The sequence below is a fragment of the Kogia breviceps genome, chromosome 8 (assembly GCF_026419965.1).
Source record: "Kogia breviceps isolate mKogBre1 chromosome 8, mKogBre1 haplotype 1, whole genome shotgun sequence".
Taxonomy (NCBI): Eukaryota; Metazoa; Chordata; class Mammalia; order Artiodactyla; family Physeteridae; genus Kogia; species Kogia breviceps.
Window position 1 is genome coordinate 66,569,221 of NC_081317.1, and position 271,330 is coordinate 66,840,550.

The 271,330-nt window shown below is 38.1% G+C and overlaps 3 protein-coding genes across 8 annotated transcripts; 2 read left to right on the plus strand and 1 right to left on the minus strand.

Annotated features, from left to right (window-relative positions):
• The first annotated feature begins 103,317 nt into the window (after positions 1 to 103,317).
• On the plus strand, positions 103,318 to 107,941 carry RANBP6 (RAN binding protein 6). Of its 3 annotated transcripts, none has more exons than XM_059071848.2 (2): positions 103,320 to 103,544; positions 104,601 to 107,941. In XM_059071848.2, exons 1-2 carry the CDS (start codon positions 103,350 to 103,352, stop codon positions 106,665 to 106,667), a joined length of 2,262 nt encoding a protein of 753 aa, XP_058927831.1. In that variant the 5' UTR covers positions 103,320 to 103,349; the 3' UTR covers positions 106,668 to 107,941. The 3 variants fall into 3 exon arrangements, with proteins under 3 accessions (XP_058927830.1, XP_058927831.1, XP_058927832.1); XM_059071849.2 differs by having other exon boundaries at positions 103,331 to 103,485; XM_059071847.2 differs by having other exon boundaries at positions 103,318 to 107,941.
• A 2,368-nt stretch (positions 107,942 to 110,309) lies between these two features.
• BRD10 (bromodomain containing 10) lies at positions 110,310 to 215,201 on the plus strand. Of its 3 annotated transcripts, XM_059071799.2 has the most exons (8): positions 110,310 to 111,572; positions 140,569 to 140,769; positions 164,613 to 166,030; positions 175,926 to 176,005; positions 190,422 to 190,511; positions 204,678 to 204,793; positions 208,788 to 208,978; positions 210,109 to 215,201. In XM_059071799.2, the coding sequence occupies exons 1-8, from the start codon at positions 110,980 to 110,982 to the stop codon at positions 213,747 to 213,749; spliced, it is 6,330 nt and encodes a 2,109-aa protein (XP_058927782.1). In that variant the 5' UTR covers positions 110,310 to 110,979; the 3' UTR covers positions 213,750 to 215,201. The 3 variants fall into 3 exon arrangements, with proteins under 3 accessions (XP_058927782.1, XP_058927783.1, XP_058927784.1); XM_059071800.2 differs by lacking the exon at positions 190,422 to 190,511; XM_059071801.2 differs by lacking the exon at positions 140,569 to 140,769 and having other exon boundaries at positions 110,879 to 111,572.
• A 5,437-nt stretch (positions 215,202 to 220,638) lies between these two features.
• On the minus strand, positions 220,639 to 233,084 carry MLANA (melan-A). Of its 2 annotated transcripts, none has more exons than XM_059071936.2 (5): positions 233,029 to 233,084; positions 231,694 to 231,795; positions 229,140 to 229,236; positions 224,093 to 224,206; positions 220,639 to 222,775 (listed from the first exon to the last, which is right to left on the minus strand). In XM_059071936.2, exons 2-5 carry the CDS (start codon positions 231,768 to 231,770, stop codon positions 222,707 to 222,709), a joined length of 357 nt encoding a protein of 118 aa, XP_058927919.1. In that variant the 5' UTR covers positions 231,771 to 231,795; positions 233,029 to 233,084; the 3' UTR covers positions 220,639 to 222,706. The 2 variants fall into 2 exon arrangements, with proteins under 2 accessions (XP_058927919.1, XP_066896247.1); XM_067040146.1 differs by lacking the exon at positions 233,029 to 233,084 and adding an exon at positions 232,697 to 232,870 and having other exon boundaries at positions 222,474 to 222,775.
• Between the last annotated feature and the right edge of the window lie 38,246 nt (positions 233,085 to 271,330).

The window sequence follows — 271,330 nt, forward strand, 5'->3', positions numbered from 1 at the left end:
GCGTGTTTATTCTTGGGTTTATCCTGTATGGGACTCTCTGTGCTTCCTGGACTTGATTGACTATTTCCTTTCCTATATTAGGGAAGTTTTCAACTATAATCTCTTCAAATATTTTCTCAGTCCCTTTCTTTTTCTCTTCTTCTTCTGGGACCCCTATAATTCGAATGTTGGTGCGTTTAATGTTGTCCCAGAGATCTCTGAGACTGTCCTCGGTTCTTTTCATTCTTTTTTCTTTCTTCTGCTCTACAGTAGTTATTTCCACTATTTTATCTTCCAGGTCACTTATCCGTCCTTCTGCCTCAGTTATTCTGCTACTGATCCCATCTAGAGTATTTTTCATTTCATTTATTGTGTTGCTCATCGTTACTTGCTTCCTCTTTATTTCTTCTAGGTCCTTGTTAACTGTTTCTTGCAATTTGTCTATTCTATTTCCAAGATTTTGAATCATCTTCACCATCATTATTCTGAATTCTCTTTCAGGTAGACTGGCTATTACCTCTTCATTTGTTTGGTCGGGTGTGTTTTTATCTTGCTCCTTCATCTGCTGTGTGTTTTTCTGTCTTCTCATTTTGCTTATCTTACTGTGTTTGGGGTCTCCCTTTTGCAGGCTGTAGGGTCGTAGTTCTATCTATTTTTGGTGGCTGTCCCCAGTGGCTGAGGTTGGTTCAGTGGGTTGAGCAGGTTTCCTGGTTAGGGGGACCAGTGCCCCTGTTCTGGTGGATGAGGCTGGATCCCGTCTCCCTGGCGGGCAGGTCCACGTCTGGTGGCGTGTATGGGGATGTTGGTAGCCTTACTATGATTCTAGGCAGCCTCTCTGCTAATGGATGGGGCTGTACACCTGTCTCGCTCTTTGTTGGGGATAGGGTGTCCAGCACTGTTCGTTGCTGGTCCTTGAGTGAAGCTGGGTCTTGGTGTTGAGATGGAGATCTCTGGGAGATTTTTGCCATTTGATATTACGTGAAGCTGAGAGGTCTCTTGTGGACCAGTGTCCTGAGGTTAGTTCTCCCACCTCAGAGACACAGCCTTGACACCTGGCTGGAGTGCCAAGAGCCTTTAAACCACACAGCTCAAAACAAAAGGGAGAAAAATATAGAAAGGCAAGAAAGGAAGGAAGGAAGGAGGAAGGGAGGGAAGGAAGGAAGAAAGGAAGGGAGGGAGGAAGAAAAGAAGGGAGGAAGGAAGGGAGGAAGGAAGGAGGGAATAACGAAAGAAAGGGAGGGAGGAAGAAAGGAAGGGAGGAAGGAAGGAGGGAATAAAGGAAGGAAAGGAGGAAGGAAGGAAGGAGGGAAATAGGAAAGAAAGGAGGGAAGAAAGGAAGAAAGAAAGGGGAGAAGACAAAATAAAGTAGGGTAAAATACAGTTATTAAAATAAAAAAATAATTATTAAGAAGAAAAATTTCTATTAAAGAAAAAAAAGGGGCGGGGGGTCGGTCTAACCCCAGGACAAATGGTGAAAACAAAGCTACACAGACAAAATTTCACATAGCAGCACCCACATACACACTCACAAAAAGAAAAAAGGGGAAAATAATAGTATATCTTGCTCCCAAAGTCCACCTCCTCAACCTGGGATATTTCGCTGTCTATTCAGGTTTTCCACAGATGCAGGGCACTTCAAGCTGACTGTGGAGCTTTAACCCGCTGTTTCTGAGGCTGCTGGGAGGGACCTCCCCCTCTCTTTGTCCGCACAGCTCCTGGGGCTCAGCCCTGGACCTGGCCCCGCCTCTGCGCGCAGGTCGTCTGAGGGCGTGAGGGCGGGGTCAAAGGAGCAGCGTGAGGGCGGGGTCAAAGGAGCAGCGTTAACAGAGCAGCTGATTCGTGGTCTCTGGCTCACTCAGGCTGGGGGGGGCACGGATGTGGGGTGAGTCCGCGGCGGCAGAGGCTGGCGTGATGCTGCACCGGCCCGAGGCGCACCGCGCGTTTTCCCGGGGAAGCAGTCCCTGGATCCCGGGACTCTGGCGGTGGCGGGCTGCACAGGCTCCTGGGTGGGCCGGTGTGGAGAGTGACCTGTGCTCGCACACAGGCCTCTTGGTGGTGGCAGTAGCAACCCTAGCGTCCCACACGCGTCTCTGTTGTCCGTGCCGACAGCCGCAGCTCGTGCCCTTTCTGGAGCTCCTTTATGTGGTGCCCTTAATTCCCTTTCCTCGTGCCCCAGGAAGCGAAGAGGCAAGAAAAAGTCTCTTGTCTCTTCGGCAGCTCCGCGCCCGTTTCTGGAGCTCTTTTAAGCGGCGCGCTTAAACCCCTCTCCTTGCGCAGCAGGAGGTAAAGAGGGAAGAAAAGGTCTCTTGCCTCTTCGGCAGCTCCAGATTTCTCCCGAACTCCCTCCTGGCCAGCCGTGGTGCACTAACCCCTTCAAGGCTGTTTTCACTCTGCCAACTCCAGACCTTTCCCTGGGATCCGCCCGAGGCTCAGTTCCCAGCCCCGCCCACCGCGGCGGGTGAGCAGACAAGCCTCTCGGGCTGGTGAGTGCTGATCGGCACCGATCCTCTGCGGAATCTCTCCGCTTTGCCCTCCGCACCCTGTTGCTGCTCTCTCCTCCGCGGCTCTGAAGCTTCCCCCTCCGCCACCCGCAGTCTCCGCCCGCGAAGGGGCTTCTAGTGTGTGGGAACCTTTCCTCCTTCATGGCTCCCTCCCACTGGTGCAGGTCCCGTCCCTATTCTTTTGTCTCTGTTTATTCTTTTTTCTTTTGCCCTACCCAGGTCCGTGGGGAGTTTCTTGCCTTTTGGGAGGTCTGAGGTCTTCTGCCAGCGTTCGGTGGGTGTTCTATAGGAGAAGTTCCACGTGTTAGATGTATTTCTGATGTATCTATGAGGAGGAAGGTGATGCCCGCGTCTTACTCTTCCACCATCTTCTCGCTCCCTCTATTTAGAATTTTTACATCTAGGTTCATTAGTGAAAGTGGCCTGAAAGTTTTACTTTTTCCTGCTCTTTATCTGGTTTCAATAATAGGATTATTCTTGCTTTATAAAATAAATAAAGGAGCTTAAACTGCATCAGAATTACCTGTTATTTAAGACTTAGAGCACAGTTATGAAACATCTGATCCTTATTTTAATGGTTTTAATAATCACCTGTATTAGGTTCCTATTACTACTGTAACGAATTACCACAAATTTAGTAAAACAACACAAATTGATTCTCGTATAGTTCTGGAGGTCAGAAGTGCAAAATCAGCTTTACTGGGCTAAAGTCAAGGTGTCATCAGGGCTGCACTTCCTCTGAGGGGTCTAGAGAAGAATCCATTTCCTTGTCTTTTTTAGCTTCTAGAGGCCACCTGCATTTCTTGGCTCCTGGTCTTTTCCTCCATTTTCAAAGCTAGCAGTGTAGCATCTTCAAATTTCTGCTTTCCTGGTCACATTACCTTCTTCTGTGATCAAATCACCCTCTAACTCCATCTTATAAAGACACTTGTAATTACTTTTAGGACCAACCAGATAATACAGAATAATCACTCCTCGAAATGCTGAATTTACACCTGCAAAAATCTCTTTGCCACATAGGGTAATGTTCACAAATTCCAGGGATTAGAACCTGAATATATTTGGGGTCATTATTTATCCTACTACCATTCCTATTATATATGGACCCTTGAGATTACACCATTTGAAGGAACCAGATAATGCTGGATAATTTCTTTATCCCCTAAACATAATCTGTAAAGTCCCTTGACCTTATAAAGCAACTCATTAACAGATTCAGGTATTAGCGCACAGACCTCTTTGGGGGAATCATTATTCAGGCTACCACATTATCTTTCAAATCTTTTCCATGAAAATTGGGCTTTTTATGTTTTATACTCCTTAGGTCAATTCTATCCATTTCTATTGTGGAAGGAAATCATCAATTTCCATAGAGCCTTAAAATTTGTTGCTGTAGAATTGCATAAAATATTTTCATAATTTTTCATCTCTTTATTTCTTTGATTGATATCCTTTTTCATTTCTAATCTGGTGTAATTTGGGGGTTTTTTTACTTTACTTTTTAATTTAAATTAATTTTTTTAGAAGTTTTAACATCCTTATTGAAGTATAATTGCTTTACAATGTTGTATTAGTTTCTGCTGTCTAACAAAGTAAATCAGCTATATGTATATATATATTCCCATATCCCCTCCCTCTTGCACCTCCCTCCCACACTCCCTATCCCATCCCTCTAGGTAGTCACAAAGCACCAAGCTGATCTCCCTGTGCTATGCAGCTGCTTCCCACTGGCTACCTATTTTACATTTGATAGTGTATATATGTCAATGCTACTCTCTCAGTTCATCCCAGCTTCCCCTTACCCCCTCCCTGTGTCCTCAAGTCCATTCGCTACATCTGCATCTTTATTCCTGTCCTGCACCTAGGTTCATCAGTACCATTTTTTTAGATTCCACATATGTGCATTAGCATACAGTATTTATTTTTCTCTTTCTGACTTATTTCACTCTGTATGACAGACTCTATGTCCATCCCCCTCCTTACAAATAACTCAATTTCATTCCTTTTCATTGCTGAGTAATATTCCATTGTATATATGTGTGTGGGTTTATATCTGGGCTTTCTATTCTGTTTCATTGATCTATATTCCTGGTTTTGTGCCAGTACCTTACTGTCTTGATTACTGTAGTTTTGTAGTATAGTCTGAAGTCAGGGAACCTGATTCTTCCAGCTCCATTTTTCTTTCTCAAGATTGCTTTGGCTATTCTGGGTCTTTTGTATTTCCATACAAATGGTAAAATTTTTTGTTCTAGTTCTGTGAAAAATGCCACTGGTAGTTTATAGGGATTGCATTGAATCTGTAGATTGCTTTGGGTAGTATAGTCATTTTCACAATGTTGATTTTTCCAGTCCAAGAACATTGGTATATCTCTCCATCTGTTTGTATGGTCTTTAATTTCTTTCATCAGTGTCTTACAATTTTCTGCATACAGGTCTTTTGTCTCCTTCAATAGGTTTATTCCTAGCTATGTAATTCTTTTTGTTGCAGTGGTTAATGGGAGTGTTTCCTTAATTTCTCTTTCAGATTTTTCATCATTAGTGTACAGGAATGCAAGAGTTTTCTGTGCATTAATTTTGTATTCTGCTACTTTACCAAATTCGTTGATTAGCTCTAGTAGTTTTCTGGTAGCATCCTTAGGATTCTCTATGTATAGTATCATGTCATCTGCAAACAGTGATGGTTTTACTTTTTTCTTTTCCAATTTGGAATCCATTTATTTCTTTTTCTTCTGTGATTGCTGTGGCGAAAACTTCCAAATCTCTGTTGAAGAATAGTAGTGAGAGTGGGCAACCTTGTCTTGTTCCTGATCTTAGTGGAAATGGTTTCAGTTTTTCACCATTGAGAACGATGTTGGCTGTGGGTTTGTCATATATGGCCCTTATTATGTTGAGGTAGCTTCCCTCTATGCCTATTTTCTGGAGGGTTTTTATAATAAATGGGTATTGGATTTTGTCAAAAGCGTTTTCTGCATCTATTGAGATTATAATATGGTTTTTATTCTTCAATTTGTTAATATGGTGTAGCACATTGATTGATTTGCATATATTGAAGGATCCTTGCATTCCTGGAATAAACCCCACTTGATCATGATGTACACTTTTAATGTGCTGTTGGATTCTGTTTGTGAGTATTTTGTTGAGGATTTTTGCATCTGTATTCATCAGTGATATTGGCCTGTAGTTTTGTTTCTTTGTGACATCTTTGTCTGGTTTTCATATCAGGGTGATGGTGACCTTGTAGAATGAGTTTGGGAGTGTTCCTCCCTCTGCTATATTTTGGAAGAGTTTGAGAAGGATAAGTGTTATCTCATCTCTAAATGTTTGATAGAATTCACCTGTGAAGCCATCTTGTCCTGGGCTTTAGTTGGAATATTTTAAATCACAGTTTCAATTTCAGTGCTTCTGGTTGGTCTGCTCATATTTTCTATTTCTTCCTGGTCCAGTCTCGGAAGGTCATGCTTTTCTAAGAATTTGTCCGTTTCTTCCAGGTTGTCCATTTTATTGGCATAGAGTTGCTTGTAGTAATCTCTCATGATCCTTTGTATTTCTGCAGGGTCAGTTGTTACTTCTCCTTTTTCATTTCTAATTCTATTGATCTGAGTCTTTTCCCTTTTTTTCTTAATGAGTTTCGCTAATGCTTTATCCATTTTTTTTATCTTCTCAAAGAACCTGTTTTTAGTTTTATTGATTTTTGCTATCATTTCTTTTTCATTTATTTCTGGTCTGATCTTTATGATTTCTTTCCTTCTGCTAACTTTGTTTTTTTTGTTGTTCTTCTTCTTTCTCTAATTGCTTTATGTGTAAGGTTAGGTTGTTTATTTGAGATTTTTCTTGTTTCTTGAAGTAGGATTGTATTGGTATAAACTTCCCTCTTAGAACTGCTGTTGCTGCATCCCATAGGTTTTGGGCCATCATGTTTTCATTGTCATTTGTTTCTAGGTATTTTTTGATTTCCTCTTTGATTTCTTCAGTGATCTCTTGGTTATTTAGTAGCATATTGTTTAGCCTCCATGTGTTTGTATTTTTTACAGTTTTTTTTTTCCTGTAATTGATATCTAGTCTCATAGATTTGTGGTTGGAAAAGATACTTGATGCAATTTCAATTTTCCTAAATTTACCAAGGCTTGATGTGTGACCCAAGATATGATCTATCCTGGAGAATGTTCCATGAGCACTTGAGAAGAAAATTTATTCTGTTGATTTTGGATGGAATGTCCTATAAATATTAGTTAAATCCATCTGGTGTAATGTGTCATTTAAAGCTTGTGTTTCCTTATTTATTTTCATTTTGGATGATCTGTCCATTGGTGAAAGTGGGGTGTTAAAGTCCCCTAGTATGATTGTGTTACTGTTGATTTCCCCTTTTATGGCTGTTAGCATTTGCCTTATGTATTGAGGTGCTTCTATGTTGGGTGCATAAATATTTACAATTGTTATATCTTCTTCTTGGATTCATCCCTTGATCATTCTGTAGTGTCCTTCTTTGTCTCTTGTAATAGTCTTTATTTTAAAGTCTATTTTGTCTGATATAAGACTTCCTACTCCAGCTTTTTAAAAATTTCCATTTGCATGGAATGTCTTTTTCCATCTCCTCACTTTCAGTCTGTATGTTTCCCTAGGTCTGAAGGGGGTCTTCGTAGACAGCATATATACAGGTCTTGTTTTTGTATCTATTCAGCCAGTCTGTGTCTTTTGGTGGGAGCATTTAATCCATTTACATTTAAGGTAGTTATCCATATGTATGTTCCTATCACCATTTTCTTAATTGCTTTGGGTTTGTTTTTGTAGGTCTTTTCCTTCTCTTGTGTTTTCTGCCTAGAGAAGTTCCTTCAGCATTTGTTGTACAGCTGGTTTGATGGTGCTGAATTCTCTTACTTTTGCTTGTCTGTAAAGTTTTAAATTTCTCCATTGAATCTGAATTATATCCTTCCTGGGTAGAGTAATCTTTGTTCTAGGTTCTTCCCTTTCATAACTTTAAATATGTCCTGCCACTCCCTTCTGGCTTGCAGAGTTTCTGCTGAAGCATCAGCTGTTAATCTTATGAGGATTCCCTTGTATGTTATTCGTTGCTTTTCCTCTGCTGCTTTTAATATTTTTACCTTGTATTAATTTTTGGTAGTTTGATTAATATGCGTCTTGGCTTGTTCCTCCTTGTATTTATCCTGTATGGGACTCTCTGTGCTTCCTGGACTTGACTGGCTATTTCCTTTCCCATGTTAGGGAAGTTTTCAACTATAATCTCTTCAAGTATTTTCTCAGACCCTTTCTTTTTCTCTTTTTCTTCTGGGAGCCCTATAATTCAAATGTTGGTGCATTTAATGTTTTTCCAAAGGTCTCTGAGACTGTCCTCAATTATTTTCATTCTTTTTCTGTATTGTGCTCTGCAGTAGTTATTTCCACTATTTTATCTTCCAGGTCACTTATCCATTCTTCTGCCTCAGTTATTCTGCTATTGACTCCTTGTGAGAATTTTTTTTTGTAGAGAATTTTAAATTTCATTTATTGTGTTCTTCATCTTTGTTTGTTTGCTCTTTAGTTCTTCTAGGTCCTTGTTAAACATTTCTTGTATTTTCTCCATTCTATTTCCAAGATTTTGGATCATCTTTATTATCATTTCTCTGAATTCTTTTTCAGGTAGACTGCCTATTTCCTCTTCATTTGTTTGGTCTGGTGGATTTTTACCTTGTTGCTTCACCTGCTGCATATTCTCTGTCTTCTCATTTTGTTTAACTTACTGTGTTTGGGGTCTCCTTTTTGCAGGCTGCAGGTTCGTAGTTTCCATTGTTTTTGGTGTCTGCCCCCAGTGCGTGAGGTTGGTTCAGTGGCTGTTGTATGCTTTCTGGTGTAAGGGACTTGTGCCTGTGTTCTGGTGGGTGGAGCTGGATCTTGGCTTTCTGGTGGGCAGGGCCACGTCCAGTGGTGTGTTTTGGGGTGTCTGTGAACTTAGTATGATTTTAGGCAGCCTCTCTGCTAATGAGTGTGTTGTGTGCCTGTCTTACTAGTCGTTTGGCATGGGGCATCCAGCATTAGAGCTTGCTGGCCGTTGGGTAGAGCTGGGTCTTAGCATTGAGACGGAGATCCTTGGGAGAGTGCTCACTGATTGATATTACATGGGTTGGGAGGTCTCTGTGGTCCAATGTCCTGAACTTGGTTCTCCCACCTCAGAGGCTCAGGCCTGACACCAGGCCAGAGTACCAAGTCCCTGTCAGCCAGACAACTGAGAAGAAAAGGGAGAAAAAAAAAGAAAATAAATTAAAAGATAATAAATTTTAAAAATCTTTAAACATTATTAACATAAAAAACTAATAATAATTTTTTTAAAAAAGAAGGGAGCAACCAAACCTGGAAACAAATCCACAAATGGTAACAAGTGCTACAAACTAAACTAAGATAAACATAAATATCAGAAACAAATCAGTTGCAGACAGAAAACCCCAAGTCTACAATGGGTCCTAAAGTCCACTGCCTCAGTTTTGGGATGATTCATTTTTTCTTCAGGTATTCCACAGAGGCAGGGTGTATCAAGTTGATTGTGGGAGTTTAATCTGCTGCTCCTGAGGCTGCTGGGAGAAATTACCCTTTCTCTTCTTTGTTTGCACACCTCCTGGGGTTCAGCTTTGGTTTTGACCCCACCTCTGCATGTAGGTCAGGCATCTGTTCCGCCCATACAGGAGGGGGTTAAAGCTGCGGCTGATTAGGGGGATCTGGCTCACTCAGTCTGGGAGGAGGGAGGGGTACGGTAGTCATAATTGGAATGTGGGGTGAGGCTGTGGTGGCAGAGGCCAGTGTGATGTTGCAACAGCCGGAGGTGTGCCACGTGTTCTCCCAGGGAAGTTGTCCCTGGATCACAGGACCCTGGCAGTGGCAGGCTGCACAGGCTCCTGGTGGTGGAGGTGAGGTGGTGGGGGTAGTATGGATAGTGACCTGTGCTTGCACACAGGATTTTTGGTGGTAGCGGCAGCTGCCTTAGCGTTTCATGCCTGTCTCTAGGGTCCAAGTTGATAGCTGTGGCTCGCACCCATCTCTGGAGCTCCCTTAGGTGGTGCTGTGCCTACTGTGGGCACATGGGAAAGGAATCCCCTCTTCTCATGCACCCAGAAACAATGGCCTCTTGCCTCTTTGGCACATCCAGACTTTTTCCCGGACTCCCCCCCAGCTAGCTATGGCACACTAACCCCCTTCAGGCTGTGTTCATACAGCCAACTCCAGTCTTCCCCCTGGTGTCAGACCTCTGAAGCCCGAACCTCAGCCCCCAACCCCCACCCGCCCCAGTAGGTGAGCAGACAAGCCTCTCGGGCTGGTGAGTGCTGGTTGGCACCGATCCTCTGTGCAGGAATCTCTCTGCTTTGCCCTCTGCACCCCTGTTGCTGCACTCACCTCCATGGCTCCAAAGCTTCCCACACACACACACTGCCCACCCTCTGTCTCCACCAGTGAAGGGGCCCTAGTGTGTAGAAACTTCCTCCTTCACAGCTCCTTCCCAGAGGTGCAGGTCCTATCCCTATTCTCTTGTTTCTGTTTTTTCTTTTGCCCTACCCAGGTACATGGGGATTTTCTTGCCTTTTGGGAAGTCTGAGGTCTTCTGCCAGCATTCAGTAGGTGTTCTGTAGTTGTTCCACTTGTAGATGTATTTTTGATGTATTTGTGGGGAGGAAGGTGATCTCCACGTCTTACTCCTCTGCCATCTTGAAGGTCCCCCCACTTTAACCATTTTTAAATGTACAATTAAGTAGCATTAATTACATTCACACTGTTGTTTAATCATTACCACTGTCTATTCCAAAACGTTTTCATCACTCCAAATAGAAATTTTGTAACCCTTAAGCAATAACTCCCCATTTTCCCTGACCCCCAAATCTATGAATTTGCCTGTTCTAGATATTTCATATAAGTAGAACTACACAATATTTGCTCATTCTGGAAGAATGTCTATTCAAATCCCTTGCCCATTTTGTAATTATTTGCCTTTTATTATTGAGTTGTAGGAATTCTTTTTTTTTTTTTTTTTTTTTTTTTTGCCGTATGCGAGCCTCTCACTGTTGTGGCCTCTCCCATTGCAGTGCACAGGCTCCAGACGCACAGGCTCAGCGGCCATGGCTCACGGGCCCAGCCACTCTGCGGCATGTGGGATCTTCCCAGACCGGGGCACGAAACCGTGTCCCCTGCATCAGCAGGCGGACTCTCAACCACTGCGCCACCAGGGAAGCCCAGGAATTCTTTTTATATTCTGGATTCAAGTCACTTTTCAGATATACAATTTTCAAATATTTTCTCCCATTCCATAGGTTGTTGTTTTCATATTCTTTAAGTAAATACCCAGAAGTGGAATAGCTGGATCATGTGGTAATTCTATTCTTAATTCTTTGAGGAATCTTTATATTGTTATCCATAGTGGCTACACCAATTTACATTCTCACCAACAGTTTATGAAGGTTCCCTTTCTCCACATCCTTGCCAACACTTTTTATTGCCTTTTGGATAATAGTCACTCTAGCAGACATCAAGTGTTATCTCATTGTGGTTTTGATTTACATTGCTCTGTTGATTAGTGATGTTGAGCATCTTTTCATGTGTCTGTGGCCATCTGTATGTCTCCTTTGGAAAAAATGTCTATTCAGCTCCTCTGGCAAATTATTTAGGGTTTTTTTTTAACTTTTGAGTTGTTTATATATTTTGATATTAACCCCGTATTGGATGTATGGTTTTCAAATACGTTTTCCCATTCAGTAGATTGTCTTTTCATTTTATTGATGGTTTCCTTTGCTGTGCAGAAGCTTTTTTGATATAGTTTGTTCATTTTTCTTTTGTTTCCCTTGCCTGTGGAGACATATCCAGAAAGATATTGCTAAGAGTGATGTCGAAGAGCATACTACCTGTGACTTATTCTAGGATTTTTATGGTTTCAGATTTACATTCAAGCCTTTAATCCATTTTGAGTTAATTTTTGTGTTTGGTATGAGTTAGTGGTCTAGGTTCATTCTTTTGCATGTGGCTGTCCAGTTTCCCCAACACCATTTATTGAGGAAACTATCCTTTCTCTGTTGTATATTCTTTGCTCCTTTGTCATAAATGAAGGGTCCATGTATGTGTGGGTTTGTTTCTGGGCTCTCAGTTCTGTTACATTGATCTATGTATCTGTTTTACTGCCAATACATGCTGTTTTGATTACTATAGCTTGTAATATAATTTGAAAGCAGGGATTGTGATACCTCCAGCTTTGTTCTTTTTTCTGAGGATTGCTTTAGCTATTTAGGGTCTTTTGTTGTTTCAGATAAATTTTAAAATTTAGAGTTCTATTTCTGTGAAAATGACCTTTAGATATTGATAGGGAATCTCTAGATTGCTTTAGATAACATGGACATTTCAACAGTGTTAATTCTTCCAATACATGAGCATAGAATATCTCTCCATTTATTTGTGTTTCTTCAGTGTCTTGCAACAATGATAGTTTTTAGAGTACAGTTCTTTCACCTCCTTGATTAAATTTATTTCTACATATTTTATTCTTTAAGTTGGGACTGTAAATGGGATTTTTTAATTAATTTCTCTTTCTTCTAGTTTGTTATTAGTACATAGAAATGATTTTTGTACATTGATTTTTGCATGCTGCAACTTTACTGCATTTGTTTATTTTTTCTACTACTTTTTGGTAAAATCTTTAGGATTTTCTACATATAAAATTATGCCATCCACAAATAGTGATAATTTTACTTCTTCCTTTTCAATTTGGATGCCTTTTATTTATTTTTCTTGTCTAATGCTCTGCCTAGGACTTCCAGTACTATGTTGAATGAAAGTGGTGAGTGTGGGCATCCTTGTCTTGTTCCTGATCTTAGATGGATAGCTTTCAGTTTTTCACCATTAAGTGTGATGTTAGCTGTGAATTTGGCATATATGGCCTTTATTATGTTGAGGTATGTTCCTTCTATACTTATCTTACTGAGAGATTGTTTTGGGGTTTTTTTTGGTGTTGAATCTTGTAATATGCTTTTTCTACATCTTTTGAAATGATCATGTGATTTTTATCCTTCATTTTGTTAATGTGATGTATCATTTCAGTTGGTTTGTGGATATTGAACCATCTTTGCATCCCTGGAATAAATTCCACTTGATCATGGTATATGATTCTTTTAATGTATTGTATTCAGTGGAGTAATACTTTGCTGAGGATTTTTGCATCTATGTTCATCAGAGATATTGGCCTGTGATTTTTTCTGTGTGTGTTGTCTTTCTCTGGTTTTTGGTATCAGGGTAATTCTGGCCTTGTAGAATGAATTAGGAAGTGTTTGTTTCCTCCTCTTCAATTGTTTGGAAGATTTTTGAGGAGAATAGGTACTAAATCTTCTTTGAATATTAGTAGAATTCACCTGTGAAGCCATCTGGTCCTGGACATTTTTTGGGGGGGAGGTTTTTGATTACTGTTTCAATATCTTTATTATTGATTGGCCTATTCAGATTATCTGTTTCTTCATGATTCAGTCTTGGAAGGTTGTATGATTCTAAGAATTTTTCCATTTCTTTTATGTTGCCTAATTTGTTGGCATATAGCTGTTCATAATATTCTCTTATAATCTTTTATATTATCTGAATGATAAGTTTGCTGGATGGAGTAGTCTTGGCTGACCATTTTTATCTTTCATTATTTTGAGAATGTCATTCCACCCCCTCTTGGCCTGTAAGGTTTCTGCTTAGTAATCTGCTGATAGGCTAATGGGGTTACTTTGTAGGTTACCATCACTTTTTTCCCAGGATACCTTTAAAATTCTTTCTTCGTCATTGCCTTTTGATAGTTTTAATATACTGTGTCTTAGAGAAGATATTTTTGTGTTGAGGTAATTAACTGTTCTCTTAGATTCATGTACTTATATATTCAGCTCCTTCTACAGGTTTGGGAAGTTCTCAGCTATTATTTCTTTAAATAAACTCTCTGCTCCCTTCTGCCCCTCTTCTCCTTCCAATTACCCTCATGTTGCCTTTCCAAAAAAGTTGATAGCTCTTATAGAATTTTCTCCTTTTTTAGATCTTAATTCTCTTTCCTCTTCTGTCTGTATCATTTCTAGATTTATTTCTTCAAGCTTGTTAATTCTCTCTTCCATATGGTCTGCTCTATTTCCAGTGCTTTCTAATGCATTCTTCATCTCATTTATTGAGTTGTTCAGCTTCAAAATTTCTGTTTGGTTCTTTTAGAGTTTCAATCTCTTTGGTAAAGTATTCTTTCTGTTCATTAATTTTATTATTAAGCCTACTGAACTGACTTTGAATTCTCTGTCAGTTTGAGACAATATTCTGTGACTTTAAGTTTTGTTCCGGGAGAATTGTCATTTTCTTTTTGTGATAGTGTTACTGTGGTTCTTCATGGTGCTTGATGAGTTGTTCCTCTGCTGGTACGTTTGAAATAGTGAACACATTTCTTTTTTTTAGGTAAAACTTTTTTTAAAACTTGATTCTGAGGATTCAATAGGTTAGAAATTAGAGGCTTTTTTGTTTTCGAGTAGGTGGCCCTATAGCACAAGTTTTTGGTTTTTCTTAAGCTGCTTCTGGTTATATTTGTGAGCTGGCACTTTCTACCTGCCAGTGCCTCTGTCAGAGGTTTCTCCCAGTGCCCTCATTACGGCTGCTTGTGCCTCTGGGGTTGTTGGCACCTGCTGCTGCTAGTGTCACTGGCATTGCTGCCTGGGGCACCAGGGCAGTGAATGCTTCCACCAAATCTGGACCTCCTGAATTACAGTTTCTTCCATTATAGGGGGGCAGGAGGAGCCAGGGTCACAGAAGCCAATGCCCTGTCTAGTCTTGTCAGGTTTGTGACCTCTGCCAATGTGGGCATGGGATGGGGGCCAGAATTGTGGGTGCCTCTGCTGCTGGAGGGACAAGGTCACAGGCTTTGCTGCCACTGCTGCCCAGTTATCTGTGGCCATGGGCACTGCTGTGGCTAGGAGGACTGAGTCATGTCTGCCACCTTTCCTGCTGCTGCCAAGTTCTCTGGGTCTGGGGGAGTGGGGTGGGGCGGGGGGGATGAGCAGGACTGCAGGCACTGCCTCCACTGTTCCTCTAGTTCCAACTCCTTTATGTGTTCCAGCTCACCCACCTTCAGATGTACAGATGTGTATCGACCTTTCTGACATCATGGTGTGTTAGGCAGAGTCACCTTTGTTGAGTTGTAGATGTTTTACTGGTTGTAGATCAAAAGGGAGAGACAAAGAGAGCACCTCACTTCGCCATGATGCTGACATCACTCTCCCGGCTTTTTGCCTTTTATGCCAATGATTACATATGTTTTAACAATATGTTAAATTATATATTTATTTTTATTTTTTAAATTTTATTGAAGTATAGTTGATTTACAATGTTGTGTTAATTTCTGCTGTTCAACAGAGTGATTCAGTTATACATAGGTAACTTCTTTTTCATATTCTTTTCCATTATGGTTTAACACAGGGTATTGAATATAGGTCCCTGTGCTATACACTAGGACCTTGTTGTTTATCCATCCTACATATAATAGTTTGTATCCACTAATCCCATACTCCCAATACTTCTCTCCCCCATCCCCCCTCCCCCTTGGCAACCACAAGTCTATGTCTGTGAGTCTGTTTCTGTTTTATAGATATGTTCATTTGTGTCATAGTTTAGATTCCACATGTACATGAAATCATATGATATTTGTCTTTCTCTTTCTGACTTACTTCACTTAGTATGATAATCCATGTTGCTGCAAATGGCATTATTTCATTCTTTTTTATGGCTAATATTCCATTTTATATATATATATATATATATATATATATATATATATATATATACACACACACACAAAACACCTTCTTTATCTATTTATCTGTTGACAGACATTTAGGTTGCTTCCATGTCCTGGCTATTGTAAGTAGTGCTGCTATGAACATTGGGGTGCATGTATCTTTTCAAGTTAAAATTATCTCCAGATATATGCCCAGGAGTGGGATTGCTGGATCATATGACAACTCCATTTTTGGTTTTTTGAAGAAGCTACATAGTGTTTTCCATAGTGGCTGCACCAATTTACATTCCTACCAACAGTGTAAGAGGGTTCCCTCTTCTCCACACCCTTACCAACATTTATTACTTGTAGACTTTTTAAAAAAAATTTATTTATTTATTTATTTATGGCTATGTTGGGTCTTCGTTTCTGTGCGTGGGCTTTCTCTAGTTGTGGCGAGCGGGGGGCCTCTCTTCATTGCGGTGCGTGCGTCTCTCACTATCATGGCCTCTCCCGTTGCAGAGCACAGGCTCCAGACACGCAGGCTCAGTAGTTATGGCTCACGAGCCCAGTCGCTCTGAGGCATGTGGGATCTTCCCAGACCAGGGCTCGAAACCGTGTCCCCTGCATTGGCAGGGGACACTGTGCCACCAGGGAAGCCCTACTTGTAGACTTTTTAATGCCCATTCTGACCAGTGTGAGGTCGTACCTCATTGTACTTTTGATTTGCATTTCTCTAATAAATAGTGATGATGAGCATCTTTTCACATGCCCATTGGCCATCTGTATGTCTTCTTTGGAGAGACATCTGTGTAGGTCTTCTGCCCATTTTTCAAGTGGATTATTTGGTTTTTTGTTATTGAATTGTATGAGCTGTTTGTATATTTTGGAAATTAAGCCCTTGTTAATCACACCATTTGGAAATATTTTCTCCTAGTCCATATGTTGTCTTTTCATTTTGTTTATGGTTTCTTTTGCAGTGCAAAAGTTTATAAGCTTGATTAAGTCCCATTTGTTTATTTTTGCTTTTATTTCTATTGCCTTGAGAGACTAACCTAAGAAAACATTGGTACGATTTATTGTCAGAGAATGTTACCTTCTCTTCTAGGAGTTTTATGGTGTCTTGTCTTATATTTAAGTCTTTAAGCCATTTTGAGTTTATTTTTTGTGTATGGTGTGAGGGTGTGTTCTAGCTTCATTGATTTGCATGCAGCTGTCCAACTTTCCCACACCACTTGCTTAGGAGACTGTCTTTTCCCCATGGTATATTATTGCCTCCTTTGTTGAAGATTCATTGTCCATAGGTGTGTGGGTTTATTTCTGGGCTCTCTAATTCTGTTCCATTGATCTGTATGTCTGTTTTTGTGCCAATACCACACTGTTTTGATGACTGTAGCTTTGTAGTATTGTCTGAAGTCTGGTAGGGTTATGCCTCCTGCTTTATTCTTTTTCCTCAGGATTGGTTTGGCAATTCTGGATCTTCTATGGTTCCATATAAATTTTGGGATTATTTGTTCTAGTTCTACAAAAAATGTCATGCGTAATTTGATAGGGATCACATTAAATCTGTAGATTACTTTGGGTAGTATGGCCATTTTAACACTATTAATTCTTCCAATACAAGAGCATGGGATATCTTTCAATTTCTTTGAATCATCGTCAGTTTCCTTTATTAAAGTTTTGTAGTTCTCAGCATTTAAGTCTTTCACATCCTTGGTGAGGTTTATTTCTAAAGCTTTAATGAAATTTTATATTTACATTTATATTGTGTGCATATACCACAAATTTTATGTGTTGTTTTATTTTGTATTCTTTCTGCATCTCTGTGCCTGTATCTATGCGGATTCATTTTTCTTTTGCCTGAAGAACTCTCTTTAATATTTTCTTTAGCAGTGACAAATTCTCACAGTTTTTGTTTGTCTGAAAATATCTTTGTTGGACTTCCTTTTTGCAGAATATTTTCTCTAGACATAGAATGTTTAGACTGGCAATTTTTCTCTTTCAGTACACTAAAGATATCTTTCCATTGTGTTCTGACTTCTTTTTTGCTGAGACGTCATCTGTCAGTTTATTTCTTCTTTGGAAGAAATACACCTTTTGTTTTCTTCACTTCCTGCTTTTAAGATATTCTCTTGTGGTATTCATCATGCCTTTTTATTTTTCTATATTTCTGATGCTCTGACATCTGGGTCCTTGCTGACCCTGGAGAGGCTGGCTGCACCTCCAAGGGCTAACCAGAACTTAGAGACAGTAAGTTATTTGCCTGGGAATTTGTTTCATATGAGAACCAACCAATCTAGAGCCCATACTCCAACCACCTCCTTTCCTGGGCTCTTACAATACCAAGCCACTACCCCCAGGGCCATATACTAGACAAGTAGAAACAGTCCCTACACCCCAGAGCCCACTGAAATTATTCAAACTAACCAGTCCTAATCTGCCCATTCCTTCCCACAGAAACCACAATAAAGACTCTTGCCCATGTTTTCCCCTCACTCCTTCTGCCTCCTGATTGACCCTGATGCTTCCCTGTGTGACTACATGTGTGGCCTGCCCCCTCGTCTTTGGAGCTGTGAGTAACAAACTATCTTTTCAATGACAGTTGTCTCCTGATCTGTTGGCCTCACCGTACCTGAATAATAATAAAACATTTGGGTTTTAGTATTCCAAAGTTTTTATATGACCTGCCTAGGTTTGATTTTTTAGGTATTCTATACTGCTTGGAAATCATAGGGCTTTTTGAAACTGTATCATGATTTCTTTTGTCAATGTGATTGATTGTATAGTTGTTCCCAATTATTTATTCTTTCATGTATCTAAATGTTTTGCCAGGCAACTTTACAGTTCTTCCTGTTAGAGAGATAGAGTGTACTTACCTGTACTTTGACTTTGAGCTTGGCTCTATGACTTGCTTTGGCCAATGAGATGTTAGCAGACTTGACACAGGCAGAGACTAGAAATGTATTTGTGCAACTGGGCTTGCTTCTTTGCAATTCTGCCATTGTCATGTGAAAAAACGTGCTGGAACCCTACAGAACCAACCTACAGCTCAGAATCAGGCCCAGCAAGGCCCAGCTAGGCCCAGCTAAATAGACAGCATAAAAAGTCGTTACTATCTGCTGAATGAATAAATGAGTGAAAAAAAGAATTTAGAGAGGCCAGAAAAGTCATAAGAAGATTCTGGGCATGTATCTGTTTTCTCTCTATTCCTGCCCATGAATGAGTAATTACCGGCTAAGGGTGGGACGTGGGAAACAACACGATGAATTATGAAAATTTATTTTCTTCCGTAGATTAACACAGCCTTAACATGACCAGCATTCTTGAGCTCATTATGAAAAGACTTGTCTTTATCTGTCAAAGAGATGAAAGTTCATATTTGTTCCTGAATGATATACTGATTTAATAATTGCCAAGTGTAGCCACAAATTATGAAATCAGGAAACAACCTGCCTGCTAAAGGGAAATAATTTATGCACAATTTAAGCAGGGTAGAGGAATGAGTGGTAGAGACTGTGGAAAGAAGGCTTTCTCCTGCCCTAAAAAATATGCCATAGTGCAAGAGGATTAAACTCACTTGTTGAAAGGATTAAAAGTTCATATTAAGGATTAAAAGCCCATGTGCTAATGGGCTAACTGCCAAGGATAGTAGACAACTTAGAAAACAGAAAATACCTCACTCCCTTTATAGAACAGAGCCCCAACCTGAGATCCTTCATCCCTGAAGTCATGGAGGCTATACCTGGCATGCACAAGACAGGCCTCAAGTATCACTTTTCCTATTCCCCTTTCCATGTCCTTTCTCAACTGTACCAGGCAGTACTATAGTAACTAAGACACTTCCACTTGGTGGAAGAACTGCCTATTTTTAAGAAGTTTTGGGGGTCTTGGGAGCATTCTTAATGAAGAGGGGAGGGTGATGGGGCAAGAGAATTATGGCAGCAATGGGGTAGTGAAATTGAAAGAACCACAGAGTAACAGTGGGTAAAATGAACGTTTGAAGTCATCAGAGGCAACTCAAACCCTTGGACTACATTGTGCTTCTTAAGCAGCTGAGTTGAAAGTTTGCCAGGTTCTAACCCTGACCACAGCCCAGTTTATGAGAGGAAAGAGGCCTTTGATTAGGGACTTCATTCAGTTCTTTGATTGAGTTGCCTAGAGCCTATGGTTTTAAATGGAAAATAAGCAAATATAGAAGAAATTTTAGGGTCATTTAAACTACTACGATAATTGTACCTATCCCTTTATTTATTCTTTTTCTTTTCTTTTCTTTTTTTTTTTTTTTTTTTTACCAAGTACCAGACATTGTGCTAACACTGGGGGTTAAAACTGAATAAGCTATAGGACCCAGGAACCAAAATCTAGTTTAAATTCAAAATAAGCAGACTGGGGGTGTGAAACTTGTTCAAGAAAAAGTAGGTTCTCTGTGATTTACTAGTGGTAGATAATTAGCCAATTTACTAATTTTTCCATTGCCTCAGTTGACCTATCTGGAAAATGGGGATAAAAATAATTACCTACCTCATAAGGTTGTTGCAGGAAGCACGTGAGTTAATGCTTGTAAAACATTTAAAATGATGTCTGACGGACCCCAACCACTCAGCAAGTAGCTATTCCTTCTCTGAATCATCCAAGCCAGTTTCTTAAAGCCTGATGCCTCAATGGGTTTCACTGTTGGGTTTATTATACATATCACAAGTCGTACCTCAAATTTGCATTACTAATGAGATCAAAGAGCATTAACATTTCAGCAGCTTTTGTTGAAAACTTTTTTGCGGCAGGTGGGATCTTCCCGGACCAGGGCATGAACCTGTGTCCCCTGCATCGGCAGGCAGACTCTCAACCACTGCGCCACCAGGGAGCCCAGTTGAAAACTTTGAAAGTGGTTGAGACTCCTTTGTCACTCACTATAATGATCTTTTCCTTATTTTCTGACTATCTATCTTATATATGTAATATTGTTCTTTAAACCCATCTTTTTTTTTACAAAAATAGATGAGGCCTAAACAATATTCATGAAACCATGAGTTCGATGTCCTAGAAGATTTTTTTTAATACTGAAATTTATGAAGATAAACGAATTAGCATAACTGTTAAAATAAAAACATTCATCAATGGAATCACCTAAAATCGTCTCAACGTACTACAGCCTCTTAGAGTTTGTAGGTTCTTTAAGGGTTTTGTCTGATCTAAATAATTTTCTGACGTATTAATTCTTACACTAAGAGCCCTGGCAAATGGCTGCTTGGTTTCTCTATTTAGGAGGTGGAAGGGGGAGAAAAGAGAATTGATTCAGGTAAGGCACACATGCTTCCTCTCCGAGAAGCCTTCTTGATTTTGAAGAGCTCTTTCAGTTAGGAGTTCTTGGCACTCAGCCAAGAACCTACTAGGAGTTTCTCAGTCCCAATCCCAAACTGTAGGAGTGAATCAATTGGTTTAGCTTTGGTCTACCATGGCTAAGGAAGCAAGATCACAATTTGCTGGGAAAGTCATTGGCTTCTTCACAAGACAGGTAGTTCAGAAGTTATACCCTTTAACCACTATTCCCTCTACCCTGCAAATACACCCAAGTCTTCTCTCAGCCTAGAAGTCCTAGTTTATTGTATAATATGGTTTCAAATCCTCTCATCATCCTGAGGGTTAATTTTGGGGAAACTCAGATTTGACAAAGAGCTCCTTATCAAAGTACTAAAGGTATATCCTGACAGCTGTACTTCAACAAAGAAGTCACTGTCCTTACTATGGAAGCAATGTAGTTTTAGAGGACGGTAATTCCAGACAGGCCATATTTCTTTCATGGTTCATTGTTATAGTCCACTATAGCCTTAAGATTTGTTATTGCTCCCTAGTTACAATTGTCCATTTTTTATACCAGCAGTTGCCAACCCATGGAATGATACAGATTCAAGATAGTGCTCTCACTGGTCTAGAAAATGAGAGTAATGAGGGCAATGTAAGACATATATGAGTATAAGGTGGCCAACTATACCCTTTTGGGTAACCCTGACCTTTTTAATTATATTATTCCATGCCTATTTGATTGGTAAAAGAAATATTTGCAACTCTTTGTCAGTCCTTCAAACCTTTTTAACAATGATAAAAGTTACAGTCCTGTGAAATCCAGAAATATGACAAATACATTTATTCAAGGGGCCACTACCAGTATGTATTTATTATTCTGACATCCAGGCAGAGTGCCAATGGGCCTCAAGATTTCTTCCTGTGTTGTGGAAGAGAATATGCACTGTGATCTCACCTGCCTTAAGATCAGGAATCCTTGAAGATAAGGAGGACCTTGTCCTTAGATAGAACTCTAAGGAAAGAAAGGTCAAAGGAACCTATTCATAGTCCTCTTCAAAGCAACTAGTTTATCAGCATGGTAAAACCCTTGCTTTTTCCTTCCCCACTAAAAGAAATCCTGGCCTAAAAATAATTATTTTCTTTTGCTAATAGCTCCCTTGCCCCCCACCCTTCTTCCTATAAAATGTTCCATTTTGTACAAACCCTCAGAGAGCTCATGGGATGCTGCCTGATTCATGAATAGTTGAATAAAGCCAATTCCATTTTCAAATTTAAAAAAAAAGCGCAATTAGTTTTTCAGGAGAAAAAATTCTAGCTTTTATCCCTAGCCACAGAGGAACCTGGGTCATACCAGCAATAACCAGTTCTGTGTCTTTCATAGATTCTGTGTCTAACTTCACTAGCCAGGCCTGCTGATTATTCCTGACCACATACTACCCTACCAGCTTCATCCTTCCTCCTAGAAAGCCCAGTTTCTTTGTCTGTGAGCCAATTCCAACATCTACCATCTCTGATATCCACACCTTCCCCTATAAACACCTTTTCTTAGATTTGAACATCTTGACATTCCAATTAATTGATTCATTAATCCTTTTAACATTCAGATATTGTTCTGTGTGCTGGGGACACAGACGAATGGTCTTGGCTCTTGAAGAGTGCCAATCTAGTGGGGAAACAAAGATAACACTAGATTATTATAAAGTGATCTTCAAACTAGGGTCTGTGATTTGAGCGTCCACTCTTGGCTCATAACAACCATTTATTTCAAGTCTGTGGGTCGGCAGGGTGGTTCTTCTGTTCTTTGCAGTGCTTCTATCACAGCTGGGACTCATCTGTTGGGTGGTTGACTGACCTTTGGCTGATCTAAGATAACTTGGCTGGGAAGAAGGGCTCTGCTCCACATGTTTCATCCCGCAACAGGCTAGCTCCAGGATGTGCCCATGGTGAAGGCAGAGGAGCAATAGAGAGAGCAGAAGTGTGTAATGCCTTTGAGGCCTAGGCTTAGAACCAGTACAGACACTTCTGATGCTCAGATAAGTCACAGGCCAGCCCAGATTTAAGGAGTAAAGAAATAGATTCCACTTCTTGATGAGAGTGACTGCAAAGTCAAATTGCAAAGAGTGTAAGTATAGAGAAGGAAAACTGAGGCTGTTTTGTAACCAATTTACCACAGCAGCCTCCCAGATCTTTAGAAAATGGTGCTCAAGCTTCCTTTCATTGCTATGACAGAAAGGAAGCTTGAGTGAAACTACACTAACATCAGCGATGAGGTGGCAGTCAGACATACTACAATTTATATATCCAGTGACCCCAGAGAGGAGAGCAAAGCATTGTTACCATTTGGTTGAGAACATGCAAAATATCCTTGAGGGCACCCTAAAAAAATTAGGAGTGCTAAGAAAGAAAGACAATAAACATGATGGTCAATCCACTAACTTCACCAAAAGACACTGAAAGAATGTTTTAAAATTTTTATGTAGCTTCTTTTTCCATCTGATATTTCCTCTTTTCTTCTTCCCTTCTCTTCCTGCCATCCTAACCCCCACACTGCCCTCCCCCCACCACCCCATACATAAAATTTGAGTCTATTTCTTGATTTGGTTTCTAAAAACTCAAAGTATGAAAATGAAACAAAATGTTTAGGGAAAACAGCAAAATTGATAGAATGAGGGACCTTCTCCTAGACCTTAGGAAAGGATTCCTCAGGGAGAGGAGGAGAAAAAGAGAAGGAAGTGGATAAGAGTTGAAGGGCAGAGTATCTGGACAGCAAACAGCACACCTAGAACAAGAGGCCAAATAGAGGTAACAGAAAGATTCTTCAGGCTGCGAGTATGTCAGGGAAGCAGCAGGGCAAGCTGACCTCCTAGAGGGAGCCACACTGACTGGCGCAAGGGATAGTAATACGTACTGTTAAACATGTAGACTCTGAAGCCTGGGTTCCAATACCAGCTCTGCCATTTACCAGCCTGTGTGACCTTATGTAAATCATGTAGCTTCTATGTCCTTTGACTTCCTCATCTGTAAAACAGGGATAAAGAGAGTACTACCTTGAAGGGTTGCTGTTTAAATTAAACAGTGTTTGCATAGTGTTTGGATAACTCCTGGCACATAATAAGCACTATGTAAAGGTAAGCTGTTGTTATCACCATATTATGTCAGCACCAATGTTTCTGGTCCAGCAGACTGTTTGGTTTCTAGATACCTCTGCAGCTATCAGGGAGGCAGAGACTGGAGACCCGACTGTGCCCACTCCATCCCCCATAGCTTTTCATTATGTAAGTGCCAGGAATTTAGATACAGCTCTGGAAAAAGGAGGTGAAAACTCCAAATTTGATAAAATCGTGTTCCTGCCACCTCAGTGAAATAAAAGGCTCAAATAAGAACTAGGTTGAATGAGAGAAAAATAAAACAAGTTTTACTTCTTACACACCCACTTTTATGCACTGGGATTCATATTCACTCCATCTGTCTGACCTCAGACTAGACTGAGAGCACCTTGCATCCTGGAGTTATTTCTCTTTCATGTGCATAGTGCCTGGCACAGGAGAAGTACGCAGTGGACATCAAGTAAATGAAGCAATGTGGTTATTTGTTTTTTATTACTGAAGTTCATGTAACATAAAACTAAATGGTAAAATTAAAATTTTTTTTAAATTTTGACAAAATACACATATCCTGAAATTTACCACTATGACCATTTTTAAGTGTATAGTTCAGTGGCATTTAAGTAAATCTGTGCTGTTGTGCAACCACCACCTATATCTAGTGCCCAAACATTTTCATCATTCCAAAGGGAAACCCCATATCCATTAAGGAGCTACTTCCCATTCCCTGTTCCCTCAGCCTCTGTCACCATCAGTCTTCTTTCTGTCTCTATGGATTTGCCTGTTCTGGATATTTTGTATAAATGGAATCATACAGTATATGACCCTTTATGTCTGGCTGCTTTCCCTTAGCATAATGCTTTCAAGGTACATCTGCATTGTAACATGTACCAGTACTTCATTCCTTTATATAGCTGAATAACGTTCCACTGTGTGTCAGTACCACAATTTGTTTATCCATTCAACCATTGATGGACATTTGGGTTGTTTCCACCTTTCAGCTACACTGAATAGTGATGCTATGAACAGTGTATACATATATTTGTTTAAGAAACTGTTTTCAATTCTTTAGCACTAGAATTGCTAAATCATATGATAATTCTATGTTTAATTTTTTGAGGAGCTGTTAAGCTGTTTCCACAGCAGGAATGTGATTGTTGATGGAAGCCACAGCCTTATTAGGTTGACAGCTGGAGATCTTGGCTGTTATTTCCCAGCAAGTGCTGAAATTGCTGTTTGCTTACTAGAAGAAGCCTTGGAACATGGTGCTTCTGTCTACCTTGTTCCCACTCTTTCCACCCTGCCCACCTGAAACTGATTCTTGGCCCTGGTCCCTTATTGTACATATCAATCTAAACCTTGATCTGCCATAACCTTCTTCAAACTTAATGACTTTTTAATGTTTGTAATGTTTTCAATTAACACATCCACAGGGAAAAAACATAAAACAAATGTACCATTTAATGAATCAAACAATCCTTTAACCACCACCCATGAAAGGAGATACAAGCTTGCCAGCCAACCCAGAAGCTCTCCATGAGAGCCTATTAAGTCCCCACTAAAAATAACCACTTTCCTAACTAATCTTTATGGTAATTGCTTTCTTACTTTTATTTCTAGCTTTATCATCCAAGTGTGCATCTCTGTCCTCTGTATTTCCTATAACTGGTACTTGGATCTAAAGGACAATTTAAATCAAATTTGATTTTTTTTCGGAGTGGAGTCTGCTTTGCAGATGGCTTTGTGCAACAAGAGGCACATAATGGTTACTTTGAGTTGTTAATAGCCATTGATGCTGAATGCTTACATCCTTAATTCATTAGATATGCAAAATGTTGTTCTCCAGTTCTGTCATTCCTTCTTCATTTATTTGTTGGAATATCGGGTCAAGAGAAACTTTTCCTCATCTGCTCTTTAGTTATCCAATCACATAGTCTGTATTGTAAAGGCAGGATAAATGTTCGATTTTTCTCTGTATTTACCAATTTTCAAAATAAACAGTTCTTTACCGTCTTTCAAAGGTGAACAATTAAAACTTTTTTGCATGATTATGAATTCACAGTTTTAAACACATTCAATATGTTTCAGTACACTGCAGTTATTATCCTTACTTATGCTTAATTTGTCAGATTTAGTTCTGAACTGTTGATCAAGTAAAACTCAAGTGGTTCCTGGGTTATATCAGGGCCTGTGGACTGCAGGATTCACTTAGATAAGTCTGGTATGAGAGATTCTTAAAACAATTTTTTGTGCTTTTAGAATCTGCTGAGAGAGTGTGGACTCCTAGTTTAGCAAAAGCATTCTGGACTGCTGTACCTCTTTTTAAAGTGGGGGCAGCCAGAAGGGTGATTCCAGGAATCCACTCACAAGTCTCATTCATGTTCCTGTCAACCTCCCTCCAGCATATGCAGTATATGAGCTAGGCAGATTCCTGTGACTCAATTCAGAGGTAAAGGAGAAATGAAATTCTCTCATCATGCTCACATGAGCAGGAATGTGTGTGGGTCTCATGTCTTGGGAGAACTCCTTGTAGTTCATTATTTTTCCAGCCCAACCAAGATCCCCGCATCTCCAAAAAGCATGTCCCAGCTTAGCCAAACCCCTTTCCCCAGTCAAAGGAGAAATAAAGGGAGAAATTTGGGGGCTCATAAAGATAGAAAAAGTGAACCCCCCTGAGACCTTGGATTGTGGCATGTTCATTCAAAAGACACTATGCTGTGGTTAAGAAGATAAGTTAGATAAATAAGATAAGTCCAGTGGTTAAGACTCTGCACTTCCAATTCAGGGAACATGGGTTTGATACCTGGCTGGGGAGCTAAGATCCCATGTGCTGCGTAGCAAGGTCAAAGTATAAAAGAATTAAAAAAAAATAAGTTAAAGTTATAATATTGACTTTGTGAAGTTTTTAAGCTTTGATAACCTCAGAAGTATAAAGGCTAAAACCTGGCAAAACTTAGTGATTTTATACTTACTTAGTTTTGTACACTTTGAGTTATAACTTTAACATTTTTTGTTTCAGTCATTATTTGCTAACTCGAATCAGAGGGACTGAAACAAAAAAAAATTAAAATTATTCAACTATTATGAAAAATTCACAAAACTAAATAAAGTTGAAACAAAATTGAAATAATCAAATTTTCAAAATGATCCTTTTGGGGCTTATCCCTAGGCAGTAAGATTATAAGGGCACACACTTTTATTCACTTGTCAATACTTTTAAAATCATTTTTAACAATCAACATGGATTTTATTTATGGTAAAAATAGATTTATATTTTGAAAAAAAGCTTTAAAATGAGAAATAAACTTTTGATATAAAATAGTGAATTCTTTGTCTATAATGTACATATTACCTGGAATCTTCTGAGTATTTGAAATTTCTATTAAGAATAATAAATTGTATTAACATTTTCAATCAAGAGCACTATGGGCTACTGGAGGTGATTAGAAGTCAAGGGAGGGATATTGTAAAATCAGAGAAAGTAAAGGTGTCATGGAATCCCTTTAGGAATTTGAAGCCTAATTAAAAAGAATAATGTAGTGGAAAGTTTATGTGTTTAGAAACATGAAGACATGGGTTTAAATCACTATTTACCTACTTACTAGCTCTTTGATCTTAGGCAAGTCAATCTTTTAAGGCTTTGTCTCCTCATTTGTACAATAGAAATTTTTATCTTCTTTATAGAATTAGTATGTAAATAAAACAGTACAGATGAAGCTTCAAGTACAGTGCATAATGAATTCTTGAAGTTTTCATTTATCTGAAGATGTTTATTTTACTCTTTTTAATTTTTTAAAACATTTTTTATTGTGGTAAAATATACATAATTTTAACCACTTTTAAGTGTACAATTCAGTAGCAGCAAGTACATTCTCAAAATTGTGCATCCATCACCACTGTCCATTTCCAGAACTTTTTCATCATCCCAAACAAAAGTTTTGTACCCATTAAACAATAAGTCCTATTTTCCCCTCCCTCCAGCCCCTGATAACTTCTACTACACTTTCTGTCTCCATGAATTTGCCTATTCTATGTACCTCATATAAGTGAAATCATGTAATATTTGTCTCACTTATTTCATTTAGCATGTTTTCAAGGTTCATCCATGTTGTCACATGTGTCAGAATTTCATTTAAGGCTAAATAATATTTAATTGTATGCATATACCACATTTTGTTTAACACTTCATCTATTGATGGGTATTTGGATTGTTTCCACTTTTGGCTATTGTAAATAATACTGCTATGAACATTGATGTGCAAGTATGTGTTTGAGTCTCTACTTTCAGTTTTGGGGGATATATACCAAGGAGTGAATTGCTGGATCATATGGTAATTCTATGTTGAAGTTTTTGAGGAACCACTACATTGTTTTCCAGAACAGCTGTACCATTTTACATTATCAACAGCAATGTACCAAGGTTCCAATTTCTTCACATCTTTGCCAGCCCTTGTTATTTCCTTTTTTTTTTTTTTTTTTGCATAATAGCCATCTCAATGGGTGTGAAGTGGTCTTTCACTGTGGTTTTGTTTTGCATTTTCCTAATGACTAGTGATGTTGAGCATCTTTTCAAGAGCTTATTAGCCATTTGCATATCTTTTCTGAAGAAATGTCTATTCAAGTTCCTTGCACATTTTTGAATTGGGTTTTTTTGTTGTTGAGTGTAGGAGTCCTTTATATATTCTGGAAATTATCCCTTATCAGATATGACTTGCAAATATTTTCTGTCATTCCGTGGGCTGGCTTTTCACTCTCTTGATAGTGTTCTTTCATGCACAAAAGTTTAGAATTTCAGCTTATGAAGTTCAACTTATCTATTTTTTTCTTTAGTTGCCTTTGTTTTGGTGTCATATTCAAGAAGTTATCACCAAATCCAGTGTGATGAAAACTTTTCTCTGTGTTTTCTTCTAAGAGTTTTTAAAATTTTTTTATTTTATATTGGGATTTACAATGTTGTATTAGTTTCAGGTGTACAGAAAATGATTCAGTTATACATACATACATATATATATATATATATATATATATATATATATATATATATATATATATATATATTCTTTTTCAGATTCTTTTCCCATTTAGGTTATTACAGAATGCTGAGTAGAGTTCCCTGTGCTATATAATAGGTCCTTATTGATAATCTATTTTATAGTAATGTGTATATGTTAATCCCAACCTCCTAATTTATCCCTCCCCCTCACCTTTCCCCTTTGGTAACCATAAGTTTGTTTTCTAAGTCTGTGAGTCTGTTTCTGTTTTGTAATTAAGTTCATTTTTATCATTTAGATTCCACATATAAGTGATATCATATGATATTTGTCTTTCTCTGTTTGACTTACTTCACTTAGTATGATAATCCCTAGGTCCATCCATGTTGCTGCAAATGGCATTATTTCATTCTTTTTTTTTTTTTAAACATCTTTATTGGAGTATAACTGTTTTACAATAGTGTGTTAGTTTTTCCTTTACAACAAAGTGAATCAGTTATACATATACATATGTTCCCATATCTCTTCCCTCTTGCATCACCCTCTCTCCCACCCTCCCTATCCCACCCCTCTAGGTGGTCACAAAGCACAGAGGTGAACTCCCTGTGCTATGTGGCTGCTTCCCACTAGCTATCTAATTTACATTTGGTAGTGTGTATATGTCCCTGCCACTCTCTCACATCGTCACAGCTTACCCTTCCCCCTCCCCATATCCTCAAGTCCATTCTCTAGTAGGTCTGTGTCTTTATTCCTGTCTTACCCCTAGGTTCTTCATGACCTTTTTCTTAGATTCCATATATATGTGTTAGCATACGGTATTTGTTTTTCTCCTTCTGACTTACTTCACTCTGTATGACAGACTCTAGGTCTATCCACCTCATTACAAATAACTCAGTTTCATTTCTTTTTATGGCTGAGTAATATTCCATTGTATATATGTGCCACATCTTCTTTATCCATTCATCTGTTGATGGACACTTAGGTTGCTTCCATGTCCTGGCTATTGTAAATAGAGCTGCAATGAACATTTTGGTACATGAGTCTTTTTGAATTATGGTTTTCTCAGGGTATATGCCCAGTAGTGGGATTGCAGGGTCGTATGGTAGTTCTATTTGTAGTTTTTTAAGGAACCTCCATACCGTTCTCCATAGTGGCTGTATCAATTTACATTCCCACCGGCAGTGCAAGAGTGTTCCCTTTTCTCCACACCCTCTCCAGCATTTTTTGTTTCTAGAGTTTTTGATGATGGCCAATCTGACCAGTGTGAGATGATATCTCATTGTAGTTTTGATTTGCATTTCTCTAATGATTAATGATGTTGAGCATTCTTTCATGTGTTTGTTAGCAATCTGTATATCTTCTTTGGAGAAATGTCTATTTAGTTCTTCTGTCCATTTTTGGATTGGGTTGTTTGTTTTTTTGTTATTGAGCTGCATGAGTTGTTTATAAATTTTGGATATTAATCCTTTGTCAGTTGCTTCATTTGCAAATATTTTCTCCCATTCTGAGGGTTGTCTTTTGATCTTGTTTATGGTATCCTTTGCTGTGCAAAAGCTTTTAAGTTTCATTAGGTCGCATTTGTTTATTTTTGTTTTTATTTCCATTTCTCTAGGAGATGGGTCAAAAAGGATCTTGCTGTGATTTATGTCGTAGAGTGTTCTGCCTACATTTTCCTCTAAGAGTTTGATAGTGTCTGGCCTTACATTTAGGTCTTTAACCCATTTTGAGTTAATTTTTGTGTGTGGTGTTAGGGATTGTTCTAATTTCATACTTTTACATGTAGCTGTCCAGTTTTCCCAGCACCACTTATTGAAGAGGCTGTCTTTTCTCCACTGTATATCGTTCCCTCCTTTATCAAAGATAAGGTGACCATATGTGTGTGGGTTTATCTCTGGGCTTTCTATCCTTATTTCATTCTTTTTTATGGCTGAGTACAATTCCATTGTGTATATGTACCATATCTTCTTTATCCATTCCTTTATAAGTGGACATTTAGGCTGCTTCCATGTCTTGGCTATCGTAAATACCGCCACTCTTAATATTGGGGTTCATGTATCTTTTTGAATTATGGTTTTCTCCATATGCCCAGGTGTGGGATTGCTGGATCATATGGTAGCTCTATTTTTATTTTTTTAAGGAATCTCCATATTGTTCTCAATAGTGGCTGTACCAATTTATATTCCCACCAACAGTGGAGGAGGGTTCCCTTTTCTCCACACCCTCTCCAGCACTTATTGTTTGTAGGCTTTTTGATGATGGCCATTCTGACTGGTGTAAGGTGATACCTCGTTGTAGTTTTGACTTGCATTTCTCTAATAATTAGAGATGTTGAGCATTTTTTTCATGTGCTTTTTGGCCATCTGTATGACTTCTTCAGAAAAATGTCTATTTAGATCTTCTGCCCATATTTTAATTGAGTTTTTTTTTTTTATTTTGAGCTGCATGAGCTGTTTGTATATTTTGGTGATTAACCCCTTGTTGGTCTCATTTGCAAACATTTTCTCCCATTCTGTGGGTTGTCTTTTCATTTTACTTATGGTTTCCTTTGCTGTGCAAAAGCTTTTAAGTTTAATTAGGTCCCATTTGTTTATTTTTATTTTTATTTTTATTACCCTAAGAGGTGAATCCAAAAAGATATTTCAGTGATTTATGTCAAAGAGTGTTTTGCCTATATTTTCCTCTAAGAATTTTATAGTATCTGGTCTTACATTTAGATCTTTAATCCATTTTGAGTTTATTTTTACATATGGTGTTAACAAATGTTCTAATTTCATTCTTTTACATGTAGCTGTCCAGTTTTCCCAACATCACTAATTGAAGAGACTGTCTTTTCTCCACTGTATATTCTTGCCTCCTTTGTTGTAGATTAATTGACCATAGGTGTGTCGGTTTATTTCTGGGCTTTCTATCCTGTTCCAATGAGCTTTATTCCTGTTTTTATTCCCGTACCATACCATTTTGGTTACTGTAGCTTTGTAGTATAGTCTGAAGTCAGGGAGCCTGATTCCTCCAGCTACATTTTTCTTTGTCCAGATTGCTTTGGCTATTTGAGGTCTTTTGTTTTTCCATACAAATTTAAAATTTTTTTGTTCTAGTTCTGTGAAAAATACCATTGGTACTGAATTCATTAATGAGCTCTAATAGTTTTTGAGTAGCATCTTTAGGAGTTTCTATGTATAATATGTCATCTGCAAACAGTGACAGTTTTACTTCTTCTTTTCCAATTTGAATTATTTTTATTTCTTTTTTTTTCCCTCTAATTAACCTTTGCTAGGATTTCCAAAACTATGTTGAATAAAAGTGGTGAGAGTGGACATCCTTGTCTTTTTCCTGATCTTAAATGAAATGCTTTCAGCTTCTTACTGTGGAGAATGATATTAGCTGTGGGATTGTCATATGTTGACTTTTATTATGTTGAGTTATGCTCCTCTATGCCTACTTTCTTGAGTTTTTTTTTAATCATAAATGGACGTTGAATTTTGTCAAAAGCTTTCTCTGCATCTATTGAGATGATCATATGGTTTTTATTTTTCAATTTGTTATTGTGGTGTATCACACTGATTGATTCACAGATGTTGAAAAATTCTTGCATCCCTGGGATAAATCACACTTGATCATGGCGTATGATCCTTTTAATATATTATTGGATTTGGTTTGCTAGTATTTCATTTAGGATTCTTATGTCTATTTTCATCAGTGATATTGGCTTGTAATTTTCTTTCTTTGTGGTATCTTTGTCTGGTTTTGGTATCAGTGTGATGTTGGCCTCAGAATGAGTTTGGGAGTGTTCCTTCCTCTGCAATATTTTGGAATAGTTTCAAGAGGATAGGTGTTAACTCTTCTCTAAATGTTTGGTAGAATTCACTTGTGAAGCCACTGGTCCTGGACTTTGGTTAGTTGGGAGTTTTTTTTATCACAATTTCAATTCAGTACTTGTGATTCATCTATTCATATTTTCTATTTCTTCCTCGTTCAGTCTTGGGAGATTGCACCTTTCTAAGAATTTGTCCATTTCTTACAGGTTGTCCATTTTATTGTCACAGTTTTTTTGCAGTAGTCTCTTATGATCCTTTGTATTTCTGTGGTGTCAGTTGTAACTTCTCCTTATTCATTTCTAATTTTATTGATTTGAGTCCTCTCCCTCTTTTTCTTGATGAGTCTGGCTAAAGGTTTATCAGTTTTGTTTATCTTCTCAAAGAACCGTCTTTTAGTTTTATTGATCTTTGCTATTGTTTTCTTTGTTTCTATTTCATTTATTTCTGCTCTGATCTTTATGATTTCTTTCCTTCTACTAACTTTGGCTTTTATTTGTTCTTCTTTCTCTAGTTGCTTTAGGGGTAAGGTTAGGTTGTTTATTTGAGATTTTTCTTGTTTCCTGAGGTATGTTTCTATTGTTATAAGTTCCCTCTTTGAACTGCTTTTGCTGCATCCCATAGGATTTGAATTATTGTATTTGCATTTTCATTTGTCTGTAGGTATTTTTTGATTTCCTTTTTGATTTCTTCGGTGCGTCATTGGTTGTTTAGTAGCATATTGTTTAGCTTCCATGTGTTTGTGTTTTTTGCAGTTTTGCTCTTGTAGTTTATTTCTAATCTCATAGCATTGTGGTTGGAAAAGTTTCTGAATATGATTTCAGTTTTCTTAAATTTACTGAGGCTTGCTTTATGGCCCAGCATCTGATCTATCCTGGAGAATGTTCCATACTCACTTGAGAAGAATGTGTATTCTGCTGCTTTTGGATGGAATGCTCTATAAATATCAATTAAGTCCATCTGGTCTAATGTGTCATTTAAGGCCTGTGTTTCCTTACTGATTTTCTATCTTGATGATCTGTCCATTGATGTAAGTTGGGTTTTAAAGTACCCCACTATTATTGTGTTACCATCCATTTCTCCTTTTATGGCTGTTAGCATTCACCTTTTATATTGAGGCACTCCTATGTTGGGTGAATATATGTTTACAATTGTTAGATTTTCTTCTTGGATTGATTCCTTGATCATTATGTATTGTCATTCTGTGTCTCTTGTAACAGCCTTTATTTTACCATCTATTTCGTCTCATATGAGTATTGCTATTCCAGCTTTCTTTTGATCTCTATTTGCATGGAATACCTTTTTCCATCCCCTCACTTTCAGTCTATATATGTCCCTAGATCTAAAGTGGGTTCTTGTAGACAGCATATATATGGGTCTTGTTTCTGTATTCATTGAGCCAGTCTATATCTTATAATGGGGTTTCATTCTCTTTCAAACTCCATGGGCTTCCTTGTGGTGTCCAGATAGAGAGGGAGCAGGGCAAGGCTAGCAGACAGAGCCTGGGTCCCCTCTATCTCAGCCAGAATCACTACACTCCATTTTTTAAAAATCGATTTCATTGATAAAAAAGATTTATTTTGTGTCCCTTATCCTATCGAGAGATAAATTGAGCCCTGGAGTTTCTGACTCACTCAAGGTCCAGCTGCTTAGTTCTTGAGCCAGCACCAACCCTGTAGTACATGTATTAACTCCATTAATTTTCACAACAGCTCAATAAAGGTGCAGGTACTGTTATTAGCACACTCATTCTATATGTTCTTATTGCCATTTTGTTAATTGTTTTAGTTTTGTTTTTGAAGGTCTTTTTTCCCCCTCTCTTCTTATATTCTCTTGTGATTTGATGACTAAATTTAATGCTATGTTTGGATTCCTTTTTCTTTTTGTGTGTATATCTATTGTGGATTTTCAGTTTGCAGTTACCATGAGGTTTTGATATAGCAGTCTATATATGAACAAGATTTTAATTTGCTGGTCTTTTAATTTCGAATGTATTTCCAATATCCTGCATTTCTAATCTCTTCTCATTTGCTGGTTTTTGTATCATATTTGTGTGTGGATAATTTCCTATGTTTACTGTATGTTTGCCTTTACTGATGGGCTTTCCCATTCATAATTTTCTTGTTTCTAGTTGTGGGCTTTTCTTTTCCACCTAGAGAAATTCTTTAACATTTGTTGTAAAACTGGTGTGGTGGTGCTGAATTCTCTTTGCTTTTGCTTGTCTATAAAGCTTTTGATTACTCCATCAAATCTGAACGAGACTCTTGCTGGGTACAGTATTCTTGGTGGTAGGTTTTCCCCTTTCATCACTTTAAATATATCATGCCACTCCCTTCCGGCCTGCAGAGTTTCTGCTGAAAAATCAGCTGATAATCTTATGGGGATTCCCTAGTATGTTATTTGTTGGCTTTCCCTTGTTGCTTTTAATATTTTCTCTTTGTATTTAATTTTTGTCAGTTTGATTAATATGTGTCTTGGTATGATCCTCCTTGGGTTTATCCTGCCTGGGACTCTCTGTCCTTCCTGGACTTTGGTGACTGTTTCCTTTCCCATGTTAGGGAAGTTTTTAGCTATTATCTTTTCAAATATTTTCTCAGACCCTTTCTCCCTTCTCCTTCTGGGACCCCTATAACGTGAATGTTGGTGTATTTAATGTTGTCCCAGAGGTTTCTTAAACTGTCCTCATTTATTTTCATTTTTCTTTATGTTCTGCAGCAGTGATTTCTACCATTCTGTCTTCCAGCTCACTTATCCATTCTTCTGCCTCATTTATTCTGCTATTTATTCCTTCTAATGTTTTTTCCATTTCAGTTATTGCATTGTTCATCTCTGTTTGTTTGTTCTTAGTTCTTCTAGGTCTTTGTTAAATATTTCTTGTAACTTCTTAATCTATGCCTCCATTCTTTTTCCAAGATCTTGGATCATCTTTACTATCATTACTCTGAATTCTCTTTGGGGTAGATTGCCTCTCTCCTCTTCACTTAGTTGTTCTTTTGGAACAACTTGTTCATTTGTCTGAAACATATTCCTTTGTCATCTCATTTTGTCTAACTTTCTGTGATTGTGGTTTTTGTTCCAAGGCTGCAGGGTTGTAGTTCCTATTGCTTCTGGTGTCTGCCCTCTGGTTGGGGAAGCTGGTCTAAGAGGCTTCTGCAGGCTTCCTGGTGGAAGGAACTGATGCCTGCACACTGGTGGGTGGAACTGGGTCTTGTTCCACTGGTGGGCAGGGCCATTTCAGGGGGTGTGTTTAGACGTGGCTGTGAGCTCAAGAAGGTTTTAGGGAGCCTGTCTGCTGCTGGATGAGGCTGTTTTTCTGCCCTGTTGGTTCTTTGGCCTGAGGTGTCCCAGCACTAGAGCCTACAGGCTGTTGGTTGGGGCCAGGTCTTGGTGCTGAAAAGGTGGCCTCTAGGAGAGCTCACACCAATGAGTACTCCCCGGTACCTCCACCACCAGTGTCCTTGTCTCCACAGTGAGCCACAGCTGCTCCCCACCTACCCAGCAGACCCTCCAAGACCAGCAGGTGTGTTTGGCCCAGGCTTCTATGAAGTCACTGCTTTTTCCCTGGGACCCAGTGCACATGAGACCTTGTGTGTGCCCTCCAAGAGTGGCATTTGTGTTTCCCCCAGTCTTGTGGAGTTCCTGTGATCAAGCCCCACTGGCCTTCAAAGCCAAATGCTCTGAGGGCTCCTCCTTTCAATGTCAGACCTCCCAGCTGAGGAGCCTGACATGGGGCTCAGAACTCTCACTCCTGTGGGAGAAACTCTGCAATACAATTATTTTCCAATTTGTGTGTCACCCATCCAGCAGGTATGGGATTTGTCTTTTTATCATGTATGCATCCCTCCTACCATCTTGTTGTGGCTTCTTCTTTGTCTTTGGATGTAGAATATCTTTTTTTGTAGATTCCAGTCTTTTTTGTCAATGGTTCTTCAGAGTTAGTTGTGATTTTGGTGTTTCTGTGAGAGGAGTTGAGCTCAAGTCCTTCTACTCTGCCATCTTGTCTCCAACCTCCAAAAAATGTTCTAAGAAGTAAGGGTTTTATAGGTTTGCTCTTACATTTATGTATTTGATCCATTTTCAGTTAATTTTTATATATGGTGTAAGGGAAAGGTCACAAACTATCTTTTATGATGGATATTTGTGCTGAATATAGAATTAGGGCTGATCAATTTGGGGTTTTTTTTCTTTCAGTATCTTAAAGATTTCATTCCATTGTCTTTAGACAACACTGTTATTTATATTGTTGTTCTTATGTATGTTAATGTATCTCTTTTCTCTGGTTACTTTTTTTTTAACTTTTGTTTTTTAGCAGTTTGACTATGATATACCTAGGAGTGTGTGTGTGTGCGTGCACACACACGCACACATATGCACCTTTATATGTGTTTTATCCTGCTTGGAGTTTGCTGAACTTCTTGGATTTGGACGTTGATGTTTTTGTTGAATTCCAAATTTAAGATATTTGGCCATTATTTCTTAAAATATTTTGTCCGCCCCTTCTCTCTTTTCCTTCTAGGACTCTAACTACACACGTTAGATCATTTGATATTGTCCCACAGGTCCAAGAGATTATTTATTTTTCCTTTATCATATTTCTTTCTGTTCTTCAGATGGAATTTCTATCAATCTGTCTTCAAGTTCACTGACTCTTTCTTCTGCCATCTCCAGTTGTCTTGTTAGCACATCCAGTGATTTTTTTAAAACATTATTGTACATTTTAGTTGTAGCATCTTCATTTATTTTTAATAATTTCAATTTCTCAGCCTAGAGTCCTATCCTTTCATTCATTAAGACAATATTTTCCCCTGAGGAGTTGCTTCCTCTCCTCTCTTAGTCACTAGGTTGGTCATAGAGTTACATCTCAGTATAATTCAGTTGGGTTGACTGGGCCTGTAAAGGAGGAAAGAGACCATATACCAAATAAATTGCAAGAATCAGCTAACATGTGTGAGCAGTTGCCAGGGTAATACCCTCAAGGTTTGATGTTGAGGATGCTGGATCAAGGGGCCTCAAATGTAAGAGGAGATAAGCAGAATTCCTTGACTTAGGAGAGCACTTTCTTGGAATATGAGATTTAACACCTTGGCAAGGACCCCAGTGTATAGGACAAACTGTGTGACTCTAAGTCACCTTCTAAGGTGACTCTTAGAAGGTTGGAAGGAATGATGGCTACTGCTGAGTTTCCCAGAAGATAGCAGAGTAGGGAATAAAGAGGCTGAAGGAAGTATCCATGCTGAAGTGATTATATTATGTGAAACCAAAGACTCTCAGATGATTATGTGCCAAAGAAGGGCCCAGAGTACATGTCATTTTTTCAATCTTTTAGGAATGCACTGGTCAAAGGGATATGCAGGATCATTAAGAAGTTCAGTGACAGCTCTTTTCTGCTTACCCAGACTGTTGGTAGGAGATACAGTCACAGAGCTGGGTTCATTAATATCATGGGGATGATGGGACCCGTGAAGTAGTAAATTCCAGATGGTAGTACTTGACTGCTCAAAACCAAAGGGTCACAATTTTCATAATGACCAGCAAAATCAGGGAGGCTGCCAGGAAAGATTGATCTTCAGGAAGTTATTGAAATAATTATGGAGTTTTGTACCCCATAGGCAAAATATACAGGCAGCCATTAGGCAGGTATTGTACAACCAAAACAAACAAAAAAAGGGAAGGGGCAAGCATGGAGGACAAAGAAACTGAGGGCAGAAGCCCCAATAGCCTTATGGCACCTTGATCAGTTCCTAGATGTGAGCCAATTTTAGATCCAGAACCCATTGGCTGGGTCCCTAGGAGGAAGGACCTTGAAACATGATAGCAAGTATATGCTATAATGATTTTTTCAGTTCTTCCTTATGTCCATTTACTCAGGTGACTGTACACTGGAGAAAAAAGGAGTGCCCAGTTCCTTTGACATAGGAGGAAAGAGCTATAATAGTAGGAAAAGCCAAGTAACCTGGACAAGATATGAAGTCAAATGCAGCATCACATCCTTGTGGTGGAGGTGGGAGGGCAGTGCTGGTAGAAATTAGTGCCACTTTAAAGGCTTAAAGGACATAGCAGTAATGGTCCTTATCATTTCTCCATTTAATTTATCAGTCTGTCCCCTGCAGAAAATGGCTAGATTCTGAAGGATGACTCTAGCTACTGCAAGCTCAACCAAGTAGTAGTCTAGTAGCAGCTGCTGTGCCAGGCATGGTATCCTTACTAGAGTGTATGGATAAGGCCTTCAGTAAATGGTATGCAACCAACAATTTGGTGAATGTATTTTTTTCTACTGCAATCAGGAACAGTCTGACCTGGCATAAAAACAGATCCCTAGACCATTGGAACAGAAGAGAAAGTGCAGAAATAAACCTAAACATATATGGTCAACCAATTTTCGACAAGGGCACCAAGAACACACAATGGAAAAAGGATAGTCTCTTTAGTAAATGGTATTGGGAAAACTGGACAGCCACATGCAAAATAATGAAATTGGACCTATATCTTACATCATGCATAAAAATCAATTCAAAGTGCATTGAAGACTTAAGCACAAGACCTGAAACCACAATACTCCTAGAAGAAAAAACAAATAAACAAAACAACCAAAAAACCCAATTTAAAAATGGGCAAATGAACTGAATGAACATTTTTCTGAAGACAGCACCTTTTGAAAAGGTGCTCAACATCATCATTAATATACAGGAAAATACAAATCAAAATTATAGTAAGATATCACCTCACACCTGTTAGGATGGCTATTATTTTAAAAATAAAAAAATAACAAATATTGGTGAGGATGTGGAGAGAAGGAAACCCTTGTACACTGTTGGTGGGATTGTAAATTAGTCCAGCCATTATGGGAAACAGTATAGCAACTTCCCCAAAAGTTAAAAATAGACTACCATATAATCCAGCAGTCCAACTTCTGGGTATATATTCAAAGAAAATGAAATCACTATCTTCAAAAGTTATTTGTACTGGCAGCACATTCTGTTGCAGCATTATTCACAATAGACAAGACATGGAACAACTTAAGTGTCTGTCAGTGGATGAAAGGATGTAGAAAATGTGGTGTGTGTACACACATGCGTGCACACCCCCCCCCCCACACACACAAGAGTTCAGGGTTTTGAGGGGCATGAGCCATCCACTTCCTTTCATGGCCTTGCAATAAACCTTTCTCTGCTCCAAACTCCAACATTTCAGTTTGTTTGGCCTCACTGTGTGACTGGCCCTAACACAGAGAGAAATATTATGCAGTCATTAAAAAGAAGAAATGCTGTCACTTGTGGCAACATAGATGAACCTAGAGGACATTATGCTAACTGAAATAAACCAAACACAGAAATACAAGTACTGCAAGATCTTGCTTATATGTGGAATCTAAAAAGATTTGAACTCACAGAAACAGAGAGAATGGTGGTTATCAGGAGCTGAAGGATGGGGAAAATGGGGAGATGTTGCTCAAAGGTGCAAACTTTCAGTTATAAAATGAGTAAGTCCTGGAAAGCTAATGTGGCATGGTTACTGTAGTTAAAATAATGTATTGTAAACTTGAAATTTGTTTTTTAAAAAGAGAGAAAGAAACAGTCTGATCTTTTTGTTATTTTTGTGACAGTATCACATTGTTTTAATTATTATAGCTTTGTTGGTTTTTTGCAATATATGTAATTAAATATTCATTCTATTTCATATCTAAGAATATCTACCTCTCTAAGACTTTAAAACCATCTTTTTCATTTGTAACTTCTGTCTTGTGTATCTGTCTTGCTTAACAGTAAGAAACCTGAGAAGTTAAATTATCTGCATGATTGCTTAAAGCAGGGCTTGTCAAACTTTTTTACCTAGCACACGTAGAAAATGATAACATTTGCACAGCTATCTGGAGTAAGCAAAAAAGGCATCTCAAATCCAGACTGACCTGTGGGGTTTTGGCTCCCAAAGAAAGGAATGCATAGAGATAAAGCAGATGGGTTTCAACTTAACATAGGAAGGTAAGAGTTGGTAGACCTCATTGAGAAGGTGTCATTTAAGCAAATTCTTAAAGGAGATGAAGAGTTAGTCATGCAAGTATCTCGGGGAAGATTGTACCAGTATGAGGAAACAGCTGGGACAAAGCCACAAGGCTAGAGTGACACATTTGGCCTTCAGAAGTAACAAGAATTCCATCTGAGCAAGGAAGAGTGTAGGGGGAGATGCTGTGGGTATAAAGAGGTAACTATGGCATGTTAGATAGGGCCTTAAGGCTCAAAGAAAGGACTTTACTTTTATTCAAAGAGAAATGGGGAGCCACTACAGGCATTTAGCAGAGAAGTGGCATTATCTGAATAGACTGTAGGGGGACTAGTATCAAAGCAGGGAGATCTGAGAAGAGGCTATAGCAGTAATCCTAGTGAGAGGTGATGTTGACTTAGACAAGATAAGAACAATGGAAACGGTGACAAATGTTTGAATTCTGGATATTATGAAGGCTGACTTGGGCCAGTCACTTAACGTTGCTGAATATTAGTTATAAATCAGTAAAATGAGGATAAATAGTATCTACCTTGTAGAGTTATTATGGGATTAAAGGAGATAGTACATGTAAGGTGTTTAGTATGGCACATAGCTCAAAGTAAGCAACAGGGCATGGAAGCAAAAAGTCTTATTAAAAGAATTCAGAAAATCTACACATTCATTTATGTACTACAAAAATACTAATTGAAATAAATATTTGTACTTTGAATACAAGATCAAATTTGAACGGGTTATGGTTAAATTCCTTGGGGAAGCCACTTGGATAAAACTGAGACCATTGCACTTTTTTGAAGTACAAAATGCTTTGTTGTTGGCTAGAAATCCCCAACCACAATGACTGCAGGAAATTCCAGGCACAACTCTTATCTATTAAAATGTCTTTTAAGGAGGACACACTTGTGGGTCTCTGCATTTTGCCACTCCCACAACTTCATCTTTCAGCATCTATGCAAAGTCAGATTACCCAACAAGATCTTTCAAGTCAAGAGAAAATTGGACAGGAGAACTAGTGATACCCAATTCAGAGTTTCCGGGTTAAACTTTAGATCTCTCTATCCTGACTTACCTCAAGACTTTTGGGTTCTATTGCTTAACTACAATTAGAAGACCAACCTTTCAATAATCCCGGTGTGTGTGTAATTGAAGACGAATAAGAACTAAGGGCTACAGACTTATGACGAAGCACTTACGGTGACTATTTGAGTAAGTGCATTGTTTAAGTCATACCACATTCAGCTCAACATTTATTTATTTATTTATTTATTTATTTATTTTTGGCTGCATTGGGTCTTCGTTGCTGCACAGGCTTTCTCTAGTTGCGGGGAGCGGGAGCTACTCTTCGTTGTGGTGCGTGGGCTTCTCACTGCAGTGCTTCTCATTGCAGAGCACGGGCTCTAGGCGTGCGGGCTTCAGTAGTTGTGGCACTTGGGCTCAGTAGTTGTGGTGCTTGGGCTTAGTGGCTCCATGGCATGTGGGATCTTCCCGGACCAGAGCTCAAAACCGTGTCCCCTGCATTGGCAGGCAGATTCTTAACCACTGAGCCACCAAGGAAATCCTTGCTCAACAAACATTTTGACAAAGGGGGAAAACCTTTCAGGTTAATTTTTAAGAGATTATCCAGACTGTCTTGAGTAATATGATCCTCTGAAACTAGTGTGGCAGAGATAAATGACTTTATGTGCACTCAGCACCTTCATCTTTATTATGTTTCCATGAGCAGGTATTGGGCACGGAGGATACAAAGAAGAATGAGGCACCATTAGGTATTTCATCTAGGAGAGGGTGTCAGTCTGGGAAGATATCCAGTGACCCAGGGAGCATACTTCGGGCTCTGCCTCAGGCTAGACCCCTGGCCCTCAGACAGAGTTATCTGCCCAGGGAAGATGCCTAGATAGAGATGGGAACCTCTAGCCTTTGAGCTGGATACCTTCTGTGTACCTCTTTAGACCCACTCTCCATCCCCCCAAATCTGCTGGTGATTACAGAGGCTGACTTTATGGGCTGCCCCGCTCAGCAACTTTGCCCAGATTAGTATAACAAATATCTATTTCTTTCTCATGTGACGTGAGGGCTGAGAGTTGGTGGCACATCTGTGGCTCAGCTGTGGGTGTAGGGACACTACAGGTCTGTGCCACATGTCTGCCACATCCTTCAGCTAAGGACCCATGTTTAATCCAGGGTCCTTAGCTGAAGGATCAGTCACTCTTGGGACATACCGGAGAGCGAGGTCAGGGCTTTTAGTTCCTGAGTTCCCTCCTTACCAAGTCTCTGCATGTTGATGGATTCCCTGTGCTGAACCCTCAGCTGCCACCTGACAGTCCTTTCCTAGAGCTACACTTTCTGGGCCCAGCCCTCTTCTCCTTCATGACCCTTCTAGTACAAAAAGCAGCACCATGCTTTGTTCCCGTCATACTGTGCTTGTAACTTTTGTAACTGATTCTTTTGTTAGCCCTGCTTGGGTTCCCTGTTTGGAGTGCCATTGTTTTCCTGCTAGGACCTCTCTGATAGAGCCTTGTTACAAGAATTAAAAACTGCACTGATGGGACTTCCCTGGTGGTGCAGTGGTGCCAATGCAGAGGACACGGATTCGATCCCTGGTCCAGGAAGATCCCACATGCCATGAAAAACTAAGCCCATGCACCACAACTCCTGAGCCTGTGCTCTAGAGCCCGTGAGCCACAAAGACTGAGTCCGTGTGCCACAACTACTGAAGCCCGTGTGCCTAGAGCCCATGCTCCACAACAAGAGAAGCCACTGAAATAAGAAGCCCAGGCATTGCATTAAAGGGTAGCCCCTACTCGCCACAACTAGAGAAAGCCCGTGCACAGCCAAAAATAAAATTAATTAATTAATTAATTAACTTTTAAAAACCTGCTCTGATGGAGCTGTCATCAGCAGGTAGATCAGGGCACAGGAGAGGTGTGGGTGCCCTGGGACAGCAGAAATAAAATCCCAAGCCAGAAGAAATCCATCTGGCCAACAGCCACACTGCAGCCTGTGGAGCCTGTTTTTCCCTTCTCTCTGGCTACACTCCAGGAACATAAGAAAAAGCTTGGCCTTTGAGAGCAGTGGTTCACAACCATGGGATCTGGATATTGGTAAACTTCAGAAGCACCTAGGTGGGTCCAGTGTTCAGCCTAGTGTTCTGGAGAATGACTCTGGCAGGTAGTTTCCTGGGAGACGTAGGGATGAAAGAGGTGAAGGCACTAGTGTGCAAAGTAGTCTCTCTGTGGAACATCAGAGCCCTCAACTACTTCAGAGCCCTCAAACCATGTGTGAAGGGCATGTGGTGATTGGGACCTGGCATCTCTGAAGCACATCAGGCTAGAGTCTCACGCCAGCCCTGTTTGCTCTATAGAGACCCCTTCCTCCAGTTCTCTTGCTATCTGCTGCTCCAGCCCACGTTAGTCTGACAACCTAAGCTACTGGATTTGCCTTCACTCCCTCCCTTAGTTCACAGTTGGTCTCCTCCTTCCTACCCATCTTTCTTTTTTTTTTTTCTTTTTTCATTTAATCAGAGTCTTTTTTTTCTTATCTGAGGTATAGTTGATGTATAATATTGTATAATTTTCAGGTGTACAACACAGTGATTCACAGTTCTTAAAGGTAATACTACATTTATAGTTAAAATATTGGCTATATTCACTCCAGCCCATTTTTCGAGTGGGTTGGTTTTTTTGTTATTGAATTGTATGAGCTCTTGTATATTTTGGAAATTAAGCCCTTGTCGGTCACACCATTTGGAAATATTTTCTCCCAGTCCATATGTTGTCTTTTCATTTTGTTTATCATTTCTTTTGCAGTGCAAAAGCTTATAAGCTTGATTAGGTCCCATTTGTTTATTTTTGCTTTTATTTCTATTGCCTTGGGAGACTAACCTAAGAAAACATTCGTATGATTTATTGTCAGAGAATGTTACCTTCTCTTCCAGGAGTTTTATGATGTCTTATATTTAAGTCTTTAAGTCATTTTGAGTTTATTTTTGTGTATGGTGTGAGGGTATGTTCTAACTTCACTGATTTGCATGTGGCTGTCCAACTTTCCCAATGCCTCTTGCTGAAGAGACTGTCTTTTCCCCATTGTATATTCTTGCCTCATTTGTCAAAGAGTAATTGACCATAGGTGTGTGGGTTTATTTCTAGGCTCTCTATTCTGTTCCATTGATCCACATGTCTTTTTGTGCCAATACTATGCTGTTTTGATGACTAAAGCTTTGTAGTATTGTCTGAAGTCTGGGAGGGTTATGCCTCCTCAGGATTGGTTTGGCAAGTCTGGATATTTTATGGTTCCATATACATTTTAGGATTATTCTAGTTCTGTGAAAAAATGGCGTAGGTAATTTGATAGGAATCGCAATACATCTGTAGATTGCTTTGGGTAGTTTGGCTGTTTTAACAATATTCATTCTTCCAATCCAAGAGCATGAGATATCTTTCCATTTCTTTGAATCATCTTCAATTTCCTTTATTAAAGCTTTGTAGTTCTTAGCATAAATGTCTTTCACCTCCTTGATAAGGTTTATTCCTAAGTATTTTATTGTTTTTTTATTCAATTTTAAAAGGGATTGTTTGTTTACATTCCATTTCTGATATTTCATTGTTGCTATAAAGAAATGCAATTGATCTCTGTATGTTAATCTTGTATCCTGCTACCTTGCTGAATTCATTTATCAGTTCTAGTAGTTTTTGTGTGAAGTCTTTAGGGTTCTCTATATATTGTATCATGTCATCTACATATAAGGACAATTTTACCTCCTCCCTATCAATCTGAATATGTTCTATTTCTTTTTCTTGTCTGATTGCTGTGTCTAGGACTTCCATACTATGTTGAATAGAAGTGATGAGAGTGGGCCTACTTGTCTTTTTCCAAATTTTAGTGGGAAGACTTTCAGCATTTCACCATTGAGTATTATATTGGCTGTGGGTTTGTCATAAATAGCTTTTATTATGTTGAGATATGTTCTTTCTTTATCCATTTTCATAAGGATTTTTATCACGAATGGATCTTGAATTTTATCAAATTCTTTTTCTGCATCTATTGATATGATCATGTGGCTTTTGTCTTTTCTTTTGTAAATGTTGTGTATCACATTGATTGATTTGCGTATGTTGAACCATCCTTCTGACCCTGGGATGAATCCAACTTGGTCGTGGTGTATGACCTTTTTTATATATTATTGGATTCGGTTTGCTGATATTTTGTTCAGAATTTTTGCAATATTTATCAAAGATATTGATCTGTATATATTTTTTCTGATAGTGTCTTTGGTTTTGGTATCAGGGTGATGGTGGCTTCATAGAATGTCTTTGGGAGTGTTCCTTCTTCTTCAGTCTTTTAGAAGAGTTTGAGAAGTATCAGTATAAGTTCTTCTTTGTATGTTTGTTAGAATTTGCCTGTGAAGCCATTTGGTCCTGGTCTTTTGTTTGTAGGAATTTTTTTTTTTTTTTTTTTTTTTTTTTTTACAGATTCTATTTCACTTCTAGGGATTGGTCTGCTCAAGTTATCTATTTCTTCTTCATTCAGTTTTGGTGGGCTGTATGTTTCTAGAAACTTGTCCATTTCTTCTAAATAGGTTGTTGGATATTGTTGGATATGTTGGCATATAATTGTTCATAGTATTCTCTTACAGTTTTTTGTATTTCTGCTGTATCAGCTGTGATTTCTCCTCTTTCATTTCTTTTATTTTTTTATTTTTTATTTTTTTGTGGTACATGGGCCTCTCACTGTTGTGGCCTCTCCCGTTGCGGAGCACAGGCTCTGGACGTGCAGGCTCAGCGGCCATGGCTCACAGGCCCAGCAGCTCTGTGGCATGTGGTATCTTCCCAGACTGGGGCATGAACCCACGTCCCCTGCATTGCAGGCACACTCTCAACCACAGCGACACCAGGGAAGCCCTTTCATTTCTCATTTTGTTTATTTGGGTCTTCTCTCTTTTCTTCTCCGTGACAATCCTTTCAAAGAACCAGCTCTTGATTTTATTGACTTTTGTCTACTGTTTTAAATCTCTGTTTTATTTATTTCATCTCTGATTTTTATTATTTCCTTCCTTCTGCTGACTTTAGGGGTTTTTTTGTTCTTTTTCTGATTCTTTTAGGTGGTGGGTTAGGTTGTTTATTTGAGATTTTTCTTCTTTTCTGAAGAAGCCCTGTATGACTATGAGCTTCCTTCTAACAACTGATTTTGCTGCATCCCACAGCCTTTGTATTGCTGTGTTTTCACTTTCATTTGCCTCAAGGTATTTTAAAATTTCTTCTCTGATTTCATCATTGACCCAATTGGTTTTTTAGTAGCATGTTGTTTGGTCTGCATGTAATCATTTTTTTCTTATATCTTTTTCTGTGTTTGCTTTCTAGTTTCATGCCGTTGTAGTCAGAAAAGAGACTTGAAATTATTTCTATACTCTTAAATCTGTCAAGGCTTGTTTTGTGCCCTAGTATGGGGTCTATCCTAGAGAATGTTCCATGTGCACTTGAAAAGAATGTGTATTCTGTTTTGGGGGATGTAATGTCTTGAAAATATCAATTAAGTCTAACTGTTCTATTGTATCATTTAGGATCTCTGTTGCCTTATTGCTTTTCCATCTCAAAGATCTATCCATTGATGAGAGTGGGGTGTTAAAATCTCCTACTATTATTGTATTTCCATCAGTTTCCCCCTTTATGTCTGTTAGCATTTGTTTATATATATTTGGGTGCTCCTATTGGGGTGCATATATGTTTGACACGGGTAATATCCTCTTCTTGTATTGATTCTTTTATCATTATATAGTGTCCTTCTTTATTTTTCTTTATAGCCTTTGTTTTAAAGTCTATTTTGTCTGATATGAGTATTGTGACCCCTGCTTTGTTGTCATTTCCATTTGCATGAAATATCTTTTTCCATCCTCTCGCTATCAATCTATGTGTGTCCTTTGCCCTAAAGTGGGTCTCTTGTAGGCAGCATATTGTAAGCTCTTGTTTTTTTGTTTTTTTTTTCATCCAATCTGCCACCTTATGTCTTTTGATTGGAGCATTTAGTACATTGGCATTTAAGGTAATGACTGATAGCTATGTTTTTATTGCCATTTTAAACCTTGTTTTCCTGTTGGTTTTGTATTCCTTCTTCATCCCTTTCTTTTTCTTTTTGTTTTTCATTTTGTGTTTTGATGATTTTTCTGTTGTATTATGCTTGTGTTTTCTTCTGTTTGGTTTTTGTGAATCTACTATGTGTTTTTGATTTGTGGTTACCCTGTTTTTCAAGTATGTTAACCCCTTCCTATATCTATTAGCTTTAGACTGGTAGTCATATAGCCTCAAACACATCCTGGGGGGGAAAATCTACATTTTCTTACTCTCCTCCCCCACATTTTATGATATCCTCTTTTACTTGCTCATGTTCATGTTCATGTTCATCCTTTTGCTGTTTATTGTGGTTATCTTTGCTTTCACAGAAATTTTTTGATTTAAAAAAAATCTGTGTACTGGCTTAAGTGATTTTCCAATTTTCCAATTGAAAATCACTTTCCAATTGTGATTTTCTCTTTCCAAGATTCTTGCTTCTTTTCAATTTAGACAAGGCCTTTCAATAATTCCTTTAGGATAAGTTTAGTATTGCTGTATTCTTTTAGTTTTTGCTTATCTGAGAAATTCCGTATCTCTTCTTCTCTTCTAAATGATAATCTTGCTGGGTAGGGTATCTTAGGTTGCAGATTTTTCCCTTTCAGGACTTTGAATATATCTTATCACTCCCTTTTAGCCTGCAACCTTTCTGTAGAGAAATGAGATGATAGCCTTATGGAGGTTCCCTTAATTAACTCTTTGTTTTTCTCTTGCTGCTTTCAGAATCGTCTCTTTATCTTTAACTTTTACCATTTTAATTGTAATGTGTCTTGGTGCAGGTCTCTTCGGGTTTATCTTGTTTGGGAGCCTCTGTGCTTCCTGTACCTGGATATCTGTTTCCTTCTTTATGTGTGGGAACTTTTCAGCCATAATTTCTTCAAATACGTTTTCAATCCCCTTTTTTCTTCTTCTGGGATCCCTATTATGTGTAGATTGGCACACTTTATATTATCCCATTGGTCTCATATATTGCTTTCATTTGTTTTTTATTTGGCTACTGTATGCTGTTCTGATTGGGTGATTTCCATTATTCTATCTTCCAGATCACTTATTCATTCTTCTGCATTATTTATTCTGCTATTCGTCACCTTCAGCTCAGCTTTCGTCTTGGTGAATTAGTTTTCTAATTTTTCTTGGTTCTACTTTATAGTTTCTAGTTCCTTTTTACAGTAATCTGCATTTCTATCAATAGCCCATTTTAATTCCTTCAGTATTTTCATTATTTCCTTTTTGAATTCAGTGTCTATTAGACTGAAGAGGTCTGTTTCATTGTTTGTTCTTTCAAGGGAATTATCTTGATCTTTTAATTGGGAGTGATTCCTCTGCTTCTTCACTTTACTTATATTTCTCTTATTCTATGAGTTTAGGAGAAACAGTTTTCTACTGTGATCTTGGAGGGCTATTTTTATGTGGGAGTGTCCCTGCATAGCCTGTATGGGTTTAATATTTTTGGTGCAAGGGCTGTTTTTAGTGTGGATGTCTGCTGGCTCTTTCCTCACTGTGTGCTGTCTGTTATCCCCTTGATAGGGGACATGACTGGTGTTCTGGTGACTAGAGCCTGCACTGGATATTGAGTGGGGCCTCCTCTTTGCTCTGTTTGTCACTGCCCTGTCAGAGGCAAGGTCTGTGCCCTGGTTGCTGGAATAGAAGCCCCCAGATCTGTTTCTGAGCTGCAGTGTGAGGTAGGCGGGACTGGAGCACTCCAGGTGGGAGAGGAGCCACTGAGTATTCCTTCATCAGAGCTGTCCACCAGGGAGTGTTCTCTGTGGTCTCATCTGTTTGGGCTCACAAAGTACACTGTTGTTGGCACTTCCCTCAACCTCGCCTCCACTGTGGGAATGCAGGCAATCATCCCTAGTGACCCTTAGGCACTGTGTTCACCAAACCACCAGCACAGATCCTTAGGCGCCAGTCTACTGAAGTCAGGTACCAGGACTATAGTAGTCATTCACCTGGACCCACTGTGGGAGCTATGGAAGCAGCCCAGATCCTGGCCCTACCTCTGCATGCACATGCCCGCAAAGCCCACAGCTGCTAAGGCTGGACACGTCCTAACCATGGGAGCACCCATTATCTCACTCCCAGAACTCATAGAAGTGGAGCTGAGAAAGCGCCTGCTATGGCAGGACCCGTACCTCCCTTCGCATATCCCTTAACAATGGTGCTTTTCTTCTATGGCAGGCCTGGACTTCTTCCATGTAACGCCCCCCACCCCCGCCACCGGTTGCAGCCCGCACCACTCTCCAGCCCCTTCTGGCTGTCCCCATGAAGCCAACCCCAGTCCTCTCCCTGGTCTGTCCTCTGAAACTGGAGTCTCAGCACCTAGCCCCCACATATACCAACAGGTGTGCATCTTGGACAGGGGATTGCAGCGAGGTAGTGCAGGTCCTATGTGCCAGTCTCTCACTGTTCTGTTTGCTGCCAACAAGCTGCTGCACTCTCCTCTGAGCCTCTGAAGCTCCCTTCCTGTCCAGGCTGATCTCCCCACCTCTGAAGGGGGCTCCCAGGGTACGGGAACATTTCCTCTTTCACAGCTCCCTCCCAGCGGTGCAAGTCCTATCCCGATTTTTTTTTTTTTTCCTTTCATCCTACCCGGTTATGTGGAGATCTTTCTTGCACGTCTGCATGTCTGATATCTTTTACCAGCATTCAGTAGGGTATTCTGTGAAAATTGTTCCACATGTAGATGTATTCGTGGGAGGAGGTGAGTGCCACGTCCTTCTATTCCATCATCTTGATTCCTCCCTGTTTCTTTTTTGTTATATTCACTAGTTTATTGTATTTTTAAATTCCACATATAAGTGTTATCATACAGTATTTGTCTTTATCTGTCTGACTTATTTCACTTAGCATAATATTCTCCAAGTCCACCCATGTTGTTGCAAATGGCAAAATTACATTCTTTTTTATGGCTGAGTAATATTCTACTGTGTGTGTGTGTGTGTGTGTGTGTGTGTGTGTGTGTGTGTGTGTGTGTGTGTGTACCGCATCTTCTTTACCCATTCATCTGTTGATGGGCACTTAGGTTGCTTCCATATCTTGGCAATTGTAGATAATGTGCTATGAACATTGGGGTGCATGTATCTTTTCGAATTACTGTTTTCATTATTTTTTCAGATAGATACCCAGGAGTGGAATTTCTGGGTCATATGGTAGTTCTATTTTTAGTTTTTTGAGAAACCACCATACTGTTTTCCACAGTGGCTGCACCAATTTACATTTCCACCAACAATGCATGAGGATGCCCTTTTCTCCACATCCTCACCAATGTTTGTTATTTGTGGGTTTTTTTTATGCTGACAGGTGTGATGTGATATCTCGTTGTGGTTTTAATTTGCTTTTCTCTGATGATTAACAATCATTAGCATATTTTCACGTGCCTGTTGGCCATCTGTATGTCTTCTTTGGAAAAATGTCTATTCGGGTCTTCTGCCCATTTTTTAATCAGGTTGTTTTTTTGATGTTGAGTTGTATAAGCTGTTCATATATTTTGGATATTAACCCCTTATTGGTCATATCATTTGCAAATATTTTCTCGCATTCAGTAGTTTGTATTTTTATTTTGGCAATGGTTTCCTTTGCTGGGCAAAAACTTTTAAATTTAATTAGGTCCTATTTGTTATTTTTGCTTTTATTTCCTTTGCTTAGGAGATGGAGCCAAAAGAGCATTGTTACAATTTATGTTAAAGAGTGTTCCACTTATATATTCTTCTAGGAGTTTTATGGTTTCTGGTTTTACCCATCTTTCTTTTACATAGTAACTGGCCCCTTTGGCTGGTCTCAAGAACTTTCTGTTAATGATGCTAATGTTATGTCCAATGGACCATGCCTGGTACCTTGCCTTCCCCCCACTCCCTTCTCCCTGGGTCTGGTTTTGGGGTACTGGACCCCTGGTTACTGAGATTTGCTAGTCAAAAATCCAAAGTGATTGGGCCAGTGTTACAGATTGGGAAATTGGTGAAGGGGGCAAGACTGAGTGGTTGACTCTAAGAGGATAACTATTGTCTCCTGTACCCTTAACACGAGGATGATATGTAGTTGACTTACATATAATAACAGTAACACTTTTCTGTAAATCTAAAACTTTTTAAAATAACGTTTTTTAACAACAATAGCCACACCACAACTAATAATATTGAGTCCCACTTAGTTGAGCTCAGCAGGTACTTACTATAGCCAAATTCGTCAGCTGATGAATATATGTTAAAATTAGGAATGAGAAAAGTTGCAGATATGTATTAACATAAAACACTAATAAATATTAAGAAAGTTAAGCATTTGTGATTCATACCTATAGAATTCCTCTCCAGCCATTTTCTGGCAAAGAATCTTGAGCCCTGAGTGGCACACTCTAGGGATGCTTCTAAAAGAAGGAAACCATGGATCCCACCAGGTAGCTTAGCACGTACTAAAATAGAAGTTCCCAAAGAAAGGACTCCCCCATACATGGTAAGCTGTTCTAAACCTGGCCAAGAAAAAGCTAACTATCCAGTTCTTGGAAATAAGGAAATTTGCAGACTTTTTGTAAATCATGACCTACGTTGGTGTAAGACTCACTAATGAATCAGGTTTTAATCACCAGTGAATAAAACTTTCTGTACTAGGAAAAATCGCATGTGGTCATGAGTGGGGACAGCCTGAGTGAGACATGCCTCTGCATGGGTGCATAGGATGAGCAATCATAATGGGCAAGAGTACAGTGGATCCCATGGTGGGGATAAAGTTGTGCAAAGCAACTTCCCCAACAACAGGATATCTGGAAGAAAGGGACCACTGGCTATTGCAGAAGCTGTGCCCAAAGTCTGACTCCAGTCTCTTGACTGTATCTTCTCTCTCCTCATTTCTCACCATGCTCAGTCCAGCAACATTTCTAGGAAGAGCCCTACTTTGATGTAGCTTTGCATCTGTCTTCCCCCTTGACTTATCTTAGAACATGCACTTTCTTTAATATGAACCAGCATAGAGTGTTTTCCTAGATGAGTGGTCAATTATAGTGGCTCCACTTTTATATGTTTATATATCTAAGTTTCTTTAAGATTTTATTTGAGAAAAGATTTCTGCCATGAAAGAAATTTGAAAGCTGCTAAGCTAATTTAAGCCTGTCAAATGCATGGAGAGTAAAATTTCTGTCCTGCTGAGAAGTAATCTGAAATGTTGGATCCAACTATAGAAGCGATGAGGCATCTGCCTCCAAGTTCCTGCTACCTCTGAATTAGTAACTGAGATAGTTACCAGCAGAAGGTAAAGTCAAAAGGAGGGTAGCCATGAAGTGGTGAGAGTCAGGGTCCTGAGGTGAAGTAGGAACATGAGGAGTCATGACCAGCCAAACAGCTTGCCAGTGAACCTGTCTTGTTTCATCTACTTTTTACCCAGCCACCCCCACCACCCTACTGTATTGTTTAAAGCAAATCTCAGACATTATCTCAATTCATCTGTCAATACTTCATTATGTTTCTATAAAAGGTGAGGACTCTTTTTTCCTTCCCAGGTTTATTGAGTATAACTGACGTATAATATTGTGTAAGTTTAAGATGTACATTGTGATTATTTGATACATATATATTGTGAAAAGATTATCACCATAAGGTTAGTTAACACATCCATCACCTCATATAATTACCTTTTTTTTTTTTTTTTTTTTTGGTAGTCGTGGTAGTGGTGAGAGCATTTAAGGTCTACTCTCTTGGCAACTTTAAAGTATATAATAAAGCATTGTTAACTATAGTCACCATGCTGTACATTAGATCCACAGAATTTATTCATCTTGTAACTGGAAGATTATACCCTTTGACCAATATCTCCACATTCCCCTCTGCCCCCCAGCCCTTGAAAACCACCATTCTACTCTGTTTCTATGAGTTCAACTTTTTTAGAGTCCACGTATATGTGATATCATATGGTATTTGTCTTTCTCTGAAGGACTCTTTTCTAAAACATAAAAGCACAATTCACATCTAAAAACTAACATTAATTCTTTAATATTATAAAATATCCAGTCATAGTTCAGATGTCCTTGTCTGTCTCAGGTTTTTTTAACCTTTAGTTTGTTCACATCAGGATCCAAACATTTCTCATTATATCTCTTAAGTCTCTCTGGTTTTCTGCAGTTCACCTTTTCCTCTTTTTTCCCTTGCTATTTGTTTGTTAAAGAAACCAGATTAGAATATTTTGTTACTTATTTTTAGATTTATTTATTTATTTATTTTTGGCTGCATTGGTTCTTCATTGCTGCATGCAAGCTTTCTCTACTTGTGCTTAGTGGGGACTACTCTTTGTTGTGGTGCACGGGCTTCTCATCGCAGTGGCTTCTCTTGTTGCAGAGCACGGGCTTTAGGCACACCAGCTTCAGTAGTTGTGGCATGTGGGCTCAGTAGTTGTGGCTTATGGGTTCTAGAGCTCAGGCTCAGTAGTTGTGGCACACAGGCTTAGTTGTTCTGTGGCATGTAGGATCTTCCTAGACCAGGGCTCAAACCTGTGTCCCCTGCAGTGGCAGGTGTATTCTTAACCACTGTGTCACCAGGGAAGTCCCTAGAATATTTTTTAAATATTAAAGTTTTAAACACAGCAAAAGAGCATTCTGCCTATTTTAATCATTGTCTTCAGTCAGAAATGAATCAAAAGTTGCTAGTGGTTGTGGACATCATGTGAAAACCATACCAGTTTGATTAAACTCTTCTCGTATGCGAGACACAAGCAATCTGAAGTAAACCGTGTTTGGTTAGAATTATTTTAATTGAAACTATACATGGAAGCCTCTAGTAATAAATGTGTTCATAAATATCTACAGTTTTTTTTACATTCTACACACAGAAAAATCTTTTTTTAAATGGATTTTAAAATGGACTTTAAAAACCAACAAGGACCTACTGTATAACACAGGGAACTCTGCTCAATATCATGTAGTAACCTAAATGGGAAAAGAATTTGAAAAAGAATAGATACATGTACATGTATAACTGAATCACTTTGCTGTACACCTGAAACTACCACAACATTGTTAATCAACTATACTCCAATATAAAATAAAAAGTTAAAAAAAATTCTTTATGTAAAAAAAAATTTATTGAAGTGTAGTTGATTTACAATGTTGTGTTAGTTTCTGCTGTACAGCAAAGTGACAGTTTTATATATATATATATTTTTTTTTTTCATATTATTTTCCATTATGGTTTATCACAGGATATTGAATATAGTCCCCTGTGCTGTACAGTAGGACCTTGTTGTTTATTTATCCTATATATAATATATAGTTTGCATCTGCTAATCCCAAGCTCTTAATCCTTCCCTCCCCCAACCCCCCTTCCCCTTGGCAACCACACGTCTGTTCTCTATGTCTGTGGGTCTGTTTCTGTTTCATAGATATGTTCATTTGTGTCATATTTTAGACTCCACATGTAAGTGATATAATATGGTATTTGTCTTTCTCTTTCTGACTTACTTCACTTAGTATGATAATCTCATTTTGCTGCAAATGGCATTATTTCATTCTTTTTAATGGCTGAGTAGTATTCCACTGTGTGTGTGTGTGTGTGTGTGTTTGTGTGTGTGTACCACATCTTCTTTATCCATTCATCTGTCATTGGTCATTTAGATTGTTTCCATGTCTTGACTATTGTAAATAATGCAGCTATGAACATAGGGGTGCATGTGCCTTTTCAAATAATAGTTTTTTGTTTTGGTTTTTTTTTTGTTTTTTGTTTTGTTTTTTGTGGTACACGGGCCTCTCACTGTTGTGGTCTCTCCTGTTGCGGAGCACAGGCTCCGGATGCGCAGGCTCAGTGGCCATGGCTCATGGGCCCAGCTGCTCCACGGCATGTGGGATCTTCCCAGACCGGGGCACGAACCCGTGTCCCCTGCATCAGAAGGCAGATTCTCAAACACTGTGCCACCAGAGAAGCCCCCCAGATAATAGTTTTGTCTGGATATATGCCCAGGAGTGGGATTGCTAGATCATATGGAAACTCTATTTTTAGTTTTTTGAGGAACTTCCATACTGTTTTCCATAGTGGATGCACCAATTTACATTCCCACCAACAGTGTAGGAGGGTTCCCTTTTCTCTACATCCCCCTCCAGCATTTATTATTTGTAGACTTTTTAAAATTAATTTTTATTAGAGTGTAGTTGCTTTACAATGTTTTGTTGGTTTCTACTGTACAGCAAAATGAATCATCTATAAATATACATATATCCCCTCTTTTTTAGATTTCCTTCCCATTTAGGTCATCACAGTGCATTCAGTAGAGTTCCCTGTGCTATGCAGTATGTTCTCGTTAGTTATTTATATTAAACATAGTATCAATAGTGTATATGTGTCAATCCCAATATCCAAATTCCTCCCACCACCCCCCTTTCCCCCTTGGTATCCATACATTTGTTCTCTACATCTGTGTCTCTTTTCTGCTTTGCAAATAAGATCATCTATACCAGTTTTCTAGATTCCACATATATGCATTAATAGATGATATTTGTTTTTCTCTTTTTGACTTACATCACTCTATGACACTCTGTAGGTCCATCCACGACTCTACAAATGACCCAAATTTGTTCCTATTTATGGCTGAGTAATATTCCTTTGTATATATGTACCACATCTTCTTTATCCATTCCTCTGTTGATGGACATTTAGGTTGCTTCCATGTCCTTGCTATTGTAAATAGTGCTGCTATGAACATTGGGATGCATGTGTATTTTTTAAAAAAATCCTTATTGGAGTATAATTGCTTTACAATGCTGTGTTAGTTTCTGCTTTATAACAAAGTGAATCAGTTATACATATACCTATATCCCCATATCCTCTCCCTCTTGCATCTCACTCCCTCCCACCCTCCCTATCCCACCCCTCTAGGTGGTCACAAACTACCTAGCTGATCTCCCTGTGCCATGCAGCTGCTTCCCACTAGCTATCCACCCTACGTTTGGTAGTGTATATATGTCCATGCCACTCTCACACTTTGTCACAGCTTACCCTTCCCCCTCCCCATATCCTCAAGTCCATGGTCTAGTAGGTCTTTGTTTTATTCCTGTCCTACCCCTAGTCTCTTCATGACATTTTTAATTCTTAGATTCCATATATATGTTAGCATACGGCATTTGTTTTTCTCCTTCTGACTTACATCACTCTGTATGACAGACTCCAGGTCCATCCACCTCACTACAAATAACTCAATTTCGTTTCTTTTTATGGCTGAGTAATATTCCATTGTATATATGTGCCACATCTTCTTTATCTATTCATCTGTTGATGGGCACTTAGGTTGCTTCCATGTCCTGGCTATTGCAAATAGAGCTGCAATGAACATTTTGGTACATGCCTCTTTTTGAATTATGGTTTTCTCAGGGTATATGCCCAGTAGTGGGATTGCTGGGTCGTATGGTAGTTCTATTTTTAGTTTTTTAAGGAACTTCCATACTGTTCTCCATAGTGGCTGTATCAATTTACATTCTCACCAACAATGCATAAGGGTTCCCTTTTCTCCACACCCTTTCCAGCATTTTTTGTTTGTAGATTTTTTAATGATGGCCATTCTGACTGGTGTAAGGTGATACCTCATTGTAGTTTTCATTTGCTTTTCTCTAGTAATTAGCAGTGATAAGCATCTTTTCATGTGCCTATTGACCATCTGCACACAGAAAAACCTTTAATACTGTCCACCTATTCAATAATTCCTTCAACCACTTGACAATATGTAGTCATGGATTAGATTCTCTATTTATTGTAATATTCATATGTGCGTCACAAAATACTTGGTCAGAAGAGAACAGTGTCATGTGGACATCCAGGTATGTGATTTGGGTAACAGGATGGATGGTGAAGCCTACCCAAAATTAGGGAACCCAGGAGGAGGAGTTGGAGTCAGGCAGAGTTGGAGAAGAGATGATAAGTTGGCTTCTGAAGAAACAAGAAGTAACTGTTTCTGACTCTGTTCCTGCCCTATCTCTGCCAGTGCTGTTGAATCCAAGTTTTCTGAGGACCATGGCTTTTCTTCCCTAAAGAACGAGCAAGCTCACTGCAGATGAGCCAATTCTTCTACCAGCCCTTGGGAAGAATTACCTCTACATGTTTTAGCCACCAAACAACCACCCAGTCAATCCAAGTTTGGGGCTACTCCTAGGGAGGAATCACTAGGAAGAAAGTGGATAGCAGAAGAGAGATGACCTTGTAAGCACTCCCCTCTGATGTGGCCCCGGGATCTGAGAAGGGACCCAAAATATTTCAATTCCATCTGACATTAGATAGAGGTCCTGCCCTTCCCCCATATCTCCTTCTCTACTACTTCTAGGCCCTAAACCCAAAGCAGTCTTTAGTCTCCCCTTATTTGATGGAGAGTCTTAAACTCAGTGTATGGGGCCTAACCATGCTCTAAGTTTGCTTCATTTCTTCTACCAGGTAGTTTCAACATTTCCCTTACCCAAATTATACTTTTGAAAAATTTGAAGCTACCATATTAGCCCCCAAATAAAAAATGTGTAAGTAAAATATATGTAAAATATAGAACAATCTGTTATGAGGCTTTGAAATTAATGGTATTATACATGGGATAAGTTAAAGTAACTGGGTTAAGTGGAAAATTAAGGACACAAAAATATATGCAACCTGAGTTATAGCTATGAGAAAATGTATCTGTAGAAAAGGAAAAAGGGAGCATGCCAGCATGTTCTCTTGCTTCTGATAAAGCCAGCTGCTATGCTGTGACAATCTCTATAGAAAGGCCCATGTGGAAAGGAGTTTTTGTTATAGTAATCATGTGAAGTAGAAGTTATCAGATTCCTGAGTTTGTAAGTGTAAACCTATAAAAGGCCTACAAGCAACCTGAAAGAAACTTGATGGGGGTTTCTTAAAATTTTCCTACAAAAATACAGGGGGAGATGTATTATAGAGTTATTTCAGACAAATTAATCAAAAAAATGTTTTCTGGGAAAAAAGTAAAAATGAAGAGAAAAATAGCAACAATTTTACTAGGTGTGTGTGGGATTATGGATAGATATTTTTCCTTTAAAAGTTGCTTTAATATCATCATAATTGAAAAATAGAAACAAAATAAAAACTAGTGTGTTGAAGTAAAAAAGAGAAAGCATGATCCTTAAATAATACTTGATGTAGGTGAAGAAAAGGATAATACAAAAAGTGGAAAATAAAAGAGTCATCCTTATTTATGAAGGAGGGAATGGTTAACTATGAAGCAGTAGAATAGATGATTTCCAACTTATTTTCATATTTATTTTATTTACTTTTTAACTTATCAGTTTTCTGATATTTTTAATAAACTGTGTGAAATGTTTTAACCATTTAGCAAAGCAAAGATATGTATATTACTGTGTTATACTAGTCAATATTCTAAACAATAAGCATTGTTTAGAAAAGAGCTCCAAGCTAATGAAATCTCAAAGAGCTTTCATTGGCAATTATAATTCCAAAAACATTTTTACATATCTATTGTATTTCTTGGAAAACCATAGGAAGTAGCAGATTGACTCATTCCCATGGAGTTTCTGAGCACTCTTGGAGGGGGATTTTTCTCTGTAGAGTCAGGTAGGTAGCGCTGGGCCCTAGCCGGACATAGCCAGAAAAACGGCCAGTGGCTAGGTGCTAGGAAGACTCAGAGTTGACAGGAATGATTTAAGCACATGTCATAGAAGTTTATACATGAATAGAGAGCACACAGGGTCCAGAACAAGGCAGGAACACCCTGTAAAACTGCCCAGAAGATGAATGCCAAAGAGAAATTATTTCTTGAAAGCATTATACTACGTGAAAGAAACCCAGTCCAGAGGCCACATATTATATGATTCCATTTATATAAAATGTCCAGAATATAGAAATCCAGACAGACAGAAAATATATTTGCGGTTGCCCCGCTCTGCGGGGGTGGGGGTTGGGGGAGGAATGGGGAATGACTGCAAATGAGTATGAGGTTTCCTTTTAGCGTGATGAAAATGTTCTGGAATAAGATAGTGAAGGTTGCATAACTGTGAATACACACACACACACACACAAGCCCTACTGAATTGTATACTTTAAAAGGTAAGTTTTAGGATATATGCATTATACCTCAATAAAGCTGTTATTTAAAACAAGAGAGAGAGAAATGATTATTTGGGTGCCAAGTATGGATAAAAACTCCCTTTTAAATTGAGACAGCATCTTCAAAAGGACTCTATTGATTATTAAAAGTTAGACACAGTATAGTCTTCCGAATGCCCAAACCTTCTCTCTACAAGATATCCCCACCCTACCATGTCACTATTAATGGATAATCCATGACTTCTAAGCAAATTTGCATCTCCCTATAGAGAACCAGCTTGTCTCAATTAGGTGGGCACAGCACTACATTTCTCTGGAGCTGAAATATGAGATACCAAGAAATTAGTTCAAATTTAAGAAGCGATATTGACATTAAAAATATGATTATAACTCATACCACACACAAAATTAAATATTGGGTTGGCCAAGAACTTCATTGGGTTTTCCCGTAAGAAGGCTCTAGTAGTGCTTAGCCGTCTTTAACTTCATTAAAAACAATTTTGTTAGATTATGTTGTGACAGCTCTCATATCAACATACATTTTTAAAAAAACATCAAAATTGGTAAATTTTTGTGTAGCCATTTAAATATTGAAGATGGAAGAAAACAAGCAACATTTTCATCATATTTTCAACTTTATTATTTCAAGAAAGGTAAAAACGCAACTGAAACACAAAAAAAGATTTGTCTGGTGCATGAAGAAGATGCTGTGACTGATCAAACGTCTCAAAAGTGGTTTGTGCAGTTTCGTGCTGGAGATTTCTCACTGGACAATGCTCCGGGGTCAGGTAGACCAACTGAAGTAGACAGCAATCAAATCGAGACATTAATTGAGAACAGTCAACGTTACACCACACGGGAGATAGCCCACATGCTCAAAATATCCACATCAAGCACTGAAAATCATTTATACCAGCTTGTTTATGTTAGTCGCTTTGGTGTTTGACTCCCACACAAGTTAAGTGAATAAAAACATTCTTGACCATATTTCCACATGCAATTGTCTACTTAAAGGTAACAAACACGTTCCATTTTTAAAACAAATTGTGACAGGAGGTGAAAAGTGGACACCGTATAATAATGAGGAATGGAAGAGATCGTGGGGCAAGTGAAATGAACCACCACCAACCACACCAAAGGCTGGTCTTCATCCAAGGAAGTGATGTGTATATGGTGGGATTGGAAGGGAGTCCTCTATTATGAGCTCCTTCTGGAAAACCAAACGATTAATTCCAAGTACTGCTCCCAATTAGACCAACTGAAAGCAGCACTGGACGAAAAGCGTCCGGAATTAGTCAACAGAAAATGCATAATCTTCCATCAGGAGAATGCAAGACCGCATGTTTCTTTGATGACCAGGCAAAAACTGTTACAGCTTGGCTGGGAAGTTCTAATTCATCTGCCATATTCACTAGACATTGCACCTTCGGATTTCCATTTATTTCAGTCTTTACAAAATTATCTTAATGGAAAAATTTTCAATTCTCTGGAAGGCTGTAAAAGGCACCTGGAACAGTTCTTTGCTCAAAAAGATAAAAAGTTTTGGGAAGATTGAATTATGAAGTTGCCTGAAAAATGGCAGAAGGTAGTGGAACAAAAGGGTGAATATGTTGTTCAATAAAGTACTTGGTAAAAATGAAAAATGTGTCCTTTATTATTACTTTAAAAACCAAGGAATTTTTTTGCCAACCCAATATTTCTTGGGTCTAGTAAAATACATAAATTTATTTAGATTTTATGCTTGAGAAAGTGTTTCAGCAGTTCTTTGGAGTTTTATGGTCTCATGGAATTACCATTTCTTCATCCTTTTTTTCAGAGAAAGCATGGCCTTTTTGGATACATTTTGGATGCACTTCTGTCTTTCCAGGATACATGCAGGTTTCAGTGTTACTAGATTAATTATCAGATTATTTTGATAATCACAGTCAACTATGACCACTGGTGTTTTCTTATCTCCAGGGAGGCTTCTTTACTCACCGCCTTCCTCTAATTTCATAGGGATCTGGTGACTACACTGTCAGGAAGCTAGCGACTGTTTCTTAGGAGATGATAGATTTTAGTGCTTAATTTCAGGTAATTGTTTGGATAAGCTTCAGCCATTTTTAGTAGTTCTGACTCATGCTCCCAGTGGTCACAGTGATTGACCTGTTATGGTAGTTCCCAAACTCAGGTATCACCTGACTCCTCTTCCTCCACTTCAAGGTCAGTCCAGTGTCACAGAAGCCTTGGTAAGTAGAGAAGACTAATGGAGGATCTCATAGGTGATGCTTTCCTGGTCCTTGCACTTGCAATTGACTTCTTTACCTCCATGGAAGTCTTCTCCAGTGAAGTCTTATACATAACAAGACTACTTAAATAGAGCAAGACTTTATACAGGCATCAAAAATATTTCATACAGATATCAAAAATACTAATTCTGAAGACTTTACATAGAGAGATCTTGAAATAGAAATTTCTCGGCTGAATGGGAAAATGATCATGAAGAAAAAATTACACAAAATCATTCAAAATGTTAACAGACCCCTAAAAATGGACACAAATCTGGAAACAAAGAAGGTATAGGGAGTGGATATAGACCAGAGAGACATGGGTGAGAATTCTGGCCTCCCACTGATCTGGTTCTATGACTTTGAGCAAGTCATTAACCTCTCTATGCTTCAGTTCCCTTTTTCTGTGATTTGAGTATAATACCAGTTATCTTTGAAGATTAGACTAGTATCTGGCATTTAATAGGACTCAACAAATGGCAGTTGGTAGTAACAGCAGTTTTTTTCTAGTTTTGAACTAAGAGTATTAATAATGACAGAAGCTTTTGTATGTAGAGATAAACAACTCTGTGTTTTAGACTACAGAACAGCCAGATATCTAACTGGATACCTGCCACAGAAGAGTCTATGGTGATGAATTATTTAAAAGATGTTTTAAGATTTTTACCAGGAGTTCATAATACAAAAAAAAAAAAAATTGTTTTAAAGAAATAGTAGCATTATCTCTAGCTGGGGATTCATTGGCATTTTATAATGTTATTTGAAAAATAGAGCAAAACAACTTAAGGACTGAAATCCTCACCTGTAAGAACTAAAAAGAATTGTTTCTCTGACAGCAATGCTAATTTCTTCCACTCAAGGGCAGCCTAATAATTTCTCCTTGGCCAGATGTTTTGAATATTGTACATCTGTTGGAACCTACAAAGATTTAAAGAGAGCTGTCCACATGTTGTGAACAATTAGTCCACTTCTTAGTCCATACCAGAAAAGTTTTAAAATTTAACTAAGGTTTTTGGTCTCTGATAGATATGATATCTGTTAAGACATAATTAGATATTTAAGAACACAAAACCTGAAAAGTGGTTTCCAGTATAATAATGTTTTTAATGAAGCAAAACTATTCCCAGAGAGAAAAATATTTAATTCTAAATTGTGAAAGTGAAATTTGAAGCCCAAAGAAATTTTATTTGTACAAAGTCTTTAGAATTCCAATGAAAAATTAGTGTCCTTAGAAAGATAAAAGCAGATGTGGCACTCAAAAAATAAGAACAGGATGCGGTTTAAAAACCTTAGAAAACCAGAAAGAACTCTTGAAAATGTAAAATAGGAAAGCCAAAATTTAAAAAATTCATAACTTCAAAATTTCATGAACTCAAATTCATAAATTGAGTTTATGAAAGAAAATAGAGGAAAAATAACTTTCAAGTTTCAGCTCTATCATGTATAGAGCTTAGAAGTTATCATTCCTGTCCCTACTACAAGAAAAGCCTAGATAAGCTGAAAATCAACAACTTTTCATGGACACATCAAAAAACTGAGGTCACAGGACAAACCACAACTCTGAAATCTGGAGAGACAAGTATATCCAGAGAGAAAAAAAAATGAGATATGCTTACCTGAAGCAGAAGTTGCTGGAGCCATAAACTGGTAAAACACTTAACTGGTAATTTTGATGAATTTCTGGAGGCTATGTGGACTAATGGACTGGTGTGTAAGTGAGAAACTTTGGAGACCACTACACTTTTGTGGCTTTTGCCTCCAGGAACCCCACCAGGTTCTCATAGTAAAGACCTAAGAAAGATTCTTTGTGGTTGTGGCAGGGAAAGATGAGGCATGACCATTATAAAATATGCCCAGGATCTTCTCCATGACAAAGATCCACTCTCTAGGTGAAAGTACATTGTCAGAGCCTTATCACAGCTTGGAAAAGCATTCCTTCTATTTCATTCTCCTTTAGCTTTTCTGTCTCACCTAATACGGGGGGAAAAAGCATACTCAACATGCATAAGGTCTTCAATAAAATATATTTGTAAAGCTGAAACCAGGGAAGGAAGTAGAAGGTAGGATGGAAAAGCTATATCACTGAAGCAGCACTTGTAAAGGTCACAGCCTGAAGACATAGACCCATTAAAAGACTAAGATGTAATCAGAAGATGGTAGAATGTTCCCCCTCCCCTATGCCACACAGATGGGGCTGCACTATAACAACTGTGGACCACAGCTGAAAGAGATGCAAGATACAGATTTTCTGAGGAGGAGTACTGAGAGAAGCCCAAAGTCAAGAGGTGAGACAAAGACACTGCAGGAATTTGAAGTCTCTGGCACCAATATCTACAGGAAATATTTAAAGCAGTTGAATTCTAACCAGTTTAGTATTAATCCTCTAAAGATAAGAAAAGACACAGTCTAAAGAGATGCAATCAGCAGAACCAGATTCAGATGTGACATAGATATTGGAATTATCAGACAGGGAATTTAAATAACTATGATTATTGTTAAGTGTTATAATGGACAAGATAGACTACATGCAAGAACAGATGGAGCATATAAGCAGAGAGGTAGAAACTCTAATAAAGAATCAAAAGGAAGTTGTAGAAATAAGAAACACAGTAACAGAAATGAAGAATGTCTTTGATGGACTCATCAGTAGTCTCAACATGACTGAAAAAAGAATCCGTGAACCTCAATATATGTCAATAGAAACTTCCCAACCTGAAATTCAAAGAGAGAAAAAAAGAAAGACAAGAAAACCAGAACATAATATCCAAGAACTGTGGGACAATATCAAAAGGGGTACTAGGCATGTAATTAGAGTGGCAGAAGGAGAAGAAAGTGAGAAGAAATAGAAGAATATGTAAAATAGCAACGATCAAGACTTTCCAAAATTAATGCCAGACAAACCACAGATCCAAGGAGCTCAGAGAACACCAAGAAGGATAAATGCAACTAAACAACCCCAAACCCCCACATATATAACTGTGCATCATATTAAAACTATAAAAACTGGGCTTCCCTGGTGGTGCAGTGGTTAAGAATCTGCCTGCTAAGAATTCTTAAGAATCCCCCTGCAGGGGACACAAGTTCGAGCCCTTATCTGGGAAGATCCCACATGCCATGGAGCAAATAAGCCTGTGTGCCACAAATACTGAGCCTACTCTCTAGAGCCAGTGAGCCACAGCTACTGAGCTCATGTGCCACAACTACTGAAGCCCATGTGCCTAGAACCCATGCTCTGCCACAGAGAAGCCACAGCAATGAGAAGCCCACGTACCACAACTAAAGAAAGCCCACGTGCAGCAACAAAGTCCCAAGGCAGCCAAAAATAAATAAATAAAATAAATAATTTTTTTTTAACTACAAAAACGAACACCAAAAAAGATAATCTGAAAATAATCTTTGGAAAAAAGAATACATTATCTCTAGAGCAACAAGGATAAGACTTAGAGTAGACTTCTTGTCAGAAACCATGCAAGCAAGAAGAAAGTGGAGTGAAATATTTAAAGTGTTGGGGAAAAAAAAAACAAAACACCAACCTAGAATTCTATATCCAGTGAAATTACTGTCCAAAAGTAAAGGATTAAAAAAAGATTTTCTCAGACAAAAACAAAACAAAAGAAAAAACCCACAACAACAGAGTATTAATCACCAGAAGAAATATTAAAAGGAGTTGTATAACTATCCCTCCCCTTCCCCCTTGGTAACCATAAGTTCATTCTCTTAAGTCTGTGAGTCTGCTTCTGTTTTGTAAATAAGTTCATTTGTATCATTTGTTTTAGATTCCACATATAAGCAATATCATATGATATTTCTCTTTCTCTGACTTAATTCACTCAGTATGATGATCTCTAGGTCCATCCATGTTGCTACAAATGGCATTATTTCATTCTTTTTAATGGCTGAGTAATATTACATTGTATATATGAACCACAACATCTTTATCCATTCCCCTGTTGATGGATAGTTAGGGAGTTTGGGATTGACGTGTACACATTGCTGTATTTAAAATAAATAACCAGATGTCCCTGGTGTCACAGTGGTTAAGAATCCACCTGCCAATACAGGGGACATGGGTTCAAGCCCTGGTCCGGGAGGATCCCACATGCCATGGAGCAACTGAGCCCATGAGCCACAACTACTGAGCCCGTGTACCACAACTACTGCAGCCCACGTGCCTAGAGCTTGTGCTCCACAACAAAGAGAAGAAGCCACCGCAATGAGAAGCCCCCACACCACAACAAAGAGTAGCCCCCACTCGCCACAACTAGAGAAAGCCTGTGCACAGCAACGAAGACCCAACGCAGCCAATAAATAAATAAATAAATAAAATAAAATAAAATAAAACAAATAAATAACCAACAATGACCTACTATATTAAAAAAATGAAGAGGGGACAAGAGAATGATATAGATGAGATGAGACTGGCTGTGTGTTGATAATTCTTGAAGCTAATTGATGGATTCATGAGGATTTATTATACTATTCCTTCCACTTTTGTGTTTGAAATTTTCCATAATAAAAAAGTCTAAAAAAATAAAATAAAATAAACTGTAGACATGCCAATCTCAAAGGAGCCTATACCACAAGCAATCAGTACTACACATTCTTACTCATGGTGATTTTAGTGAAGTAAAATCTAGCATATTGAATTAATATTGTTAATTTTTTAATTCTATTTTTATACTGTGTTTTGATTTTGAAATTGGTTTAGATTTTATAATGGTAAAAATGTAATGAGATTAAGAACTTTCTGTACAGTGTTAAGATTGTACATATGTAAGCAATATTATAATAAAATTATTTTGACTCAAAAAAAAAAAGTTCTGTAGGCAGAAGAAAAATAATACAGCTCTGAAACCTGCTACATCAAAAAAGGAATAGAATCAGGGAATAAATAAAAGTGAAATGAAACTTTTATTTTTCTTAATCTTAATTAAGTTAATTTAAGATATAACTTTTAAAAACACTAATAGTAACAAGGTAGTGGGTCATTATAGCATGTGCATAAATGAAATGAATGACAGCAATATCACAAGGGATGAGAGGGAGGAACTAGAAGTACTCTGTTTTAAGGTATCTGCCCACGTGAAGTGACATAGTGTTATCTGAATGGATCTTAGACTAGTTAAAAATGTATGTTGTAAATTTCATTACAGTTTTTAAACAGAATAATTGATTGGTTAATAGAGGAGATAAAATGGAGTCATATAAAATATTCAATTAAAACAAGAGAAGGCAAAAAATATAGGAGAAAAGAAGAAAAAAACCAAATGCAATGAATAGAATACAGTTAAAAACATGGTAGATATTAATACAACTATATCAATAATCACTTTAAATGTGAATGTTCTAAATATGCCAATTAAAAGACAAATTATCAGAGTGAAAAAAAGACCTAACTTTATGTTGTTTACAAGAAACCAACTTTAGAAAATTCCAGAAAGCATCCTCTAACACTGGACATGCTCACTATAAAGACAGATGAGTCCAAAGGCTATCTGCCTGAAGACATCTTTAGTCTGGTGAGCAAGAAGGTCCTGATCACTGTTGAAGAAGATGACACCATCATGGAGGAATCAGTAGAGAATCATGGCAAAAAAAAAAAAAAAAAAGCCTTAAAATATCATTCCCTGAAGAAACCCCCCCCACACACTTTAAAGATGAAGACTTTTTATTAAGTTAATAGTAAAGGTACAGCAGCACAAAAGAAACCTGGAGTATCTATACTAATACCAGACAAAAAAGACTTTGGAACAAGAAAAATTATCAGGGTTAAAGAGGGGCTTTGCATAATGATAAAGGCAGTACATAATGATAAATTTTCTGAGAAAACATAACAATATTAGATGTGTATACACCTAACAAGAAAGTGTCAAAATATATGACAAAAACTGATAGAACTTGAAGACAAACCCATTTTATTAGAACAGGGACTTCAATACCCTTCCATTAGTAATAAATAGATCAAGCAAGCAGAAAAGCAGTAAGGATATAGAAGAACAGCACTATCAACTACATCTAATTGATATTTATAGAACACTCGTCCCAATGACAGCAGAATACACATTCTTCTCAACCTCACATGAACACTCACCATGATAGACAACATTCTGGGCTGTAAAACAAACTTTAACAGATGTAAAAAAATAGAAATCATACAAAGAATGTTCTCATACCACAATGAAATAGTGAGAATAATAGAAATAAGTAATAGAAAGATAGCTGGAAAATTCACAAATATATGGAAATTAAATAATGCATTTCTAAATAATCCATGGGTCAAATAACAGGTCTCAAGAGAAAATAAAAAATACTTTGAACTAAATGAAAATGAAAATACAACTTTTCAAAATTTGTGAGATGCAGCAACAGCAGAGATTAGAGGGGAATTTAAATCATTAGATTCATATATTATTGATAAAAGGATAAAGATTTAAAATCAGTTATTTAACTTCCATCTTAAGAAACTGAAGAAAGAAGAGCAATTGAAGCCTAAAGCAAATGGAAGAAAATATGTAATAACAGTTAGATTAGATGTGAATGAAATTGTTAAAAGAAAAACAATGGAGAAAATCAATGAAGTCAAAAGCTTGTTCTTTGAAAACATCAATTAAATTGATGAAGCTCTCATCAGTCTAACCAAGAAAAAGTGAGAGAAGACACAAATTATCAATATCAGAAAAAAAAGGGGGGTATTAGAACTGATATCAACACATTATAAGTTAATAAAGGAACACTATGAACAACTCAATACTGACAAATTTGACAACTTATCTGAAATAAACCAGTTCCTTTAAAGACACAAACAAAAAACACAAGGAGAAATAGAAAATATGAATATCTATGAAAGAAATTGAAACAACACACATAAAAGTGAGAACTGAATCCAAACATAACACTAAAAATAGTTATCAAATCAAAAAAGAAGAGAGCAAAAGAAGAAGAAAGGAACAAAAAAGAACTAGAACACAATTAACAAAATGCAGTAAATACATACCTATCAATAATTACTTTAAATGTAATTGACTATGCTCCAACAAAAGACATAGAGTGGCTGAATGCCTAATAAAATAAGACCCACCTATATGCTGCCACAAGAGACTCACTTAAGAGCTAAAGACAGACACAGACTGAAAGTGGGGGAATGGAAAAGATATTCTAGGAAAATGGAAACAGAAAGCTGGGATAGCAATACTTGTATCAGACAAAATAGACTCTAAAACAAAGACTGTAATAAGAGACAAAGAAAGGCATAATATGACAATAAAGGGATCAATCCAAGAAGGAGATATAACAATTGTAAATATATATGCACCCAACATAGGAACACCTAAAAGCATACTAACAAACACAAAGAGAGAAATTGACAGTAATACAATAATAGTAGGGGACTTTTACACCCCACTTACATCAATGGATAGATCATCCAGATAGAAAATCAATAAGGAAACAATCGTCTTAAACAGCACATAATAACAGGTGAACTTAATAGATATATATCAAACATTCCATCCAAAAGCAACAGAATACACATTCTTTTCAAGTGCCTATGGAACTTTCTCCAGGATAGATCACAAGCTAGGCCACAAAACAAGTCTCAATAAATTTAAGATTGAAATCATATCAAGCATCTTTTCTGACCACAGTGGCATGAGACTAGAAATCAACTACAAGGAAAAAAACTGCAAAACCCCACAAATCTATGGAGGCTAAATGATGTGCTAATAAAGAACAGATGGGTCATTGAAGACATAAAATATTAGCAAGCCAAATACAACAACACATTAAAAGGATCATGCACCATGATCAAGTGAGATTTATCACAAGGATGCAAGGATGGTTCAATATCCACAAATCAATCAACATCATACATCACTTTAACAAACTGAAGAATAAAAGTCATATTATCATTTCAATAAATACAGAAAAGGCTTTGGAAAAAATCATTGATTTATGATAAAAATTCTCAGTTAAGTGGAACATACAGGGAACACACCTCAACATAATAAAGGTCATATATGACAAACCTACAGCCAACATCATATTCAATTGTGAGAAGCTGAAAGTATTTCCTCTAAGATCAGAAACAAGATAAGGATGCCCACACTCACCCCTTTTATTCAACGTAGTATTGGAAGTCTTAGCAATAGCAATCAGACAAGAAAAAGAAATAAAGGTATCCAAACTGGAAAGGAAGAAGTAAAACTGTGACTGCAGGTGAATGATACTATATATAGAAAATCCTAAAGATGCCACCAAAAAAACCATTAGAACTAATAAATGAATTCAGTAAAATTGCAGTATACACAAATATACAGAAATCTGTTTCATTTCTATACACTAACAACAAACAATCAGAAAGAGAAATTAAGAGAACAATCCCATTTACAATTGCATCTAAAAGAATAGCTAGGGGCTTCCCTGGTGGCGCAGTAGTTGAGAATCTGCCTGACGATGCAGGGGACACAGGTTCGTGCACCAGTCCGGGAAGATCCCACATGCCGTGGAGCAGCTGAGCCTGTGAGTCACGGCCGCTGAGCCTGTGCGTCCAGAGCCTGTGCTCCTCAAGGGGAGAGGCCACAACAGTGAGAGACCAGCGTACCACAAAAAAAAAAAAAAAAAAAAAAAAAAAAAAAAAAAAAAAAAAGAATAGCTAGGAATAAATCTAATTAAAAAGGTAAAAGACCTGTATTTGCAAAATTATAAGGCATGGATGAAAGAAATCAAAGATGACACAAACAGGGGCTTCCCTGGTGGTGCAGTGGTTAAGATTCCGCCTGCCAATGCAGAGGACATGGGTTTGAGCCCTGATCCAGGAAGATCCCACATGCCGCAGAGCAACTAAGCCCATGCACCACAACTAGTGAGCCTGCACTCTAGAGCCTGCGTGCCACAACTACTGAGCCTGTGTCCCACAACTACTGAAGACTGTGCACCTAGAGCTCATGCTCCGCAACAAGAGAGGCCACTGCAATGAAAAGTAGCCCCCACTCGCTGCAACTAAAAGAAAGCCTGCGCACAGCAATAAGGACCCAACACAGCCAAAAATAAACAAATAGATAGATAAATAAATAGATAAATGTATTTTTTTAAATGACACAAACAAATGGAAAGATATACCATGCTCATGGATTGGAAGGATTAATACTGTTAAAATGACCATACTACCTAAGGCAATCTGCAGAGTCAATGCAATCCTTATCAAAATTACAATGACATTTTTCACAGAACTAGAGCAAATAATTCTAAAATCTGTATAGAAACACAAAAGATCCCAAACAATCTTGAGAAAGAAAAATAAAGCTTGAGGTATCATGCTCCCTGACTTTATACTACAAAGCTACAGTAATCAAAACAGTATGGTACTGGCACAAAAACAGACACATGGGTCAAGGAACAGAATAGAGAGCTCAGAAATGGACCCACTCTCAATTAATCTATGACAGAGAAGGTAAGAGTATACAATGGGGAAAAGCCAGCCTCACTCATCAATAATGGTGTTGAGAAAAGTGGAAAGCTACATTCAAAATAATCAAACTGGGCTACTTTCTCACAGATATACAAAAATAAACTCAAAATAGATTAAGACTTAAATATAAGACCTGAATCCATAAAACTCCTAGAAGAAAACTGAGGCAGTATGCTCTTTGACATCAGTCTTAACAATAATTTTTTTGGATCTGTCTCCTCAGGCAAGGGAAACAAAAGCCAAAATAAGCAAATGGGATGCCATCAAACTAAAAATCTTTTACACAGCAAAGGAAACTATCAACAAAGTGAAAAGGCTGCTTACTGAACAGGAGAAGATATTTGGAAATGATATATGTGATAAGGCATTCATATCCAAAAATATACAAAGGACTCATACAACTCAACATCAAAAAAATCTGATTTTAAAACGGGCAGAGATTTTGAATAGGCATTTTTCCAAAGAAGACAAACAGGTGGCCAACAGACACATGAAAAGATGATCAGCATCACTAATTATCAGGGAAATGCAAATCAAAACCACAATGAGCTATAACCTTACTCCTGTCAGTATAGCTGTTATCAAAAGGACAACAAATAATAGGTGTTGGTGAGGATGTGGAGAAAAAGGAACCCTTGTGTACTATTAGTAGGAATGTAAACTGGGGCATACTTTATGGAAAACAGTATAGAGGTTTCTCAAAAAAATTAAAAATAGAAGTACCATGTGATCCATCAATTCCACTTCTGAGTAAATACCAAAGAAAACAAAGGCACTAATTCTAAAAGCTACATGAACCCCTATGTTCATTGCATTATTTTCACAAGTCAAGATTTGGAAGCAACCTAAGTGTCCATCAATAGATGACTGGTTAAAGGAGATGTGGTATATATACACAACAGAATATTATTCAGCCATTAAAAACGAATAAAATCTTGCCATTTGCAACAACATGAATGGACCCACAGGGTATTATCATGCTTAGCAAAATAAATCAAAGAGAGGAAGACAAATATTATATAATTTCACTTACATGTGGAATCTAAAACAACCCAAATGAATAAACATAACAAAGCAGAAACAGACTCATAGATACAGAGAACAAACATGTGATTGCCAGATGGAAGGAGGGTGGGGAAATGAGTAAAATAGGTAAGAGAGATTAGGAAATATAAACTTCTAGTTATAAAGGAGATGAGTCACAGGGATGAAATGTACAGCATGGGAAATATAGTCAGGGATATCATAATATCTTTGTATGGTGACAGATGGTAACTAGACTTATTGTGGTGATCATTTTATAATGTATAAAAATATTGAGTCACTATGTTGTACATCTGAAGCTAGTACAATATTGTAAGTCAATTATACATAAGTAAAAAATAAAATATGATTTGAAAGATACTAAAACAATCTTGAAAAAGAAGAACATGGTTGGAGGACCACTAATTACAATCTCAAAACTTACAGCAAAGTTGTATAAATCAAGACAGCGTGGTACTTGCATAAGGATATACATATAGAAAAATGAAACAGATTTGAGAGTCCACAAATAAACCCACGTGTCTATAGTCAACTGATTTTCTACAAGAATGCCAAGATAATTCAATGGGGAAGAACAGTTTTTTCAACAGATGGTGTGGGGCACCTGGATATCCACATGTAAAAAAATGAAATTAGCCCCTCACGCCATATGCAAAATTTAATGAAAAATGGATCAAATACCTAGATGAAAGCTAAAACATAAAACTATTACAACAAAACATAAGGGTAAATCTTTCTGATGTTGGATTAGGCAGTGGTTTCTTAGGTATGATGCCAAACGCACAAACAACAAAGAAAAAGTAAATAACTTGGACTTCATCAAAATTTAACACTTTTATGCTTCACACCATCAAAAAAGTAAAAAGACAATGTGTGGAATGGGAGATATTTTTACAAATCATTTATCTGATAAGGGACTAATATCCAGAATACATAAAGAACTCTTAACACTAAACAATAAAAAGACCAACAACATAATTTTTTAAATGGGCCAAACATTTAAATATACAGTAATTCCTCTACATACAAACCTTCAAGTTGTGAACCTTCAAAGATGTGAATGTACGTTCCATCAACATCAGGCGTGAGTGAAATTGCAGCTTGCCCTCCATCTCCTATTGCTGACAATCCTTCAGCTCTACCATCTCCCACCTCCTCTCCCTTCTCCAGTCAGTAACTCTTCTTTCCTGTTCACTCGATTCCAGTCCCCGTATGCTAGCTGTGGTACTGTACTACTGTACTTTTCAAGGTACTGTACTGTAAGGTTAAAAATGTTTATTTTTTGTTTTTTTCTATATATTATTTGTGTGAAAAATATTATAAACCTATTAAAGTGCAGTACTATATAGCCAACTGTGTCAGTTGGGTACCTAAGCTAATTTTGTTGGACTTACAAACAAATTAGACTTATGAACGCATTCTCAGAACAGAACTCATTCATATGTAGGGGACTTACAGTACATTTCTCCAAAGGAGATATACATATGTCCAATAAGTATATGAAAATATACTCAACATCCCTAGCCATCAGGAAAATGCAAATCAAAGCCACAATAAGATACCACTTCACATCCATTATAATGGCTATATTTTTTAAAAAAACAAGTATTAGCAAGGATGTGGAGAAATTGGAACCTTCATACACGCTGGTGGAAGTATAATATGGGGCAGCCACTTTGCAAAACAGTCTGACTGTTCTTGAAAAATTAAACGTAGAGTTTCTATATGACCCAGCAATTCTGCTTCTAGGTATATAGCCAAGAGAAATGAAAGTATATGTCCACACAAAAACTTGTACATGGATGTTCATAGCAATATTGATAATAATCAAAGAATGAGAACACTGCAATGTCCACCAACTAATGAATGGAGAAATAAAATGTGGTTTATCCCAACAATGTAATATGATAATGTAAGAAAAAGTTAAGGTCTGATACATGCTACAACATAGATGAACCTTGAAAACATCACACTAAATGAAAGAAGCCAGTCACATATTATTTTATTATATTTATATGAAGTGTCCAGAATAGGCAAATCTATAGAGACAGAAAGCATATGAATGGTTTCCTAGGGCTGAGGGCTTTAGGGGTAAATGCGGGGTGACTTCTAGTGGGAATGTCGTTTCTTATTAGGGTGATGAAAATGTTCTGAATTGATTGTGGTGATGGTTGCACAATTCTGGTAATAAACTAAAAACGTATGAATTGCATAATTTAAATGTATTACATAGTATGTGAATTACTGTTGTAAAAAATATTTAAAGGATAAGCAGAAGTTAGCTAGATAAAGAATGAAAGAACAATGTGAGCAGAGGGTCTAAAACAGGAAGGAATATGACTTACTAGAGCAATTTTTTTTAAAGGCCAGTGTAATGGGAGTACCAAAATAAGGATGAAAATACAGAGTAGGTAGAAGCCATATCTTGCAGAGTTTTGAAGACTTTGTTAAGGATTTAGGCTAAGATGTTAAATGTAAATATTTTCCTATTTTTCAATAACAGTGTGGCAAAGACTGTCAGTTTCCTTCCTTTATAGTTAACCTTTCATCCTTAGTAAGGAAACCTCTGTTTTTGGCTGGGCATATCATTCAGCTTCTGTAGAAGCTAACTGAAACCATGTGGCTAAATTCTCATCAATCAGAATTAAGTTATATTTTTGTATGGTCAGTGCCCAAAGACATGAGTGGCACACAGTGGTGCTCCACAAACCTTTGTTGAATGAGTATGAGATTTTCATGAAGTCTGCTGAAACAGGATAGGAGGTACATCATTATCCCTTTCTGCAACCTCCTGAATCAAACACAGATATGGTAACTGGAGTCTTAGCAACTATCTTGAACTAAGGATGAGAACCTCACCACATGCTCTATCGATGGCATGGTAGTGATCTGAGGAGTCCCGACAACTACGTGGAGCCATTCTGTACTAGAGTGCCTGTCTCCGGATTTCTTTTACATAAGAAATCAATTTCCACATTGTTTAAGCTACAGTTATTTTAGAAATTTTCAGTTATTTTAGCTAATCCTACTCTTAACTAATGTGAGCGGTGATCCATCCTTCTAACTTTAAAGTAAAATACTTCCTGGCTAAATGGCAGAGAAAACTAATGATTGGGAGTGTACTGGTTAGGGTTTAGACTAGCTGTTAAGTGATAGAAAACCCAAAATAGCAGTGGCTTATACAGGATAAAAATTTATATCTTCCCATGTAATGGAGCAAATAGGTGGTATCTTCAATATTAAGACCCCGGGTTCCATTGATGTCTCTATCACTTCCTTTGAATTCTTATCTGTGGCATTGCCCATAGTGCCATAGGGTTTGAAAGGTGACCTTTAAGTTCCTTGTTGGGTTACCTTATTGAGGAACCAATATGAAGGTAATCTTGATAAATAATATTTATAGTACAAATAATAAAGAAACATAAAAAGTATATATATAATATATATATAAACACCCAAGTACACACCATCTGCAAACACAAAACACTGAAATTAATTTCACAAGCCACCTAGGGAGAAAAAGTAGCCTTATATCTTCATAGTCATGCCTTACATAGAATCTATTCCTCTAGTAAGCAGTTGCTTAACATCTACTCTGTGGCAGGAACTGCATTCATCATTGCACTCGAATGACACATGGCAGAGATGAGGGGTTGGCAGGGGGATATCTTCAGAGCCATGGAGGTGAGCACAGCAACAGGGGTGCAGAGGGAAAAGTGGAGAGATTTCCACACAGAGGATCAGTGCTGACCAGCACTCACCAGCCTGAGAGGCTTCTCTGCTCACCCACTAGGGTGGGTGGGGCTGGAAGCTGAGGCTCAGGCTTTGGAGGTCAGATCCCCAGGAGAGGACTGGGGTTGGCTGTGTGAACACAGCCTGAAGGGGGCTAGTGTGCCACAGCTAGCTGGGAGGAAGTCTGGGAAAAAGTCTTGTCCTGCCTAAGAGGCAAGAGACCATTGTTTCGGGATGCATGAGGAGAAGGGATTCCTTCCCAGTCTGCCCACAGAAGGCAGAGCACCACCTAGAAGAGCTCCAGAGATGGGCTTGAGCTGTGGCTATCAGCTCAGACCCCAGAGATGGGCATGAAACACTAAGACTGCTGCCACTGCCATCAAGAATCCTGTGTGCAAGCACAGGTCACTATCCATACACTTCTGCCTGGGAGCCTGTGCAGCATGCCACTGCCAGGGTCGCATGATCCAGGGACAACTTCCCCAGGAGAACACACGGTGCACCTCAGGCTGTTGCAACGTCACACCAGCCTCTGCCGCTGCAGGCTTGCCCTACATTCTAATTATAACTACCATATCCCTCTCTCCCCACGGCCTGAGTGAGCCAGAGCCACCTAATCAGCCACTACTTTAAACCCATCCTATCTGAGCAGGAACAGATGCCTGAGGGCAACTTACACGCAGTGGAGGGGCCAAAACAAAGCTTAACCCCAGGAGCTGTGCAAACAAAGAAGAGAAAGGGAAATTTCTCCGTGCAGTCCCAGGAGCAGCAAACTAAATCCCCACAATCAACTTGAGGTACCCTGCATCTGTGGAATACCTGAATAGACAATGTAGCAACCAAATTTGAGGCGGTGGACTTTGGGAACAACTGTAGACTTGGGGTTTGCTGTCTGTGACTGACTTGTTTCTAACTTTTATGTTTATCTTAGTATAGTTTTTAGTGCTTGTTATCATTGGTAGATTTGTTTATTGGTTTGGTTGCTCTTTTTTTAATTACTTTTTTATTTTTAATTTTTTTATGTTAATTATTTTATTTTTCTTAATTTTTTTCTAATTAGTTATTTTCCTTTCTTTTTTTCTTCCTTTTCTTCTGAGCCGTGTGGCTGACAGAGTCTTTGTGCTCCGGCCTGGTGTCAGGCCTGAGCCTCTGAGGTGGGAGAGCTAAGTTCAGAACATTGGACCAACAGACACCTCCAGGCCCCATGTAATATCAAGCAGTGAGAGCTCTCCCAGACATCTCCGTCTCAACACTAACACCCAGCTCCACCCAATGGCCAGCAAGCTCCAGTGCTGGATGCCCCATGCCAAACAACTAGCAAGACAAGAACACAACACAACCCGTTAGCAGAGAGGCTGCCAAAATCATAAGTTCACAGACACCCTAAAACACACCACTGGACACAGCCCTGCCCATCAGAGAGACAAGATCCAGCCTCATCAACCAGAACACAACACCAGTCCTCTCCACCAGGAAGCCTACACAAGCCACTGAACCAACCTCACCCACTGGGGGAAGACACCAAAAACAATGGGAACTATGAGCCTGCAGCCTGTGAAAAAGAGACCACAAACACAGTAAGTTAAGAAAAATGAGAAGACAGAGAAATAAGCAGCAGATGAAGGAGCAAGGTAAAAACCCACCAGACCAAACAAATGAAGAGGAAATAGGCAGTCTACCTGAAAAAGAATTCAGGGTAATGATAGTAAAGATGATCCAAAATATTGGAAATAGAATGGAGAAAATAAAAGAAACGTATAACAAGGACTTGGAAGAACTAAAGGGCAAACAATGATGAACAACACAATATATGAAATTTAAAATTCTCTAGAAGGAATCAATAGCAGAATAACTGAGGCAGAAGAACGGATAAGTGATCTGGAAGATAAAATAGTGGAAATAACTACCACAGAGCAGAATAAAGAAAAATGACTGAAAAGAATTGAGGACAGTCTAAGAGACTTCTGGGACAACATTAAATGCACCAACATTCGAATTATAGGGGTCCTAGAAGAAGAGAAAAAGAAAGGGTCTAAGAAAATAGTTGAAGAGATTATAGTTGAAGACTTCCCTAAGATAGGAAAGGAAATAGTCAATCAAGTCCAGGGAATGCAGAAAGTCCCATACAGAATAAGTCCAAGGAGAAACATGCCAAGACACATATGAATCAAACTATCAAAAATTAAATGCAAAGAAAAGGTTTTAAAAGCAGCAAGGGAAAAGCAACAAATAGCATACAAGGGAATTCCCATAAAGTTAACAGCTGATCTTTCAGCAGAAACTCTGCAAGCCAGAAGGGAGTGGCACTACATATTTAAAGTGATGAAAGGGAAAAACCTACAACCAAGATTACTCTACCCAGCAAGGATCTCATTCAGATTCAACAGAAAAATTAAAGCATTTACGCAAAAACTAAGAGATTTCAGCACCATCAAACCAGCTTTACAACAAATGCTAAAGGAACTTGTCTAGGCAAGAAACACAAGAGAAAGAAAAGACCTACAATAACAAACCCAAAACAATTAAGAAAATGGTAACAGGAACATACATATTGATAACTACCTTAAATGTAAATGGATTAAATGTTCCCACCAAAAGATATAGACTGGCTGAATGGATACAAAAACAAGATCCATATATATGCTGTCTACAAAGACCCACTTCATACCTAAGGACACATACAGAATGAAAGTGAGTGGATGGGAAAAGATATTCCATGCAAATGGAAATCAAAAGAAAGCTGGAGTAGCAAATCTCATATCAGACAAAATAGACTTTCAGATAAAGACTACTACAAGAGACAAAGAAGGACACTACATAATGATCAAGGGATCAATCCAAGAAGAAGATATAACAATTGTAAATATTTATGCACCAAGCATGGGAGCACCTCAATACACAAGGCAAAGGCTAACAGCCATAAAAGGGGAAATCAACAGCAACACAATAATATTAGGGGACTTTAATACCACACTTTCGCCAATGGACATCTCATCCAAAATAGAAATAAATAAGGACACACAAGCTTTAAATGATACATTAGGCCAAATGGACTTAATTGATATTTATAGGACCTTCCATCACAAAACAACAGAATACACTTTCTTCTCAAGTGCACATGGAACATTCTCCAGAATAGATCATATCCTGGGTCACACATCAAGCCTTGGTAAATTTAAGAAAACTGAAATCATATCAAGTATCTTTCCCAACCACAATGCTATGAGACTAGATATCAATTACAGGAAAAAAAAAACTATAAAAAATACAAACACATGGAGGCTAAACAATGTGCTACTAAATAACCAAGAGATCACTGAAGAAATCTAAGAGGAAATAAAAAAAATACCTAGAAAAAAATGACAATGAAAACACGATGGCCCAAAACCTATAGGATGCAGCAAAAGCAGTTCTAAGAGGGAAGTTTATAGCAATACAATTTTACCTCAAGAAACAAGAAACATCTCAAATAAACAACCTAACCTTACACCTAAAGCAATAAGAGAAAGAAGAACCAAAAAAAAACCCAAAGTTAGCACAAGGAAAGAGATCATAAATGTCACACCAGAAATAAATGAAAAAGAAATGAGGGAAACAACAGCAAAAATCAATAAAACTAAAAGCTGGTTCTTTGAGAAGATAAACAAAATTGGTAAACCACTAGCCAGACTCATCAAGGAAAAAAGGGAGAAGACTCAAATCAACAGAATTAGAAATGAAAAAGGAGTAAGGCCCGCATACCACAAAAAATAAAAATAAAAAAAAAAAATAAAAAAAAATAAAAAATAAAAAAGGAGTAATAACTGACAATGCAGAAATACAAAGAATCATGAGAGATTACTACATGCAACCATATGCCAATAAAATGGACAACCTAGAAGAAATGGACAAATTCTTTAACAAGCAGAACCTTTGGAGACTGAACCAGGAAGAAATAGAAAACATGAACAGACCAATCACAAGCAATGAAATTGAAACTGTGATTTAAAATTATCCAACAAATGAAGGCCCAGGACCAGATGGCTTCACAGATGAATTCTATCAAACATTTAGAGAACAGCTAACACCTATGCTTCTGAAACTCTTCCAAAATATAGCAGAGGGAAGAACACTCCCAAACTCATTCTACGAGGCCACATCACCCTGATACCAAAACCAGACAAAAATGTCACAAAAAAAGCAAACTACAGACCAATATCACTAATGAACAGAGATGCAAAAATCCTCAACAAAATACGTGCAACAGCACATTAAAAGAATCATACACCATGATCAAGTGGGGTTTATTCCAGGAATGCAAGGATTCTTCAGTATACACAAATCAATAAATATGATACACCATATTAGCAAGCTGAAGGATAAAAACCATATGATAATCTCAATAGATGCAGAAAAAGCTTTCAATAAAATTCAACACCCATTTATGATAAAAACTCTCCAGAAAGTACACATAGAGGGAAATTACCTCAACATAATAAAGGCCATATATGACAAACCCACAGCCAACATCATTCTCAATGGTGAAAAACTGAAACCATTTCCTCTAAAAACAGGAAGAAGACAAGGATGCCCACTCTCACTACTATTATTCAACATAGTTTTGGAAGTTTTAGCCACAGTCAATCAGAGAAGGAAAAGAAATAAAAGGAATCCAAGTCGGAAAACAAGGAATAAAGCTGTCACTGTTTGCAAATGACATGATACTATACATAGAGAATCCTAAGGATGCTACCAGAAAACTACTAGAGCTAATCAATGAATTTGGTAAAGTAGCAGGATACAAAATTAATGCACAGAAATCTCTTGCATTCCTATACACTAATGATGAAAAATCTGAAAGAGAAATTAAGGAAACACTCCCATTTACCACTGCAAGAAAAAGAATAAAATACCTAGGAATAAACCTACCTAAGGAGACAAAAGACCTGTAGACAGAAAACTATAAGACACTGATGAAAGAAATTAAAGGTGATACAAACAGATGGAGAGATATACCATGCTCTTGGATTGGAAGAATCAACATTATGGAAATGAGAATACTATCCAAAGCAATCTACAGATTCAATGCAATCCCTATCAAACTACCACTGGTATTTTTCACAGAACTAGAACAAAAATTTCACAATTTGTATGGAAACACAAAAGACCCTGAATAGCCAAAGCAATCTTGAGAAAGAAAAATGGAACTGGAGGGATCAGGCTCCCTGACTTCAGACTATACTACAAAGCTACGGTACTGGCACAAAGACAGAAATATAGATCAATGGAATAGGATAGAAAGCCCAGAGGTAAACCCACACACATATGGTCACCTTAGCTTTGATAAAGGAGGCAAGGATATACAATGGAGAAAAGGCAGCCTCTTCAATAAGTGGTGCTGGGAAAACTGGAAAGCTACATATAAAAGAATGAAATTAGAACACTCCCTAATAGCATACACAAAAATAAGCTCAAAATGGATTAAAGACATATATGTAAGGCCAGACACTGTAAAACTCTTAGAGGAAAACATAAGAAGAACACTGTTTGACGTAAATCACAGCAAGATCCTTTTTGACCCACATCCTAGAGAAATGGAAATAAAAACAATAATTAAAAAATGGGACCCTAATGAAACTTAATAGCTTTTGCACAACAAAGAAAACCATAAACCAGATGAAAAGACAGCCCTCAGAATGGGAGAAAATATTTGCAAATGAAGCAACTGACAAAGGGTTAATCTCCAAAATATACAAGCAGCTCATGCAGATCAATATCAAGAAAACAAACAACCCAATCCAAAAACGGGCAGAAGATCTAAATAGACATTTCTCCAAGGAAGATATACAGATGGCCAACAAATACATGAAAGGATGCTCAACATCACTAATTGTTAGAGAAATACAAATCAAAACCACAATGAGGTATCACCTCACACCAGTTAGAATGGGCATCATCAGAAAATCTACAAACAACAAATGCTGAAGAGGGTGTGGAGAAAAGGGAACCCTCTTGCACTGTTGGTGGGAATGTAAGTTGATACAGTCACTATGGAAAACAGTATGGAGGTTCCTTAAAAAACTAAAAATAGAATTACTATCTGCCCCAGCAATCCCACTATTGGGCATATACCCAGAGAAAACCATAATTCAAAAAGACACATGCACCCCAGTGTTCATTGCAGCACTATTTACAATAGCCAGGTCATGGAAGCCACCTAAATGCCCATTGACAGATGAATGGATAAAGAAGATGTGTTACATATATACAATGGAATATTACTCAGCCATATAAAGGAATGAAACTGGGTCATTTGTAGAGACATGAATGAATCTAGAGACTGTCATACAGAGTGAAGTAAGTCAGAAAGAGAAAAACAAATATTGTATATTAATGCATATATGTGCAACCTAGAAAAATTGTACAGATGAACTGGTTTGCAGAGCAGAAATTTAGACACAGGTGTAGAGAACATACATATGGACACCAAGAGAGGAAAGCGGTGGGGGGGGTGGGGGGGTGGCACGGTGGGATGAATTGGGAAATTGGGATTGACATGTATACACTAATATGTATAAAATGGATAACTAATAAGTACCTGCTGTATAAAAAAATAAATGAAGTTCAAAAATTCAAACAAAAAGAAACTAACACAACATTGTAAATCAACTGTACTCTAATATAAAATAAAAATTAAATTTAAAAAAGACATGTTTTATATGTGTGTATATATATGTATATATATATATATATATACGCAATGGAATATTATTCAGCTGTAAAAAACAGACTGAAATGTTGCCATTTACAACATGCATGGACCCAGAGAATATAATACTTAGTGTAGGAAGTCAGACAGAGAAAGACAAGTACTATATGTTATCACTTATATGTGTAATCTAAAAAAATAAATATATATAACAAAACAGAAATAGATTCACAGATATAGAGAACAAACTAGTTGTTCATTGGGGAGAGAAAGGGGGGGGCAACATAGGGGTATGGGATTAACAGCTCCAAACTACTATGTACAAAATTAAAAAGCAACAAGAATATTTGTACAGCACAGAAAAATATAGCCATTATTTTGTAGTAATTTTATTTATTTTTAATTTTTTTAACATCTTTATTTGAGTATAACTGTTTTACAATAGTGTGTTAGTTTCTCCTTTACAACAAAGTGAATCAGTTATACATATACATATGTTCCCATATCTCTTCCCTCTTTTGTCACCCTCCCTCCCTCTAGGTGGTCACAAAGCACAGAGGTGAACTCTTTGTGCTATGCTGCAGCTTCCCACTAGCTATCTAATTTACATTTGGTAGTGTGTATATGTCCCTGCCACTCTCTCACATCGTCACCGCTTACCCTTCCCCCTCCCCATATCCTCAAGTCCATGCTCTAGTAGGTCTGTGTTTTATTCCCATCCTACCACTAATCTCTTCATGATATTTTTTTCTTAGATTCCATATATATGTATTAGCATACGGTATTTGTTTTTCTCCTTCTGACTTACTTCACTCTGTATGACAGACTCCAGGTCTATCCACCTCATTACAAATAACTCAGTTTCATTTCTTTTTATGGCTGAGTAATATTCCATTGTATATATGTGCCACATCTTCTTTATCCATTCATCTGTTGCTGGACACTTAGGTTGCTTCCATGCCCTGGCTATCGTAAATAGAGCTGCAATAAACATTTTGGTACATGAGTCTTTTTGAATTATGGTTTTCTCAGGGTATATGCCCAGTAGTGGGATTGCTGAGTCATATGGTAGTTCTATTTGTAGTTTTTTAAGGAACCTCCATACTGTTCTCCATAGTGGCTGTATCAATTTACATTCCCACCAGCAGTGCAAGAGGGTTCCCTTTTCTCCACACCCTCTCCAGCATTTTTTGTTTCTAGAGTTTTTGACGATGGCCAATCTGACCGGTGTGAGATGATATCTCATTGTAGTTTTGATTTGCATTTCTCTAATGATTAATGATGTTGAGCATTCTTTCATGTGTTTGTTGGCAATCTGTATATCTTCTTTGGAGAAATGTCTATTTAGGTCTTCTGCCCATTTTTGGATTGGGTTATTTGATTTTTTGTTATTGAGCTGCATGAGCTGCTTGTAAGTTTTGGAGATTAATCCTTTGTCAGTTGCTTCATTGGCAACTATTTTCTCCCATTCTGAGGGTTGTCTTTTGGTCTTGTTTATGGTATCCTTTGCTGTGCAAAAGCTTTTAAGTTTCATTAGATCCCATTTGTTTATTTTTGTTTTTATTTCCATTTCTCTAGGAGATGGGTCAAAAAGGATCTTGCTGTGATTTATGTCATAGAGTGTTCTGCCTATGTTTTCCTCTAAGAGTTTGATAGCGTCTGGCCTTACATTTAGGTCTTTAACCCATTTTGAGTTTATTTTTGTGTATGGTGTTAGGGAGTGTTCTAATTTCATACTTCTACAGGTAGCTGTCCAGTTTTCCCAGCACCACTTATTGAAGAGGCTGTCTTTTCTCCACTGTGTTTCCTTCCCTCCTTTATCAAAGATAAGGTGACCATATGTGTGTGGGTTTATCTCTGGGCTTTCTATCCTGTTCCATTGACCTATATTTCTGTTTTTGTGCCAGTACCATACTGTCTTGATTACTGTGGCCTTGTAGTATAGTCTGAAGTCAGGGAGCCTGATTCCTCCAGCTCCATTTTTCGTTCTCAAGATTGCTTTGGCTATTCGGGGTCTTTTGTGTTTCCATACAAATTGTGAAATTCTTTGTTCTAGTTCTGTAAAAAATGCCAGTGGTAATTTGATAGGGATTGCATTGAATCTGTAGATTGCTTTGGGTAATAGAGTCATTTTCACAATGTTGATTCTTCCAATCCAACAACATGGTATATTTCTCCACCTATTTGTATCATCTTTAATTTCTTTCATCAGTGTCTTATAGTTTTCTGCATACAAGTCTTTTGTCTCCTTAGGTAGGTTTATTCCTAGATATTTTATTCTTTTTGTTGCAATGGTAAATGGGAGTGTGTTCTTAATTTCCCTCTCAGATTTTTCATCATTAGTGTATAAGAATGCCAGAGATTTCTGTGCATTAATTTTGTATCCTGCTACTTTACCAAATTCATTGATTAGTTCTAGTAGTTTTCTGGTAGCATCCTTAGTATTCTCTATGTATAGTATCATGTCATCTGCAAACAGTGACAGCTTTACTTCTTGTTTTCCTATTTGGATTCCTTTTTTTTTCTTTATTTTCTCTGATTGCTGTGGCTAGAACTTCCAAAACTATGTTGAATAATAGTAGTGAGAGTGGGCATCCTTGTCTTCTTCCTGTTTTTAGAGGAAATGGTTTCAGTTTTTCACCATTGAGAACAATGCTGGCTGTGGGTTTGTCATATATGGCCTTTATTATATTGAGGAAAGTTCCCTCTATGCCTACTTTCTGCAGGGTTTTTATCATAAATGGGTGTTGAATTTTGTCAAAAGCTTTCTCTGCATCTATTGAGATGATCATATGGTTTTTCTCCTTCAGTTTGTTGATATGGTGTATCACGTTGATTGATTTGCATATATTGAAGAATCCTTGCATTCCTGGAATAAATGCCACTTGATCATGGTGTATGATCCTTTTAATGTGCTGTTGGATTCTGTTTGCTAGTATTTTGTTGAGGATTTTTGTATCTATGTTCATCAGTGATATTGGCCTGTAGTTTTCTTTCTTTGTGACGTCTTTGTCTGGTTTTGGTATCGGTGATGGTGGCCTCATAGAATGAGTTTGGGAGTGTTCCTCCCTCTGCTATCTTTCGGAAGAGTTTGAGAAGGATAGGTGTTAGCTCTTCTCTAAATGTTTGATAGAATTCGCCTGTGAAGCCATCTGGTCCTGGGCTTTTGTTTGTTGGAAGATTTTGAATCACAGTTTCAATTTCAGTGCTTGTGATTGGTCTGTTCATATTTTCTATTTCTTCCTGGTTCAGTGTTGGCAGGTTGTGCATTTCTAAGAATTTGTCCGTTTCTTCCAGGTTGTCCATTTTATTGGCATAGAGTTGCTTGTAGTAATCTCTAATAATCTTTTGTATTTCTGCAGAGTCAGTTGTTACATCTCCTTTTTCATTTCTAATTCTATTGATATGAGTCTTCTCCCTTTTTTTCTTGATGAGTCTGGCTAATGGTTTATCAATTTTATTTATCTTCTCAAAGAACCAGCTTTTACTTTTATTGATCTGTACTATTGTTTCCTTCATTTCTTTTTCATTTATTTCTGATCTGATCTTTATGATTTCTTTCCTTCTGCTAAATTTGGGGGTTTTTTGTTCTTCCTTCTCTAATTGTTTTAGGTGCAAAGTTAGGTTGTTTATTCGAGATGCTTCCTGTTTCTTAAGGTAGGATTGTATTGCTATAAACTTCCCTCTTAGAACTGCTTTTGCTGTATCCCATAGGTTTTGGGTTGTCGTGTCTCCATTGTCATTTGTTTCTAAGTAGTTTTTGATTTCCTCTTTGATTTCTTCAGTGATCACTTCGTTATTAAGTAGTGTATTGTTTAGTCTCCATGTGTTTGTATTTTTTACAGATCTTTTCCTGTAGTTGATATCTAGTCTCATAGCGTTGTGGTCAGAAAAGATACTTGATATGATTTCAATTTTCTTAAATTTGCCAAGGCTAGATTTGTGACCCAAGATATGATCTATCCTGGAGAATGTTCCTTGGGCACTTGAGAAAAATGTGTATTCTGTTGTTTTTGGATGGAATGTCCTATAAATATCAAGTAAATCCATCTTGTATAATGTATCATTTAAAGCTTGTGTTTCCTTATTTATTTTCATTTTGGATGATCTGTCCATTGGTGACAGTGGGGTGTTAAAGTCCCCTACTATGATTGTGTTACTGTGTAGTAACTTTAAATGGAGTATAATCTATAGATATACTGAATTACTATGTTCTTCACCTGAAACTAATATATTGTATATCAACTATACTGTAATTTAAAAATGAAAAGGATATATTCATGGATACAAACACATTTTCATGTAACCTTTTCAAAAATATTAAATCCCGTAGACATACATTTGTAACAACCTGGGAAGATCGTCTTTTGTTAGTGGAGATAAAACAGATTTCTCAAAAGAAACATCTTTGAGTGGATCATTGATAATAAAAATAAACTAGTTAAGGGCTTCCCTGGTGGCGCAGTGGTTGAGAGTCCGCCTGCTGATGCAGCGGACATGGGTTCGTGCCCCGGTCTGGGAAGATCCCACATGCCACGGAGCGACTGGGCCTGTGAGCCATGGCCGCTGAGCCTGCGCGTCCAGAGCCTGTGCTCCGCAAAGGGAGAGGCCACAACAGTGAGAGGCCCACGTACAAAAAATTAAAATTTAAATTAAAAAAAAAAAAAAAAACAAAATAAACTAGTTAAGCCTTCTCTTTTTAAAGCCATGAAGAATTTACAAGGCTAATTGGAAGGACCAGCCTTCTTCCAGCCACTTTTGCTGAAGAGTCCCTCGTGTTTCCCAACACTTAGTTCTTTGCTGACTCTTTTGCCAATCCCCTTACCCTCCCTAAAAAAAAAGGCCAGGATAGTTAAACTCTCAAAAATTGATTTTAGATTTGCCAGAAAAATGTTGTGAAGTATTTTTCTTGCCAACAGAGTTTAATCTAAATGAAGATTGAATAATATAAACTCAGTATCACACTTGCCTCCAGTTTATTCACTTCCTTTGCCTTAAAACATTTTCTGCATTAGTATTCATCCTTCACTTGCATTAATTTTGTGGCTTGATGTGTGTTCTCACACTCCTGAATCCGATTACCAAAAATTCACTTACCCAGCCCTTTAGCATTATGTTATTTTATGTATATGCTAATTTTATTTTTAAAGAAAAATATACAAAAATAAATTGCATAAGGAACCCCCATTTACCTAACACCCTGCTTTAACAGTTATCTCATGCTCATCCCATTTCATCTATACCACCACCTACTTCCCACCACCACCTTCTCCCTCATATTCTTTTAAAGCAAATTGTTTCATCTGTAAGTATATTTTGCTTTTGCCGACGTAACCAGCTCTGTTATGTTTCTTCCTTGGGCTCTTCATGCAATTTCCATCAGACAGTTTTTAGTTCCTATGCGGGAGTTGTATCTTCTACTTTGAACTTTCCATCTGCATGTAATGAATGATTGAATCTAGCTGGAATTCAATGCATGCTAAGTACAATGTCTACATACAAAAATCCAGAATGGAGCTAATGGGAAAAATAAAACTCGGACAACACGGCAAGAACAGTAGTACCACAGTGAGCCATCTGTGTGTTGAAGAGAACCTATAATAATGTGTAAAATAAATGTTTAGGGAATTGGTTAGCCCGTAGGTCCTTAAAACCTTGCATTTTTGTGTTACATACTATTTTAAAACAGTAAAACCAGCCACATTTTATATATTGAATCACGTAAATGTATTAGATCATAACGTCTTCGTTAATGGATTTGCATTTTATCTGCTAGGAATTTGAAACTTTCTCTTAAGACTAAGACTAGTGTAACTTTCTGCAGCCATGTCACCCCTTGTTCCTCAAGCTTCTCTGAGGTAATTTGTATGCCTGTTCAAGAACCCTGCCTTAGTCTCCCTACGCTCAAAGCAATAGCACCACCGTGTGGTAAGATTAAAAGGTTTCCTCACACTAGCACATAAAACTTTTTACAGCTGTTCTTAACGTGCTAAGAAACTCTTTAGCATTCTGGTGAAGCTTTGGACTCCTTCTCAGATTAATAGTTGTAAATCCATAAAATACAGTACATAGAATTACAAAGGGAACCACTTATATAATAATACTGTTATAGCCAGGTATTCACAGACTCCAGTCAAGAAGCCATAATATGTTTATGTTACGTTTCTTTCAGAAGTAGCTCTTCTCTATTATTCTTGTAATTAAGGATTGTAATTCTAGTTGTGTTTGCAGGTAGGCCTTCAGGAATCACATAATGGTTTTGCCTTCATCTCTATGAATATTTATATGCTCTATAAGAAGGGACAGGATTAGAGTCTGAACAGTGAAAAAATGTTGGGTTTTGTATCCAGGTCCTCTAAATACTTGAAATTTAGATACTCTTGCCAAGAAGAAAGGATGGATTTCACAGGGTGCTTCTGAAAGTGTGGTCTTGGAGCATAAGGGCTTACCCTGTGTGCCTTTATGGGACCTACAAAGTGGAGCAAACTGGACAGTTAATGCTCTGATACAGCTCTGCTGGGTAATTCCGCTCTGGAGGGCTCAGAACTAATTTCTTCCTCAGAGGGCTAATGTAGTAGTTGTATGTACCATCAGAGGGCACTGTGAGGACTTTGTTGCCAGCCAGGTGAGGGGTGACTGTTGGTCAGTGTCTAGGAAGTTCAGAGCCAAATGCTAACATCACACAGGTACAAACTCATAATGGAATCACAGCACTTACTAATATCTTTCCTCTTATTTTTAGAAAAGACTATGTGTATACATGTGTGTGTGCTTATTATGTATATTCATGTGTGATTAGAGAAAGGAAACTAACATTTTTTTGTTTGTTTCATTGAGTGTTTTTTTAGTGCCTGTTATGTTAGGCATTGTGCTGCAACAGCAGGATTAAATTTTAGACCCCAAATAAGGATGTCAGAAAGATTACAATTGTATTTCATCAAATTGTTAGTTTCTACTCCAAAAATATACATATCTTTTTAATCAAGAGGAAAATAAATTTTTAAAATCTCTATGCCCCATATTGCTCAGTCATTATTGAGCCTCTCTCTGTATCAGACACCTGGAACCCCACTTTACATCTTCTAACCCTCAACTCCGAATCCAGCCATGGCTGTGGTAAACAGATTCCTGCAGGCTTCCTCCCTCTTTGCACTGAAAGCGCCTCCCCTCAAGCCTGTGCCTAGTTTCCCTCACTTCCTGCCTCAGGGCTTCTCTGATTCCTTTTTGTGAGTGCTCATAGGTGCCTGCTCAGCTCTCACATACATGCAAACCAGAGAGGTTAATGTCCCAACTGATGGGAGGCAGGAGCAGAAGAATAAACAGTTCTCCCTCTTGTTCCTAGTCCTCTCTGGGGGGACAATTCTGATTTGATCCCATGCCAGTAACCAATTCAATAATGCAAACTTGTATTGACTTCCCCTCATTCCCTGTGCTGAACTCCTGCTCCATGGGATTACGTCTCAAATAAATTACCTACAACCCAGCCTTTGTCTCAGGCTGTGATCTCAAGGGACTACAGGCAAAGACACACTCCCATCCAACTGAGTTACACAAAAGGTTCAATGTGTCTTATAAGAAAAAAATAAATGGAGAAACCACTCCGGGCTTTGGTCCACACTTTGGACCACCAACTAAGATGCTCATTACTCAAGCCCAAATAGTCCCTTGGAAGTATGCATGTATGGGAGTGTGCTCCTTTGGGGCATAGTAATATTTACAAGTCTGAGAGCCAGGTATTAGCATATAGTTTCACATGTACTCCACACACCTGTGGAGATCCAACTTCCAGAAGCACAGTAGTTCCCCCATCCTCATGGAACATTCTTCATCCTTTCCCTAAATTGGGGGAAAATGTCCACTTCCTCTCTGTTCCATTTCATTTCTTGTAAGGATACCCACCCCCCCCACCCCACTCATACTTAAAACAATCTCCTTAATGAGTTTAAGCTTTCACAAAACATAGGAAAAACAACTTTGTCTTCAAACAACAGCTTTCTTCCTTATAATAACTCCCAAGGAAGAGATACACAAAGGACCTTCTTGGAAAATGAAGATGGAGAAAATATAGAGAAAAAAAAAATCCCACATGAATTAATATTGTGAGCTTCCCTGGTGGCGCAGTGGTTGAGAGTCTGCCTGCCGTTGCAGGGGACACGGGTTCGTGCCCCGGTCTGGGAAGATCCCACATGCCGCGGAGCGGCTGGGCCCGTGAGCCATGGCCACTGAGCCTGCGCGTCCAGACTCCGCAACAGGAGAGGCCATGGCAGTGAGAGGCCCGCGTACCACAAAAAAAAAAAAAAAAAAAAAAAGAATTAATATTGCAAAAAAAATCTCTACATTTATATTTTGTCTCATTTGGATGTCACAATGACCCAGTGAACTAAGTCTTATTATTCCCAATTGAAAATAAGCAAACTGTGGATTGAAGAAGTTTAGTAATTCTCCCCAAAGTCTCACACCTCCTAAGTGGTGAAACCCAAATTTGAATCTAGCTCTCTCTACTGTCCAGGTCCTTTCCAGTATTAATGCTGTGTAATCAGGATGAACAGTTTAATTTTGATTCTTGACCTTCAATCCTCAATTTCTGTTTCCTTTATCAAGAAGAGTCTTGCTTATTGAATATTCATTTGTCATTGGTATCTCCCATCTGTCTTGTTCTGTAGAATTAATCTTCACAGGAAAACTGCATTGACTAGAAATATTTCAAGAAATTAACTGGTGTTGCTTTAGATTTATCTTGAGATACAAATATAAACAGGAAAGCACTTACATTCTGGGCCAGCCATGGAATTTCTGCAATTGTCACTCATCACAGATGCCAAAACAAAACTGGGAAACCTCCCCAACAAGCCGGAGGGAGATTCCCTATAAGCACAGTTTTCAGCAGCTGGAAAGTATAATTTTATGAGCCTTCCAGATCTTCTCTGAGTCTGAATGACTTTTAATGGACAGATGCAAGCAGTATGGTTAGTTGGAATCTTCCACCACAGCAGCAGTGGGACCAGATACCACTAATTCTAGAGTGCTGGCTCTGTTTTAAGCCTTGTGGGTTTTGCAGCAGCTGTGAGCTGTGCTGTGAGGAGCCAGGTAGGACTTTTCCTGGCTCTGAAGCTTCAAGTCACTATATAATTGGCTCTAGATGACCTATATGGAAACATAGACATGCTCAGGAACTTAAAGCCTTTACCAGACCATCACAGTCCCCATTTTTTATACAAGTAATGCAAGAATATATTGCTACAAAAACTCAAACCATACAGAAATATATGGAGTAAAAAGTAAAAGTCCTTTCCCCCAACCTCAAAGGCATTCACCTCCTAGAAGTAACCACTGTAACAAATTGGTATATATACTATACATTTTCCTGCACATGTTTTATACACACATATAGGTGTTTTACAAAATGGAATTGAACCAATGACATTGAATCCTGCCTTTTTCACTTTACAGTATAATTGATGGATTGTTGCCACTGTGGATTCCTGGTTTCTAATCTCAACTGGAGAAAGTCTGCAATTCTTTTTTTTCTTTTCAATTCTTAAAGTTATCTTTATTCAACTCCTTTATCCTGCACTCCTCACTCCCATGGCTTCTCCAAAACCTTTGACTTTTTCCTCAAACACTCACTGCCTTACTTAAGGCCAATAGCCTCGCCAAGAAAATAGAGACCATCATCTTTAAAAAGAGTCGTTCAGTTACTGCCTACCTACCACCTCAACTGCAAGCTTACCTCACATGCATTCTCTTTCAGGCTCTCCTCCTTTGCAATAGAAGTGTCCATTCTTTTCCTTAAGATCGATCCCCTCTACTTGTACTCTGAATGGTGTACATTTCCACACCAGGGGCATTTTGAGAGCCAAAAAAGACTAAGTTCCAGTCTTGTTCTGCCCTTTCTAGCTGTGTGACCTCAGACAAGTTACCTAAGTTCTCTGAGCCTAGGAAAGGTTCTGTTCCCATTGTCAATGAATGATTTATAATGACACTAATCTAAAAGGTTTTTTTAATGTCCTCTAAGAATACTCACTGTTCCAGCCATTATTCTATCTCTTCGTATAACATTTTCATTAATTTTATTTATACATATTCTTCCTTAAAAAAATGCATAGGTAAAGACCAAGTAAATGCCACAAACATATAATGTTGCACTAAATCTCTAAGTAAATCAACATCTTCAAAATAAGTTAGAAATCTAAGAAACTTTACAGGAAAACAAAAAGAACCCAAAGAACATAGAGCCACATTTTCTTATCAGTCTGTCATTTTATTGTTATTAAAACAATGACCAGGATGAATAATAGGTAACCTACTATAATGTGATTGACTACAATTTCTGTAAACACTTTCTGTTAAATGACTCCCAAAACTATAGCTTAGGAATTTGAAAAGGACCTTTAAGAGGGCTCACCTCGTCTAAAGCATAGAGTCGGTCTTTCCAAAATTATTGCTACAGTTATCATGGTAGGAAGAAAACTCCACATGCAATTCTGTCTAGATGATTCTGTTCTTAAAATAGGATTTAAATTCACTGAGGAAATCTGTTGTCTTGGGTGCTCCTTTTTCAAAGGAAGATACTTTTGCTTGAGAAGTCTCTTGGAAAATGAACTTTTTTTTTTATAACCCTTCCCTTATATTTAGGCTTGTTGTGTTGGCTAATCTGTAGGAGACTGTGTGGTAGGTTTCTGCTATCTGTGAGTTGTGGTAGCTTCATCCACACTCTTAAGAATTCTCATCCAAGGTGCTGGTATCATTGATAGTAGAGTCCACTGTTCAATGAATGAGTTATCCAAAGATTCACCTGCCATGGGATCTCATGCAAAAGTTGCCACCTGCTTTTGTGCATAGCATTCCTTTCACCATGCTATTTCACCACTTTTCTGACAACCAAGGTTATCGCTATTTGCCTTTAGGTTCAAGGTGCTTTATTTCATGTCACATCTCTCCATAGATTCGGGTAGGAAGTTGTGATGCATGAGTCTGGATGTCCTAGAACCTCACCTTAACTTATGCAGAGTAAAATCTGGGAGCAGTTCCCTCACCCCTGTCCAGGGTGTGTGCTACTGCCATCATGTCCCAGCTGTGTGCCCTTGGCCAAGACACAAACCCGTCAGACTTCAGATGCCATATTTTCATAGCTGCAGCCTGAGGGGCAGGCCTGTAGTTAAACACACATCTACACGTCTAAGGGCTAACTGTAATCCTCTCCAGAGACCCCAGAGGGCAGGTGCTATCTTCCTGCTCTCCCTCTGCCATGCTCCAGAGTACAGGACCCCAGATTTTGCAATACTCAAGGTACATCTACTGTGAAAAACATGCACCTAATTTGTGTCTTCTTTTGGATCATGGAGGGGAACCTGCACACATGTCTGGCGCCAGATTTTTGTGGCTGCCACCCAGGGGACACCTCGAGATTGTCTGGCTCATGGCCAGCAGAGCCTGTACTCTTGGGTCTCCTGGGACTGCAACAAACAGAGAGACAGTCCTTGGCTGGCCACTACCCCGAGGGCATAGCACAGAGAGAGTGGACAGATACACCACTGTCCCTCTGTGACAGAGGCCTACCTGCTTGTCCTGGAGCCTGGCCTGAGGGGAAGAACCCTCTGGCACACGTCTGGAGGCCCACTGAGATGCCCTCTGGGAAGGAAGTCTCTCCCAGAGTCTCCCTCACTCCAGGCACATAGAGCCATATTTTTATACACAGTATATGTAGTGTGTACATATAATATATCCTCTTTTTCTCACTGAAACATTTCAACACATCTTAAAATATCGCGGCTTATTTAACAATTATTCTACCCATTGTTGGGTTATTTTCAATATTTTAATACTCTAACATACATCTATTGTGAAAAATATGCACCTCATTTTTGTCTTCTTTTATATCATCCACTTAGGATCTATTGTTCAAAGTGGAATTTCTGCATCAAAGACTTTCTAACCACCATTCTAGATTCTCAGCTAAGTAATCAGGGGTCACCAGCAATAGATTTATTTTCCAACAGTCCACCAATGCTGTGTTGTTCCTGTAATTTATCTTAGATAGTTATGTGAAGATGTGGTTGTGCCTTTAGTTTGCTTTGTTTTAATTACTACCCAAATTGGAGATTTTTTCCTGTCAAGATTTATAGTCTATATTTCTTTGTTGATAAATCATCTGCTTTGGCCACTTATCAAGTAGGATATAAATCTTTTGTATTTTTTATTCTTTTATTTCTAAAATAACTTCACATTCTATAAATTATTCTAAAAGAATTTTATTGGTTTGGATCTTATATTTTTGTATAAATATATTTGCATGAATTAGCATGTTGAGGATAATAATATTTTCATGTTTTAAAATCTCTTTTTGGTAATTCCCTGGCAGTTCAATCCCTGATTGGGCAACTAAGATCCCACAAGCTGTGTGGCATGGCCAAAATAAAATAAAATTAAATAAAATTAAGTTTAATTTAAAAGACTCTATTTTTGTTAAACTACCTTTCTGATCCTTGGTTTTATTAATTTTAGGTTTTTTCTCTTTTAAAATTAATTGAATCTATGAGTTCTTATCAAGATCTTGGCAGGAAACAGAAACATATTTAGAAAGTATTACTGAAGAGAGTGTGCTGAAAGGATTGTTTACAAAAATGTGGGCAAGTTTAAGAGAACATAACAAAGCACAGGGTCTAGGAACATTTATACACTTTAACCATACTTAGGCCTAAAGGGGATATGGGAGAGAATGAACTGACAGAGAGTTTGCAGCCTGGAAAAAAGGGCCTCCTTATAAGAATTGTATCAGTAGAATGCAGCCTGTACCAGGACTGCCTCAAGGTGGGGCGAGAACAGGGCAGAGAGATGGGGACTAAATACCCTATCCCACCTCTTCCCAATCTCTTGCTAATGCCTCTCATAAGCCAATTCAACCAGAAGACAGAGAGCAAGGGAGCCTGAGTGATGCAGTCTGTAGATGTCAGCCTCCTGGGCTACAGAAAAGGGCAGAGAATGTAAGGAGGGAGGGGAGCAATGGAGAACAACCAGCACATAACTATACCCATGGTCTCTCATATTTCTGCACATCTTGTGAGCAAAGACATTCTGGACTATATTATTATGTATGCTTGTGTAGTGAATAGCCTTGGAAGACAGAGATAATGTCTTCCTCTGGAGCAAAGGGCAAGCATGATTACTATCCGGAATAAAAAGATAATGTCTCCCCCTGGAGAAAAAGCAGTCAGTTTTACTGTCCGTTATAAAAGATTTGTAATCTAAGCTCAGCGTTTCCCTCCTGTAACACAGTCCTTGATGTGTATAGCTGGCATCTATCCCGCTTTGCATCATGCTATAGGAATTGGGAGTTGGGAACCAGTGAAAAATGCTGATACTCTGACTGCTGCTGTTGCCGTGAGTAACAAATTATTTTTTTCTCTGATGCAGAGTCTCATATCTTTTACTATCATCCATGAAACTATGGCAGGCTAACTTGTTAGCTTTGAAGTAGTGTAAAATCTCAGATTCTTCACAGCTCTTGACAATTCAAAAAAGAGAAGCCAAACAAAACATAACAAACCAACTGTATTTGTCATGATTGGAGGTGGCTCTTACTCACCTCCCTACTCTGAAAATTGATCTTTAATGAGAAAGAATTAAGCACTCCTTCACAGTTGCCAAATAGCCTCAGGTCATGAGGGAGAGCTCTTTATCACAGAAAAATGCCAGCTTACAAACATAGAAGAAATTAAGGAATTAGAAGAATAGTTACCTTTTCCCCACTCCTGATGAAATATCTGATTTAGGCAAGGAGAGTTTGAAGGTTGTCAAAGTATTATCCCAAAGATAACTTATTTGTCTCAACGGGTAAAACAAAATGGAGAGATCAGGCAGTTACTACTTAAAGCTTAGTAACAATAACTGTAGGACAACCAAACATTATGTATACTTAATGAAATGCATATGAAGTACATAGCATCACTTATAAAGGATTATTATCAAAAGTGCTTAATTTAACCTTTATAGTTAATGACTTTTTACAAATGATATTTTTCCAATACTTAAAAAAGTGATTGAAAGTTAGGCAAACTGTTCCACTTTGCCTGGGACTGTCCTGGAACTGAAACTCCTCATTCCAAGAAACCCCAGTCCTAGGCAGACCAGGATGGTTGGTCACCCTAGCACAAGTTTAACCAATTAGACTCTTCATAATTCTAATATATCAGATTTTCATAAATCTTTTAAAAGTAGACACACAGTGATAAATTAGGCAAAATGTTATAATGGCTACAAAAGAGATCAGTACACTAATGACAGTTTTACACTAACAAGAGTTCTAATTCAATGGAAAAATAATTTATTCTTTATTATATCATTATTATTATTACTTTTTCCTGACTGTACAACTTCTGAAACTTACTTAAAAAGTCAGGATTACCTCTTACACCAACTGAAAATGCAGATAAAAATGTTTTGTCATCTTTCAAGATGATCTTACCAAGTATACAACCCAGTGGGACAGGTCCTTTTTATAATTTATATTTTGCCTATTATACAAGAAACTGTACAAAATACTGTCTCTAATTAATCAGATATATTTTCATTCTTATAACCGTAATAGTAGTAGTAGTAGCAGTATAAAAGAGACACTCTTCTGAGTGTTATATCTTTGTAAGATAATATGTTTAGTTTAATATGTCTGCTTGGTGTTTTTTATTAAAATTACAGCTAATATAGTTTATAATTAATTGTTTGGAGTAGTGGGGCCCAGTCTGATTCCTACTTTGGTTCTTTTCTCATTCTTTACCACTTCTGCCCTGGGCATTGTTTCTACTGGGCTCTGTCTAACCCTGGGAGTTGTAGCCAAACATTCTAATTTTAGGAGAACAAAATGACATGAAATGTCTGGATGGTTGATATCCTCCATCATTATTATAACTTTCCTCTCAGTTATTTAATCTGTATTTTAAAAAATTTTGTAATCTATCTGTATCCTCCTTTATTTGTTATGAAATTAAATCAATTAATACCTGCAAGTACTAATGTACATATTTTCAACCATCTGGTAAAGAAGTGAGTTCAGTACTCACATAGTGAGTTTTCTGTTCTCTCCAATTCATGATGTTTTTATTCAACTTTTAATATTCTGAATTATTTCCATGCAATTCTTAAAGATGATAACAGTGTTTTACTACTGTGCTTCTCATATACTTGGACGTAGGGGTAATATGCTGAGAAATCCATAAAAACACAGGTTAAACATGGCTGGTCCTCCTGGCATGAGCTAAGGAGTTCCAAAGTAGATTGTAAACTTCATGAAGGTAGGCATTCTGTTTTATTCACTATTGTATCCCCAGTGTCCCAGCACAGTGCCTGGAACGTAGTAGGTACTCATTAAATATTTGTTGAATAAATGAAGGAAATGGAAAGCTTAGAGAGAAAACAATTTCATAAGAAAAAACTTGAAAATATTAGCAACTGGAACATCATATTTACATTCAAATTTTAAATTAAAACATAAGCTGCTTCAGGTTACAGCCCAAAGTGTCAGAAATACCTTTCTCTTCAGCTATTTTTTGCAGGGGAGGGAGATGATCTGGGTGAAAAAGTTGAAGTATTATTCTAAATCAATAAGTTTACATTGAAAACAAATACAGAAGAAATTTGCTTTTCATTTTTTCTGGTCCATTATTTAATTTTTAAATGCACAATGTGTATAGATTGCAAAAAGTTCCCAATTATACTCAAATTCACAAATATGTATGAACTTTAATTAGGTTAAAAATATCTTAAACTTACTAAAGGCTAGAGAATACTTTCTAAAAATTACAGTGTTCAGTGATCTTTAGAATCACTGACTATAACTACTTTGGTTCAAGATTTATTGTAAAGCTATAGTAATCAATACAGTGTGGCATTGGAATAAGGATGCACATATCGATTAATAGAACAGAATTGAAGGTTCAGAAATAAGACTACATGTATATGGTCAATTAATATTCAACAAAGATGGCAAATCAGTGGGATAAAAGTGGAACAACTATAAACTCATATGCAAAAAGAAATGAACTTTTGCCCATGCCTCATACCATATACAAAAATCAACTTGAAATAGATCCTAGATCTAAATGTAAAATCTTTAAACTATAAAACTTATAGAAGAAAACATTAGAGGAAATCTTTGTGAACCTGAGTTGGGTAAAGATTTCTTAAATAGGACATAAAAAGCAGAAAACTTAAAAATTTTTAAATGATAAATTGAACTTCAACAAAATTAATAACTTTTGATTTTCAAAAAGCATGGTTAAGAAAAAGAAAAGGAGAAAATATTTGAAAGCATATATCTGATAAGGGACTAGTATCCAGAATATTTAAAGAACTTTTGAAACCTCAATAGCAAGAGGACAAAAAAATTAGATTTTTTGAAAAATGGGCAAAAGATTTGAACAAAGACCTCACCAAAGAATATACATAAATGGCAAATAAATACATGAAAAGATCATCCACACTGTTAGTATTTAGGGAAATGCAAACTAAAATCACAGTCAGGTACCAAGACATGCTCACTGGAATGACTAAAACTTAAAAGACTGATAATCCCACATGCTGACAAGGATGTGGAGCTAATGGCACTTTCATATATTTCGGTCAGAATACAAAATAGTACATCCACTTTGGAAAGCATTTGACAGTTTCTTATAAACCTACACTTACTATTTGACCAAGCCATTTCACTCATAGTATTTGTCGAGAGACATGAAAACATATTTTCCCACAAAAACTTGTACTCATATATTCATAGGAGCTTTATTCCTAACAGACAGACCCAAATGTCTGTCGATTGGTGAATGCATAAACAAATTGTGGTGTATTCATATGATGGAATAAAAAGGGACAAACATGCAACAGAGTAGATGAACGTCAGAAGCATTGTGCTAAGTAAAAGCAGCCAGACACAAAAAGCTTCACACTGAATAATTCCTTTTATATGAAATTCTAGAAGAGACACAGCTATAGCAACAGTAATCAGATTAGTAGTTGCTTAGAGCCAGGGGTGCAGAAAGGAGATTGTCTACTGAGGGACCCAAAGGAACTTTTGGGGGTAATGAAAATATTCTATATATGATTGTGCTCATGGTTACTTGACTGTCAAAACTTACCTAATTAAACATTTATAATTAGTGAATTTTATTGCACATGAGTTATACCTTAATAAACCTGATTTAAGATAAAAATACTTTGCAGTTTTTGCATCACTTAATGCCTGGTATATGAATGAGTCAAATTCCAGGTGGGAAAATAGAAACCACACTAAGTACTTCAAGAGGAGATTTAAGAGATTGGTTACACAGGTGTGAGAGACCTGAAGGAGTGAATACATAGCACTGAGGTAATCAAAAGATGGTAACTGAAGGGCCTGCTACCATCCCTAAAGCTGAAGGACAAAACAGAACTGGTATCTTTGAGTTCAGAGCTATGGCTGAAACCTCTAAGGAAGGAGTGCCCCCAGGCTACTGCGGGTATATCTGCAGAGAGTAGAGATTGGGCTGCAAGAGGGAGGAAACTGCTGTCACTAGGAGGCAGGGCCACTGCTAGGGCAATCCAGACAAGGAAAGGAAAAACAAGAAGGATCAGTCTCTTTTCTGTCCCTTTTCTATCCTCCAATCTCTAGCAGCTCCTATTGATGGAAATTATCAGGGACCCAGCTGAGAAAGGAGAAATTTTGCTTCCAGAGCCTAACCTAAGAATCAGAAAACAAATTAGAGAAAGTATGAGTGTGAAGCTGAAAAACAACATGTAAATGACACTTCTGGTTTATCCCACTTTTAAGAATATTAAGATTAATCAGGAACTTCAGGTGGTTTCATCCTTATCCATTATTAAGTTCCCAATCAGTGTTTCATTTAATGGTTTTAGCATCCATTGGTTACTGTTACCTACATTCATTATTTCATTTGGGGTTACAACACAGCAATTTTCTGATTTTAGCATTTTTGTGCTCTTTTTATCTGGAATTCTATCGAGGAGAAGTGGATAACTATTTGGTTATCCTGAAATACAGTTTGTACAGAAAATGCAGGAAAAATCTTGATTATTCCTCTTTAACAATTTTCAGTCGGTGACTTAGCATCCTCCAAAGATGATCAATGCGTTGGTGGCTTTTGTTAGTATTAGAAACTCAGAACTTTTGTTGATATATTTAAAGTTTTTAATCCATCGAAGGCATTTTTCTTTTTGATATTCATATTGTTCCATCTTAGGTCGGTAGGAGCCTTCATAGTATTTTTTGTTTTCTGTATTTTTATTTATTCTGGATTATTCTTGAAAAAATGTCAAGTATGTCCAATTTAATTCTACCCCCATCAATTGACTCTAAATCTCTCAGATCTTGGAAGAAATTTGCAACTTATTTTGCACTTTCTTCACTTAGTAAGCTGCTAATAAACACTCAAATTGTCTGCTGTTGAGTCACCTTATGGAAACATTCTTAAATGGCCTCTCAACAGTGCAAACTGTTTTAAAAGCCAATTTTAATTACAAAATTTCATAAAGTTGTTCAACTCTAACCAAGTCTTCAAGTACAGTCTTGAAATCTTGGTTATTATGTGTGCTTCTTAGCAGGGGGGAAGGGAAATAACAATGCAAAAGGTAAATAGAACAGAATTATGCAATCTAGAGAGAAAGTACCTTAAGATTTTAAATCTGTGTATGTTTTTGTAAAATAAAAGAACATAAATATTTTTCCTAAAATGGATTCAGTTTAACTCTTACTGTTGTAACAATGACCATCACCATAGAGTGTGGGAGCAACTAGAGAACAAAATGGATTTGGGGACTCACCTTCTTAGGGAAGCCTCTTTTTCCTCCAGAAAGAGTTAGCAATCTTTTGGTCTGCATTAATTCTGTTCTTTATACAGGTGTAGGTAAAGAAATAGGTAAATTGCAGCACCTCCAACAAGATGCCCAGGCCAAAACTTGGGGAGATTTCCTAGGCTTCTCCTTCCCCTCTATGGTGCTATTGATATGACTTCTTAAGACCTGCAATCCTTGCCCTCTTTTCTTTCCCTCCACCACTGCTGTGATTTAGACTTTCAGCATAATTGAACTAGGTTATTGGCCTCCTAAATGCCTCCAGTCTTCACACTTCAGTTTTTGCATTGCCATCAAAGTAATCTTTCTTAAAATGGATTATTTCACAGCCCTTGAGTAAAATCCTTAAAAGGCTCCTCTTACCTTTAGGGGGAAAAAAGCACCAAATTTCATAACATGGAATATAAGACTCTTCATGATCTGGCCTCTGTATAACTCTTGTCTTCCTCCTTCCTGCCTCCTATGTCATCCCTAAGACCCTCAAGTCCCATACCCAATGCTCCAGCAAAAAAATACTGACAGAACTCATCACACTAGGCTCTCAGACCTTTCTGCATTTGAACATAGCTCTTCCCTTTACTTAGAAACTTCTTCTCTTTCTTCAAATAGTTAACAAAGATTCATCCATCAAAAGTCAGCACTGAGTTTCCATTTCTCACCTAAAATTAGTATTATACCTATCTTACCAACCTTGCAAACCTGTATAATGGTCAAAATGACAGAATGGCAAGGTGCCAATACAAAAGTAAGATCTAATCATTGTTAGAGGAATGATCATTGTTTTTGATTGACACACTGGCTTGAATTAAAGAAACAATATTTAGCCTCGGGGGCATTATTTCTTAGAATAATCTCAGCAGCTTTCTACTAAAAGAAAAACTGTAAAGGCATTTTACAGTTTGCAAAGAAAATCTTGAGTGACATGACCAGGGATATAAAATCAGTTTAGAGACAAGACCAGGATTCTAGTATCCTGATTACTAGCCCAGGTCAATTTTCATCATACTTTACTCAGTTGTCTTTCTCATTCTTTACTATAATCCACAGGCCAAGTGATTCAGACACACACCTGAGTCTGCGCACCTAATAGTGGGGTAGTAATCATTGTCTTTATCTTTTATTGTACTTATTTGATGAACAGCTTTATTGAGGTATTATTCACATACCATACAATTCACCAATCTAAATTGTACAATTCAATAGTTTTGAGTATAATCACAGAGTTGTGCAACTATCACCACAATCAATTCTACAATATTTTCATCACCCAGAAAGAACCCCCTTGACAGCCGTCATTCTCTATCTCCCTTCCCCTTAGCCATTACCAAACACTAATCTACTTTCTGTATGGATTTTCCTATTTAAGACCTTTCATATAAAGGGAGTCATACAACATGTGGCCTTTTGTGATCGTCTTCTTTCACTTAGCGGCTTTTCAAGGAGTACTCTCTGTTTTAAAATTATCAGTGTAACAACAATAGAGACAATTTAGAAATAAAGAAAAGGCGAAAAAATCATCCATAATCCCATTCTAATACAATCAATATCATACTTTTCTTTCATTTTCTTTCTCCTCTGCAGGTACATTTTCATCTTATTGGAAAACTGATGGAGAGCGACACTCGCTCCCACCTTCCCAGAGCCCAGACCGAGGGCCAGGCAGCGGAGGAAGAAGCGCTCCCGCCCATCCCCGCCGGCGCCTCGTTGACGTCACTGCTTCGAGCCGCAGACCCCCGCCCTCCTGCCCAGTCGCGGTCGCTTTGACAGAACGCGATGGCGGCGTGCGGGTCTGCCGGAGTACCGGCGACCGTGTCGGGAAAGCAAGAGTTTTACCAGCTTCTGAAGAACCTCATCAATCCAAGCTGTATGGTGCGGAGGCAAGCAGAGGAAATCTATGAAAATATCCCAGGTCTGTGTAAGACTACATTCCTCTTAGATGCCGTCAGAAATAGAAGAGCAGGTTATGAGGTGAGACAAATGGCTGCCGCCCTGCTACGACGGCTTTTGTCCTCTGGGTTTGAGGAAGTCTATCCAAATCTGCCTTCTGATGTTCAGAGGGACGTCAAGATTGAACTGATACTGGCTGTTAAGTTAGAAACCCATGCTAGTATGAGGAAAAAACTTTGTGATATTTTTGCAGTGCTGGCCAGGAATTTGATAGATGAGGATGGCACTAACCACTGGCCCGAAGGTCTGAAGTTCCTTGTTGATTCAATCTACTCTAAAAATGTGGTTCTGTGGGAAGTTGCACTTCACGTTTTCTGGCACTTTCCTGGGATATTTGGGACCAAAGATCGGCACGATTTGGATATCATCAAACGGTTGTTGGACCAGTGTATTCAAGATCAAGAACATCCAGCAATCAGAACATTATCTGCTAGAGCTGCAGCTGCATTTGTACTTGCTAATGAGAATAATATTGCTCTTTTCAAAGACTTTGCAGACTTGCTTCCTGGAATCTTACAGGCTGTGAATGATTCATGCTACCAGGATGATGATTCAGTGCTAGAATCTCTTGTTGAGATTGCAGATACTGTACCTAAATATTTGGGTCCTTATTTAGAAGATACTCTGCAATTGAGTCTAAAGTTATGTGGAGACTCTAGACTTAGTAATCTGCAACGCCAGCTGGCTCTTGAAGTAATAGTGACCTTGTCTGAAACTGCAACCCCAATGTTGAAAAAACATACAAATATTATTGCACAGGCAGTTCCTCATATATTGGCAATGATGGTTGATCTACAAGATGATGAGGACTGGGTAAATGCTGATGAAATGGAAGAAGATGATTTTGACAGCAATGCAGTTGCTGCTGAGAGTGCACTAGACAGACTGGCTTGTGGGCTCGGTGGAAAACTTGTTTTACCAATGACTAAGGAGCATATCATGCAGATGCTTCAGAGCCCTGACTGGAAATATCGACATGCTGGATTAATGGCTTTATCTGCTATTGGAGAAGGATGCCATCAGCAAATGGAATCAATTCTAGATGAAACAGTTAACTCTGTTTTGCTTTTTCTTCAGGATCCTCATCCAAGGGTGAGGGCTGCAGCCTGTACTACACTTGGACAGATGGCTACAGATTTTGCACCTAACTTCCAAAAGAAATTCCATGAAACGGTGATTGCAGCTCTGTTGCGTACCATGGAAAATCAAGGTAATCAGCGTGTGCAGTCACATGCAGCTTCTGCGCTTATTATTTTTATTGAAGACTGCCCCAAATCATTGCTAGTTCTATATTTGGATAGTATGGTGAGAAATCTACATTCCATCTTGGTGATTAAACTTCAAGAGTTGATTCGCAATGGAACTAAGTTGGCCTTGGAACAGCTTGTGACAACCATTGCCTCAGTTGCAGATACAATAGAAGAAAAATTTGTTCCATACTATGATATATTTATGCCCTCACTAAAGCATATTGTTGAGCTTGCTGTTCAAAAGGAGCTCAAACTTCTGAAAGGAAAAACTATCGAATGCATTAGCCATGTTGGTCTTGCTGTTGGGAAGGAAAAATTTATGCAAGATGCATCAAATGTGATGCAACTGTTGTTAAAAACACAATCAGACTTAAATAATATGGAAGATGATGACCCTCAGACCTCTTACATCATTTCAGCATGGGCCAGAATGTGTAAAATTCTTGGAAATGATTTTCAACAGTACCTTCCACTGGTTATTGAGCCTCTTATTAAGACTGCTTCAGCTAAACCTGACGTTGCTCTCTTAGACACACAAGACGTGGAGAATATGAGTGATGATGATGGGTGGCAATTTGTAAATCTTGGAGACCAGCAGAGTTTTGGAATTAAGACTTCAGGGCTTGAAGCAAAAGCAACTGCTTGCCAGATGTTGGTTTATTATGCTAAGGAGTTAAGGGAAGGATTCGTGGAATATACAGAACAAGTTGTAAAACTGATGGTTCCTTTACTGAAATTTTATTTCCATGATAATGTTCGAGTGGCAGCAGCAGAGTCCATGCCTTTTCTCCTGGAATGTGCAAGAATTCGTGGCCCAGAGTATCTTGCACAGATGTGGCAATTCATATGTGATCCTTTAATCAAGGCTATTGGGACCGAACCTGATACAGATGTACTCTCAGAAATAATGAATTCTTTTGCAAAGTCCATTGAAGTAATGGGAGATGGGTGCCTCAATGATGAACAGTTGGAAGAACTGGGAGAAATACTGAAAGCAAAACTTGAAGGGCACTTTAAAAACCAAGAACTGAGACAGGTTAAAAGACAGGAAGAAAACTATGACCAACAGGTTGAAATGTCTCTGCAAGATGAGGATGAATGTGATGTTTATATTCTGACCAAAGTATCAGATATTTTGCACTCATTATTTAGTACTTACAAGGAAAAGATTTTACCATGGTTTGAACAGCTGCTTCCATTAATTGTAAATCTAATTTGTTCTAATAGGCCATGGCCAGACAGACAGTGGGGATTGTGCATATTTGATGATATCATAGAACACTGCAGTCCAACCTCATTTAAATATGTAGAATATTTTCGGTGGCCAATGCTACTAAATATGCGGGACAACAACCCTGAAGTCAGGCAAGCTGCTGCTTATGGCCTGGGTGTTATGGCACAGTTTGGTGGAGATGATTATCGTTCTTTATGTTCAGAAGCTGTTCCGCTGCTGGTAAAAGTTATTAAGTGTGCAAATTCCAAAACCAAAAAAAATGTCATTGCTACAGAGAACTGTATCTCAGCAGTAGGGAAGATTCTGAGGTTTAAGCCTAACTGTGTAAATGTAGATGAAGTTCTTCCACACTGGTTGTCATGGCTTCCATTGCATGAGGATAAAGAGGAAGCTATTCAGACTTTGAGTTTTCTCTGTGACTTAATTGAAAGTAACCACCCAGTTGTACTTGGTCCAAATAATTCCAATCTTCCAAAAATAATCAGTGTAATTGCAGAAGGAAAAATTAATGAGACTATTAACTATGAAGATCCTTGTGCCAAACGCCTAGCTAACGTTGTGCGTCAGGTACAGACTTCTGAAGAATTATGGTTGGAATGCATTTCCCAGCTTGATGATGAGCAGCAGGAAGCCTTACAGGAGTTGCTAAATTTTGCCTGAAGCACCTTAATATTACTTGAATATCATCCACCATAAAAGTAACTCCAAACAAGTTTTGTGAGTGGATTCCATTATAATTGAGAGAACTGTTTTCTTCCTGCTAAGCAGTTTATATGCCTTCCCCATGTTTCTCCAGGATTAGTCAGTGTTATAGCCTCTGTTTACCTTGCATGTTTTATCTCTTAAACACAGACCATGGTGATAACCTGTGCTTCTGTTGTCTTAAAATGTTTGTCACCTTTCCTCTAGTTGATGTGAAGTATATAAATTGTTGCTATTTGTCTGAATTATTGATGCTGGGCAAGCAGTATACTTGGTGTCAAGATGTCATGCTGCCTACCACAAGATGCTAAGAGCTCACAAAGATGGGATAGGAGAACTTCCAGGACAAACATCTTTGGAATTGTGGGTGAAGAATATAGTGGCAGGCTTATTCCTCCTTGATAATACTCCTAGTTTTCGTAGTAATGGGAGGATGCTGAAATTGGAAAAGAGATTTGAGATATTACAATGGATTTGGGAAGTTTTCTCCATAATACATATGAACTTTTTAATAATGTCCTCCTGAGACTGAGATATATTCATATTCTAGTTTCCAAAGTGTCCAGCTGAGAGTTAAAACTTTGAAGTTTTAGACCACTCTCTTTTTTTTTTTCCAAGTTATCCAGGACTCTAAGGACCTTGGTTACTGAAAAGTGCATCCTGGTACATCTAACATTGGTAGCATGTAACATACTGTAACACAGTGTTTGACAAATAGTAAATAATATTTGTGGGAGTCAGTGTTATGTATTTGAGCACAATATTGCATTGCGTATGTATGCCATTTTTTTCCTGCAAAGCAGTTCAACAAGAAGAGAAGCCCTGATTCAAAGTGGGGCTTAAATAAATTTCTATTTTGGAGAAGTTCTTAATAGATTATATAGTAGCATTAAAGAGAATTCTATTGTGATCATGAAAGGGAAGCAAAATTAATTTAATCTTTAAACGAGAAAAAGAAAACAGCTTTGAGAACAGTTATTTAGCAGTAGGTATACATTATAAGAAAACAGTTCTGTAAATCTAGGGTTAATTATATTAATTGCAATGTTGGTCTTTAATGTCAGGCTTTTTGTAGGGTAGGAAAAAACCTTTCTACTCAGCAAGTTATTAATCCAAAATTTAAGAACAAATACATCTGTCAGGATTTCCTGGGGCTATTATGAGTACTGTCTATGTAACGTATTTAGTAAATATTTAAGACTTAGTAAGTGCTTAATAAATGGTAGCTGTTATATTGCTGTTGGTGTTTTGTACTTCTGCTGTGTTCTTTTTTATGGTTTGGAATTCCTTTTACATTAGAATGTCTGTTTCACCTCCTACAAGTTCATGAGCAGGCCATCTAGGCCTGCTCATGAGAGATATGAAGTTGAGATTTTAGATATGCAATTCTTGTACATTCCCTACAATTATTTATTGTTAATGAGAGAAAAAAGAAAAGGACATTAGGTACAGTATAGTCACAATTTTAAGTTTATTTAAGATAAAGTTTAAAAGTATAGATGAATAAATAGAAAAACCCCACTACAAAATATTGATATTACTGTAATAGAGGTTTTCTCTGGATGGTGGGATGGAAAGGCAGTTTTTCTTCTCACTTATCTATATTCTAAAAGTTCAAGCACCTGATTCTATTTTCATACTAGCTAAGATCTCAGTCAGTTTGGCCTCTCCATGACCTATAGCTGAGGTTTCTTCTACTCACCTGCACCTCTTTATCTTAATTAGTATCCCTTAATTAAGAAGCCCTTGGTAAACATTTCTAGCAATTCCCTACACTCTTGTACATGAGGAACTGGAAAATCTACCATATGACTTGGAGTTAGGCACCTGGAGAATTTTGAAGTATGACAGACCTAGATGTGAATTTTGGCAAACTACTTTTTTAACCTAAACAATTCTCCATCTGTGAAATGGCCATAATATTGTGTGAATTAAAGGAGGTAACGAATATAAAGTGCTTAGGGGCCCATTGTTAGATAAATGCAAGCTAATATTATCCGAGGGTCATGAAATAGGGTTGGCAGCTAAAGAGAAAGAGGTGATATTTGCTGGGGTGAGGTGGGTCCAGATTCTTGGGCTTTGTCAAAGGAAATGAGGGACGTTCAGTTAGACACAGTTTTGACTGTCAGTCCCTGAAGTAAGACTGGTCTCTGCCTTTGTTCCTGAGCTGAGGTACATCTATGGGCTCTATGGAGAGAGAATGCTGTAAATGCCTAATACAGCACAAATGTCTGATGAGGTGAGAGGAGACCGTGAAAACTAGATGATGGTTGTGCGTGGTGGGGTTGGTGGTGTCAATACTCTAAAACTTCAAGTGTTGCCACTTAACTGTTTTACCTAAGGCTGCTGTCTAACTTAACTGGACGAAAAAAAACTTTTAAGTTGTGAATTTTATCAGTGCTTTAAAAGTCCACATTAACGGAAAGTAAACAATCATAATAGTCAGCATATCCCAATCATTTCGTTATACAGCTTTCCCTTTTTTTTTTTTGGCCCTCGCCGCGTGGCATGTGGGAATCTCAGTTTCTCGACCGGGGATGAACCCACGCCACCACCCACCCCCACTGCAGTGGAAGTGCGGAGTCTTAACCACTGGACCGCCAGGGAAGTCCCCACTTGCTTTCTAAAATTTTGACTTTTGTATTCAAGTAATTCCAGGTTTAAAGCAAGAGCGTTCTGTGTAAGGAGTAAAAGTAATATGTGCATCTTTAAAATAAAACGTGAGAAGATAGTAATAACTGCTTTAAGGACCCATTAGTTCCTTTCTCCTCACTTTAAGCAATATGACAACTAATGGAATGATAAGTTCACTTTTTAGACATTCCCTAAACAGTAATTTTAAAATGTGTAGTGAGATTGTAAGGTCATGCTGCACAGCTTAGATCTAAAATATCTGAAGACTGTTTTCCGTCCCAAGGATTTTAAAAAATGAGGTCCCATTCCCTTCCTTTACTCTTATCAGATGTCAAAAATCGAGAGGGTGGAAATGTTTTTCACTAACGGAAAACATGGAATTAATTTCCAAAACAGGAATTGATGTTAAGACCTGGGAACAGGAGTTTGAGAAATTCGAGTTCCACAAATCATCTCCTTTCCTTTTCCATGTGAACATGTTTCAGTTGGTCGAGTACTTCAACCTCCTCCCTAGACTTCGCAAAATTCTAGTTTTATATGAAAAACCGGCAGTCACAGGGGGGAGGGAGTGTGCAAAGAGAACTTTTTTACAAAAGGATAGGATTTACATTTTATACCTTCTTACAATTCATGTTCCATCGACGGAGGTTATCTAGCAAGCTCCTTCAGGATTAATTTTAGCTTTTAGCACTAATAGGGGTCTCGCAAAAGAAATATCCTCTTACAGCACCTGATTTTAAAACCCGTTCGGCCTCCCTCTCAGGAGGTGGCAAGCAAAGCTGCGCAGGCGCCTTACTTCCCTCTTCACTCCGCCCCTTACAGTCGTCTACAAGCTGATGACATCATTGGTCCGTGCAACCTACCAGGCCTCAGGGCCTGAAGCTGAGACTAAGTCCTTGCTTTCGATTAGCGGGGCGGGACGTGAAGTCGGGCTGGTGGTGTTGTACTACGCATGCTCACCGTGGACGGTAACGGTGCCTCTTTCTTTGCGTCTTTCCACAGCTCGCCCCAACCTGGAGGGGGGGGGGCTGAGTGCCCTCCCCCTTCTCTTCCCCCCGCCTAGCAGGGCTTCTAACTGACAGTTGTCGCCGGGCCCGGTCCGCGCGCCACCTCCTCCTGCCCGAGTGCCCCGCAGGTAGAGAGGGGCGGGAGGGGGTGTGAGGGAGAGGAGGAGGAGCCCAAGCCGCGGCGGCCCTGTGCTTCGGTCCCCTCCGGGGAGGCTAGAGAAAACCCCCCCTTCCTCCTCGCCCCCTCCCAGCCCTCAAGCCGGCCCGGGAGGGGGTGGGGCGCGGAGGCCAAGCCGGGCCTGGCGTGTGAAGAGTAGCAGGGCGGGGCGCGGAGGGGGTGAGGCAGGCGAGGGCCGAGCGCGCGCCGCCGCCGGGGGGAGGGGAGAGGAGGGCACCTAGGCTCTCCTCTTCTCTCCCCCCTCCTCCGCGCGCCATGTAACCCCGCCCCGCCGGCGGCGAGCCCGAGACCCCCGCGCACACCGAGCCGAGCCGGCGGTTGAGGAGAGCGAGGCCCGATGCGGCTGGGGCTGCGCGGCGCAGCCGAGCCCTGAGGAAGCGGCCCGCGCTCACGCGTGCCCCGGCGCCTCGAGCGTCCGCTCCACACCGCCCAAGCTGGGCCTGCCGGGGGCATGAGCGTGCCCGGGACGCCGGGGGAGATGGAGCCGGCCGGGGAGGAGGAGCGGCCGCCACCGGCGGCCGAGGAAGACGACGACGACGACGAATTGGTGGCAGCGGCGGCCCCGGCCTCAGGGCCGGCCCGAGGAAGGAGTGCCTCTTCGAGGGAGGACGCGGACGACCAGGAGGAGGAGGAGGCGATGATGGTCGGGGGCGGTGGCTGCAAGGAGCAGGAGCTGACCTACGAGCTGCAGCAGGGTTACCGCATCCTGGGCGAGTTTCTGCAGGAGAAGCACCGAGGCCTCACCTCCCCCTTCCTGCAGCCCTTGGGGGGCGTTGCCACTGGGGAGGAGGAGGCGGCCGAGGGGCCGCGCAGCGGGGGCCGGGGCAGTCGCGCCCTCCGGCAGCAGCCCGGGAAGGGCATGTGTCTGCTGAAGATGGAGGAGAAGTTCGCCAGCGGCCAATACGGGGGCATCACCGAGTTCGTGGCGGACTTCAGGTTGATGCTGGAGACGTGCTACCGCCTGCATGGAGTGGACCACTGGATCTCCAAACAGGGCCAGAAGCTGGAGATGATGCTGGAGCAGAAGTTGGCGCTTCTGTCTCGGTGAGTGAGCCCCGTCCCTGGCGGGACTGACGGGCTGACACAAATACACCCTCGCACGTGTCCGAGGATGGGTTGGGCCAGGGGCCGGGGGGCGTCGCTGATAGGTGCTGAGTCGGTGCTGGAGAACCCCGGGAGGAGGAGCAGCGCTGGGCGGGGGCCCGCAGGGGTGTGGTGGGTGTGGGCTGAAAGAACCCGACGCCCAGACGTGAAGAAGCTGAGAAGGAAGCCGAGTCCCGAGTGCCGAAGAGCAAGTAAAGTTTTTAGAAGTAAAGTGAAATGGTGCCCATAGGAAGAATTACAGGAGTAGGGAGAAGAAAAGTTTAAGTGGAATGGAAGTTGGACCTGCAACTTTTAGACAGTTTTGGCAAGAAAATTTTAAACGTTTTTGGAATGAAATACCGTTAGAAAATTAATTCTGGCTCATGTAAAAAGGTGATTTCAAACTGTTAAAATAGTAATTTTACTGCTCAAGTCGGCCATCGGAGATTTTATAGCGTGTAATTTAAATGGTTAACAATTACTGTGGCGTACTCCTGGTCTTTTCTTTCGGCTTCATCTGAGCAGACTGAATTTTTGCATCAACACAAAATTTTTAATACGTTTAGGTATTGGTATCTATTGTACCAGAAGTCACAGGCAGTTCAGATGGCACGATGCTCTTGGTATGCTCCACCCATATATCCAGAGTCATTTATTTTTCTTTCGTAAGAGGAAATAATATAACACAGGAGGCTACTAAAATACACGTATTAATTTATAATTCTGTAATTGATAATGAGCCAAATTAATTTCTCTATCGAAAATTCTTCAGGAATAGAAAAATAATTGAATATTGTTGGAAGTCGTGGTTGAAGTGAACCAGTTGTTTGACTCTTTACTAGTGGAAGTGAACTTGGACAAGTCACTTTACCTTTGTTGGCCTAGTTTCTTCATCTGTAAAATGGGCATAATGACAGTACCTAATTAATGGGTTGCTGTAGGAGTAAATGCATTAATAAATGTAAAGTCGAAAGTGCCAGCCCCATATAGTTAGCCCAAGATAAGTTTTAATCATTATAATACTAGTAGTTGTAGCTGAATAAAGTGAATATTCTCATATCTGAAACTGGGAAGTGTACTAGTGCTTTTATCTAATAGCTCCTGAAAAGTTGTGTTAATTTTTTGGTCCTTGATTATAACTGTAATTTTAAAATAATCTAATCTGTCACTGGCTTCCCATATGCTGTTTTCGAGACTATCAGTGACTTCTTTCACTGAAAACAATGGTTAACATGGTGCTTGACTCATTAGGGCAGCTGTATTTAAACTGAGGAGCCTCTTCTTGAATCCATTCATAATGTAGGATTATTTGGTAATAGAATAATTCCCAAGTTTGTCTTGTATATTACTTTTAATATTTTATTTAGCGACATTATATTTGTGTAGGTGTTCGTTACCCTTGTCTCCACAGTGTTTTATAGTTATGACTCACATAAGAAACAGTCCTTTCACACGTCATTATTTTTAAGTAGTAAAATATCTTCCAAATTGATGTCACAAGATTTTAGACCTGGAAGAAGCCATAGAGTTCTAGTCCAAGCATCTAGTTATACAGACTGGAAACGGGTATTTAGAATGAGGCTGGAGAATGGCTGCATCAAAGTGCTAAGAAGTTGCTTATAGGTTTGAATAAATTACAGGTGTTTTCAGAAGCATTTTGTATATAGTGTTTCTTAAGCCCTGCAAAAGAGCAGGGAGACTGTTTCTCTTTACATAAAGGTAAATTTCTGAATGCTTTGAATCATTCCTAATGACTAATGTTCAGAATACTGTATTCCCATATGATCTAATAGAATCCATACTTAGAACTTAAACTTAAAACATTCTTTTTTTTATAAACATAATAATGTATTTCTGATGTTCTTAGTTCAAGAGAGAGAAAATTCTTGCAGTTTAGTAGCAGAAAGTAATGTGGTGGTCTCAAAGAGATAATTAAAATTTTGACTTCCTCACTTTTTTTGTATTTGATGTATACAAACATTTTGTAAATAATAGATTTGACAAACCACATTTGTAGATACTAGGAAATCATTTCTTTTTCTGTACTAGCCTGCAATCCGAGTCATTATTAAATGAATGCTTTGAGTGGGCACAACTTTCAGAAACCCATAGGTTATAACTGTTTTGTATGCAGTTAGTAAATATAGATGCTCCAAAACAATATTCTATAGACTGTGCACATGAGTATAATTTTCAGCAAATAGGTGGCTCAGATACCTTATTTATAAATAAGTGGTATATGGTATTTTAGTACTAAAAAAAAAGTCACTTAGGTGTTATCATTTGTTTTCTTTTGTCTTCTAGTATATGTTTGTAAGATATTGAATTAACCCTTACTTTGAAATTTACTGTAAGGAGAATTTTACAGCTGCTCCATACACTACTGAGCATTTTAGTGAGCAAGAAATCACATACATTAGATATAGAGGGTGCCACTATCATTACAGAGCAACCCAATGGCATCAGTACCTTGGGCACATTGTATAACTTAAATCTCAGTTTCTTCGTCTGTGCTATGAGAGTGTTGATTGTACAAATATGTATCTGCCAGAGCTAGACATTCAGATCCCTGATATCAGAAGAGAAGTTCCCTACTCTTAATTGGTGTATAGTTGAGTAGGGAAACAGATGCTTAAAAAGATGATGATTCTATAATGGAGTTAAAAGGTATAGAGAAGTTTATAGTTGAACTGCTTCTTAAAGAAGTTGAAGATTGCTTCCGGATTGTTTTTGGAGGGTTTAAGAGGGGCATTCCAGAATGCTGAACTACAGTGAATGCAAGGCATGGAACAGCATAGTGTTTCTGGGAACTACAGGTACTTGGTCTGGCTACAGTATGGTCTCTCCAGGGTACTGTCTGCTTTCTAGGAGGTATGCAGGATGACCAATTGGGGAGAGGGAAGAAAATATCACAACTTTAGTATATTCTATTTTTGTTTAATCCTGTTAAAATTACTCAATTTTTTGGTCTGCTTTTTGTGGTGGTATAATAGGACTATATGTATATGATCTATAAAAGATTTATAATTTTATCATATTTAATATATATTAGTAATATATAACAATATGTTCTATATATAATATTTGTGATAGAACTAGGACTAAGACTTAGCATATCTCATCTCAGAGTTGTATTTTAGAAGGGATCTCATTCATGTATTTGGGGCAACTGAGAGAAATAACAATTAGCATTAGAAATAGGGAGAAAATCAGCTACTAAGTGGAAACGAGTAGAAAATACTTAATAGTTGGGAAGTTATGTCTAATAAGAATTTTTGCCTCTTCTGAATTTTAAATTATATTTTTGAAAGCTTTTAAATTTTAAAATATTTTTGAAAGCTTTAAGAATATTGCTATGTAGTTTTAAAAGCTTGTAGTTACAGAAGACACATCGATACGCCAGTGACCCCAACAGTGCTGAACTTGAAATTTTAATTTTAGCCATTTAAAATAATATTTTGGTGAAAATAAGCTTGAATATTATATATCCTTTTTAAAATTATAGTTGATTTCTGAATTAAGTTGTTAAAAAGTGGTACATGTAATGGGCTGTTAAAAAAAAAGCCTTTCTTAAAATATAGCTAAAGATTATTTAGTTTTGTAATTGCTTTTTAGTTGGGCATGAGAGTACAAAAGCATCATCATGAAGCCTCAAAAATTTAAAAAAAGAGGTTTCCAAGTACAAGTAGTAATTGAAATACAAATGGATTTTGTACACTGATTTTAATCTCCTCCTCAGTTAAATTTGAAATTTGTTGACGTGTTTATTCTCAATTAAGATCAAAATCCAGAAAGTAATTGGGAATTTTAACAAGGTGCTTCTTACTCCCTAGTAGTCCAACTCCCCCATCCCCACTGGATTCTGTAATTCTGTCTTTTTAATGTAAATCTAAAAATTGGGGCCCTTTGGTAATAGAATCTGGATTTGCTTCTTGTTCAGAACTATATAATGTTAGAGCTTGATACTCCATGTAGTTCTATTTATTATAGTTGCCATTCTTCAAAAAAAAAAAGTGCTATTTAAGAAGGTTCAGAAAACGTTTAAGTGCAGTGATGAGAGGATGAAGGATTTCAACTAACAAGACATTGAGCACCTGCTTTGTTCTATGACTTAGGGGACAATTCCTGGCGCAAGAAGTTTAAAAAAGGGTACATACACACAGTTATGGTAAAATGTAAAATGTGTTAAAACTGATTTTCAAACTTGTTCCATTGTCAGAACACCTGGAAGTCATGGGACTGCTGCAGAATATCCTGAAATATTGATATATTTAGTTGTATGATTTTTTGCTAGGGGATACAAAAGGCTTAAAACAAATTATGGAAGGAAACCCTTAATTGATGAGATTCTATCTAGTACCTTAGGTTTTTCTCCCTACAAACAGGGAGAACATAATCACTTTTGGATTTTTGTTGGTATATCTTGGTTTCGATGCAGTCAAAAATCTGTGTGTAACTTGGCCCTCCATAGACTGTCTGTATACTTGGTTCCTCCCTATCTGGGGTTCTGCATCCACAGATTCAACCAGCTGAGGATCCTGTAGTGCTATAGTATTTACTATTGAAAAAGATCCGCATATAAGTGGACTCACGCAGTTAAAACCCCTGTTGTTCAAGGATCAGCTGTATATTCTAAGCATGCATAGTCTGAGGACTACTGTGATAAGCTTTATTATAGAGTGTTAGGAGAGTGCAGAGGAGGGATCAACTACTCTGGGGAGGTGGGAAAGTTGGCATTGAAAAATACTTTATTAGATTTTATTCTAGAGGTCATAATTTTGGAAGGTGAGTAGACTATTGATAGGTGAAGTTGAGGAGTTCATTAAACAATTATTTGACCTATGCTATGATAAGTAGTATGTAAAGCCCTGTAGTTACAATGATAAACATGACTTTATCCCTTACTTCAAGGTGGTAGGTAAACAATTACATGTATGGAAGTAGGAGAGTACAGCATATTCCAGAGGAATAGTTTATACCCAGTGGTTGGTTAGAGTGTAGGATGATGAGGTCCTGTCATGGCAGATAAGTCTAGAAAGGTAAGCTAGGACTAGTTATGGAGGACCTTGTTTGCTTGCTAAGGAATTTAGAATGCATGCAGTGTAGATTCATCACGGGTTTTAGCTAAGGGAGTGACATGATTTTACTAGTATTTTGAGGTTTGAAGGCTGAAATGGAAGGAGAGAGAATGGAGAAAGGAAACCAATTAAAAGGCTCTTGAGTTAATACCATCAAGAGATAATAAGCAGTAGAAACAAATAATAAATAAGGATACAAGAGAAGTAAATTCAGCAAGTAGAAGTGGTGTAATGGCAAGCTATTGGATGTGGGTGTGATGGAGAGGATGAGAGCCAAAATAAATTTGAGCCCAGGTGATGGTGATGTCGAGGGAATGTGAGAGGAGCATGCATTTGAAGATGTGCAGCTCAGAATTATTAGAAGGCAGAATGTGGAGCTCAACAGAGTGACTAGGGCTAGATTAGAGGTGTTTAATGAGGAATTAACCTGCAGAAGGACGATGGTTGAAGAAATGGGAGGGAATGAGATTGCCCAGGACAGAGTCTATTAAAAAAACAAGGGGACCAAAGGCAGAACTTTGTGTAAGGATTGACTATCTTCAATTTGGAAAGATTAGAAAAATATGATTGAAGTGTGTATAACGTGTATTAAAAGCTGAAATACTTAATTGAGAAGAGGCAGTTAAAGACGCTGAAAAGAGTTTATTCTGGAATAAATAAAAGGTGTTAGTTGGAATATAGTAAACTTACAGACTTTAGTTATTTAGGAGATTTTGTTCCATTTGAAAATAATAATTTGGAAATGATTTAGATCTAATACAGTAAAAATGCCCTAATAGATTGTAGTGTGTTTTGCCTTAAAGTTCGTTTCTCATTGTATTTGTACCCTTGTATTTATTTTTATTTCTAAGAAAAAAATTAGAGCAGGGAAAAGAAATCATGTTTTTGGAGAGAAGATTAGGTCCTTTTCATATTTGTGTTTTAGTTTTCAAATCATCTCTAGGCTCTTGCCGCAAGATTAGAGAACAAATAATAGCTGTTTTCATTTCCAAGGAACTTCCATAATAATATGAATCTTTAAAATATATATTAAATTACTTGAAGTAGTTGTTCCTTTTTTTTTTTTTTTTTTTAATGGGAAACACTAATAAACCCCAGTGGTAGTATTATATATAACCAAGTCCTTTGTTATATCATCTTCCACCCGGGACCCATGAATGTTCCACAATTAATCGTGCTTAAAAGTCAGGATATTAAGCATATACACTTTGCAAAAAGACTTAGGAAGACCAATGAAGTGTTAATAGTGGTTATTGCTAAGTAGAAAGATCCCGAGTATTTTTCATTTTCTTCTTTTAATTTTCTGTATGTCCTAGATTTTCTATAATAAGCATATTACTTTTATAGTTAATAAAATATTTTATTTAAAGGCAATTAGTAGTTACAACTTTGAATAAGAATTGGGTTAAAAATATGTACCATCAGGGCTTCCCTGGTGGCACAGTGGTTGAGAGTCCGCCTGCCGATGCAGGGGACACGGGTTCGTGCCCAGGTCCGGGAAGATCCCACGTGCCGCGGAGCGGCTAGCGCCATGACCCATGGCCACTGAGCCTGTGTGTCCGGAGCCTGTGCTCCACCACGGGAGAGGCCACAACAGTGAGAGGCTCGCGTACCGCAAAAAAAAAAATATGTATCATCAAAGTTTTAAGGCAGTACAGTCATGTTAAATGTTGTAACTGAGTGGTACAGCTGTGGATGATTAATTTTCCCTTCCAATTTCAACTTTTTTTCTATAATGACCATGTGTTACTGTTGTTTTTTTTTATAATATCATTCAAAACTTAAAATCTACAGATTCTGTAAGTGCAGTTTTAAAGGCTTAGGCTAGCTAGTGCTAAGAACTCACCCCAGACTTTCATATTTAAAGCTTTTGAGTAGAGCCATCAGAATGTACTTTCAGACAAAAATAACTCTCTGATAGCTTCTTTTATATCTCTTCAAATGTCAGTACATCTGGGGATTTAGACCTTTTCATTTCTGTCTAGGCATCCCTCTAAAAGATTTTTTTAAAAAAGATGAGAATACAGATTGAGATAAACCAGTTTAAGGTAAAACTATTTACCTCTTGCTATACTTTGTAAGTACTACTTTACTAATATTGCTCTTTTGTGGGAGTTTAAGCCTTCTAAATTAGAATCAGTGAAAAAACGTTGCCAAGATATAATGCAGAAAGTGTTTGAGTTGCTCTTTAGCATATGAAGTGTTTTGGGGATCTTCTCCTTCCAAAAGATAGCCCCCTTTTTCTTTCACATACATCTCATCTGCTAGATACCGTTTCTTCAAATGGTAACATCGCAGTTTATAATAACTACAGTTTGGATTTGCAAAAGCTTTAAAGGTAAACAGTTTTGTTTCAAGTTTACAATCTATACTAGCCTAGTACATTGACTTCTATGATAATGGTGTACATTCTCAGCTTTTTGAGGTTGAGGTCAGAAAGAAAATCTCTCTTACAAAATGTGCATGCATGTAGAATATTGGATTTTCCCTGTGGCATTTCATGCTTTTATGTTTTCAAACTGCTTTTCAATTTCGATGGTAGATTGCCTAACAAATACAGTAAAGGATAACAAGATTCTGCTAAATATACAGTTCATAGTGAATTCAGGGTCTATTCTCATATTTGTTCTAAAAATAAGAACAAATCCATTTCATTTTGTGCTGAGAAGAGAAATCATCTCAAAAACTTATTACATAGAAATGTTTTCCCTTAGAAATAGTTATAGATTGTTTCCATGTTAGCCCACAAGCCCATTTTTTAACATTTGAATTACTAAACTTGGAAGATAAAAATATTAGAATATAATCAGTAAACAAAATTGAAAACATTTTTTCTTTTTAATTTATTATTTTTTTTGGCTGCGTTGGGTCTTCATTGCTGTGTGCAGGCTTTCTCTGGTAGGGGCAAGTGGGGGCTAGGCTTTGTTGCGGGGCATGCGGGCTTCAGTAGTTGTGACACATGGGCTCAGTAGTTGTGGCTTGCGGGCTCTAGGGCACAGGCTCAGTAGTTGTGGTGCACAGGCTTAGTTTCTCCGTGGCATGTGGGATCTTTCTGGGCCAGGGCTCGAACCCGTGTCCCCTGCACTGGCAGGCAGATTCTTAACCACTGTGCCACCAGGAAACCCCTGAAAACATTTTATATCTCTCTTGAATACTTGTGCTTGAGGAAAAGCAGGTTTAAATTTGGCTCTCTTCCCACAGATAAACTAGTTTCCAGGTTCCCTCCTTTCTTCTGTTGTTGCTGCCTTATCTGCAAGGCTTTCCCTCTGTCTTAACCTTCTTTGTTTTCTTTCATAGCATTTATTGCAACCTCACATATAATATGATTTAATTATATATCTTTTTCTTCTCTTTCACTAGAATATAAAATCTTTTCTGCTTGGTTTGTTGCTGTTTGACTTCTATAAATGTTGATTTAGAATTAAGTGGTTATAAGGTCTACAGGTCATTTTCAAAAGTGTTTGGGGCATGTCTCTCAAAAGGTGTTTCCCAGATCACCAGCGTAAGAATTGTGTTAAAGGCAGATTCCTTGGTCCCAGAATAGCATATTTAAATTTGTTAACTCAGAATCTCAGAGAGGGGATTAGGAAAGCTACACTTTTAATAAACTCCATAAATGGTTTTTATGTACAATAAAGTTCTAGGAGTGATACTTCAGGATATAGTAACACTGTTTCATGATTGATTTTCCATCAGAATTAGAATTTTTTCTCTCATTGAAGTATTTTTTTATCACAGCTTTTATACTTGTCAACCTTTATTAGCACTGTATTTTAGGTTATAGAATGAAGGGAAGGTAGGAGAGAATTAAGAAGCAGATTCATATATTCATGTCTGTGTGGAATACAGCTTGAAGAAGTAAGTGGTAACAAGTGAGGGATAGTGTTGGGGGAGGGGTGAGGAGGCATGCTGCTAAAGAATGGAGACCTTGAAGGTCATGTGTTTGTCATAGACTATTACATGGAGCAATCTCTATTTTAATTTAGAATTATGTTAAAGTATTCTATGAGTAATCACTGTTACATAGGGCTAATGTGTTAAATAGTAACAAAATTTTAAAAAACCTTAAGTTAAAGACCTAAGACTCTATTCCCGTCGCTTTTATTCGTTTAAACCTATTTGTATGATCTTACATCATATATCAACTGTGGATAATAATGCTATTCTTTGTGTTTCTCATTTGATTTTAGGGAGCAATGAAAGGAGATCCAAGGTTAGCTCTCATAGCATTGCTCTACACTATATCAGGCAGAGTAATGTACTAATTGACCTCATAGTCTTCTGGTTGATTTTTTTTTTTTTTTTTTGTGGTATGCGGGCCTCACTGTTGTGGCCTCTCCCGTTGCGGAGCACAGGCTCCGGACGCACAGGCTCCGCGGCCATGGCTCACGGGCCCAGCCGCTCCGCGGCATGTGGGATCTTCCCGGACCGGGGCACGAACCCGTGTCCCCTGCATCGGCAGGCGGATTCTCAACCACTGGGCCACCAGGGAAGCCCTTCTGGTTGATTTTTAAATTTTGTGTTTCTCTTTTATAGTTCAGTATGAGTTCAAACCTTTTTAAAGTTTAAAGTTTTTAATTAGAGTTCTAAAACATCCCCTACTCCATACAGTATGCCAAAATGTGTGTGGGAGTATGCGCAGGTGCCTACATTTTAGTTTTTCTAGGGAGAGGGTGCAGAACTTTATTAGGTCAGCAGAGGAGCACAGAGCCAAGAAAAGCTTAAGAACCATAATTTTAAGCCACAGAATTAACAAACATCCAATAAATTATGATGATGTTTGGTTAGAGAAAATTCCAATTAATTGAAGGAAAAATTAGGCCTTTAACAGAAATAACAGAATTTGAATAGTACCTGAAGGTAAATATTCTTATGATATGCCTGTTTTTATTCTATTAGGTGTTCAAAAAGACTTAACTCTATTAAGTAATAGTTTTGCTCTGCATTAAATTAAGAGGAAAAATGTCCTGGAAATAGCCCCCCTTGGTATTCTAGGACTCTGAAAGAATTAATATATGGCTTACTGTACTGAAGATGTCATAACTTTGTGAGTACAGTGAGTTTAATTCTGGTTTTTCCAGTTACACTGTTGAACTAGACATTGGCTTTCTCTAGAATTTCATTTACAGTCATTGGCCATTCATCAAATTCAGAGCAATTTCAAAACATCTGGAGTGCCATCTTGTCTACTTGTCTGTTTCTTTTTTCCATGTCTAGTGAAATCCTAATTATTTTCTGAGGCTCAGCTTAGATTTTACTTCCTCTATGAAGCCTGATACAGAATTAATTGCTTTTTTCACTGTATTCCGTAATTCTTTGTTTTGCATTTGGTTATAGCACTTAAAGAATTTATGGTAGTGATGTATCTGTCTATGTGTATTATGATGTTAGTTGTTTGGTAATTCTTGAACTAATGAAATAAATGAGCTAATAAAAATCAAATAAGTATTCAGTTATATCAAGTCAGAACTGCTGCTTGTTTTTAAAAGACTCAGCAGTCATCTCCTCAGGAAAACTTTGCACATTTCTTCCCCCCTCTTCTTTTCAGCTTAGGTTATATTCCTCTGTTTTTAACCCACTTTTTGTATTCATATGATTTGTATTGAAGTTTTTGAATACGATGATATTGAAGTTATCTGTTTGCCTCACCAAAGTTTAAGATTTTCTTAGGCATTTCTGTATTTCTAGAAATTAGCTCTTCAAGTGCAGAGAAACTCAGTATGTATTAATTGGGTTGAATTCAGTACCATATCCTCTCTTAAGGGATGGGTACAGTATTTAAAAGCATAATAGAAGAGTGTATGGTTAATGTAGTAAGACAGGTACTGTTCCTTATATTCAACATATATTTACAGTGCTTATTATTTGATAGGCAGTGTAGAGGGATTCAAGATGAAAACAGAAAGACAGGAGTTGATAAACTAAGTTGATGTAGAGGTCGTTCCAGGCAACAAGAATAGCATATTCAAAAGTGCAAAGGCAAAAAAGTCACTGTATATAGCTAGGGAATGGTCAGTAGTTTAGTTTGGCTAGAGTGCTAGTTATATATAGAAAAGTAATGACAGCTGTGACTGGAAGGGCCAGCTTATGGAGCCAGATCATAGAGGGCCTAATATGCTGTGCTAGTAAAGAATATGATATTCCATATTAGTGAGTTATTAAATTTCAAGCTTTCAAGCTAGAGAATTGCAAGGGACACATAGATGAGATGAATTAGAAGAGAAAACTAACATCAATTTCATTTTTCCCATCCCTTAATTTTCACCTTTTCTTAATTTTAATTTTTGATTTTGCTTCTCTTAGCAGATTATATAGAAATGTATCTGAAAAGATATGTTTTTTTAAATTAGTCATCCATTTTATACACATCAGTGTATATCCTGTCAATCCCAATCTCCCAATTCATCACACCCTCACCCCCACCCCACGCCACTTTCCCCACTTGGTGTCCATACGTTTGTTCTCTACTTCTGTGTCTCAATTTCTGCCCTGCAAACTGGTTCATCTGTACCATTTTTCTAGGTTCCACATATATGCGTTAATATATGATATTTGTTTTTCTCTTTCTGACTTACTTCACTCTGTATGACAGTTTCTAGGTCCATTCATGTCTCTACAAATGACCCAATTTTGTTCCTTTTTATGGCTGAGTAATACTCCATTGTATATATGTACCACATCTTCTTTATCTATTCATCTGTCGATGGGCATTTAGGTGGCTTCCATGACCTGGCTATTGTAAATAGTGCTGCAATGAACACTGGGGTGCATGTGTCTTTTTGAATTATGGTTTTCTCTGGGTATATGCTCAATAGTGGGATTGCTGGGGCATATGGTAATTCTATTTTTAGTTTTTTAAGGAACCTCCATAATGTTTTCCATAGTGGCTCTATCAACTTACATTCCCACCAACAGTGCAAGAGGGTTCCCTTTTCTCCACACCCTCTCCTGCATTTGTTGATTGTAGATTTTCTGATGATGCCCATTCTAACTGGTGTGAGGTGATACCTCATTGTAGTTTTGATTTGCATTTCTCTAATAATTAGTGATGTTGAGCAGCTTTTCATGTGCTTCTTGGCCATGTCTATGTCTTCTTTGGAGAATTGTCTATTTAGGTCTTCTGCCCATTTTTGGATTGGTTTGTTTGTTTTTTTAATATTGAGCTGCATGAGCTATTTATATATTTTGGAGATTAATCCTTTGTCCATTGATTCATTTGCAAATACTTTCTCCCTTTCTGAGGGGTGTCTTTTTGTCTTGTTAACGGTTTTCTTTGTTGTGCAAAAGCTTTTAAGTTTCATTAGGTCCCGTTGGTTTATTTTTGTTTTTATTTCCATTACTCTAGGAGGTGGATCAAAAAAGATCTTGCTGTGATTTTTGTCAAAGAGTGTTCTTCCTATGTTTTCCTCTAAGAGTTTTATAGTGTCCAGTATTACATTTAGGTCTCTAATCCATTTTGAGTTTATTTTTGTGTATGGTATTAGGGAATGTTCTAATTTCATTCTTTTATATGTAGCTGTCCAATTTTCCCAGCACCACTTATTGAAGAGACTCTTTTCTCCATTGTATATCCTTGCCTCCTTTGTCATAGATTAGTTGACCATAGGTGCATGGGTTTATCTCTGGGCTTTCTATCCTGTTCCATTGATCTATATTTCTGTTTTTGTGCCAGTACGATATTGTCTTGATTACTATAGCTTTGTAGTATAGTCTGAAGTCAAGGAGTCTGATTCCTCAGGCTCCGCTTTTTTCCCTCAAGACTGCTTTGGCTATTTGGGGTCTTTTGTGTCTCCATACAAATTTTAAGATTTTTTGTTCTAGTTCTGTAAAAAAATACCATCAGTAATTTGATAGGGATTACAATGAATCTGTAGGTTGCTTTGGGTAATATAGTCATTTTCACAATATTGATTCTTCCAATCCAAGAACATGGTATATCTCTCCATCTGTTGGTATCATCTTTAATTTCTTTCATCAGTGTCTTATAGTTTTCTGCATACAGGTCTTTTTTCTCCCTAGGTAGGCTTATTCCTAGGTATTTTATTCTTTTTGTTGCAATGATAAATGGGAGTGTTTCCTTAATTTCTCTTTCATATTTTTCATCATTAGTATATAGGAATGCACTAGGTTTCTGTGCATTAATTTTGTATCCTGCAACTTTACCACATTCATTGATTAGCCCTTGTAGTTTTCTGGTGGCATCTTTAGAATTCTCTATGTATAGTATCATGTCGTCTGCAAACAGTGACAGTTCTACTTCTTCTTTTCCAATTTGGATTCCTTTTATTTCTTTTCCTTCTCTGATTGACTGTGGCTAAAACTTCCAAAACTATGTTGAATAATAGTGGCGAGAGTGGACATCCTTGTCTTGTTCCTGATCTTAGAGGAAATGCTTTCAGTTTTTCACCACTGAGAATGATGTTTGCTGTGGGTTTGTCATATATGACCTTTATTATCTTGAGGTAGGTTCCCCCTGTGCCCACTTTCTGGAGAGTTTTTATCATAAATGGGTGTTGAATTTTGTCAAAAGCTTTTTCTGCATCTGTTGAGATGATCATATGTTTTTTCTTCTTCAGTTTGTTTATATGGTGTATCACATTGATTGATTTGCATATATTGAAGAATCCTTGCATCCCTGGGATAAATCCCACTTGATCATGGTGTATGATCCTTTTAATGTGTTGTTGGATTCTGTTTGCTATTATTTTGTTGAGGATTTTTTCATCTATATTCATCAGTGATATTGGTCTGTAATTTTCTTTTTTTTAGTATCTTTGTCTGGTTTTGGTATCAGGGTGATGGTAGCCTTATAGAATGAGTTTGGGAGTGTTCCTTCCTCTGCAATGTTTTGGAAGAGTTTGAGAAGGATGGGTGTTAGCTCTTCTCTAAATGTTTGATAGAATTCACTTGTGAAGCCATCTGGTCCTGGACTTCTGTTGTTTGGAAGATTTTTAATCACAGTTTCAATTTTATTACTTGTGATTGGTCTGTTCATATTTTCTATTTCTTCCTGGTTCAGTCTTGGAAGGTTATACCTTTCTAAGAATTTGTCCATTTCTTCAAGGTTGTCCATTTTATTGGCATATAGTTGCTTGTAGTAGTCTCAGGATGCTTTGTATTTCTGCAGTGTCTTTGTAACTTCTCCTTTTTCATTTCTAATTTTATTGATTTGAGTCCTCTCTTTTTCTTTTCTTTTTTTTTTCTTTCCTTTTTTTTTTTTTTTGTGTGTGTGTGTGTGGTACACGGGTCTCTCACCGTTGTGGCCACTACCGTTGCCACTACTGTGCCAGAGCACAGGCTCTGGACGCGCAGGCTCAGCAGCCATGGTTCACGGGCCCAGCTGCTCGGCGGCATGTGGGATCTTCCTGGACCGGGGCACGAACCCAACCCGTGTCCCCTGCAGCGGCAGGCGGATTCTCAACCACTGTGCCACCAGGGAAGCCCTCCCTCTTTTTCTTGATGAGTCTGGCTAATGTTTTATCGATTTTGTTTATCTTCTCAAAGAACCAGCTTTTAGTTTTATTGATCTTGAAAAGATATGTTTTTTATTAAGCAAAAATATTAGAATAATGCTAGAAAGAAGAGAAAGACAGTATTTTCTTTTGCCAAATAATTTAGACATTACACTAGATTTAAATATGTAAATAAATAATTTAAGTTGGACCTAGTTTTGTTTCTTGAATTGGATAATTTCAGTCTTCTCACAGTTCTCAGAGGAAAAACATTATGTTAAATACAGAATTTTACCAATTTAAGTTACTGTATCTTCCAAGTTATTTTCTACAACTTTGTTTACCAGTAACCAAAAACATGAAAAGGACAAATATAATTAATAAATTGCAAAGACATATTGATAATATCAGCTGGTTGTGCTTAATTTTACTGCTTGGTTTTTATAGACCCAAACCTGTATTTTTAACAGATACATACTTAAAAGAACATCATCTTAAAATAAATATCATAACATGCTAAATAAAAGATGGTAGAAACAATTAAATATATTAAATATGACATTATTTCATAGTGATCCACAGAACCATTTATATCCTCCAGTTTTTCTGAATCCCTGAGTATGATACAATTGCCAGTACATTAATAAGTTCCTCTACTTACTAATACCATGGTAGGGAATTTGGTTGGTAGTGAAATTGAAATCAAGTCTTTTTTTTTAAAGTTGTATGGCAAGTATGTAAATGATAAGATAACTGAGATCTATTTTAATTTTTTACTAGCAGTTTAACTCCTTTTTTACTAAGAGTTAACATTTATTCATGTCTTTCTATATGCTAAATACTCTGTTAAGCATTCTATTCAGTACATGCTCTTTGAAGATTTGAAAAAATAGAAATATGTCAAAAAATAAAAACAAAAATCACCTCTCCCATCAGATATCACTTGTTAGCATTCTTTATCTCATCTGTATACATATCTATCATTTACTCTCACATACACACACAAATTCAATATAGAATTTGGATTTTCCACTTATAGTGTATATATTTTGCCATATATTCTGCTTATCACTTACGAGATTTGATTTTACTTGTTACTTGATTGTCGTGTGTGAATATTGTTACATGTAAAACTATACACGAACGGGATAACAACAGTAGGACCCTGTAGTGATGGTTTTTTTTTTGTTTGTTTGTTTGACCCTGTAGTTTTTTCTTTTAAGAAATTTATGTTTTGCCATGTGGATTAGCTATCTAGTGCTTTGTTTGGCTACCAACAACAACAAAAAATGACAGGACTTTTCACAAAAAATTTGTCTAACTCATTAAGAAATAGGTTGAAGCCATCAGTCATGGCATGATGAGTTTGTGAGATTTATAGTAAGAATATACCTTAAAACTATTTTAAAATGTTTCCAATCACACAAGTTAGTTCCTAATGTTTTCGTTACTTTATAACTATCCTTTTCAACAGTACTTATGATTAAGTTGCCAATTTAGAGCAAGGAGTAGAGGTAGCCTGTTTTGGCTGCTTTATTAAATGCCATTGTATGTTACTCTGTTTGAAAGGCTTTATCTGTATTAACTTATTTAACCCCCACAACTCTTGAAGTAATTAATGATTTACATAACCTGTTTTACAAATGAAGAAATGAGACACAGAAAAATTAATTTGCCCAAACTAATTAGTGGCAGAAGCTGGATTTGAATCCAGACTGTTTGGCTCCTGAGCCCAGGTGCTTAATCACAGTGCTTGCTGCTTATGAGCAAGAGTTGTAGGGATTGAGGGAAAGAAGCCTTCTACCTGAAAGAGAGGCTGGGGAGAATAGGATCATTAAAGATTTCAAGGTGGAGGGAGCATTTAGATACTTGTGGTGGGATTGACAGTATGTGTTTGCAGTATAAATTATTAAAAATAAGTATGCATATAAAGTATAAAAACTGTGAAAATCTGAAGGAAATAATGTAACTAATGTACATGGACTTTGCTTAGCAATCCAGTGATTAGTATTTGTCTTATTGGTAGTTTATTACAGAATAATGTGTACATCTTAGTGGCAAAATGTTAAACAAATACAAGAAGTATTACAATAAAAATGTCTCCTCTACATTTTTCTGGTCCCCTAGTGAAATAGGCTACTACTGTCACTAGTTTCTTGTATTCAACTGGGTGTCTCAGTTTTCTGTTTTGGGTTTTTTTTTTTCTGTTTGTGTGAAGCTTTATCTTTTTTTTTTAAATTGAGGTGTAAGTTGGTTTACAATACTAATTTCAGGTGTACAACATACTGATACAAAATTTTTATAGATTATACTTCATTTAAAGCTATTATAAAATATTGGCTATATTTCCTGTGTTGTACAATATATCCTTGTAGCTTATTTATTGTATACATAGTAGTATGTACCTGTTAATCCCCTGTCCCCACTGGTAAACATTAGTTTGTTTTCCATGTCTGTGACTCTGTTTTTGTTTTGTTATATTCATTCATTTGTTTTATTTTTTAGATTTCACATATAAGTGATATCATATAGTATTTGTCTTTCTCTGTGTGACTTATTTCACTAAACATAATATTCTCCAGGTCCATCTTTGTTGTTACAGATGATGAAATTTCATTCTTTTCATGGCTGAGTAGTATTCCGTTGTGTATATATGTACACCATTATCTCTTATCCACTCATCTGTTGATGGACACTTAGGTTGCTTCCATATCTTGGCAATTGTAAATAATGCTGCTATGAACATTGGGATGCATGTATCTTTCCAAATTAGTGTTTTCAGTTTCTTTGGATATATACCTAGGAGTGAAATTGCTGGATCATATGGTAGTTCTATTTTTAGTTTTTTGAGGAACCTCCATACTGTATTCCATACTTGCACCAATTTACATTCCCACCAATGATGTACAAGGGTTACCTTTGCTCCACATCCTCACCAGCATTTGTTATTTGTGGCCTTTTTGATAATAGCCATTCTGACAGGTGTAAGATGATATCTCACTGTGATTTTGATTTCCATTTCTCTAATGATTAGCAATGTTGAGCATCTTTTTATTTGTAGGGTCATCTGTATGTATTGTTTAGAAAAAGTGTATTCAGGTCTTCTGCCCATTTTTTAATTGGGTTGTTTTTTTGATATTGAGTTATATGAGCAGTGTACATATTTTGGATATTAACCCCTTCTCAGTCATAATATTTATAAATATTTCCTCCCATTTAGTAGGTTGTCTTTTCACTTTATTGGTGGTTTCCTTTGCTGTGCAAAAGCTGTTAAGTTTAGTTAGGTCCCTTTTTTTATGTTTTGCATTTATTTCCTTTGCTTTAGGAAAGGAGATATTGGAAAGGAACTATTGCTATAGGAAAGGAAATATTAAAAAAATATTGCTATAAAAATATTGCTATGAATTCTGTCAAGAGTGTTCTGCCTCTGTTTTCTTCTGGTAGTTTTATAGTTTTCCATCTTACATTTAGTTCTTTTATTTATTTATTTATTTATTTATTTATTTATTTATTTATTTGGTTGCGTTGGGTCTTAGTTGTAGCACGTGTGATCTTTGTTGCCATGTGCAGGATCTTCGTTGTGGCACGTGGGATCTTTAGTTGCAGCAGTGGGATCTTTTTTTTTTAGTTTCAGCATGTGGGATCTTTAGTTGCAGCAAGTGAAGTCTTAGTTGTGGCATGTGGGATCTAGTTCCCTGAACAGGGATCGAACCCAGGCCCCCTGCTTTGGGAGAGCAGAGTCTTAGCCACTGGACCACCAGGGAGGTCTTACTTTTAGTTCTTTAATACATTTTGAGTTTATTTTTGTATATGGTATAAGAAAATATTCTAATTTCATTATTTTACATGTAAGCTGTCATTTTCTTCCAGAACCACTTATTGAAGAGACTGTCTTTTCCCTGTTACATATTCTTGCCGCCTTTGTCATAGATTAATTAACCATAAATGTGTGGGTTTATTTCTGTGCTCTCTATTCTGTTCCATTGATCTATGTGTCTGTTTTTTTGCTAGTACCATACTGTTTTGATTACTGCAGCTTTGTAATATAGTCTGAAGTCAAGGAGCCTGATACCTCCAGCTCTGTTCTTTTCTCTCAAGATTGCTTTGACTTTCCAGTGTCTTTGTGTTTCCATACAATTTTTCAAATTATTTGTTCTAGTTTTATGAAAAATGCCATTGGTATTTTGATAGGGATTACATTGAATCTGTAGATTGCTTTGGGTAGTATGGTCATTTTAACAGTTTTGATTCTTCCAGCCCCTGAACATGAAATATCTTTCCATCTGTTTGTGTCATTTTCAGTTTATTTCATTAGTGTCTTATAGTTTTCCAAGTACAGGTCTTTTACCTCCTTAGATTTATTCCTAAGTGTTTTATTCTTTTTGATGTGATGCAAAATGGAATTGTTTATTTCTCTTTCCAATAGTTCATTGTTAGTGTATAGAAACTCAACAGATTTCTGTATATTAATTTTGTATTTTGCATCTTAATTTATTGATGAGTTTTAGTAGTTTTTGGTGGTGTCTTTGGGATTTTCTGTGTATAGTATCATGTCATCTGCCAACAGTGACAGTTTTACTTCTTTCTTTCCAATTTGGATTCCTTTTATTTCTTTTTATTTTTTGGTTACTGTGACAAGGACTTCCAATACTATGTTGAATAAAAGTTAGCCAATTCAAATTTTAACATGTTCAAAACTGAACTTTAGGTTTGTTCTTTTGTTTTGCTTTTCTAAGCCTGTTCTTACCTTCTGAGCAAATGACTCCACTGTCTGGGAAGTTGCTGTGGCCAAAAAACATGATTTTTTAATTGATTCTTCCTTTTCACTCATTTCTCTTGTTAAGCATATCAGCCATTTCTGAGCTTTCTTCCTCTAAAGTATATTTTAAAGTTTTCCCATTTCTTTTCACTGTCACCACTTAAGTACAAACTATTATCATCTCTTGCCTGAAGTACTTCTATAGTTTCCTGACTTGTTTTTCCTGCTTCTGCTTTTTCCTCCCAGAGTCCATTTTCTACCCGGCAGCCATGGTGAACTTTAAAAAAAATGTACATTGAGAAGTCAGAACCCTGCATCAAGCACTTCATTGGCACTTAGGCTATAGTAAGGAGTTTGACTTACTGTTCTTTATATACCTACCAAGCCATTTCTCAGCTCAGGACCTTTATACTTCCTGTTTGTTTTATCTAGAACACTTATTCCCAGGGTTTTCTTTGGGTTTCTGTTTGCTTTTTTTGTTTGTTTGTTTTGGTCATGGCTGGCTCCTCCTCTCATTTTCCTCAGAGAAATTATTCTTGACTGTCCTTCACAGAACTTATAGTATATTATAGTTAAGACTTATGTGTATGTGTATGTATTTCTTTACACTTTTTTTGTGTGTCTTCTTACTAGCGTGTAAGCTCAGCAAGGAGGAATCTTGCCTGTAAGTGTTGATGGATGCCAACACCCATCTCAGTATCTATGAGTACTTAATATTGAATAAAGGAATAAGTGAATGAATGAACAAGTAAATGGATCTGTCTGGAATTTGTTTTGGTCAAGGAGTGAGGTTGAAATCCAGCTTTATTTTTCTTTCACGTCCAGCTACTTGTCACAGCATCATTTTTTCCATTGCTTCGGTATACCATTTTTGTAATATATTAAAGTCCTGTTGTATTTGGATCTACCTTTGAACTGTCTCCACTACTGTTGGTATGTCTAACTATTCAACTTCTGGTGTTAAATTTATTACTGTGACTTTAAAATCCATTTTAATATCTGGTAGGATGAGTCCTCTATCAAATGATTTTTTCTGAATTTTCCAGAAATGAAATTTTCATGTTTTTATTTTTACATAAGGTACTTTTTATACTTTTTAATAGTATAAAATAGTGTTGTGGACTCAACATTTGCAGCACCCATGTTTTGGTCACTTGGCATAAGAAATATGTGGGAGACAGAGAGATCAGCCAAGATGGCAGAGTAGAAAGACCCTAAGCTCACCTCCTCTCATGAGCACACCAAAATCATAACTATTCCCAGAACAACCATCAGTGAAAAAGACTGGAACCTACCAGAAAAGATCTTCTACTGCTAAAGACATAAAGAGGGAACCACAGTGAGATGGAGTTGAATGATTATTGTCAAATATAGAGACGTCTCCACGGAGGGAGAGATCTGACTTGGATTTTGAAGAAAGGAAGGGAGCGCACCGGATGATAAGGGGAAGAAAGAACAGAGAGACTGATGCAGAGGTGCAATACCAAGCAGCACATCTGGATAAGGAAATCATCTCCATCATTCCAGCATGGCTGGAAAATGCAAGAAAGCAGCAAGTACCTGGAAGACAAAGACCACTGTCTTCTGAATCCCCAGTACCCAAAGCAGAGCCTGGCACCCAGAGGTGCTCAGTATATGTTTGTGGAGAGAGTGAGTGATGGAATGACAGCAACAGGGCCAGATAGAGAGTCCTGTAACCCATGCTGGACCTTACAAAACCCAGAGGGCAAGGTGATAATTTAATTAGAAGAAAGATATAATTCAGAAATGAATTCTTAAAATATTTGTTTTTAGTTATGTGACCCAGTGGAGGTGTTATCTAACCCTGTGGTGGTAATAACATTGCAAAATATATGTGTATCAAATCAACATATTGTACACATTAAACTTACACAGTGGTTTATGTCAATTATATCTCAATAAAGGAGGGGAAAATAAAATATTCATTTTTTAATTAAAAATAATGTGAGAGAACAACAGGAATTACTAGTTTGTGTGGAATAAGATGACATTCTTCCCATTCTTGAAATGCACAATAAAGAAAGAGGTTGGTAGCATTGTTTATTTTCTGTGAACACCATAATATCAACTTGCCACATCCTCCTAATTTCAGTTAAGTCTTCAGCTCTTGTTGGGTGCCTACATCTCTTTTTTATGACCTCTTATTTCAAGTAGGTAGAGGCAAGACTCACCCCAGCTTTCCCATCTTTCCTTCTTTGTGTTTGTGTCACATCTGAAAGTATCTTGAATTTACAATGTCCTACTTTAAATCCTCATCAGTACTTGGCAGATATTTAGAGGAGTTAGCCAAGAAAAGGAAGCCAAGCTATCTACCTGCCCACTTTGCAGACTTGTCACAGCTTTAGTATCTTCTAGGGAACATGAACATAACCAGACTATATGAAAGATAAGGACCTAGGGAGCCCTCTGTTCTGCCTGTACTGAAAACTCATGACTACTTCTATATGGTAAGGATTAGCTGTAGTTGTAGTAAAAAGTTCAACAGAACAGCCCTAACTTACTAAAAATACTTATCAGAGTTGTTGAGGTTAGTAAGGCACTTCTCAAGTATCCTTCCTATGTCAATAAAAACTTTACATTTACCTTTGTTCCTTCTTTAAATTAGAAAGGCAAAATCAAGAAATGGAAATTTATTCTAAGCAGAATGTTTGGTTTTCAAAAAATTAGTTATGGTGGTCTTTGGTTGTTCTTTAGGGGAATTATGTCACTTATTTGGTGCCACTTCAGGTATGAACAAAGACTTTGAAAGATTTTTTTAGCTTATAAGGTTCTTTGTAATTATTCCCTTATTGTAATTATTCCCTTATTAGTTTTCCATACTAATGAATGCCTTCTTGCTTAATCCTTGGGGGTTTTTTTGTTGTTGTTTTTGTGTGTGTGTGTGTGTGTGTGTGTGTGTGGTACGCGGGCCTCTCACTGTTGCGGCCTCTCCCTTTGCGTAGCACAGGCTCCAGACGCACAGGCTCAGTGGCCATAGCTCACGGACCAAGCTGCTCCGCAGCATGTGGGATCTTCCCGGACTCGGGCACGAACCCGTGTCCCCTGCATTGGCAGGTGTGGATTCTCAACCACTGTGCCACCAGGGAAGCCCAATCCTTGGTTTTTACTTAGTACTTTTTCCATCTATCTGGAGAATTAAATAGTTTAGATCACTTGGTACTTAAAACTTTTCTCCTTTGGTTGTTACTGTGATGTTTCTTCTTTTTCTTTTTTTTTTTTTTGGCCACGCCACGTGGCTTGTGGGATCTTAGTTCCCCAACCAGGGATCGAACCTGGGCCCCTGCAGTGAAAGCGCTGAGTCCTAACCACTGGACCATCAGGGAATTCCCTTATAGTGCTGTTTCTTAAACTATTGTCTTTTGAGTCTTCCTCTTCTTTTGCTATGTTTTTCTTTATAATTATGGATAATCCCTAAAGTTATGCCTTTAGGTCATATCTCTCTATATTTATTCCTCTGTGGAGAGACTCTTTTTTATGACTTTATCACTAAGACTCTCAAATCGATATCTTGAGCCTTTCCTTTTGTTTTAGCTTCATATTTCTGTCCATAGAACTTTCCCAGCTGGTTGTGCAAGTGTTATATCAAAATGTTAAAAACTAAGTGTATTTCTAACCCAGGTCTCCTTCCCAATTTTCATATTTTTCTTTTCAACTTTAACATTTTTTTCAGTGGTGTCACCATTGTTTCAACCCGAATATATGCAAACTGTCAGCATGTTCACTGCTGAATCCCTGGTGATCAGTAAATATTTTGAATGAATGAATTTGAATAATATGAATGAATATTTTTCTTCTTAATTAGTATTTCTTTTCCACTCTTTCCTACCTATCTAAAACTCTTCTTTCTGCAAAGTCCAGTTTAAGGTCTTGATAAAAGAGTAATCAGATGGTATACAGAGGTTGAGTGAATAAGAAATGAAAAATATCACTTGAATTTCATAACTAGGAGGTCATTTGGGAAGAGGTACAGGCAAATGACAGTTTGAGGTGTGAATGAAAGGTGAAATGGACCAAGATTTAGATGTGGCTCTTCTCAAGGGGAACGGTTTGTTTTTTATAAAAACTTGGACATGTTTATATGCTAAAGGCAACTAGCAGGTAGAGGCTGAAGATCCAGGAGATAGTTAATGAAGTAAAAATTCTGAAAACCTACTGCAGGATTAGTTTTTGATAAGAGGCACTTTTTTCACTGCAACTTAAAGTGCAGATACATTTTGTTTGGATTCATATAATTTTGTTTTTTGAGAATCAGCAAGTTAATCGAGCTCTTTCTTTAAAACTACCATTTTCTCTGTGAAATAAATAATAAGCAAAGTCTACTGCTATGTGATGATGGATAGTGAGGTGAAGTTTTTGAATAATGATGGCATTTCAAATTGCTGTTATGGAGAACTGAAGAGTAAGTTGACTTCCTTCAAAGAAGTTATCTTAGGCGAGCCCAGTTTAGGTTACAGTTAGACAATAAACTACAAGGTGGTGATATTTATTTTCCTACAGTTAAAGGAACCAATCAAGGGACTGGAGGTCTGGATGAAGATGAGTTTAAAATGCAAGAGGAATAAGAGTAACAATTGGGAGAATAGAAAGTAAAGAAGATCAAGTAGGAAATAAAGTTTAACAATCTATGATACTTTTTTTTTTTTCCTTTGGTGTGGATGAAGACTTCTTTGTTCCAAAACTGTTAGGGGTATCATATATAAGCTGGAGATGAGAGGAGTGGTCTCCAAACTTTTATGATCTGTCTTCTCAAGCAGAAAAGGTTTTGAATATGTACCCCTATTGTATGCATATTTATTTATAAATTATATATAGTTTCTTCTGTATTATTATGCTTTATATAGTATAAAATGTTATATCACAGTACATTAAACTAGATCCTGGAAATGAGAGATGAAGCATATTTTAAATTTTTAAAAATAATATTAATGTTATGAAAAGTTATTTTTGGTGAGGGCGTTTTGATACTTCATTAGTTTTGAAAATCTTGGTTTAATAATTGGCTGTAGAGTTATCTGAAAGGCTTGTTTTAAGTTGGGTTTATTTTGGTACTTGGTTTTAAAGACTGTTGTAGTTCAGAGCTCATAAAGATACACAAATCCAGATGGAAAGAGTGCATGACAGGCTGGGCTGACTACATAATGATGCTTATCTATCAAACATGCAAAAGTTTTTGTTGAAATCCACCAAAAAAAGTTCTGCCTTTCCTAATTTCAGTTAGTTGCTCTTGAAAACTAATACTAAGTTCCTGTTGTGCTGGATGATCTTCATTTGCACCTTCAAATCTATTCTCCACCCTTGTGCACTATGCTCTGTGCCCCAGGAAGCTGATCTCTAAGGACTGTTATCAACTGGTCTGCCTTGTTTTCTGGCTTCTGATTGGGTTCAGTCAGTTGGAGGCACTGACAGAGAGCTAGGGATATTTATACTAACAGCTTCTTCTTTGCTGGGCTTCTCATCGTGTGGCCCTTTTCTACAATGACAGCTTCTTGGTTCTAGTAACTATTCCCTCCCCTTTCCCTATTGAGCCTAGAGTGATAATAATGCTCTCTAGCTAGTTCATCATCCCTTCCTAGTTTCCCTTAACCTTACCTGCACATTTGTAAATGGTGTCTTCATTAAACATCACCTCCTTTTGAGTATTATCTCTGTCTTGTCAGGACCCTGAGGGCGATATTGCATTTTAATATTTTTTTAAGTAAATGGGTTTAAAAAGTGACTGAAACTCTTCATTTACAACATTTTAAAGCACATTAGATGATTCTGTTTCCAACTTTTAAGTGGACAGATAAACTTATTATAGGTGACACTTCTACATTGTTTTGGTAATGTAAAATCATGTAATAGCGGAAACCTTTCCAATCATCTGTTTATAGTAGAGAGTCAGTCCAAATATTAACCTTAAGTAAAACTTAATATCAGTTCACTTCACCTTAATACCTATTTTAATAATTTTAAACAAAATTGCACCTCTGAATTCTGAAATTTGGAATGTATCAACACCACAGAAAAGACCTTTCATGCTTTCTTTGTGAGGGAAAAAAAAAAGAAAAAGGGTAACTATAAAACTCAATGAATCAACCATAATTATTGCTTAGCTTTTGCTTACAGTTAGCAATCTGTTATTTTCAAACTGCTGTCAGACTGATTTCATGGAATAATTTTCCTAATAGGAAGGAAAACTTGAATTTTGGGAAAGGGGAGTTATTTTAGTGTATTATTTGATTGCTGATTATCTGACAATTGTTATTTGGAGATGAGACTTATTTTCATCTTATTTTATTGCCTTTTATTCTCTGATGAATGAAAACTCAAGTACTAGTTAGTAACAAATGTTTAATCAGTCTTCTTTTACTGTGGACAAAATAGATGGCTAGAATTTTTCAACTTTATGTGTGTAAATTTAAAATGAAAAATAAATGGTTTGGCTTGTATCCTTCCAAATACTATATCTATATACCACAGTTTGAGGCTCTGAAGGTAACAGCCATTAACAAAACAAAGTGCTTATCCGCCTGGAGCTTTCATTCTGGTGAGGATATGGATAATTACCAAATAAATAGATAATTAATGTATGATAAGTAACATGAAGAAAAAGAAACCAGAGTAAAGCATTAGAGAATGACAGGGAATCCTTTACAGGTTATGGTGGTCAGGGAAGTCCTCTCAAATATGGTGATATTTGAATAGAGATTTGAATGAAGTGATAGTGCCTAGCCATACAAATATCTGGGGGGAAAGTGCCTTACAGCAGAGAGATCAAGTGCAAAGCAGATGTTGGTGTGACTGAGAATAACAAGGAGACTTTTGTGGCCAGAAGACAAAAAGCTAAGGTCAGAGTAATAGAAAATAGGGTCTGAAGAGGTAGATGAGGGCCATACAATACTAACTGTTGTAAGCCATCAGAACTTTGCATTGTATTTTAAGTATAACTGGAAGGCTTTGGAGGAGACAGAGCAGGGCAATGACATAATCTGATTGGCTTTTTAAAAGGATTACCTTGGTTGCAGCTTGAAGGATAGACTGGAGGGAGGTCAGAGTAGAAGTCAGGAGGTGTGTCACAGAGAGATTGAAGTAATCTAGGTGAGAGTTTGAACATGTACACAAACACACACTACTGGATGCCATATGTATGTTTACATATAATTGTATATAATGCCTTTTGGGGTAAAAAATATATTTTACCCCAAAACAACTTCTTTACATTCAGCAGTGTAATGTGGACATCTTTTATAGTGAGTACATACAGATTTATCTGTTGCTTTTAATGGATGATGGTATTGCATGTTGTGATGTACATGACTTTATTTAACCTGTCTCCTATCAAAGGACATTTGTTTCCAGGTTGTTCTTTTTGAATGACAAACAATACTTCGTGTGTGTGTGTTATTGCTCACAGTTGTGGATATATGTCTATAGGGTAAATTCCTAGAAGCATGATGGGTCAAAGGATATGTGCACATTAAATCTTAATGATTATTACCAAATTGACTTCCAAGAAGGCTGTGCAAATTTTCCATACCCACTAATGCTGTATGAGAATTTTTTTTTCCTTAGACCGTTTCATCTTTACGTATTGATACAAGAGAAGCATCATCATTTTCTTTGTATTTTGATTATGAATGATAAATATCAAAGCTTATAAATTCTTATATCTGATGAGTAATAAAGGATATTAATTCCTCTTAGTTATGAGAAAGTACTGTTTAAAAAAGTAGTTTAGGGGCTTCCCTGGTGGCGCAGTGGTTGAGAATCCGCCTGCCGATGCGGGGGACACGGGTTCGTGCCCCGGTCTGGGAAGATCCCACATGCCGTGGAGCAGCTGGGCCCGTGAGCCATGGCCGCTGAGCCTGCGCGTCCGGAGCCTGTGCTCCGCAACGGGAGAGGCCACAACAGTGAGAGGCCCAAGTACCGAAAAAAAAAAAAAAAAAAAGTAGTTTATAACTTCATCTTCTCTAGTTATAAGACTGAAGTTAAAGGGTAAAATTTAGTTTCTGACTTGTTTACATGACAGTTTATAAGCCATTTGACTTAATATTTCCCTCAACTCTCCTTATCCCCAGTGCTCTACATACCGGGTAACCTCTGACATGTCATCACATTTCAGTATAGTATTGTCCATTAATGTTATTTTCCATTAGTATTGATGAGGAAATAATTAAAATTACAGAACTAGTTAGTTCGCCAGTGTGAACACTATGCTAAAATGAACCCAGGTATATCCATTCAGTATCTGTTATTGCCAGTTTATTTTCCTTGGGCCCACATTCCTTACTCCCAGCCAGTTAGCCATTATATAGATGTATGCTGTTGTGCTTAAAAGATCACAGCCTGAAACAGTATGGATAGATTAGCTCAAGTTCTTTAACATTACTAGAAAACCAGTTTAAAAGTTTATGCCCTGCCTAAAGCTGAATTAGTTAAAATGTTATATCCTCATAATAAAGAAAACACATAATAGTGCCACAGTTCAGTGGAACCTTGCAGTCATACTATTCATGGGACCTAGATGGCATGAGAGTAAGATTGTTATAAAGTTACTCTAACTTAGAGTAATAAACCACTGTAAATATAGTCCAAGATGGACAGGAGTTTGATTATATTTCATACCATAAAGGTTTATGTTTCGGTGAACCTTTAGCTTATTTTATATTACAGAAAGCCTGTGCCTATAGGAAAGCAGGAAAATATGACTACAGGGTCAAATTTTAATTTACATAGATTCTTATCCAGCATATTGAATGCTTACTTTAAGATTGACTTGACTTTACCATTGTAGAAACAACATGTACAAAGCCTTCAGATGCTCTGGGATGTTTTGCAGAGGTAGAACAGCAGATATTTTCCCTGGTGCTTTTTATGATTAACTCACACAGATTTACAATTAACTCATAAATTCAAGATTCAGTTTTTATTCTAGACTTAAAATTTTATAAGATTAATGTTTCTTTCTTCATTGTAAATAGTTTTAATCCAAATTCATTAAGACAATTTATGGATAATTAAGCAAACTGCTAAGAAAATTCTTCATCCTATCTTTAAGCATTAGACTAGTATCTTAGTGTAATAATAAATATCATAGGGTAGGGAGACATTTATGGTGAGGTTGAAGAGGAAATCTAGATTCCTAGGTTCTTTCTATAGTTTAGTCAGAATGTTTCTAAATTTACAGTTATATATTGTAATGCTTGCAACTTAAAATTATATATTGTAATACTTCATTTGTTTATAATTACTTCAAAGTGTTTATATATCATAAATTTTCTCTCCCAAAATGTTTTTGTGTGATTGTATATTTTTCCATAGCAATGATATAGTAGTATGAAATATATGAAGAGATGTAAAGATAAGCTACATTTAATTTTGCAAACAATAAAATTTTTTCATTAAAGAGATCTTTAATTTTGGTGCTTCAGTTTTATATTTTTTTACTGTAGGGAAGACACTATCACTCAGACTGACTTTATGACATGAGTAAGGAAAATTAGAAATTATGTAGGGAGGATAAAAATCTGAAACATAGCTAAGCAAGGTTTAACTAAATAATTTTTATGTAGTTAGCAAAAAGGATTCTTCTTAAGATGCTGGTTAAGGGGGTTTATTGCTTACCCAGAAGATTTGACCTGTGAATTGACTTATTCTTCTCCAAGGCACTTGAGAGAAAAGACAACGATAGCAGTTACATCTAGAGGCTATTATGGATTGGAGGATGAGAAGGGAACTGCATGTACTTCAACAAGGCGTCGGTCAACACCACGAAGTTTGGCAGGCTTGACAAGTGGAGTTTTTGAATCTGTAATGGTTCAAGTTTTGAGACAGGAAGAACAGCTGAGAGCAAAAGAAGAAAAAAGGTAAATGCTAAAAAAAAAAAAAAAAAAAAAAGTTAAGCTTCATGTTGTTCAAATTTTCAGGAACTACATTTCAAAGAGTAGTTGTATAACTTTTGTGTGCCCATATCAAATTTCTGGGCCCATTTTAATAGTGTTCCAAAATGCATTCTCACCTACGTATGAGTTAGTACTGAAATATCACAATGAAATTTGTTTCAAAATACAGTTTTAAAATTTAAACCAAATTACTTTGAAGCTATACAAAAATAATTTGTATGAAAGATTTCAGGGTGCTTTCTAGATTTCTGGAAGTAGTCTTAAATGAATTATAAATTTTAAATGAGAGGAATTTTATGTAGATTCATAGAGCTTTAGAATAGAATCACAGACCTTTAAAGTTTAAAATTAGGAGAAACTCAAGAGATTGTGTAGTTCAAAATGACATATAGGTTCACTTCTGCCAGTCCTCCATTGGTGTTAATTTCCTGGATAACTATGCTTACTCTGGATTCATCAGGAAAGAATGTTGTGCTCAATTAGTGTTACCTTCTAGGGTCTGGGAGCATAGAGATCGATGACACATCTGTAATTTTTTTTTAATAGCCAAGAGACTAGGGCCCAGAGAGGTAAGTGATTACTCAAAAAAGACTGGTGATTTTTATACTAAATCATATCTCAAACTATGTTAGGAGTGATTGCTGACCTAATAGGGAACTACTAATGCTACTCAAAGGCAATTTATAATATATTGTTGCTCCTCTTATAGTAATAAATTTAGCTTGCTTTGATATTTGTAGGATTAAAATTCAACCTTGAGACTTTATACCACCATACTTTTTAATAGTAGTGGTTAATTGGGAACTCACTGTGAAATACTTTTTTTCCTTCTATAGAGCCTCATAGAATTACTTCTGCTATAGGAAAGGGGAGTTTATGGAGGGAGATAAAGATTAATCTGACAGTAGTATGTAATACATTGGAATAGAGGGAAATTGAAGAAAAGGAAAGGTTGTAGGAAGAAGGCTGTAGTAGTCTAGACCTCCACTACTGGTAACCAGAAATAGGGAGAAGGTCAGATTGTTCTGGGAACAATCAACAGTACTTAGTACCTTCCTTGACATAGGGGGAACAAAGGAAGAGACAAAGAGGAGTCAGGAGGTAGTTGTAATAATAGCAATAAGAAGAAAATTAAAAGGAAGGGTTAACATTTATTGAGCAGGACTATTTGCCAGGTTTAGCTCTAAGCACCTTGTATGTATGTATTCAGCATTTGTCCGGAGGCAAAGAGAGATTAAGTAACTTGCCCGAAGCCAGGCAGTTTTTGAGTGGTAAATTTAAGATTTGAACCCAGGCAGTTTGATTATAAAGCTCGTGCTCCTAAGCAGCATGCTGTCCCTGTGACTTAAATACGATGGAACCAGCAAAGAAAATAAAAAAGCTTGAGTCCATAGTGTGGAGAAAGATCAGTGAACTGCAGTTTTTAGTAAGTCGTTTGAAGTGATGAGGGAAGCATGTAAGCAATTAAGTAGGAATGGATAGTAAGAAACTAGAGATATGACTGAATCTTTTTCTTTTCTACAATTTTACATATATTTATCTGTGTCCTGTGCTTAATATCAAATAAACATAGGTGAATAAGACGTGGGAAAAAATCCTTCATTAAATGTCTAGTGACTATGATAATTTACTATGAATTAAACTTTCTCTTTGGGTACAGTGTTAACCTTTTCTTTTTTAATTAGAAATATTTTAAGCATGGAGCAACGAATAAATACAATTGTAATAAAGGCCTAGGTACCCACTACCCAACAACTTTTAACAAAATAAACATAATTTTAATCAAGATTTTCTGTATTTTTCTTCTGTCCTCAGAAGAAACCACTTTCCTGACTTTATCATTCCCATGAATTTTATTATTAAATTTAAAGAATTATCTTATATATTCTGGATACAAGTCCTTTGTTAGCTATATATATGCGTTCTGGATATTTTCTCCCAGTCTGTGGCTTGCCTTTTCATTTTCAGTGTTTTTTGAAGAAGAGAAAATTTCTTGTTTTTTATGCAGTTGTAAATCATTTTAAAATTCAGTTATATTTTGTTGCTAACATACAGAAATACATTTGATTTTTTTGAATTGATTTACAATGTTGTGATGGTATCAGGTGTATACAGGTCTGTTTCTTAACATTTTTTTTTTTTTTTAACATCTTTATTGGAGTATAGTTGGTAACAATGGTGTGTTAGTTTCTGCTTTATAACAAAGTGAATCAGCTATACATATACATATATCCCCATATCTCTTCCCTCTTGCGTCTCCCTGCCTCCCACCCTCCCTAACCCACCTCTATAGGTGGTCACAAACCACCGAGCTGATCTCCCTGTGCTATGCGGCTGCTTCCCAGTAGCTATCGGTTTTATATTTGGTAGTGAATATATGTCCATGTTACTCTCTCACTTTGTCTCAGCTTCCCCTTCCCCCTCCCAATGTCCTCAAGTCCATTCTCTAGTAGGTCTGTGTCTTTATTCCTGTCCTGCCCCTAGGTTCTTCATGACCATTTTTTTTTTTTTTTTAGAGTCCATATATATGTGTTAGCATACGGTATTTGTTTTTCTCCTTCTGACTTACTTCACTCTGTATGCAGACTCCAGGTCCATCCACCTCATTACAAATAACTCAGTTTCATTTCTTTTTATGGCTGAGTAATAGTCCATTGTATATGTGTGCCACATCTTCTTTATCCATTCATCTGTTGATGGACACTTAGGATGCTTCTATGTCCTGGCTATTGTAAATAGAGCTGCAATGAACATTGTGATACATGACTCTTTTTGAATTATGGTTTCCTCAGGGTATATGCCCAGTAGTGGGATTGCTGGGTCATATGGTAGTTCTATATTTCATTTTTTAAGGAACCTCCATACTGTTCTCCATAGTGGCTGTATCAATTTCCATTCACACCAACAGTGTAAGAGGGTTCCCCTTTCTCCACACCCTCTCCAGCATTTATTGTTTGTAGAATTTTTGATGATGGCCATTCTGACTGGTGTGAGATGATACCTCATTGAGGTTTGATTTGCATTTCTCTAATGATTAATGATGTTGAGCATTCCTTCATGTGTTTGTTGGCAACCTGTATATCTTCTTTGGCGAATTGTCTATTTAGGTCTTCTGCCCATTTTTAGATTGGGTTATTTGTTTTTTTTGATATTGAGCTGCATGAGCTGCTTGTAAGTTTTGGAGATTAATCCTTTGTCAGTTGCTTCATTGGCAAATATTTTCTCCCATTCTGAGGGTTGTCTTTTCGACTTGTTTATGGTTTCCTTTGCTGTGCAAAAGCTTTTAAGTTTCATTAGGTCCCATTTGTTTATTTTGTTTTTATTTCCATTTCTCTAGGAGGTGGGTCAGAAAGGATCTTGCTGTGATTAATGTCATATGTTCTGCCTATGTTTTCCTCTAAGAGTTTGATAGTGTCTGGCCTTACATTTAGGTCTTTAACCCATTTTGAGTTTATTTTTGTGTATGGTGTTAGGGAGTGTTCTAATTTCATTCTTTTACATGTAGCTGTCCAGTTTCCCCAGCACCACTTATTGAAGAGGCTGTCTTTTCTGCATTGTATATTCTTGCCTCCTTTATCAAAGATGAGGTGACCATATATGCGTGGGTTTCTCTCTGGGCTTTCTATCGTGTTCCATTGATCTGTATTTCTGTTTTTGTGCCAGTACCATACTGTCTTGATTACTGTAGCTTTGTAGAATAGTCTGAAGTCAGGGAGCCTGATTCCTCCAGCTCCATTTTTCTTTCTCAAGATTGCTTTGGCTATTCAGGGTCTTTTGTGTTTCCATACAAATTGTGCAATTTTTTGTTCTAGTTCTGTGAAAAATGCCATTGGTAGTTTGATAGGGATTGCATTGAATCTGTAGATTGCTTTGGGTCATATAGTAATTTTCACAATGTTGATTCTTCCAATCCAAGAACATGATATATCTCTCCACTTATTTGTATCATCTTTAATTTCTTTCATCAGTGTCTTATAGTTTTCTGCATACAGGTCTTTTGCCTCCTTAGGTAGGTTTATTCCTAGGTATTTTATCCTTTTTGTTGGAGTGGTAAATGGGACTGTTCCCTTAATTTCACTTTCGGATTTTTCATCATTAGTGTATAGGAATGCAAGAGATTTCTGTGCATTAATTTTGTATCCTGCTACTTTACCAAATTCATTGATTAGCTCTAGTAGTTTTCTGGTAGCATCTTTAGGATTCTCTATGTATAGTATCATGTCATCTGCAAACAGTGACAGTTTTACTTCTTTTCCAATTTGGATTCCTTTTATTTCTTTTTCTTCTCTGATTGCTGTAGCTAGGAATTCCAAAACTATGTTGAATAAAAGTGGTGAGAGTGGACATCCTTGTCTTGTTCCTGATCTTAGTGGAAATGGTTTCAGTTTTTCACCATTGAGGATGATGTTGGCTGTGGGTTTGTCATATATGACCTTTATTATGTTGAGGTAAGTTCCTTCTATGCCTACTTTTTGGAGGGTTTTTATCATAAATGGGTGTTGAATTTTGTCAAAAGCTTTTTCTGCATCTATTGAGATGATCATATGTTTTTCTTCCTCAGTTTGTTAATATGTTGTATCCCATTGATTGATTTGCATACGTTGAAGAATCCTTTATATAAATGTCAACTTTCTGTTTTCACTCAACATTATGTATCTGAGATTTAACTGTGTTGAATTATTTCATTCTAGTTTATTTCAAGTGCTAGTGTATAATATTACATTATCTGACTGTATTACAGTTTATCCATTTACCTGATAAGATGCACATTTTGGATTATTTCTAGTGTTTTGTTATTATAGAATGCTACAGTAAACATTGTTGTATGTGTCTTCTTTAAGGATGGAGATACAGATAGATGTGTGTGTATGTGTTCATTCTACTTTGTTTTAATTTTATTTTTCTTCTTTATGTTTTGACCCACTCAACCCATTTTTCCCACTTCCAACCCTCCTCTGGCAACCACCAATCTATCCTTTTTTTTTTAAGATTAGACATATAAGAGAGATCATACAGTTTTATCATTCTGTGTCTGACTTTTTTCACTTAGTGTAATGCCCTCGAGGTCCATCCATGTTGTCACAAATGGCAATATTTCCTTCTGTTTTGTGGCTGAATAATATTCCATTGTGTATATATACCACATTTTCTTTATCCATTCATCCATTGATGGATACTTAGATTGTTTTTATATCTTGGCTGTTGTATATAAGGCTGCAGTAAACATGGGGGTACATATATCTTTTCAAGTTAGTATTTTTATTTTCTTCAGATAAATGCCCATAAGTGGAATTGCTGGATTATATTATAGTTCTATTTTTAACTTTTTGAGGAGCTGTCGTACTGTTTTCCATAGTGGCTGCACCAGTTTACATTCCCAGCAGTGCTCACGGGTTCCCTTTTCTCCACATCCTCACCAATACTTGTTATTTTTAGTCTTTCTGATAATGGTCATTCTGAAGGTGTGAGGTGGTATTTCATTGTGGTTTTGATTTGCATTTCCCTGATTAGTGATGTTGAGCGTCTTTTCATATACCTGTAGGCCATCTGTGTGTCTTTGGAAAAATGTACATTCAGATATGTACATTTTTTATTCAAATTGTTTGTTTTTTGCTATTGGATTGTATGAGTTTTTTAATATATTTTGGATTTTAGCCTCTTACCAGATACATGATTTGCAAATATTTTCTCCCATTCAGTAGGTTTCCTTTTCATTTTGTTGATGGCTTCCTCTGCTGTACAGAGCTTTTAAGTATGATGCAGTCACACGTAGTTATTTTAGCTTTTGTTGCTTTTGCTTTTGTTGTCAGATTCCAAAAATCTTTACCAAGACCTATGTCAAGGAGCTGACTGCTTATCTTTTTCTTATAGGAGCTTTATGGTGTAAGGTCTTATGTTCAAGTCTTTGATCCATTTGAGTTAATTAATTGTTGTATATGTTGTAGGAGAGCCATCAAATTTCATTCTTTTGCATTTAGCTGTCCAGTTTTCCCAACACCATTTATTGAAGAGATTGTCCTTTCCCCATTGTATATTCTTAGCTCCTTTGTCATAAATTAATTGACTGTATATGCATGGGTTTATTTCTGGGCTCTCTGTTCCTTTCCATTGATCTGTGTGTCTGTTTTTATGCCAGTACGCTACTGTTTTGATTACTATGGCTTTGTAGCATCACTTAAAGTCAGGGAGCATGGTCCTTCCAGCTTTGTTTGGTCTTTCACCTCTTGGGTACTTCATTCTTTTTGATTCAATTGTATATTCATTCTGCTTTTAATCTTATGGTCATGGCAAGTTCTTCAACGTTTTTTGGAATGTTGCTACACTAATATGTTCTTAAAGTTGTTGTGAGGAGGTTATATTGATAAAGTAGTTACCATCATTATTGGTTTTGTTGTTAAAAATTAATTAGTTTATTTATTGGCTGTGTTGGGTCTTCATTGCTGCGCACGGGCTTTCTCTAGTTGCAGTGAGCGGGGGCTACTCTTCATTGCCGTGCGGGCTTCTCATTGCGGTGGCTTCTCTTGTTGCGATGCACAGGCTTCAGTAGTTGTAGCATGTGGTCTCAGTGGTTGTGGCTCATGGGCTCTAGAGCGCAGGCTCAGTTGCTCCATGGCACATGGGATCTTCCCGGACCAGGGCTTGAGCCAATGTCCCCTGCGTTGGCAGGCAAATTCTTAACCCCTGCGCCATCAGGGAAACCCTCCCTCAGTCTCAAGTGCCATCATTATCCAATATTTTAGTTCTTTCTGGTTCTTAACTGTCCAGCTGTTGCCACAGTTCAAGTTTTTATCCAAGAGTCTATCCTTTTCTCATGTTATACTTTCTTCATAAGTCATCTCATCCATTCCCATACCACCTATATACAGAAGACTCAGATATATGTCTCTTGCCCAAACTTCTCTAAGTTTGAGACCTAATTGCATATTTAACATGTTCTCTGGATGTAGTATCTATCACTGGCAGTATCATTGTCTCTCATCCATCAGGAAACAGGTGGCACATTCAAAATGAGAAAATTCAAGGAGGGTTTATTTCAAAAGAGATTGGATCATAGCTGAACATTAAGACATGAGGCTGTTAGCCAGGGTGAGCAAGAGGGTGTAGTTACTGGTACCCATGAGAGGATTACAAAGAAGAGTCTTTTTGAGATGATACCTTCTGTTGAAGGACACAACTCCCCCGCTTTTATTTAAGTCCATTTATAAAACTTTTATTCCACTTATATGAACTTAATACATGTGTTCTTAACAATTATGCTTGTATTGTTCGTGAAAATTTAACAAGACATTAAACAAGACAGCCATCATTTCAGGTTATTTCCCTATTAACTATTTTTACAGCACATGCATGTTAGGCAAATACCAAAAACCTCACAGAGAGGAAGCTGAGGGAATAAGTACTTTACCCTACTTTTCCCTACTTTCCTGTCTTTATCTGATCCTTGCCAGGGCTCCCTCAACTGAACCTGAGGAAAGCTAGTTTATGACGTTGCCTACTGATACAGTTAAACTACACAGTGAAGGGTAGAGAATAGATCTGCAGGCAAACAAAAGATATTTGCTATAGATATCTTCTTCAAATTGATTACATCAAAAATTAATTATGAAAGCATAATGCTTACACCTAAAACTTGATCTCACTGTAGTGCTCCCTATCTTTATGAATGGCACCAGTATCTATTAGATTATTTAAATTAGAAACCTAGGATTCATCCAGAACATCTTCCTTTCCCTTATACACAAATCAAATTCATCCCGAAATGTTGACAGTTTTATTCCCTAATCTCTCTTGAATCTGCTACCCTGTCTTCTCTGCCGCCATCCAGTTCCTTAATCTCTCACTTAGGCTACTATAATCTTCTCTTAATTGGTGAAACAGTTGTCCTCCTTCCATTCTCTTTTTCACATTAAAGCTAGAATGAACTTTTCCAAATGCAAATTTGATAATGCCACTTACCTATTCCCATTACTTACACCTCCCCAAAACAAAGCAAGTCAAGTACACACATGAACTTTAATGGCTTAATATAGTTTATAAGACCGTGCTTTTACCTTTTGGCCTCACCCTATCTCTCTAACCTCATCATATGCCTTTTTTCCCCACATTCTTGCTATCCTTGCCACACCTGCCTTCTTTTTCTCTCTTCAGTGCCAAGAGAGCATTAACTTTACGTGCATCCGAATTTAGAGTTTACATAAAAACACATGTAAAATGTATTAGGAATAGTGAGACTTTTTCTTTTATCTTAACCTTTGTTTTCTAAATTTTCTAAAATAAGCATGCTTTTCTTTTATAATTGAAAATACGGCAAATATTAAAAATTATAAAGTGCCACATGACTAGTGAGATAGGCTGAGTTTTTAAAATGTCTTTTGAGCCTCTCGCAAGATTTGTTTTGAGTCCTTAGAAGGAAAATGTGACATTTAGTCATCAACATGTGGTATGATACATGGGAGTGCTAAACAAAGCCTCCCTCTCTGTACAGTTATCTATCATAATCTAGCATGATAATTTTATCAATCTATCAATTCTATCGATCTAATATCCTCTCAAGAGCTAGTTAGAGACTAGCTGAGAATATAGATAGCTACTGTAAAATTTGGTCTGGAAGGGGCTTTGAAAACATCATAAAGAAAGGTCAGATTGGAAGACAGGGAAGGTTGCAAGGATCATGATTATGGTAGTTGTGCTTAAAACCTGGGCGTAAGTTTCTCTCTATTTTTGTTTTGTTTTTTGATTAAAACTTTTGGCAAAAGAGGTGAGAAAATAAAGGTTTCCTCCTGCTAATTAGCTTTAAACAACTTTTTATATCAGAAATTCAAGTTGACAGCAAGCTGAATAATTCTAGTCCATATTATAATATGGTAATACTTCAGTTAACTGATGGGCATCTGATAATTTTTAGGTGACCATCTGGGCAGACATAAACCTAAAAGTAAATTATTTTTAAAAATCTTTTAAGTCCAACAGTGAGGTCTCTGATTTGTGATCTATTCCAATAAAAGGAAGGGACTCCTTACTCTGTATTTTAATTTTTATACAGTAGGTAGTCTCCCTTTTTTGTACAGTATATGCCATAAAAACCATGGTTTCTTAAATCAGATTGCAAAAATCCAAAATCTTGGCATTCCTATACTACTATCTTTATTTACCTGGATGCATTGGAAACCAATGCAATGGAGATGGCTGTGTTGAACAGAAAGGAATAAACACTGAGTAAGGGTTGGTAGTCTGGCCGTCTTCAGGTAAATGCTGTTAGGGCAACAGCCTATCTTGGGACCGATTAGTGTACAGAGGCACTGTTGATTTAGAAGACAGCAACACTACAAGTCAAAGTTCTGGGAAAATTGAGTGAAAGGGCTGGTTAATGTGTAGTTGCTGGAGGGAACTCCCTGGCGGTCCATTGGTTAGGACTCCACACTTCCACTGCAGGGGGTCCGGGTTCGATCCCTGGTCAGGGAACTAAGATCCTGCAATCTGCGTGGTGCAGCCAAAAAAAAAAAAAAAGTGTAGTTGCTGGAATAGTCTTTAAGCTACTCATGACCACTGCATTTTGCTTATAATGGTGACATTGAGCCATTAAAGAAAGATTAAATTATATTTTATATACTTTGTTTATTAAGCAGGAACATATATAATACATTGTAGATAATATTTTAAAAATAAAATTGTTAAAATTGGAAGTTAGCTCTCCTTAAGTAAATTTCAGCTAATCTGGAATATGACATGATTAGGTAGCTGTTTCAATCATTAACGTCTACTCTAGCCATATTAAAAATATTAAACCTCTTCACCATTCTTTTTTTGCAAAACTTTGGATTACTAGAAATAGTGTGCATGCTTTTATAGTCATTTCACATATTTTGTCTAAACTTACTGGTATTTTATTGATTTGGAAATCATTGGAGTTAAAGTAAAAATGTTTTCTAGATTTTTGTGAATTAAAAGCTATGACTCATGATTAAGTGATTTATTTTCAAATTCTCTATAACACAAAATAACAGTGACTTAATGAAGTAGACGTTTGTCATTTGTGACCACCCAGCATTTTTGAACAGCTGCCCAACATTTTGGTAATTTCCCATGTTGTAAGTCCTGACTTCCCAAAGCAGATGCCAGAAAATTTATATTCTCATACCCACTCATAGCTAAGGTAGAGGCCTGTCTGTGACCAGTCATACTCTTCTCACTTGAAATTGCTTAGGACCAACATGAGGTGGCAGCCTTGGGCAGGGAAGTTAATATTTTGGCAAAGGTGGTGGTGGGAGCTTCTAGTTGTTATAGCTTCCTAGTTTCAGAAATACTAAGTAGTAGTGGAAGTCTAGTTTTTCCTGGAGAAGCTCTCAAAGTGTGGTTGGGATTCATATCTTCATATCTATTAAGTTTGGCTCTGTTACCCTTAACAGAGCTTAATTCCTTCTCTAGCTAGAAGAGATTCTGTTGTTGGTAGCTAAGTAAGAAGCTTGACTGAACACTTAATATGAATGGTTGGTTTTCCTAAAATATAATATTTTATATTCCTCATTTTTGAAAATGTAAATAAATGTCATGCTTTCCTTTTTCATGCTACCAGTTTACATACTGTGTTATATTGTTTTTTCAGTTAATGGATTATTTTGGATTACAGCTTCTGTATATGTTTCTTACTAGATTGTAAACTCCTATTTAAGAGTGTGGTCCATGCTTTCACCTCTTTGTATTCTCACACATGGGAAGCATTCGATAAACTTTATAAAACTAGTAAAGTTAGGGTACTTTAAAACATAATTTTCTTTTTTTTTTTTTTTTTTTTCCCGGTACGCGGGCCTCTCACTGTTGTGGCCTCTTCCCGTTGCGGAGCACAGGCTCCGGACGCGCAGGCTCAGCGGCCATGGCTCACGGGCCCAGCTGCTCCGCGGCACGTGGGATCTTCCCGGACCAGGGCACGAACCCGTGTCCCCTGCATCAGCAGGCGGACTCTCAACCACTGCGCCACCAGGGAAGCCCCATAATTTTCTTTTGTAAAGCTCTTCACTTGTTAGTGATGTTCCTACCAAGTTATACCTGACCAAAGTAACCTTAGGCACAACTTCTGTTTGTATTTTACATAGTAACAGGTAAACATTCTTGAAGCCAGTAAGGAGCAACCTCAAAAGTGAGAACTTGTCCAGGAAAAAAAAAAAAAATTGGGGGACACTTTTTTTTTGTTCATTTGGTGGTGTTTACTTTTACTTCCAATTTTATTGAGAAATGAGTGATATACATCACTGTATAAGATGTACAGCATGATGGTTTGACATATATATTGTGAAATGATTACCACAGTAGATTTAATTATACTGACCATCTCATATAGATGTAATAAAAAGAGGGACTTCCCTGGTGGCTCAGTGGTGAAGAATCCATCTGCCAGTGCAGGGGACACGGGTTCAATCCCTGGTCCAGGAAGATCCCAAATGCTGAGGAGCAACTAAGCCCATGCACCACAACTACTGAGCCTGAGTGCCACAACTACTGGAGCCCGTGCTCCGCAACAAGAGAAGCCACTGCAATGAGAAGCAAACGCACCACAATGAAGAGTAGCTCCTGCTCGCTGCAACTAGAGAAAGCCCGTGCACAGCAATGGAGACCCAATGCAGCCAAAAATAAATAAATAAAATAAATTTTTTTAAAAAAAATTTCTCCTTTCAGTGAGAACTATTAGGATCTACTCTCAACCTTTTTTTCATTAGTGAATGTGGCTTTTATAACTATCCTCAGGCATTCATATAGCACTGCCCCAATACTGAAGGCTTAATTTTTTTTTTTTTTTTTTTTTTTTGCGGTACCCGAGCCTCTCACTGTTGTGGCCTCTCTCGTTGTGGAGTGCAGGCTCTGGACGTGCAGGCTCAGCGGCCATGGCTTACGTGCCCAGCTGCTCCGCGGTATGTGGGATCTTCCCGGACCGGGGCACGAACCCGTGTCCCCTGCATCAGCAGGCGGACTCTCAACCACTGCACCACCAGGGAAGCCCTGAAGGCTTAATTTTTCAAGCTAACATTTTAGAAACATGTAGCACTCTATCTGATTTTAGTACAGCACTTCAGAACAAATTTTTAAATTGAGAATAACTTTGAAAGGTCTTTTTTATTTGTCCTTGTGAGCAGAGCGTGGTTTTCTTCAGCATTTCATAATACAGTGTTTTTTAAATGTTTTAATTATATTTTAAGTGTTTGAACTAAGTTTTTTTAAATTGGCAGATTATAGATATTAACTCTAGAGCTCTTTGGCAAGCTCCCATTCTGTATATACCATACTGCTGAGGATTGGGACAGAGACTCACAGCTCTAGATCTAAAGGATTATTCTGTGTTACACTGGCCTACACCAGACCAATCTTTGTTTCTCTTTCTCCTGCCTCTTCAGTACTTATGGTCTGAGGCTAGAATCCATCATTCTCCCCTGAAGGGTTTAGTTTATAGGGAACAGAAGAGTGAGTAGCAGCCCTTGAGTAACTCAGGCAATGTCCACATTTGGCAGCATCATACCCCAACTAAGTCATGGCCTTTCCAGGCACCTGAGCTAACAGAATTTGTGAATTATTGCCTAATCTTCTTCCAAGAGTAAGCCAGTTTGTGCTAACTTTGGCCCACCAATGGTGAACTGTTTGTATTGCTGGCTCTTACGCTAATCACTGTGTAAGCCTAAGGAAGTTATCTTATCGCCCCTCTATGTCCTTAGTGTCCCCATCTATAAATTGAATAAATAGTGTCTGAAATTGCCATATCTCTAGCCTTTATTGGCCAAAGGTTGCTAGCACTATTTTAGTCAAAACCAAATCCATAAAAGTGTCTTGGCCTGCTTCAACTTCTCCTTTCATTTTCTTCCCTGAGCACTAGTTGTTACTCTTTCACCTCTACAGAAACAGAGCATGATTGATTGTGACAGGGTTGACCAAAATCAGTTTCTGTGCCAGGCATACTACATGAATGCACTTTTTGTTGGTTGGTATTCTAACAGATAGTTTTCTATACCAAACTTTTAAACAAGCTCTGAGTTACATTTCATGAGAAGTAACTTGAAAACCTTTTCTTTAGTTAACAACAGAATATTGAAGAAATGATTACCCTTTTCAGTATACATAAAGTGTAGAGAAACTCAATTTCATGGTAAAATACACAATATCCATAAATCTAACAGGTAAGAAATATAATATCCATAAATCTTTTTGGTATTGGCTCTTTAATATCTCCTGGCTAATATTCTTTTTGAAAAGTTGATTTAAGAATTTTTTTTATTTCATTGGCTGTATAGTTTAAAAGTAACATAGTACTATTAAGGCTTCTAATTAAAGACAACAGCCTTACTTCAATTCATCTTCTATTTCATGACTCAGAAACATCTACCTTTAACTTTTTAGCCATTTTTTTCTAGTAATTATTTCCACATTTCTAAATACATGCTTATTGCTAGTTCTTGATTTTTCAGTTTGGCATTATCTGTTTACATCCATCTATGGAAGATGAGATTTATTTCACTTACAACTGTTTCTGCTCACTTGGAAGTTACATGCTCTATTTCTGTTGTATATCTTGATCTTTTCTGCCTCATCTGTCTTATATATGATTGATGATAATTTAGCTTGATCTCATTTTTTACTCACCAAACTAAACATTATTGTTACTGTTTTTTGTAGTATAATGTTTATGTACTCATGATTCACAATTGATTTCTTCTTCAATTCTTCTTTCATCTTAGAACTTCTTTCTGTGATCATTGTTTTACTGAAGTATATACTACAGAAGTATTTTCTCTGTATCTTGAAATGTGGATAGTTTCTATTACTGTCTCCAAGTTCACTAATCTTTTCTTCTGCTATGTCTAATTTGCCATTAGTCCCATTCAGTATATTTTCATATCAGACATTGTAGTTTTCGTCTCTAAAAGTTCAATTTGGGTCTATTTTATATCTTCCACGTCTCTACTTAACTTTTTGACCATATAGATTACAGTTTCAATAACTACTTTAATGGCCTTATTTGCTAATCCTAACATTTGTTTCATTTCTGGGTCAGTTTTGAGTGATTGATTTTTATCTCCTCATTATGGATCATGTGTTTCTGCTTTGTTGTATGCCTAGTATTTTGGTTTGGATGCCAAACATTGTGAGTTTTATCTTGGTGGGTGCCAGATATTTTTATATTTCTATGAATCTCCTAGAGCATTTTTTCTGGAATGCAGTTAATTACTTGGAAACAGTTTGGTCATTTTGGGTCTTGTATGATTTGTTACTTGGGTCCAGAACAGTGCTCAGTCTAGAGCTAATTATTCTCTACTACAAATGCAAGACCTTGCTGAGTATTCTATCCAGCATCCCATGAATTACGAGTTTTTCCAGTGTGGCTTGTGGGAATACACACTATATTTTCTAATCTTTTGGATGTTTTCCCCCCACCTAGTTTTGGGTTGTTTCCTTACATGCATACACTATTGCTCTGAATATTTGAGGGGGACTGTACATCTTTGCTGTTCTCACTTTATGCAGCTCTCTCTTCTTTAGTATTATGTCCTATAGACTTTAGCTGCCTTGGTGTCTCTGGATTCTTGACTTCTTCTCAACTCAGGGAGTCTGCTAGGCTCTACCTGGGTTCCCCCTCCTGCATCATGGCCTGAAAATTCTCTCAAAGCAGTAACTGCAACAGTTGTTGGGCTCATCTTCTCTGTTTCCCGTCTCTCTGAGCTCACTGTCCTTTGCTTGATGTTTAGATTCTTACAGACCATTGTTTTATCTATTTTGTCAGGATTTTTATGGTTGGTTCAGGTAGGAGAGTAAGTATGATTCCTTGTTACTTCATCAGGTGGAAGCAGAAGACACCTTAGAAGTTTTTACTTTACTTAGAATGAGTTCTGCTTTTTGTCTAAATGAAAATGACTTTAATTTATCCTCATCCATGATTGATAGTTTTTTCTGGTTTATTTTGTTGCTATTGAGAAATCTGTCAATCTTTTTGTGATTGTTGTATATGTAATCTGTCTTTCTCCCCCCCTGACTGCTTGTAAGATTTTTTTGGTCTTTGATGTTTTATTATTTTATTATGATAGGACCAGTGTGGTTCTCTTAATTTACTTTCTTGGGCTTTTTGAATTGGGGATTTGTGTCCTTTATCATTTCTAGGAAATTCTCAGCCATTATCTCTTCAAATATTGCCATCATTACACTCCCCTACCCCTCTTCTGTATTATTATTTCTGGAGCTCCAACTGGGTGTTTGTTAGACTTTAATCTGTCCTCCCTCTTTTACTTCTTTAACATGCCTGTTTTATACTTTGTCTCATTAACTGAAATATTCGAGATGAATTCTTGTGAAGGCTTTAGGACCCTGATTTTTCTATGTAGGGAAGTTTTTTTTTTCTTTTGGTTATTTTGGGGGTTTGGGGTTTGTTTTTTTGCCATACTGCATGGCATACAGGATCTTAGTTCTCTGACCAGGGATCAAACCCATGCCCCCTGCAGTGGAAGCTCAGAGTCTTAACCACTGGACCACCAGAGAAGTCCCATATGTGGGAAAGATTTTGAAGTGTGTAGTTTCTTTAATAGGTAACAGGATTATTCAGATTTTTGTTCTTCTTGTGTCATTTTTGTTAATTTGTGTATTTCAAAAAACTTGGCTGTTTCATTTAAATTGTCTCTTGGCATAAAGTTTCTTATCATTATATCATCTATATCTGTAGAATCTACTGGATGTGCCCATTTTCATTTCTGGTATTGGTTTTGTGTGTGTATGTTTGTTTTCTTCATCAGTATTGCCAAGGGTTTATTAATTTTAATAATGTTTCCAAAGAACCAACTTTTGAATTTAATTATTTTTCTATTGTATATTTGTTTTATATTTCATTGATTTCTGCTCTTTATTTCCTTCTTTCAGCTTTGGGGCTTTGATTTGCTGTTCTTTTCTAGTTTTTTTTCTTTTAATGAACACGTATGTTTGATTTTCAACTTTCCTTCTTTTCTAAATATGCGTTCTTAACTATAAATGTCCCTCAAAGTACTGCTTTAGTTACATGCATCGCACCACTTTTAATTATTATATATTTTTCCTTCCATATCTCCATCTCTACTCATTTGCATGTTTAAAATCTGTTATTTTAGTACCTACCCTAGAAACTTTCATATGCATAGTTAACTTATTAAAGCCTAATCAGTATTTTTACCATTTTCCTGATTAATACAAGAACCTTGGAACTTTTAACTGTAATCATTTCTTGCCCAGATATTTGTTATTGTTGTAATGTATTTTAATTCTATCTTGTCTTCTTTTTAAACTCCACAAAACATTTTTATCATTATTTTATGCCCTGTCTATGTGAATATAGCTATATGTTACCACTTTTTTGCTCTCTTCTCATCTCTGATCATCAGTTAAGGATCACTGACATTTATTCCATTTGAAGTAAATCCTTTAGCATTTCCTTTGGATGAGGTTCTGTTCATCACAAATATGGAGTTTTTGTTTGAAAATATCTTTATGTTTGTCCTCATTTTTGAAAGATATTTTTGCTGTGAATGGATATTTACATTGATAGTTTTTTAAAATATTAATTCATTTATTTATTTTTGGCTGCGTTGAGTATTCATTGCTGCAAGCGGGCTTTCTCTAGTTGTGGCAAGAGGAGGCTACTCTTCGTTGTGGTGTGTGGGCTTCTCACTACAGTAACTTTGTTGTGGAGAACGGGCTGTAGGCACACGGGCTCAGTAGTTGTGGTGCACAGGCTTAGTTGATCCACGACATGTGTGATCTTCCCGGACCAGGACTCAAACCCACGTCTCCTGCATTGGCAGGCGGATTCCTAACCACTACACCACCAGGGAAGTCCCGATAGTTTTTTTTTAAGTACATTAAAGATATTCCATTGTCTGCTGGCTTCCATTATTTCTGTTGAGTTAACCATAAATCTTTTTTTCTTTTAATTTCTGTATTTTTCGTATTTAGAAGTTTTCTTTAGTTCTTTTTCAAAACTGCTTTGCATTTTAAAATAATCTTTCTCTTTCCCCTTGTTTTCAGTTTCTTTTCACTAGACGTATTTTGCACCTCCTAAATTACCTATGTCTATTGATTTTGGGGGCATCGTACTTTTTTTCCTATCCCTCAACAGTAACTTATTTCCTTTTCTATTTTGGGGTTTTTTTGACTGTGAACTCATTTCTTGTAACTGAATCAGTATGGGAGTTCCTTAAGGTCTAGTTATAAGGTTCATTGCCTCAGAGCATTGATTTTTTTCTGTTCAAGTACCTGACAACAATTATGACATGAGACCACGTTAAACTTTTTGAGCACCCAGGACATGTGAATGTGGTCAGTAAATCCACATGAGTCAGCTTACAGTTACAAATTCTTAGAAGAGATTTTATTTTTTCTCCATCCAGCACTCCTATTGTGAAGACAGTTTTCCTTTCAGTCCCTTAGATGGGGCCAGGAGAAGGGACTGTTGTTGCTAGTACACCCTTCTGCTAATTTTGTGGGCTTTTGGAGTCTCAGCTTTGTACTGGGGAAGCCAGATTCTATCATCCCACAACCACTCCCATTCAGTAAAAAGCTAAAACTCCTCAAAACTGTAAACACTTTGGAAAAAAAATGAATTTTACCAAAAATCTCCAGCATTGTTTAGATATTCAAAAGTAATTAATATACATAAATGCCAAATCACAAATGATAGTTTCTGTATTAGCTTTTTTAATGAACCAGAACTACTTGATCAGATAATTTGTTGTATCTGTAATAACAAGGTAGTTATAGTATGACCGCTTAGCCAGAAATATTAAAGTAAGTTTCTTCTATAAAATGAAAGTCCTGATATTGCTAAAATAGTATTCTTACTATGTATTTGTTTTAACAGATTACAATATGATAGTACAGAAAAATAGCCAGTGTCAGACACTGTGCCTCGATTTTCATTTAGAGTCCATGAATTAGTCACATCTTTATGTTTTTATACATCTTTTCTAGAGGAGGAGCTCTCACTCTTGAAAATTCAAGAGAAAGAAGTTATTATATTTTCTTCCCCTTGGTGCATTTTAATTTCTCTCCCAAAACCTTGTATGCTTTTATTTCTTTAAATACAGCTTTATTGAAATATAATTCATATACTGTAGAGTTTACCTATTTAAATATAAAATCCAGTTGTTTTTAGTATATTCATAGAGTTGTGCAATCATCACTTCAGTCAATTGTAGAATGTTTCATCACACCAAAAATAAAGACTAATGGGACTTGCCTGGTGGTCCAGTGACTAAGACTCCATGCTTCCAAAGCAGAGGGCCTGGGTTCAATCCCTGGTCAGGGAACTAGATCCCACATGCTGCAACTAAGAGTTAATATGCCACAACTAAGGTCCAGTGCAGCCAAAAAAAAGAAAAAAAAAAAAAACTATGAAGTCACTTCCCATTTCCCCCACCTCCCCAGTCCTAGGAAACCTCTAATCTACTTTCCATCTCTATTCATTTCTGGACATTTTATATAAATGGTATTATATAATATGTGGTCTTATGGGTGACTTCTTTCACTTAGTATCATGTTTCAAGGTTCATCCATGTTGTAACATTTATCAACACTTCATTTTTTTAATTGCCAAATAATATTCCATTGTACAGATATACCACATTTTTTTTTTGGCAGTTTGTCAAATGCTTTTTTTTTTTTTAAACAACTTTATTGGAGTATAATTGCTTTACAGTGGTGTGTTAGCTTCTGCCTTATAACAAAGTGAATCAGTGATACATATACATATGTCCCCATATCTCTTCCCTCTTGAGTCTCACTCCCTCCCACCCTCCCTATCCCACCCCTCTAGGTGGTCACAGAGCACCGAGCTGATCTCCCTGTGCTATGTGGCTGCTTCCCAGTAGCTATCAGTTTTACATTTGGTAGTGTATATATGTCCATGCCACTCTCTCACTTCGTCCCAGCTTACCCTTCCCACTCCCCGTATCCTCAAGTCCATTCTCTAGTAGGTCTGTGTCTTTATTCCCATCTTGCCCCTAGATTCTTCATGACCATTTTTTTTCTTTTTAGATTCCATCTGTATGTGTTAGCATACAGTAGTTGTTTTTCTCTTTCTGACTTATTTCACTCTGTATGACAGACTCTAGGTCCATCCACCTCACTACAAATAACTCAATTTCGTTTCTTTTTTTTTTTAACATCTTTATTGGAGTATAATTGCTTTACAATGGTGTGTTAGTTTCTGCTTTATAACAAAGTGAATCAGCTATACATATACATATATCCCCATATCCCCTCCCTCTTGCATCTCCCTCCCTCCCACCCTCTCTATCCCACCCCTCTAGGTGGTCACAAACCACCTAGATGATCTCCCTGTGCCATGCGGCTGCTTCCCACTAGCTATCCACCCTACGTTTGGTAGTATATATATGTCCATGCCACTCTCGCACTTTGTCACAGCTTACCCTCCCCACTCCCCATATCCTCAAGTCCGTGGTCTAGTAGGTCTGTGTTTGTTTGTTTTTTTTTTTTTTTTTGTGGGTCTGTGTTTTATTCCCGTCCTACCACTAATCTCTTCATGACATTTTTTTTTCCTTAGAGTCCATATATATGTGTTAGCATACGGTATTTGTTTTTCTCCTTCTGACTTACTTCACTCTGTATGCAGACTCCAGGTCCATCCACCTCATTACAAATAACTCAGTTTCATTTCTTTTTATGGCTGAGTAATAGTCCATTGTATATGTGTGCCACATCTTCTTTATCCATTCATCTGTTGATGGACACTTAGGATGCTTCTATGTCCTGGCTATTGTAAATAGAGCTGCAATGAACATTGTGATACATGACTCTTTTTGAATTATGGTTTCCTCAGGGTATATGCCCAGTAGTGGGATTGCTGGGTCGTATGGTAGTTCTATTTGTAGTTTTTTAAGGAACCTCCATACTGTTCTCCATAGTGGCTGTATCAATTTACATTCCCACCAACAGTGCAGGAGGGTTCCCTTTTCTCCACACCCTCTCCAGCATTTATTGTTTGTAGAATTTTTGATGATGGCCCTTCTGACTGGTGTGAGATGATACCTCATTGTAGTTTTGATTTGCATTTCTCTAATGATTAATGATGTTGAGCATTCTTTCATGTGTTTGTTGGCAATCTGTATATCTTCTTTGGAAAAATGTCTATTTAGGTCTTCTGCCCATTTTTAGATTGGGTTGTTTGGTTTTTTGTTATTGAGCTGCATGAGCTGCTTGTAAGTTTTGGAGATTAATCCTTTGTCAGTTGCTTCATTGGCAAATATTTTCTCCCATTCTGAGGGTTGTCTTTTGGTCTTGTTTATGGTATCCTTTGCTGTGCAAAAGCTTTTAAGTTTCATTAGGTCCCATTTGTTTATTTTTGTTTTTATTTCCATTTCTCTAGGAGGTGGGTCAAAAAGGATCTTGCTGTGATTGATGTCATAGACTGTTCTGCCTGTTTTCCTCTAAGAGTTTGATAGTGTCTGGCCTTACATTTAGGTCTTTAATCAATTTTGAGTTTACTTTTGTGTGGCTGTCCAGTTTTCCCAGCACCACTTATTGAAGAGGCTGTCTTTTCTGCATTGTATATTCTTGCCTCCTTTATCAAAGATGAGGTGACCATATATGCGTGGGTTTCTCTCTGGGCTTTCTATCGTGTTCCATTGATCTGTATTTCTGTTTTTGTGCCAGTACCATTCTGTCTTGATTACTGTAGCTTTGTAGTATAGTCTGAAGTCAGGAAGCCTGATTCCTCCAGCCCCATTTTTCTTTCTCAAGATTGCTTTGGCTATTCAGGGTCTTTTGTGTTTCCATACCAATTGTGCAATTTTTTGTTCTAGTTCTGTGAAAAATGCCAGTGGTAGTTTGATAGGGATTGCAGTGAATCTCTAGATTGTTTTGGGTCATATAGTCATTTTCATAATGTTGATTCTTCCAATCCAAGAACATGGTATATCTCTCCATCTGTTGGTATCATCTTTAATTTCTTTCATCAGTCTTATAATTTTCTGCATACAGGTCTTTTGTCTCCTTAGGTAGGTTTATTCCTAGATATTTTAATTTTTGTTGCAGTGGTAAGTGGGAGTGTTTTCTTAATTTCACTTTCAGATTTTTCATCATTAGTGTATAGGAATGCAAGAGATTTCTGTGCATTAATTTTGTATCCTGCTACTTTACCAAATTCATTGATTAGCTCTAGTAGTTTTCTGGTAGCATCTTTAGGATTCTCTATGTATAGTATCATGTCATCTGCAAACAGTGACAGCTTTACTTCTTCTTTTCCAGTTTGGTTTCCTTTTATTTCTTTTTCTTCTGTGATTGCTGTGGCTAAAACTTCCAAAACTATGTTGATTAATAGTGGTGAGAGTGGGCAACCTTGTCTTGTTCCTGATCTTAGTGGAAATGGTTTCAGTTTTTCACCATTGAGGATGATGTTGGCTGTGGGTTTTTCATATATGACCTTTATTATGTTGAGGAAAGTTCCTTCTGTGCCTACTTTCTGGAGGGTTTTTATCATAAATGGGTGTTGAATTTTATTGAAAGCTTTCTCTGCATCTATTGAGATGATCATATGGCTTTTCTTCTTCAGTTTGTTAATATGGTGTATCACATTGATTGATTTGCATATATTGAAGAATGCTTGCATTCCTGGGATAATCCCCACTTGATCATGGTGTATGATCCTTTTAATGTGCTGTTGGATTCTGTTTGCTAGCATTTTGTTGAGGATTTTTGCATCTTTTCATCAGTGATATTGGCCTGTAGTTTTCTTTCTTTGTGACATCTTTGTCTGTTTTTGGTATCAGGGTGATGGTGGCCTCATAGAATAAGTTTGGGAGTGTTCCTCCCTCTGCTATCTTTTGGAAGAGTTTGAGAATGATAGGTGTTAGCTGTTCTCTAAATGTTTGATAGGATTCACCTGTGAAGCCATCTGGTCCTGGGCTTTTGTTTGTTGGCAGATTTTTAATCACAGTCTCAATTTCAGTGCTTGTGATTGGTCTGTTCATATTTTCTATTTCTTCCTGTTTCAGTCTCTGAAGGTTGTGCATTTCTAAGAATTTGTCCATTTTTTCCAGGTTGTCCATTTTATTGGCATATGGTTGCTTGTAGTAATCTCTCATGATCCTTTGTATTTCTCAGTGTCAGTTGTTACTTCTCTGTTTTCATTTCTAATTCTATTGATTTGAGTCTTCTCCCTTTTTTTCTTGATGAGTCTGGCTAATGGTTTATCAATTTTGTTTATCTTCTCAAAGAACTGGCTTTTAGTTTTATTGATCTTTGCTATCGTTTCCTTAATTTCTTTTTCATTTATTTCTGATCTGATCTTTATGATTTCTTTCTGTTTATCCATTTAGCAGTTGATGGATATACAAATACCAAATACATTTGGTATTTTTACTCTTGAGTATTATGAATAATGCTACTATGAACATTAATATACAAGTGTTTGTGTGGACATATATTTTCATTTCTCTTGGACATATACCTAGGAGTAGGTTTGCTGGGTCACATGTTTACCCTTCTGAGGACCTGCTAGACTGCTTTTGAAAGTAGCTATATCCTTTATAGGATATGACATTTCCAGTTTCTCCATATTTTTACCAATAACTGTTAGTATCTCTCTTACGATAATCATCTCAAGATCATTATTGTAAGAGAGATACCAATTCATGTATTGGTATCGTATTGTGGTTTTGATTTACATTTCTCTAACGGATAATGATGTTGAGCATCTTTTCATGTGCCTATTATTCATTTGTATGTCTTCTTTGGAGAAATATATACTTTGTCCATTTTTAGTTGAGTTATTTTATCCTTTTATTATTGAGTTATAAGTGTTCTTTTATTTTCTAGATACAGATCTCTCATTAGATACGTGATTTGCAAAAATGTTCTCCCATTCCATGGTTGTCTTTTCACTTGATGATGTCCTTTAAAAGCACAAATGTTTTTAGTTTTGATGGTGACCACTTTATTTTTTCTTTTGTTGCTGTGCTTTCGGTGCCATATCTAAAAACACTTTGCCTAATGCAGGATCACAAAGACTTCTTTTTACCTGTTTAATTTTTTTTAATTAAGAAAATTTAAAGCAGTGCCCATAAATAAATTTTTAAGAGGAAAAAAGCACTTATAATTTCATCAACATAGGATTCACTTATTTTTGGAATACTGTCATCTCCTTGTTCAGTATTTGCATATTTTCATTATTGCTATTGTTTGTTAAGTACTATATTGTGTTCTGATATTTTTGTTTATACATGATATTCATAAATTTAATTTTAAGGCTATATAATATATCCAGCTTATTTCCCAGTTATGTAATACAACTTCTTTATATTTTTATTTTTCTTATATAGAACTCCGTTAACACTGACAAACACGTAACTTTTTGCTTCTATTGAATTATCTTCTTAGAATAACTTTTTAGGAATGGAATTATCAGGTCAAAGGATGTAAACATCTTTACAGCTCTTACATGACATCATATTACTTCTAGAAAGTGCTAAACTGTGCTTTTGTGTAGTAAACATTTAAAAAATGTTTTTCATTTATTTTGAAGTTGATACACATTGTGAGTTGAACAATTTTACTTTGAGCAGCAATGTTAGTGATAATCCTCCATCAGTAAAACTCAGGATCAAGTTTTATGTGTATTTCTTCATCTGAAAAAAAAACCACAATAGTACATCTAATGGGACACTGTACTGATAGTGAAACCTGGAACAGCCAATTGCCTTGTTGACTGAAGATAAAAATGACATACTTAAAATTTAGTATTTTATGATATTCTCTACTTTAAGTAATAATAATATAATTTGTTAAATTTTCTTTAGGCTTCGGGAGCAGGAAAGAAAAGAAGCAGAAGAAGCTAGTCAAAAGGAAGTAGAAGAATGGGAAAGAAAACTTCTAGCTCAAGCAGCTCCAACTTGTATGGAGACCATGTGGGAAATTCCAGCAATCGGGCATTTCCTTTGTTTAGCCCAGCAAATTCTAAATTTGCCAGAAATAGTCTTTTATGAATTGGAACGCTGTCTTCTGATGCCTCAGTGTAATGCTTTTCTATCTAAAATAATGACTTCTCTATTAAGTCCTCCCCATCGCAGACCTACCTTACATCGAAGACCTACTTTGCCTTATAGAACGTGGGAAGCAGCACTGAGACAGAAAGTACAGCAGTGGTACATGGCTGTAGGGCAGACTGAAAATCCCAATAACTGTGCTGAAAAACTTGGGTTGTGTCCTCAGTTTTTTAAAGTTCTTGGAGAAGTTAATCCTTTGGAAGAAAAACCTTTTCATGAACTACCTTTCTACCAAAAAGTGTGGTTACTTAAGGGTCTTTGTGACTTTGTGTATGAAACACAAAAGGAAGTTCAAGATGCTGTACTTGGACAGCCTATTCATGAATGCAGGGAAGTTATCCTTGGTTACGATTATTTGGAGAATGCTTATGTACATTTCCCACAGTTCTGTGGTGCAGATGTACGGATTTATAAACAGAGACCTTTTCAAGCCCCAGAATTTCCAGTTCCACCCATTAAAATACAAAGAGTACCTCGGATTAAACTGGAGAAATTGAAGTGTGACTATGTTAGTGCAAGTAATGGAGAACATAGGTGTAGTAGAGAAGGCCTGCCCTCTGCCTTCAGGAAAGAGCTGGAAATTAGTTTTGATCCAACTTGCTGCCCTGCTAAAATGAACTTGGATAATCATGACATCTCTGTTGAAATGGAAGTGAAATCCAACTGTGAAATTAGAATTCGCAGGCCCTGTGAAATGAAAATAACTGATTGTTATAAAGAAAATTTAGAGAAACCAGGGAGCCCAGGGGAAGTTACTGGCTTTGGAGAGCCTCTCAGTCCAGGTGAAATAAGGTTTATAGAAAATCAGGAAAAATATGGTGAAGCTTCCAGAGTAAAGCCTGAACCCAGTCCATTAAAAGAAAATGCTCTGAAATCTTGCCAAATACATGTAAATGGAAGTCACAGTGATCATCCAGAAATTAACTGCCACAAAGTTGTAAGGGATATTCTATTAGAACAGTCACTGCAGAGCCACAAGAAACTCAAAGTAACTAAAATGAGGGCAAAAAAGAAGAAAAAGAAAAAAAAGAAATTGAAAGATGTTTTGAATGAAAACTTACAAAGAAAGCGTGAAGGTCTTCATTCCCTTGCATTCAAGTCTTACAAACCTGAGATCCAGAATAAGTTATTGATCATCAAAAAGAAAGCAAAACATAAGAAGCACAAATCTGGTAAGCTAACACAAATGGGTGAGAATTACATTTTAGCGTATTTCAAGTAGTGCTTTCAATTAGGCATCATGGAAGGCTCTGATTGACAAAATGAAATAACCTGTGTGTGTGTGTGTGTACGTGTGTGTGTGTTTTTTAAAGGTCAAGTTTTATATTAGTCCCCATAATTAAAACCCAGAGCAGAAGAGGTTTTATATGTAATACTAACAACAACAAAATACTGGTGTAATACATTTGAATTTAATTCTCAGTTGAGAATCTTTGGGCATTATGTTTTTACATTCTCTGGACCAATTTCTCCATAAGTGATGCTTCCCATCATTTTTAAGAAGTGTTTTGGGCTTCCCTGGTGGCACAGTGGTTGAGAGTCCGCCTGCCGATGCAGGGGACACGGGTTCATGCCCTGGTCCGAGAAGATCCCACATGCTATGGAGCGGCTAGGCCCAAGAGCCATGGCCACTGAGCCTGCGTGTCCGGAGCCTGTGCTCCGCAATGGGAGAGGCCACAACAGTGAGAGGCCCGCGTACTGCAAAAAAAGAAGTGTTTTTTTCCCCAGGCTAAGGGCAGTACAGTGCAATGGAAGAAGCACTGATATCAAGAGGTATCATTCCCAGAGGTAAAGTTCATAGCAACTAGCTTCTTAAACCAAGGCAAGTTAGATTATTTTTCTTGGTCTTAGTTTTTTCCCACATTATATATTTTTCAGCTTCCTGAAAAATTGTTTTTAGTATATATTTTCATATCTAGAAAAAAATGTGAACTATAAGGAAAAAATTACATCAACTAATAAGATATGAAGCTCTTTTTTTTTTTACAGGATTTGTAAGTTTGTCTTACACCAGATTTAAGTACTCACTATATTTGCCACGAGCCTGTTTGAACAATAACAACAAAAAATCCTATGAATAAAGTCTTCAGTGGTTGTTTGCTCTCTTTTTATAATTACTCAGGTGCTTTTGCTTTTCCTGTTATTTTCCATTTAATCAATTTATGTCTCAGTTACTAAGAGCATAGATGAGATAAAAGCAGATGATCAACTTCATTTATTAACACTAATAATAAGTTGCTGGATTGGGAAAAACTTGAATTGTTCACTAAAATGAGTTGTGATTTATTGTCATTATTTATGGATTTCAGTTTTTTATTCCTTCCCTCAGTAACAAAGGTAATGAAGATTTGACAATGATTTGATGAGTTGGCAAATGAGGGAGTGAACTTTGTTTAGCTGATATAGTTGCTGTTATACCTTAGTTATTTAAATCATTAAATACAGTTAAATGTATTTTAAAATGTGTATGTAATGTATAATTGATAAAGAAATAGTACAAAATTTACCATCAAGAACAGGCTTAATTTGTTGAACTAAAAATTGCAAAGTGGTCCACATTGACCCAGATGATAAAAAGCTACAGTTTTTTTAAAGTGACTCTCAGCAATCAATCCTTTAAATTTTATAAGCAATCCATTAGGCTATATAAATTTAGTTTTACTGATTGGGCAAGTTCTCTTTGAAATGTTAGCGTCTAATATATTAAATAATATTTAAAAATTTAAAAACTGTTTTCAATTCCAAAGCATGAAGTATTGTTTTATTAATACCATTGCCACCTAAAACCTTTTAAGTGTTCATTTATGACCTACTATTTATGTGTTCAAAGGTAATTATGACTTATGATGGTTTATAAAATAAAATAGATATTGAAGCTCCTATACAGATTATACCAATAGCAGAATAAAAATATTAACTCCTAAGGATTGAATTAAAAGGAGTTTGTATTGTAAGCAAATAAAGTGTTGCTTCATTTTTAAAATGGAAGTTCAGAGTGTTTGTAGATGAGAGAAAAAATCTGTGGGAGTTGCATGTCCAGTTCTAGACAAGTGGATGAATGAAACTCAGAAGCAAATTCAGTGGGTACGGTTCATGCTCTCTGAGCCTGTTTGTTGGGAAGAGAAGGCTTACGGGAATGAAGTAGAAGAAAATAATGGCACTCGCCTATACACTTTCTCACTTTATCTTCAGGGCAAATTTTGGAAAGTCAGTTTTCAGTGGCACAAATACTAGGATCTGGCTAATACAGTTTCCTTCTCCCTTGTTAGTACTGAGTAAGCATAGGCCAATTCTTTTCTTTAGTTTCTTCACTAAACTTCTTACTGGCATAACAGTACTACGTAAAATGATATAACAACAACAAAACATCTGTTTTACGTCTTTCTGTACACTTGTCTATCCGAGGCTTTGCCCTGAGGTTTTTTATTAGTTATGTGACATTGTGGCCTTTTATAGTTAGGGGCATACCCTAATCCAGTGTTTCCTTTCTTACTCTTTTTAAAAGTGAGCTTCATGGTCACAGGTTTGGGAAATATTCCTCTTACAGATTCACATTGTGCATTAGTACAGGTCCACAGTGCATCTTACAAAACTCTTGTACCGGATGTGTTTTGGAATTCAGAAATCTTCAGATTTTAGAAGGGTAATATGATATGTATAATGTTTATTAAATAACATCCCCAGTGGAGCTTAGGGCAGCCCCTGTAATCAAATGTATAATTTCTACAGAAAAATGTATGAAATAGTCAAACTAAATGAGATGAAGACTATAAAGAACCTCGTAACAGTTTGTCAGGTTTTGCTATCATATAAATTATTTTTAAAACTTCAGTTTTCAGAACCTTTTGGACTGTAGGATTGTACATAAGTGATTCTGGGCCAGTATATTAAGGACTTCAGAAAATCTTGAAGAAAACTGTTTAGTTTTGTTTAACCTAGTATTTTTCAAGTTTACTTGAGTACAGAGCTTTTTTTCAAGAGATAGTATTCTGTAAAATATGCTTTGGGACAAGCTGTGTCACCCATGGCTGATTTATGAACCTTTACTTAGGGTGGACTAAATGTAGTTAATCTGGATTTATGTAGTTAACCTGGTCCAATTTATGTTGATTACACAGGCCTTAAATTTTGGTGGAATCTCCAGATTTAGTAAAGCTTCTTATTGTGATGGCAGATGATTTTTAGTAGAAGGCATAAAGATAAATTGGTTGAAAATGATTTGATGATTTTAGTGCACTGTGAGGCACTTTTGCAATCCATAAGCATTTTAATCTGTTTTTCAGAATTGGACTTTTCTTTCTGCTTTTTAAATTTTGACTTTATTTTCATTTATTTAAGCCTGCTCCTTACTCTTGGAAGCACTGTAGAATAGAAAAACATTGGCATTTTCCCAATTATGCATACTTATAGCACTAAATACTTCTTCATAATACTTATTTGTAAAATTTATTCTTAATTGAGAACAGAAGAATTATTTCTGGTTTTGCATCCCTAGCACTTAGCACAGTGACTAACACATTGTGTAGGAATCTGTTGAATGAATAAATGAACACACAATGTGGTTCTCCCAGATATAACTAAGATTTATCCCTTAATATGTATCTTTCACATTCTTTTAAGGCATTTATATTTTTTAATAGGATTATACATACCATTTTACAATCTGCTTTTTTCCCACGTGACAGTATACCATGAACAATAAATAGATCTCTATAGCATCATTTTAAATGGCTGTGTAGGATTCTGTTATGTGTATTGTGTAATCCGTTTAACCAACCTCCTTACTGGACATTTTGGTTGTTTTGGGTGATACACTATTATAGATTGTGTAGAGCAGGTAGAGTTGAGTGAAATGAATGAGAAATTTTAAAATGAGAGGACTTTTTATAGAACCTGAAAAAAACAGGCAAAAATGACTCAAGATACATTAATTGTTACAAAAAAACTTGTGGTATTTTAAGTTATTCATTTCAACCAGTTTGGTTTGGAGGTTTTTCCCTCCTTACATGGTCATTATTTTCAACCAAATAATTTTGTGTTAGCTCCTCTAAACTTATTAAAATAAATAAGACAAGTGGTGTTAGTTTCTTATAGGTGAAAAAACTAAGGTTCAAAAACAGTAAATAGCCTCATTTAATTATTAAGTATATGGTAAAGACTGTACAAAGGTCAAAGAGAGGCTAAATCCATGTGTGCTATAGTAAGATTTAATAGAAGATGAAGGACTTTGAAGAATAATGGGGATTGGGTAGATGAAAAATGGTTAATAATGTGAGCACAGCCATGGAGGTGTAATTAAGCCAAGTGTCACTGAAAAAATAAGCATAATTAGAGAAAAACTTAAGGGAAAAGTTGAGGGTTTAAAAGGTGTTTGATTGATGGAAATATGCCATTTTGAGGTGATATCTTTCTGGGCATGTGGTGCTATTTTAGATAATTGAATCAGGAATACAGTACAGGGAAATGAGCTGGAAATAAAATATATCAAACATGTGAAAGTAATGAGCTGCTTTATAGGGAATGACTGAGAAAGTAATGTAATCTACAATGTTTGATTATGTCCAGGCCCTTATCTGTGAAACAGTTGTATAATTCTATGTTAATATTACTATAGAACCTAACTATTTGTCTTTATGGGAAAAATTCTTAGAGGACCAACTCAAGATGCCAAGATACAAGACTGAAAGAATCGACTATACTCCATGACCTTTTATTTTAATGCCTTCTACTTCCCCCACCCATCCAAAAACCTAATACTCATATGATGCGTACTGCATGCCAGGCACTATTCTAAGCCTTTATATATATTGTCTCGTTTAATTCTCATAAAAACTCATAAGTAGATGCTATTATTACCCCCATTATATAGGTTTTATAGATTTTTTAAAACTGAGGCACAGAGAGGTTTATTAAACATATCCAAGGTCACACAGCTAGTAAGTGAATGGCAGGATTAGGAGAAGGAATGTTGCAGGGTAATTAGGATGCCATTAAAGAGCTATAAAAAGAAACTGGCAGTGTTTATAAAAATGAAGGGGTAGAAGGTAACTCCAGGAAGAGGGAATTCTAAATCCAGATAAGGAATGATTATATGACTGTTCTATCACATTGACAGAAGAAAATAACATTTTGAGAGAGATGTTGCAGTAAATAGCAGAATTTGACAACTAATTCAGTATTCTGAATTAAAGGAGAAAAAAGAAATAGGTATTCAGGAGTTATTGAATTATTTTATAGTGTTAAAAAAATGCCAGTGTGATGAGAAATTTGCTCATAGGCAAGGAGAATGGAAGGAAAATCAGCTGCTTTATTAAAGTCAAATGGCTTACTTAGAACATTCCAAAAACATTAGCCAAGATATGGACATTTAGTATATTAAAGCCATATTTAGACTGTTTCTGTGACTTCACAGTCTAGCTAGGCACTTGCCAGAATCACTTACACTACAAATACTCTTGGGTTTTTACTTTTAACAGTGATTAATGTCTTAGTATCCATTCACATTAATATTCCTAAAATGAAAGTACCAAGAGAGTAGTGTATGTGTTAGAATAATTTTTAAACATGGGAAGGCTGAATCTAAGAGCATTGAAGTGGAAGCCTGAATAGTCCAAGGAGCCAAGGAGTGAATACAGGCAGGAAAACCAGGTGAAGGTAAAGATGAAGAATAAGAGACTAAGGAAAGAGTTGGACTGGGAATGATAGTCACCTTAATTTTTCTGGTAAGTGTATCTCCATATTCTAGAATACTACAATTTTATGCCTAAGTTATAGTGTGAAATATATTTTTAGTTATATTTTTCTCTCAGGTTGGGCTTCCTTCTAGAGCTGATCTAAGCATAATTTTAAAAAGCTTCATTAGACTGTGCTTATATCATTAATTACTAGCCCATATTTAGTTTCCTTATCCATTTCTAGGTACATGTTGACACTCACTTTTTGCCCATGTTTGTGTTTTAGGCTCAAGAATTGTGTTGAAATTCTTTGTATATTTTAAATTGACTTCTGACAGTTATATTTTATGGGACTAGGTGACTTAGGGCAGTGGAGGTAAAAGCCCTGGGTGTGATCAAGTAAGTGGTAGAGGAATGGAAGCCCACTAGGGGGCAGTATGTTACTTGCCCTCTATATTATCTTGCCCTGGAGCAAAAACAGATTATAAAACACTGGCTGTGTGGTTTTACAGTATCCCATGCTCCATTTTAAAAGTAATATTTAATAAAAAGTAACAGTTGATTTTTATTGAAGAATACAGGAAAATTTGTATTCAAATTGTTTTGTGGAGGACATAGTCTCAAGGTATTAAGTAATAGTGAATATGCAAATCTTATAACCCTAATCAAAAGGAATGCTCTGAAATCAATCAGATGCAGATTACATCCCTGTAGAATGTCTGAAAAAAATGCAGTATTTTACCATAAAAAGAGCACAGCTTTGAAGTGAGACAGATCTAGTACAAATATATGCTCCAGTGCATATTAGCTGTAAGTTCTCTGTCAATTTGTTTACCTGTTTATAGCCTGTTTCTTTCTCTGTGAAAAATGAGGTAATGCCTACCTTGCTATATTTTTACAAGGTTTAATGGAATAGCAAGCAAATGCATAGCACGTAGCATGGTGCCTGGCACATGGTAGGAATCAATAGATGGTAACTATGATTTTTGAGAGGTTAGAATTACATAATGGAAAGAGCTTGGACTTTGGTGTTAGAGTCCCTGGCTTTGGGTCTTACTTATTACAGTGTAACACTTAAGTAAGTTAAGTAACTTTTTTGATCTTCATTTATCCCATATTAAAATGGGGATATTGCCTACCTTGGAGGGTGGTTTTCAGAATTAACTGAGGTAATTTATATATCACCTGAGTGTCTGACACATAGTAGGCTATCAATAAATGTTATTTTCCTTACTACCATTCCAAGGTCATATTGTGAAACTCTTTGGTAAATTGTGTAAATTATTTTAATTGTCTGTCAGTGTTTTCCTCTTTATAAAATGGACTCAGATTGACCCTAAGAATTGTAAACAATTACCTGCCTCCCTTTTTCTATCCCCAAACTGATAAAATTTCTGATGAAGTATAGGATTCTTATATTTAAGGATCATTTCTCTTGTGCGCTAAATTCTGTACGTACAAAGTGAATAATAGGATTTCTGTTGTCAGTAATTCCCAATCTAGTAAGGAAGAGAAACATATAAACATAATTATAATACTGTATGATAAGTGTTACATGAATTGATATGTGTACAAAGTCGAGTGGTAGCACATAGGACATAAGAGCAAGAAGAACTAAAATGAAGGACTAAGTTAATAAAAGAATTTGAAGAAGGTTAAAAGATAATAAACATTTTGTTTAAACTTTTACCACAACTTAGCTAAGGCACATGAGAACAACAGCTAACATTTATTGGTGATTTACCATGTGCCTAGCAGTAGTCTAAGCTCTTAACGTGTTTTAACTTGTTTAATTCTCACAACATAGGTGATATCTTTATCCCTATTTTAGAGTTGATGAAACTTCACAAGGAAATAAAATAATTTGCTCAAGGTGTTGCAGCTAAGTAGGTGGTTAGAACTGATATTCCAACCCAGGTAGTTTAGTTCCAAAACTCAAGCTCAAAACTACTGCACAGTACTACTTCTAGTTACTTAATAACATTTAAGTATCTTAATGACATGATGAAAGGAGTAACCACCTCAGCTGCTTAATTTACTTAATTTACAGTCAAACAGAGTGACTGTTAGAGTTAACTGAGAATTTAGTACCTAAGTTTAGTGCCTCTGTGGCAACAGTATGAAATTAATTGGGAATATCGAGAGTGACCTCTGGGGCTTCCCTGGTGGTGCAGTGGTTGAGAGTCCGCCTGCCGATGCAGGGGACACGGGTTTGTGCCCCGGTCCGGGAAGATCCCACATGCCGCGGAGCGGCTGGGCCTGTGAGCCATGGCCACTGAGCCAGCGCGACCGGAGCCTGTGTTCTGCAGCGGGAGAGGCCACAACGGTGAGAGGCCCGCGTACCGCAAAAAAAAAAAAAAAAAAAGAGTGGCCTCTGTTGTGCTTATAAAGAAATAAATACAAAATCAAATTATTTTTTTAAAAGCTAGTTAGAGGAGTGCTGAGGGGGTGGGGAATAGGAATGAGGAAGGTTTTCATTTCCTTCAAATTGCTGTCTTAGGTCAGCAAGCAGTTAAATCTTTTCCCATGAACTTTCAAGAATAGTAAAGGTAGCATATAGAGGAAAGGCATTTTGGTGTTCAGATTTATCAGTCCCCTTGAGAGGTACCTATTGTATCCAGTTAGAAATCAGTAACTAGCTGTATTATAGAGATACCAAGAATTTAATCACTTCTTGAATATTGCTAAAGCAGCCTCCCACCCACTTGTTTTTGTATGAGTTCTAGTGTAGGTACTGTGTGAGCACATAAGCAAATCACAGTGATAAGAAATATACATTAGGTCTTTTTAAATTTATTTTTGTCTGTGTTGGGTCTTTGTTGCTGCACATGGGCGTTTTCTACTTGCGGCAAGCAGGCGCTACTCTTCATCGCTGTGCGCGGGCTTCTCACTGCAATGGTTTCTCTTCTTGCTGAGCACGGGCTATGGGCGCGTGGGCTTAGTTGCTCTGCGGCATGTGGGATCTTCGTGGACCAGGGCTCGAACCCATGTCCCCTGCATTGGCAGGTGTATTCTTAACCACTGCACCACCAGGGAAGTCCCTACATTAGGTTTTTAAATTTAATTAAAAGCGAATGTCTAACAGATTGCTACCTAGTAGAACAAAACACTAAAACCCATGTGAATCTCAGCAACTGAAAATTTGCAGTAGTTCAAGTATGGTATACTTGCATTTTATTGAGTCAAAGTTAGAAATGACCCAAATTACATTTCTGTGATATGATTAAAAGAGGAATACAGAAGAAAATACAATTATATTGTAAACTGGAATTGCGCTTATGAGTTGAATAAAATGTTTCAATAAAATTAACTGTTTTCATGCAAGAAGATCACATCTGTGCAGGAAAACACCTAGAAAAGAACAATAGGGTTTATGTAGTATAGCAAAGTTGCTTTCGGTACTTAGTCATTTTCTCTTTTGAAAAAAAAAGTAATTTTTAAAATGATTTTAGCCTATAAATGATTGTGAACTAAAATTAACTTTTAAGTATTTCTAATTAATTTTTTATTCCCTACATAGATTGTAAACTCTTGGAGGACAGGGTTTCCATTTTATAATTTTTTGTTGTCCCCATAAATTGTACTGTATCTCATGTTTGTTGAATAACAGTTTATTAATTGATTTTGCTGATTGCAAATGGGGGGGGAAACATTTACTTGAATATGTTCCTCACTAGAAAATAGAGGCTATATGTATGTACATATTTCTTTTGTCTGGTTAAATACATATCTTAGATTATATGTACTTTATGCTATGAAATAGATTTCTTTAAGAATGTGGATTTATTTTTCCTAGTGATTTCTGATTGCACAAATGACTAGGTACACTTTAAAGGGAGATGTTTACCTTGTTTTAAAACTGGTTATCGAATACTGCCAACGGCAGCCCATTAGGTGAGTGCAGAACTAAAGGGATAGAAGGAAAACCCTGTTTCCTAAGCTGAGAGGATTTTCACATTAGGTTGAATAAAGACCATAGTCTTCAGAGTATAGTTCTATGCAAGTTCCTGACTACAGAAGCCATTGTTAAAGGTAAGGTTTTTTCTTATGTAACCTCATTTTAAGTTGTGAATTAGATTTTAACTAAGCAGTAGTAATGTGACTTTTTTGCCAAATCTTTTTATAATAAATTCTGGTACTATGCAACACATTGGAGATTATAATAGTTTGGTTCTTAAAGAAAGAAAACACCATTTGTTAATATGTCTGTTACAGGTAGTTATAGTTTAATGTTTGCTTTTGCTGGGGCTTGTTTTGATTCATCATTTTTATTTGACTCACTAGAAGCCATCTGTTAGTTATAATTTAACTTTCAAGGTTCTATGTAATTTGGTTTTTGTTAATGAAGTGCTATAAACAGCATTATGAAGCTTTTCTCTTTTAATCTTGAAAGGAAAAAAATCCATATCTAAAAAAACAATCACAAAGAAGAGGAAAACTGTCACAAAGTCACCTACTGTACCAGAATTTCAGGTAAATGTTTCAATTTTGTCTCAATATTTTTTAGTTTAATTTTCTGTTTCAGTGTTTATATTGTTCCTCAAGAGATTGGCTAAATTCCGCCATAACACACAATACTTTTAATGAGATGTTTCCAACTATGACTTTTTCCCTGCAAGTGTAGACATAGCTAAAATTTAATCTGATAGTATTTCAAAAATTTTTACTTCTCTTTTTGTCTCTTGATAGTCAAAAATCTCTGTGGTTTTCTGTACGCTATGCTGTTTTGTAGAAGTAGTTTAATAGAAATGTATATATATATATATCAAGTAAATGTGTAGATGAAAGTCTTCCAAGAACTAACTATAATTTGTACATGGTAGCATTGTGTAGGTAATCCTTTTTATTTTCATTTATTTGGACACTATAGAAATAGTAGACTTATTAGCTTAAAAAATAAAACTTTTAACATAGCTATATAGGAACTTCAGAGAGAATATTAAGTAAACTTAATTGAATGGTTTTTTAAACATTTCTGCAAAAAAAAAAGTACTTGTATGTACTGCTATCTGATTATGTGAAAAGTTTTCTGTTTGTAGCTGATACTAGAATAAGCAGAGAAGTTCACCCTGGTTAAATAATACTTTTATTTTCTACTTTATAAAAGATGAGTTTCTACAACAAATGACTGTTTCTTTAAAATTTTTCTTTGTATTAGCGTGTCCAATCTATTTCTGGTTTAGGTTATAAAATTAACACTTAATTGCCAAAAAATAAAGTGATGTTAAAATGAATTTCTGTGAGTCTCAACTAAAGAAGAAAGTAAAGGAGTAATAACTATGAAAATACTGATAATATGTAATGTGAGTTTAACAGTTACCTATATCCAAAAATGTAGACACATCTTTTTTTCAGTAAAAATTCTATTTTGGAAGTGTATTTTGTGGAAGCTACTAATTGGTAAAATTTAATACTTTTAAATGAACAGTAAAAGAAAATAGACATATTTTTCTTTTAGTATTTTAGAATATTTTTAATGACATCCTTAGGATGAATTACAACCATTTCTACAAACTCCTTCTATATAAAGTAACCTTGGTTCCAGCATATTAAGTTAAAATCAAAAAAGTGTATTTACTGTTTACTTAGAGGCCTTTCTACCATTGCTTGTGCATGTTATTTAATGCTATAATAGTATATTGTCATTCTTTTCTTCCACTGATTTCATGCTAGCCTTTGCTATTTCTCCCATTCATTTTTTTCCTTAATCCCTCAAAGTATTCATCCTGGCAGTATGGATCTCAGAACAGGTCTGGTCCACTGTTGATATTCGTCTTCATCCCTGTATTAATGGATGGATTTTTATATGTAATAAGTGGCACAGACAGCATAGACAGTTTTAGTTTTGTTTTGTTTTTCTTAATTGCAGGTGGTATTCATTAGTGAGACATGAAATCAACTTAGTGGACTGCATGACCAGCATTTCTTTTTTAAGCTAACAAACTTAAAATAGAAAAGAAATTTTAAGAGTGTTTCAAATATAATATGGGTAATATTGTTTCATAAAACCTTGGTTTCCATTGTGTGTGTTTACTGACACGCAGTGTAAAATGTATTTTTGACCATGGGTTGGGGGCAAAAAAGTATGAAAAACACCGTCTTAAGTGATATTTTTAGTTAGTTACCAACCATTTGCTTACCACTCAGAAACTTAAGGTCAAAAGTACATGTTTTGCTAGATTGAACTGTTTAAAATAAAGTGCTCTTCCTGGTTCTTAAGGTGTCCTAGAAAGAAGGCGGGGTTGGGGGTGAGAGAGAGAGAGAGAGAGAGAGAGAGTGTGTGTGTGTGTGTGTGTGTGTGTTTGGCTAGAGTTGGGAAGTAGACTTATGAGAACAGTGGTTCTTATGCCTGGTTTACAATTTAAATACAATGGTATTACTGAAAAGGAAAATTGACAGCTATTTAATCCCAGGAAATAGGTCATTTGCTTCAAATAAGCAAAGAATAGGACATAGTATTAGTCACTAGTAAACTTTATTGTTACATGCAAAACTTATAGTTTTGCCTCTCATATTAATTCTATGTAGTTTGTTTCTTTAATTATTTGAAAGACTCCTACATATAAGAAGACTAGTTATTATATAATAAAGAACTGAATTTATTTCATTCTCAAAATCTCTAGCAATATGACATTTAGCACCTCAGAAACATATCCAGGAATAAATTGTGTGAAATGTTGTGTTTTTTTTGTTGTTGTTGTATTTAAGTTCTGGTGAATTTAAAAAGTGAATCCTGTTTTGACCTCAGCTATTTTTTAATTTGATAGTGATTGTTGACTTTTTAAAAACTAGATCAAACCTGTAAGCCTGTTGGCTTCACGAAGAATCCGTGTTTATTTATATACACAACTAAAATATCTATACCTCAGTGTAAAAAAATAATCATCCCACCCCCCCTATTTAAAGTATACACTATAAGCAGTCAAAGACCTATTTATATTTGTGTATTTATTATAATGGGACTAACCATATCTGTACCAGTTTTTCCTAGGAGTTATATCAGTGGTTCTCAAACTTTAAATAGTTTAAAAATAATCTGATACTTTTATTAAAAATTAAAAATCCTGGTTTTTATCCTCTAAGGGTCCATCCTTGATTCAGTGGGTCTAGGTGGATATCAGTAATCTGGATAGTGCTTAAGCATATGGATTCTGGAACCAGGCTACTTGGGTTCAAATGCCATCTTAGCCCTAACATGATAACCTTAGGTAAGTTACTTAACCACTCAAAGCTTCCAATTCCTCATCTGTACAATGGAATAATAATAGTTCCCCCCGCATAGGGTTGTTGTGAGGATTAAATGTCAGAACTTACTGTTTTATTATCTTATTTATTTTTTCAAATAAGCATGCCAGATGCTTTAGACAAAAAATACTGTGTTTATGAGTAGGAAAATCAATTAAGAGTTGGTTTAAGAGCATCTATTACTGACCTTTACCACTTTTTTCCAGGAACTTAAGACCTTGAAATAAGTCTCAGATTTGGTCATGTTTTATAAATCATGAAATTTCATCATTAAGCCTACAAGTATTTGAAAAGTAAAAAACTGGGTAATATTATTTGCATCATTATATTTTATTAGAGGGAAAACCTATGCTGAGCCCTCCCTACTCTACTGTTATGTCGGGTTATACATTTGGCATATACGGGAACTTGTCATTTTTTTTACTTAGCAATAATTGCAAAAAGTTAGGAAATATTTTTATTTTTAGTCTTTAGCATGTTGGTGATATAAGCTTTTATGTCAAATTTAACAGTTACTGATTACTTTGTTAAACTGACTAAATTATTTTTTGTTTTTCTGTGTTATTTTATAATGTGAGACTTTTAGATTGAAAAGTGAATATTGATTTTCTTAGTAAAGTTAATTTTTACCCAGAAGCCTTTTAATTTGTTTAATATTTGAGAAAGAAATCTAATATTATGTGAATTCTCTTTTTGTACACAGTTGTAACAGTCATAGAAAGTACTCTTTATATATATATATTTTTTTAACATCTTTATTGGAGTATAATTGCTTTACAATGGTGTGTTAGTTTTTGCTTTATATCAAAGTGAATCAGCTATACATACACATATATCCCCATATCTCCTCCCTCTTGCGTCTCCCTCCCACCCTCCCTATCCCACCCCTCGAGGTGGTCACAAAGCACCGAGCTGATCTCCCTGTGCTATGCGGCTGCTTCCCACTAGCTAATCTATTTTACATTTGATAGTGTGTATATGTCCATGCCACTCTCTCACTTCTTCCCAGCTTACCCTTCCCACTCCCCATGTCCTCAAGTCCATTCTCTACTTCTGTAACTTTATTCCTGTCCTGGCCCTAGGTTCTTCAGAACCATTTTTTTCTTTTAGATTCCATATATATGTGTTAGCATACAGTATTTGTTTTTCTCTTTCTGACTTATTTCACTCTGTATGACAGACTCTAGGTCCATCCACCTCACTACAAATAACTCAATTTCGTTTCCTTTTATGGCTGAGTAATATTCCACTGTATATATGTGCCACATCTTCTTTATCCATTCATCTGTTGATGGACACTTAGGTTGCTTCCATGTCCTGGCTACTGTAAATAGAGCTGCAATGGACATTGTGGTACATGACTCTTTTTGAATTATGGTTTCTCAGGGTATATGCCCAGTAGTGGGATTGCTGTGTCATATGGTAGTTCTATTTGTAGTTTTTTAAGGAACCTCCATACTGTTCTCCATAGTGACTGTATCAATTTACATTCCCACCAACAGTGCAAGACGGTTCCCTTTACTCCACACCCACTCCAGCAGTTATTGTTTGTAGATTTTCTGCTGATGGCCATTCTGACTGGTGTGAGGTGATACCTCATTGTAGTTTTGATTTGCACTTCTCTAATGATTAGTGATGTGGAGCATCCTTTCACATTTTTGTTGGCAGTCTGTATATCTTCTTTGGAGAAATGTCTGTTTAGGTCTTCTGCCCATTTTTGGATTGGGTTGTTTGGTTTTTTGTTATTGAGCTGCATGAGTTGCTTGTATATTTTGGAGATTAATCCTTTTTCAGTTGCTTCATTTGCAACTGTTTTCTGCCATTCTGAGGGTTGTCTTTTGGTCTTGTTTATGGTATCCTTTGCTGTGCAAAAGCTTTTAAGTTTGGCTTCCCTGGTGGCGCAGTGGTTGAGAATCTGCCTGCCGATGCAGGGGATACGGGTTCGTGCCCCGGTCCAGGAAGATCCTACATGCCGCGGAGCGGCTGGGCCCATGAGCCATGGCCACTGAGCCTGTGCGTCCGGAGCCTGTGCTTCGCAACAGGAGAGGCCACAACAGTGAGAGACCCGCATACCACAAAAAAAAAAAAAAAAAAAAAAAAAAAAAAAGGCTTTTAAGTTTCATTAGGTCCCAATTTGTTTATTTTTGTTTTTATTTCCATTTCTCTAGGAGGTGGGTCAAAAAGGATCTTGCTGTGATTGATGTCAGAGTGTTCTGCCTGTATTTACTTCTAAGACTTTGATAGTGTCTGGCCTTACATTTAGGTCTTTAACCCATTTTGAGTTTATTTTTGTGTATGGTGTTAAAGAGTGGTCTATTTTCATACTTTTACATGTACCTGTCCAGTTGTCCCAGCACCACTTATTGAAGAGGCTGTCTTTTCTCCACTGTATATTCTTGCCTTCTTTATCAAAAATAAGGTGACCGTATGTGCATGGGTTTGTCTGTGGGCTTTCTATCCTATTCCATTGATCTGTATTTCTGTTTTTGTGCCAGTACCATACTGTCTTGATTACTGTAGCTTTATAGTATAGTCTAAAGTCAGGGAGCCTGATTCCTCCAGCCTCGTTTTTCTTTCTCATGATTGATTTGGCTATTTGGGGTCTTTTGTGTTTCCATAAAAACTGTGCAGTTTTTTGTTCTAGTTCTGTGAAAAATGCCATTGGTAGTTTGATAGGGATTGCATTGAATCTGTAGATTGCTTTGGGTAATATAGTTATTTTCACAGTGTTGATTCTTCCAATCCAAGAACATGGTATGTCTCTCCACTTACTTGTATCAACTTTAATTTCTTTCATCAGTGTCTTATAGTCTTCTGCATGCAGGTCATTTGTCTCCTTAGGTAGGTTTGTTACCAGGTATTTTATCCTTTTTGTTGCAGTGGTAAATGGGAGTGTTTCCTTAATTTCTCTTTCAGATTTTTCATCATTAGTGTATAGGAATGCAAGAGATTTCTGTGCATTAATTTTGTATCCTGGAAAAAATAAATAAATAACACTTAACTTGCAACAACAACAAAAAATTTGTATCCTGTTCCTCTCCCAAATTCATTGCATAGCTCTAGTAGTTTTCTGGTAGCATCTTTAGGATTCTCTGTATAGTATCATGTCATCTGCGAGCAGTGACAGCTTTACTTCTTCTTTTCCTATTTGGATTCCTTTTATTTCTTTTTCTTCTCTGATTGCTGTGGCTAAAACTTCCAAAACTATGTTGAATAATAGTGAGAGTGGGCAACCTTCTCTTGTTCCTGATCTTGGAGGAAATGGTTTCAGTTTTTCACCATTGAGAACAATGCTGGCTCTGGGTTTCTCATATATGGCCTTTATTATGTTGAGGTAGGTTCCCTCTATGCCTACTTTCTGGAGGATTTTTATCATAAATGGGTGTTGAATTTTGTTGAAAGCTTTCTTTGCATCTATTGAGATGATCATATGGTTTTTCTCCTTCAATTTGTTAATATGGTTTATCACATTGATTTGCGTATATTGAAGAATCCTTGCATTCCTGGGATAATCCCCACTTGATCATGGTGTATGATCCTTTTAATGTGCTGTTGTTTTCTGTTCGCTAGTATTTTGTTGAGGATTTTTGCATCTTTTCATCAGTGATATTGACCTGTAATTTTCTTTCTTTGTGACATCTTTGTCTGGTTTTGGTATCAGGGTGATGGTGGCTTTGTAGAATAAGTTTGGGAGTGTTCCTCCCTCTGCTATATTTTCGAAGAGTTTGAAAAGGATAAGTGTTAGCTCTTCTCTAAATGTTTGATAGAATTCGCCTGTGAAGCCATCTGGTCCTGGGCTTTTGTTTGTTGGCAGATTTTTAATCACAGTCTCAATTTCAGTGCTTGTGATTGGTCTGTTCATATTTTCTATTTCTTCCTGGTTCAGTCTCTGAAGGTTGTGCATTTCTAAGAATTTGTCCATTTTTTCCAGGTTGTCAATTTTATTGGCATATGGTTGCTTGTGGTAATCTCTCATGATCCTTTGTATTTCTGCAGTGTCAGTTGTTACTTCTCCTTTTTCATTTCTAATTCTATTGATTTGAGTCTTCTTCCTTTTTTTCTTGATGAGTCTGGCTAGTGGTTTATTAATTTTGTTTATCTCTTCAAGGAACTGGCTTTTAGTTTTATTGATCTTTGCTGTTGTTTCTTTCATTTCTTTTTCATTTATTTCTGATCTGATCATTATGGTTTCTTTCCTTCTGCTAACTTTGGGGGTTTTTTGTTCTTATTTCTCTTATTGCTTTAGGTGGAAGGTTAGGTTTGTTTATTTGATATTTTTCTTGTTTTTTGAGGGAGGATTGTATTGCTATAAACTTCCCTCTTAGGTCTGCTTTTGCTGCATCCCATAGGTTTTGGGTCGTCGTGTTTTCATTGTCATTTGTTTCTAGGTATTTTTTGATTTCCTCTTTGATTTCTTCAGTGATCTCTTGGTTATTTAGTAGTGTATTGTTTAGACTCCACGTGTTTGTATTTTTTACAGATTTTTTCCTGTAATTGATATCTAGTCTCATAGCATTGTGGTGGGAAAAGATACTTGATATGATTTCAGTTTTCTTAAATTTAGCAAGGCTTGATTTGTGACCCAAGATATGATCTATCCTGGAGAATGTTCCATGAACACTTGAAAAGAAAGTGTAATTTGCTCTTCTGGATGGAATGTCCTATAGATATCAGTTAAATCCATCTTGTTTAATGTATTGTTTAAAGCTTGTGTTTCCTTATTTATTTTCATTTTGGATGATCTGTCCATTGGTAAAAGTGTGGTGTTAAAGTCCCCTGCTATGATTGTGTTACTGTCAATTTCCCCTTTTATGGCTGTTAGCATTTGCCTTGTGTATTGAGATGCTCCTATGTTGGGTGCATAAATATTTACAATTGTTATATCTTCTTCTTGGATTGATCCCTTGATCATTCTGTAGTGTCCTTTTTTGTCTCTTGTAATAGTCTTTATTTTACAGTCTATTTTGTCTGATATGAGACTTGCTAGTCCAGCTTTCTTTTGATTTCCATTTGCATGGAATATCTTTTTCTGTCCCCTCACTTTCAGTCTGTATGTGTCCCTAGGTCTGAAGTGGGTCTGTTGTAGGCAGCATATATACGGGTCTTGTTTTTGTATCCATTCAGCCAGTCTGTCTGTTGGTTGGAGCATTTAATCTAGTTACATTTAAAGTAGTTATCTATATGTATGTTCCTATTACCGTTTTCTTAATTGGTTTGGGTTTGTTATTGTAAGTTTTTTCCTTCTCTTGTGTTTCCTGCCTAGAAAAGTTCCTTTAGCATTTGTTGTAAAGTTGGTTTGGTGATGCTGAATTCTCTTAGCTTTTGCTTGTCTGTAAAGGTTTTAATTTCTCTGTCAAATCTGAATGAGATCCTTGCTGGGTAGAGTAACCTTGGTTGTAGGTTTTTCCCTTTCATCACTTTAAATATGTCCTGCCTCTTGCTCTGGCTTGCAGAGTTTCTGCTGGAAGATCTGCTGTTAACCTCATGGGGATTCCCTTGTTTGTTAATTATTGCTTTCCCTTGCTGCTTTTAATATTTTTTCTTTGTATTTAATTTTTGATAGTTTGATTAATATGTGTCTTGGCATGTTTCTCCTTTCATTTATCCTGTATGTGACTCTCAGCACTTCCTGGACTTTATTGACTACTTGCTTTCCCATATTGGGGGAGTTTTCCACTCTAATCTCTTCAAATATTTTCTCAGTCCCTTTCTTTTTCTCTTCTTTTGGGACCCCTATCATTCGATTGTTTGTGCATTTAATGTTGTCCCAGAGGTCTCTGAGACTGTCCTCAATTCTTTCGTTCTTTTTTCTTTATTCTGCTCTGCAGTAGTTATTTCCACTATTTTATCTTCCAGGTCACTTATCTGTTCTGCATCAGTTATTCTGCTATTGATTCCTTCTAGAGAATTCTTAATTTCACTTATTGTGTTTTTCATCATTGTTTGTTTGCTCTTTAGTTCTTCTGGGTCCTTGTTAAACATTTCCTGTATTTTCTCCATTCTATTTCCAAGATTTTGGATCATCTTTATTATCATTACTCTGAATTCTTTTTCAGGTAGACTGCCTATTTCTTCTTCATTTGTTTGGTTGGGTGGGTTTTTACCTTGCTGCTTCATCTGCTGTGTGTTTCTCTATCTTCTCATTTTGCATAGCTTACTGTGTTTGGGGTCTCCTTTTCGCGGGCTGCAGCTTCGTAGTTCCCATTGTTTTTGGTATCTGCCCCCAGTGTCTAAGGTTGGTTAAGTGGGTTATGTATGCTTCATGGTGGAGGGGACTAGTGCCTGTGTTCTGGTGGATGAGGCTGGATCGTGTCTTTCTGGTGGGCAGGACCATGTCAGGTGGTGTGTTTTGGGGTGTCTATGACCTTATTATGATTTTTGGCAGCCTCTCTGCTAATGGGTGGGGTTGTGTTCCTGTCTTGCTAGTTGTTTAGCATAGGGTGTCTAGCACTGTACCTTGCTGGTTGTTGAGTGGAGCTCGGTCTTAGCGTTGAGATGGAGATCTCTGGCAGCACTTTTGCCTTTTAATATTACGTGGAGCTGGGAAGTCTCTTGTGGACCAGTGTCCTGAACTCAGCTCTCCCACCTCAGAGGCACAGGCCTGACACCCAGCTGGAGCACCAAGACCCTGTCAGCCACACAGCTCACAAGAAAAGGGAGAAAAAGAAAAAGAAAGAAAGAAAAATAATAATAAAATAAAGTTATTAAAATTATAACAAAATATTAAAAATTAAAAAGTCATAAAAAAGAGAGAGCAACCAAACCAATAAACAAATCCACAAATGATAGCAAGCACTAAAAAGTATACTAAAAAAAAAAAAAAAAAAAATGACAAAACCCTAGGACAAATGGTAAAAGCAAAGCTATACAGACAAAATCACACAAAAGCATATACATACACACTCACAAAAAGAGAAAAAGGAAAAAAATTTATATATCTTTTGGGAAGTCTGAGGTCTTCTGCCAGCGTTTAGTAGGTGTTCTGTAGGGTTCGTTCCATGTGTAGATGTATTTCTGATGTATTTGGAGGGAGGAAGGTGATCTCCACGTCCTACTCTTCTGCCATCTTGAAGGTCCCAGAAAGTATTCTTAAAGCTTAGTTTGTCAAGTCTCAATAATATAAGTCTTTAGAATAATTTAAAAGCCTTAGTTACCATGACTCTGCTTTTTGTTGGTAATCAAATTCTTTCATGTCATGTGTACTTGTTCCTATTCCATATGTGTGATTTATTTGAAAGGCTCCTTTGCAGAGAAAATCCAGAATCCAGCTGTTGACTAAGACTTACATAGTAGTATTATTTTTAAACATAAGCATAAACTCACTGATCCAACATACCTCTGAAAAAACCCTTTTTCTCCATTTAACCTATGGAGAAACTAAGGGATATGAAATAAAGTACTATCTTCAATGTGACAAATTAGGACCAAAATTAAAATTAGAGTTTAACTGCTTCACGGAGTTAATGACCTTTTGATTGTATTGTTATTTTGAATTGCTAGCTTTTTTCTTTAAAAATATTATTCTTTAAACATCCTTATCCTTCTCCTTTGTTCTTCATTCATGTGAAATGTGTCCTAATAAAATGAGTATTTTCAACTAAAACTTTTTGTTTCACTTTTAACATCATGGGGTTTTACTTTCCCCTTAAAATTTTTTCCATTTTTATATATAGTACATTGAGAGAAACATCAGGTTTTAATCATACAGTGGTATAAAAATGTTTTAACTTGTTAATCAGACTTACTTGTCTTGTCACACATGATATCTTCATTTGCAGGTTTTGAAGTAGTCATTATTGCTGATATGATGATCATAGAAGTGAGAAGGAATTTTCCTGTCCTCATAGTTTTAACAGATGTCAAAATAATTTTATTTTAAATATAATATAGATTTTGAATTTACACCATCATTTATTGTTTTACTTACAATTTTTAAAATAAATTATTGGAATGTTTTATTAGAATCGTAGTAAATGTGACCCATTTTATTTGGACCTATTCATTTTGACTTTGCATTGTTTTCCCTTTGCTTTTTCATGTAATTTAATGTATTCTTTTACTTTTGTATGCTACCTTACTTGTGTCCTTTTTGGAATCAGTAAAGTAAATACCTCTCAAACCTATTGAGTTTATACCCAAAGGGCATAATATCTAGCTTGAAGTAGTGATAAAATAAGAAATAATTTACTTTGTAATTTTTCTGAGATGTGGTCATGGAGTTCTTTCAGTATCTATAGGACCTCCCCTCCCCCACTGTATACACACACTTCTGCTTCTTGAGTTGGAGGGAGGGCCTTTTAATATTTACCATTTAATAGAAATGAAAGCTTAGGTATAAATTAATTCCTAAAACTATAATACATGTTCAGTTATTGGTTTTTTGTTTTATTTTGTTTCGAGGGAACCCTTAAAGAATATGATCTAGTAGGAGGAGGAGGAGTCCTAGGTTCCATGGTTTTCTCTATGAGTGTGTCATCTTAGGTTACTTTATCTCTGTTAATTTTAACTAGCTTGTATATGAATTGGAGACACACCTTTTTAGCCTTTGCCAAGGTTTGGACCAAATTACATTTTGGGGGCGGTTCCTTTCAGCTCTAAGATTTATGATTTTGTGACTCTCTCATGGGTTGCATCAAATGAAAGGTTAATTTGAGGGAGAGTGTGACATCCTTGAAGAGGTTCTTCCGGGGGATAAAACTCTTCTTCTAACCCCTGCAGTATGACTGAAAACCTTCTCTTATGAGTGTTGGCAGTGTGACCCAACTGTAATCCAAGCTGCTATGGAGCTTTCCTTTTCACCCCTGGAGGCACCGAGCCTTAGATATTTTTTTCAAATTTAAGGTAATGAGAAGGAGGTCTTAATAAGCTGTTTTGCTTTGTTTAAATAATGCATCTGTTCTCCTTATTGAGGTGAACATTTCTTATTGGATTGATTCTATTTTTAAAAACACCATTTGAAAATGAATTGAGTTTAAAGGCCACACATATGCCTTACTTTGTAGAGAGAAGGAATAGAGTATATATATATGACAGAATTGGCATAAATCAAATTATTTTTCCCTTGATATCAGTAATAAAATTAGAATTATGTTCCCATACAAGAATTTTCTATCTTAACTTGACTGTATATTTTGGGTATATATATTAGGTATTACATATATATGTAGAGAGGTATATATTAGTATATAAAGAGAGTATAAATTGTCATGTAGATATAAAGTTATTTTAAGATAACTTCAAAGTAAATGTTGCTAAAAATATTTTGACCCTCAAATTCAACAAAATTTATGTTTGAGTCATGTCATTTAAGGAACATTTGTCTTATTGTGCATTTAATTCACTATTCCATCCCCTATTTGGAAATTAATCTTTTTGAATTTTCATACTCATTTAGCTCCATACTATCATCATGTTTCCATAGCCATGCAGATTTGTAATTCATAATCATTTAGTACATTATTGCTTAAAAATGTGATCTTCAGACCATACCTGGGAACTTGTTAGAAATGCAGAATCCTATGTCCTGCTTCAGACCTACTAAATCAAAAACCTCCTTTTAACAAGATTCCCAGGTGATTCTTATGCACGTTAAAGTTTGAGAAGCACTGATGTAGTACAGCTTACTTACAGCTCTTAAGCTGTGGAAATCATTCCTGGTTTGACTTCAGAACTGTGGTATCTGTTCCCTTAAATGGAATATAAATATTTGCTTGCTAATTAAAAGATCTTAAATTTTTTAGGATGTGTTCAGGTGTAGGGGTATATGTTTTCATTGTTACCGTAAGTTTCTACAACGTACATGCAAAATGTACCCTTACTCCATGTGTAATGAGACAGCTGAGATGCAAGTGAAAATTCCTCTGAGCTTTGCCATATGTGCAAATGAGAAATCCATGGTGTGCTATTGACTAATACATCAAGTTCAGTGAAAAGGATGTAACCATCTGCAAGCTCTGTGGCAAATTTGACATGGTAGTCATAATAGCAGATTATACAATGGGAAGTTTAATTCCCTTTGAGTACTTTCTAGAAACTTGGTGTAGGGCCAACATGGTTCTGCGGCTTTACTGAATACAACAGAAGTTGAAGACATTATCTAGTTCTAGAGGCACTTATATAATTAGCTAGTCCACTGTTTAACCATCAGCATTTCTTCCATAATTCTAGATTTGGCAAATGGAAATGTGTAGTGTGTAATAAATATCAGCTGCACTGTCCTACTACATCATCGCATACTGTTTCCTACTCTGAAATTATTTAATTTGCGTTACTTAAATACATATTTCCCCTGCTTTGTCAGTTCTGTGATTTTGAAATTATGTAGATGTTTCTAATAATTGTTAATACTAAGTATAATTTATATTATCTGTGATAACTTTTTCTTTGTCTATTAGGTTGAACCATGTTGCCATTTTTGTAGATCAAAGGCATATCAGTGATTTCATATGGTTCAACTTAGTGATAAAGAAAGTGTCGGTGCTCTAGTCTCTCATTTTTATCACACAGTCATGAGAAATGATTTTGTTGTAACCTACTTTTGCTTTTGTTGTTTTTGTTTGTTTTCTTTTAAAAGAAAATATACCTCTTAGGAAAACAACACCTTTACAAGAAATTAATGAATGTAAGAAACGTGGGACTGATAAAAATTTAATGATGAATTAGTAGCTCTATAAGTATAGTGGGTTTTTTTTTTCATTATCACACAGTATAAACATTACAAGATTTTCATTAATCTAACTTTTCTTCTATATGTGGTTGCAGTTCTCTTTTAGAAATCTTGTTTCTTTTTCACAACAGATTTTTTAAAATATAAGCTTAAATTATTTTAGAAAAAAAAGTAAAATGTATCAAACAAATTGGAAAAATTCAGTATAATTTTACAAGAACTAAAATGTAGTTACTAATATTTTTTGTTATTGTTGCTGACACTTCACTGTTTAAATCTTTAGTAATTAAACCAAACTAGTTTGATTATTAATAACTAAAGACCAAGTGTTTTGGCCATTTGCCAGCATTACCAGGGTGAAATAAAATGAACCACACAGTTATGAAAGGAAATAGATGCTATCTCTGGAGATGGTTTTATTAAGGACTACTAAGAAGATCATATTAAGAATGTGTATTTAATTTCATTAACTTCTTTGAATATGTTCATATAGTTGAAATCCCTCTTTATTAGCAGTCCCAACAGCAGTAATGCAATTTTTTAAATTGTATAGTTAGCAACCAAAGCAAAGGTAAAATGATAGTTCTCCAGGGGTGCATTTATTCACCTGCTAGGAGACTGCTTGATGAAGCATTTCTTAAAGGTGATTCAGTAACCTGTGAAATCTAGGGTGAGTTTCCAGATCTTTGTCATTCTGGGCTGAAAGTTAAGAATGTTAAAAAAAAAAAAAAAAAAAAAAAAAAAGTACCTGGATTATAAAGCAAACTGAAAGGTGGGGCTCTGGGGTGAAAGCCTGAAGTTCATACATCATAACAAGTAAATACCTTTTAAAATATAAACTGCGGAGCTTTCTTTGCATTTTGTTGTTACAAAGACAAATAATTGTGAATTCAGTGTGTGTTAAAACAACTTCTGTTACCACATTTTGGGTGTTTTATATTATATGTTATCAAGCTGTGTTTTTGTGTTTTATTTTAGCTTATTTGCACTAATCTTGATGAACTCAGGGAATTAATCACAAAAATCGAGAATGAACTCAAAGATCTGGAAAACAGTAGAAAAAAATCGGTAGGTGTTGATCCAAAAGTTCTATCTATTATTGTCAGCATTAAAATTTATTCCTGCTTTTTCCTAAAGCCTTTTTAAATCTTGTTGTCCTGAGTTACATAAAAATTTGCAATGAAAAATAGAAACATTGTTTCTTTTATTTCTCCTATGTGGTCTAGTTTTCATTTTTAATACACAAAAATGGTACTGGGGCAAGTAAATTAATTTTGTTTGCCTGGTTTATATCAGGTATAGTTTTAGATATTTCCCAGTGTACTGGTTGGTTGTTTTCTGACTGGTAGTTTTTTGGGTAGTGCTTACCTTATTATATATTATAATAATATAATTTTTCTTAATTAATTATATGCTTTTAATGGAAGTTTATTATTTAGTAACAAAATTTCAGTTAGCTCTGACATAAATAACATATGTAAATTGTTTAATCTTGCCCCAGATGTTTTTGATACATGCTTAACAATGTCTTTTTTAAGAACCTTTATCAGCTGAAGGTCTTTTTTTAACTTTCACTATACTAAATTCACAATTAATCTTTACCTTCACTTTTTACTGTTCTTGAGAGACTAGAGTATAAGGGGCATTATTTTTATTCACTCAACACTTGGTTAAACAATTATATTATTTATTAAATCAGTAATACCCATTTAACTGACATTTCTAATTGTGTTATAGATTTGAAACACAATTACATACCAATAAATAAATGGAGAAGGCTTTAAACATTGAAAAAAATCAATCACCATTAAAAAAAATCCCTTTGTTTTATGCCTTAAGAACATCGTGAAACCACTTTTAGGTCTTTGCTCAGAACCTGTTAATCTAGAATGATGTATGATAATAAGGTTAGTGATACAGCAAGCTTCATTCATATCAGCAGATTTGTTAAAGTCATTTTATATGCTGTTCAGAAAGAACATATTGGTAGCATTCTGAAGGAAGGAAATTAAAGTACCATAAAAGTACAACCTTCTGAGGTCATTTAATACAGAGGTAAAACAGCCTTAAGCATTTTGGAAGTCACTCATATGATACCCCTGAGAGTATCGCTATAATCTAAGAGATGGGATAATGTTCATACTGATAGCCATCAATTAAGAAAAAAACATGTTCAATACACATTGTTTACAATATATAATCTGAGAATGCAGAAGACTGTATATTTTACAATTATTTCCATTAAAAAAGGTTTGAATCCTTATTAGACTGTGAGGTTTTTTGTTTTGTTTTGAGTATATCAGCAATCTCTTCATATGGAATGAACCCCAAGTGTTGTTTTAAAACTTATCTCTGTGATGTATTTCTCAAACTATTAAAATATTTTTTCCTCAGCCAAAAGTGTTTTTTAATATATTTTGTATGTATTCTCATAAAGGACCGATTCTCTTCTTTAATAGGAAAGAATAGTCTTTTAATCAGGGTTTTATTTATAGTTTTTTTGCAGAAGCCATTTAGTCCATACTTCATGACTCTAAACAGAATTCTGTTAAGTAAATTTGCTAATTGGTTTTTATTAGCTGCAGTTAGACAGTAACATGCATTTTAATTTGTTCCCATATTATGAATTAGGGTTTTCTTCTTAAAGGATAATTTTAAGCATAATTGGCTTATATACTTATTTATAGTATGTATTGTAAGAGAAAAAGACTTTTGCAAGCATCCTTGAGTTTTTCTGTAAAGCCATCCACGTCACTTCCATTGGTGGTATGAGATATAAACATATTGCCTTCCTTCACAGGAACAAGTATAAGAGTAAAAACATAAACTACAAATATTTGACTCTATAGTCCTTGGGGACATGTTTATCAGAAAATTTTAGGTTATGTATGGGTTTTACCTGATTAAATTTTGTCTCTAAATTTTTAACTTGTCCATGACCCTTAATATTTGCATATTAGTTTTAAAATATGTTTTCTGCTCTTCAAGAAATAGAAATTCTTGGAACTGTACTTAGTGGGGATAATGTTATTGAGATTACCAGTATACAGGCTATAATTACATGACTAAAAAACTGTTTTCATGAACAACTTATCTCAATCAATGAAATGGCCACACAGCATAAAGGGAATAATAGAAGTTTGCATCTCGGTGCCATTCCTTATTTTTTTTACAAAAGCTGATACTGAGTGTGATAAATGTTAGTTAGTTCACTTTATTGAATTTTTATGTTAGTATTGGAGAATACCAGTTTATTTGTCTGTCATCATTTGGGAATAAGGGGTTCCACTTAACTGAATTTTCTAGGAAGCTGAAACCTAAACCTTCAGTACTAAATTTCAGTACTAAAATTCTTCCTTTAATCATTGAATGAAAAAATTTCCCTGTCTCCTTTATAGTGAACATAATTTAATACTTTCTTGATGACTCAGGGATCATTATCCATAATTGTACTGATACCCTAAAAATCTATTGTTGTCAGTTACTCTAAACATTCACCAATAGGCCTTTAGATTATTTATTTTGAAGGTTTTTGTCTGCTTGTTTTTTTGCTTTTGTTCTGTCTGTTCCTTGTCAACCTGTCATTTCTTATGTGTGTCCACGTACTCGCCCTAGCTGATATACTATTGCTTACAAAGCAAGTATCCGTATTATTAGAATTAGGCTCATAGTAAGGACCTGAGGAATTTTATTAATGAAATATATGAACTTGGTAATAGTGAGAGCCATTTTGCTTATTCCATGCCTGGTGAGCTTCCTTCACTATTGCCAGACAAACAAAATATTAATATTGATCTTCATGAGAGGATATCACTGTAATAGTGTTTAGAGTCAAAACAATTCTATTGGGTGGGCTAAAAAGTGCCTTCGGTTTTTTTAAGTAAAAATAAAAGACACATTTTTCATTTTCACCAAGAACTTTATTGAACAGCATATTCACCCTTTTGTTCCACTACCTTCTGCCATTTTTCAGGCAACTTCATAGTTCCTGAAAAACTTTTTATCTTTTTGAGCAAAGAACTGTTCCAGGTAACTTTTACAGTCTTCTGGGGAATTGAAATTTTTTCCATTAATAGAATTTCTTAAAGACCGAAATAAATGGAAATGTAAAGATGCAATGTCTGGTGAATACAGCAGATGAATTAGAACTTCCCAGCCAAGCTGTAACAGCTTTGCCTGGTCATCAAAGAAACATGCGGTCCTGCATTATCCTTATGGAAGATTATGCATTTTCTATTGACTAATTCTGGATGCTTTTCAGCGAGTGCTGCTTTCACTTGGTGTAATTGGGAGCAGTACTTGTTGGAGTTAATTGTTTGGCTTTCTAGAATGAGTTCATAATAGAGGACTCCCTTCCAATCCCACTATATACACAACATCACCTTCTTTGGATGAAGACCGGCCTTTGGTGTGGTTGGTGGTGGTTCATTTTGCTTGCCCCACGATCTCTTCCATTCCACTTTATTATACAGTATCCACTTTTCATCGCAGGTCACAATTTGTTTTAAAAACGGAACATTTTCATTACATTTCAGTAGAGAATCGCATGTAGAAATATGGTCAAGAAAGTTTTTTGCGTAACTTATGTGGAACCCAAACATCAAAACAATTCACGTAACCAAGCTGATGCAAATAATTTTCAACGCTTGATTTGGATATTTTAAGTATGTCAGCTATTTCCTGCGTAGTATAATGTTGATCTCAATTATTGTTTCAATTTGATTGCTGTCAACTTCAACTGGTCTACCTGACCATGGAGCATCGTCCAGTGAGAAATCTACAGCACAAAACTTTGCAAACCACTTTTGACATGTTTGATCAGTCACAGCACCTTCTCCATACACTGTACAAATCTTTTTGTGCGTTTCAGTTGCATTTTTACCTTTCTTGAAATAATAAAGCATAATATGCTGAAAATGTTGCTTTTTTCTTCCATCTTCAATATTAAAATGGCTGTCTTTTTTAAATGCACACTGATATGACAGCTGTCACATGTAATCTAACAAAATTGTTTCAAATGAAGTTAAAGACAACTAAGTGCCACTAGAGCCATCTTACAGAAAAAAAATCAAATGAACCTTTTGGCCCACCCAATATTATTCATCATCAGCTTTCAGATCTACGATGGCTTCAGTAACAAGGAAGACATATTCCATATAAACATTTGGTTGTCACAAATGCCCTTACTAAAGATAGAAATTACATATGTGATAGAGGATTTAATGTGGATTCATTTAAAAACCTGGCTGCTTTGGGGAGCTCCTCTGCAGGGCCTTTCTAGATAGTTTTTCCTACCAAAGCAACAAGGAAGAATTACCCCATTTCCTCATCCAGGTCAACGTTCCATTAAAAAAGCTTTCTTAATCTCTTAGAGGTTTTGCCATTGAGCTACTCATTGTACTGGAAGATTTACAATCTTTTAAAATCTAGATTGTTTACTTATTCTTGCAAGACAAAATAATTTAAATTTATTATACAATAATAGCACTTATCTTGCCTAACCAAAAGCTGTGCATTAGCTAGATCAAACATTAGAGAAATCAGAAGCTTAGATCAGAGGTAGTGACACCCTAGTTTTTGGTCACAGAGTTTTGTAAAAGCCGGTGGTTATCAGTGAGTAATGTTTCTGCCCACCCCACCCCTGCCCACCGCTGCTATGAGACTTTGGCAACGTCTGAAGACATTTTTGATTCACATAGTTGAAGAGGTGGTACTGGCACTTAATGGATAGAGGCCAGCCGTGCTGCTAAAAATATTCTACATTGTAATGATCCTACAGTGCACCTGACAGCCCCGCACAGTTATCTGTCTTCAGATGTCAGTTGTGCAGAGATTGCAGAACCCTGGCATATGCCTGTTTTTGCTCAGGGCCCTAGTCTCTCATAATAAGTTGCTGCTGCCAGCTTATTATGGGGAGAAAACAAGTTGATGTTTTGACACTTAGGTAGAAATCAGTGAAATTATATGCCAGATTCCATGATTGAGACCATTTTATCATATCAAATATTTCTAATTAAGACTTGTATTTGATGGAACTTGTGAATGTCACTATTAACCTTTACCCTTTATGATTCTCTCAGATCGTTAAAAGATCCATCTCAGCTGTCTGCAGTCCATTATGATTTATGGCCTCTTTTCAGTATGGTCACCATTTACCTTTTACCTTCATTATAGGAAATGAAGTTATAAATTGGTTGTATTTTCTTTGTTCATTTTTTAAAATATGAGGGAAAACACTCTTAAAAAGTGAAGATATAGTAAGAAATAATACACAGGTAAGTGGTAAAATATAGTCAAATTATATATAAAATTCACTTATATGAATTTATATGAACCCCTAAATCATAGTTGCATATGGTAAAAGCTTGATATAAGGCAGAGAAATTATTATACATTAATCTTATTTTCTAACACCTGTAACAAAGAAATTTTACTCTATTATAGTGTAGGATTATGGGATTTTTCCCTCTTCTCTCCATATCCCATTTGCTCACAGTGAAGCATCAAATCAAAATTATTTTATAGCCATCTATTTAGAGTAAAAAGTCTACTCTACTACAGTATAAGGAACTTTAGATACATTCAGAATCCTGAATATGCCCTAATTAACTTACTTAATGACTTTAGTTGTAGATATGGTTGCATCAATATCTAAATTGTCTTTAAATTAGTTTTATTTAAGTTTTTGGCAATTACATCATTGTGTATCTTGTTTTCTTATTCTAGATCTTTTGATATGGTTAACAAAACTGAAAACTAACTCATCTGTGGGGGGAAAAACACTCTGTCTTTAAATTGTCATAGTTAAAGCTTTCAAAAAATTAAAATAACCTTTTGGAAACAAATAAAATAAATAAGTTTCTTTACCTGTCATATTCTAGTCTTATTCATTAGGCAAATACTTCCTCATTGTTTTCTGTGTACTATTCGTAATACCAAGGAACTTGGTTGAAATTCAGAGACTAAAACAAAGTCCTCATCCTCAAGGAATTCACTTTAGAGCTTAAGGTTTTTATTGCCAATCCTAGGGATAAATTTTTAATTTTAATCAGGATTGGTTGCGCTAACTCCTGTCCTTTTATAAAAGACTTAATCTTTTATTTTCAAGCCATTTTTTAAATTCAGAGATCACCAGACACCCTAGACACTTGCTTTACTTCCCTTAATGACATGTTAATATATTATTTGGGAGTAGGACTTTATGGAATTTATGAAGAATCAAATATTAACTGACATGTTCAAAATAATATTAAGAAAAGAGAACTAGATGACAGGAAACATGAACCAGAACAATAGCTGGCTGGTAAGACAAAACTTCAATTGACTGTAGTCACTGAATTATCTGAAAATGCATTATCCTCATTTATTTATGGTAAGTCTTGCTTTGGGGCATTCTTTTTGACATTTAATAACTACTCTACTCAACTCAGAACTAGATTTTAACTCTTGTTAATAGTGCTCACTGTTTCAACTTACTGCAATGTGGCATAGTCTGTTATCCCATCAGGGAAACTTTCTTAAAAACAATATTTGAACACCTCTTTTCTTCTAATAAAAGTTCCAATTAAAAGGGAAAACTGTTGTTTCGTATTTTTACATCAGCCAGAGAATTAATGCTGCGTGTTCCCAGCATGGAGTGAGTTTCAAGGAAAAATTGAACTAGGTGACAGCTCCTTCTATAATTAGAACTTCATAGTGTGGCTTTTATTATTTGCCTTAAACTCTTTTGAATTACATATCACATACATGTATTCAAATGTAAGTAAAAAATGCCAAATATTTTTCAAAGCCCCAAGTAAATTTGTATTATTTTCTATTTAATAGTTACTCTACTGCCTTTCAGTGGCAGGAGTTCTGGAAAATTGAATTTAAATCCTTGAGGTGCTGAAGACCAAAAAATGAGCTTCACATCATTCTCTCTTTTTATATTACAGAAGATATCAAAATCTTTGGAAAGCCTCTAAAATTTAAAGATAGGGTAGTTTAACCTTTTGTGAACTAGGGAAGAATACCATCCAAAAAATGGAGAAGATTGAACAGTAATAGAACTTTCCTACCATCTTACCAGACTCTGTAAAAAAGGTAAAAATTATACATTATATATGGAAGGAAAATTAATCCCATATCTACCAAAGAATAAAAAGGAGTCTAAATAGAAGGCCCAGAGTCCACATGTGGATCTCTAGCTCTTTAAAATAGAAAAAAAAATCCTTGCATGGAACCAGTTTCTTTTAATGAAGATACGGTGCTAACTAGTTGTAGCAGGTGCTTTTAATTAGGACAAGGCCATTTAAGGCAGATTTAGTGGCAGTAGCATGAAATGCTAATAGACAATTGAGAAAAAAACCTACAAAAGCAGATTTTAGGAGTCCAAAACTATTAGTAATCAATAACCACTTAATATAGGAACATAGGTTATAGCCCTGTAAACCCTGCAGTCACTGCCTTAAAATATGAAACAATAACTTGTTCAAAATGATGATCCGAGTCATCAAGAGTTAAATTATATTCATTGTATACTCAGAAAATCTGGAAGACATATTTTAGGAACGTTTTTATCAATTTTTTAAAAATCTTTTGCAGCTAAGTAGAAAATCTCAGTAAGCTAAGAAATTTACCTCTATAGTTTGAATACTTATTGTGGGCCTGCTCTCTGCTAGGCATTGTGATGGAGCCTGAGAAAGTAAAAATAAGTAGGATACTGACCTGCTTTTAAGATACTCCCAGTCTTAATTTCACTTACATGGATCTTTTTATGCTCTGATGATACCATATGTAACATTACTTAGTGATTCAGATTGTGCAGTGAATTGCTTGAGAACCCACCTTTCTGATATCAGGTATAGATTTGATAAAATTTTATTAACTTCTTTGTTACCACCAATTTACTAAAAAGAATCAAATTCAGTTACTTACCCAATAGTTAATTTCTAGTTCAGGATTTTTTCTTCTTTGAAAATGGTTACATACCATCAGTTACATACATATTGTTAGATTTTCTTCCCCAGTAATAGTAACTATCTCACTGGGAATGTAATCTGTCCACCCTCTCTACAAAGTCAAATGACACTGAAACTTTCAATATTATCACTCATGCGGTTGTTTGTCTTCATGCTTTCTAGTTAAATGCTAACTTAGAAATATAATGGAATTGTTGTACATGCTGTGAAATGTAGGATATCTTTAAAATAAAGTACAAATGCTTTCCTTTTCTATTGAATTAGTCTTAAGAGAAAATGGGTGAGAGTACCTAAAGAGAAAATACTAGTATATGATAGGATAGTTCATATTAGAACCTCTGGTAGTGTGAAAATACTCTTTAACTTTTTACATATTAATATGCAAACATTTCACTGTACTGTCTAACTAGTACTTTTTCAAGGGACTGTATACCAACAAGATGAATGCAGTGTTTTACCCCAAAACTGTGAATATGCAGGAATATACTAATATAGTAGTAATTTCTTTAGGTGAGCAATAAGAAAAAAAAAAGTAAATACTTATTACCTTTTAACTTAATATTACTTAGACTAAGGAGAATGCCAAATAGATTATTAACATGCTTAAATATAGTTAATTTGATTTGTGCTGTGTTTTTATACATATGCATTTAAATTATTTGTAACCTACCTTTGGATATTGCTAGTGATTTTAAATGAGACATCTTTGCAGACAAATCCATTTGGCTTTTCTAAAAGTTATTTGAATTTTATTTGAAAAGCATGATGTATTATTATCTAATCCCTTTCCACCATGTGATTTATGTCTATGACAAGAACCAAAAAATGTTTTGTCATATGATCCCTGTTTCTGTGCTATAACAACATATTTGTAAGTAAAAGCATGTAGAAAAAGAGCATTGATGCCTTTTTCATATATATTATGTTTCGTACATAAGAATTATCTTTTTTATCATCTTCACAATAGTACCCTTTCCATTTAAAAAAGCATTCTTGGGCTTCCCTGGTGGCGCAGTGGTTGAGAGTCTCCCTGCCGATGCAGGGGACACGGGTTCGTGCCCCGTTCCGGGAGGATCCCACATGCCGCGGAGCGGCTGGGCCCGTGAGCCATGGCCGCTGAGCCTGCGCGTCCAGAGCCTGTGCTCCGCGACGGGAGAGGCCACAGCAGTGAGAGGCCCGCGTACCGCAAAAAAAAAAAAGCATTCTTTGCATATTTATATGTGATGTTAATCTTTTCTTCATATAACTGTTGATACCTATTTTGTTTAGATATAATGTTATAAGAAAATCAATATAAGTAACAGAATGATTTGTGTAAACAAATTACTTTCACCTAAGTTTAATATTGAAAGCATCTAAACTTATTAAAATGTGCAAAAGATCCATGGTAATGAGATATATAATAAACCTGGAATTTATTTGTTTTCCTCTTTTCTTCCTTCTAGATGTTCAGTGTCCCCAGCATCAGTAGATTGCCAACTCCCTCTCCTTGCAACACCCCAGCCAGCATTATGCTGGTGCTGTCATACCCGATTACTGCAGCAGAATGGAGTTTTTCTTTAGTTGTAAGGTAAGTTTCCCTCCCCACTTAATTTCACACACATAGACTCAGCTTTCCATTTTACAATATTGTGTAGTTTTGTAAGTTTTTTAAAAGTTTCTTTTCTCTTATGGTTCCTTAGGTTATTAACCTATCACATTCAAAAACTTATAAAACTGCATAATATAATAAAGGACTTATCTTGTGGCCGTAGACCAGCTCCTTATTGTAGTAATCCCTATGAGGTTATAAAACCTTTAGTGTTTGACAGTGGGGCATCTCATGGAAAGGGAACTGGCAATCTGCAGCTGCTGTGGACATTGGCTGAGAAAGTATTGAAAGGTAAGCCTCAAATTTAGACCATATTGTATACCTTTGGTTCCGTGGTGTATGTTTGAATTCATACTTTATTTTATGTTAAATTTCATAGTAAATTTATAAAAGAAAAATATATTACTCTCTTCTTTTCAAAGTGACCTTCAGTAAATATTTGAATTATTAAGTTCACATAACGGATAGGGATTACTTTAGAAAAACATTTTTGTCCAGGAAAATAGTGAGAATTCTAATACTAAAAATTGTTCATTTATCCCCATACTCACATACCTGTTTATAAAGAAAAGTCAGCACTAAATTTATATATGTAAAGCTTATTAAATGTATTTTTTATTAGAGAAACAATTATAACACTGTTCTACAAATAACCATTTACTTAATCTTTCTTTCTTTGATTCTGTATTGATCAGTGCAGATAAAGACTGTAAGAGCCTTTCTGATTTTCATTATATCCATATTCTCTCTCTTATTTGTTTGAAGATGGGGAACTTGCTGTTTTCCTTGTTTTTTTTAATTCACTTTTAAACTTTAGATCACCATAGTTTTAAGTACTACTGTAATTAAACAAATGAAACAAAGTAAATTTTAGAGATTTTAATGTTTGCATTACAGAGCTACCTACATGTAATTATAGGAACTTACACAGTACAGTCTCTTTTCTTTAGGAATTGTCTATGTGTAGCCCATGAGAGATGGCATTGTGTAGTGGAAGGAAAGTGGATTTTAGTATTCGGGAGATCTAGAATTCTAAAGTCTTCTTCCACCTACAAGTACTTCTCTGTTTACTTTAGACACTTTCCTTCTGTAAAATTATGTCCTCTGAGTTCCCTTTTAGCTTTAATAATTTCATCGTAGAAGAAACATGATAGTTTTTCCTTTATCTGTGTATATAAATAAAGTTGATCAGTCAGGAAAGCTATTGCTAATGATCTGATTTAAAGTTCAGGAAATATTTTGTTTGATTTTAAATAGATTTTTATATTAGATCCAAGTTAAGGCAGATTATTACCATTTGACTAACTTCATTTAAAAATTCATAACTTCTCTACGTTAGTTCCATTGTATACTGTGACACTCGTTGAGACCAGCACTAGGTAGAAAGGGACATATTATTTTATTTCCATTTGGATTGTATTGACCAAAGAAATAATAAATGAAAGAAGCAGTATGAGTTTCTCTTTTACTGTCAAGTGATTAAATTACCTTACTACCTCAAACACCAGTCCTGGAGCAGTGATTCTGAACTTTTTTAGACCTATGCCACCTTTTGATAGATGACACACATACCCCATGGCAGGTATAGGGATGCCCTTTGTTGAGGTCATCGTATCCTTTATATGTATCTTCTAGTCAAAACATTTTATCAGGGCTTCCCTGGTGGCACAGTGGTTGAGAGTCCGCCTGCCGATGCAGGGGACGCGGGTTCGTGCCCCGGTCCGGGAAGATCCCACATGCCGCGGAGTGGCTGGGCCCGTGAGCCATGGCCGCTGAGCCTGCGTGTCCGGAGCCTGTGCTCCGCAACGCGAGAGGCTACAACAGTGAGAGGCCCGCGTACCGAAAAAAAAAAAAAAAAAAAAAATTTTATCAGCCTTTACTTTCTATAATTTGTGTTATGAAAATAATAAACTTTTTGTTTGTTTTTCAAATACAGAATGATTAGATAGGCGTTTTCAAATATAAATGAGATATCATACCATCACTACCCCAAGTTGAGAATATGCAGTATAAAGAAGGGGAAGAAGGCCAAAAAACATAAAGTTGAAGGCCTTAGACATTTACAAACAGGTCAGTGGGTAAAACAGAGTTATATGGAAGTTAGGACTCTATTCTCTGATTGATTTATATGACCCCTCCTGTTCAGTAGTATATTTTCTGGGCATTGGATTAATTAAAATTTAGTAACCAAAATAAAATCAAAAGGTAAAATTTTCCTAATACTTTTAAAACTATTTCCTATAAAAATTAATGTTGTAATTTAGTAGAGACACAAACAGAGTTGATAAATGGCTTTAAGTGGTATCCAGTTACACAGTCTCTCCTTCCCGTGCTTCATCTACCTGGTCCTAAAGGTCCCATAACACTGATAGTTCTGTATTCCCTACCCCATCACCACCACACTAATCCATACAGCCACAGTACTGCCCAGGTTAACTCTGCATCTGTAATTCTTCCTCATGTAACTCCCAGTTAATAAGGAATTCAGCATGCCTGGCGCCCCCTAATCCTTTAATGCTTTTCCAGTTAATTATACCATGAAGAGAATATTCTCCCCACCTTCATACCTTACCTCTTTCTGCTCTCTTTAGCTTAGGAAAAGTTTATTTCCACTGTCACCATTTCATTTTTGAGCCAAATAGAAGTTGATATGTAGAAAAAAATAATGTTGTTGATATGCCTTGTTAAAGGGAAAAATCTCTATCTACTATTTTCTATTTTTTATTGAAACAAAATCTTGCCTCATTCTGAAGGATTTAGGGTAGCTGTTACCTGCCTTTTCATCTTCCTCAAATAGCTTTCCATAGATGAAAGTTTTTTCTTGCTCAGTTTTATTATTTATAATCTAATAGTTTGTTTTCATGGGTTAGAATATGCACTTTATACTATCTCATAACATTTCTTTGAGAAAAATAAACTTTTGAGGTATAACTCATTGTTAGTTGGGTCCTTTTAGAATGCTTTTGACAAGATGGAAAGTCTCTTCAGGTTAGTATATTATATGAAATAAAAGTTACTTTTCTTGAAATTTTTTCACAATACTATAATTTGTTACGCCACTGAGAAGACACAAAAATTAGTCAGTGAGCCTAGGTTCCGTATTCATTATGAGCACATGCGCATATAATCTCACCTCTTCCTACTCTTCTAATGAACAATTTTCCTTCTGAAGTATAAAAAGCTCAGTTAGAAATGTTGTTTATTTTTATGTGCATAAACGTTGTGTTGGTTTAAAGCACAAAATTTTCAGGAGTAGGAAATGCACTGTTATTGATCACTTAGTTTTGTATGTGTCTAAAATTTCCATGACAAAAGGAAAAGTTTTAGATATATATAAAGTTGGGAAATTTATGCACAGATTTTAGAATATGCTTTGCTCTAGGGAGTGGTTATTTTTCTGCTTTAATGTTTTACTTATATGCAAATTGACTCAGAGTTCCTGTGGGGTGAAATCTAATTTTATACAGGTTAAATGTGATCTGTAACATATATAGTTGTGTGCCTTTTGTTATAAAAGAAATAAAATGAGTGGACTATATGGTATGTAAATTATATCTCAAAGCTGTTACCAAGTAAAAAAGAAATACAACTTGGTTATATAACAGTAAGGGACTATAGTGATGGTGGTGCTGGTGATGTGGATAGCTGGTGTTCACTAACATTGTGGAGAAGAGGGGGGTTGGCTACCTAAAGTTATACCTTCTGTAATCTTACTGTCCCTATGGTATTCAAATAATTTTATGGGTGCTGATGAAATGTATCTTTACTAGAGGTTTTATAACCTGTGTCAGATTGAATTTATGTAATACAGTTTTTAAGAGGCAGTGATGTAATTAGTTCTAAAGAACTTGGACTTCACCAATAGGCAGATCTGGGTTCAAGTCAGAGAACCTTAAACAAGTCATTTAATCTCTCTGAGTCTTAGTTTCATCATTTGTTAAGTAAGACTAAAATTGCACACACTTTAGAGGGCTTTTATAACTGCTAGTATACGTGAACTCTCATGTTCACTCGATCTCTCTCTCCCTCCCTTCCTCCCTCCCTCTCAGTCTGTCTCTCTCTCTCTGTTTCTTTCTCTCCAAGTATGAATGAAATACTTAGGATAATACTTAGCAAATGGAGGGCATGTCAGAAATTAACCGTTAGTATAGCATGATAGTATTGAAAATGGTGACCAGTTGTTTGCTTTTCTGTGCTGGAAACATTTTTAAATAAAATAATTGTAAAATTTCCTAAGAAAGTTTGTTAAGACAGCTTTTGAATAGGATAACAATTCAGGCTTTCTCTCTTTTTTTCCCCACTGTTTTGGAAAAATTACAGAAACTTTACAGATGTGAGCAATGTCATTTACATAGTTATATAAATGTTTGTATCTTTACATGTGTTTTAATGATTTATAAAAATGTTTATAATTGACCCAATTAAAAACTTTAAAAAGATTTTTATCTCCTGGTTTAATTAAATGGGTTTTAGATTTCTCCTGTAGACTTGAGAATCTTTAAAGTATATCAAAGAAGATTTATTATAGGATATTTTCCTCCTTGCTGCAACCTTCTGAAGAAGAGATATGTACTTATTTGATGGGTATTGGCATTTTGTTTTGTTTTTTGCTCAGAAAATAAGTCTTGGAGTTTACTTCTGGATTAAGTCTAAGGAATTTACTTTTAAAATTGTGTTTTTTAGGGCAAATGGTATCATCGGAGGCAAGCTGTAAAAGAATTGCATAGTACATTGATACGTCTTTTAAATGAATTGCTGCCATGGGAACCAAAGTTAATGAAAGCTTTTCAAAGAAACAGGTAAATCAAGCTTTATTATCTTTTTTAAGCCTCTTACTTTATGATTATGGAGGGTGTCCTGATATCATTTAGTATAGTTTTCCACTGATTTGTAATTCAGATATTTTTGAGTACCTACTGTGTACAAGGTACCTCCTAAGCCCTGACAAAGTACTGTTGATTAAACAAAACTCTTACTGTGTGGTTTATATTCTTTTTTCTCCCCCATTTTTTTTTCATTGTGGTAAAATGCACAAATAAAATTTACCATCTTAACTAGTTTTAAGTGTACTGTACTGTTCGGTGATATTAAATACATTCATGATGTTGTGTCACTGTTACCCCATCCATCTCCAGAACTGCATCTTGTGAAACTGAAACGCTATACCTGTTAAACGATAACTCCCCATTCCCCCCTTCCCCCATCCCATGGCAACCACCATTCTACTTTCTGTGTCTATGATTTTGACTAAGTACCTCATATAGTACAAAATATTTGTCTTTTTGTGACTGGCTTTATTTCACCTAGCATAATGTTCTCAGAGTTCATCCATATTGCAGCATATGTCAGAAGTTACTTCCTTTTAAAGGCTGAATAATATTGCATTTTATGCATATACCACATTGTGCTTATCCATACATCTGTAAAGGGCATTTGGGAGGTTTTAGCTATTATGAATATGCTGCTATGAACATGGGTGTACAAATATCCAAGACCCTGCTTTCAAATTTTGGGGTGTATACCTAGAAGAGGAATATGGTGATTCTACTTTTAATTTTTTGAGGAACTACCATCCTGTTTTCTACAGTGACCATACAATTTTACATTCCCACCAACAGTTAAAAGAGTTCCAGCTTCCACATCCTCACCAACATTTGTTATTTTCTTTTTTTTTAATTGCCATCCTAATGAATATGAGGTGGTATATCATTGTAGTTTGGATTTGCATTTCCTTAATGATTAGTGAAATTGAATGTTTTTTTATGTGCTTATGGCAATTTATATATCTTTGGAGAAATGTTTAGAGATTTTTTTGATTATTGATTCAATTTCCTTACTAGTTATAAGTCTATTCAGACAGACAAACTCAAATGTCAGATGGTGATAAGTGCTGTGAAGAAAAACAAAGCAGGTTAAGGGGAATAAGAAGTGCTTAGTTTGGATGGGATAATGATTGCTCATTTACCAGGGTGTTGGGGAACGCTTCCCTGATGAGTTGATGTTTGGAAAGAGACCTGAAGGAAATAGGGGAGAGAGCCAAGTGGATATCTAAGAGAAAAGAAGATGTAGAAGCCCTAAGGTTAAAAGCATGATTGACATTTATAGGAAATGCAAAGGAGCAAGAATAACCAGAGCTGAATGAGTGAGAAGGAAAGTGGTAGGAGTCAAGAGTCAGAGAAGTATAGGGAAAGGTAGCTAGATCATGTACATGTTTAAGGATTTTGGCTTTTACTCTGAGATGAGAAGCCATTGAAGAGCTTTAAACAGAGGAAGTACATGATCTAGCTTATGTTTTAAAGCACTCGCTCTGCCTGTTCTGTTGAGATAGTGTAGTGTGGGATGATGATAAAGGCAGGGAAATCAGTTACACTATAGTAGTAGTCCAGGCAAAAAATGATAGTGGCTTGGGCCATGATAGTAGCAATGCAGACGGCAAGGAGTGCTTGGATTCTGGATAAATCTTGACAGTAGGACTGGTAGAATTTCCTTAAGACTTGCATATGGAGTGTCAGAAAAAATGAGGAGAAAAAGATGGTGCCTAATATTTTTTATCTAAACAACTGGAATAATGCAATTGCCATTAGCTGAGATAGGGGAAACAAGTAGTTTTGGGGAGGCGGTGGATTCAGGAGTTTGGATTTCAACATGTTAAGTTTGATATGCCTTTCAGATGTCTAATTGGAGTTACTGAGTAGGCAGTTTAGCATATGAGTCCCAGTTAAAGGGAGTAAGCCATGCTGGAGGTATAAATTTGGGGGTTGTCAGGATATAGATTATATTTAAGCTGTGAGATGGTAGAAATCACCTAGTATATGAGCATAAATAAGAGAGACTGAACCCTAGGACATTCCAACAGTTAGAGGTGATGGAGATGGCAGGACTCTGCAGAACTGACTGAGAAGGAGTATTCAAGGTAGGAGCGTAACCAAGAGTGGTGTCTTAGAAACCAGGTAAAGAAGATGTTTTAAAAAGGAGGCTGCTCATGATGGATTGAGGAAGATGAGGACGAGAATTCGTTGTTAAATTTGGCAATATCATTGATGACCTTAATGAGCTGTGTTGATAGAGATGTGGGTAAAAGTCTAGGAGTCTGTTCAAGAGAATTAGGGGTGAGGAAGTAGAGTTTTTCTGTAAAAGTAGAGCAGAGAAATAGGGCAGTACCTGGAAGGACAAGTTGGAGTCAAGTTGGGTCATTTGTTTTTATTAATGGGAGAAATAACATGTTTGTATACTGGTGGAAATGATTGAATAGAGAGGCAAAAATGAACTCAGACAATGGAACGGACGTTTGGTTGAGTGAGATTCTTGAGTAGGTGAGAGAAGATGCGTAAGTTGGAAGGGTTAGCTTAGATAGGAAGATGGAGCATATGAGTACAGATGAATGTCTTAAGTTGCAGACGAGGTGTGAGCATATGAGAGTTCTTGTCTGATTGCTTCCATTTTCCCTGAAATAGGGAGCAAAGTCATTAGCTGAGGTGAGAAGACTGAGAAGGGAGGAACTTTATACTACCCCCATATAGATATTTCTAAAATGAAATTAAGTTTACAGTTATCCTTTGGTAACCCACTCTAGTATCTTACAGCCCTCATCTGCTCTATAAAACCCTTAAGCAATTATTGAAAGATAAATAAATTGAGAGTAATTATTAACTAACATTTTTGAATATTTATATGCCAGACAAACTATGAAGTAAATGCTATTATTATCCTCATTGTACAAATAAGTAAACTGATGCTTAGAAAGTTTAAGGAACTTGTCCAAAGTCCTACAACTGTTAAGTGACAGAGGTGAGATTTAAACTCCAATATGCACACATAGGAATTTTTTTTTTTATGTGGACCATTTTCAAGGTCTTTATTGAATTTGTTACAACATTGCTTCTGTTTTATGTTTTGGCTTTTTGGCCACGAGGCATGTGGGATCCTAGCTCCCTGACCAGGGATCGAAGCCCATACCCCCTGCATTGGAAGGCGAAGTCCTAACCACTGGACTGCCACAGAAGTCCCACACAGATAGGAATTTGTAGCAAAAGTAAATTGGAGAATGTATGTTCAGATTTTTTTTAAGCAAACAAAAATAAATAAAAGGTAAAAGTAAAATAGAGAAACTCAGTTGAAATCAAATGAATAATAAAGGATCTCTAAAATATCATGTAATCATTTGGAAATGTTTCTATCTCTCTTAGTGTTATAGAAACATATGTATTATGTTTTTATGTGAAAAGGATCTCTGAAAGATCACTTTTCAGCTTTGTTTCCCTATGCTTAATTAAAAAAAAATAATTTCTAGTGAGACCCAAAGGTTTAGGTATGATTGCTCTCAGGATTAAATGATGGATTGTTTTTGTTTGTTACTCTATATAATAGTCAAAAATAATACATACTGTTTCTTAGAACTTTTTGATTAACTCTTTTAAATGACCTTTTAAACTATATTATAATCAGCAATTTTAAGACTATCTCAAATCTATTTCTGTCAGTGCAGCTAGAAAAAAAATTACCTTTTTCGCATTTAATAGGTCTAACAGCAGCCTTTAGAAAGACAAATACGTGTATGTTCGAACACTTTATTCTGAAATTGCAGATATAATTTTTTTAAGTTTCTTATGCCTACACCCTGTGTTTTGTCTTCTTGAATAATAGTCATTGGCATCTTAGACACACTTGGTTAAAACATAGGTCTAGTGACTTAATTGAAAATACTAAAATATAGCTTAAAATGTTAGAAGGTACTTTAGCTTCCAAGAGTTCAATACGTACATATTGTTTGTTGTGTCGAATATTTTTCTTCAGGAGTCGCCTAAAGAAAGATTATGATGATTTCAGAAGACAGCCTGATCACGATAAATTTACTGGAGAACTGTGGACTGCTGAAGAAGGTGAAGGAGATCCTGGAAAAGAATCTCCAGAAGTAGAAGTCAATAGCAAGTCTGTAGACACCACAGAACCTCTAGATATCCTGGAGAAGGATCATTTTGATTCAGGTAGGCGTTCAAACTTTCTTTAAATCAACACTAAAAGCACAAAGAGAAATTTTAGTATCTTTTGTGGAGATAAAGGATAATCTGGTTAATGAAGTTCATTGATTGGGGAAATCTGTTATGTTTGAAGGTGTACTAATGTCTCATTAAAGGTTCTTTGGAGTCATTATTACTGTTGCAGGAGTTTCTGGAGTCAGTGCCCGACTCCAAACTGTAGGCATGTTATTGCTCATTACAGACCACACATCATTGATATGCAGTCCCTCTGAAATAGGTTTAGCCTCTTCTTTTTATTATTATTAATTTTGAAGCACTATTTCTGATGTTTGCTTTAAATGGAACTTGTCAAGTCCCTAATAATTTTGAAGATTTTTTTTTTTTTATGAGGAATGATCAAGGTTGATGGCCTAATAAGACCAGAGTGGACACCTCATTCTTATAAGGAGGCTGGATTAGATGATCTGTAATTCATTTCAACTTATCAGATTATTTTATTCTATATAGCTAGCTAAATAACTTTCTTTAGTTATCTAAGAGGTATAAAAATTTGTGGTTAGAAATGTATTAACCTATTGTTTTCCATGTCTGGTGAATTGAAAAAGAGTAACTTCTCATCAACTCAGTTTGATTAGATGTGAACATAAATTTTTTACTGTAAGAATAATTAAACACCAGAAAAAGCTGGACATTTTTTATTCCATAGAATCTCTCTCTAAAAATAGAAAATATGGAGAACCATCTCTCTTTGATATGAAGGTTTCCCTATCGTAGAAGGGGAGAACTAGACTACATTCCTTTCCAAATCTAAATTCTGAGCCCTAATTGCTGGCTTGAGTATCTCTTTAAAAGATGTAAACTTTCCTTTTACACTTGTATTGGCAGCAGAATTTAATCAAAAATAATTTCCTTATTAATAATATGTTGTTCTTGGGAATGGTTACAGTGTCAGGATTACCATGTCAAAGGTCACCTTACCTTAATTTCCATCAGTGGTACTGAGACTTTTGAATCACCCTTCAGGTTTCTTAATAAATTGCTTGTTCAAAGATTGACTTTCTTTTTTATAATTGGTCTTACCATTGCTATTTAGTTGCTGTTTTATGTAAACAAAATGCTTGTTTTATAATTTTCAGATGATATGAAATTGTCAGAAATAGATTTACCTATGGCCAGAAGCAAGTTGCTGAAAAAAGAATTGCCTTCTAAAGATGTACCTAAGACACTGCCTAAAACACTTAAACGGCAGTCCAAACAAACTAATTATCTGGATGATAGCACAAAAGAGCTTTCTCCAAGGAAGAAAGCAAAGTTAAGCACAAATGAGACAACAGTTGAGACTGTAGAAGGTGATATGCAAATTGACTGTTTGAATGAATCAAAGCATACAGAGCCACTGTTTCCAGAGTCATTTGCCTCATTGGATTCAACACCAGTGTCTACTCTCCAGAAAGGGACCAAACCTATTCAGGCCTTGCTTGCAAAGAATATTGGGAACAAAGTGACCTTAACAAATCAACTGCCCCCTTCCACAGGTAGAAGTGCTCCTGCTGTGGAAAAGCCAGTTATATCTCCTCCAGAAGCAAGCCCCATAAAGCCAGCGTTGACCTGCCACACCAGTACAAAAGGTCCTTTACAGGTGGTATACAAAATGCCCTGTGGCCAGTGGTTGCCCATAGATCTTCATAACAGCTCTGTAAAGATTCAGATGCAACCTATGCTGGATCCTAAAACAGGAGAAAAAATCATGCAGCAGGTTCTCATTCTGCCTAAGAATTTTGTAATTCAGCACAAGGAAGGGAAAGCAGTTGCAAAAGAAATACCACCACTTCAACAAAAAGGTACAGAACAACATGGTTCATCTTTCCCACAGACAGCAAATGTAAACTCTTCTTTAGCATCAGTTCTTGTCAACCCAACAGGAACTGTTTCTACCCAACTACCTAATACAGCTTTCAACAAGACAGTTACACCTTTGTCAAATGTGAGTAATGCTAGACCACAGCCTTTGACACCTGTAACCTCCATAAGTAATTTATTAACACCACCAGTTAAGACTAGCCAGAGTGAGGCAGGAAAAGTCAGGAATGCAGTTTCAGCAGCCGCATTCCCCCAGCCCATTGCTTCACCCACCGTTTCCTCAACAGTTCAGCCTCAGTTATCAGCAACAACACTAAATGGATCCACAAATCCCAGTAGTTGCCTCAACTGTTTTGCACAACAAACTGCTGATTCTTCCGAAGCAAAGCAAGAACTGAAAACTGTATGCATAAGAGATTCACAGTCAATTCTTGTTAGAACACGAGGTGGGAACACTGGAGTTGTAAAAGTACAGACCAATGCAGATCAAAATTCATCCAATAGTTTATCTTCAAGTTCAGTTTTTACTTTTGCTCCTCAGCTTCAGGCATTTCTAGTGCCAAAATCAACTTCATCATCTTCTGCTTTTTCGCCAGTAGCTGGAACAACTGCTACATCTAGTCTCCCACCTTTTGGCCAAGCACCTACTTCTGTTTCCATTCCAGCTGGCTTTAATCCATCCACAGGGAAAAATCTTAAATTTACATTAAGCCAACCTTCCTGCAGTAGTAATTTGGGGCACATGATAGATAAAACTTCACACATGCCCTCCTCTCCCTTAAAGTCTTCTGTTTCTTCTAGCACTCTCCTACCATCAACAGCAAATAGTTCAGTAAGCGTAATTAGCATATCAACAGGAAATTTTGGACAAACCAATGCAAATTTTATTCATACACCAGCTAAACAGCAACAAGTAGATTATGTCACAAAAAGTTACCCTGTTACAAGATCAGAAGCAACAGCAGCAATAAATGAAGATATGGTCAGTGGGACTCCAGTTCAGAAACTTATGCTGGTGTCAGCTCCATCTATTCTTTCTTCTGGCAGTGGAACTGCAATTAACGTGGCACCTGCACCAACATCTACAGGTGTTTCTGCCCAGAAATTCGTTTTTATTAATGCTGCAATTCCCAGTGGCACTTCAACCCCAACTATTGTGGCAGAACCATTAAAACAAACTCTTCCTCCTCCCTTGAGTAAAACATACATTAAGGCTCCAGAGCAGCCCCAGATAGTACTAATTCCATCTACGGTGGGAGCACCAATAAAAATAAATTCATCACCAACTGTGTCTCAGATAAAAGATGTGAAAATTGGGCTAAACATAGGGCAAGCAATTGTAAATACTTCAGGCAGTGTGCCAGCTATACCATCAATAAACCTATTGCAAAATGTTACCCCAAAAGGAGAAGAAAAAAGTACCAAGGGCTATGTTTTGCCACTGTCAACAAGTGGTAATTCAATTCCAGTAAGCTCAAATTTTGTGAGTCAAAATATTACTCCTGTTAATGAATCAGTGGTTTCTGCTTCAAGAACAGTAAACATGTTTTCAGTAACAGGAGCAAATGTATCTTTGGGTTCTCTTTCAGTGACCTCAACCTCTGCCTCAGTTGGGACACGACCTCCTGTTTTAGTCAGTGGAAATGATACCTCTTCAAGAATTATGCCTATTTTGTCAAATAGACTTTGCACGTCAAATCTCGGAAACACTGTGGCTATATCAACTGTGAAAACAGGACATCTTGCATCATCTGTTCTGATTTCAAATACACAACCAACAGTGTCTCCTACATGTCTAACATCAGCTTTGCAAATCCCTGTTACTGTTGCCTTGCCTACATCTGTGACTGTATCCCCTAAAATAATCAACACAGTTCCACAAGCTGCAACAGTACCAGGAGCCACACGTTCTGTATCTCTTCCTAAAAGACAATCTCGGACTTCCGTCCAGTTTCAGTCACCAGGGGTTTCAACTACAGTGCCAACAAGTATAAACACAAATAAACCTCAAACTGAATTTCCATCCCTTTCACCGAATCCAGGTAAAATAATTAACATTTCCAATTTTACTTCTCTGCCAAACCAGCAACTGTCCCCTGCTTTTGTAAAATCAACCCCCAGTTACAGTTCTGCTCCAGCTGGCACTGCCGTTCACACTGGTGCAGCACCATCAAATGTAACTAGTGTGGCAGGGGGCCAGTTCAGTGAGCCTTGTATTCAGCAAAAAATAGTCATCAATACCAGTACGCCTTTGGCACCTGGCACACAAATCATGATTAACGGAACCCGCTTTATTGTTCCACCACAAGGTCTTGGAGCTGGCAGCCATGTTCTCCTTATATCCACTAATCCAAAATACGGACCTCCCTTAGTTCTTAACAGTGGCCAAGGCATTCAGCCTACACCAGTAGATAACCTGGCCCAGAAGATCACGCTAGCATCAAATAATTCTTTAAGTGGGCAACCTGTAAAACATTCTCTAAGAAGCTCTACAAAAATTGTAAACTCTCTTGGGAATGCAAGTTCTCTACCCACAGTACATGCAGCACCACAGATCATAAACCCAGCTGCTGAAGTTTCTGTACCACCTCCTGCACCAACAGTGTCATTGACTTCAGTAATTAAGTCTCCTCCAGCTACTCTTTTGGCTAAGACATCTTTGGTTTCTGCCATTTGCTCTAGTAATCCTTCACTGCCAAGTAGCAATTCAGTATTTCATTTGGATACATCAGTCAAAAAATTGTTGGTCAGCCCAGAAGGAGCCATTTTGAATACCATAAATACTCCAGCATCTAAGGTTTCATCACTCTCTTCATCACTCTCTCAAATTGTTGTATCTGCCAGTCGAAATCCTGCCTCTGTCTTCCCTGCTTTTCAGTCATCTGGCTTAGAGAAGCCTGACACAGCTGCATCTTGAATTTAGACTAAACGAGCCAGTTTTTAAATAATGGGGCATTGTTTTGACTCCCATAAAAATTTTAACTTTATTATACTGTTGAAAACATATTATACATAGTTTGTGTATGTGTGTATGTGTGTTTTAATGTATCTTTTCATTAGCTTGCAACAAGGCTTTGTTTTTCTTGGGGAGGGAAAAATCTGTTCCATTTCACTCATTGGTATGAGTATGTTTTCAAAGGTTATTTGTTTAAAATAGACAGTCAGGACTTACCTGTCTATATAACATGAATTGAACAAACTCAAATTTGACTAGTTTGGAGTAAGCTAGGCTTTTGCACACTTGCATTGACATGTTTCTTCTTGAATTTGGACTGTTGCAGCGTGGCTCTACAGTATGGTATTCTGTGTCTTTAGTGGAATCTTATTTTTGTTTCTGTAAGAAAAATATATATATATATTTATGCATTGTGAAAATGCAGTCCATTGTGTAAAATTGTACATATTCCTAAATCCTTAACAACCTGTACTAAACTATATGTACAAAGAACTATGCTGTCTTATTTATGTTTTGTTTACATAATGTATAGTTTTTTAAGTATTTTAGTAATTTTGGACCAGTGAACTGTTAGCATCAATGCAGAAGAATCTGCATGTAATAAACTGAGTTGCTGTATTTCCTTGTTTGAATACCATTTTTAAAGTGCGTTCTTGTTCAATTGAAAGACTATCTGATATAAGATGAGGACAGATCTTTACAAAAAGGAATTGAGGCTAGGAAATTTGAATTAATAATAGCATTTGTACAAGGCTTTAGAATTTACAAACTTTACTTCCACATATCTCATTTGACTTTCACAGTACTCTTGAGAGCTTAAATGATGTGCCCTAGGTCACTCAGCTAGTTGGTGGTATAGCCAGTATTTGAACCTAATGCTTAAAATCATTTCTACATAACTTTACATTACTTCTGGTTTAAAATTTCACTCTGGATTTCATTGTTTTAACTTTTTTCTCTTAATCCACCACCAGATTCTACATTGATCAAAATAAGTAATCTTAAAGGCCAGTGTTTGATCTGTGTTTATACATCCCAAATATGTTTTTTTAACTTTTTATTTTTTAATAATTTTAGATTTACAGGAAGTTGCAATGATAGAACAGAGAGGTTTGGGGTACCCTTCACCTAGTTTCCCCTGATACATTTATTTTTACATTGAGGGGTTGGTTCATAGTTGACTGATTTTTCAAAATGATATTAAAAACATGAATTTTTTTGTTTGTTTGGAATGACAAATGAATGTGAATACTTTCAATTATTTATAAGCACTCTTTTTGTGTGTATTTTTCAATTACAGAGCAGTTACTTAAATTCCATTGTAAAGCAATGTTTATATGGATCAGCTTATTCTTGGGGTTCAACTTTATGGTATTTCAGAATTTGCCTCATTTTAAATAAAAGGTAGATTTTATACTTACTTGATGTTTATATCCATTATCTTTTTGGGGATACTGATTGTAAACTCGTCCGCATTCCGTTTATAATATTATTAAACCCGATCACATGGAGTTGTAGTCTAGGGTTGAGTAGGCCTAAAGACTTCTTTTGAAACTACATTGAAATTTATTAGTTGAAGAGGGCAGTGAGGGTATTCCTGGAAAGTTGCTAAAGGCTCTCAAAAGCCTAGATTTATACTCTAAGACAGTACCTTTGCTGATCATATCTATGCTTCACTCTGTAGTCACCTTCCCCCTTGTCAGTTTAGAAACCTTGGATTTCAGGGGGAAGTGGGTGATGTTCGAAGTACATTGCATTGTACATACACGGTGCACAATAAATTAATGTATTTACCTACTCAACTTTTTAAAACAAAACAACCTAAAACTGTTCATCTTTTGTCTGAAAAGAATTCTCTACACCACTTCCAGAAACGAATTTACCGAATTACTTATGATGCACTTTATTCCCAGTGAAGGCCCCTCACTTATTAACCACTAATTCTTTTCTGACTCCTAAACCAAAATCCTAATATGGCTTTCAAAGCTCTGTGTGATCTGGTGAACCTTAAAGTCCCTGCTCCCCTTTTAGGTTTTTAGAGCCTAAAAGGCTCTTCAGTCTGTTCCTGCTTACCTCTCCAGCTTCATTTCAATTGACTCTCCCCCTTGCTTTCTCTTCTCTAGTTTTCTTTTAGTTCGTAGAAAGTTCAAGACCTCAAGGTCTTCCCAGATGTTCCCTTTAACTTAATGTTTCATTTCAGGTTCTCATTACATATTACATAACTCCCTCTCCTTACCCCAGCCAGCATCATGGTATTGCAGTCACTCAGAGATTGAGGTCATAGTGTGAGAAATGCATAGTACTCCTTCACAACTGTAATAAAATTATCTGTATGCAATTATTTAATGCCTGTCATTTTTTAAAAGAGAGAGACCTTGTCAGTCATCTTCGTCACCCCAGCAACTGGCACATAGTAGATATTTGATATGTATTTGTTGAATGAGTGAGGAATCTAGTTAGCTTCTTATATTATTTAAGGTCTAGTTTACTTTTTAAAAAATAATGCCCCGTTTTACTAGAAATTTGACTAAATTAATGGATTTATATAATCAAAAAGTCAAATTCTTTTTCCTTTGCCTCCAGTTTGGTAGGTCATGTGGATTTCTGGGATCTTGGCCAAAGAGTACAAAGTCAAATTCCTCAGTTCTTTGTGTTCAGTGTTATTAAGTATTCTTAAAGATCATCTATTAAAGCATTCATGTAAAGGAAGAAAAGTCACCACAATGCTCCCTGAAAGACTTCATGGTCCTGGAAGGGTGTGTTTCTTCCCTTAGTACAGAATTAGTAGGCCATTTGGATGTCAGTCTTTAATATCATTTTAAATGCTAAGATAAAACATGCTGAAATAACATACCTCCTTCTCATGTGTTAGTTCTTTTCTCTCATTCCCTATGATTTTTCCTACCAAAAAACCTTTCCTTTGTGATTTTATGTATATATATATATATATATATATATATATATATATATATATATAATAGTGGCTGTTTAGATTCCTGCTTTCATTCCAAGATTCCAATTTTATTGATATATTTAATAAGTAATTGACATCAATAGTTTTATGATCAAAGCAGCGATGGCTACAATATACACTAAGATAAATGAAAATGTTTGTTTGGTCTAGTATATAATTGACTTTAAATGAATTTAGAAATAATATTAAAAGCTTGAGAAGATGGCAGGATCTGAAAGTGATCTAAGAAATTTGATGCGGAGTTTAGTTATTCAAAGTTATACTGTACTGTAACATAGAGATGATACATAACTCACCTTAAGTTCATTCCAGAGGTTGTATTGCCAACACCTGAACCTGAAGCCTCATTGTCACTATAATGCTGTCATCTGCCCCAGGTATTTTTCTTCATTTGTTCAAAAAGCACTTACTATGTACACCATGGTGCTTGATGCCTTGCTTGTTTATTAATAAAGCTGAAGGGCATGGCATGGTTCAGGTTCTTATAGTTTAACTTGGAGACAAACTGTGAAAAAAATCTACAGTTTTTTGGTTCTACAGAGCCAAAACTGTGTGTTCTTATGTATGTAATCTTTAATACCATTCTTAATGTAGTTATCAACATAAAAGCATAATTATTAACATAAAATCAAAGAGTTGTATAAATTCATTCTACATTTATTGAGAACCATATAGTACAAAAGATGTAGGAACAGCATAGATAAGTAAGATCCCATCCCGGTCCTCAACACAAAAATCAAAAGAATATAACAAGCTAAAAGTAAATGTCAGAGGAATAAAGAACGAAGAGTTTAGTAGGGAGGTGCCAGAGGTTTCAAACACAAGGTGGCGTTTGTGACGGGACAAAGTATGTTTAGAACCAAGCCTGCAGAGACTCAGTCTCACAATATCACAAGGAAGTTAACAATATTGTCTATTTGAAAGTTGCTAAGAGAGTAGATCTTAAAAGTTCTCATCACAAGAAGAAAAAATTGTAACTATGTGGTGAATGTTAACTTATTGTGGTTATATGTCAATTGTACCTCAATTTTTTAAAAAAGAGAAGCACAAGGAACATACAAGGAACAGAGCAACTGGGTTTGAATAGAATATTATGGGTTAAGAAGACTAATGGGGAATAAGTAAAAAAATAGGTTGTTTTGGGTGATAGAGGGCTGAAAAATATGCTGAAAGTAACTGGGAAGCTACTGAAGCTTCGGAAGCAAAAGTGACATTCACATGTAAGGTGAAGATTATTAAAGAACCACCCAGGATTACCATTCAGGATTGCTATGAGAATTAGATAAGATAATGCCTGCCACATAGTAAATGTTAATAAATAGTAGCTGCTATCATTCACCTGACTAGAGACAGGAAGGCCAATTGATTACTCAGTGAGTTGAGCAGGTGATGTGAAGACCTGTCACCTGGCAGTAATGGTAGCAACAGAGAGGTGAGGGTGGGGGGAAAAGATGGGCACTATTTAGATTGAAAAGGATAGAGAAAGGGGTTTTTTAAAGGGAAAGCTTTTTGACTATAAAAGTTAGAAACATTTAAGCAACAAAATATGAACAAAGTGTTATCTCCCCTAAATAAATCTATGAGTTTAGTGCTAAACTAATGAAAATACTAATAGGTTCATTTGGGAGTGATGTTTTGTTCGATTTTGTTTGGGGTTTTGTTTTTGGTGGGGTTCTTGTTTTGGGGGTTTTTTGTTTTGTTTTTTTTAAAAAAGAATTTATTTGCAGCTGCACAGGGGAAAGATGGTTCTCATAGCAATCTTTTAGCACCTGGAATGTTGGAACATTCTGTTGGTTCATCTATGAGCATATAGGTGGAAAACCATATGAAAATACAAACTTCTGAAGAAGTATCAGGTTTTTTTAAAATTTTACTTTATTTTTTCGTAAAGCAATTTCTTATTAGTCATCCATTTTATACATATTAGTGTATACATGTCAGTCCCAATCTCCCAATTCATCCCACCCCCCTCCCCCCACCCCAGTTTCCCCCCTTGGTGTCCATACATTTGTTCGTTACATCTGTGTCTCTATTTCTGCCTTGCAAACCGTTTCATCTGTACCATTTTTCTAGGTTCCACATATATGCGTTAATATATGGTATTTGTTTTTCTCTTTCTGACTTACTTCACTCTGTAAGACAGTCTCTAGGTCCACCCATGTCTCTACAAATGACCCAATTTCATTCCTTTTAATGGCTGAGTAGTATTCCATTGTATATATGTACCACATCTTCTTTATCCATTCGTCTGTCGATGGGCATTTAGGTGGCTTCCATGACCTGACTATTGTAAATAGTGCTGCAGTGAACATTGGGGTGCATGTGTCTTTTTGAATTATGGATTTCTCTGGGTGTATGCCCAGTAGTGGGATTGCTGGATCATATGGTAATTCTATTTTTAGTTTTTTAAGGAACCTCCATACTGTTCTCCACAGTGGCTGTATCAATTTACATTCGGTGGGTTTCTTGTTTTATATCACTTTTTAAATCAAAATTTATTGAGATAAGTAGGTTGTTTTTTTTTTTACAGATTTCTCCTGACAGTTCATAGCATATATAAATGGTCTTTATTGATTTAAATGTCTCTCCCTGATCATATAAAAATTCAATTATGGGTTAAATAATAGTGGACCATTTAGTTCAACCTAAATACAATACATATATGGATCTAATTCTAGAGTGTAATGGTCTAATATCCGTAAGAATTTTATTATAACCATCTAGATTTGCAAAATACTATCTTGGGAATTAACAATTCTATCAAACTTCAATTTGAGCAAATGTAGCATCAATTAAGTAAAAGCAGTTAATCTGAAAAGAGATTTATTTAAATTATTTTTAAAGAGAGAAAACAGTCAGATGTCCTGCTATGGATGTTTAGGAGTTGGCTGCTGTAAACCTGAATCAGACCTACAGGTGATGCTCATGCCTGAGCCCTCACAGCTGAAACCTCCCCCTTCCTTTGAGACCTCATGATTCAGGGAGTCTCCTGATACTCTCCCACCTCTGACCAGGGCTGCATGTGGAACAGTGGGGGCAACTTGGGAAAAGCTGGAATTTAAACTGCTTCAGCCAATTTTTGTCTGTTTTGATTATTTTATTTTCTTAGCTCAGTGGACTTGCACTCAGCCAAGCTGCCGAACAACTTTCTTGAGCTTTTTTCTCATGGGAGACAATCCAGCTTTGATAAAAGGAAGTGCTTCTTTCCAACTCTTTCTCAAGACCATCCCTTCTAGGGGTCATGCTTCTGATGTATATGACTAATATTTTTGTGCACTTTGGGACATTTCTTCTCGATTTATATGCAGTAAATTCTCTCCTCGATTGATTTTGATTTTCTGCAAATTTGCATCACACTTTTTTTTTGTTTTTTTTTAAGAATACTTTTCTCTCTCCTAACTTTATTTATTTACTTATTTATTTATTGGCCACATGAGGCCAATATCTGGATGTTGGAACGGGTGGTACCATAGCAGGTCTATGTCAGGGGGAGGCAGCCATAGTTAGAAGCTTGGGCACAGGGTATTGGTGCCTGAGCAGGGTGAGGTGCGTTCCAGTTAGGGAGCTGATGGTGGTCCACAGCAAGACTTCGAGGTCTGAGCAAGGACTGGAGGGCATCTGTTGAGGGTGTGGGATGGCATGACAGATAGATGGTGAAATGCTTACATACAAAGGTGATTCATGCAGTAAATTGGTAATTTGAGATTAACAGAAGCCATTTTCTCACTATGGGGAGAAATGGATTTAAAAATATGAAAAGAGGTCAGAATGAAAAAAGTTAGAATGAACCCTTTGTAGTTGATTTAAAATTGGAGTTATCAGTGTGAACTCATGATTTTCAATATATATAGAAATAAGTAATGAGGTAAATGTGCTCACTTTTTAATTGGGTTTTCTTTTTATTGTTGAGTTGTAAGAGTTACTTATATATACCACATACAATTAATTTACTTATCAGTTATATCATTTGCAGATATTTTCTCCCAGTGCTGTGTGTCTTCTCCTTGATTTGTCCTTCATTTGAAGCACAGTGCTTTTAATTTTGATGAATTCCAATTTACCAACATTACTTGTGGTTTTGCATCATAACTAAGAAACCATTACCAAAACTAACGTTGCAAAGATTTACTCTTTTGTTTTCTCCTAAGAGAAACAAGGAGAAATCTTAACTAAGAAGTAGTCTTAACTCCTATACTTGGCTCTATGATTTTTTTTGAGCTAATTTTTGTAATGGTGTGAGATAGGGATCCAAATTTATTCTTTTGTCAAAAACATTTTTTTTACATTCCCACTAACACTTTTATTAATTACAGGAGGATTGGTTATAGCAGGGTGGAGGGGTGGTTCAGTGACACACAATAGTAAATAAATAAGCAGCTGTGGTTGGTCATGGAGGGGCACAGGTTCTTCTATAAGAAGGGGAGGATTGAGGCTCAGACAGGGCCCTGTCAGGAGGACAGAAGCTGGCCAAATCCTAATGAAGTTTTCTTTTTCAGAATTTATTTGTTTGAAAACAGGAGGAAGAGGGCTTATTTTAAGTGGTAAGACTGGACAGAATCAGGAAGGGCAGTGGGGGGGTCTTTTAGTATTTTGTGGAATGACATTTTTTTTCAATGTGTGTAATGTCTCTTTATTCAGTGTTTTTATCCTCCTCTGTGCAATCTTGTCTTTGGGTGAAAATGATGCAGTTATGCCACACTGGCATTTCCAGTGACACAAGGTGATTTTAGGTGGTTTACTGACTTGGCATTAAACAACAGTGAGTCACAGAGTGAGCAAGTCATTTCTTTCTCTTGCAAGCCTTCTAATTACGTCAAAAGATTTTCTCTGATTCTTGCTAATTTCCCTCTTTAGTAACGAGGGCAAGTCTCAAGTTGACAGCATTCTGTGACCATCAGTATCTTCCTAGGTTTCAATAAAAGTAACTTGCTTTCATTATCTTCATTTTTTATAATCATCCTCTACTCATGAAAAATGATACTGATTTTCCATTTAGGATGGTGATACAAGTTAAGCCAAAAAATTTTTTCAGTGAAAAGAAAAACAAATAATGTTATATAGATGTCAAACAGATAAATTGCAATATTTTTATACAAATAATGACACCATTCCAGAATTACTGGTCCCTTATGATTTCTTCTGTATGTGCTTTTGAGAGGGATTTGGGAGCTCAAAGGAGCTAAATTGCCTTTGGAATATTTAAGACAAGACATCAGCCAAACTACAGTAGCTTTTACTTGTTTACAAGTCCTTACACCACCTTCTGGTTTAACAGAAAGTTCTTGTCATTAATTATCATAGCATTGATCCTTGAAGTGAAATGTGATTAGAACTGCACAATAGGTATTGCTGAAGATACAGGATCTCTGCAGTATATTATTGTAGCATCATGGAATTTTAGAAAACAAAGAGACATTACTGACACTTTCCTGATCAGATGAATCTGACTATAATTTGGTAGGTCATTTAGCTCTTGGTCTTAAACCTGTAAAGGTATCCTTTGTGAGTGCTCTGTAGCACAGACTCACCTGCAACAGTCCTGTTAGAGTTCATGTAGGTCAAGAGGCTGTGTCTTCAAAAATCAGAATAGCAGTTTGTTACTTATTAGCCATATTTCAACTTTAAAAGAAATCAAATGATCCCAGAACACACACTTGAAAGATCTCCCTCAGAAAATAATACTGTAGATTTATTATTACTAGCACAGATACTATCATCCATTACAATGTTTATTGACAAAGCTTTTCCCATTTTAATATTTCTCATCATTTCCTCAATCAGTATTGCTAGTTGCCCTATAAAGAATTTAACACTCAGCTTAATAGTAGAGATAATGTACACTGTTTCTACAGCATTCTGAAGCAGAACATTACATGTCCACATCAAATTCAACAAAAAGTGTGAGGGAAATCATTTCAGCATCTCTCAGGGGCTTTGGTGGCTCTCACGGAGAGTAAGGTGGTGGTGACTGTTCTGTGGAGAGTTTTTCATAGGCAGGTGGAGCGTTGGGAACCTGTGAGGGTGAGAAAGAAGAGCACAGGCTTGGCAGCAGTGCATATGGTTCTGGAAGAGGGATTAAGTCAAAATAGTTAGCGTGATGTTTATACTTTTGCTCTGGATTGAAACTTGTTTAACTGTCCACAGCTAATTTCCACCCAATGAGGTAGTCGTTATTAGGTTACACAAGTATATATGTTGAAACATTGTTGGGGGAAACAATGGCAGAGAAAAAAAGGGCTAAGTGGCTTCCCCAAAATTTCAGAAACTTATTTATACCTGGATTATCCTTGTCAGTAGAAGCCCCAAACCCTAACTAATGAATTCTTGAATCCTGTTATACAAACACCTATCGCACTGCATCTTTACCACAAGCATAAATCCCTATAGTGGTGTCTAAAGGCCACTGCTACTATCAACAGAGCACAAATGTGTCAGGCCTTCATTTAATGCTCACAACAACCCTGGGAGTATTGTCAAGGTTTTCATGTTACAGGTCGGGAAACTGAGGCACAAGGAGGTTAAGTCACTTGCCGAAGATCACACAACTGGTAAGTCATGGAGTAACTTGGCTCTGGAGTCAGTGCTCTCAAAAGCTGTGATGTACTACATCTATACCAGCACTGTCCAATAGAAATAGAGTGCACCACATACATGATTTTAAAACTTTTAGTAGCTACAGTTTAAAAAATGAAGAGAAACAGGTAAAATTGATCTCACTAATATATTTTATTTAACCCCACCTACCAAAATATTATCACTTCGACATGTAGTCAATATAAAAATCATTAATGAATTATACTCTTTTCCTCATACTAAGTTTTTGAAATCTGGTATGTATTCCAGCACATCTTAATTCAAACAACTCTGTTTCAAGTGTTCAATAGCCACATGTGACTAGTGGCTACCCTATTGGACAGTGCAACTCTCTACAATTAATAGTAGGTACTTTTTTTTTCTCCATTAGATAATATCTATGTTCAGGACAAAGGCAATTACACTAAAAACATAAGACAAAAAGGATATTGTATCCAGAACCAAATTCTTCCTTTAGATCTTACATGTAGGGGACTCATTATTGACCCTGGAAAATCTGAGTATGAGAGGACACAATTTAAGAAAATCTCTATGATTCCTTTGTTTTTAATCTTACTATTTATTTTTTATTATGGTAAAATATACATAGCAAAAATTTACCATTTTAACCACTTTTTAAAGTCAGTAGCATTAAGCACATTCACACTGCCCTTGCTTTCTAAATGGGAATAATTTTATTCATTTAAGTTAAAACCAGCCATACACAAAAACACCAAGATGCAGGATCTCAACCTACCACAGGTTCACAATTGTTCTCTTGAAAAGGCAGTTTGGCGTCCTGGTGACCAAGCCCCTCACATGAACATCTTCCTGTTAAGGTACTTTGAGTACCAGCATGAATGCTTTTGTCCTGAAATGTGAATTCATGAAGGTAAGTGGGTGAGGAAAAAATAATTGAGTCCATTAAAGAAAAGAGGAAGAAGCCAAAGTTTTAAGAATGGGTTTTAATCTTGGTTCTGCCACTTATTCGCTGTGTATCCTCAGGCTAGTCACTTTATCTCTCTGAATTCCAGTGTTTTCATCTGTAATATGAAGATAATATCGCCTACATCTCAGAATTGTTATGGGAATTAACTAAAGGTTAAGCACCCAGTACAGTGGCTGACACCCACTAGTTAGTCAGCGAATATTTTTGAAGGGAAGGAAAAAAAGAGTGAATCTAAAAAATGGCTCTCAGAGAATGGTTACAAGTGGAATAGATTAGAGCTGGTGAAGCAAGAGCTGGTATCACAGTAAGGACAAGCATATGAGCAACTTGACAGCAGGGACACTGTTTATTTCTGCCTTCCCCATAATGACAGCAAAATATCTGAAACAGTATGAATGCCTGTGTTATGATAGAAATGCTGTGGCTGTAGCACTGAGCTTCCAAGTCACATCACAACAATGATGGCAAGTCAGTCAAAGGCTGTCGTGCACCTTGAGTTATTGGGGGAAGGGTGGGTAAAAGCTTAGTTAGGTGGTTTGCATAGGTTTAGGGGGTAATGCTCTCCATCCCTAGAATAGAATGACAACCATTTATGCAAGGCAGAGACACATACCAAAATGGGGACTGCAGGAGCGGTCCACCCTAGTGAGGGGGAGTATTTCATTACTGACACTGTTTAAAATTGCTGGCACATTGTGATTATAAATAGCAGACTAATTTTTAGTTGCTTTTACTGTTAAATTCTCCACAGCAGTGGTTCTGAAACTTTAGAATGCATCAGCATCACCTGGAGGGTTTGTTAAACACAGACTGCTGGGCTCACACCCAGAATTTCTTACATAGTATGTCTAGGGTGAAGGCCCACGAATTTGTATTTCTAACAAGTTCCCTGGGTGATGCTGATCCTGCTGGTCCAGGGCCACACAGAGAACCTCTGCTCTCCAGACAATGCAGTTTCTTATCGCCTGTGCCTGGGGTGACTCAGCTATGCTCAGACACTTAGAGGGAGGAGGAGGTCAAGTGGGGACCATAGGACAGGAGGGAGTGTATATCCCATCTAAAGGCACAAACCACTGCATAGTTGCCAGTTTTTGCCAGATCTTTTGATTTTTTTAAGAAAAGAAACTAGAAATTAAGATTTTTATGTAAGCTGTTACTTTTAAATGCTCGCACCTAATTCATTTTTTTAAGATACAGACCCAAACATATCTGAACCCAGTCCACCAGTAGGGCAAGAGCAGCTCTCTGTGGTCCTGGCTGAGGGGGGCTGGAACAGGGAGGCTGTGCAGGTGTTCAGTGCCTCTGCAGGCTTGTCTGCAGACGATGGCTGATTATTGGGGTTACTGGGTTGGAAGAGAAGGGCATCAAGGCAGGTCTCCCAGGGAGGAGAAGTGTTTGGAACATCAATTGGATGAGGCCACACATGGTTGGAGGTGATACCCACACAGTGTGCAGACTGTAAGTAAGTAATTTTCCTAAACTCTAGTCTGAAATCATTATTGACACTACCCCTTGAAAGCATATAAACACAAGAACCCCAATTTTGACATGAGGGCCCAGGGAGGTTCTGCTACCCTCCACCACTCCCAGCAATATATCTCAGGTAAGGTGTTTCATGCATTCTCTCCCTTTACCTCAATTATTGCTTTTATTCCTTTTTTTTTTTTTAATCCTCGCCTGCCATAGGATAGGAGCATGGGCCACTTCCCCAGTTCACGGCCAATTCTCTGTATTTGCATCAAACTTCAGTGTGTGTGTTAAAACATAGGTTCCCGGGTCCGACCATCAGAGATGGTCCCAGAATCTGCATTTTAGCAAGACCCCTAAGTGATTCAAGTGCAAAGGCCCCTGACCATACATTGAGACACATGGCACCGCAAGACATGAGTGTAAACTGAGCAATCAGCAGAGCCTTTAAATTCTTCCCCAAGAATCAAAACTATTATGTCCTAAACTTCCCAAGTGAAAGAGTAAAACTGATAAATATGAAAGCCAACTTCCACTGCCTTACAAATCATTTTCCTCTGAGACACATTGCTGCAAAAAGCAGTCTTTCCTTTCAGATGTTTTTCAGATCTAAGGGGAATTGTTAGCCAAAGGGGAAATTTTAGGAGACCTTAATTCCAACCAACCTTTCTACCATTCTGTGGTCAGTGTAAGTGGGAGAATAAACATATTTCAAAGCCTAATGAAGGTTGCTACAGGTGGAGTGATTCAGGTACCCAAAACTTGCGTTTATCATCACTTATGTTCTTCTGCTTTATAATGAAAATAGAATCACCAAAGAGAGACAGGGAGATGATTATGTAATTAAATGCAGTACTTAATGCACTATTTTACATAATTTTGCCTAAACTTCTTAGACTGCTGGTCCCCAACCTGGCTTTTCAGGAGATATGAAAGTCTCAAAACAAGATTTTAATATTAATTTTAAAAATAAATAACAGCATTTTTAAACATTAGGAAACAAGGGAATTTAAACACAGTTCTATCTCATAAAAATTCCAAAAACTCTGCAAATCACTGGTCTAGATCTGGAGGAATGGAGGGTGGCAGGTTGAACTTGAACTACACCAGGCAAAATGCTCAGTGTCTGAGCCCACAACAATAAGACTGTTACTCTTCAACTGAACACATTTAAGATGAGAGTGTTGAAGCAGAAAGAAAAAAAAAAAAGCAAACACGTTGCCTTTTTGTCCAGGTAGCATCAAGCTAGCTAGCAATCGTGGACAGTTAGGAAATGGGTACCAACATACTGAGTTTGTAGAGTTTTTACTCCTTGAAAGACTAAATCATTTTTCTTTTACTATGCAGACATAGGGCTTCCCTTGTGGCACAGTGGTTAAGAGTCCGCCTGCTAATGCAGGGGACACAGGTTCGAGCCCTGGTCCGGGAAGATCCCACATGCCACGGAGCAACTAAGCCTGTGTGCCACAGCTACTAAGCCTGCTCTCTAGAGCCCATGGGCCACAGCTACTGCAACCCGCGCTCCTAGAGCCTGTGCTCCACAACAAGAGAGGCCACCGCAATGAGAAGCTCGCGCACCGCAACGAAGAGTAGCTCCCGCTCGCCGCAACTAGAGAAAGCCCACCGCAGCAACGAAGACCCAACGCAGCCAAAAGTAAATAAATAAATAAATTTATTTATTTTTAAAATTTTTTTAAATATGCAAACATAGAATGAATTTTTTTAATTATAGAAGAAAACATATTAAATAAAAACTGATACACAGCATGTTATATCATCTGTGTCTAGGTGTATAATAGAGTAAATGAGGCTCAGAGAAATGAAAATCTAAGACCACCAAGCAAGTCAATGGCAGAAAATGAGACCAACTCCTTATGCCGTACGATTGGGTGACTGCTGTGTGCCAGGCACCGTGCTAGGCACTGGAGGTACAAAGATGAATAAGAAACATTCCCTGTCCCAACTCATAAATGGGAGGAAGAGAAGGGGTGAAGAAGTAAAAAGTAAATAACAAATTACAAGGCAACGTCATAACCCAGTGCTAGAGGTACACATGGAGTGTGTGGCGGAGAGCAAAGAGTTTTATCCCTAACCTCCTAACCCAAGGCTTTGCTACAGAACTTGGTCTGAAGTCTTATTCAGGCTCAGAAACTTCTCCTTCCCATAAATGTCACCACACTGGAGGACTGCTGCTTGGTGGCTGTATCCCCCCAAGCTCACCCTGTCTTCCATGGTTGGTATCTGGGACACTATGGCAAGATGGGCATTAGGGAAAGGGACACATGGGACTGCCCAGGCTTCCCAGCAAGGAGGAGAAGAAATTTGAAGCTACAGCTCTCACCTTTCCTTTCTCCTCCTCCGACTGCTGCAGGCTCCACCCCTCCACCCAGGCCAGTCCTCCCCTCCATCACAGAACCTCTTTCTCTGCATGAAGTGCTTTCTGAATGAGGACTGGAACTTTCCAACATCTTTTGTAAATACAAAATTTTTTCCATTACTTATCAACCTCAGAAGCTTTCAGATCTGCAATAACAAGACAGAGAGGGAGAGAGAGAGAAAGAGAGAGAGCAAGTTGCAACTCTCCTTCCATCCCATTTCTCACTGTGGAGAATGCTTAAGTTCCAAAGTGCTACCTGGCTTTGAAGCAAGGTTTCTGAAACCTGTCGTCTATATAGTTTAGAGACTCTGTTGATGTTTCTCATATGTGGAAGATCCTGCTACCCCAAGGCTGGACCGTGTCATTTGTTAACTTCCTGCTCATATGGGTAAAGGAGCAAAAATCCTATTAAAACCACAGTGGCCATCAGTGGAGGAAAGAGTCTGTTAAACACCTGGTGGTCTTTTGTGCTGCTGAGGGGTGGATGGTTTCCTCACCGCACTGATGGCTGGACAGGTCCTGGGTATGATGGGTTGCTTGCTAACAGAGTTAGAAGAACTTGGAATTCCCAGGCAACCTGGGAGGAAAGGGGTGAAGAGGCAAGGTGAGAGGAGTGGGCCTTTAATTGGAGTAACAGAGCCAGTGGGGATCCCCAGAAGGACTGGTAAGATCTGGAGTGTCTCAAATGCTGCTGTCCACTGTGCAAGAGAACCATGAACCCTTCCCCTGTGCCCCACAAACCATTAGTGCTCAGCTACACACACAGATAGGCACTCGAGTTTCCTGTGAGTGGAACCGAAAAGATGGGACCAAGTTCCTGATTGGTGTTCACACGTGGGCAGAGGCAAAGGAAGAGTTACAAGAAGTACAATGGAGAGAAAGGCTCATTGGAACCAGGAATCAGAGCTAAAGGTGATCATGAGAATGTCACCCCACTCCCCAGAAATTCAGAGAAAGAAGGAGAAAGGAGGTCTTTGATCCGGAGGGACCCAGCAGTGGGAACTTTACCACCTTCAAGCTTCTGTATCCACTTCGTCTTCTACAGTACCAGCAGCTGATGAGCAGTAAAATTCCCAGGATCACTATCAGGATGCCAATCCCTGCAGCCCTGGCCCGAGAGATAGACAAATACATCTTGGTACAGAAACCTTGTTCCAGATTATAATGAAATGTGCATCAATGTGTTCTCTTCACAGAGGCTTTGCCATCAGAGCAGTCCCCAAGGAGTGTCCCACCCCACGCCACACCAAGCACCCACCAGTCCTCCAGCACTCATACCCAGGGACGGGACCATCTCTGGAAGCCTCTCAGGTATGTGCCCACAGCAGCAGCGCTAACTGGCCTGGGCCCCAGCACCCAAGTTCCAGGGGCAACAGGTGCAGTAGCAACTGACCCTTATGCGGACAACATATTTATTGAGACTGAATTATCTTTTCTTTTCATTAGGGCTAGTTTAAAACATTTTCCCCAACTATCAGTCCACAGAAAAGAAGTGGAAACGAACATTGACTTAATGTCTGCTGTAAGCTGGGCACCATGATAACCATTCTACATGCATTAGATTGTTGAATTCTCACAACAACTCTGCCAACCACTGGGGCAAGCACCCCACTATAGGCCCACAACAATCCACTGGGTTAGGTAGGATGTTCATTTCACATCTGACGTCCTCAAGCTTTTAGGCTGGTAAAATGCCCAAGGTTGTACAACCAGAGAGCAGCAGAAACAACATTCCCAGCAACTGGCCCGAGCTACCCAGCCAGTGCCCTTCCTGCTGCATCGCCCTTTCCTGAAATGAAGCTGTCACGGGGACATTCAGTGGGCTCTCGTGACTGGAGGCAGCTGATTCAACTCCCAGCATGCCTGTGCTCGCATTCCACCCCCCAGGTCTGTGGTCACTCCCTTGGACATCTTGACACACATAGAGGTCTGTTCCAGCTCTTTTTTTTTTTTTTTTTTCAATTTATTTAGTTTTGGCTGCATCAGGTCTTCATTTTGGTGCGTGGGTTTCTCACTGTGGTGGCTTCTCTTGTTGCGGAGCATGGGCTCTAGGCACGCGGGCTTCAGTAGTTGTGGCTCGTGGACTCTAGAGCGCAGGCTCAGTAGTTGTGGCTCACGGGCTTAGTTGCTCCGCGGCATGTGGGATCTTCCCGGACCGGGGCTCGAACCCGTGTCCCCTGCACTGGCAGGCGGATTCTTAACCATTGCGCCACCAGGGAAGCCTTCTGTTCCAGCTCTTCACACACAGTTACATTGCACTCACACGTGCCTAGTGAGAGCCGAGAACACTGGGATGTGCCAGACACTACAAGAACCCACTGCCCAGCCAGGCAGGGCTCCTCAGATGTCACCCAGATACCTTCTGCAGTGGAGTTGCCTGAGATGTATGTTAAAGTGCAGATCCTGGGCCCCTCGCGCCCAGACCTACTGAGTCAGCCTCTTGGGTAGCAGTGCCTAGGAAGCTACATTTTCACAAGCTCTATAGGTGGCTTATGCCCCCTCAACTGAGAACCTCTCTTGATGGTGGTTTCACAGAGTCTGTTGAGTCACCATACAAGAGCTGAAAGATATCCTGCCTAACACCATGTGCAAGAGAATATTTTTGCTCTTGGGACATTTTTTCAGAAGATCTCCCCAGCCTGAACTCCTTCTCGGTGCCTTTGATGGGTTCTTCATGTCTCTTGCCCCTGCTAGGTCATTCTGGTAAAGCTATTCAGCAGTTCTTTCCCGAGAGAGCAGATTTGCAGGAAGTTCTGAGCAGACCACTTAAGAGATGGTCCACATAAAAACCAGGTTCCTCGTTTGTCCTGTTGGAGTCTCTACTCGGGGTGGGAGGGGCCCTGCCACTATCCCCCCACCTTGCCCACTCTCATCGATGCAGAGTGTGTCCTACAGCCTGTGGTCCCATCACAGCACACACTTGCCGAAATTACCCCATGCCTAACTCTCCCACTAGGTTGCAAGATTTTTTCAAAGGCAAGAGTAGCATCTTGGGCTGGTATACAATGCTTAGCACTTAGAAATGTCTAATCATGTAAATACTTATTTTAAGTTAATTCATAATACGAAACACCTTTCTTTAGGATAAAGTATTGACGCAAAAGTTATGACCCTCTTCACCTTGGAGTTAGTCAGCAGGTGGAGTCACACACATCTACCCTTCATCCTCACTTGCCCTTTGGCAACTTGCCTTTGTTCTGTCTGCAAACCACATCCCGGAGACTGAGTGGAGTAGACAGGCAAGGCTTGAGGAAAGAGGCATCTTGCTCCCAGACAGATGTTATTCAGCCTGAGAACCTACAATGAATGCCTCATAGCCAAGAATGCAGACAAAAATGGCAAGATCCAGCTTTTTACCTTTCCTACCTCCTTGCCTCTTTGGCCTCAGAGAAGCTTGAGGTCCCTTGTAGGACCACAGGGTCTCCTCACCTCACTGCCAGGGTCTTTACTTTCTGGAGAAATAGACACTAGAGAGTTTTACGACAGGCATGTGCTGGGGGAAGCCAGAAGGCTGTGTCAGCAAAAGGCAAACTGGAAACCCCGCTGTGTCTGGTTTTGAACTTACTCTTCAGCTGTGACGTAGGAGCGGCTGTGCCCCTTCTTGGGGGAACCATAGATGTAGTGAGCCTCTTCTCTTGGCATCTTGTGGGGTCAGGCCTCGGGTCACCTAACAGCAGGGGCACACAGGTGTTATTTCACGCATCCAACATGTTCTTACATCTCATAAACACCCACAAAGACTCTCGCTAGGTGACCAGGAATGACAGCCAAACCCTCTGGTTTCTCCCTGTGAGAGGATTTGCACCTCCTTCTTTCACTAATATCAAGTGCAAATTGCTCAGGTTCAAAGAAGGAACCACAAACAAAAGGAACAAAACTTTCAAACTGAGTTATAATTTGGGGGAAAAAATGTGACCTTTAATTTGACTCTATACCATAAACTTGTAGAGAAACAAACAAGAAGCATTTTTACTCATTCCTTACTTTCCCTGGCCCAAGACTGTGGTTAATAAGAGGAGTTATTTCTCTCCAAATGTATTATTTTATGTCGATCATTGGACAAATAGAAGGCTATGATGACATAATGTGTGTGTGGCCTAGCACAGCATCCTCCAAGCCCATTTTCCAAAAAATGAAACTGCCCCAAAATACAAAATTTTAAACTATGATACAAACAAATAGAAAAAAAGGTCATGAACTTCAGTGGTCATGATTAGAGTGTGCTTGCTAAAAATCAACAATTGTTTCTCTTCTCTCCTTGCTAGTGTGTTTTTTTCTTTCCTCTTATTGTTCTCATGAATCCCAAAGGTCTGGTCCCCATAGGGTTGTATTAATGAGCCTGTTTAAAACAGCTGAAGAAAAGTGGGAGAGAGGAGCAGAGAGTTTAACCCATGAACCTGTTCCCTGGGGCATTTCATGTGTAATTTTCCCTTCCCAGTTGTAAGGAAGGAATCACACTTGAACTCACTGATCATCTCAGGTGAATAATGTAGGGGTGAACTCTGTGTTCAAAATGATAGACACAAAACTTAATTAATTTTGCATTAAGTTGGTTTGTAAATCTATACCTCCAGCTTTGAGCCTTGGCAAAGTGTGGGCTCACCAAATGCACCTCATCCCGCCTGAGCCAAGAAAAGTGGTTCTTCAAGGGAGCAGACACAGCTGTTCACGATCCAGCTGCAGTCTGAACAACTGCTTCTCCTGCTTCTCTGCTTTGCTTCCTGGCAGCCTAGAGGGAGGACCTAGGAGGAGACTCTGTGAACCCTCAGAAGTCGGATAATTATAAATGTTGAGGAGGAATTCTGCCAACAGCCAGGAGTCATGGAGGCTGGAGGATCACACCAGAATCTCCCAACCCTGTTCTGTTCTGAAAGAATGGGTGAGATGGCAATGCTCTTACCTGCCTGAATGGGATCCACTCCGTCTGCTGGCTGGCCGTGTGTGTGAAGATTGCTTCTCTGGCTGTTAATCTTTTTAATTTTTTTTTCCTGGTCTTGAGTCCCATGTTAGTCACGAGTTTGGATTTCTGATGGAGTCGTTTGTGATTGCTTAATTGGCGTGAAAGAAACTGATTTCATTCCTCTCCTCAAAAAGTCACAACTCACTGCAGCCTCTGTTTTCCCCAATCCCAGGGTTTCATCTTAGGGAAGCCATTAATTTTAAATGCCGATCCCTTCTCTGTAGGGTTGCCAGATAAAATATAGGATTCCTAGTTACATGTGAATTTCAGATAAACAATGAATAATATTTTAGTATAACTGTGTCCGGGCAATATTTTTTAGTGTAAGTATGTCCCACTTATTGCATGGGATGTATTTTTACTAAAAAAAAAAAAAAAAACAAACGCTATTTGTTATTTATCTGAAATTCAAATATAACTGGGCACCCTATACCTTCCCTCATCTCTACCTCAAAGGATTGGTGAGACTTTGGGCTCAGACCTGGAGGTCATCTAGGACCATGACCTCCTGACCAAGAAGAGGAAATAGAGGATCCCTAAATCTTCCTGAGCTGAGCTCCCAGATTTTTTGTGATGCCCTCAGAGATGACTGTCCCCCGCGAAGTGTGGGTTTCTTGCATTTGCAAGGAGTAGACAAAAGGCTGATTCAACCTGACATCATAGCCTACTCCAAGAGTCGAATGGATAGAGCCCAGAAGCATTTCAGTGGGACAGAATTATTTTTGCTCACCAGCTCTCTGTAACCATCGTGGAAAAGCAAAAACCAAACAAAACACCCACCAGAATAAAGGAATGTGAGAATTCTCACCAGCTGAGGACTTAGATTAAATGACCACTAAAGTCCCCTTCCCCATAACATCCAAGAGCCCCACTCCTTCTTGATCCTCTGGCTTTCCAGTTTCCACTGGACTGTTCTGTGTGAGTGCATTATCAACCTACTGGATAATCCTCAGTGGAAATGGCAAGGGAAAAATAAAACAGGGTGAGGGAGGTTGATGCTTATTAGGTAAGATCCTTATCCTTTTCTTTCTGAAAAGGAGAGAAAATGCAAACAGATCCGAATGACAAGGAGTCCGTCATACAAAGATGGGGGGAGAGCATTTCAAACAGAGAGAAGAACCAGTGCAAAGGCCCTGCAGCAGAGTAATGGGGCATGACTTGGTCTGGATTCCCAGAACTGAGGCTGATTCAGGACATCTTGTAAGAAAATCAGGAAGGATACAAGTCTTTGGTGTTGAGGGATTTGGGGAGAGTAACTTCAACCTGAACCTCAGGGTTACACCCGATAACTCCCAGGAAGGCCTAGTGGTGGGTGCTAGTCTAGAAAGAAGGATGCAGTCCTGATCCAAGGGGCTGAAGGTTTGTGCTAAGCTGGACTCTACTAACTAACATGGCCCCCTGGATGATTTGCAACAGGACCAGAGAGCAGGGAGGTACTGACCTGGATCTCAGGGCAAGGGGGAGCTCCCAGGTCTCGCTCAGGTCCCCTGGTGATGTGAGCTAATTCCAGGTCCCTGAGTGTGCCTGGACACTGTTCCAGGGTGGAAACCACAAGGCAGCTGGCATCGCCTCCCCCAGAGGGGGCTACAGGACCAGGCCCAGCACACTGGGGACACTGTGACTGGTCTGGGCACTTCCTTTCCAGCTAATCTGCTTTTGGGAGCTCAGAGAGGGAGCCCCGATCAGACCTTACAAAGGCATCTCTTTAGGCCTTTGAGTGGTTTGCAGCCTCTGAGGTGCCCAGTCCTATTAGGGTGAATCACCCAGAATGAGCTGGGGTGGCTTTTTTCAAATAACAGTTCCCAGGGAACCTCAGCCTGAAAACCCTACACATCCTGTTTCCTGGAAGTGCCCCCCAGAAGTTCCCATTGACTAAGGCTCCTAGTCACTGTCCTTGGACTGGCCTAGGCCTCAGGCTCTGCCTCAGAGCCAGCCCAGGCCAGGCCCCACCTGCCCTCACCCTGCACACTCCTTAGTGACTTCCTATCTTCCCTGGCAGTGTAACACCCAGCCACCCAGCCACCAGGCTCACAGTCGGGGTTCTAGAGTCTAAACGGCCTGCACCTCCTCTATTCAATCTGTGTGACTTTGGGTAAATCACAAACCTCTTAGAACCTCATTGCATGCATCTAAAAAAAGTAGAGCTAATAATAGTATCTACTTCCTAGATTAGTTGTGAGAGTAAAAGGAGATAATTACCACCTGCTTGGCACAGTGTCTAAACTTGCTCTTGCTAAACACAGTAAGTTTAGCAACAATGTTACTACAAGGCTGCCCCACCCACTACCCCTTTGGCTCAGTTCAAACCTGCTTTGAGTTTGGATGCGGGCGCTGCCCCTTCCCGTGCCCCAGTCCCAGGGTTGGAGCTTGGACCAGGTGACACCTGGCAGGCCACTGCCCAGTTCTCTGCTGCCACCTGGTGGGCCTTGGCCCCCTTGCACTACAGGCCCACCTGATAAGCCACTGGGACGGATTGCAGAGATGCCTCTTTGATCTTTTCAAAACCCTCCTGCTCACAGTGCTCAGGAACCGGAATCCTCTTTACTCATCTTCCTTGGGGATTAGAACCTTCTTCAGTGCCCCACAACACTGTGAGCTTTTGCTCTCTTACACACACCTCAACAGAACATGCTAGAATGTTATAAAAGGCATTGCTGTGAATGGGGGTTGATGCTGCTGCCTTTTTGTAGGAGAAGCTGAACAAACAGAACTTGCTTTTCAGAAAGTGGAGAAGGCAGGTAGACATCTCTGCAGTTATTGAGGCAGGCTGCAGACAGCCCTACACCCTACACCCAGTGGGGTCCTGGACCCAGTTTGAATGGCCTTGAATCCCAGCTCCCATTACTACCTGTGTGACCTTGGGCAAGTTTCTTTACCTCTCTGAGCTTCAGCAACCTTATCTACAATATGGGAATAAATAATTATTACAAAATTGCTGTGAGATTTAAATGAGACAAAATATGTAAAATCATCCAGTGCAGTGCCTTGTAAGTTACTAAAGCTTGAGAAAGGCTGATGCCTCCAGGAATCTCCTGTGATTGTGCAAACAGCCGTGACACTGCGGGATAGTAAGGTAAAGCTATGAACTAATAGTGATCAGCTGTGGCCTGATGGTTGCTTAGTGCTAATGAGCTAACAAGTTATTGCCTGTGAAGTAAAGAGACGGTCAGATGGAGAAGTTCTGAAGGTGGAGGGGCAGTGGCGAGGTCGAGGTGGGAGCAGAATGAAAGTGTGTCTATGCGGGGGGCCTAACAGGGAAGCCCCAGCTGCCTGGGGGGCTGCTGGAGGATAGCAGGAGCCCCCTCCTCCCTCAGGCACCCGAGAGCAAGAGTCGGATTCTGCCAACGTCAGGCTGGACTCTCAGGAAGGCGTCAGGAGGACTCCTTCGGCTCCCCCCTCCAACAGGTAAGTTGTTTCAGGGGAAGTAGCGTCAGCGCTGATGCGTGCACAGAAGCTGGCTCAAGTATGAGAACAATGGCCCAGTTTCTGAGGCTGTAAAGGTGGGCAGAAAAGACCACTAATAAATCAGAAATGGGATTTAATAATCCCACGGCCACTTATGACCAGTCGCTATCAAGAAGGATGGAATTGCAGGGCTGGATTAGAATGACCTTTGGGGTGGAAAGCTATTGAGGTCAACCTCAATGCCCACCAGGATGTCAGATCATATGGGCGCCACCCCAGATTCCTGCCCAGGGAACAGCAGGGGTATGGGTTCTTCTTGGGGGCAGGAGGTACATGAGAGGTTTCTTAGAGGAAGATGGGCTTCCTCTGAGTCTGGAAAGGTAAGCAGGGGATCACCAGGCATGAGATGGGGAGCGGGCATTCCATGCAGAGGACAAGTAAATATTTACTAGTCCCAACTTGGGGGCAGGGTGGGAAGGTGACATCCACATGGAGGGAGGGCTCAGAGGCATGGAACGGTCTGGCAGGTTTGGGGAACTGCTAGTCCTGTATGGCTGGAGTTCAAAGTACAGAAAAGGAGTTCAGACCTAAGGTTCTGGATCTCAGAGCACATGAACACCATGCTGGGGCTTTTGGGCTTAGTTTGCAGGCTGTGTTGAGTCACAGAAAGTTTTTAAGCCGGGGAGAAACGGAGGCTGACCAGACTTGGGGTCAATCTGTTTTCCAGTGTCATGAAAACATCTACCTCCCAGGTGGCTGTGAGGATTATGTATGCTATTGTGCATGAAAACAGTTTGTAAACTGTAAACCATATCGACATGAGATCTAGAAGCAGCAGTCTGTCCTTAAATGTCAGGACAATGTGTTGGTGACATGGAGGGATGAATAGGAGAAAGCCTGGGCTTTGGATTCTGGTTCTGAGTCAAATGCTGGCTTCAGCACGGACTGGCTGTGGTCTTCCGCTATGCAAGGCTCTCAGCACCAGTCTGGTCATCTGCAGAATGGGAACACTGTATCTGTCTCCCAGAGGGGCTGTTAGGTGAGGGCTCATGCGCCTGGTGTGCAGTGAACTCTGGTATCAGTCAGGGTTCTTGGATTGCTGGCAACAGAAACTCAACTCTGGCTACTTAAGGATATAAGGAAATTAATGGGAGGTTATAAAAGTGTCCCACAGAATTAAAAAGAAAAAACTGAGCAAACCAGGCCTTAAGAAGGAATAGAATTGAGTTCTGTGGACACAGGTAGAAGGAATTAATTAATGGATGGCCCTTCAGGTTGTTGCCATCAGGAAGAAATCAGCTCTAACTATGTTCATCCTTGTTTGCCTAGGAGATTTAGAGTCATTGGAGAATCTTGCTTGGGTCTCATACCAAATCCTTGTCTAGGCATGGAGTGATCTTGGGGGCGGGAGTGTTTAACGCCACATCAAGGCTGAATGAAACAGGGAAGGAGAAATGTTCAGAGGGAATCTGGTTTTTTGTTACGAAAATAAGAAGGAAGGGATGCAAGAGAGACAAAGATAGATCTCTACGCATTTGGCAAATGGTGGCTGTCGAGTTATACAGGGCTCCTCAAGCGAGGATTTATCCCTGAGAAGTCTCCCTAAGTCTTTACTGTTTCCTAATAAGCGCTGTGAGAGGAAGTCCTGCAGGAGACTGTGGAAGGCTGCCAGGTGCTCCCTGTTTGCACTTCCATCCTACCCCTTACTATGTGATGTTGACGTATCTGTTCATCTCTGATGTATCCATGGGTTCCTGAGCTTCCAGGGGGTAGGGTTCACATTATCTCTGTATCTCCATTGCCTGGCACAGAGCCTTTTTCCAGACTTTCTTCTGTGGCCACCAAATCTACAATCCCATGAGAAATTCTGGTTTCTAAGGGCTGACATTTTGATGTTCCCATAGATTTTGTATTTTGGGGCAGTGACCATTTATAACAGGCTTTTGGCTGTTTCAGTAAGAGAGGGTCATTTGGCTCTCCCATAAGCCCTACTCAGCTCTGTCTTCCTGCTGTTCCCCCAAAATGCCTGGAAATAACCCACAGACCTTAAACAGATAAAAACACCAACTGTTTCCATGCAAAGGGAGTGTTTTCTGTATGTGAAGCAAAAAGAACAAACTCAATGGGGAGTTAGGCAGTTTCATCCGTGTGGAGTGAGATCTTGGGATTTCAAGAATAATGTTGGGGAAAAAGGGAAGAGGTGGAAGTTGAAATTGCCCAAAGTCAGAGTCATGCTTTATAATTTCTTTCTTACCAAGTCTGTGGAGACAAGGGGGGGATATGTTGTCTATGTCAGACTTTTTAAGAGTTAAAGAACTCAACTCCAATCTACTTTTTAAAAGAAGTTTCTACATAGCATTTTGATTTTGTTTCTTATGATAAAAATAATGTGGTTGACTTGAGTTATCTGAAGGGGAGATCCCAGATGTGAGCTTTTTTAAGGATAATAGTCATGGATTGGATAAATCCATCATCTCTGACATTCTGCTGGTAAACAAGCTGAAACTTAGACTGGCCTTGTGAGTCAAATCTTTTGTTTGCCTTATCTCTGTGCTTCCTTCCTGTGAGTTATCCCTGAGCTTATTCAATTGGTCCAACCCAGTGCCCATTTGTCAGTTAGTTTAGGGGGAGCTTCATGGACCCAAACTTGACACCTCATTTTAAAGAGGCAGTGGTAGTCCCCAAGACCAATGTGGGACAAGCATCAGGTGCTGCTGGCTTTCGAGCTTACGGTTGAATCTGATCAAGAGAATGGCAGATTTCCTTTTGCCAATTACTGTGCATACAGGTTTGTGCAGCCCTTTGGGGATCAAAAGAAGGCAGCTCAGCCAGGGTCTCAAGGAGACAATGCCTAAGAGCATAGGGCTGTGGTGGGATCAGGTTGTTGGTGTGTTTCTTGATGTTTCTTTGCTTTTTTCTAGAGGCATTCAGTAAAATTTTTGTAATATTTCAGCCAGTATCAGCTCTACCAGGAGTAACCAAAGAGTTTTAACGAAGCCCTGGAAGTCATGAGCAGCAAAAAAAGTAAAGTGAGAGGACCCCAAAGGGAAAGGAAAAACACCCAGAGGCAGGCACTCAGGGCCCAACCAGCTCTCTCTGCCCAGAGTTTCCTTCCAAGTCTAAATTCAGTGGTTTTGGTTTTCCCAGAGTATGTTACCGGGCTAATACGGTTGGAAAACACTGATATAAACAAACTTAAACAGATGTCTTTTGTTTAACTACAACTCTTCTGACATCCTTAATACGCTAATGCACATTATGAATCTTCAAGGGAAGGCAATTGCTAGCAGAGTTTCTCGAACCATCCTGTGTGGAGTCAGATCTCGCTGACCCTGGTGCTCCAAGAACACCCTTTGGGCTGTATCACCACGAAGGGTCATTATAGGTCCAGCTTCTCATGTGATTGGCCTTTTCCTTCAAGTATTTAACAAAGAGCCTATAATGAGTCCCTTTCCACAAAGAATTCAGCCCATAAATATATATTAAATGTATTGTATTTTTATTGTGTGCCAGAAAGTGAATGAAGTGAGTAACGTGGATTATCTCATTTTCTCCTGAATCCCCGCACAGCACTGTCAGGTGGGTGTTATTATTACCACCACTTGACAGAAGAGACTGAGGCCCAGGAAGTTTGGGTAACTTACTCAAGGTCACTAGATAGTAATTGGCAGCTTAAACTGGAGATTCCCCCAGAGGAAAACTGCCCACGAATTAAACAGTCTGGCATAGGACAACTGTAAGACTGGTTCCCCTTCCCCAGAGTCAGTTATTTACTTAGAACATGTGTCCAGGAACTCTCCATGTGGATTATTCCTTGACCTTCTCGAGGGCAGAGACTGTCTCATTCACCTTTGCATTATCAGCTGCTGGCACAAAGCAAGGGCTCACAACTATTTCTTTTTTTTTTTTAATTGACTGGTAGTTGATGTATAACAGCTATTTCTTGAATAAATGAATAAAATAGTGAATGAAGAGATGGCTTTACAACTGATTCTGATGATAAGTATTTCCTAACAGAAACACTGCTCAAATTCTTTCACCTAGGCAATAAGTATTTCTTGAGCACCTACAATATGCCAAGGACTGAACTCAGTAGTCACAAAAAATTTTTGAGTTGCTTTTCCCCTTTCTGAACCTCTTATGTCATGTGAGAGCTATATGACACGTGAGGAGTATGCCCTTCTCAGACTATGCATGGACAACATGAGGTATACACCCCTTTCCTGTACGAATTCCTTGATAGTATAAATCATCTTGTTGGCTTGGGGAGAGGGGTACTGTGCTAGTGGTTAAGAGTTGGAAGGATAATGCCTCAAATGTAAGAATTTCATAGACAATTAACATTTAAAGGCTGGGAAACACAGAAGGTATTTAATAAATGCTTATTAGAGAAATGCATGCAGACACGCAGGGTTGAGTCCCATTCTGGGCCCCAAAGCCAGAGAGGGAGTGATCACCTATAAGCAGCTTGTCAAGGTCACTACCTGCTGGATCACGTGCCCGGGGCCCATGGTGTGGCCATTTTGTGCTCTTCAGGGGGCACTGACTAAAATGTGCAATGCTAACACTAGAATCTGTCTCACCCCAAGAGCTTCTGCTTGGGCCCTTCCCATGAGGGACAAACGAATACAGTGCTAAAATAGAAGCCAGGGGTTCAAGTCTCATCTTTGCTATTTATTAGCCATGTGAGCTTGGATAAGTTACCTGACCTTTCTTAGTCTCAGTTTGCTCAATGGTAAGGTGGGGACAATAAATTTTTTTTAGGATCATTCTTATTTGTTTAGCTTCCTCCAGATTACAAAGAGAGAGCCATAGGCAGCCTCAGATGAGGTGGAGAAGTATAGTGTTAGGAAGGACAGGACTTTTCCAAGGCTGAGCTGGCAGCTGCTTCATGGAGGCTGGGGAGAGCCCCATTTTCATTAAGGAGGTGACTGCAGCTATAGTGGTTCGTCAGCAAAAGTACCCACCGCTCCTTCTGATACTTCTTATTACCTCCTCATCACTCTTGCAGTCCTTACCTGACGGATCTGATGGGGCTGGTTTGTCATTGTGCAGAATGGAGCACCCGCATTGGGTGATGTCTTCACACCAGGCCACCTCATGTCCAGAGCTCTCTTTGGCTCAGGAAGGGTTCCCTGGTCTTGCCAGTTGGAGTCATGGCCCTTGAGGAACAGCAAAGTCGTCTGGAGAGAACAGCTGAAGGCCATTATGGCCCCAGCGTCTATCAGTTTCCTAGCACTGCTGTAAGAGAGTAACACAAGCTGGGAGGCTTAAACAACAGAAATGTATTGTTCCACAGTTCTGGAGGCTGCAAGTCTGAAGTCATAGTATCAGAGGGCCATCCTCCCTCTGAACCCTGTAGGGGAGAACCCTTCCTTGCTTCTTCCAACTTCTGGTTTTGCTGGCCTTCCTTGGCACTCCCCAACTTGTAGATGCATCACTCCCATCTCTGCCTCACTGTCACCTGTCTCCTCTGTGTCTCTCTCTTCCTATGATGTTGTGCCCTCTCTTTGTGTCCGTGTCTTCTTACAGGGACACCAGTCAGATTAAAGGCTCACCCTACACCGATAGGACCCCATCTTAACTAACTACATCTACAACAACCCTAATTCCAAGTGAGGTCACATACTAGGAGTTAGGACTTCAGTGTATCTTTTGGGGGACACAATTCAACCCATAACAGAGAGTTTCACAGACTGCCCAGCATCGTGGTGGTGAGGGTTACATGAGATGATATACATATAGCATCTACCATGATGTCACATAAAATATAATCATTTCCCCATGGTTCAGTTGTTCTCACACTGTACAGCAGCAACAGGCCCTGGGGATGGGTTAGAAAAACATATTCTCAGGCCCCACTCCAGACATCCTGGATCAGAAACTCTTGAGTGGGGCCCAGCAGTCCATGTTCTAACAGCTCCTCCAGGTGATTCTAACACAAGCCAAAGTTTGAGAACCACTGGCTCCATTCAGTTCTCTGGCCTGGGCAGAAGTACCGGCTGGTGGAGCAAAGCCCAGCTGGTGAGCCCACGCACTGCTTCCCAGGAAGGCCATCTGGGCAGCCCCAGGCCTGGGCCTGCTATTCCTTAGAGGCCAGGGATGTCCTTTTGGCCACCCCTCCCTGGCCTTTGGCCAGCCTATCCCACCCTGGCCGTTGACACCCTCACATGTTGAGCCACATTTGGTCTGCTGCAATCATGCCTTTGTGAGAACATTCTCTACCCACAATCTGGGGGTAGTATCTCTAAGGACAGCAGCGACCCCACCCTTCCACCAGGCATAAGGCTGCTCCTCTCTTTCACTGCCCTCTGCACCCTCCACAGAAAGAGTGGGCTCGTGTGAATGATCTGAAGGTGATGAATGGTCTCTTCTGAGAGCAGAGGCAGAGACACAGAGGGAAGAAATGACCCACCCAGGTCACACAAAGGTCTGTGGCAGAGCCAGACCCAACTCAAAAGTCCGTTCCCCTGCTGTTGCAAACTCCGTCCCTGGCATTGGGTTTGCTGGTCCTGTCACTTCTCGAGGCAAATGACTAAACCGTCATATTGGTTCTGAGCTAAGCACACCTTTGACAGACGATGACCAAACCGAGGGAGACTGGGTTTTGGCACCAGAGTCCCTGGCAGGAGGGACCCAGCCTGCCTTTGTCTCTGCAAACATGTTCAACACTGAGGGAGGGCAGGTGGGTGGGTCTCCAAAAGGTCAACCCAGCAGGCCTTTCCCAGTCCCGTTTCCCCATTTCCCGTGCCTTTGCCTTGTATGGCAACCTGTGCCTTCTTGCTCCATTTCAGTTCTCCTGAGCATAGAACTTTGAAATTCAAATCTCCAGCCTGGGGAATCTCTCTGTTTTGGCTAACAAGGCACAAAAACAGGGAGGAAAGCCATGACTCATATACTCCTCCTCCCTCTCCTACCCCAGGCTGCTTCAAACTAGAGGTGCAGGCAAGGCCAACATGGTGGTAAGCTCAGGCAGGTGACTGGGTCTGCAGCTCCTGGTCCATAGCTCTGATGCAGAGCCATCTCGGGGGTGTCTGAAACCTTCATCATCCCCAATTCTCATGGCTTCTCTGGTGGCCCCTGGCTCATTGCCTCAGTGATGTTACTGCTTCCTGTGGTCAGAGGCCTCCCTCAGGTGGCCTCTTGGCTTTTTTCTTTCCTCTGGTCTTGAGCAAGACTACCACCTGGAAAGCTAAATGTCCAGCTTCTAGCTGGACAGAACGTCATCTTGTGGGCAGGTTTGGGTCTTCTCTTTCCCCTCCCCCCACCCAGGAGAGTACAGGCCCCCAGCCCAGGCAGAAGCAAGTACCCCTCATCCAGGTCTGGGACAAGTCACTGTGCCTCAGGTCTCCTGCTCCCTGGGAGACTTCCTCAGAGTCATCCATCCTTCAAGGCAAGATACTCAGTTAAAAGCACAAGACCTGGGGATCACGTGCACATGCACGTGTGTGTGTTTTACTTCAGGAATGTGAAATTTTACCTTCATTTATTACTTTTCTAACATTCTTCCTTTCCTAGAGCTGAATTTCTTTCCTGTACCATTTCCTTCTCTCTGAAGAACTTTTAACATTTCTTATAAGGCAGTTCTCTTGGCAATAAATTCAATTTTAGTTTGCCTGAGAAAAATCTTTATTTCTCCTTCACCTTTGAAAATTAATTTCACAGGGTACAGACTTCTAAGTTGGTGGCTTTCTTCCTCTCAACACTTCAAATATTTCACTCCACTCTCTTTTGTGTACATGGTTTCTGAGGAGAAGTTGGATATAATTTTTATCTTGACTGCCCTATAGGTAAGATATTTTTCCACTCTGGCTTCTTTAGAGATTTTTCCTTTATCTCTTATTTTCTGTAGTTTGAATATGATATGCCGGGTGTGGCTTTTGTTGGCATTTATCCTGCTTGGTGTTCTCTGAGCTGCCTGTATCTGTGGTTTGGTGTCTGACATTAATTTGAGGAAATTCCCTGTCATTATTTCTTCAAATATTTCTCCTATTTCTTTCTCTCTTCTCCTTCTGGTGATATTTTTTTAAAATAAAAATCAGAGATCTTTTTTCCTTTAAACTTTTGCACTGATGAGCTTACTATGTGTCCAGCACAGAAAAGATTGTTGGGCTTATAAGCACCATTTCAGCTTCATCTGCCCACGCATGGATAGCCTCACCACTGGGCCTTTGCCTGTATGAATGCAGTTTGGACATCAGATGGGACATGGTTAATCTTATCTCCAAATCCAACTCCTGGCCTTGTGGGAAACCAGCCTGTCCCCAAATTTCAGTGCCTTCCCAGGCTTTACTTCTTCATGCTTCTGCCCTGTACACTTGTGTCCACGTCTGGTGCCCTGCTTCTTCCCTGTGTCAGTTCAGGAACAAACTTAAGCACCTTCTGTGCTTTGCGCCAAAAAAATCCACTCAAGCCACCCTAGCTAATAAGATGCATGCTGAGATGTTTAGAAGTGTACTGATATATGCAACTTACTTTGAAACGCGTCAAAAAATAGGATGGATTGATGTGGATAGAGGATGCATAGATGAGTAGATATGGAATAAACGTAGTAAGATGTTAGTTGGAAAATCCAGGTAGTGCATATACGACTGGTTGCTGTTTAATTGTTTTCAACTTCTCTATATATTTGAAATTTTTCACAGTAACATCTTTGAGGAAAAATCCACTACACCCAGCATTTCGTGATTTTCGTAACTTGAATGAAGAGGGAAGGGGTTGAAGGAAAGGCATCATAGGCATTCAGCCTTCTGGCAACTTGCTTATTCTGCCCCCTCACTACCAGCAAAACCAACAGAATTCTGCCCCTCTTCCAAGCAGGGCAGTTCCACCCACCCCTTAAAGCCCTCTGGAGCCTCACTCTCCAGCTGTAGTAGGGCCACTAGAGAAGCAATGCTTTGCCTTAAAGGTATCTGCAAACATCTTATCTGTCTCCTGTGAAGAACCATCAAGCCCCCATAAAGCCACCTCAGCCCTGAAGTTAACCAGGGCCTCTGGCTTCTCCTAAATCTTGCCTCTGCTTCTCTCTAGCATAGGAGCATGGGAATTTACATTTTTCTCATTTTCATGGAACTGTTGGACTTTGGGGGAAGTCTAAGAAACCATAGGACCTGTAACTTTAACCATCTCTTGTATTTCAGTGGGATTGATATTACATTCCTGTGGCTGCTCTAACAAATTACCACAGACTCAGTGGCTTAAAACAACAGAAACTTATTCTCTCACAGGTCTGGAGGCTGAAAGTCCAGAATCCATTTTACTGGGTCAAGGTCAAGGTGTTGGCAGGTCCACCCTCCCTCCTGGAGGCTCTAGGGGAGAATCTTTTCCTTGCTACTTCCAGCCTTGGGTGGCTGCTGCTTTTCCTTGGCTTGTGGCTTCATCACTCTCATGTCTACCTCTGTGGTCACACAGCCTTCTGTCTTCTACCTGGAGTCAAATCTCCTTTACCCCCATCTTATAAGGATATTTATGATTGCATTTAGGGCCCTCCTAGGTAATCCAGGATAATCTACCCATCTCAAGTCCCTTAATTTAATCACATCTACAAACCCACTTTTTTCCATATAAGGTAATATTCACAGATTCCAGGGATTAGGACCAGGATATCTTTGGGGGTCACAAGACTGTATACATTTAAATACATTATATTCTGACCTATGAGGCAAGTATCATAATCCCTACTTTAAAGATAAGAAAACTGAGATTCAGAGAGGTCCTTATCGAATGTCACATATTTAGCAAAGAAGTAGAGCATTACATTGAACTCAGTCTTGTGACTTCAAATTTAGCAGCCTTACCTGATACAGGATGAATTTGGGCCAAAAGCCACTAACAAAGGACAATCATTAACAAATACCATAATCAGAGCTGTGTTTACACTTGTGTACCATTGGTCTGTAGTGAAATCTCCTTCAAGCTTGACTTCTCCTTACTAAGAGCTGGAGTACTGAAATTGCAAAGTATTTGCACACAGGTTTTCCTGGCTATATTGGGCTTGACTTGATCATTCTCCATGTGTATTAAAATATTTGGACATAAGCAATACAAAACTTAAATTTTTTTTTTCCCCCATACGTGGGCCTCTCACTGTTGTGGCCTCTCCCGTTGTGTAGCACAGGCTCCGGACGCACAGGCTCAGCGGCCATGGCTCATGGGCCCAGCTGCTCCGCGGCATGTGGGATCTTCCCAGACCGGGGCACGAACCCGTGTCCCCTGCATCAGCAGGCAGACTCTCAACCACTGAGCCACCAGGGAAGCCCAAAACTTAAATTCTTAATTAAATGCATATTTACCTTTTACCAGAGCTCTGGTTTGGGGATGAGGAGACCCAGACCTCATTTTTGAATGATTATTCTGCATGTGTAACCACAGACAAGCCACTTTTAGCCCTTCCCTCCTCTGTAAGGTGGGTAGATTTGGTGGAGAGGGTTGGAATAGATGGTCTCCAAGGGTCCTTCCAGCTCTATCACACTTTGATCCAGTTGTGCAACTATGAACAGGGCATGGTGTGCCAGCTAATACCAGTTTGTGTGTACTGGCGTGTGCCCTTCACATGCCCTGTGGCCCACTGCCAATTGCACCATGTTTGCCTAGGGGAGTCGTGGCAGGCAGCACTCCCAATGAGGCATCCATCCACATTTGTCCAGTCTTCAAAAAATGGATCCCAAGCCCTGAAAAAAGCAGAAAAGCTACACCCAAACACTAATGCCTGTGCTCAAGACAGGAACTTCAGTGTAAGAAAAAAGCACAGCCAAACAAAAGTTTCCAAAGAAACCTTTCTGAATTCTATACCATTTGAAAATAGTCCCCTAGCAATTATCTTTAAAAAAATAGGAAAATGGTATAGGAACTTTGCACAGAAGGAACCAACACAATATTCTATCAGGTGGCATTGTATGACAGTGATTATTATATCTGATGGATTGGTTCTAAGGAAAACTCTACCTTGTGCAGACGTTGAGTGCTAATTGTAGGTGATTGAGATGGTGCTGTGTACAGGATTGGCAAGAGCTCCCCCTGGGTTGGACTCTGCTTGCTTCCAGACAGACTGTGAACTGGTGCAATTTTCAGGACGGTAATTTGGCAATATGTCTCGAAAGCCCTAGAAATTTGTTTCCCTTATTGTTAGTTATGAAGAAATGGACAGCTGTTTGGCCAGGACTCCTTGCCTCCACAACCTCAGCCTTCTGCTGCCACAGGTACAGGAGGGAGATGTACTCTGGGGACACTCCACACCAGGGCTTGGCATTTGCTGCTAGTGTTTGGCCCCAGACCCCTGCATGGACCCTCCAGTCCTGCTAAGCTGGGCCGGAGCTTATGGGAGCCAGAGTGCTAATTTTACCTTTGAGCTAACACTTACTCTGTAACCGACTGCCTTCACCTTTGTCCCCAAGGCCCACCTCCTAATCTTGGTCCTAGAGGACTCACCACCTTAGAGCAGGAAAAAAAAAAGGGGGGGGGAAAGAAAACCCAAAAGAAAGAGAATCTTCCTCCCTAAAGCCTTGAGCAAAACTGGCTAAAGATAACCCACTTGTAGACTCTTCCAGGGCCTGGCCCAGGTCCCAGTGGGAGGCAGTGCCAAGTCCATCATGTCATTGCAACTTGGAAAAAAGAGACCCCAAAGGCCATTAACCTTCCCTCTCTCCATGGCATAGCATCCCCTTCTTCTGAGAAGCCCGTATTTGGGAGTTTTCATGTTCTTATAGAGCCTGCCCTCCTGGCTTGGTTGGTTGGTCAGGAGTAGGTACCTGATAGGGAAAGTGTTGACATACTTGACTCCCTGGTTCCTGTTTCCTGTGAGGCTCAGCTGTGTCCCTGCCCTTCCCACAATTTGGTTACACGCCCTTCTTTTGATTACCTGAGATACTCCAGTATTCTTCCAATTGACTCTCTTTTTGCTTAAAGTAATTTGAGATGCATTTCTTATATAGCAGACCAGGAGCCTAGAGCACAGAGGCCCCCAAACTAGAGCCTAAATGGAGCAGTCCCCACATGGACACCGAAGTGTCCCATCTGTCACCACTGAGAGCTTTGCCTTTTAGCACCAAGTCCTGATAAGGATTTTGCCTGGATATATGTCAGCTGTCCCTCTCCTGCTCTTCCTTCCTAAGGGGCCCTGCAAGGGAAGCTTTGCATTCTCCCTAATGGTAGGAGAATGCAGAACCTTAGTGAGTCCCTGTCTAGGATTTTAACCTCAGGACATTATCAGGGATATACACACATATTTAACTATAAAAGGCTTAGGGCTGCATTGCTCATAGCTGTAAAAAAAAAAAATTGGAAATAACCTAAATGTCTATTAATTGTTAAAAGAATTATGGTCCAGGCATCTACTAGGATGCTTTGCACCTATTAAAAATGGTATTTTGGGGCTTCCCTGGTGGCGCAGTGGTTGAGAGTCCGCCTGCCGATGCAGGGGACACAGGTTCATGCCCCGGTCCGGGAAGATCCCACATGCCGCGGAGCGGCTGGGCCCATGAGCCATGGCCGCTGAGCCTGTGCGTCCAGAGCCTGTGTTCCGCAACGGGAGAGGCCACAGCAGTGAGAGGCCCGCATCCGAGAAAAAATAAAATAAAATAAAAGATATTTTGAAGAACATACCTAATGACATGCAAAAGTGCTCATAATATAATATGTGAAAATCAGGATATAAAATTCAATATACTTTATAATCTCAATTATATCAAATTACATACTACTATGGATACATAATCAAACACCAAAAAGAACCACACAAAATGCCATTAACTGCTTTTTCCAGTAATGTATAAATTCTTCACTGTCTTTTCATGTATAGGCTTAATATTTTTATTTTACTGCTGATATATCTTAGGTGTATCTATGTTGATAATGCATGAACATAGTGTGAGTCAGAGTGTTATATTTAAACTCTTTTTACAGCATTTAGCATAGCTTTGAGTTACTTAAAAAATAACTTTCAGGATGGTTATGATGATGATGATGACAACTTCAAAACTGTACTGCAAATACTGAGTAATTTCATCACAAATATAATTTTCTTTCAAAAACTAAATAACCAAAAAAAAAAGAACCACACAAAAATGATAATTTTATTTCTTCATTACGTTTTCTCTGTTTTCTAAATTGTTTATGATGAGCATGTTTTACTTTTTAATTCTGGTATTATACTTTAGCATATTATTTTAGTTTTCCCTATAGAAAAAATCACATTTTTCTCTCTGACATTTGCTCTAAGCCTTTACCAGACAGCTACATGGCCAGCAGGAACTGTGAGGCCCCATTTTTTGCCATACAATTCCCTCCAGAACGCCGTTGGGGTCACCTGTGTCCCTGGAATGCGGTACTTGGCTGGCTGAGGGGCCTGCCACTCCACCCCCAGGGCAGGATTGTTTCTTCAGTGGCTGGTGGCTTTTAGAATCGAACTAGTAACCAGCCTTTCACATGAGCTTATTTGCAGTCCCAAAACTACCCCAGGTAATTTGGCTGATACTGTTACCTGCCTTATTCCACCTCTTGTTCCAACTAAGGTAGGGAGCCTACAGATTCCTGGGTCCCACAGAGGTGACAGCAATTGAGGAGCTCACATCTGAGATCCAGGACAGACTTTTGCTTGAAGCCACAAATGTGTGGTTACGCAAGGAACACAAAGGACCCAGGGTCAAGGAGTGAAGTTTCCTGGCCTCCCTCTGCTGTCTGACTATGTGAACTTGGACAAGCCTCTGTTTGAAGCTCTTTGCCACATGTCCACGGGCACAAACCATGATGCAAGGAAAACACACAATCTTGGACACCTTTCCTGACCCAAACTGTTCTGTTTGTTTCATAGAGTGCGACTAATCGTGAGAGTGAACCCTTGCCATGTACCAGACACAATTCTAAATGCTTTATACGTATTAACTCATTTCATCTTGAAAACAACCCTGAAATGTACATTCTGTTATCATCATTTTCATCATCATCATCATCACCACCATTATCATCTGTGTTTAGTAGATGAAAAGCTGAGGCACAGTGAGGCCAAGTGCACACTGCCAGGGCATATGGAGGGACAGGGATTCAAACTCCGCTGAACTGGCCATCAAATCTGGGCCATTAACTTTCTTCTCTTCTGCTTCTCTGTGATGTGAATTCTGTTCATCCTATTTTCTGTCTTTGTTCCAAACCTGGCCAGAGGTGGTCAGTCAAACACAGTGACTCACCAGCAAAACAGCAAAGTGGATGAATCCTACCCTCCCTGACCTTCAGCTGTCCCAGAGACCCCTGCCCCACCTTCTCCTTCCTCTTCAACTATGCAAGGATGACAGAAGCCTGCCCCCTGCAGCCCAGACTCCCTAAGATAAGTTGGTGGGCAGAGGGGTCCCCACCCACTTGGGCCCCCTATTCTGAAGTGAGAAAGCACTACTTTCCTGGTTTGGGGAAAAAGAAGAAATACAACACCCATCACTTAATGAACACACTCTGCACATACACACACAAATATATAAATTAACTCATTTGGTTTTCAAAACAACCCATTCTTATTACTAGTCCCATGTTACAGATGAGGTTTGGGGAGATTGTATACCTTTGCCTACAGGCCCACATTTAGAAAAGGAAGAGGAAATACCCCATGAATACATGCACATGTCCTTTCTGCCTCTTTTCACCCTCTCTTCCCTCATTTGGTCATCTCATCTCCTGACTCTCATCATCAGTCAAATTTGTGGGGGAAAAAAACTTTAATAACATTATTAATTCAAATTAAGTATTTGGGGTATATTGCTGGACCATTAGTCACTAAAAATGATGTAGATGTATATTTGTTAACACACCCCAAAAATGCCCATACTGTATTGTGTTAAATTATAGAATAGAATAATCCCATTTTTGTTATTAAAAAAACATATATATATATATATATATATATATATATATGGAAATATATAACTAATGTGCTAAGTTTTGATGAATGAGTATGGCTTCTGTGATAAGAAAATTATATTTTAAAATTATTTTTTGAAGGCTCCAAGAATCTCTGCTTGGCTTCCAAAGGCATGCATGCCCCTGACCTTCCCCTGGTCCTTACAGAATGTGTCAACAGTGAGACTTGTTGGCATGCAGCTGCACCCAGCCAGGGAGGGGAACCCATGCCAGCTCCGAAGAAGGTCATCAGGACACCGCCCCTCCAGCTCAGCATACCCTCATTATTATCACTGCTGGTGGAGCAGGCTTTACCCCATGATTCTTATCACTTTCATTTTTTTTAACCTCATTAAAACAACAGTAGTCTTGGTGTAAGGAGTGGAAATGGGAAATTGGCTTTTCAGTCGTTTGGTCATAAAAAAGTGGTGGTGATGGAAAGGCAATCCTTGGAATTTTCCAGGTCCCAGTTTATGGCCCAGTGTATTTTTAAGTCATTGGATGACAACATTTGCAGAAACTCCTGCTACAAAATACTGCTTTTAAACTCCCCTGCAGCTGCCCAGTCTCAGAAATGGGACATTTCTAACATTTTATGTCTAATGGGGGCTTTAAACTGACACTAGTGTAAGACAGCATGGTCTTGGTCCTCTCCCTGCGGAGACTGGATTTCCCACTCCCATAATTATGGGATACTACTTGTATTTCCATTGCCCCAGGAGCTGGGTTTTCAAACTCATAGGAGAAATTGTCTCAGAAGAGTCTTTCCCTGAATCCGTGTGCTACAGGAAACATTTTAGTCTCCTCCTCTTCTTTCAGTCTTTTCTTCTGGTGCACCAACCTCTCCTCCATTAACTCTCCCACATTCAAGGGAGACTCTCAGATTCTGGCTTTCCTATTACATTTCATTGGATTGTCACACACTGTCTTGGTTGGAGTTCCTGGGACAAATCCCTTCGCAGGGCCCAAGAGCCATCCCATGACCCCAACAAGTACATACCCCTTTAAAACAAGAACTTGCTTTGGTGGTCAGCCCATGCCCTGAAAGACTGAAAGCTGTAGGCCTTCAGGGCTGAGGTAGGTAATAACCCTTGATTGTAAGACAGGAGTTTTGGTTTAGCCACCAATGAATGCTGCGTGTGAAATGAAAAGGGTGATTGTCTTTCAACTCTGTTTTTAAAGGATTTTTTTTTTCTTCTCCGCCTCTTAGAAGGTGGAATTTTATTTTGTTTTATTTTTTTGTTGAAGTATAGTTGATTTACAATGTTGTGTTAATTACTGCTGTATAATTCAGTTATACATACATACATATTCTTTTTTAAATCTTCTTTTCCATTATGGTTTATCATAGGATACTGAATATAATTCTCTGTGTTATACAGTAGGATCTTGTTGTTATTCTATATATAAAAGCTTAACATCTACTGACCCTAACCTCCCACTCCATCCCTCCCCCAACCCCCTTCCCCTTGGCAACCACCAGTCTGTTCTCTATGTCCATGATTCTGTTTCTGTTTCATAGATAGGTTCATTTGTGTCATATTTCAGATTCCACATATAAGTGATATCATACGGTATTTGTCTTTTTCTGACTTACTTTGCTTAGTATGATAATCTCTAGCTGCATTCATGTTGCTACAAATGTCATTATTTCAGTCTTTTTTATAGCTGAGTAGTATTCCATTATATATAAATACCACATCTTCTTGATCCATTCATCTGTCGATGGACATTCAGGTTGTTTCCATGTTTTGGCTATTGTGAATAGTGCTGCTATGTATATAGGGGTGCGTGTATCTTTTTGAGTTATAGTTTTGTCCAGATATATGCCCAGGATTGGGATTGCTGGATCATATGGTAGTTCTATTTTTAGTTTGAGGAACCTCCATACTGTTTTCCACAGTGGTTGCACCACCTTATATTCCCACCAGTGGTGTAGGAGGGTTCCCTTTTCTCCATAACCTCTCCAGCATTTATTATTTGTAAACTTTTTAATGATGGCCATTCTGACCAGTGTGAGGTAGTACCTCACTATAGTTTTGATTTGCATTTCTCTAATAAGTAGTGATGTTAAGCATCTTTTCATGTGCCTATTGTTCATCTGTATTTCTTAAAGGATTGTTTTTTTAAAGTTGGTTGGCTTGTGTCCAGATAGGCAGTCCCTAAACCTCTGGCCACTTTTAGTAACAGGAAGAACTACACTCAACTGGTCACATAAAAAGAGAGGGCGCCAGGAGCCATCTCCAAAGGTGGCCTAGGAAAAGGTGATGAGCAGTGTCCCACCCCGATGCTGCTGTTGCACCTACCGAGATCCTTGGACCCTCATCCTTTCTCCAGGGTCAACTCTCATGAGCTCTGTCTGCACTGGGGAGAGAACATACCCTTGGCTCCCTCCACTGGCTCGGTACCTTCCTCTACCTTTTCTTGCCAGGTCTCCAGAGGCCCCCCTTTGTGGGTCTGAGTCTCCAGTTAACTGTCCACTCCTTAGGGGGAAATGATCCTGCATTTAATGCCATCTCTGGAACCAGACAGATGGGTCTTTAATCAAGACTGATGCACATGGCTCCTGCTTCCTCCTCCTTAAGTGCTTCAAAAAGAAGTAAAAACAAGGGGGCTTCCCTGGTGGCGCAGTGGTTGAGAGTCCGCCTGCCGATGCAGGGGACACGGTTTCGTGCCCCGGTCCGGGAAGATCCCACATGCCGCGGAGCGGCTGGGCTCGTGAGCCATGGCTGCTGAGCCTGCGCATCCGGAGCCTGTGCTCCGCAACGGGAGAGGCCACAACAGTGAGAGGCCCACGTACCGCAAAAAAAAAAAAAAAAAAGAAGTTAAAACAAATTATGAAAACTCAGTTATGTACCCTGAGTACAAAGAGGCTAGAATATGTTTCCCTGAATCTTCCCTTTTTACTCAAATCCAGCACAGCCTCAAGCCAATAACATCTTGGGACGATACTTTGAGTTTGCAACTTGCCCTCGCCCCGCCGTAGTTTATATTTCCTTGGATTTTACACACACACACACACACACACACACACACACACACACACACACACACACACACCTCTAGGCTATTGTGTGTTCATTGTCTTAGAAAATGCAGAAACATCCAGACAGCACAACTTCTTACCAAGCTCCCCACTTTCTCGTAGACTAGAAAAGATTCCCTGACCTAGAATGGGGTCAGAACGACAGAAGGGAAGTGATAAAGTTGGTGGGTTCCAGATGGGGCCCTGGCCTCTGCTTCCCTGGCGAGACCTCAGAGACGGGGACCACTCCAGAGGTGGCTCAGACAGGAAGGGCCTTTGATGACTTCCCAAGAGCACAAGAAAGCAGGATGACCCCTGTGCCCCCAACTGGCAGACTGGGAACAGAAATATCCAGCTGAGCGTTCCAGGAGGGCAAGAACTCAAACATCTCAGCTGGGTTTGGCAAAGACAAATCACAGGGCCTTGACAGAGCTCCCATTTAATGAGATTTCTTTCCCGTACTCCTGGGAATTGGGCACTTGACACAGAAATTGAATTGAGAAGCAGAAAAATAAAGCAAATGACGTCTTGCTTCCCAAGTCTGGGCTGACATACCCTGCACCACTCTATCTAGTGTTCTCCCAGGAAAGCAGGTTGTCCCCGTGTCACAGGCAGGGAGCTGAAGAAATAATGGAATGGGATGGAGAACAAGTTCAGGGTTGTCCAGGTTTCTCACGAACATGATTTGGGGACGTCCTCCTCCTGTTGCTCTCAGCAAGAAAGACTCATGCTTTGGAATCACTGTCTCAGGGAGGATGGTCTTCTCTTGCCCTCATTTAACACCTTAGAGTGCTAGACTTAGAATGCCAGACTTAGAGCCCTGCATTCTCTCTCCCTCCCTGGGGACAGAGGCTGTTGTTCCTGTATAATAATTGGGGGTCTGAACACTGGAAGACACCTTGACTTTTGGGCCTTGCTTGTGGCTATTTGCTCCTTGGTACTTGTAACCACATTTGCATGCATCCACATCCACATATAAGTACAGAAAGCAATCACCAGTGACATCGTCTTAGATGTCCAAAGTGTCCATATTGAGAGAATTTTGAAAGAACATGTGGATCAGAGGTGTAGGAATTGTCCTGGCAACCTTTCATGGCCACTAGAGGGAGGACATGTGACATGTCACTAGTTAAAATCAGCAAATGGCTCTCAGTTTCATTCACTCACTCATTTATTCTGTTTGTGCCCAGAGTTGGCCAGACATTGGAGACATAAAAATGAATAGAACACTCACTGGCTCACTGGCAGTAAACTTCACACCTAAATTACTGACAGTCACGTTTATCACATGTATAAGTGCTGTCTTTATAAACTTAATGTAAGCTTATTTGGTGCCTAAGAAAGTTTTATTAGGGTTGTTTTAATCATGGTATTAACATCGGTGTACAAAAGAGATGTGTTTTTCCAAGTTATGTCTAAGGCCACGTGTGACAAATACACAGTTGGTCTTTTTTCCCTGGTTCCTGGCACATCCCTCCTAAAAACCCTTGGACTCTCTAGAGCAATAAGAGTCTTTTGTATGCTAATGAGATGGTTGGTGGCTTGGGGCCCCTAAATAGCTTCAGGATGGAGACTGGTCTCCAGAAAGACCAAGGCATGATTAGAGTATTGGAACTTTCACCCCACCCCCAACCACCAGCAAGGGGAGAGGGGCTGGAGATTGAGTTAACCACCAATGGGCAATAATTTAATCAATCATGACTATGTAATGAAAGCTCCATAAAACCCGTAAATGATGGGGTTTGGAGAGCTTCTGTGTTGGTAAACACACCAAGGTGCTGGGAGGGGGACGCTCTTAGAGAGGGCATGGGAGCTCCACCCCCTTTCCCCATAGTTTGCCCCATGCATCTCTTCCATTTGTCTGTTCCTGAGTTGTATCCTTTATTTTATTTTATTTTTTTTATGATTTTCTTTTAAAATTTCTTTTATTTTTTATTGTTTTATTTTTGGCTGTGTTGGGTCTTCGTTGCTGTGCGCGGGCTTTCTCTAGTTGAGGCGAGCGGGGGCTACTCTTTGTTGCGGTGCGCGGGCTTCTCATTGTGGTGGCTTCTCTTGTTGTGGAGTATGGGCTGTAGGCCCGCAGGCTTCAGTAGTTGCAGCACACGGGCTCAGTAGTTGTGGCACACATGCTCAGTAGTTGTGGCTCGCCAGCTTTAGAACACAGGCTCAGTAGTCGTGGTGCACGGGCTTAGTTGCTCCGCGGCATGTGGGATCTTCCTGGACCAGGGTTCGAACCCGTGTCCACTGCATTGGCAGGTGGATTCTTAACCACTGCACCACTAGGGAAGTCCCTGTATCCTTTATTTTAAAAATCAGTAATGTACGTAAAGTGTTTTCCTGACTTGTATAAGCCATTCTAGTGAATTACCAAACCTGAAGAGGGGGTCATAAGAATCTCATTTTTTTTTTAAGGTTTATTTATTTATTATTTATTTATTTATTTTTGGCTGCGTTGAGTCTTAGTTGCGGCAGGCAGGATCTTTGTTGAGGCATGCAGGAACTTTCGTTGTGGTGCGCAGGCTTCTCTCTCATTGTGGTGGGGAGGCTGCAGGGCGCTTGGGCTCTATAGTTTGCAGCACCCTGGCTCTAGTTGAGGCACGCAAGCTCAGTAGTTGTGGCTCACAGGCTTAGTTCCCCAACTGCATGTGGGATCTTAGTTCCCTGACCAGGGATTGAACCCATGTCCCCTGCATTGTAAGGTGGATTCTTTACCACTGGACCACCATGGAAGTCCCCAGAATCTCAGTTTAGAGCCAGTCGGTCAGAAGTACAGGTGGTAACCTGGGGCTTTTGACTAGTATCTGAAGTGGAGGCAGTGTTGTGGGGCTGAGCCCTTAACCTGTGGAGTCTCTGCTAATTCTGGGTAGTGTCAGAGTTGAACTGAATTGTTGGACACCCATTTGGTGTTCAGGGAACTGCATAATTGGTTGCTCTTGGGAAAAACACCACACCTTTGGTTAGAAGTATTGGGAGTAAAAACAGCTCACCATGTTTAAATTTAGCTTAGAATGTTTATGATCAACTTGAATGGCTATAAATGTAGCTATGTAGCCTGGCTCAGTGCCTGATAACCAGTAGTCACTCAAAAAATTATAGTACCTCTCTGTACTGAGCATCAACTTTGTGTCAGGCTAAGAGAATTAACAAAATTCTTCATTAAATAAGAAACAACAGGGCTTCCCTGGTGGCACAGTGGTTAGGAATCCGCCTGCCAATGCAGCAGACATGGGTTCGAGCCCTGGCCCAGGAAGATCCCACATGCCATGGAGCAACTAAGCCCATGCGCCACAACTACTGAGCCTGCACTCTTGAGCCCGCAAGCTACAGCTGCTGAGCCCGTGTGCCACAACTACTAAAGCCCGCACACCTAGAGCCTGTGCTCTGCAACAAGAGAAGACACCACAATGAGAAGCCTGTGCACCGCAACAAAGAGTAGCCCCCACTCACCACAACTAGAGAAAGCCCGTGCACAGCAACAAAGACTCAACACAGCCAAAAATAAAAACAAATAAATTAATTAATTTTAAAAAAAGAAACAATATAAGGCTTAGAAATAGTTATGGTAAGTTGGGATAGTAAATACTAAGCACGTGTGCCTCCATTTACCTGATTCCCCCTCCCATGGCAGACATTGCTAATCGATTATAGGTCTCTTTCCCATTGAGTCTTAAGATGGCCTCAGAATCCTTCTCTCAGTCAAAGATAAAACCCATTTGCCACTCCCATTCCTAGGCTAGGAGAAAGAGACTAGGAGTCTAGAGGTTCTTCCTTATTTTGTCTCAAGGTAAGGATGCATGATATTTTATATATATATATATATATATATATATATATATATATATATAAATTTATTTATTGTATTATTTTATTTTACATTTTTTTGTCTGTGTTAGGTCTGTGTTGCTGCCCACAGGCTTTTCTCTGGTTGCGGCGAGCGGGGGGCTACTCTTCGTTGAGGTGCATAGTCTTCTCATTGTGGTGGCTTCTCTTGTTGCAGAGCATGGGCTCTAGGCGTGCGGGCTTCAGTAGTTGTAGTATGTGGGCTCAGTAGTTGTGGTTCATGGGCTCTAGAGTGCAGGCTCAGTAGTTGTGGCGCACGGGCTTAGTTGCTCCGTGACATGTGGGATGCCGCATGTGGCATGTGGGATCTTCCCGGACCTGTGTCCCCTGTGTCCCCTCCGCGGCATGTGGGATCTTCCTGAAACCTGTGTACCCTGCATTGGCAGGTGGATTCTTAACCACTGCACCACCAGGGAAACCCCAGGATGCATGACTTTGAGATAAGTCATTAAATTCCTCTTAGCATGCGTTTACTCATCTGTAGAATGGAGACCATAGCTTCCCCTAACTACCCTATACAGCACTTAGGAGATTTAAATGGTAAGAGGGGTGGGAAAGTGCCTGAAAGGTTAAAAGAGCAAGGCACTCCCAAGGGGATAGCAAGAGCTCCCAGAATTCACAAAAACAAAATAGCATCTTTGCCAGGTGACAAAGCTCCATCAAGAGCTCTGTTCCTATTTGGAACAGAGGAGATACTGTTTCAAAAGGATTTCCTTCTTACTAACACAGAGAAGAAAAGGAGAAGAGGAAGCAAAATGGAAAAGGAACAAGGAAAAAGGACACAACTTGGAGGCAGAGGTTTAGATTCAGGTCTCCGTTCTGTTGCCTTCAAGGCATGGAGTTGTAATATGTTACTAAGCTTCTCTGGACCTCACATTCCTCACTCATTAAATGCGGAAAGCACAGTCTCCCTCTCAGGGTTATTGGAAATATGAAGTGAGTCCATGTCTGTGAGAGGGCCTAGCTCAGAGCCAGGCACACAGGAGGGACTTGGTGAACTCCCTGCCTCGGTGAGTAGAAGGAACCACAGCTTGGAGCCAGCCGAGTGCCACAAGGGTAGAAAATGTTAGGTTTTACTTCGTCCCCATTCATCTTCCCTCCCTTCCTCCCTCTCTCCCTCCCTTCCTTCCTTCCTTCCTACTTCTACTGAGTGCACCCACTTAAAGCTGAGTAGAGCGAATCCATGTAATGTTGTTGAATGTTTCTCTGATCTCAGGGCCACCATAGGAGTGAAGAAAGCCCTTTTGCATGATGTGATTTGAACATTTCCCCAGTATCCCAGCTGCCCCACAATTTTACCCCTTTTAAGTTTCTGAGTCTCCCTTTAGGGAACTTTGCTTACGACTCTGACTTTTGAGCTTCAGAGAGGCGATGGGCCTCCCTGGACAATTCAAGGAGCCTTGGGCTAGAAGAATGAGAGCCATCAAGTGCTGCCATGTGGGCACTGTGTGTGGCCAGCACAGAGGATGAGTCAGTGCTTTTAGGAAGTTATTACAGTGAGCCAGAAGCTCTAGAATAACTTGCCTGGTTCTTCCCTACGGGCCTGAGTCCGCCTCATCCTTTCAGGGCCAATGCAGTGTGACCTTGCCTTGCTGTGAGCTCCTGCAGTGCTTTATCTCTTCCTCTCATCAGCACTTCTCAGCATTTGGAGACACAATGTAATCACATTTGTGCACAGAAATGGCTTCACCTCTCGCCTTTCTTAACTTCCCCTGCTCTGGGCTCCTGGCACTGACTCAGAGTCCTTCAAGCCACTCTTTCCTGCCTCTAGAAATCTCTTCCTGACTATTCCACAGTCATTCTTTCTTCCCTAATTGGATCTGCCCTAATTCCCCTGATGAGTAGAGGCTCCTCTATTCTACTTAGCATCTCAGAGCAGGGTCCTTCACTCACTTGTCTTTCTCCTTCTCTGGTCTATAAGTTCTGTCAGGGAAGGGATGTTTCTTGGGTCCTGCTATATCCTGGGCACCTAAAACAGGGTTTAGAATGTAGGGGGTGCTCAAATAGCTCAATGGGAACTGTATCTTTTATTTATTTACCTTCCTATTTATAGTTGATTTTACAATTTTGTGTTAGTTCCAGGTGGAAAACTGTATCTTCTAACTTTTTAAACCTTCCCCTATACAGATTATAGTGCATAGCCTAGTGCTAGGTGCTCAATAAATGCTTGATGAATGAATGAGTGAGTGAATGAATGAATTAATGGCTTGTAAAATAGGCATAACCCCTAGGGTCTCAGCCAAGTCTATAAATAATCAGGGGTGATGCACTGAATATTTTCTAGATCCTTACCAGATCTGCTCTCTACCTTGTCCCATCCTTTTCAGTATCCTTGAAAGTTGACCTTTATAAGACCGTATCAACGGGTCCTTGTGCCCTCTGGTTGTTGGTTCAGTCAGTTGGAGGCACCAATAGATTAGGGGGGGGAGAAGAGTGAAGTGTAGGTAGAGTTGATCCTCCTTATTTGCAGATTCTGCAGCTGCAAATTTGCCTATTTGCTAAAATCTATTTGGAAACCCCCCCCCCAAATCAATGCTCGTGGTGCTTTTGTGGTCATTCATAGACACGCACAGAGAGGTAAAAAATTTCTGTTGTCCGATGTACACATTCCCAGCTGAGGTCAGACAAGGCAACTGCTCTGCCTTCTTATTTCAGCTCTCATCCTGTGAACAGTCGTCCCTTTTACCGTCCATTTAGCACCATGTTTGTGCACGTTTGTGTTTTTTGCTGGTGATTTCACTGTTTGAAACGGCCCCAGGCTTAGAGCTGCAGTGCTATGTAGTGTTCCTTACGGAAAAAATATGTGTGTTACATAAGCTGAATTCAGGTGCTCTTGGCCATGAGCCCAAAGTTAATGAAACAACAATATGTATTAAATAATGTGTCTTTAAAAGAAACACATGTGAAGCAAGGATATGTATTGATCGGTTGATGAAAATGTTGTGGCCAGAGATTGCAGGACCCTAACTCTGGATCGCCCCAGGAGAAAAGGGTTAGCACTTACTAATTCAGAGTCAGCTGCAGCTTTATAGAGCATAACTGCCTTGAATAATGAGAATCAACTGTATTTATTCCCCAGGAAGGTTCCTACCTGCTGGGTTGACATGAGATTGATTCCATCCACCTGTCAAAAGCCACAGCTCCCATCAGGGCAGCTTCCTCCGAGTTACAGTTATTGTCTTAGAGTTCTGGTAGCAGCTACCTCTCTTTGTCCGTTTAGGTGCCTGGGGTGGAAACAGGTCCCCACTGAAGCTAGCCCCGGGGTGCTTCACTGACCGTTGCTGAGTTCCCTGCATCCTGCCCACACCTTTGTAAATAATCCCGGTACTAAACTCCCTTCATCTCCCATTTAAGTGTGCTATCAGTTTCCTGCCAGAATCCTAACCAATACTGACAGTTTATGGAAAATCCCAGCTGTTTTCTTTTTAGCACCTAGATACCCACATGACCATGGCCCCCTCTCCTCCCTCCAGATCAGAGTGGATCTTCACCCACAGCAGCTCCTCTTTCTCCATGTCAGCCTGACTGGAGAGTCCTAACTCTGGGGCAGTGCTACTCAGCGTGGTTCCCTGACCAGCATCCCTTGGGAGCTTGTTAGAAATGCAAATTGCTGGGCCTCCTAGATCTACTGGATAGAATTGGGGCAGAGCCCTGGAATCTGCCATTTAATAAGGCCTCCAGATGACTCCAACGCACACTCAAGTTTGAGAACCACTTCCTGGAGAACTGGGGATGGGAAGCAGTTCTTCTAGGACCCTTGCCAGGGCTTCTAACTCGCACGTACGTGGCTTTCCAAGGTTTCCCAACCCTTGTTTCTCAAGGCTGAAGCACATTTAAGAACACTCACAAGCTGGGATGCAGAATCATTTGAACCCCATGTGGTGGCTGTTTCTCAATGGGCAGAGCATGATTCCTAACAGGACAAGTATAACAATCCTGGGAGCTCAGCCCTGAAACCTCAGGCATCTCTGAGTGCAGCCACAGGACAAGAGGGAAGCCAAGTGACGTGGTGAAGGGGCCCAGGATGAGCTATGCCAAGGATGCCATTTTGGCATATTGATTATGTTGAGCTGAAGACGACTGAGAAACAGCAAATGCAAGAAGAGCTCTGCCCTCCTCCCTTCGTAAAGCAGGGTATAAATTTCCCTCTTGAAGGTGGCAATACCTTACCTCACCTCTTGTCCTAGGATGGGGAGAGTGATCCTTATCATTGTAGATGGAGGGCTGGCACCAAGATGCGTCTGCATAAACAGACCTTACTAATATAACCCTTATCTTCTACCTTCTAGTAGTTTCCCTCATGCATTTCCTAGTCCCTTTCACATAGTTTATTGCCCCCTAGAAGCCCGAACCCCCTTTCCTTTGTCTAGTCACTTCTCCACTATTTATCACTTTGTTAAAATGGTATATAACTCTAACTGCTTCTTTGAGTTTTCACCTCTTTTCTGTGAAGCCCCTGTGCACAGAAAATTTGTTTGCCTTTCCTCCTGTCAGTTTAATTCGCAGGTCCCAGTGACTAAACTGAGAATAGTGAAGAAGATCCCCCCTCCCCGCCTGCTACAGTGGAAAGAACTGGCATGTGGCATGGCCTTGAAAAAGGAAAAATTTTCACCCCACTTATAAAAACATGTCTCTGTGGTGAATGGTATCTCTTCTGTTGCTGTTATTAATTTTTCTATAATCTTCCTTATTTCAAAATGCAGATTTGAGGCAACTTATTAAGATATATATAATACAAAGTTAAAAAAAATAGATATCATTGGAGTTCGTAAATTGTTCATTTAAAACGTTCTTAAAATGGTTGGCTTCTTTGCTGGTATGATAGCAACAAAAGATTCCAGCGTTTGAGCATACGAAAGACTGAGAGTCACCTCTGCTAGAAGTAACAGCATCTAAAGTAAAGACTTAAGAAAAACTTGGTGACATCAAAATTATCCTTCAGGTGCTGCATTCTCTCTATTGTTCTTGGTTATTAAAAAAGAAAACATACTTGTCACCGAAATTTAGTTAACATCTTACAACTGATAATGTATGTCACTTAGATAAATGCAATTGCTGTAAATGTCTATATGATCTGGGATTTAGTTTTTATTTGAAATGGGAGCTTTTTTTAGTATACAAGGTCATTAAAAACCAAGAAGTATATCTGTAAAGAAATGAGTTTTTTTTAGACAATAACAAAAAATGCCTTGCTGAGTCACTATGAAATCAAAATATCCCTAATTTGTTACTAGACTACTTCAAGCCTTTTGTAAAGGAAATATTCCTTTGCAAATTATTTTAGATGTAGTGTTATAACTTTTTCTCAATTTTTTGTTTTAAAACAAATTTTGGGGTGTGCGTGCGTGTGTATGTGTGTGTGCGTGTGTGAAGATGAAAGGCATTCTTTCATTTTCTTTCTTTTTTTCACATTCTTTTTTAAATGACTCATAGACATAATACCTAGTATGCCAACTGCCAGGCCTTGATATTGTAACTCCTGCTGCCACTGATGTAACAAGTGGACTGATTATGAACAAGAATGAAAGTGTTAAAAGGTTTGACCACAAAAGAAAGTTTTAAAAAACCCTTGTGAATTGGCTCTGAGCAGATTGATTCTCACGCTTGGAGAGTATCACTGTGTGCAAGGTTCTCACCTGAGCCTCTCTCCCCACCCACATCTGTAAGTTACCTGTGCAGGTGCTGCCTTTCTCAGTCTTATTTGCATGCTCTTTTATTTTTCCCTCTCTGACCTAAGAGGAAGAAAAATGTATTGATGATAACTCTTTAAATAGTGTAATTTATTCACTTATAGCATGTCAAAATAAATTAAGAGAACATTTGTCCAAAGAAAAAAAAAAGGTAAATGCAGAAACAAGTGATGAAAAAAACCAAGGAAGGAAAATAAGAAGTGGCCCAGGGCTAAGAGTATACACAGTGCATGCCACATGTGCTGTATAATTGCTGAAAGTGAGCCTCCAATTTGGCTCTGAGGTTCAGAGTAGAACGAAGGAAAGAACAAATCAATTATAAGAGTCACAGTATCCACAAGATGGAAACACTCCAGAGGCTTTGCTTGATACCAGCAAAAAGGGAACACTGGGGGAATCTTTGGGGAAAAGCCATTAGGGGAGGACCTCAGGGTTCGGGCAGTTCCTTCCTCACTGATTTGGGGATGAGGTTGCTGATTCAAAACCCCGGTGTTCTCAGGGGACTCCACCTTGTTCCTCATTCCTTGTCTAGTCTCTCTAAGCCGTGTACTTCCTTCTGGAACCCTGCAAGCTAGGACACAGCCAGAAGGATAGGGTTGATTTACCTGAGGAGTTACCCTGACTTTGGGGTGAAGTATTTGTTATCACTGCTCACAGGGCTGTGGATTTCAAACTCTGCACATTAGAATAATTTGGGCAACTTTCCAAAATTAGATAATTGCCTGGGCACCACTTAGATGAACTGAATATAGATATCTAGGATTGGGCCCAGGAATTCATATAGATTTTAAATGTTCCAGCTCATTTTTATGTACAGCCAGCTGAGTAGAGACCCACTGACAACTGGGTCTACTTGGAGGTCTACAAACTTGAGTATGTATCAGTCACCTAGGGAGGTTGTTAAACATTAAAATTCCCCAGCCACATTCTGTCTCCTAATCCACCCAGCTTCTGATGCAGAAGGGCAGGGAATTCTATATTTTTAACAAGAACCCTAGGTAATTCTGAGGCAGCCCATCCAGAGATTCATACCAGTCCATGAAGTTTAAAGGGGGAAAGACTTGGGGTCTAGTCTCCTCTGACAACAGCAGGCTCTGTGACCTTGGGCCTATTATTAAGTACTCTAGTTTTGCTCCTCATTGGTAAAATGGTTATAGAAATAATCTGCTATACCTACATCTACCAAGCTCCACCAAGTCAGGGACTGAGACCTATTAATTTTTGTAGCCCCCTAACCTAGATCAATGCCTGGCATAGAGTAGGCACTCATCTAAATTGAAGATGGGCTCCTATTTGGGAAAGCAGATTTTAAAAGGATTAAGTATGTCTGTGGCCACCAGGTATGCATTTTTATTGTGTGTGTGTGTGTGTGTGTGTGTGTCTCTATGGGGAGTGGGGTATGTGTACAGAGGGCTAGATTGAAATCCACAAGCCCACGATGGAAATCTGGGTCTCTGGGTTCATTCATTTAAGCCTGTGTGTGTGTTTGGGACATGGGTGGAGGGGTGCCCTTTGGCCTGGTTTCGTCTATCTTATGTCAAAATTTGGGTGGATTTAGATATAATCCAACAGGCAGATGGAAGTTTGCCACTGCTGGCATAGGCATTTCTGCAAGAACTGAGCTTGACAAAGATGTGCTATAATTGAATGATTTATTTTTGTGACACATGTAGCTCTGAAATAAACCTGTTATAACAGCATGGGTTTTATGGGCCAAGTATAACAGGACAATTTATTGAAGTATGAACATTTCTTGGTGATTTAAGAGAGTGTCTACAAATACCATCTTTTGAACAGTGACCAAATTTTGATCTTATTTATGTGAAATACCCACTGTACCACGTGCCAAGTCAGGGGAGTGGGCAGAGCAAAAGACTGGGGCAAGGGACCAGTCTGGGCTCTAGTCCTGACCCAGGACTCACTGTGTACCTTGGGCAAGTTGGCTCTCCTCCCTGGGACTCACTTCCTCATCTGTAAAATGAAGAGGTTGGATGATTATCTTGAGGGCCCCTTTTGTCCCCCACAGGCTGTGACTATCTGATTGCAAGACTGAAGCTCAGAAGGGCTTCTCCGTTCATTCTCTCTACTCAGTCAGAGTCACCCCATCTGATCAGAGTAAACCAAGTGGGTCTCTCCTTCCCTTTTCTGGCATTCAACCTGCACTCAAACTGACACCCCTGTAACCCAGTCCACACTACTCACTCTTTTGGAAAGGTGATACTCAAGAAGTCTACCAATAATTTCCAATGCAAATAAACTTTAGAGCTGCTATTTCTTTAATAATCCCTATTAAACCAGAATTCTATCTACAAACAACTACCTTCAAACAATAAAGGTCTTATTTGGGGGTGGAGATGGGGAGAGGCCATCTCATTCTGTGGTTAAGAGTTAAGGCTCTGAGCATTAAAAAATAATTACAGTTCCCTAAATCCACATGGAAAACCAGAAATGTCTAATAGCAACGTATATATGACTCATTGACAAAACCAGACTTTTCTTTCCGCTATTCCTCCTAATAGTACAAGCAGATATTGTTTTATTGTGCTTCACTTTATTGCACTTCAGAGTTCATTTTTCACAAATTGAATGTTGGGGTAACGCTGTGTCAAGCAAGTCTTTTGGTGGCATTTTTCCAAAGCATTTGCTTATTTTGTGTCTCTGCGTCACATTTGGTAATTCTTGCAGTATTTTAAACTTTTTCATCATCATTATTATTTATATTTGTTACGGTTATCTGTGATTGTTGATCTGTGATGTTACTGTTGCAAAAAGATGACCACTCGCTGAAAGCTCAGATGATTTTTAGCAATAAAGTATTTTTAGGCTAATGTACATACATTTTTTTTATACATAATGCTATTGTACACGTAATGAATGACAGTATAGTGTAAACCTAACTTCTTTACGCACTGGCAAACAAAAAAATTCGTGTGACTCACTTTATTGCAATATTTGTTTTATAAATATTATTTATTTGGCTGCACTGGTTCTTAGCTGCGGCACGCAGGGTCTTTGTTGCAGCATGAGGAATCTTTTAGTTGCGGCATGTGGGATCTACTTCCCTGACCAGGGATCAAACCCAGGCCCCCGACATTGAGAGCGGGGAGTCTTAGCCACTGGACCACCAGGGAAGTCCTGAAATATTTGTTTTATTGTGGTGGTTTGGAACCGAGCCCGCAATATCTCCAAGATATGCCTGTATGTGTATTAGTTTCCTATTGCTGCTATAAGAAATTACTCCAAGTTTTGACCTTACAGTTCTGGAGGTCAAAAGTCCAAAATGGCTCAGCTGAGCTGTGTTCATTCTGGAGGTTCTAGAGGAGAATCCACATCCTTGCCTTTTCTAGCTCCAAGAGGCTGTCTGTGTTCCTTGGCTTGTGGCTCTGTATCACTCCAACCTGTGCTCTGTCTTCACTTTTTCTCTGACTCTCTCACTTCCTACTTTCCCTTATAAGGACCCTCGTGTTTATACTGGGCCCATCCAAATAATCTCCCATCTCAAGGTCCTTAATTTAAGCAGTCTGCAAAGTCCCTTTTGCCAAATAAGGCAATATATTCACAGGTTCTGGGATTAGGGTGTGGACATAGTTGGGGCTGGGGGAGGGGTGGGCTCTTATTTTGCCTAACCTGCAGATTTACCTTCAGATCCCACGTTGGCCACTTACTGTTCATGTGACTTTTGGGTTTTTTTAATATAAATTTATTTATTTTATTTATTTATTTTTGGCTGCATTGGGTCTTCATTGCTGTGCGCGGGCTTTCTCTAGTTGTGGTGAGCGGGGGCTCCTCTTCATCGCGGTGCGCAGGCCTCTCACTGTCGCGGCCTCTCTTGTTGCGGAGCACAGGCTCCAGACGCGCAGGCTCAGTACTTGTGGCTCACGGGCCCAGTTGCTCCACAGCATGTGGGATCTTCCCAGACCAGGGCTCGAACCTGTATCCCCTGCATTGGCAGGCGGATTCTTAACCACTGCCGCCAACAAGGAAGCCCCATGACTTTTGTTAAATTGCATCCTTTCTCTGAGCTTCAGTTTCCTCATCAATAAAAGTGGGTTAATAACAAATCTACTTTATAGCATTTTGTTTTGTTTTAATTGGTTGGTTTTTTGAGGATTAAATAAGGTAAAGCTTGTTAAGCAAATGGCATACCGCCTGCCTGCTACATGTTATTCATAAGAGAAGGAGGAAAAATTAGGGCTTTAGTTTAAAAATCAATCTGGAGCCTGTCTACCGTCATCTACATCTTGGTATCGTGTAATTAGCGATGATATTCAGGATGATGACTGAGATGCTGCAAAATCCTAATCTTCAAAAACTTTAACTGTTTGGGATATTCTGCTAATTAAGGTAGTAAATTGGAGGATAGTGTTTTAGAGAAATTTTTAATTGTAAGAATTGGGAGGGAAACCCCATATTTCCTAGATATAATGGTGAGTTAAACAGAAAATTCCATTTGCCAGTCTCTTCCCCTCTCCCCTGGGTATTCGTGGTCCCTGAGGCCTGTCTGGGGGTACCTTGCCTTGGTGCTGAGGGAATGCAGTAGGAAATGTACCGAGTCTGCTGCGAGGGGCACCGTCACACTGTCTGGCAAACTGGAAGGAAAATGAGCCCTGTTTTCAGGAGAAGGCATGTGTAATGTATCTTTGTAGCCTACCCATTTGGAGTTTCCTAAAGAAAGGGCCTCTAGTTCCACGTCCAACAGGAAAATCAGCTATTCTGCCCACGAGTGTAAATGTGAGGCAGCCCCAACTAGGAGAGTTTCCGTCAACACAAACACTTCCTTCATCTTTTCAGATGGGAATAATCATCCAATAAAACAGGTGAAGTGATTGATGTCGAACCAGAAGGATAGCAAAGGCCCCGTCGCAGACCAATTAACATCTAGTCGCAAAGGCTTTGGAGGATGATGAAACAGATAGAAGTTCCTCCTTTCCACCCAGTGCCCTGAGATATGCAGTTAGATTTGGCTATTAATCATATGTGGGTGAAACTTTGCAATGGTGTCAGCATAATCACAGATTACATTTGCAAAGTACTTTGGCCTCTATAAAGAGTTTCCTCGTATTTATTTCATGTAATCCTCAGGGTAACCCTGGGAATTGGCCAACGTAGGTTTTATTATCCCTGCTCTTACAGATGTGGAAACTGAGGCACCAAGGGATGAAATGACTTCTCTAAGGGCAAACAGCAGAGTAGTGGCAGAGCCAGAATTTGAACCCAGATCGATCGGCCAGTGGTGGTCTTGTTCTGCTCTTGGCTGCCCCACTGTCAAGACTGTCCATCTGTTGCCTTCATGGTGAAGTAATTGCAGAATGCTTTGTCTGCTGTCTCCTGCCTCTGCCCCTCACCTCATCTTTATGCTGTCCCTAGTTCCTAAAATACTCTACCATTTTGCTTCTAAAAGTGTGGTAAAGTAGCAGCACTGGCAGTATCAGGGAGCCTGCTAGAAACACAGAATCTCTGCCACCCTAGACCTCCAGACTCAGATCCTAGGTGTTTCCTAGGCACAGTCAAGTTCAAGAATCCCTACTGTGTCGCATCTGCACCTAGGCCTACCTGGTATTCCAGAATGGCTCCTCCTCTTCCCTTTTTCCTGACCTAAGCACCCTGAGGGTTTTAACAGTGGAATTTCACTGATTTCCTCTTTCCTTTTGGAACTTTCCCCGTACCAGTTGATGGCTTTATGGCCTCAAAAGAACTCCTTAGGCCCGTCATTCCCCATATTTTTTTCTGTTAAGCCCTTCCACATTGGAGTCCTGGCTCACTCTAGCAAGAAGTTCACTCAAGAAAGTTTCCTCATAAAATTCCCAAAGAGCCCTCAGCAGAGTGTGCTCTCCTGAGAGGTGAGAGTTGGCCCCATTGTTTGCTTTAAGAGATACCAAGATAAGGCCTGGACCCCACCCATCTCTCTTGGGTAATCAAAGAGAACTAATTTGAGTTTTTTCTTCCCTCTTCTGTAGCAGAAACAACAGACACTTGGCAGCAAAGGAAGGGGAAAGATATGAGGCGGGTGTGTAATTAAGCCACAGGCCAGGAAAAGCACAGATAATCAGTCAATCGGGAATTGGTTTTGTGAGACAGAAAAGAGAGAAGATAAATAACTTGAACAAACTGTTCTCTCACTTTAATGCTTTCTCTCTCCTCCCCACTCCTCCACAGTTGAAGAAACTTTTTTTTTTAAGAGCACAAATAATTGTCAAATCCCCTCAGGGTCACAGGTCAGGGGCATTACAGGTTTAAAAATAAACAATGATTTTTTTTTTTTTTTTAAGCCAACACAGAAGGAGCACTGAAGGTTGCCTGATGAAAAAAGAAACAAGTAAAATACCAAGATATAGGTTTTAGGCTCAGCAAGTGCAGTTTTAAAAGATTCAAAGGCCTGATGCTGTTCCCAGGGAGGGGCCTGGACAGCTCGTGGAGGGGGCCATTTTTTCCTGTTCTTGTCAGCAGGAAACACAGCTCAGCCACCAGTGAGGCCAGGGCACATCTTACACTCTAGAGAAAACCAGAAGGCTGACATGCTCAAACCAATTGTAATTTATGGGTAAACCAGTTGGAAAGAATGTGGTATTTGTTGATTTTTCTCTCTACAACCAGGACGGTGTCTCTGGAAGGAAGAACTGGGGTTGACATAACCAGAAAGCATGAGTCAACTGGAAATCTATCATTTCCTGCAAGGTTGATAAACCTGAAAAACCCAGGAGAAAGGAGGGGTGCAGGTAGTTTGCCTAGGTTTCTTTGAGAGGAGCACCTTTCTGTCTGACCCAAGCAGTTTTTTGTCAGGTTTCAGCAAGGTGGACTGCAGAGGTTTCTCTTTAGTTCTTACAAAAGTTGAATTTAATCTCTCCTGCTGGGTCACTGTGGCTCCTTGGCCACTTACGTCTGAGCCTGGGAGGAAAGAGCTCGGAAGGTGCAGGAAGAAAGTCCTGGGATTTAGGATGCTAGTGTTTTCCAGGACAGGGTATCTAATTTTAAGAAGCAAGTGTTTTTCTTAACATCAGAACCAATTTCTAGGTTTGACTGAGTCTTAACTCCTGGAAATGCCCTCCTAGTTCACAGAGGATTATACTTCAAATTAAGAGTCGGTGCTACTGATATTGGCCACTGTGTGGAGGAACACTCTTTGTTTCCCATAGTTGTGGACTTTATCCTAGGCCCACTCACTCTCTGCTCTTCCCTTCCTTCCTCCCCACGGGACACACAGGGAGGGTAAATAACAGCTGCATAGTCTCAGCTTGGTCCAGAATCTAAGAGGGCTGTAACTACATGTCAGTTTCATGCTCCAGTACGTTCAAAGCAAAATAAAGATGGGGTGTCGGGGAAAGAGGAGTAGAAGGGAAATGCATTTGACAAGACTCACCTGTCACCTAAAAAGAAAAGAAAGAGGCCTGGCTATACTGGCTAT

What these genes read in the sequence shown, in the direction of transcription:
- RANBP6 (XM_059071847.2), top strand. Translation starts at nt 103,350, where the DNA reads ATGGCGGCGTGCGGGTCTGCCGGAGTACCGGCGACCGTGTCGGGAAAG.
- BRD10 (XM_059071799.2), top strand. Translation starts at nt 110,980, where the DNA reads ATGAGCGTGCCCGGGACGCCGGGGGAGATGGAGCCGGCCGGGGAGGAG. An exon ending in AAGTTGGCGCTTCTGTCTCG is followed by an intron (nt 111,573 to 140,568) that starts GTGAGTGAGCCC and finishes TTCTTCTCCAAG; the next exon opens with GCACTTGAGAGAAAAGACAA. An exon ending in AGAGCAAAAGAAGAAAAAAG is followed by an intron (nt 140,770 to 164,612) that starts GTAAATGCTAAA and finishes AATTTTCTTTAG; the next exon opens with GCTTCGGGAGCAGGAAAGAA.
- MLANA (XM_059071936.2), bottom strand. Translation starts at nt 231,770, where the DNA reads ATGCCAAGAGAAGAGGCTCACTACATCTATGGTTCCCCCAAGAAGGGG. An exon ending in TCCTACGTCACAGCTGAAGA is followed by an intron (nt 229,237 to 231,693) that starts GTAAGTTCAAAA and finishes CTCTCGGGCCAG; the next exon opens with GGCTGCAGGGATTGGCATCC. An exon ending in AGAACAATTGTGAACCTGTG is followed by an intron (nt 222,776 to 224,092) that starts GTAGGTTGAGAT and finishes TCACCCTCACAG; the next exon opens with GTTCCCAACGCTCCACCTGC.